The 288,358-nt window shown below is 38.9% G+C and overlaps 4 protein-coding genes, 1 non-coding gene and 1 pseudogene across 10 annotated transcripts; 5 read left to right on the forward strand and 1 right to left on the reverse strand.

Annotated features, from left to right (window-relative positions):
* Positions 1-7,288: 7,288 nt before the first annotated feature.
* LOC127426812 (tyrosine-protein kinase Fer-like) lies at positions 7,289-88,241 on the forward strand. Its single transcript, XM_051673853.1, has 19 exons — positions 7,289-7,353; positions 22,707-22,989; positions 39,107-39,280; positions 39,380-39,479; positions 41,605-41,788; positions 49,640-49,777; positions 49,936-50,055; positions 50,707-50,829; positions 53,884-54,073; positions 57,342-57,437; positions 57,540-57,743; positions 58,204-58,326; positions 62,746-62,802; positions 63,510-63,625; positions 63,784-63,878; positions 64,023-64,146; positions 76,820-76,974; positions 77,457-77,579; positions 83,797-88,241. Exons 2-19 carry the CDS (start codon positions 22,780-22,782, stop codon positions 83,931-83,933), a joined length of 2,469 nt encoding a protein of 822 aa, XP_051529813.1. The 5' UTR covers positions 7,289-7,353; positions 22,707-22,779; the 3' UTR covers positions 83,934-88,241.
* Positions 88,242-89,029: 788 nt separating this feature from the next.
* On the reverse strand, positions 89,030-112,862 carry LOC127426834 (E3 ubiquitin-protein ligase Praja-2-like). 3 transcript variants are annotated; one of them, XM_051673866.1, is made up of 9 exons: positions 112,804-112,862; positions 111,426-111,617; positions 108,189-109,185; positions 106,465-106,641; positions 104,306-104,488; positions 96,760-96,874; positions 94,068-94,182; positions 91,147-91,262; positions 89,030-90,110 (listed from the first exon to the last, which is right to left on the reverse strand). In XM_051673866.1, the coding sequence occupies exons 2-9, from the start codon at positions 111,613-111,615 to the stop codon at positions 89,991-89,993; spliced, it is 2,013 nt and encodes a 670-aa protein (XP_051529826.1). In that variant the 5' UTR covers positions 111,616-111,617; positions 112,804-112,862; the 3' UTR covers positions 89,030-89,990. The 3 variants fall into 3 exon arrangements, with proteins under 3 accessions (XP_051529826.1, XP_051529822.1, XP_051529835.1); XM_051673862.1 differs by having other exon boundaries at positions 106,465-106,644; XM_051673875.1 differs by lacking the exons at positions 89,030-90,110; positions 91,147-91,262 and adding an exon at positions 91,284-91,582 and having other exon boundaries at positions 106,465-106,644.
* Positions 112,863-116,550: 3,688 nt separating this feature from the next.
* LOC127426773 (alpha-mannosidase 2-like) lies at positions 116,551-236,840 on the forward strand. Of its 4 annotated transcripts, none has more exons than XR_007894862.1 (22): positions 116,551-117,029; positions 120,765-121,022; positions 130,494-130,638; positions 135,733-135,904; positions 150,444-150,571; positions 155,061-155,234; positions 164,810-164,996; positions 165,670-165,847; positions 166,642-166,853; positions 172,681-172,866; positions 178,740-178,854; positions 178,947-179,014; positions 179,381-179,546; positions 180,697-180,927; positions 181,021-181,143; positions 186,220-186,334; positions 201,430-201,563; positions 208,955-209,096; positions 211,992-212,125; positions 215,651-215,848; positions 222,553-222,725; positions 223,008-224,008. XR_007894862.1 is itself a non-coding variant. In XM_051673798.1 (22 exons), exons 1-22 carry the CDS (start codon positions 116,904-116,906, stop codon positions 234,302-234,304), a joined length of 3,459 nt encoding a protein of 1,152 aa, XP_051529758.1. In that variant the 5' UTR covers positions 116,551-116,903; the 3' UTR covers positions 234,305-236,840. The 4 variants fall into 4 exon arrangements, 3 of the variants coding, with proteins under 3 accessions (XP_051529758.1, XP_051529780.1, XP_051529773.1); XM_051673798.1 differs by lacking the exons at positions 222,553-222,725; positions 223,008-224,008 and adding exons at positions 231,459-231,572; positions 234,152-236,840; XM_051673820.1 differs by lacking the exon at positions 222,553-222,725.
* A 20,815-nt stretch (positions 236,841-257,655) lies between these two features.
* On the forward strand, positions 257,656-257,726 carry trnag-ccc (transfer RNA glycine (anticodon CCC)). The gene has a single exon. It is a non-coding gene; the product is annotated as a tRNA-Gly (tRNA).
* A 159-nt stretch (positions 257,727-257,885) lies between these two features.
* LOC127426928 (cytotoxic granule associated RNA binding protein TIA1-like) lies at positions 257,886-273,493 on the forward strand. Its single transcript, XM_051674106.1, has 12 exons — positions 257,886-258,141; positions 259,049-259,145; positions 259,978-260,076; positions 260,946-261,000; positions 261,152-261,239; positions 266,223-266,298; positions 266,445-266,553; positions 266,679-266,777; positions 267,103-267,187; positions 267,267-267,405; positions 267,584-267,732; positions 271,741-273,493. The coding sequence occupies exons 1-12, from the start codon at positions 258,113-258,115 to the stop codon at positions 271,877-271,879; spliced, it is 1,164 nt and encodes a 387-aa protein (XP_051530066.1). The 5' UTR covers positions 257,886-258,112; the 3' UTR covers positions 271,880-273,493.
* A 3,534-nt stretch (positions 273,494-277,027) lies between these two features.
* On the forward strand, positions 277,028-286,942 carry LOC127420777 (uncharacterized protein C2orf42 homolog; annotated as a pseudogene).
* The last annotated feature ends 1,416 nt before the right edge of the window (positions 286,943-288,358 follow it).

The following is a 288,358-nucleotide window of genomic DNA, read 5'->3' on the forward strand; positions in this document are numbered from 1 at the left end:
CTCGGCGTAGCGATCTCAGAACCGCCCTCAGATGTTGCATGTGCCGCTGCCAATCATTGCTGTAAATGATGATGTCATCTAAATAGGCAGTGGCGTAAGCTGAATGCAGTCTGAGGATTCGGTCCATGAGACGCTGAAACGTAGCCGGGGCCCCAAACAAACCGAACGGAAGTGTCACAAATTGGTGTAATCCAAACGGAGTGGAGAAGGCAGTTTTCTCACGGGAAATTGGTGTCAAGGGGATCTGCCAATAGCCCATCGTCGTGCACGAACTTACGAATCATGTTTTTGAGGGTTTTATTAAATCGTTCCACCAGACCACCCGTTTGAGGATGGTACACGCTGGTGCGAATCGATTTAATGCTCAACAATTCGTACAGCTCGCGTAGTGTCCGTGACACAAACGTTGTGCCTTGATCGGTGAGGATTTCTTTCAGAATCCCCACCCGGGAGATTATTTTGAAGAGTGCCTCCGCAACACTGCATGCTGAGATGTTGCGAAGAGGCACTGCTTCCAGATATCGCGTTGCATAGTCCACTAGGACCAATACAATGTGATGTCCGCATGCTGACCGTTCTAATGGCCCGACGAGGTCCATTCCAATTTTCTCAAAGGGGACCTCCATCAGAGGGAGAGGGCGCAATGGCGCTTTTGGGGTGGCCGGTGGGTTAACCAGCTGGCATTCGCGGCATGCCGCACACCACCTGCGGACATCGCCGCCAATGCCCGGCCAATAGAAACGGGCTATTAGATGGTTCAGTGTCTTCCTTTCTCCTAAGTGACCTGCCATGGGATTATAATGAGCCGCCTGGAATACCATTTCCCGACGGCTCCTTGGAATCAAAAGTTGGGTTGTATCCTCTTTGGTCTGAGTGTCCTGTGTCACTCGATACAACCGCTCATTTATAATTGCAAATAGGGGTATGAAAGGGTGATGTCAGGCTGGAGTCGTTGACCATCGATGACTCTCACTTGGTCAAAGGCGTGTTTGAGGGTTTTGTCTCACGACTGCTCCAAAGGGAAATCCCCCTCAGGGAATTCCCTGAGAAGGGGAGGGGTTGCAGCCTCTCCCCCTCTCTCGTCATTATGACGTGGAGCTGTCGAGGATGGCCCCGGCTCCGCCTCCCCTGCCAGAGCATCGCACATTGCACATCTCCCTAATTTCATACCATCCGCGCAAATTCCCTTTAATAAAACTCTAAAATCAGGCCAATCAGTCCCCAAAATCAGCGGATGGGTGAGGCGGGAACTAACCGCGGCCTCCACTCTATGCTTTTTCCCCCCGAATTTAATCGTCAGGGTCACCACCGGATACTTGTGAATATCCCCATGTACACATTTCACCTTCACCGTTTTAGTTGTGACCAATGCCTCGGGTTGAACCAGGTGTTGGTGGATAGTGGTTTGATTACAGCCTGTGTCCACCAACGCCTGGTGAGTACCCCCCTTGACACTTACCGGTATCCAGTACACTCCGGCCCGGTTGGGGCAGCCTGTGGGAGGTCAGAGACCCGCACCACCGTCCCCAGCTCCATCAAAGGGCACTGATCTCGGAAGTGGCCCGGGTCTCCGCACCTTCAGCAGGCCGGCCCAGGCGCTACGCCCGCACTTGCATCGGCGGGCGCCCCCCCCTGAGGGGGAGAGTGGCGGGGCATTGGAACAGGGGAAGGTGTCGCCTCCCACACCCGGGAAACTGGTCTCAGTGGCTGAAGTCCTCCTCGTCTGCGTGGGGCAGGAATGGGACCTGGAGAGAGAGCAGAACGAGAGGAGATAGGGGAGGGGAATGAGACAGGGGGAAGAGAGAGAGAGAGGGAGGGCTCTTCCGCCCTCGGATTCGCCGCCATGTGGTCCTCCGCAAGCCGGATAGCTTCCTTCAGTGACGCCGGGCAGTGGCACTGGACCCACTCCGCCGTCCCTTTTGGCAGTTGATGTACTAATTGCTCCAGTACCACCTGGTCGATGATCCCGTCGACGCCGCGGTCCCCCGCTAGCAACCATCTTCGGCAGGCGTCGGGGAGCCGTTGGACAAAGGCAAACGGGCGGTCGGAGTTCTCCAGCTTCAGGTTCCGGAAGAGCTGACAACCCCGCTGCCACAGATAGATGGATTGACTGCCTGGCCAAAAAAAAAAAAGTCGCCATTTGGATTTAAATAAGCAGATACTTAAGATATGATTATTATTGCAGTGATTAATAAGTTTCAACAATTCTTTTAACCCTAACTGATGCAGTGTGTAGCTTCTTATTTCTTAAACAACCATGTTGGAAGACGTATCCTGTGGTCATGGAAAAGATGTTACTGTGTTTCAGAAGGGGCAATTTATTGGTCTGCATCAAGCAAAGAAAACAACTAAGGAGATTGTTGAAATAACTGGAATTGGGTTAAGAACTGTCCAACGCATTATTAAAAACTGCAAGGATAATGGTAAACCATTAGCTTTGTGGTAGAAATGTGTTTGGAGAGAAATCCTGAATGATTGTGATTGGAGATCACTAAAACGCTTGAAGTCACGTTGTAAAAAATCAACAGTAGAACTCACGGCTATGTTTTATAGTGAAAGAGCATTTCCACATGCACGAGACGAGAATTTATAGGATTGGGACTAAACAGCTGTGTGGCCACAAGAAAGCCACTTGTTAGTGAGGCTAATCGAAAAAAACAAATTTGCTAGGGAGCATAAAGATTGGACTGTGGAGCAATGAAAAATGGTCATGTTGTCTGATGAGTCCAGATTTACCCTGTTCCAAAGTGATGGGCACGTCAGGGTAAGAAGGGAAGCGCATGAAGTGATGCACCCGTCATGAATATTGCCCACTGTACAAGCCTCTGGAGGCAGTGTTATGATCTGGGGTTGGTTCAGTTGGTGAGGTCTAGGCTCAGCAATGTTATGTGGCAATAAAAATGAAGTCAGCTGATTACCTGAATGTACTGCATTACCAGGTTATCCCATTGTGGCGAGCAGGGTGGGGCCGAGTGGCGTATGGGAAGAGCAAGGCTGGGAAGATGAGTGATGAATGAGGTCCACCTGTGTGCCACACCAGTCCCGTGTTCCAGTGAGGGGCTGCGGGAGTATATATGGAGAGAAGACAGTGGCAGAGGTGAGAGAGAGATGCACGAAGCTCTCTCTGTGTGTGTGTTTGTTAATTTGTTTGATGTAGCTGGCTAAAAAGCAGTGCGTGTGTTTTATGTGGGGCTGTAAAGCACCCCGTTACATTGTACACTGAATAGTGTGATTAAATTGTCTTACGTGTTTGTTAAGCCGGTTCCAGCTTCCTCCTTTTCCACGAAATGTTCCACTGGTGCCGAAACCCGGGAAGGAAGAAGGATGTGCCTTCAAGGAGTCCTCGCCACTGACTGAGGATTGTGACGCCGAGGTAGTGCTCGATCTGGTGGCGCTGGAGCTCTGCGTCAACCGGCAACTGAAAGGGAAGCCTGCCCGGCATTGTGGACGGAAGCAGTACAGCGAGCTGAGGGCCAGTCGATGGCGTGTCCGGGGCCAGCGAGCCTGTCTCTGTCTCCTCTCTCTGTCCTCTCTCTACTTTCTCCTCTCTCTCTCTCTTCTCCCCCTCCCCCTCTCCTCTCCCTCATCCTATTTCCACTCCCAGGCACGTGTGGGTCAGACCCGGAGACAGGCTAGAGACTACGTGTCTGCTACCAGAGTTTCATATAGAGTGTTGTGCTGAAAAGCGGACCTGTCTTATCCTTTATGCTGCAAAGCAGATTTTGGTTTTGAGTGTGAAGCTGTAAAGCATTTTTCTATTATTTTGTTAATAAAAATCTGACTCACATAGACTGTGAAAACCGGCTCCCGCTTCCTCCTTTGATCCAAATACAAACCTTTGTTACACCCATCAATGGATTTTTTTCTTCCCTGATGGTACGAGCATATTCCAGGATGACAATGCCATGGTTCATCGGGCTCAACTTGTGAAAGAGTGGTTCAGGGAGCATGAGGAATCATTTTCACACATGAATTGGCCACCATAGAGTCCTGACCTAAACCCCATTGAAAGTCTTTGGGATGTGCTGGAGAAGACTTTATGGAGTGGTTCGACTCTCCCGTCATCAATACAAGATCTCAGCCAAACATTAATGCAACTCTGGATGGAAATAAATGATATGATGTTACATAAGGTTGTTGAAACAATGCCACGATGAATGCATGCCGTAATCAAAGCTAAAGGTGGTCCAACAAAATATTAGAGTATGCAACTTTTTTTTGGCCAGGCAGTGTAGATAGACAGACAGACAGACAGATAGACAGATCAACAAACAATAGTCAACTTATCAACAAAAGCTAATTAGAATTAGGAGTTGGCAAACCTGGCGTCCAATTAATGAAACGAGATTGGAGGTGTGGGTTAGAGCTACTTTGACTTATATAAAGCACTCAAACAGTTTGCTATTCACAAGAAGCATCTGCTGATGTGGAACATGCCTCGCAAAATAGACATCTCAGAAGACCTACGATCAAGAATTGTTGCTTTGTATAAAGCTGGAAAGGGTTAAAAAGTTATCTTGAAGAGCTTACATATTCATCTGTCCACAGTTAGATAAATTGTCTATAAATGGAGATGATTTAGTGATGTGGCTACTCTCCCTAGAAGTGCCCAATGGCAGGACACCATGAAGGAAGCCGCTGCTTTCCAACAAAAACATTGCTGTGCACCTGAAGTTTGCCAAAGAATACCTTGACACTCCACAACACTACTGAGAATTTTTTTTGTGAACTGATGAAACTAAGGTTGAATTGTTTTTTTTGGTTTTTTTTTAAGAAAACGCAGCACTACGTATGGCATAAAAAGGGCACCACATACCAACATGAAAACATCATCCCAACAGTGGAGGGAACATCATGATTTGGGGCTGCTTTGCTGTTTTGGGGCCAGGACCGCTTGTCATCATCGAGGGGAAAATGAATTCCCAAGTGTAACAAATGTTCACAGAAAAGGAGGAAGCGGAAGGCGGCGAATCCAACTCAAATGGTCTCTTTTATTTTAACTCAATATTCATGCTTTTCAGCAGTCACACTTTTCAGCGGACATAAATCAATTCAGTCTTTCTCCAGCTCGTCTCTCTTAACTCTTCTCTCCTGACTGGCATCTGGCTCGCTTTTAAAGCCCGTCTCCACTCTCCCTGGAATGACAAACAGCTGTTAGAGACAATCATTGCCAGGTGATGATCCTTACCGTTTTCATCTCCTGATCTCATTCTCAATTCACAAACCAGCACTTACCCACGCCCCCACCACCACACCAAGTTTATCAAGATATCCTACAGGATAATGTCAGGGTGGCTGTGCACCAACTGAAGCTCAGTAGAAGTTGGGTGATGCAGCAGGACAATGAACTTAAACATCAAAGTAAATCCACTACATAATGGCTTCAATAAAAGAAAATCCACCTTTTAGAATGACCCAGTCAGAGCCCAGACCTTAACCCAATAGAGATGCTGTGGAATGACCTCAAGAGAGCCGTTCACACCAGACATCCTAAGAATATGGCTGAGCTGAAGCAGTTCTGTAAGGAAGAATGGTCCAAAATTCCTTCTGAAAGTTGGGCAGGTTTTATCCAAAACACTTGGTAGAGGTTACTGCTGCCAAAGGAGTATCGACCAGTTATTAAATCCAAGGGTTTGCTAACTTTTTCGTCAGCACTGTGAATTTTTAATGGGATGTGTTCCTAGATAGATAGATAGATAGATAGATAGATAGATACATACATACATACATACATACATACATACCAGGCTGCTAAATTCTGCAACCAACATAATCCAACATTAATTTTGCCAAGGGCATCTTAATATCTAGAACCGGCCCTGGAACAACCTCTCTGCTCATGGGGGCAGTCTTCAAAGGTTGAATGGAATAGTTACTTGTGAAAAGCTACTGTTATGGTCTATTATGATACTTCTGCCAACCTAATTTTGTAAAATGAATTTTAATCAAAACAACCTACTGTTATTATTCCCCCCCCCCCCCCACACACAAATGATGTTGCTCCATCAATATTCAATAAAAATGATATATATATATATATATATATATATATATATATATGTCAATCACTCCATCCTTCTATCTATCTATTTGTCAATTGGTCCATCCTTCCATCTATCTATCTATCTATCTATCTATCTGTCAATTGGTCCATCCTTCCATCTATCTATTTGTCAGTTGGTCCATCCATCCATCCATCAGTATATCTATCTATTTATCTATCTATCTATTTGTCAATCGGTCCATCCTTCCATCTATCTGTTTGTCAGTTGGACCACCCAACCACCCATCCATCCATCCATCCATCCATCCATCCGTCTATCTATCTATTGGTCCATTCATCCATCCATCCATCCATCCATCTATCGGTCCATCCTTCCATCTGTCTATTTGTCAGTTGATCCAACCATCCATCCATCCATCTCTCTATCTATCTATCTATTGGTCCATTCATCCATCCATCCATCCATCTCTCTATCTATCTATCTATTGGTCCATTCATCCATCCATCCATCCATCTATCTATTGGTCCATTCATCCTTCCATCCATCCATCTATCTATCTATCTATCGGTCCATCCTTCCATCTATCTATTTTCCAGTTGGTCCATCCATCCATCCATCCATCCATCCATCTATCTATCTATCTATCTATCTATCTATCTATCTGTCAATCGGTCTATCCTTCCATCTATGTTTGTCAGTTGGACCATCCAACTGAAATCCATCCATTTATCTATCTAGCCTGTTTTATTTACAGTAGGCATGTAAATTACAACGCATACGGATTCGATTACACGAATTCGGTTCAGACAGGTCTTTCCCTCAAGTTTCGCTTCGATCGTTTCATTTAAAGGAACCGATTGAAATTAACAGTTTGTTAGTGAATCTCTACACTCCCATAGATGTGTGGCGACTCTGACAATCCATAAAATCTGAACATACTGGATGTTGAGGAGTGACTGTCTCTCTCTCGCTCCAGACAAAGGTGATATAAAAGTGTATAAAAATACGTTTTTCAATCACTTCCACGTGAGTAAACAATGTAGTGAATGTTTGCAGCCTCTTATCTAACACCTCTATGGCGTCAGTGACCGTGAACACCTGTTTTAATTTGGCTATATAAAAGTAAATTCCAAGGGGAGAAATTAATTCTTGACCACACACATACACATACTGTACACACTTGCAGGGTTTAGAGGGTCGTGTGGTAAACGTCATAAGCCTGTGGCAGCAGTGGAGCTGAGCGGAAACCCCTCCCGAATCCCAACTCAACTACTCCAACCTCAGTCAAAGAAAAGAGGAATACCGAGGAATCAGGAAACACGGACAAATACCACACTACACCTTAACAGTAAGTGAATAACCTATTCCACCGCATACACTGTTTTGTTGGTACGTGAATGGTGTTGTGTGGTGAAAGTCGTGCTTGATGTGCATTTGTATTCCATTGTTTAGCTGTTTTTCCAAAGGAAAAGGCCAGCCAGGATTAGCAGGGCAGCGCTAGCAGCGGCTAACGTCCCACCAGCACAGGAACGCGAATGTACATGATCAGTCTGGTGATAAAATGTACTTTGCAGTTTGTCAGCTGTCATTTGTGGTGGTTCCCGGTTTGTGTGTTTATATCATATGGAGTTATACATAAAGGTAAAGAAAGAGACGCCCGTCACTCCTAAACTTTTGACAACAGCGGTATGCAGCAAAGGGACTGCAGACAACCAGCTAAACTGTTGTTTACTCACCTGGACCAGCTCAACTAATTGCATATTGTTAGTCTGTTATTGTGTTTCCTGTCAAATTTGTCTCTATGTGCGAAGTGCAGGAATACTGAGGGCTGTTTTCAGTCTTTTGTGTGCATAAGGAAATTAGTCATTCCATTGAATCGTGCATTACCGGGATCATTTTAATGGAAACAGAGATTTATTCTTATTTTCCATTTCCTCATTTATATAAAGACCATAAAGGCTATGAAACCCAGTTACAAAAAGTAGTATGGGGCCACCATGGTACAGTGAAGGTATCAGGTGGTATTACCATGGTATTTTGATAGATACCATGGTACTGAATTGTTTCTGTATTCATGTAGCATGGTATTGCTTAGGGCTGGTACTAAGATTGATCTTTAGGGTGGACAGTTGTTTTTATTCACTAGCCCGGAAGTTGGGTGTCAGAAGTTTCAAGAAAAATCTAGGGGGCAGTGCCCCCCACTAGACCCCGCAATGGTATGGAGCGCAGCAGTCTGGTTCTGGAAGTAAAAATCCCATAAATTTTTTCCATAGACAAATTGATTTTCAACGATAACTTTTAAACATTTAAAGATGGACCTACTGTGAGTTCCGAGGCTGTTCATCGATGGTATATGCCTTAGTTGAAGCCATCATTCCACGTTATTTCAGCTTCACTGTTTAAAAATTGCGTTTAGTATTGGAATTCCTGGTGAACAACTACACTACCCATGATCCTGCAGAGAAAGATCCACCAATCAGAGAACTGCGGCCATCAAAGCCTAACAAACATGTCCAGCAGAGACCACCCACTTTCATGACACACTGTGAATGACGCAATCAAATCGGTCTCCCAACACCCTCAAACTACATATATATTTGTATATATCTGAATATTTAGAAGTAAACTTAAAATATAGTGTTTCTATACTTATCATCAACCTCTAATCAATAGTTCATATATAATTATTTCCATTGTTTTTTATTTCAATGATGTCATTCACAATGCTTAATGGGGTTGTAGTTCGTGCCCTCGTGAAAGATGGTAAGTACACAGTCTTGTACCTTTTGTCTTTTTGTCTGATTTTCAAATACTTTTTTTGCTTCAAATCAAAGTTTAGAACTCTTTTATGAAGGATTTTATGAAAAGCCTTTATGGAAAAAATGAATGGGAAAAATACCTTCCGGAACCCAGACGTCTGAAAAAGTGGGCGGGCACTTTTGCGCTCTAATACTATGGGAACACGTCCAAAAGACCATGGTAGTTGACCTGTTTCTGTGTGTGAGAGCCAGGTAAATGCTTAATGCCATCTATACGGTATTATATGTATGCAATTAATGAATATGGAGGTGTTTTTAATGGAGTATATCACTCTCATTTAGCTAATCCTGACCTTTGCTGGTCCATTTGTATCATCGACAGCAGGGAAACAGTGCTGGAGTTTGGATCTGTTGAGTAACGAGCCATTCACTACCTGTGAAAGAGCTGTCACAACCACTGGGCTGAGCAAGTATTTCATGGTTTAAAACAGGTGGTGAAAAATATTGGGAACGCCCTTTGGCTGGATGTGAATGAAAACGACTAGTCAGCACTTTGGACACATTTGACTGAATTAATGTCATAACTTATGACTTGAAGGCTTTCTTAAATGCTTAAAATTAGGTAAATGAAGACATTAATTATTATTATTGTTGGTCTGGAAGGAATAGTGAAGGAAAAGCAGCCAACAGGTGCCCAGAATGCATGAAAACTCCTTCAGCACTGTTTAATCTGTGCAGAGTGGCTACTTAGAAAAGCTAAAATATAAGATAGTTTTGATTTAGATTTGTTTTGGTGATTCCCATACTTCCATTTGTGTTATTACATAGTTTTGATGACTTTACTATTATTCTATACTGTGGAAAATGGATACAATTTAGAATGTGTATGTGTGTCCAAACATTCACTGGATTGTTATACACTGATCAGCCACAACATTAAAACCACCTGCCTAATATTGTGAAGGTCTCCCTCGTGCAGCCAAAATAGCTCTGACCCGTAGAGGCATGGACTCCACGAGACCTCTGAAGGTGTTCTGTGGTATCTGGCACCAAGACGTTAGCAGCAGATCCTTTAAGTCTTGTAAGTTGCAAGGTGGGGCCTCCATGGATTGGACTTGTTGGTCCAGCACATCCCATAGATGCTCAATCAGATTGAGATCTGGGGAATTTGGAGGCCAAGACAACACCTTGAACTCTTTGTCATGTTCCTCAAACCATTCCTGGACAATTTTTGCAGTGTGGCAGGGCGCATTGTTCTGCTGAAAGAGGCCACTGCCATCAGGGGATACTGTTGCCATGAAGGGGTGTACATGGTCTGCAGCAATCTTTAGGTAGGTGGTACGTGTCAAAGTAACATCCACATGAATGTCAGTACCCAAGGTTTCCCAGCAGAACATTGCCCAGAGCATCACACTGCCTCTGCTGGCCTGCCTTCTTCCCATGGTGCATCCTGCTGCCATCTCTTCCCCAGGTAAACGACACACACACCCGGCCGTCCACATGATCTAAAAGAAAACGTGATTTATCAGACCAGACCACCTTTTTCCATTGCTCCATGGACCAGTTCTGATGCTCACGTGCCCATTATAGGCACTTTCAGCAATGAAAAAGGGTCAGCATGGGGCACTCTGACCGGTCTGCGGCTACGCAGCCCCATACGCAGCAAGTTGCGATGCACTGTGTGTTCTGACAACTTTCTATCATGGCCAGCATTAAGTTTTTCAGCAATTTGTGCTACAGTAGCTCTTCTGTGGGATCAGACAAGGCGGGATAGTCTTCGCTCCCTACGTGCATCAGTGAGCCTTGGGTGCCCATGACCTTGTCACCGGTCACCGGTTGTCCTTCCTTGGACCACTTTTGGTAGGTACTATCCACTGCATACCAGCAACACCCCACAAGACCTACAGTTTTGGAGATGCTCTGACCCAGTCGTCTAGCCATCACAATTTGGCCCTTGTCAAAGTCGCACAGATCCTTACACTTGGCCATTTTACATGCTTCCAACACATGAAATTCAAGAACTGACTGTTCACTTGCTGCCTAATATATCCCACCCATTGACAGGTGCCATTGTAACGAGATAATCAATGTTATTCGGTTCACCTGTCAGTGGTTTTAATGTTGTGGCTGATCAGTGTATTTTTGATCACCATTATATGCAGCGAATAAACACATTAGCAAATGCCCACAAAGCATACAGCACTGAAGGTTACGGGCAGCTGACTTTGTTTACATGTATTCTTTGGTGTGTCATTCCTCAGAAGCTCATATAGAGGACAGACATTCCTCAGCCAGTGTACTCAGAAGTGCTATTCAAGTAGTTGTGCCCCCACAGAGCGGTTCTGTAACACACAGCAAATCCTCGTTGAGCTAAACTCCTACTGATGTAGTCTAACCACCTTAATTGTGTTATTGGTGAGAGAGGCTTAAACTGCAGCATTTAAGAGATCTGCATGTTCACGGTGGTTAGTAATGAAATGTTTAAAGCTCTGTAATATCACAGAATGACCAGGCGTTTGCCTTTGAGCTGTCATATTGGAATGATTGAGATTACAGAAGCCGTCTTAACTTCACTGGCTTATGGAGTGTTAATTAAAATGTTTTTTTCATTTTTTGATAGTAATGTCATCTAAGAGTAAACATGAAACCAAAACTTAACCCTGTTTACTTTCTTTATACACATTTCTGGTATTACTGTTATTCTTAAGAAAAAAAAAAAGTTAATCAAAATTTCATAAAAAATGTAATAACTTGCTCCCCTTCTGAAACTTCTTTTCAGCTAATGTCTCTTAAGCCAAGCGCACACTACACGACTAGCAGTTGGCGCCCTGCGACTCACATTTGTTTTCCATTGTGCTGGTGCATACACTACATGACTGATCGCAGACTGAGTGTATCAACTACATGCAGGGACACTACATGTGTTGATATCAGACACACTGAAGAATGCATTCATACATGCAATCGCTTTTTAAAAATTTCCGATCGGACAGTCATTTCCCTTCAAATCTGCATGTAAATGGTGAAGTTTAAACTCTTGTTTAATTAGGCGGTGCTCTGCTGCTGTAGCACTATGAGCCCAAAGTCTAAATGTGTTTGAAGTGGACAAATCTCAAAGCAATTGGGACCCATTACAGCTGTCTTTAGCGTCTTTCCATTTCAAACAGACCGGCCAAAATGCATCTTAAAATTACACTAACGAAATTCATTCACAAACTTGCGGTATATACATGATAACATGTCAACAAACACGAAAGAATGGCTCGCACAAGCTTTTTGAGCTTATTTGCACTTATATGCCATGTAGCATTTTGCACATGCGACAAGCATGGAAGTGTAATCGAGTCTGAAATCGTGATCATACCTAGAGACTACTGCGATGGCAAGATGTAGGCCAGTGAAAAAGGAGTTTATTATTATTATTATTTTTTAAGTGAACTATTCCTTAAAAAAAAAAAAAAAAAATATTTATATATATATATACTGTGTAAATATATATATTTACTCCAGTATGTGTAATTTTTGTTCACTTCACTCCATTTTGATAAGGCATGAAATGCGGTGTGGGATTTCCCCTGCAAGTTCCACATTCATAACGTGGGGAATTCACACACACATTTATTGTATTTATGTTAACTTGTACTGTAGTTGAGAATTTATAAACAAAACCACTCAGATGTACAAATCAAATCAATATTTTTGTCTTTCTATTGTGTTTGTATTATTAGAATCGGCGCGAGTAATCAGTGCTGCTGAGTCTCTCTTTCTCTCGCAGAATTCCGCAGCTCATTGGTCACGTGTCGAGCAGTGAGCAGCACGCTGTCGCATATTTGCTGAACATATGTATAACCTGTTAATTTGACATGCACATGACGTTATACTATATTTAAGCGGGTGGCGTGATAAAACTATTGCTCCTGTTTATAAACAATGAAGCTGACTATATTATGCTAGTGCATGACATTGGAGTAGTCTAGTTTTGCTTCATCACATCGTGCGGCTCATATTACAGCATCTTTGCAAGAAAGGCAGAAATTACAAAAATGCTTTGTGTAAAATGCTACCAGAACTACTGCTTCGTGAAGAAAAACACTTAAAACAGACAACTTCATCATCCTTATAAACACCTGTTACATCTCTCATCTCCATCTCTTTGACGCTTCATCTGACGTACATTTTCTCTGCCTTTTGAATCAGTCCATTTTAATAATATAAGTAGGTCTATGTACTATCATCCTATTAACTATCTTAAACAGCTTATACATATTATTATCTATTTTCCATAAACATAAACTGATTTTACACCAAGATCCCCTCTTTCAGGATTCCATCTATTGATTTTCAGTGCATTTTTGTACTTTAATCTGGTGAGAACTGACTTAAACTCTTAAAGGGATAACTGACCCACAAAGAAAAATTCTGTTATACCTTACCTAATGATTTGCAAACCTGTATGACTTTCTTTCATCCATGGCAAAAGGAGAAGTTAGGCAGAATCAGGGCTCAACGCTAAGAATTATTTCTACTGGCTCGGTTGGGGAGAGTCACATGGGGTAACCTCCTTGTGGTCTCTATAATGTGTGGTTATCGCTCTCGGTGGGGTGCGTGGCGAGTTGTGCGTGGATGCCTTGGAGAATAGCATGGGCCACAGTAATGCGCTCAACATGCCACGTGATAAGATGCGCGGATTGACGGTCTCAGACGCGGAGGCAACTGAGATTCATCCTCCACCGCCCGGATTTAGGCGAGTCACTACACCACCACGAGGACTTAGAGTGCATTGGGAATTGGGCATTCCAAATTGGGGAGGAAAAAATAAAAAATACAATGTCCCCCAAAATTGAATCACATTTATAATTTGCAAGATATGATTTATGCTTTATGTAAAACCATATATGCGCTTTACAGATATAAATTCATAAATACATCATATTAACCTCAGCCGTCCTGCCATTTACACGCGTGTTTTTAAACCAAGAGTTCTGTGGAGGAGATGATGGGTTTTCGGTCATCCGTTTAGTCATGCTGTCATGCAACTTTGCCCATGTGTAGTGTTTTCACAAGAAGGATCAAAGATTATTCACTGAGTTAAAGATCTGATTATTGGCTGAGAGAACAGACTTGCTACTAAATCGGTTGTGATGTGTAATATACATTAGGGAGATATTAGGCCTAATCTGTGAATTAACAATGTGTATATTACATGAAATCAAACAACCCAAACAAGACCAACACTGACTGATATACAAAGAACAAAAACAAAAATACCTGTACGGTCCAGAAATGAGACATGTAGCAGGTGTTTTATGAGGATGATATGAAGTAGACTGTTTTAAATATTCATCTTCACCCTGCAGCTGAACAGCTGTGATAATAATAGCCTAATAGCCATAGTGATCTTGCTTCTTTTCATATCAAACGCCATTATCATGTCGAATTAATGTTTACCTTTTGAAACATTACCTAATTAAATGTATACTTATATTTTGGATATTGAGCAGCTCATGATTTCCAGACATATGTATAACTGGGGTTTAATAAAGTTTATTATGTCTCATTCGGCGCTTCATTTCTAAAGGGAAATTAATGAGAGAAAATGTGTTTGTTTTTTTTTACAGTGGGAATAAAACTAGCGCTTTGTCCCTTTACGAGAGCGCATGCACGTTAAACATTCTACGTTGCACAGAGAGAGATGATGATGAGACATATGCATGGAGAGACATGAATTTTCAGTCCTATAGAAAGAAACTGTTGATTTCTTGTGTTCCAATGTGTGGATTACTACTTTTCACCAACATGTAAAAACGAAAAAATGTGGGGATTTCACGCATTATTAACACGGAATGTGCGGGAATACTTAAAATGTTGCACAAGACGTTAAATCCCACAACGAAATTCATTAAGTGGGTTTTTGTCCTGCTATTTTCTACACATTGGTAGTAGCTGCTGCTAAGACACTTGGAAAAGAGCGAGGACAGTGCTAGGAGAGTGCACTCGGTGCCTTGGCGCGTCCAGTATATTATGCATTAGCGCATCTTTGCGAGATAAATATACTCGCGCTTGCTCTTCAGTTAGAAGACTTTGTTCGCTCTGTGTAATTTTTGTGCTCTCTCGCTTGTTGTTTGCTTGCACTAATGTTATAAATGCAGCACTAGTCTGATCGGGCAAGTGACAGTTCTAGCAACTGGCCCGAATCTTTGTCACACTGGCCCCGGGCCATCGGGCAGTCATTATTGTCGAGCCCTGAGAATGTTAATCTCAGTCACCATTCACTTTAATTGTATAAGAAAAAGTTGAAAAGCGAATGGTGACTGGTACTAACATTCACATCTCCTTTTGTGTTCATTTCTCTTATCATTGGGCTTGGAACAACATGAGATCGAGTAATCATGACAGAAGTTTAATTTTTGGGTGAAATATTCTTTTAACTAACTGTTTAAGTATTTGTTAAAGATTTGCCAAGAACAAAAATATAAAGGTCTTCCTGAGAAACTATGTCCCCCACATGTCATTGTCAACGGTTTTACTGTCGAATTGGGCAGTTCTCGGCCAGAATCATTTTCGATATGGACAAGACATTGGGAAGTGTTTCACTGCACACTTGCATTCAGGTCTGGCTCCATTCTGCCACTTTTCACAATCCAATCCATTTCTGATGGATAAAACAATCTCCTGCTCTACAGTTTTTCACTCGGAAATAGGACCCACAACAGGAGTGCTGATTCATGTTGACTTTATGGTTGTTGTAAAAGTTGATTTGTTTGCCAGTATGGTTACTTATTCCATTTCTTTAATGATTGAAAGCTCAGAAGCACCAAATGTTACCAACTTATTTCCATTAGGTCAGTAAAAATAAACCATGCATATATAAAAAGACATATCTTTGATCTTGGTTTCATGGGCAGTGCTGTCATCAGAGTTGATGTAATATTAATCACAAATGCCAACAACATAATATATGAAGGTTTTGCATTTAATGAAGAAGTGGCTTCATGCAGAGTGCTGTGTATTCTGTCAGAGATCAATCTCTTAGTCACTTTCTATTTCATTTCTGACGTGCAAAGATGATTTTGTGTTCATATTTAATATGCACTTGCACAGTACATATAATGTGAGTTATCATTTTGACAGTGTTTTTCAGAATGGTAAATTATCACAGGAAACCAAATTTGGCTGTTACTCTTGCAGCTTATTTTTTCACCTCTATATGTCAGGGCGCTTTGGTCTCTGCTTGCGGCTTTCTGACAAACCGTCCCACTTGCAGTCTTTACTATTGCTGTGTGAACTTAGAAGTAGTTGAACGGAATATAAATTATGCCTGCAAGGTAGGTCAGTAGACTTTTTCAGCTTTGACATTTCCTAGATAGTCTTGCTGAATTATCACTTTTAATGATTTAGCCCAGTTTTGCTGGGTGTCATTTTAATATTTTATTTATTTAATATTTTATTGATAATTGGTTAATCACAGCATTCTGGCGTTATATCTGGCGTATGACTGCGAAACTTTATATTTTAGACTGTTATCCCAGGCTGTTATCCTAGGAGTGGTGGTGGCATAGTGGGCTAAAGCACTGAACATTTAAGCAGAAGGATGTTGGTTCAATCCCCACAGCCACCACCATTGTGTCCTTGAGCAAGGCACTTAACTCCAGGTTGCTCCAGGGGGTTTGTCCCTGTAATAAGGGCACTGTAAGTCGCTTTGGATAAAAGTGTCTGTAAATGTAAATCCCAGGCAACCAATGTTTCATATCTCTCACATAAGTCTTTCTGCTTCACATAGTGGCCCTGATCACCCTGTCAGGATTTATTTTGCATTAATGACCGACTGAATTTCCAGTAGGCCAAAACCATAGAAATCAAGCTCCTTTGGAAAGAAACAATGTTTTTCAGTAGAATAAAATACACTTATTGACAGCAATGTCACCTTTAGTGATGAAAATGGCAAACATCCTTAAAAGAGCTCAACTGCCTTACTGTAATCTACTTAATTTATCCGTCTATAAACTAAATGTGACCCTGTGGTGTTTCTGTTGGTGAAGAAGGGAAGCAGAAGGCATGCACTCTTTAAATAAAGGGGTTTTAGGGGCTTTCTGAAGTATTAAACTACATTACTAATCTTAGTAATTAAACAGCCTTCTGCTTTTGTTCAGACTAAAACACACAAACCCAGGTCCGTAATCACAAAACACATTGAGGGGGACAAGTCCTAATAATCAGGAATGCCAAAATTGTTGCATGGATTAAATAATTGTTTAAAGTGAATTTTTTTTTTTTTTTCGTGCTCAGTAGTCTAACATTGCTCCTCAATGTCATTTGAGGTGGCCAATGAAATCAAAGAAGACGGGACTCATTTTTCATAGAAGCTAAGCGGGGAACCAAGTGGATTATTCCAGCACAACGCATCCGCAAGGTCAGCAGTTCAGATTAAGAATGTTAGTGCCATGTAAGATGTAAGTATCTAACTAAATATGCAATATTTGGCCACTATTTTATGCTAGAAATGTTGTACAAATGATAATAATTTCCAAGGATGCAAACTACTTGCATTTTTGGCTACGTTTGTTGTTTTGAATTAAAAATGTGTCATGTACAGTATGTGATTTTTAGTGTCATTCGTAATTGTAAATGTTAAAACTTTAACGATGCAGTTTTCAACATACCATGCGTAAGACAAAGAGCGAATGTGTGCATATTGTGAATAAACTGAATTAATGTGATTACCTGGCTAGCTTTTGAATTTGTCTTAGAAAATTCACTTGACTTTGTCTGAGAAAATGATCCATAAAACTCAAAGTAGGAGTGTTATAACACACAGATTTGAACTAGAACATGGTAAGACCTGTGACTTTGACTCCATTGTGTTTTTAGGTTGTGGCAAGACAACATCACACGTTAAGTCGGCATGTTGTTTCCGAAAGTTCCGCTACCCTAGGATCTGCAACATTACGCCAACTCATTGACAAGCGTCATTTCCCATCATATTTGCATCGGCTCGTCCACGTTTACCTTACTTAGTGGCGCGACCAGATGCACATTGCGTCAGCAGTTTGGGAGACCTGGCTTCGTATCCCACATAGAAACCAGAAAGTAACCACGTGTGCATTATCAGTGACGAGTGTGATTCGGAGGCTGCATTCCACCCCCCCCCCCCCCCCAACATTACATTTTTACTCCACATGGTTAGGTTTAGGTTTGGGTGTGGTTGGGGGGTTCATAAAATATGTATTTCTCTTCACTGTATTACAACATGTACAGCTGAAAACTTACTTTAAAATTCACTTTTAGCGCCTGAACATGTTACCAGCAAAATGGACCTCACATGTGCCCAAATGCCTCATCAACACTTACCGCTGTGGCCACTGGGGGCAGTGTTTTGAATTGTCAAGTATTTGTCATGAAAATATTATTTGCAAATAATTTGCAATAAATTTGAGTTTCCTAAATATTTTCTTTATGACTTTAGCTAATTCTTACGTTTAGAAAACAATCTCCTCAGTGTCAACCATTTTATTTTGGGTATGTCCTTGTTAGGTCTTTTAATAAAAAGAGAGCCAATGAAGTAGTTCATCAAAAAATTTAAAAATCTGTCATTTACTCACCCTTATGTTATTCCGAACTATGTGCTGTTATTTTTCTATATTCATTGTATCTGTACACAATAATAAATCAAAAGTCCACTCTGGGGTAGAGCGAGCGAGTATATCTAAAAAGGAGGACTGGGTATCGGCACAGATGCCCCGATTTGATTCAGTTTCAATTCACAAGATCTCGTTTTGATTAAAATCGATTCATTAGACATTGAAAATTCAGTACTACTAATTGGAGAGATGTTTCTAAAGCTGTACATGGAACACCAATTTAAAAATAAATAAGAGTTCAGTGTTTCCTACAGGATTCTGAGCAACAGGGGGAGACCTGTAGACCCCCTCAAATTATATATGTATATGTGTGTATATATATATATATATATATATATATATATATATATATATATATATATATATATATATATATATATACACATACACATATTCTCATTTTCTTGTTATTGTTGTTTTATTATTATAAATGACATGCTAGACAGTGACAGAGCTGGAATTACACATTTATAATTTAATATTTTGATTCTCTCTGTTTATATTCATACCTTGATAAGTCACCAGATGGGTATTTTGACAGACTTTTTAAGCGTTTTTGAGCATTCTAGTGTGAATCCACATCGCGAGCACTCTTGGAACACACACACACACACACACACACACACACACAAAACTGCTGGCTACAGAGTCGAGGAATAGTTGTACTCTGTCAACATGTGCTACACGGACGGATTTAGCTGTTGCACACCATCTCCATGTTTATATTCGCTTGTCCCGCTGTACACGTTAGATGTGCTCCACTGGCAAAAGCTCCACTCGCAAACGCCTGGGAGTTGTGGACCACTGAGCTGCCGGATTCACGTTAATCAGACCCAGTACACAGAGATCGATCCACTGCTTTTCAGAATCGATATCGATTCGGCCAAATAAAAAACAAAATTAATCAAAAAAATCCATTTTTTTTGCCCAGCCCTACTAAAAAGGGTTACAAAGTTTAGTAACCACTGATCTAGACTGTAAAATATAAATAACATTTAAATAATTAACTGATTCATTTCCATATTACAGTACATACATTTCCCAGTTCTGCCATATTGTATATTTCAAGCTATTAGGTGATTTCCTTTTTGGGCACTGTACAAATCTAGTTTGTGGCAAAGAAAATGTGAGGTGTGGACATGTCTGTTATTTATATACTGTAATTATATGTTAGTTGAATGTACTGTGTGAACTTAAAAAGAAAAAAAGTGTAAAACCAAAAAATATTACATTTAGAGCCTTTATTCCAAAAGTTGTTGAATTTTACACCTACACTTTATTCAGCACCTTTATAAGGACCAAAAAGGACCATTACATTTTTGACCTCCCCTCCCCCAATGTTCAAGACAAGGTTTACAGCCTTGCATTGACCATTAAAATGTTAATTGAAGTTGTTGTAAAAAACTGGAGTGTTAATAATGTGGAGTTGCATAGCTTTCCTTTACTTTCGGTTTAAGACTCAAAAGACTCATAAACTGCATTCTCTGTCATTTACAGTAACTTGTTGCAGTTGAAAGCTGATCGTTTTATGGCATTATCCTTGGTTTCACTTGGTTTCAGAGTTCACACACTGGTTGGGTGAGGTTGTTTCATGGAATGTAGACATGTTGATAATGTGGTAAGAATGCTTTGTGATGCATACATTTGTGTAGTGTGGTTTTTCAGGACTCGTCAGGGTTCTCTGGTGTTGCTCAATAGGTCAGAGCCAAACCAGTTTTCTCTTTAGATGGTCACTTACTGTATATAAAAAAAGGGTCAGCCCTTAAGGCTAAAGTATGCTTCAGTTCAGCTACATCTCGTGCACAGTGTACGATGTAAATTTCGTCATCAGCACAATCCGCACGGACCGTTTATGTGCAGTCCAGTTTTTGTAAACTCATGCACACTTTTTGCATTGAATATCCTGTTTCAAATACATCACATTATGTAAGTAAAATTGGTTGTCAATGCCGTGTCATGTTAGGGCCGCACTATTATGACAAAAATCCTAATTGTTGATTAGGGCTGGGTAAAAATATAGTTTTTCTGATGCATCGTGATCTTGATTTGAACAATCGCGATATCGATTCTTAAATCCCAAGATGGATCTAAGCGGCAACTTGTATATGCTAGGGCTGTTGCGGTGTCTGTCTACGGGAGAGGGAGAGCGGTAAGGCTCGTCACCTGGGTTGTGATTACTCTAACACCTGTCTCTCATTATAGTTATGGTGGAGGGAGACCTGATAAGGCACGTCAGATTGAGGGAGAGAGTGGCAGAAGGTGTCTGAGTGTCTGGCAATGCCATATTAAGAGACTGCATTTGTTTAGTTCTTTTGGGATACTGGAAAGCCCTTGATTTTAGTCGGCTACCGAGAGCCTGTTTTGTTTACCTTGTGTGTGAAAGAGAAAATAAATACTTACCTCAACTGTTCGCTGTCTCCTGACTCCTCCATTGCCCACAAACTCAGATCTATCACAATTACTTGACGATATGTGGACGCTTTGTTCTACAACATAAATTAAACATTTTCATACCTCAAATGTGAATTTGAAGCTGCTGTGTTTTTTTTTTTTAAAAAGTATGTAATTCAATACTGCATCAAAATTCATGTTTGAGGTATGACTGTGTGTAATTTATGATGTAGAACAAAATGTCCACATATCGTCAAGTAATGTTTACCACAGACCTTATTTTACTCATTAGCTCAAAAACCCCATTATAAAAACCCATAGGAAAATCCCAGGGGAAAAGTCTCCCTGGGTTTGCAGTTCCTCTTAAGAGTTCTCATCTAGAAAGCTCCTAAGGGGAAAGTACCTGGACAGTATATGTGAGAAAGGGTAAAGAGAGTATACTTCCATTTTGACGCAAATGCTCAGAACGGTTGGTGCATGCACGCTATGACTGCTATGAAGTTTAGACCCATTAGTGGCACTTTTCCACTGCACGTTACGGTTCGACTCGACTCTGCTTGCTTTACTTTTCTGAGATTGCTTTTCCACTGCAGTTTAGTGCCACCTCAACGTGGGTGGGATTATAGGATGATCGTCATAGTTGCGCCGCCTCTACTGCCATGACATTGTCTTAAATGTGACACAAACATTACTGACCATAAACAATAACACGATCGCTAGCTGTTAGCTACTAGCTCATTGTGCTGCATAAAGCATTTGTTGCATGGTAATTTTACACAAGTGTAACAGTAAAATTGGCCTGGTTGTTTTAGAAGCAAGCTTTCCTGTTGCTGGTCGACTAAATAAAGTGAAGCTTTCAAGCAGAATATAGAGATAACGTAACAAAACGTACCATCCTCCATCGTGGACTCCAACAACGCCGAGTCCAGGGCACTCTCCCTCCCATTGCTCGCCGGTCTATTGCCATAGATGGCGTCCATTTGGTCAAACCACTTCCACTTTCGTCTGTTTGAACCACTCCGGCTGTTGTGGTCTTTGATGGTTCTGTAGTCAGTTAAGTTTTTTTAACTTTTCCCTACAGTGTTGGTAGGTCCGGTGGTAGCCGTGTGCGGCAAACAGCTGAGACACTTCCTGAAAGACTTTTTCAAAGTCATTTCGTTCATCACTAACGAGAGGAACGTCTGCACCTCATTTATTCAGTTCTGAATAATGTCTTTTTTAATATCCTTTAAATTCTTTACAGTCAGTTGATGATCAAAATCAACAGAAAATAAACATTTAATTCTAATCACACACATCACGGACGTGTTAAAGAAGCCATTTGTCTCCACTCTCGGTTTGAATCGAAATAGATTCAGGAAATCTTTATCAATACCCAGACCTATTGTTGATTCCCTTGATATTATAACTGTGATAATTAATTTTGATTAATAGAATTGTATAGGGCAACCACTTACTATTTTTATTTATTTATTTATTTATTTATTTTATGTAGGCTACATATCCAAAACAAACTGAGAACTGTTTTCCTAAATGACTTGTTGTATTACACATCAGTACATCATGTGTTATTGATAGGCCTTTAGGCTAATTCAGATACATCTGATTTGCCATTGCATTCATGCACATACTTACATGTCTATGATTGGGTGCAATGCTGGTAACCGCTGCACAAAAATGTTAGTAGACCTAAATAGAATGCTGCAATTGACACTTTTCACGATTAGTTAATTGCAGTAACTTATTGTAATCTCAAAAATGTTTTCGATTAATTGTGAAGCCTTTTTTCCTGTTGACTTTTAAAGAAAAGGAACTTACAAAAACAATGAACTGACACACTTCAAAGATCTCCTTAACAGGTTTGGACCACTCAAACTTTTAACCACACATAATTTACTATTTCCTCTCTGCAGTAGAAACAATGCAGACCTGAGCGGGACATCCAGTTGAGTGAGAGAGAGTGAGACAGTTTGCCTTGTGAGTAAGATGGGGTTCGGCCGGGACCTGCGGAACTCCCACGAGGGTCTGATGAAGCTGCAGGACTGGGAGCTGAGGCTGCTGGAGACGGTGAAGCGCTTCATGACCCTGCGGGTGAAGAGTGATAAGGAATATGCCTCGCTCCTGCTCAACATCAGCCAGCAGGTGGACAAGCATGAAAACTCCTCTCAGATACACTATGTCAGCAGTGTCTCCAAGGTAACAGCCTTCTGGTCCTCTCGACTGCCACATGGAACCAATTGTTTACTTTGTGATCAGGATTTTATATTGTGCTCAAAAAGTGTTGAATATTAAGCAGCTTTATGAAGCTGTGAGCTGTGAATTTTTAGACATTTATAAAATTGTTCTTTAACAAAAAAAGACCAGAAACATGATATTACCCATGTTTGTTGTACATAGTAGCTATCCAATGCCGTGTTAAAAATGCCATGGTAATTCTATTAGAAAGACTTGGGATTATTGGGATTAGTGAGAATGTAGAAATAATTATATAATTTTGAGTAAGCCCCGTCCTACGGTTCAGCACTCTGATACTTACTTGAACCGTCGGATCCTGCCAAAAACAATGATGGCAGGGGAGCGGAGCTTACCCCCGCCCAGGACGGGACCTAAACTGTGGTGATGGGGTGGAGGGAGTAAAAACAACAGAAGTAGGCAACAATGAGAAACACATGAGCGGCCTTATAAAGTGGAGGCTGTGTTGTGATTGGATGAGATGCCTGATTGAATGAATCCAGAGATCTTCCTGCTAGAACTACGCTTACGCTTACATTTCAATGATATTCTATGAAGTGTCTTAGACTACAAAGTAAGTACCATGATATAAATGACTGGGCAATAAATCAAACATTTTCAATATAATCAATGTTATTTTGTTTGCAATGTCAATTTTACCACCATTATAAATATTGCGATTGTTTTAATGCACTTTTTAATTGTCTGTTAAATTGTCTTGACTCTTGAGGATATATCAGTTGCACACGCTCCTGTATGAAAGTATGAGAGACTTAAGCTACGTCCACATTAATCCGGATACATTTGAAAACTGTGTTTTCGTTTTCTAAACACTTACGTCCACACTGCCATTTTCAAGCATTTTCCGAAAGTTGCTCATCCACACTGAAACCTATGAAAACTCTTAAATGGGTCATGAAATGGTGAATCAAATTTTCCTTGATATTTAGACATATAAGAAGTAATTGTGCTATAAAAACATACTGTACATTTCAGTACTCAACTTCCTCCTCAGTCTAAAGAGCATTTATGGTTAACACCCTGCTGTATTGTTTTGAAATCTGTGTGTTAATGACGCCACAAGACATTGCTCATGTGCATGTATATGGCCCACAATATTCATCATCGTTGTGGGTGTACTGCTGCAAGGTGAGATGTTTCTTTCATTGAAAGATGCAACAGTGCCAACTGTATTGCACCCTTCAGTAATGCCAGTAAGTAAGTCATTTATTTGTAATCTTTCGGTGTGTTTGTAATAAACAGTAAGCCATCGTTTATCGCCAAGTAGAGGTCTGCAACCTGACCCGGGCATGACGGGACCGAAGAACCCGTCGGGTTTCGGTCCGGGTTCGGGTCAGTTTTTCAAGTACGACTTTGGGATTGGATTTTTAGTGAATGAAAAAATAAACAGGACTACCAAACTTGTTTCGCTTCCGCATTCTGACACACGTGTACGGATGAGTTAGGGGCCGTTCACACTGAACGTGTTTTTGTGTGCATCTGCTCCGTTTTACCATTGTTTTCCTGTGTAAACACATGCTGGCAGATGTCTTTGACTGTTGCATCATGTCTCGCTGTTTCTTCAGCGTCTCGCGCAGGACCGGCCAATTTTAGACACCGTGGCAAGTTAAAAAGAACGTAATTTTTCAAAAAAGCATGTTGAGACACCTGCGCTCTGTTTCATTTGTTGCGATGCATCTAGATTGTTTTTAGCGCAGGTGTCACAAAGATTCAACGTTCAGAACAAGTTCAGGATGCAAAGAGGTGACTGTTACATTGTTTAACATTATTCCAGATTGTTCTGCACCAAGCGAAGTTTCAGAGCTTGATAAACGGCCTGCTCTAGTGTACTGAGGGGCTGCCGTGCCTTGTGTGTGTATGGTCTGAAAAACATATGTCCTAGTGATCCATCACTGGACAGCAACTCTGAGTAAACTTCCCTTTGCCAATGTGAAGTTTGTACAAAGTAACATTTATCTTTAACAGTGCTATCAAAGTGAATATCAGGGGCAGCAACGGCGCTACAACATGGGCCGACATCTTGATTTTTTTGGGTTGAATGGATCACATCAAATGACAACAAATATGCCATAGATTTAAGATATCTCCGTTTTCCCTGTCCACACTACAACGTGAAGACGGCGTTTTCCAATGTATCCACTTGGGAGAGTGTTGTTGGGAGAGCTCAGTTTTAGCTGTCAAAAATGCTATCTCGGTGTGGAAGGCCAAAACGTAGTGAAATATATGCGTTTTTAAACGGAAATGTCTTAGTAGTGACTTGGCCTGACACTGTTGTAACCACACATGACATGATGCAATAAAAGGTATCTTTTCCATGTTAATCAGAGTTTTTGTCCTAACCAGCCACAACACATGACGAGCAACAGGGCTTTCTATTTTTGGAATGGTTTCTATTTCTGCGATGCCACGCCAGGCAGCACAGTCAACAAATGGGTCTAAAATTATTCTTATTGCAGTATATTAAAGCTGGCATCTCATTAGCCTGTTCAGAACATTAAAATTTTGGCCGAGGGTGTCACACACCTACCGAATGTTGTACTTGAGGTCTTGTTCTCTTTAGCCGGAGCGATGTCTCTCTCTCACACACACACACACACACCGGTTCAGAATGATAGTGGGGAGACATCCCGGCTCATTCCAACTTTCTCTCCGCTTCCCTGTTACGTGGAGATCGGCGAAATAACAACAGGTGTACCGTGTGAACAAACAATCGTAACAGATTGAAGAGGGATGCGATTCATAAAGTAACTTTGTCCTGTGTGTGTGAGAGATTGTGTATTTATCCCCTTGAAGCTTGCAGCATAAAGCGTAACGGAGCTTCAGTGAGAAAATTTGTTGCCTTCAATAGTCTGTCTGTGATTGCTCTGATTTCTAAATTTAGTTGTCAATAATCCTCATTTTAGTGTATGAATATCGCGGTGTCATGTCGCATCTGTTGTGGACAGGCAGATAGTTTGTCGCTGGAATCTTATCGTATTGCATCTGGTTAGGACAAGGTGTAAGACAAATATATTTCAATAGTGTTTCTCATCGAAACGTCATTAAAATTACGATACAGTTGGTAAGTGAGATTTATTTCACAGAAAAAATATCATTTAAACTGTGTCTCAGTGAATCTGTTCACTGATTTGTGTGCATCATCACTTAAGTCACCGGAAAATTCCTGTTTGGCATCATCATGGAAATCTTTTTTTGGCATTTTAGATGCTTTAATATATTTTGGTTTTAGGTAAAAAAATATAATAGGTAATTATTGCTGTTTATTATTAGTACTAAATAAAAATGTATGGCAAAAATAATTTGTCATTCTGCTTATCATGGGCATCAGTAGGGCTGGGCTACCAGGGCTTAAGCCATGAGCAAAGCCCTGAATGTTTTTATCATCTTGTAGTGATGTCAAAAGTACCAGTGCTTTGGTATCAAGTTGATACTGAAACATTATATTTAAATATATATATTTTAATATTAAGTAAGATATATAAATGAATGATGCCTGTCTTTCCACAGTATCAATAACACCAAATACAGACTTGGTTCATTACACATGCGCTGTCTTGTTGGCAGCTGCTTTCTAGCAGCCAGCACTCATGAAGAGCACTTGCGATGCGTGATTACGGCTATGTGTGTCTGGTCAAAATTCCTTTCTTGGTGAGATATTGGAAACTGTGTTGAGTTCTGATGTACATTCAGATGCAGTAAGTACCAAATAGTACCTAGATATATAACCCTGAAAACAAACTGTAATATATACAGATGTGCTCGAGGATTTTGCTAACTTTAAGTAACGAGCTAGGACATTTGTGTTTTTTGCAAAACTCTTATTAAGACACGATACCATGACTCTACCAAACTTTGGCAAATCTAGCAACTAGTTTTTCGTATAATCACCTATTTTAGCCTATTTACAGCCTGATTTCTTCTAAACTAACTTAAAACACCTGACGAATCAATTATAAGCTTCAAAACTGCCGATTGTACATGATGTATGTCGAACTATGGAAAGTAGTGATGTGTCGTTCATGAAGGATTCGTTCATTTCGAACGAATCTTTTATGTGACTCAGAAGAATGAGTCTCAGAGAGTGATTCATTAATTTTGTGTTGGCCGCGCATGCGCACTGCGCAAACTCCGTTCCTTTGTTACGTGAAAACCGCATAGGTGCTTATGGCAAGCTGAATTTACTTTTATTCATTCGCAGGATATGAATTGTTGATTTCAACAATTCAGTTTTCACTAGTTAGAATGCTAATTCTTGATATCATGAATGTAATTTTCGCTAGTGGAAATGCCAATTGTTGATATCAATAATTACATTTCCACTAGTAAAAATGTGAATACTTTATATCAAAAATGACATCATCACTCGCAGAAATCACATTCTTGATATCAAAAATGGGATTTCAACTAGTAAAAACCGTAATTCTTGATATCTATAATTGAATTTTCACTAGTAAAGTTTCACACTGGTATGTCATTCACTCTTATTCAAAACGTAATTATTGATATCAAAAATTAGTTTCTTACTAGTTGAAAGTCCAATTTCACACATCAACAATTCTTTTCTTACTAGTAAAAAAGTATAATTTTTGATATCAAGAATGTAATTTCTACTAGTGGAAATGCCAGTTTTGGATATCAACAATTGAATTCCAACTAGTAAAAATGCTCATTTTTGATATCATTTTCACTAGAGACTATTTTAATTTCTAATATCTGTAATGTAATTAATTACACTCCAAATTATTGATATCTGAAATCCATTTCTAGATATCAGAAATACCAAATGTAACATGTTGAAATGCATTTATAGATATCAAGAATTAACATTTTAACTAATGAAAATTAATTTCTTGATATCAGGAATTTATATTTTACTAGTAACAATGTAATTGTTGATATCAAAAATGATATTTTTACTAGTAAGAAGAACATTCTTGATACCAAGAATTATAATTTGAACTAGTGAAAATTTAATTGTTGATATCTGTAATTACCTTTGCATAGTTTTGGTGCCCTTTTAACTTTGAATGACATGTAGGATATGAATTGTTGATATCAACAATTCAGTTTTCACTAGTTAAAATGCTGATTCTTGATATCAGGAATGTATTTTCTACTAGTGGAAATGGCAATTGTTGATATCAATAATTACATTTCCACTAGTAAAAACGTGAATTATTTATATAATTGTATAATTGTACATATAAAAATGTCGTCATCACTTGCGGAAATATATCAAAAATGGAATTTCAACTAGTAAAAACTATAATTCTTGATATCTGTAACTGAATTCTTACATGTAAAAAAGTAATTGTTACATGTTGAAATGTAATTTTTACTAGTTAAAATGGTCACTTCAGATATCATAAATTCCCTTTTGGATATGTGGATAATAATGAGGAGTGCTTACGAGTTCCTTACGTACTTTATGAATATTTAAAAATAAAGGTGTGGAACCTCGCAGGGGATACGCAAGCGGAAAAGAGAACTTTCTTCATCCCCACTGTCGTTTATAAACCACACTTTAATTTTTCATATCAACACCACAAGGTGTATATTATTTTTATATTTAATAACGTTGTATGATTTTGTAATGTGTATCGACATACGTCCATCTGCAGAGCCGCAGAGCCTCAGCAGTCTCTATGTGTTAGCGCCATCTATAGTTTGGAGCATAATTTCTTATGTTTGTTTGCTTTTTTATATTTCAAATGTGCTGTTTTTACATCGATTTTGATTTGATCACTAAAACATTCAATGGTAGCCTTTTCAACACTTTTCAATAAGGTTCCATGTGTTAACATTAGTTACAGTAGGTTTCATGTATTAGCAAATACTTTTTTTTAACAGCATTTATTAATCTCTGTTAATGTTAATGGATAAAACATTGTTCTTTGCTAATTTATATTTTATGATGTAATGTTAACATTTACAACTTCTAATTTTAAAAATATATTAGTAGTGTTGAAATTAACATTAACCAAGATTAACAAATTCTGTTAATGTATTGCTTATTGTTTTTCAAGTTAACATATGTTAACAAATGAAACTTTATTATACGTTGTTACCCATTTGACTATATTAGGCCTATATGTGATCGACAATCGAACTGTTTCCAGAATAATATTCATTATGAAATACATCTATACAGATCCAGTAGTTAGCAGATAAATACATAGCTTAATAAAGTAATTGTTTACCAAAAATGCTAGATTTAATAAAACTTTACATAGACAACAACTTACCGTGCTCTCCGGCATGATTGTTCTGTCATTAGCTCTGCCCGTAACATCAGTCCGGAGACTGCGGGCCTGAAACTGCTGTGACTTAAGGCCGATTAATACTTATGCGTCAAACCTATGGCTCTGTGGCTCAGCAGATGGATATTATTGTGTCTAATGTATCTGTGTGCTCTTGATAAATGTATAAAAATGTGTTCCATCACTTTGCATAAAATCGTAGGCTAAATTAATGTTTGTGTATTAGGAGGAACAAGGACGAGTTGATATAAAAATCTAACAAACTTGTGTGCCTGTGTGTGTAAAGAAGCCGTAAAAATAATGGTTTTCACCTTTTACTTTTTACTTAACCTTTGAGAAAATAAATTGGCTAAATATTTTTTTTATTATTATTATTATTATTATTATTATTATTATTTTATGCACTTTAGTTTAAAATGAAATGCACAAATTTAACAGCCGGGGCCTTGTTTCCCAATAACGATTGATCTTGGAGGTTAAGAGAGTTTTCTACCAATGATTTTACGAATGTTCGTTATTTTTTATGTGTGTTTCCCAAAACTGCTCTTAACATGAACGTACGAAGACGCAGTTTAAGTGTTACTTAAGAGAGTCACTGACCATGTGACAGTGCTGAAATGTGACCATATAGTGCTGCTCGTCATTGCCACTTCGTTATATTTGTGCGTATCTTTAAAAATTTATGTAATTAGGGGGGCCTGTGTAGCTCAGTTGTAAAGAAACTGGCTACCACCCTTGGAGTTTGCTAGTTTGAATCCCAGGGTGTGCTGAGTGACTCCAGCCAGGTCTCCTAAGCAACCAAATTGGCCCAGTTGCTAGGGAGGGTAGAGTCACATGGGGTAACCTCCTCGTGGTCACTATATTGTGGTACGTTCTCAGTGGGGCGCTTGGTGAGTTGAGCGTGGTTGCCGCGGTGGATGGCGTGAAGCCTCCACACGCGCTATGTCTCCGTGGCAACACGCTCAACAAGCCACATGATAAGATGCACGGGTTGACAGTCTCAGACGCAGAGGCAACTGGGATTCGTCCTCCGCCACCCGGACTGAGGAGAATCACTACGCGACCACGAAGACTTAAAAGCACATTGGGAATTGGGCATGCCAAATTGGCAGAAAAAAATAAATAAAAAATGTATGTAATTTACCGCATTGGGAATATTGAAAAATATTTTCTTAAATGTACAACTTAATTCACCACATAATGACTGCATTTTGTTTTGCAGAATGATATATTTCTTTTACACAATCACTGCTTCGTTCATCAGATGTGCATTTTAATATTTCATTTTCAAAATTGACTCTGTGGGTCGAGATTAAAGCTTCCAGGATCAGTGAAGACAGCAGATGCCCTGTGTACGGTCCTGCTAAAGACAACAACCATTAAACAACCATCTTTCTCTCTCTTATTGTAATTTTTACAGTTCTCTGCAACAATCATGCCACCACTCTGTTGTTACCAACTAGTCCACAAATAACTTTATTTGTTTACTTATTAATTTATCTGTTCATCCAATATTGACTAACCATTTTCTGAATTTATTATTGTTATTATTATTATTATTATTATTATTATTATTATTATTATTATTAGCCTTGTCGGTTTACAATAATAATAAAATAAAATGTATTTATACTGATACTAAATGAGCATAAAGTGTAGCTATAGGTATTTAAATTGTATTAGGTGTAATTTCGAGATTGTCCTGCAGGTGTCTGCATAAGTCTGTGTCCTTACGATGTTCTTAGCGCTGTATGATTACTCCAGAGCACTCTTTTTTTTGTAATTAACATTTTTTATTGATTCAAAGGAAAAACACAACAGAGAAAAACACAACATATACACACCAAATCAACATTTAACTTTTAACTTTTAAAAACTTTTATTAACATTAACATCCCTCCCCAAACACCAAACCCACCCTACCCCAAAGAACACCCCTGTGGTCACATAAAATAATACACACAAACAATAAAAAAAATAAAAAATATATATAATAAACATGCATAATTAAACTAAACGTCACCCTCCTCATCCCTTCCCCTAGAGTCCTCCAAAACTGCCAAATACCTACCCCACTTCCTGAAAAATAAGTCCTCCAGCCTCAGCCTTCCATTTATAATCTTCTCATAAGCCGCCACCCTCCCCATCTCCGCACACCACTCCGGAAATGGTGGCGCTCCGTCTGACTTCCATCCCCTTATAATAATTTGTCTACCAATCATCACGCCAGACAGAACCCAATTTTTTATATATTTGTCGCCCGAATTTATAACTTCCCCATCCCCCAAAATGCAAAATATGGGGCAAAGTACAATTTGAGTGCCCAGAATGTCACGCAAAAAATTCTGAATTTTTAACCAAAAATCTTGGATCTTAACGCATCCCCAAAAAACATGGGTTGTGTATCCAACTTCTGATTGGCATCGCCAGCAGGTGGGTGCGTCTTTAAGAACAAGCCTATATAATCTAGAGGGGGTCCAATAAAATCTTTGTAAAATCTTAAATTGCATAAGGCGAACCCTTGCATCTCTAGATGCAGACTTGACATTTTTCAGATTTTCCAAATTCATATCTTTCTCCCATAATCTCTTAATAGAATTTAAAGCTCCATCCCCCATACTCTGAATTAACAGGGAGTAGTACACTGATGCCTCATGACCTTTTCCAAAAGGCGCAATCACCTCTCCCAAAGCATCTGCCTCCTTAGGGGGGTGTGTGCTACTCCCAAAAATAGTATAAAGCAGGTGGCGCAATTGTAAATACCTATAAAACTGAGGTCTGGGGATCCAAAAATGTTGGACCAAGTTTTCAAACGATCTCAACACTCCACTTTCATATAGGTCACCGAGTGTAGCGACCCCCCTCACAATCCACTTTGGCCAGCAGAAAGGGGATTTGCCAATACATAATCTTGGGTTCTGCCATATGCTTGAGGCAACATTTAAATAAGTGTCCAATTTAAACAATCTGGACACTTTAGTCCATACCAAGTGTAAATGCGAAATAACGGGGTGTAACTTAACTTTTCCGATTAGCTTGATATAGATGCTTTGTAATGGCGAAATAGGGGCAAGAACTTCCTGTTCAATAACAAACCAGGGAGGGGCTCTCTCAGGTGGAAGTGACCAATGAGCCAAATGTCTGAGATTGAACGCATAGTAATAAAACAAAATCTTGGGTAGGCCTAGCCCTCCTTTGTCAATCGGCCTATGTAACTTATTAAAATGCAATCTGGGACGTTTACCATTCCAAATGAAGGACTTCACTATGCTATCTAATTGCTCGAAATAAGAGAGGGGGACATCTACAGGGAGAGATTGTAGCGGTAGTTAAATTTTGCAAAACAATTCATTTTAATAACATTAACCTTCAATAAAATCCCCAAATACTTAATGCCCTGTTTGGGCCATTGGAAGGCGCCCGGCTGGAAAGCCGTTACTGGACAGTACGCTGTCAGAGCCAAAGCTTCGTATTTAGACCAATTCACTTTGTATCCTGAGGAATACTGCTGAGACTGCTGTGGCTCTGCGGCTCTGCAGATGGACGTATATCGATACATATTGGGGGCAGTGGTGGCTCAGCGGTTAAGGCTCTGGGTTACTGATCAGAAGGTCGGGGGTTCAAGCCCCAGCACTGCCAAGATGCCACTGTTGGGCCCTTGAGCAAGGCCCTTGACCCTATCTGCTCCAGGGGCGCCGTATCATGGCTGACCCTGCACTCTGACCCCAGCCTAGCTGGGATATGTGAAAAAGAAGAATTTCACTGTATATGTGCAAATGTATAATGTGTGATAAATAAAGAAAATTATTATAATTATAATTATTATAAATTAATTATATTACAAAATCATACAAATTAAATATAAAAAAAGGAATTAATAATTCTGTGGAGGCAAGGCATAGATCTAGTAGGTTCAGAGACAAATAATAAAATATCATCTGCGTAAAGCAGAAGCTTATGCGCCACACCTCCTGCCACCACCCCTGGAAAATCCTTTCTTATCGCAGCTGCTAATGGTTCCAGGGCAAGACAGAACAATAATGGGGAAAGAGGGCAACCCTGCTGAGTGCCCCCATCCAGAGTAAAATAATCTGAAATTAATCAATTTGTTTGTACCGCTGCTAAAGTAACTTAATCCAACCAATAAATGTACTCCCGAACCCATACATTTCCAAAATCTTAAAAGATAATCCCATTCTACCATATTAAACGCCTTTTCGGCGTCAAGTGAGATGGCAGCAACCGGAGACTGATCATTCGCTACTGACCAGATGATATTGATGAGACGCCTAATGTTATCAGAAGAGCTACGGCCCCGAATAAACCCCACCTGACCTATATGTATGAGATGTCATAACCTTACTTAATCGGTTAGCCAAAATTTTTGACAATATTTTTACATCTAGTTGGATCAGGGAGAATGGACGGTAACTTTTACATTCACTTGGATCTTTGTCCTTTTTAAGATTCAGACTGATCCGGCCTTGTGTCATGGTTGGAGGAAGCTTTCCATTCTTTAATGATTCAGTATAAACTTCTAACAAAAGTGGAGCCAGTTCTGTAGCATAGGATCTAAAAAATTCTGCGGCAAAACCATCTGGCCCCGGAGCCTTGCCTGTAGGTAGGGACTTAATTAACTCGTCAAGCTCCTCTAAGGTTATCTCAGAATCAAGAGAGTTTTTTTTGCTCAGTCTTCAGTTTAGAAAGATCTAATGGTTCCACAAAGATTCTAATATCTTCATCAGTAGACGAAGGTGTGGAAATATAAAGATCAAGATAGAATTCTTTAAAGGCATTATTAATATCAATGGCTGAGGTAAAAATTTCACCACCAGCAAATTTCACTGAAGGAATGATAGAAAGAGACTCTTTCTGCTTTATATATCTAGCCAAAAGCTTCCCTGCTTTGTCACCCGACTCAAAGTATGACTGTCTTGCCCTGAATAACCAAAACTCCAATTTCTGCGACAAAATAGTATTATATCTATATTTCAATCGGGTCAATTCTCTGAGGCCATCAGCTGACATACGGTGCTTCAGCTCTGCCTCTGCACTTTTATATTTCCCTCCAACTCCACGAGTTTTAGTGGTTTGGATTTTTTGATGAATGAGGCATACTGTATGATCCGGCCCCTAAGAACCGCCTTAAGTGCCTCCCATGCCACGCCCATAGAGGATACTGAGGACCAGTTGGTCTCCATATAAACACTGATTTCAGTCTTTAACATTTGTTGGAAATCATGATTTTGCAAAAGGGACACATTAAGGAGCCAACTATATGATTTCTTTTTCTCTGTATATGGCAACACCTCTAAACTCACCAGGGCGTGATCTGAGACTAAGATGTTTCCAATTGAGATGAACAACAGATGAAATGAGGGATTTGGATATAAAAAAAAAATCTATTCTAGAATAAATCTTATGGACTGATGAAAAAAATGTATAGTACATACCAGATGGGTTCAAAAGTCTCCAAATAGAGACCAAGATTTTTACACATCCTGTGAAGTATCAATGTTGCTCTAGGTGGTTTACAAACTTTTGCTTCACTATGATCAAGGACTGAGTCCATAAAAAGATTAAAGTCTCCTCCCATTATTATATCATGAGGGGTGCCAGCGGCTTGCAACATCCCTTCAAGATCTGTAAAAAAAAAGCCCTGATCATCAGCGTTAGGTGCGTAAATATTAGCCAAAATCAACCTTTGCCCTTGAATTTCAGCTAAAACTATAATTACTCTCCCTAATTTATCTTTAGTCTGTTTGAGACATTTTAATTGTAGATGTTTATTTACCAATATAATGACTCCCTTGCACTTACTTGAGCCAGCACTAAAAAAAACATGTCCACCCCATATCTTCCCAAATTTTTCAGCTTCCTGCGGGGAGAGATGTGTTTCTTGAAGAAACACTATATCATATTTCTTACGTTTAAGAAAAGTAATAACCTTCCTTCTTTTTATGGGGTGCCCCAACCCATTCACATTCCACGTGGAGAGAGACAATCCACTCATATTAACATTTGACATTTTGATATAGTAGAAAAAATAAATTGTGTCAAAAACAAAATTATACAGACCACATTCCCCAGTAGTGAAACAGTCAAACCCCGAACAAAACAAACAGAAAAAAGAAAAACGTGCGCATTAACCCTGCGCGCGAAAGCGCCAACCAGCGACAATCCCTCTAAACTCAAAAGGTCCATGAACACCCACGAGCCCCCGCGACAACTTTGCCATCGGATTGCTCAATTTTGCCTTACAAATTTGTGAGGCAAAATTACATAGCAGAAAATACTTTTTTAAAATAAACCCCAGCCAATAAGAAGAATAAACACAAAGAACGTGTAGATTCATTCACAGAACTGTCTCAAAGGAGTGATCTTCCACAAAACAAATTCCAGCTGATATAAAACCGTTCAGATTCCTCGGACAGACAAACGAATGTTCAGTGAGCCAGCTGTTATGAGTTCAGCGGATGACGTAATGATTCCAATGTAAAAATACTCAAAACAAACTCCAGCCAGCAGGAGGAATAAGCACGAAGAACGAACAGATTAATCCACAGCTGTTCCAAAGGAGTGTTATTCAATAGAACAAGCTCCAGCCGCTAGGCGGAACCAGTACAAAAAGAAACAAAACCGGCATCCCGGTTCCCCGGGTGGTCGAGTCAATTCACTCGGAGGCCACATAAAAGTATATACCATGACTTACACAATCCATCAACTTTATAAAAGACATCCTTTGTGTGAGCATGTAGATATTTTGCGGTCATCTGTAGTGTCCACTCTCAAACTGGCTGGGAACTTCAATGCAAAAGTAATCTTTCATCAATGCAAAAGTTTCTTTAAGAAAAAAAAGTTTGTTTTGGAGTTTGTTCACAAAACAAACTCCAGCCGCTTGGCGGAGCAACGCAAAAAGAAAAAAGAAACCAAAATGACGCTCAGCTTCCTCAAAAACCAGAGTAAGTACAGCGAGTCAACCCACTCACATGAGAAACATCCAATGATTTACTCACCCATTGATTCAATAAAAGACATTGCCTGATTGGGACATGTAAATACTTTGCGACCGTCCTTCGTTTCTATTCTCAGTTTGGCCGGAAACACTCGTTTCTTACATTCCTTGAACCGATCGCGTTTCTCTTTTGTCGAAGTCCAGGAACAAGAAAATATTATGGTTCTTCCAAGAAAGCTTCCCTTTGCTCCTCGCCTGGCACAACACAAGATCTTTATTGGATGATCTCAGAAATCTGGCCAGAATCGATCGGGGCCTTTCTCCCTCAGCAGATCTCCAAGCAGGGTCTCTGTGAGCTCGCTCGATTTCCAGCTTGTGACCTGTTATGTCGAGCAGACTCTGGAAAAACTCATCTAGGAATTTCACCATATCTCTGCCCTCCTCATGCTCAGGAATTCCAACAATTCGAACATTATTCCTGTGACTTCTATTCTCAAGATCTTCAAGCTTTTCAAGGAGATGTTCCAAATCAACTTTGGTCACGGGCGGATTAGCGGTTAATTCCCTCTCCGAAGATTCCAAAAAATCAATTCGTCTCTCAACATCAGTCACTCTTGTAACTAGCTCAGATAATTTTATTTCCATCGCCGTAATCGATCAACGTATTACAGCGAGATCCTCCAAGTCAGCAAGAATCTTCGTCAACATCACCGACATTTTGGACAACTGACGCTGGATCTCCTCTCCCGCCGTGCCATCCAAATCGAGTTCCCGGTCCACATGCCTGTCGGGGCTTTTTTTTTTTTAAGTGTCTTTTAATGTCTCCAGAGCCGAGGATTTTGACTTCTTTGCCATGTTTTGCGTCAAAGAGCAAATGTGTAACTGGGTATATTTTTTACTAGTAAGAAAAGAATTGTTGATGTGTGAAATTGGACTTTCAACTAGTAAGAAACTAATTTTTGATATCAATAATTACGTTTTGAATAAGAGTGAATGACATACCAGTGTGAAACTTTACTAGTGAAAATTCAATTATAGATATCAAGAATTACGGTTTTTACTAGTTGAAATCCCATTTTTGATATCAAGAATGTGATTTCTGCGAGTGATGTCATTTTTGATATAAAGTATTCACATTTTTACTAGTGGAAATGTAATTATTGATATCAACAATTGGCATTTCCACTAGTGAAAATTAAATTCTTGATATCAAGAATTAGAATTCTAACTAGTGAAAACTGAATTGTTGAAATCAACAATTCATATCCTGCGAATTAATAAAAGCTAAAGCGGCTTGCCATAGGCGCTGTACAGGAAATAGAAATGATTAGTTCACCTTTCAACTCTTTTTGTCCGAGTCGTTCATTCTGTCATGTGACAAAAGAACAAATGACTTGAACCAGATGACTCGAGAGGTGAACTAATCATATCTGTTTCCTGTGTGAGCAATGCATAGCAAATACGGCTGTCACGTGACAAAAGAACGAACGTCAGACTCAAAGATCCAAGTCAGTAAAATGATCTGATCTTCCCATCACTAATGGAAAGCCGAAAGGGACATTTATATTGTTTTTTAAAATCACGTTTAAAAGTACATAGCTTTAAAAGCATGCAAGTGCTGATCTTCGAGACAAAAGTTAGTAGGACGTTTTAGTTTTCTGTAAATTTACTAAATAAATGACATCTCACAGATGTAACGTAAAGTTTTATTATAAAGTGTATTATATTCTGATATTTCATTAAAGGATGGCCCCTTATTTATCCACAGAGTTCTGGGCTAAGCCCTGAATATTCACTGACCCAAGAACCGCCCCTGCTGCTCATTTAGCTTAGTGTGGATACATGCCTTGATTATTTCAAAATTACATATTAATATATTTCACATGCATTTAACAAAAATATTAATTTTAACAGAGTTCAGAGCAAATACTTAGCCTAAATAAAGGGATTAGAGCCTTTATATTGAATATCATTGAAAAAAGGCATAAAAATATTTAAATACAGTAAAATATACACTCACTGAGCACTTTATTACAAACACCTGTACACCTACTTATTCATGTGATTATCTAATCAGCCAATCGTGTGGCAGCAGTGAAATGCATAAACTCATTCAGATATGGGTCAGGAGCTTCAGTTAATTTTCACATCAACCATCAGAATGGAGACAAAAATGTATCTCAGTGATTTGGATCGTGGCATGATTGTTGGTGTCAGATGAGCTGGTTTGAGTATTTCTGTAACTGCTGATCTCCTGGGATTTTCATGCACAACAGTCTCTAGAGTTTACTCCGAATGATGCAAAAACTAAAAACATCCAGTGAGCGGCAGTTTTGTGGACGGAAATGCCTTGTTGATGAGAGAGGTCAACGGAGAATGGCCAGACTGGTTTGAGCTGACAGAAAGGCTATGGTAACTCAGATAACTGCTCTGTACAATTGTAGTGAGCAGAATAGCATCTCAGAATGCACAACATGTCAAACCTTGAGGTGGATGGGCAACAACAGTAGAAGACCATGTCAGGCACTTTATTAGGAACATAGTGTTCACACTGTATATAGCGTTGATGGTATATGAATATGCAAAATATTCAGTACGATGGTATCTATAAAGTACCATGGTCTTCTCATCTGATACTGTAACTGTACCATAGTGCTCCCACAGTATTTTTCTGCAAGTATCCTCCCTGCTGTTCTGTCTAACTTTATGATTCTCTCTCTATCTCGCTATCTCTTTTCTAATCTCTTTTGTCTATTTCTCACCCTCATTTATTCATTCTCTCACCCACACATGCATCTCTTTCATATTTTATCTCTCTTTACATCTTTGTTGGTTTTGTTCTCAGTCATGGACTCACATGGTGCAGCAGACAGAGCAGTTAAGTAAGATCATGAAGTCTCATGCAGAGGAGCTGAACTCAGGGCCTCTGCATTGCCTCACCATGATGATCAAAGACAAGCAGCAGGTGAAGAAGAGCTACCAAAGTCTCCACCAGCAGATCGAGTCTGAGATGAATAAGGTGAGCCATTCACCATCGTACAGGTCACCATTGCTGTTTGACAAAATATCATTGTGATGGATCAGTGCACAGTTCTGACTTTGCTTCTCTTCCTCACAGGTAACCAAAAGTGATCTTGAGAAGTTAAAAGGCACCTACAGGCAGTTAACTAAGGATGCTGTTTTTGCAAGAGAGAAATACAAGGAGGCTGTTGTCAAAGGTGCATTATTTATTCATTTTCTATTATTTTCATGCTCGTAATAGGCCGATATATCGGCACAGTTATTGATATATCATAACAATTATCGACTATTGCCAATTGCCCAATTAAGATTATCAACATCAGTTGATAATTGTTCCACCTTGACCAATTAACAAAAATGTTAGTTCAAAATAAATCTGTCCAAAATGTCCAAAGTTGACAGCCTTTTCAAAGATAGTAAACATTTTCTGTTTTTAGTGGATTTAGAGTAAATATTTTGTAAAAATGTATTGAGTCAAGGAATTTAAATCATGTCTCATTTTGAGTGATTTTGAGTAAATATCATGCAAAGTATTAATTTAAATTTTTTTTCAGTATGTCTCGTTTGTCATAAATTTGTATTATGTACTGTATATATCGACAATTGACTCTAGATATCAGCGTAAGCCATAAAATAAAAAATAAATAAATCTCAACCACTACTTGAAACACCTATGAACTTTATTCACAGTAATGGCATCTTGAATTTTTGATGGTAATGACACAGAGGCTGTTAGGGACAGACTTACAGTCTCTTCAGTGGGTTTAAGCTCGGGGGGACCACCGATGGGCCCGTTGAGAAAAAAATTATTATCAAAACATTAATAACTAAAGTCTTGTCCAACACTAAATAGGTATTGTTTTAAAACTCAGAAGCTCTTCTTTCCAGTGCATGTAGGCATTATGACCAAAATTGAAAAGTGCTTTGAAATTTGCAGACAAATCATGTGTTCCGCTTTAATCATTTATTAATAATTTTGCACTGTACATATTATTGTAATCTGTAAAAACATCAAACTGATCAAATAGTCGTGTCATATGTCATTGGAAAGCTCTCAAAGAGTAGAATACGCCAACCTGTTTGTTTTACAGAACATAAATATCACATACCAGTACTTAGAGGAGGTGATTATCTTTAAGACGAGCACACACACAGGGTAATCGGATGCATAGATCATTAGATAATCAACACTAAGCACAGTGTGCACACAGCACATAATGTGCTATCTGGCTAAAAAACACATTAGCTTTCCTGGATCAGATGACTTCTTTGGAAATGATGCAGTACCTTGTCCAGCATCATGGAAAGCTAAACCAATTGTATTAGGATTCAGATTGCTGCAACCAGAGGTGGAAGTCATCCAAATATGGGCAGAGAGGATCATTCACTCTAATTACATATGGCCACCAGGAGATGGCGCCAAGTACATGACTTTCAATGATGGCTCAAATGACACCGAATGGAACTGGATGAGATCTCGTTACTCATGTTTGCATGCTTTGAAGAGAGAGCATACCTTTAGTCATTGTTGTATTTGCATGTGTTATTAGTTCTTGTATGTACTATTATTATGTTTTATTTGTTTGGAGAGGCTTTTGGACACTTGGAGACATTTTTGGACTCTAGGATCAATTGTTTTTGTAATGCTATAACTTTTTATTGCTTTGTCGTATCAACACAAAATTTTACTCAGTTACAGGTGACATTATTGGAACAAAACAAAAGCAGGTTTTTTCGGAGCTACCTTATTTACACCCTGAGATATATACAGTCAAATTTTTAGTCTGAGTCTCATAATTTATCATAATCTTATATCATTAAAAAATGTGAAAAGTTTTCTTTAAAATTATAATGACCCTCTTTTTTTTGTAAAGTTAGAAGCCTTTAATTTTGGGCATGCCACTGAAACAGAAAATCTTTAAAAACAAATTCAGAGCTTAAAGGATTAAAGTGTTTTGAATCATTCCCCTGAAGAAACATCAAAATGTCTTTCCAAGAAATTTTAGGAGACAAAAACTCCATAAAACATGAGTTGTGGAAAATAAGATGTGATCGAGGAGCTTAATACAGCTTTATACAGTGTATATCATTGAAGAGACCGTAGGTTAATCCCTCACAGCCTCTTTTTCATTCACGTCAAAAATCAAATAGGGCGCCACTGTGAATAAGGTCTACAGCAAAGCCCCACATCGCCAATTGTCACTGCAAAGCTCTGGAATGCCAGTATATAAATATTAGAGCATCATGACAGAAGAATTAAGATTTTCACAACACAAGCAGATGTTCAAATGACTTCTCCTTTGCCTTTCATCACCCACGCAGGCAAAGAGACAGAGAAAGCTCGAGAGCGCTACGACAAAGCCACCATGAAGTTGCATAATCTGCACAACCAGTACGTGCTTGCGGTGAAGAGCGCGCAACTACACCAGGAGCACTACAACGAGACTGCGCTGCCCCTTCTGCTCGACTCCCTGCAGAGGATGCAAGAGGAGATGATCAGTGCCCTGTGAGTAAAGACATTTAAAAAGATTCTGTCATCATTTTCTCCACACAAAAACACAAAAAGAGATGTTAGACACAGTGTTGCATCAGTCACCATTCACTTTCATTGTATGGAAAAAAGATGCAATGAAAGTGACTGAGGATGGCATTTTGCCTGACATCTCCAAAATCATTTGCAGACATGGCATGCTGTGTGGCTATGGCAAGCTGTCAATCGCCTTAGTTTGTATTAACAAATGAGAAACACATTTACAGTAATTTACAGTTCTTTAGTATACCTCTCAAGCCCCCTACATACCTATCATACCTGTTTTTAATTAAATTTTGCTTTTTTGTTTTCTGTTATTTGTTATTATTATTATTATTATTGTAATTAAAAAATTTTTATTAAATCAAACAATAACAATGAAATGTACAATATATATATATATATATATATATATATATATATATATATATATATATATATATATATATATATATATATATATATATAAAATCAACATTTAAACCCCACAACCGGGAGTAGTACACTGATGCCTCATGACCTTTTCCAAAAGCCGCAATCACCTCTCCTAAAGCATCTGCCTCCTTAGGGGGGGTGTGTACTACTTCCAAAAATAGAACAAAGCAGGTGGCGCTGCTGTAAATACCTATAAAACTGAGGTCTGGGGATCCCAAAATGTTGGACCAAGTTTTCAGATGATCTCAACACTCCACTTTCATATAGGTCACCGAGTAGCAACCCCCCCTCACAATCCACTCTGGCCAGCAGAAAGGGGATTTGCCAATACACAGTCTTGGGTTCTGCCATATGCTCGAGGTAACATTTAAATAAGTGTCCAATTTAAACAATCTGGACACTTTAGTCCATACCGAGTGTAAATGCGAAATAATGGGGTGTAACTTTTCCGATTAGTTTGATATAGATGCTTTGTAATGGCGAAATAGGGGCAAGAACTTCCTGTTCAATAACAAACCAGGGAGGGGCTCTCTCAGGTGGAAGTGACCAATGAGCCAAATGTCTGAGACTGAACGCATAGTAATAAAACAAAATCTTGGGTAGGCCTAGCCCTCCTTTGTCAATCGGCCTATGTAACTTATTAAAATCTGGGACGTTTACCATTCCAAATGAAGGACTTTGCAATGCTATCAAATTGCTTGAAATAAGAGAGGGGGACATCTACAGGGAGAGATTGTAGCGGTAGTTAAATTTTGGAATACAATTCATTTTAATAACATTAAACTTCCCAATCATAGATAAATGTAATGAAGCCCACCTGCCCACATTGCTCAAAAATCTTTTTATTAAAGGGTCAAAATTAACACTAATTAAATCAGACAAATTTGCTGGGAATAAAATCCCCAAATACTTAATGCCCTGTTTGGGCCATTGGAAGGCGCCCGGCTGAAAAGCCGTTACTGGACAGTATGCTGTCAGAGCCAAAGCTTTGGATTTAGACCAGTTCACTTTGTATCCTGAGAACTTGGAAAAGGAATTAATAATTCTTTGGAGGCAAGGCATAGATCTAGTAGTTTCAGAGACAAATAATAAAATATCATCTGCATAAAGCAGAAGTTTATGCGCCACACCTCAGGCAATCACCCCTGGAAAATCATCCTGCTTTCTTATCGCGGCTGCTAATGGTTCCAGGGCAAGACAGAACAATAATGGGTAAAGAGGGCAACCCTACCGGGTGCCCCTATCCAGAGTAAAATAATCTGAAATTAATCCATTTGTTTGTACCGCTGCTACAGGGTGTCTATAAAGTAACTTAATCCAACCAATAAATGTATTCCCGAACCCATACATTTCCAAAATCTTAAAAAGATAATCCCATTCTACCATATCAAATGCCTTTTCGGCATCAAGTGAGATGGCAGCGACCGGAGATTGATCATTCGCTACTGACCAGATGATATTGATGAAATGCCTAATGTTATCAGAAGAGCTACGCCTCGAAAAAACCCCACCTGATCTATATGTATAAGAGATGTCATAACCTTACTTAATCGATTAGCCAACATTTTTGACAAAATTTTTACATCTAGTTGGATCAGGGAGATTGGACGGTAACTTTTACATTCGCTTGGATCTTTGTCCTTTTTAAGAATCAGACTGATCCGGGCTTGTGTCATGGTTGTGTTGGGCCTCATGTATTCAGATAGAAGACAAAGGCAGGCCTAACACAGTCGTAAAAACATAACTCAAGCCCCCACCTTCTAAGTCGTAAATTTTACTGATAAAAATCGCGCCAAAATCAAACAAAGGGAGTCCAAAACAGACTACAAATCCATGAAGCCTTGCCCTCTAAAGGATCGAACTCTCAACTCCTATTGGATGAGGCACACAACAGAACGTCCCTCAAACATGACATCATCAGGAGTTGAAATACCTCTGAAATGTTTCGTGAATTTACTTCCAGCGACTTTGTTCACCGAATATAGACGTAGCTCTTTTTGCTGCTCTCAGGTGCAACCTCGTGGCACAAGGAAGTAATGTCCGACTTGAAACTGTAGCCATACAATCTCCATCTCGCTGGACGAGTTGAGATTACTCTGTGTTCAACCAAACACTCTAACGGATCCGAAGGAGACCGCCGAGCAATTCGCATCTTCATCCGTTTGCCTACAGAAGTGAAGAGATTAAAGATTTCTCTTCCATCTTCAATCAAGTCGACATTTCTGAGTTCTCCGCCAGCCCGCCGAGAATCAACAGCCGTACCGCCAGCCGACAATCAACAGCCGTACCGCCCGCCGACAGAGCGAGGAAACGGCCTCCCGTCATCACACGAGCCTCAAGGAACCGGGTCAAAGTTAAAGGACGGAGGAAAACACATTCTACCTGTGTCTTCATGTGGTTCAAGTAAGAGGTTACGTCTGGGCAGAGATAGAATATTATAGCGTGTTATTCTTGTGTTTCAAGGTTTTTGCTTGTACAGTTTACGGACCGCCATGTCCGCTCATTATTAATATTCAGGGTATTAATTATCACAAATTTGTTTTGCTGTATTGTGGTCCAACCAAATTGGATTGTGCAATTTCGCCATCGCGGGTGAGACAGAAACTGAGTTCATCCATTAAAGAGTCAAATAACGCAGGACTTTTATGAGCCCCGCTCGTAAAACCGCGTCTCTGAGTGATGAACACAGCTGCTTTCTCTCCCGCTATCGCGAAATCGGCTTTAGGGCTGTCACTTAATCATCTCTCTCTCTCTCTCTCTCTCTCTTACTAATCACACACACACACACTGTCACACACACACACCTTATGTGTTATAGGATTATTTTTATTTCCATATCTAATCATATCACTGTTTAGTTTGTAGTTGTAAGTCGGAAGTTTATTGACTGCATTGTATTAATTATTAATTGATATTACTGCATAAATAAACTTTGTTTATATTACAAAGAGAAGTGTTTTGGTTTGTTTTGCATACGCCTGTGTCATGCTGACGGGATGTCAGTGCTCGGATTCAAACCTTCATTCATTGTTTTTTTTCCCGAAAATCAATATTCTTCGGATGTCGATTTTCCTAAGAAAACAATCTAATATTGAGACTGTTTTACTATTTGGTTGTTAGTCCCTGATTTCAGGGTGGTGCCCCGTCAATGTTAATCCTTATTAATATTCTATTGATTTTTGATAATTGATAATTATCTTTGATTGAATTTGAATGATCAATAAGCTAGTGTTAATTTTAATTAATGTTTCATCGACGTTAACAATTAACGATTATCTTTGATAATTGTTGATTTAAAGGATTTTAAAAAGCTAACATTGATTCTCATCAATGTTCTATTGATTTTAAAAACTGATAATTATCTTTGATAATTATTAATTGTTACTGATAACCAAACCCGCTCCTGAACGTAGCGCACTACATTTACTGGAGCCCCATATGAGGTTTTAATGAGTTAGATCCAATTAATTAATTTAAATATTGATTAATAACTACAGAAATAATTATTAATTATTTCTGATAGTAACACTGATCTAAACAACCGGTAAAGCCCTACAGTTGGAGGAAGCTTTCCATTCTTCAATGATTCAGTATAAACTTCTAACAAAAGTGGAGCCAGTTCTGTAGCATAGGATCTAAAAAATTCTGCGGCAAAACCATCTGGCCCCAGAGTCTTGCCAGTAGGTAGGGACTTAATTACCTCTTCAAGCTCCTCCAAGGTTATCTCAGAATCAAGAGAGTTTTTTTGCTCAGTCGTCAGTTTAGGGAGATCTAATGGTTCCACAAAGTTTCTAGTATCTTCATCAGTAGACGAAGATGTGGAACTATAGAGATCAAGATAGAATTCTTTAAAAGCATTATTAATATCAATGGCTGAGGTAAAAGTTTAACCACCAGCAGATTTCACTGAAGGAATGGTAGAAAGAGACTCTCTTTGCTTTGTATATCTAGCCAAAAACTTTGTCACCTGACTCAAAGTATGACTGTCTTGCCCTGAATAACCAAAACTCCACTTTCTGCGACAAAATAGTATTATATCTGTGTTTCAGTCGGGTCAATTCTCTGAGGTCATCAGCTGACATACGGCGCTTCAGCTCTGCCTCTGCACTTTTAATATTTCCCTCCAACTCCACGAGTTCTTGTGGTTTGGATTTTTTGATGAATGAGGCATACTGTATGATCCGGCCCCTAAGAACCGCCTTAAGTGCCTCCAAAGCCACACCCACAGAGGATACTGAGGACCAGTTGGTCTCCATTTAAACACTGATTTCAGTCTTTAACATTTGTTGGAAATCAGGATTTTGCAAAAGGGACAAATTAAGGCGCCAACTATATGATTTCTTTTTCTCTGTATATGGCAACACCTCTAAACTCACCAGGGCGTGATCTGAGACTAAGATGTTTCCAATTGAACAATCAACAACAGATGAAATGAGGGATTTGGATATCAAAAATATTATTATTATTATTCTATATAAATCATTCTGTTTGGCCAAACATGTGAGACTTCACTATGAACGATTATAGGCTGATCGATACCGTTATATTGCCACTTACCTTATTTTGTTATCAGATCACTGTTTTACTGTAGGAATTATGCTTTAAAATTTTACAAAGAGATATGAAAGCTTTTTTACTGTTCTAAGAATAAATAATTTCCTTTAAATATGGATTGGCTCTGTTGAACACGTGCCAAAATTTAAAGAGCCACAATGAAAGATAAATAGAGGATAATGAAGATACAAAATATAAATAAATATGATGATTGATATTAGTTTTTTTATTTTGTACTTCTAAAATATTTTTGCATTGCTGTTTTTGCAGTTCAAAACAACAGATCTCACATTTTACATGTATGTACTGTATATAATAGAACATTACAAATTCATACTATGCATATATTGGGCAATTCCACGGAAATGTCAACCACATCATGGAAAAATAAAAAGTTTTAACTAAAGGAACAACCCCCCCCCCCTTTTAAATTCTGTATTATAGTGGTATAATGGATAATGCCGTCCAGACCGCTAGAGGGTGCCACTTGCCCACACATCGCTGACTGAAGCGCTGAACGCAGACTATATTTTAAAATGCAATCTTTTAAGAAGGGACTAAAAACTAAATGTTTTTCATTTTGGTTCGTTCTGAGCAAAAACAATATTTCTGCCTCTTTTCCAAATGGTAACCGTTTAGAACAAAATAAAAGAACAGTTAATAACGTTCTTTTAAAATGACAATATTCTGCGCTAAGGGGTGGGTGAAATACCAAATGCGTTGTTGCCAGATCTCACAAGAGAAACAAGAATCCTGGTCTGGAAAAACAAGCCCATTAAGCAAAAAATTTTTTTCCTGTGTGGTGGATTTATCAAATCATACAAGCATACAGTTAATTAAAGGTGCACTCATTAACTTTTGTCTTTGTGTCATTTTGAACTTAGTCATTTTGAACTTAATTTTAATGTGAGTGCTCATGATTTCCTACATATATTGCAAAATTACAATTCATGTCTTTAGGAGTTAAACTTTTTTTAATGAGGAAAAATTGACTGAGTGCACCTTTAACAGCTAAGTATCATTTTAATTACAGATCTGCTTCTCAGTCAAAACCCAGCAGCATCAAATCTGTATTAATGCATCATATCTAACAATAATTCAGTGAAAACATGGAAACAACTGAGAAATGTTTTCATTGTATCTGGATTAGCCGTGCATATATACTGTAGTATTTATACATAGTTGTTAAAAAGGGCATTCACAACAGGCAATTAGGCAAAGAAATGTGTGATGCAGCAGTTTCCTTCAGGATGTTCAGTTTTTCAGGCAACATGAAGTGGTGTAGTTCCAAATATTTGCCTTTGGTTTCATGAAAAAATTATGGGAACGAAATTAAGTTATAACCGGTTACCAGCATTTAAAAATAACATTTCCACTCTGGAACAATTGAAAATTACTTTGTTCCCGTTTTTGGTTACTTTCTGCAAATAAATAAATAAATAAATAAATAAATTCCGATTTTCGTTTTTGTTCCTTGAACCGTTTTTAGTCCCTGTTTTTAAGGTTTAGTAACAGCGCAAGACAATATTGTGATTTTAATCTTAATTCAATCAATAATGCAGCATTAAAGGATATCATACCGATTTCTCATTAGACAAAGTCTGTTGGTTTCAAAGTGGTTTGGATGGTTTCCCTCATCATATAGCCTTCAGGTGAGTGCCACTTTCACAACGGTCAAGCCTGTTTATGCCATTTTTTCTGCATAAACGTGACAGAAAGAACAAAAATTAAATATTACATGTTCTTAAGAGTGCCAGCCCTTCTACATAATGTGGCTATTATTCATTCTGGATTGTGCATTTTTGGCATTGTGCATTTTTACAATATGTTACTAATTATCTTTTTTTTTTTTTCATATTGCCGTTTTCATGCTAATAACCGATATGCTGATGGTTTTAATTTGGCCAATAATTGGCTGATAAATATTGGCTGCTGATACATCAGTGCACCCCTCAGAAAAATATTTCAGATTAAAACACAAGGGAGAGAGTTGCTTAGAATTTGATATAATTTAAGAGTTTTGTATTTGATATGTGAAAAATAAAATAAGAATGAATAGAATTAAAACATTAATTAATGGAAGTCGGTGAGAAAATTCAGTCTCCTCTTCAACTGTGGAGGGCAGTGTGGTTCTCGAACTGTGTCTGGTTATTGCGATCACTTTGGACAGCCTCGTGCATTAAAATCTTTTGCTGTGGACACTGCACAACCAGTGCCACTACACTAAAGACCTTGCTGCATGTTGTAGCCTCAATCCGGTAGCTGTCATATTGTTAGAGGATTAGCAGAGAACAGAAGTCTCTTTGGGGTTTTTCTTTCTTAAGCTGTTTTTTAATCACACAGTTTGCAGTAATCTGAAGTGGAGGTTAATCCACATGAAGGAAACAATTGCAAGAGCCTTCTGGGATTGACCTAAAATTTTATATGACCATTCAGCGTGGGCCAAACAAGCCATGCAAAGCAATGCAATGTTGTATGTGACATCAGTGAAAAATTGGTAATAGTTATTCAGAACTGCTGACAAGCATAAATGTCAGTTTATAAAAAAGAAAAAAAAAGAAAGACTGTCAAGAAAGCTTTTTTTTTTTATCATCTGCTTGGCAAAAACCTTCCGATCACTTAGTCAAGTAATGGCACACCTCTCCTCAACAAGCCACATGAATTGAGGTATCATTTATGTCCGCAGCTCAAACATCTGCCTAAGTATTGATAAATAATCAAATTGACATGTAGGTTTGGCTCACTGCAATGAAGCGGCACTCACACATTTGGGTGCATTTTGTTAAAGAAAGCCTACAATGTTTTTAATTTGTATTTTGCTGTGTTTTATAATTCTAGTAAGGGGATTCTGGAGGAGTACAGTGAAATCACCAGCCTGTTAACAGATGAAATCGTAAAGGTCCATAAAGAAATACACACTTCTATCGACCAAATCGATCCTCTCTCAGAGTATGACAACTTCATCGAAGTGTATAGGTATGTTAAATGCTTGTAAATCTAAAATTCCAAATTGAATGATAGGTTAAAGGTATGAATATAATTTTGTTATGTATTAAATTTTTTTTTAATTGTGTCAGCATTTTCATCATAAATATGTTAAATAACCTCCACTTTTTCACGTTTCTTGTGTCTAGATCACCAGAAGCCAAAGAACCAAATGTAGAATTTGATATAACACTTTTAGAGGAAACAGAAAATCTTCAAGCAAATGAGATTCTGTGGAATAATTTGACAGCGGACAGTTTACAAGCAATGTGAGTTGGTAATTTGTCAGTATAAAATTAGATTAGGTATTATCTGGGTCAAATAATGATTTGCATGAATGCTTCAAACCTTATGTTTTAACGTTAATATTAACACTTGGTAGTGTTAGTTGAACATTAGTGAGTTTTAGCCTTTTCCACATTCCCCAAATTCAAGGGTAGGAAACACCTTTTCATCCTTTATTATTACTATTTTCCAAATTTTAGATTTAGCCATTAAAACTGTGCAGTAACACAAAGTGTAAGTATGGGAATCATGTTGTTACCTAAATGTTGACAAATCAAAACTACCTTATATTATAGCTTATTTTATGCATTTAAGCATAAGCCTTTAGATATAAAGGTTTGCAAGATAATGAGAAACATCAATTCAGTTCAATGTGTCCAAAATTTTGACTGGTTTTGTGTGTGTGTGTGTGTGTGTGTGTGTCAAAAATGTGTTTTGAGCTTTGAACAGGTCCATTGTCTCAGATGATTTCTGTTTGAATAAGTCCTTGTCAGGTTGATATTATTCTTATTTGACCTGATTCTGACTTGCAGTATGTCATGATTCTGGTTATGACTGATCTGTAGTCTGGCTGAATGTTAACTGATATAGTAGATTAGTTGGTGAAGCTGTGTGTTTGACTGATCTCTGGTCAGGCTGAAGTCAACCTCAGAGGAGCTACTGTTAACCCAGCAGAGTCTGTGCAGCAAAGAGGACCTCATGCTGGACCTGGAGAATAAAATAGAAGAGTCTACCAAAACATTTGAGAAGAAATCAGAGTAAGTGAATGAACCTCTGAAATATATTTAACCACTTCACAGATGGTATTGCCTCAGCAATAGACCCTTTTCACAGATCTGTTATGACGCTTTTCCGCTTTCTTTAACAACATGAATGTAGCAAACATTTTTATATTTCCAATTTGAAGAATAGTTACTGTAAATTTATAACATTGTACTTTGTATTATATTACCTTGAATAATATTTAAATAAATCAGTTACCACAGCAATGAGGCTTCTTACAGCTGCTGAGGGAGTGACAGAAAAATTTGGCCTGTTTCTCTCTTCTTACTGCTGTTATCCAGCACTGTATATTTTTTATCTTCTATTGCAAAGCTGGGATAGCGTAATCGGTGATTTTTTCTTTTGCTGTTGGAGCAAATGAGTAAGCAAAAATTAAATTTGCTGTGATCTCCCATTTACCACCATTCAAGTTTATCCAACTATGACAACTTCCGCTTCGCGAACGTGGACGCTTAAAAAGTATCCATAAATGGCCTGACAAAAGCTATCATTTCTGTTGTACTACTAGTTAAGCATAATTGAATACACCTGCATCACTTGTTCACAATCTTGATTACTTATTTATACATGGTATCTAACAAATAATATGTTTCTTTGCATAAACAGACACAGAAGGTATGTAATGAGCATTTGTTGACTATAAGCTGTGTAATAACACCCAAATAACTTCTCAAGATCATTACCTTCCATCTACTAAAGAGTTGCATTTCTGCAATGTTTGTTGTTGACACATCTCTTTCAACGTAACTTGGCAATGTGGGTGTCATAGAAAATTAAAAGTTTCCTAATGCTAGAAATTATATTTCCGTTACACTTGAAAGCTGCAAAAATCTAAAAGCTGTGTGCATACTCGGTGTTTCCCCCCATGTCCTTTACAATTCTTGCTTGCGTAAAAGCCTAGACTGTTCAACATCAACTGACATTTATGTATAATAAACTTTGGTCACGATTAACAGAGTTGACTGGACGTGTTACAAGCACGTTCCGACATTCTTATAGAGCGCAACCGTTTGGTTCCGGAAGTATAAAATCCCATTCATTTTTTCCATAGACAAAATGCTTTTCAGCGATAACTTATAAACCTTTAAAGACCAACCTACTGTGAGCTCCGAGGTTGTTCATTGATGGTATATGCCTTAGTTGAAGCCATCAGTCCACGTTATTTCAACTTCATTGTTTTAAAATCATGTTTAACAGTGAAATTCCTGGTGAACAACTCCACTACACTACCTATGATCCAACAGAGACAGATCCACCAATCAGAGAACCACAGCTAAAAAAGCCCTCCAAACAAGTCAAGTAGCGAGTGTCAACTTCCATAACGCAATCGAAAATATCGGAATACTTTGCAGGAAACTTAAAATATATTGTTTCTGTACTGATAATCAGCAACCTCTAATCAGTAGTTTTATATTTTTCCATAGATTTTTTTATTCGATTGCGTAATTTGCAATGCTTCATGGGATTGTAGTTCATGCCCTCGTGAATGAAATTAAGTACACGGTCTTGTATCTTTGTCTTTTTGTCCGATTTTCAAATACTTTTTAGCTTCAAAATCAAAGATTGTAATGTTGTGATTCACTTCTTTTATGAGGAAAATACTTCTGGGACACAGATGGCTGAAAAAGCGGGCGGGCACTGGGCAGGCCGTTCTATTGACACACAAAATTGAAATGGCACTGCACAAACCCAAGCAAGTACTTGTGGCAATGTTTTACCTAAAAAAGAAAAAAAAAAGAAGTTGGATTGTTTGGAGTCTGTCATAGATGAAACTGGAAGTTTGTCGGCTGCTCATTCTTCAGAACAAGCTTAAGGTCGTATTAATAGTATGATCGTAGCATGAAGGGAACGCTAAATAACAATATATTTATGTTGTATATCATAAAGACAAGTTAGTATAAGCATTTGAACCTCACACTTGTGTCCACACACTTACATCATCAATTGCTGTGCTTATGCTGGTTCTTCATTAGACAGCCGTCGTAGGAGTCACACTGCAGAACTGCAGCCCAATATTTTGAACATTGTCAAAACTTTGTTGGAGGCTAAGATTCATTGCAAAGGCAACTAATCGACTGTTGAGGGACGTGTCACACTAAGCAAATTAAAGACTGCTGATTTTAGGTCATTCTTGCTCTGTTTGTCAGCTCTAACAATGAACGCACTAGTGAAGTCTGAAAAAATGAAGTGTTTCCATAGAGCTTCATTAAGCTGAGAAGACTGGTCTGTGTTGACCTCAGTGCCTCTGTGAAGATGAAAGGGCTTGGACTGATAGAGCTCAGTGAACTGTAATGTTGTGCTGGATGGACGGATGGATGGATGGATGGATGGGGATTTGTCCAGCTTCAGCACATTCTTTAAGGTCTGCTGGGTAATCCTGCACAAGAGATGCTGATATAATCACCACTGCCAACTCTGGACACAGATGGGTGGCGGTCCTCAACTCTACACCTCAACTTCTCTGTTAGTGCTGCAAGAACTACCATTTCATGCCAAAGAGCTGATCATTTTATTTTTACAGTTCTTTGGGCTATTTATTGGGTCTTTCAATCGATGAAGATATTTAATAAAGATTAATAACATAATTTTATTTGTAGTTAATGCATTAACACATTCAGTTCCTTTTTAAGAAAATAAAAAATTAAATGTGAAATGATTGCTTTCCACTAATTGTGTGCTTATACTCATATCTGCTGCTCTGTGTATCCGTGTGTGGACCCCTAATAAATGCATTAACAATGTTTTAAAAAATTAACTGCATTAAACATGTTTAAATAATTGCGTGTTAACACGTTAACTTTGACAGCCCTAGTACTTATTAAAAGCATTTTGGCACTTTTTGTATTTTATTGGTTGTATTTCTGTACAGTTTTTTTCTTTTTTTTAAGGGTAAAATTGTTTCAAAAATATCCCTGACAGTATGACCATGCTTCTGACATAACATTCAAGGAAAACAACAAATATCCTTAAAAAGAGATTAAAAAGAAGCATTCATTGTGGATTGAATAACATGATCTCTCTCTCTTTAGTGTGGTGTTATTGCTCAGTCAAAAGCAGTCTTTGGAAGAGTTGAGACAGACTGTTCAGCTGCTGCGCTGCTCGGAGACCAAACTCACAGTGCAGAGAGAACTGCTGGAGCAGAAGATGCAAGAGAACGAGGGCAAAGAACCACCACCTGTCGTCAATTATGAAGAGGACGCCCGCTCTGTCAACTCAATGGTAAGTCCGTGTCTTTTATAACACTGCTTGATGCTGTCCAAACCTGCAGTATGCTTATCACAGGGACAATCCCCCTAGAGCAGGCTGGGTTTATGTCCATTACTCAGGGGCAGAATGGCGGTGGTTAATGGGTGTCGTCCCATGTGCGATTCAAACCAAAACCTTTGGTTGTCCACACACCTTTATCTGCATACACACAAAAAAAAAAAACCCTGGAGCAAACTGGTGTTAAGTATTCTGCTCAGGGGCAGAATGGCAGTGGTTGAGGGGTGTCATCCCATGTTGGCTTTGAGCCAAAACCTCTTGGTTGTCCATACAAATCTTTGTCCACATACACAAGAATCCCTTTAGGAGCAATCTGGGTTTAAGTACCTTTGCTCAGGGGTGGCATGGTGGTGGCTGAGGGGTGTCGTCCCATGTGGGCTTTGAACCAAAACCTTTTGGTTGTCCACACAAATCTTTGTCCACATACACAAGAATCCCTCAGGAGCAACCTGGGGTTAGGTACCTTGCTCAGGTGGTAGTATGGTAGTGGCTAAGAGGTGTTGTCCCATGAGGGATTCGAACCAACAACTAGCCTTTTGGTTGTCTGCCCAGATCTTTTTCCACATATGCAATAACATAGTTCCCCTGGGTAGAATACCATTTCTGGTAAATTTTCAAAGTGTGCATCCTTATTGGCTCATACTGCCCACACCTCATTGTGGTACAGAAGAGGTGAGATTTAAGACGGTTCTCTTTCGACTTTTTGGCAGCTGTTTTCAGTTGGCGAGGAATGCAAGGCTGAATCTGCCACAGCACTTTTCAAATATATGGACCTAAAAGGAATGGATTCCTTCAAATTCAGATTTGCGTTTAAATGCAAACACTAATAGTATGCAACAAGGTTTTCTGTGATGTCAAGACAATTTATTGATGCTGCATACTGTCTTACTACGTACTCAAAATCACCACCGAAATATATTCTTTTAGCACGTAATTGAATTATACAAATTGGAACACAGCCCAAATGAAGAATCGGACCAGCTTTTTCATTGATGAAACTACTACCTGGAAGAGTATGCAAAATCAGCATGTCAGCAAACTACAGACCTTCAAAAATTTTTTCTCCCCTTTTTTCACCCAATTTGGAATGCCCAATTCCCAATGCGCTCTAAGTCCCTGTGGTCGCGTAGTGATTTACCTCAGTCCGGATGGTGGAGGACGAATCCCAGTTGCCTCCGCGTCTGAAATCGTCAACCCATCTTATCATGTGGCTTGTTGAGCGCGTTGCCACGGAGACATAGCACGTGTGGAGGCTTCACGCCATCCACTGCGGCATCCACGCTCAACTCACCACGCGCCCCACCGAGAACGAACCACATTATAGCGACCACGAGGAGGTTACCCCATGTGACTCTACCCTCCCTAGCAACTGGGCCAATTTGGTTGTTTAGGAGACCTGGCTGGAGTCACTCAGCACAACCTGGGATTTGAACTAGCGAACCCCAGGGGTGGTAGCCAGTTTCTTTACCACTGAGCTACCCAGGCCCCCCCAGACCTTCAATTTGAATCAGTTCAAGCAAACTCATTTTCACAAGTATTGTTTTTCAAACAGACGTTTGATGTGTGGGGTTGAGGTGTCCGCCCATTTTATTCTGAGAACAAAGCGTTGATCATGCTGTAAATGAAAATCATGAGTCCCAGATCAGCACACAGAGACTGATATATTTTGAAGCAGTACAGTATGTTCATCTGCCATCTCCTTTAATCCACCAGTGCTGTAGCTCTGCTGTAGATTAGGACTGAGCACAGTGGGGTAGAGTTTAATCAGGAATCAGGATGGGCATGGATCACATGCTGACACGTCAACCCCTCGGCAACACATGGAAATCCTTTGAGCTGAATCCCATCTCAGTACAAATCTGAGTCCTGTGATTTTGCTACCTGGTGCAGTTGGAAATATGAATGTCGTTTGATTTGATTTGCTGCTGGAGTTAAAGTCGGCTGAAGAGGGCAGTGTGTCCTCACTTTTATCAGTCTCTTTTAAAACCTTATTAATTTAAATGTAATCTAAAGCCTAATGCTTACATTTTTAGTCAAATATAAATTGTGCCAACATACAGTTAAAATGCACAAGTTTGCATCCCCCATGTAGAATCTGCAAGATGTTTATCTTTTTTTTCTTTTCTTTTTTAAATAAGAGAGATCATAAACTTGCATTTTGTTTTTTATTGAGTACTGCTCTGATGAAGCTGTTGACAAAGCAGATTTTTACATATATTCCACAAGACAAAATAATAGCTTAATTTACACACGTGATCCTGTTCAAAAGTTTACATCCCCTTGGTTCTTTATATGGTGTGTTTGTTCTTGATGATCAATGAATGTTTGTATTTGTTTGTTGAGTCCCTGCTTTGTCCTTAGCAGTGAAGCTGGCCACTATTTTTAAGAAAAATCTTCCAGGTACTGCATGTTCTTTGGTTTCCCAGCATCTTCTGCACATTTGAGTTCTTGCCAACAGTGGCTATATGATGGTGAGATCCAGCTTTTGACACTCAGGAAATTTAGGGACTCGTACACAACTATTACAAAAGATGCAAAAATTAATGGATGCACATGAAGGCAACACACTGTATATTAAGTAAACTTTTGAACAGGATGATTTCTGTAACTTGTTCTTATTTTGTCTTGTGGGATATGTGTAAATAAATAGCTTCTGATGTAAATATATGCACTCAACTGTATACATTTCTTTACAAAACTTTTTGTTTTTTGGGGCCAGATAGTAATCGAAAAGCAAGTCAACAAGTGCCCAACATATATGGAAACTCGATCGAAACTGTTTAAACAAGCATCCCAGGTTGAATGCAACGGCTGTGCAAGGCTGTAATTTAGACAGCGGCTGGCTTCTTTTGAAGAAGTTCAGATTTGTTCAGATTTTTCTTTTGATTTGTATAAGATTTTTTGGTCACTACGTAATTCCCATACTATTCCATTTGTGTTATTTCATAGCCAACAGACACCCAACCAACATGTTGATGACTTTTAATATTTCCTATTATTCTAATATGTGGAAAGTTATAGTTGTAATAAAGATTGAGTAGGTATGTCCAGACTTTTGACTGTTTACGTACCATGATACTTAGTGACTACCATATAACCACTGTACATGTTCAGTAAACTTGGTAATACCATGGTACTTTTTCTGTTGGTGTACTATTTCAGTAAAACATCAGATTTTTACTCATAGTGCTCGATTGTCATTGACACATACTGTACATTGCAGGATAAAAGCAAAGACAAGATATCAAAGTTTGACACCCTCAGGCACTCCATCGCCGGAATCATCCGCTCGCCAAAGTCTGTTCTGGGCTCCTCCTCAGTAAGTTTCAGAGCTTAAGTCCTGCTTTCTCCAACATCTCCTCATTTATCTTTTCTGACAGTACAATTTCTCTGTCTTGACCCCCTGTTTTTCCCCCATCAGTTTTTTGACGTGATACCCACCAGCGAGAAACCGCTGGGTGAGCAGGAGTGGTATCATGGTGCCATTCCCAGGACAGAAGCTCAGGAGCTGCTAAAGCAGCAGGGAGACTTCCTGGTGCGCGAGAGCCACGGCAAACCTGGAGAGTATGTGCTGTCTGTGTTCTCAGATGGACAGCGCAGACATTTCATCATTCAGTTCGCTGATGTGAGTGATTTGCACCTCACTGGCTCTGCCATGATAAAAAAGTTATTCAAGTATAAACATGGTTCCACTTTATACAAGTTGATAAAAAAATCATACAAATTAAGCATCTGATAAAATGTACTTACCACGTTCATATTCTTTTCCAAAACTCTCATGAAACTGCATTTGCTGTTACAGAGGTTAAGGTTCAGGAGGGTAAGGGGTTTAGTGACTGCTATTTTTTGAAAGTGTAGTAGTCAGTTGTCCGGGTATTCCATGCATACAGACAGTTTGCTTACTTTGCACAGTATGCCTACTGCATATTGCAGAAATAGTTAAGAGTGGTATGGTTAAGTATTTTATGTTATTATTTTGTTGTTTTTACTTTTTAATTTCAGCCTTTACATTGCCCTCATGTATATGAATTATAAACAAGCTCAGTGTACTATCTGATTTTGTTTGTGACTCTTTCTGTCCACAGAATCAGTACAGATTTGAAGGCACTGGCTTCCCCACCATCCCACAGCTCATTGAGCATCATTACACATCTAAACAAGTCATCACCAAGAAATCTGGGGTTGTGCTCTTAAACCCCGTCATAAAGGTGAAACATGCTCTCTCTCTTCATTTAAACAAGCTGTTTGGCTCTGTGTAAAGTCATTTGATATGTCTCCACTAAGGCTATCAATGCATTTCTAATATGGAGCCATAAAGTTTCTTACTGCAGAAATGTTTTGTGTAGATTGCTCATTTTGACTAACATGTGCAACTGGACATTAAATTGAATGTTGTGCAGTGCAGTTCTCAAATCAACATGTCTGGGTAATGAAAAGTCCTGTGATTTGTTGTTTGATGTGTGTGTGTGTGTGTGTATACTGATTTCCTCTTGGCTTCACAAGGAGCTTGTGGTGGTTTAGAAGATGTCAGTTTAGACTCCTTTGGTCCACACTGGCTGGTTTACCCCCGGGGAGTGTGAGTGCATGTGTGCATCTATCACACGGATGATGTTCCTCTGATGGGTTTTTGATTATTGGAGCAAAGCACCTTAGCTGAACATGCTGACTGAAATCATATAAGTGTTGATGTTTCTGCTACAGCATGCCCCCCTACGAATTAGGGCTGGGTGATTTATTGAATATTACTTAATATTACTGGCTGTATAAAATGAAACAACATCACGAGTATTGTGAAATTAAGCTTTAGAATGCTAGAATGTATAAAACAAAAACCTTTATAAGGAGCAAATGACAAACTATAGATAGATTAACACTGATAAAATGTCAGTGGTAAATATAGAATAAAATAAAATTTATTAAAATAGAATAAAAAAATTATTTATTTGGCAATTATGTTTCCTAAATACTGTATCATTAGATTAGTTTTGCAATCCCTCTGTGTTGTGCAATTTGTAATTGTGAAAGTGCTAAGACAGGTATTTTAATATTGGCTTTGATTTCAAGTTCAGTAGAAAAAATGATGTTCGAGGTGGTGTGTCCGATTTATCTGCGTGAATCTGTCCATTTCAATTAATTTATTCCAAACTTTTACTACATTTACATGGGCGGCTTATTGTGAGAAAGTGGGTAATTGCGAGAAAGCAGCATTCCTGTTTACATGCACTGTATAAGTGGCGTACACTTCACTCTCCTATACATGTGGCTCGGTCAGTAAGCAGCTTTCTCCACTAGGGCTGCAACTAATGATTATTTTAATAATCGATTTATCTAACGATTATTAGAATGATTATTTGACTTCTATTAGCACTTAACCGATTATTCAGCTTATGCCCCGACTTAAAGGGTTGTAGTAAACATGCTTACTAACAATAAAGAGGACAAAATCATCTTTTAAAAATACCTCTAAATGACATTCACTGAATTAAAGGGAAAAAATACTTTTAAGTTTAATTCAGTAAAGAAACTCACTGAAAAAAATCCTATTTTTATAAAGTGTTTTTGTCTTGTTTTCCACTTAAAATTGTCTAAAAATTCTTAAAACAAGATAAATTTATTTGAGAAGTAACATATAAGATATTTAGACTTGCTTTAAGAGAATGTATCTTAAATGTAAGTGTATTTTGTATATAAGTGTGTTTTTTCACTTGGTTATACTTCTGTGAGTGCAGTAAAGACAAAATACACTTATATTCAAGATCTATTCTCTAAATGCAAGCCTGAATATCTTATATGCTGCTTCTAAGGATTTTTAGATATTTTAAAATATTTGTATTTTTAATATTTTATTCAACATTCTCAGATAAAATGTTTTTCTTCTGTAGTACAGCTGCTAAAGAAAATGTACGTTGGTTTAAATGAGTTTTAGATATTTATATTGGAAAACAAACACTAATCAAAAATGTATGTTGTTGCAGTGTATAATGGGGTGAAGACTACCCTCTCTCACCTTTCTGTTCACTTCAATCCATCATTAACTTAAAAAAACAAACTCTCTCTTATTAATAAAGCTGTGTATTGGTAATTTGTGACATATATTATGATTCAATAAGTCGTGAGCCATCACGTTATAATCTAGCTGCATTAAGCGCTCGCGCACTCGAGGGATGAGCATCCCCGCAACAGAGTGTACCTCAGTCGGGTGCAGTTTCAGTCTCTCCCCCCTTAGATCGGGACACTTCGCGCAACCCATAGAAGAGGCGCTGACCGCACAGGGAAATGCCAGTTTCGGAGTTTGAATTTATTTACTGCTTCCATATTATTTGAACTTTAATAAAGCTATAACGCATTAAATATAACTGCATTAAAGATGTAATGCCAGGGTGTTTCCTTTAAAGAGCTCCGGCTCCGCTTATTCCGCAACAAGAGTGCTTCTGTATTTACTTATTTTGTATTTTTGCATTATAATTCCCTCATACTTTGTGATCTACTTCACCTGAAGCTGTTTGGAAAGTTTAGTGTGCATCTGGACTGTGAGATGTGTTTTCTTCCTCTCCTCACTCATGCGCAAACTGCAGTGCTGCTCTCGCGCATCATCATTTGAGTTTAATGTGATCTCATGTTACGTTAAATGAGATAAAACGACTATTTGACAATGAAAATTTATGTCGATCATTTTTTATTGCCAACGTTGTCAATCACGTCGACTAATCAGCAACGTAATTTTTCTGTGACGCTTGTGTAAATAACAAACATGGTATCCAAGGAGACTTCACTATTTATTCCCCGTTGCTTTGCTTTATTTCCGGATATTCCAGAATTGTTGCTGTGTTTGTTTCCTTAACTTAACATCACGAAATGCAGCGAAATTGCGCTGTAATAGTGGGGTTTCCCTCTTATGTAAAACTCCGGGATTCCCTCAATGGATGAGCTCATGTAAGCAAACATGAGGGACCACCAATATTTTACATTGGTGTGTGTAAATGTAAAAGTATAGTTGGTGTATATGCTTTTCCTACTGTAGTCCCAGAAATGTTGAATACTTTTTGCTGTGTTGATTTGTTGTAAGGCTCCATCCTATGAAGTTTGTTCTCCGGTCTGTTCCACGCACATGCGCACTCCTAGAATTCCGCTTCTGTTTACATGGCCATTAAAGGAATAGTTCACCCAAAAATGAAAATTCTCTCATTATTCACTTATCCTGATGCCATCCCAGATGTGTGTGACTGTCTTTCTTCAGCAGAACACAAATGAAGATTTTTAGAAGAAGATAGAGCTCTGTCAGGTCCTTATAATAGAAGTACATGGGTGCCAACACATTGACGGTCCAAAAGTCAAATTTAGGCAGCATAAAAGTAATCCACGTGACTCCAGTTGATCAGTGAATGTCTTCTGAAGTGAATCGATAGGTTTATGTAAGAAACAAGTCGATAATTAAATCTTTTTTCCTGAAAAAATTAGACCAATTTCTGGCAATTAGTCCACAGTATGTGTAAATGGTGAGCTTTTAATTTTGAGTGTGGTGCATTTTTGGGCTGTCGCCTGCCATTTTTCAGAGTTGAAGAGGTTCAATTTTTTTTAATAAAGACATATGCAAATAAATGTTGCTGTGCATTATTTTGTATGATTATATTGCTGCTTATAAATCAAAATGATTAAAAATAATTCCACTTTGTGTCCATTTAGTGAAAAACTACTTTTTTACTAGAATGTTACTGTATTATCAAATAGCTGAAAAGCAGGGCAGGACCTAGGGGGTGCTGGGGGATATGAGTGTAGTGCATTACTGTCCAGGTTAATGACGACACTGCAGGTCACTCATCTTCATGAGGTTTAGTGTAATGGCCCTTTAATTGACACCATTATCAGTGTCAAAGTTAATGTCTGTTCTCATTAGTATAGCCGTAAATGAACAGAGATTTTAGAAGGCGATTTTTCTTTTTTGATTCTCTTTGAATTGCTGATCTCTCAAATGAAGCATTTGATCACCTTCTCACTAGAGATGCCACTAGAGTTGTGAATCCATTGATTTCAATTGGTATGGTGCGTCAGAAGGACAGAGAGGGAAAACAAGGGTTTGCAAAAGTGATGCTCCGTCATGCGACCAAAAGTTGAAGGCATTTCAACTTTTGACATAGGCATCCATTTATCAATGAGTATCACAGAGAGGTGGGTCCAGTTGTGCTTTTAGAAGTCTAATTTGCTGTATTTCCACTTGATTTCAAACTGACATGGCTCTTTCTCAACTCTCAGAACAGATGCTCTATCAAACGCTCTGTCTGAGCTTTCTCTAGAGTGTCGACGCTCTTAAATAACAGCGCTGCACTTATTATTAGTTTGTGATCAGTAAGGAATTGTTAAATAATTATTGGATGTATTGTCAAATTCTGCATTAAAAAGTAACAAAAGAGGTATTCAGATATTTAAAAGACAGTACAGTATATCTCAGTGCATGTGTTGGAGAATGAAGTGATAATTGCATCATTAGCATTGAGCAGACCATTATCACAGTGACTGACCCACAGAACGCTCATCATCTCTGTTTCTCTGTTTGTCTTTGTACGAGTCATTAGTTCATTAATGAATATGTGTCAGAATGGTAATTCCACTGCTTTTGTTTGTTTCCTCAGGATAAGAAATGGATCCTCAATCATGAGGACGTCATTCTTGGAGAACTCCTCGGCAAAGTAAGCCCACATTTTCTGTGCTTGTGTTCTGGGATGTTTGATATAAAATTACTTATAGAGAAAACACTGTGGAAGTACCATGGTACAATGATATTATCTGATAATAATACCATAGGGTGATTTGATTTTATACATAAAGCATTCCCACAGTCATGGAAAACCTGGAAATGTCAGGGAATTTTAAGCCTCAAAAAAGTTCATAAAATCCTAAAAAGTCATGGGAATGTTTATGGTGAATTTACATCCTTGTAGTAAAGCTCAGCTCTTAAACATTTAATTGGCCAGAAAGTGCTATTTGTGAATGTGATCTCTTCCTAAAAATCATCAGACACATCTTACATATCTAAGTGATATGTGGATGCTAAATGCAGCCTTTCAGTAAGGTTAATGAAAGATATTGAACAATAAATAACTTTACGCTGTCAGCAGCACTCTCCATGGTGTTGCATCTCTGAATGCATCCCCTTTAATGACCCACCGACCGTCGCTTAAAATATTTAACATGAAATTATCAAAGAAAAAATGTTGATAAACAAATGGACTATTTGGTTGTTGGACAACTAGTCTAGTATGACCCTTCCTTAGTGTTTATATGTTACTCCAACATACTTCAAATAATGCCATGGTCCAAAATATATGGTAATACTATGGTGCTTTTTGGTACTTTATCAAACATGGAACTAAATGCTTTTGAAAAATTGTTTTAGGGAAACTTTGGTGAGGTTTTCAAAGGAACACTGCGAGACAAAACCCCAGTGGCAGTGAAAACCTGTAAGGAAGATCTACCACAAGACCTCAAAATAAAGTTCCTCTCAGAAGCCAGGTGAACCCACATCCAGTGTTCATCCAACTCCTTCTGCTTTACCTCAGACCTAAACATACTGTTTATAAACCCTCGAACATCTAGAAATAAAGTTTAAAGTCAATAAAGATAAAAAGTGCAGTCGTGTCCATATTCATGTATGCTTCCACCACCTCTAGGATCCTGAAGCAGTATGATCATCCCAACATTGTGAAGTTAATAGGCGTCTGTACCCAACGGCAGCCCATTTACATAGTAATGGAACTTGTACCAGGTCAGTAAACTGGATCTTTGTCTCAGCCATTAGCCACTGAAACCTTCCTCATTAAAAGTCGTGTTGTACACTTGTTTTGAATGTCTGTGTCTCTTTTAATGTATTGCATATCCATAGCTCATTTATTTGGCCATTTTTCAACAGGCGGCGACTTTTTATCATACTTAAGAAAGAAAAAGGAGGACCTCAAGACAAAACAACTGGTAAAGTTTGCATTAGACGCTGCTGCTGGAATGGCGTACTTGGAGCTAAAGAACTGTATACACAGGTAAGAAAAACTGTACCTCTTCAGATTTAATAGTGATACACCTCATCAACAAAATGAAATAAAATGTTTTTTGCATTATTTTTGGTATTTAGTTAGTACTAAATAAGTATTTATTTATTTTATTTTTTCAATTGTTCAAATGTTTTTTTTTTTTTACATTTCTTTTTTATTATTAGTTTACAAAGATGTTTTAGTTTTGATTTTCGTTTAGGATAATGACCCTTCTAGATAATCTACAGTCATTATAATAATAATAATAATAATAATAATAATAATAATAATTTTTTCTTTTTTTATTTAGTGCCTTTAAAGGTTTCATCTCAAGGTGCTTTACAAATAAAAACTAAATACAAAGCATAAAATATACACAATGCTCTATATCAATACACATACAAAATATACAACATAAAATGTACAAAAACACACACACACAAAAACACTATTTACTAAAGTCAGGTAAAAGCCCTTTTTAAGAAAAACGTTTTAAGACTAGATTTAAAAGAGCTCTGAATTGATGCCTCCCTAATTTCTCTAGGCAACGTGTTCCACAGTTTTTGGGCATGGCAGGAAAAAGCCCTGTCTCCCATAGAGCAGAGATGACTTTGTAGAACTGACAAAAGGCCAGAATTAGCAGAGTGGAGCTTATGAGGTGGGGAGTAAGGAATTAAAAGCTCAGTCAAGTTATGTGGAGCCAAACCATATAATGCCTTATAAGTAGTGCTGTCAGTCAATTTTTAATCGTGATTAATCACATAATTTTTGGTAGTTAATCGTTATTAATCGCAGATTTTGAAAGTGCTGAAATTTCACTCTATATATACTACTTTTCCTGTCAAAATGCATTTATTTCCATCTTTTGAACGAAAACAAAACAATATGTAACAATATAATGCTTAATTAACATTTTCCATACAAAGCCTTCCACAGTATAAAGATAGAAATGCACTAAAATAGCACCAATTCAAGTAACATTAAATGATTCCCAAAGTCGAAGTTGGAGTTTGACTAATTGAAAGAACTAGTCTCCCCATAGTTTGCATATATATTACAGTGGGCATTAAATCTCTTGAACTCTCATCCTCCACAATATTAATCTGCCGGCAGACAGTGGCTAGTCACTTTGATACAGGAATCGTGAAGCTGCGTTCATGATTTGCATCAGGGCATCAACGCAAGCGTCAAGCGTCGCTTTGAACTCCACATGAAAAGTGCTTGCAGACAAAAACGTCTCATTTTGCGTTTTGGTGATAGTTAAGACTTGATGTGCTTCTGTGGTAATTAAAATGCGACTTACATAGGCTGCAAAATATTTTCTATACATTTAGATACATTTCTATTGCAATTCCCATCTGGGCTTGTTTTGTACATCAAATACCAAATTGTGTTATTTGAATGCAGCAGTTTGTCAATTAGAGATGTGACAAAAGGTCAATTAGAGATGTGACAAAAGTCGTTTAAATTGTCCAGTGCCATATTTAGATTTTTAGGTACTTATAGCAGTTATAGCAGCAGTTTTGTTTTTTATGATTAACATTTTTATTGATTCCTACATCAAACACAGAAAAGCAAAACATAAATGCACAGAATCAACATTTAACTCCCACCACCACCCATCCCTAACCCCACCCCGACCCTCAACAAACACCCCTGTGGTCACACGAGCACATACACCCAAAAGAAAACAAAAAAATAAAATATATAATAATCACACACATTAACAACTACCCCTCTCTCTCCACTGCTCCAACCCGAGAACCCTCCAAGAATGCCAAATATCTGCCCCATTTCCCAACAAACAAATCCAAATTCCCCAGCGTTCTTTATGATCTTTCTTCGAAAGCCGCCACCCTGCCCATCTCCGAGTACCACTCCTGAAATGGGGGTGCTCCAGCCGACTTCCAACCCCTTAAAATCACATGTCTGGCGATCATAACACTGGTTAGGACCCAATTTTTTATATTGATGTCCGCCCCATCGCCTAAAATGCAGAGTCTGGGGCAAAATGAAATTTGAGTGCCCAAAACGTCACACATAATACTCTGAACCTTCAACCAAAATTCTTGGGTCTAAACACCCCCCCAGAAAACATGGATTGTGTGTCCATCTTCTAATTGGCATCACCAGCAGGTGGGTGTGTCTTTAAGACCAAGCCTATACAATTTAGAGGGGGTCCAGTAGAATCTATGTAAAATCTTGAATTGCATAAGGGAACCCTTGCATCTCTAGATACAGACTTGACATTTTTTAGAATCCTAGCCCACACTCCCTCCTCCAATACCAAGTTTAAATCTAACTCCCATAATCTTTTAATAGAAGTTAAAGCTCCATCCCCCAGACTCTGAATTAGCAGTAATACACTGTTGCCTCATTAACTTTTCCAAAAGCAGTAATCACCTCTTCCAGGGTATCTGCCACTTTAGGGGGGTGTATGCTACTCCCAAAAACAATACAGAGTAGGTGGCGCAGCTGCAAATACCTACAGAACTGAGATCTGGGAATCCCAAAATGTTGAACCAAATTTTCAAAAGATCACAACACTCCACTCTCATATAGAAAAGGGGACTTATTAATACATAATTTAGGGTTCAGCCATATGCTTGAGGCAACATTTAAATAAATGTCCGAATTAAACACTCTGGACACCTTTGTCCATACCAAGTGCAAATGCGAGATAACTGGGTGTAACTTAACTTTTCCGATTAGTTTGATAGAAAGGCTTTGCAATGGTGAAATAGGGGCAAGAACTTCCTGTTCTATACAAAACCAGGGAGGGGCTCTCTCAGGTGGAAGTGACCAATGACCAGTGGCCAAATGTCTGAGACCGAATGCATAGTAATAAAACAAAATCTTGGGTAGGCCTAGCCCACCTTTGTCGATTAGCTTGTGTAAATTATTGAAATGTAATCTGGGACATTTACCATTCTAAATGAAGGACTTCGCTATGCTATCAAATTGCTTGAAATAAGAGACAGGGACATCTACGGGGAGAGATTGTAGTAGGTAGTTAAATTTTGGAATACAATTCATTTTAATAACATTATTCTCCCGATCATAGATAAATGTAATGAAGCCCACCTGCCCACATTGCTCATACCTTTTTATTAAAGGGTAAAAATTAACTCTAACTAAATCAGACAAATTTGCTGGGAATAAAATGCCCAAATACTTAATGCCCTGTTTGGGCTACTGGAAGGCGCCAGGCTGGAAAGCTGTTACTGGGCAGTACACTGTCATAGCCAAAGCTTCGGATTTAGACCAAATGACTCTGTATCCTGAGAACTTAGAAAAGGAATTAATAATTCTGTGGAGGCAAGGCATAGATCTAATGGGGTCGGAGACGAATAAAAAAATATAATCTGCGTAAAGCAAAAGCTTATGCGCCATACCTCCCGCCACCACCCCTGAAAAAACATCTTCCCTTCTTATCGCGGCTGCTAATGTTTCCGGGGCAAGACAGAACAATAATGGGGAAAGAGGGCAACCCTGCCGGGTGCCCCTATCCAGAGTAAAATAATCTGAAATTAATCCATTTGTTTGTACCGCCGCTTCAAGGTGTCTATAAAGTAACTTAATCCATCCAATAAAAGTATCCCCGAACCCCTATATTTCCAAAATCTTAAAATAATCCCATTCTACCATATCAAACGCATTTTCGGCGTCAAGTGAGATGACCGGAGTCTGATAATTCGCCACCGACCACATGATATTGATGAAATGCCTAATGTTATCAGAAAAGCTGTGGCCCCGAATAAACCCTACCTGATCTATATGTATAAGAGATGTCATAACTTTACTTAATCGGTTAGCGAGAATCTTTGACAATATTTTAACATCTAGCTGGATCAGGGAAATTGGATGGTAACTCTTACACTCGCTTGGATCTTTGTCCTTTTTAAGAATCAGGCTGATCCAGGCTTGTGTCATGGTTGGCGGAAGCTTTCCATTCTTTAATGATTCCGTACAAACTTCTAAAGTGGAGCCAATTCTGTAGCATAAGATCTAAACAATTCAGTGGCAAAGCCATCTGACCCAGGGGCCTTGCCTGTTGGCAATTACCTCACCAAGCTCCTCCAATGTTATCTCAGAATCAAGAAGTTTTTTTGCTCAGTCGTCAGTTTAGGGAGATCTAATTGTTCCACAAAGTTTCTAATATCTTCATCAGTAGATGAAGACGTGAAACTATAGAGATCAAGATAGAATTCTTTAAAAGCATTATTAAAATCAATGGCCGAGGTAAAAATTTCACCACCAGCAGATTTCACTGAGGGAATGGTAGAAAAAAACTCTCTCTGTTTATATACCTAGCCAGAAGTTTTCCTGCTTTGTCCCCCGACTCAAAGTATGACTGTCTTGCCCTGAATAGCCAAAACTCCACCTTCCGCGTCAAAATAGTATTATATCTGTATTTCAATCGGGTCAGTTCTCTGAGGCCAACAGACAACATTCGGCACTTCAGCTCTGCACCTTTAATATTCCCTTCCAACTCCACGAGTTCTCGTGCTTTGGATTTTTTGCACTTAAGGCAGTTTTGATGAACCGCCTTAAATGCTTCCCAAGCCACGCCCACAGAGGATATAAACATTGATTTCGGCCTTTAACATTTGTTGAAATTCAGGATTTTGCAAAAGGGATACATTAAAATGCCAACTATATGATTTATTTTTCTCCATATGTGGCAACACCTCTAAACTCACCAGGGTGTGATCTGAGTCTTAAGATATTTCCAATTGAGCAATCAACAACAGATGAAATGAGGGATTTGGATATTAAAAAAAAAGTCTATTCTAGAATAAATCTTATGGACTGATGAAAAAAATTTATAGTCCCAATCAGATGGGTTCAAAAGTCTCCAAATATCTGTAAGACCAAGATTTTTACACATCCTGTGAAGCATCACTGTTGCTCTAGGGGGTTTACACACTTTTGCTTCACTATGATCAAGAACTGAGTCCATCAATAGAATAAAGTCTCCTCTCAATATTATATCATGAGGGGTGCCCACGGCTTGCAACATCCCTTCAAGATAAATGAAAAAGCCCTGATCATCAGTGTTAGGTACGTAAATATTAGCCAAAATCAACCTTTGCCCCTGAATTTCTGCTAAAACAATAATGACTAACTTACCTTTAGTCTGTTTGAGACATTTGAATTGTAGATGCTTATTTATCAATGTAATGACTCCCCTTCTCTTACTTGAGCCAGCACTAAAGAAAAAACGTCCACCCCATATCTTCCCAAATTTTTTAGCTTCCTGTGGGGAAAGATGCGTTTCTTGAATAAACACTATATCATATTTCTTACGTTTAAGAAAATAAATAACCTTCCTTATTTTTATGGGGTGCCCCAACCCATTCACATTCCACGTGGAGAAAGACGATCCACTCATATTAACATCTGACATTTTGACATATTATAAAAAATAGATTGTGGGTAAAAAATAAAATTATAAAGACCATATTCCAACATTGGTGCAACAATCAACCCCCGAACATCCCCCAGAACAAAAAAAAACAGAAAAAAAAAAAAAAACGTGTGCATTAACCCCGTGCACAACAGCGCATGGACAGCGTCCATCCCTCTAAACTCAAACAGTCCATGTACAGTTGCAATCAAAATTATTCAACCCCCCTGACCAGCAATACATTCTGGTGATGTGAATTAAAACACATCAACTAAAACCTCAGTAAACAGTCAAAGTAAGTTTTTAATACACATTTGAATGATTTTGAGAACAAAGAGTTCAGTTTAGCCAAATTTTAAAATAAAAAATAACTAATTCTCTCCACAAATGTCATGTCAAAAATATTCAACCCCCAAAGTCAATCATTTGTGGAGCATCCTTTATCCTTAATAACAACAAATAAATGTTTCAGGTAAGTGTTCTCAGGCTTCGGACACCTCTCTATTAGAATTTTTACACATTTCTCATGAGCAAAAGCTTCCAGGTCATTGACATTCTTTGGTTTCTGTGCTGCCACTGCTTCCTTGAAATCCCAACAAAGGTTTGCAATGGGATTTTAATGATGGACTGAAAGGGCCATTTAAGGACATTCCATGACCTATCCATGAACCAGATTTTGGACAACTTGGATGTATCCTTGGTGTTATTGTCTTGCTGGAAATCCAGTGATCACCAAGCTTCAAGTTACACACTGAAGGCATCAAATTTTTCATGCCAAAATGGCCTGATACCTGAAAGAATCCATGGTGTCAGTCAAATAGTCAGGATAGCTGTTTCCTGCAGCCACAAAACACCCCCATAACAGAACTGACCCACCTCCATGCTTGACTGTGGGGATGGTGTTGTTCTTGTCATCACCTTGTCATCTAACTCCAGACGTACTGCTGACTCATGGGTCTAAAACTCATTTTCAGTTTAGTGTCATACGTCAATAAAACCTTCTTCCAGGACTCCACAGGTCTTTCCTACTTCTTTCCTATTACTTCTTGAATATTCAAGTCAACATTTCCCTTGGTGATGTTTTGCTTTCTTCCACACCCCAAGAAGGTTGCTGTTGTACCATATTTAAAAAATTTATGAATGGTGCTGCCAACTTTGTCTACTGGAAATAGAAGTGCCTTGGAAATTTACTTTTAGCCATGACCTTTCTTGTGTAATGAAATAATCTCCTCTATTAGCTTTTGAGACAGCTTATTTTTAATTGCATTTTTTGCATAGAAATACATTTTTGCGTACAACGCTAAACTTAAATTTTAAAACTTAAGTGCCATTGCAGATTTATGATTTAATTTTGTTTTAAAACAATTACTTGTGTAGCCTTACATATTTAAGAAACAGCTACATGCAATAGGGGTTGAATAATTATGACATGGCTGTATTTTTAAAAAATCCTGCTATTTAGAAATATTAGGATATATATTCACACTATGACTTTGAATGTGTCACTCAACTGATATAGATGTAAAATGTAAAAATTCTGGGTCATCAGAAAAGCTTACCTTTGTAAATCGTTACTGTCTTGGGGGGGGTTGAAAAACCAGGAACATCAGTGCAAAAGCAACCTTCCTTTGATGTAAGAGTTTCTTGCATTCCTTGAATCGATCACGTTTCTCTCTTGTCGAATTCGCAAAGTCTGGGAACAAGAAAATGCTGTGGTTCTTCCAAGAAAGCCTTTCTTTACTCCTCGCCTCGCGTTACATGAGATCTTTATCGGATGACCTCAGAAATTTGGCCAGAATTGATAGGGGCCTGTCTCCCTCCGCGGATCTCCGAGTAGGAACTCTGTGAGCTCGCTTGATTTCCAGTTTATGGCCTGCTCTGTTGAGCAGACTCTGGAAGAGCTCATCTAGGAATTTCACCATATCTCGGCCTTCTTCGTCCTCAGGAATTCCAACAATTCGGACATTGTTTCGCCGGTTACGATTCTCAAGGTCTTCCAACTTTTCCCAGATGGGCTCCAAGTCTACCTTGGTCGCTAGCGGGTTAGCAGCTAATTTCCTCTCCAATGACTCCAGATAATCGATCTGTTTATCAACATCCGCCACTCTTGTAACCAACACTGTGAATTTCGTCTCCATGGCAGTGATCGATCGACGTATTACAGCAAGATTCTCCAAGTCAGCAAAGACATTTGTCAGCATTGCCGACATACTCAACAGTTGACACTGAATCTCTTTCACCTCACTGGCCAAATTGAGTCCCGGGCTTTCAGCCTGCTGCTCAGGGGCTTCAGCTTGAGCACGTAAGTGTCTTCTAATGTCTCCAGAGCCCCAGGATTAAGAATTCTTTGACATATTGTCTTCCTAGAACAGTTATGGAACAGGGTGTATCGAATATCACCGGTTTATGACACAAAAAGTTTTAAAAACTAGCAAAGTGCGCAGAGCTTGGCTTTCACACGTCCGAATCTCGCATGGCGCCACGCGACTCTCATAGCAGCAGTTTTATGAACTGCCAGTACAGCACCAGAGCACAGAGAATCATTGATTATGTTAAGAACCAAAAGGACAAAAAGGTGAAACATGATTTAAATAAATGAATAGGAATGGGATCGAGTATGCTAGTAGTGGCTTTCATAGTTGAAACCTGTTTAATTAACGAAGCAGTGTTTAGTTGAGAAAATCTACAAAGAGAAGAGCCAGAAAAACTGGGCATACAGAGAGGAAGTCTAGAAGAAACAGTTGTGGAGGAAACAGAATGAAGAATGTTGACTATCTTGGAACTAAACAAATCTAAACAAGTATTACAGAGTAGTGGCAAAGCAAATAAGGTGGTGGGACAGATATGTGAGAAAAATAGTGATATAGTGATATAGTGACTAATAGTGAATAGTGAATATGTGAGCAGATTCAATTGCAACTTTGTATTCAGATAGGTGGTCCTTCCAAGCTAGTAATTGACATTTAGGCCAGAAAGATGCCACCTACGCTGAAGTTTACGTGAAACTGTCTACATCAATTGTAGATTATCATTGTACCAGGGAGCAAATCGAAAGAAGAAAATGTTACGTGATTTTAAAGGAGCAAATGCCTGATAGGCGTAGGAGATCAAACAATCCGTTGCCCATAGGGGTGATTTGATTAAAAAGTAGAGTGTCATTTTGTTTGTGTCAGGTTTCGGTTAAGCACAAAAAGTCCAGTTTCTTTTCTGTAATGATGTCCGTTACAAGAAGAGCCTTGTTGTTCACAGAGCGTGTTGAATAACATTGATCTGGCCAAACACAGAGACTCGGTAGGACAAAGAGGAATCCAATTTCGGGAACAATAGTAAATTTTTTAGATCAACGCCAGTGCGAGAAGTTTCTGCCACCTTGCACTGAAAAAAGGGATGGAGACTAAAGGGGTAGAGGAATTGAAAATACTGCGTCCTGTACCACAGTGAATGTAATGTTTCGGTCGCAGGATTCCAGTATTTTGGCAAAGATCATATGTGTCTTTAACGAGATAATAGTTACATTTACATTTATTCATTTAGCAGACGCTAAAGTGTTTTGCGGAATAACTTCGAGACATACTCTGGGAATCCACGTCCGCTAAAACTCTCCACAACAGGAATGGATGAAAGTATAAACCTTTAAAACCCATGCAACCTTTTAAAATATCGGAATAAGAAATAACCTTTTAACCAGAAGTTGATTAATTGAGCTGTTTCTGGAAACTCTGGTCTATTTCTTCTCACATAATAACATAATTTCAACTCAAATCAATATTGCATGTCCATTTAATTATGTACTTGGTAAATAGTCGTGTAATAAGCGGGATAATCTACAGTGATTTTGTATTCTACAAATACTAAAATATTTTACCAGTGAATGCCACGATTGACCAATTAGAATCAAGTATTCCAGAGAGCTGTGTAATAATGCAAGTAAGACAATTTATGGACACACCGTCCAGAAATTTTACGGCATCACCAGTGGCCCAACAGTTTCTCTTTGTCTAAACATGAGGACCTAGTGGCACCTTCCTGCCAAATTTTTCTTGCTTCTTTCTGGTGGTGATTTTTAAACTGTGAAATGGGCTTTGGTGCATTGTGCTGTTTGAGTCCAGGGCCAGCCTGCTGGAAATCTCAGCTCAGAAATGAGCTCTCGACACTCTCACAGCCACTGCTCTATCAGCACCCTGCTAAAATCCATTTACTATCAGACATGATCATGTTAGGGGGCAGCAGTGCTTTGAACACTTTTCTGTCAGATCACTCCTCTCTATTCCACTCTCCCCCACTTTTTTCACCCAGCAAGGCAATTTTGGGGATGTGACAACCTAATATGCTTCTCTAGCTGAGGATGTATGCTCAGCATAAAAGCCAGTGAGTGGCACAGCAGAAGCTGTAGACTAGAATCACAAATGGCTGGTTGTTAATGGAAGAGTTTAGAAAGAGTCATCTTATGGGGTCCTGGGTAGCTTAGCGAGTATTGACGCTGACTACCACCCCTGGAGTCATGAGTTCGAATCCAGGGTGTTCTGAGTGACTCCAGCCAGGTCTCCTAAGCAACCAAATTGGCCCGGTTGCTAGGGAGGGTAGAGTCACATGGGCTAACCTCCTCGTGTTCACGATTAGTGGTTCTCGCTCTCAGTGGGGTGCGTGGTAAGTTGTGCGTGGATCGCGGAGAGTAGTATGAGCCTCCACATGCTGGGAGTCTCCACGTGATAAGATGTGCGGATTGACGGTCTCAGAAGCAGAGGCAACTGAGACTTGTCCTCTGCCACCCGGATTGAGGTGAGTAACTGTGCCACCACACAGACCTACTTAGTAGTGGGAATTGGGCATTCCAAATTGGGAGAAAAGGGGGATAAAAAATGATAGAAGAGTCATCTTATGTATATGTGAGGGACTTTATGAATGTGGTGATGAGCCTACTGAAGAGACAGGCAAAATAAAAACAAACTACGAATAAATGAAACCCTGAATGTTTTAAAGAGTTCATGACATGAAGAATTCAGTTTACCTTGATCTTTTGACATAAGAGGTCATTGTACTATAAAAACATACTGTAAGTTTCAGAACTCAAAACTTCCTCACTGCAAATAGAGAATTTGTTAAAACGACTCGTTCTGTACTTCCTCTCTCCTTGTGATGTCAGACTATAGTAGACATTTGCATCTGACTGCCTCCACAACAACACAACAAAGCCTAATTTAACTTATCATTTCTATAGCCTGCCTAGTAGCGTGAGCAATGAGATGGCAAGTAGAGAGCAGGTGGCTAAAATTGGTGCATTTCCAGGGGGTACACCTTCGACTCGACAGCACATCCTCGCACAGAAACTGATTGTGTGGAGCAGTGCACGCTTATTCGTTACGCGTGACGCATTTCCCGGACATAATAAACAAGGGAGCGGATTTACTGTACTGAGAATGGAAACGGAGCCAAGTGTGGGAGAGATACAGGCAAGCTGCCATGTCTCTTTGCATCAGCTGAAAACATTTACTCACTTTCATCTGAACCAGTGTCAAAACTGAAACCTTGCGAGAGAGACACATAATGTGCGCGATAGAGACTGAACGGCGGCCAGAGAAAATAACAGTTTTGAGATTAAAAAAAAAATAAAAAATTTTTTTTGATTTTAAACAGCAAATTAAACTTCAGCATTCAATTTGTTTTATATCTGCATGTATAGTGTCTAATAATGCAGTGGCAATGTAGATTTAAGTTTATCTTGCCATTAAAGCTTGATATAAATTGAAAAAAGTCCACTGGAAAACAGCAGAAGATTTTGCCAAACTGTTAATTACAGCAATTCCACTGATTTTATGGCATGTATACATTATATACTTGTATCAAAGATTTATACCTGTACAAATGTGTCTAATTTAACTTTATCTGCAAAACACTGAACATTTTACATTTATATTAGAGCTGTCAAAGTTAATACATGAACGCATGTGATTAATTTTAAAAGTTTAATGCGTAAATTATTCTTAATCACGATTAACGCATTTACCGTTAATAAAGCATAAACCAGCATATACATTGGTGGGACTAGAGTGGAACCTTTGCGATGTGTATGTCCGGAGTCATTACACTGATGCACACACCACAAATACACACACAACAGCCGTGTCAGTGATCAAATGATGGGGAAAGGACCTCTTAACACTGTATTTAATGTTTAATTTGACTTGAATTTGTGATATTTTAGTGCATTTCTATCTTTATATTGTGGAAGGCTTTGTTTGGAAAATGTTAATAAAACATTATTGTTACATATTCTTTACTTTTCTTTCCTAAAAAAGGAAATAAATGCATTTTGACAGGAAAATAAATATATACGGATTAGAATTTCAGCACTTTCAAAATCTGTGATTTATTGCGATTAACTATGAAAAACTATTCTAATTAATCGCGATTAAATATTTTAATCGACTGACAGCACATTGATAGTTTACATTTAAATGAATAAAATAAATGATGACTAACCAATTTCTTGCAAGTTCTTTGACACAATATTCATCATTATATTCATCACAGAAAACGCTAAAAAGCAATTAATTAGCTATAACATTTTTTTAAAGCCCTACTAATATTATAAGTGAATCCCTATTAAAAATAATAAAAAAAGATTTGAAAATGTGTTGCTTATTATTTGGTCTACCCAGTCACTTAAATTCAGTGCCATAAACTAACTTAAAGGGAAAATTCATCCAAAAATAAACATTGTCATTATTTACTCATCCTTATTTTATTCCAAACCTGTATGACTTTGTTTTCCATGTAACACTAAAAGAGATGTTTCACAGAATGACAGTCTCAGTCACTATTTACCTTCATTGCATTTTTTTCCCCCAATACAATGAAAGTAAATGGTGTCTGAGGCTGTCAGTCTCTAACATAATCATATGACAGAGCGTCATACGGGTTTGGAAGAACATGAGAGATTTTCCTTTTTGGGTATATTATCACTTTTACACCAGTCATTTAATGTGATTCCATTTGATCATGTTTGAATCATTTTGTTGGATGAATCTGGTCGCAGATATCAATTTTTGTTGTTTTAAAAATAGGTTTGTAGCCTCAGAGATGCAGTCTCAGCTAGTGACATCATTTGCAGTCTTTGTCAAGGAATTCTAAATACGCTGTAGTCCATTCATGTTTACTGTTTGCTAATGAAGCTAAACAGCATTTAAAGTCAACATGCAATCAGAACTGAATTGTACTGAAAACGGGCATTGTTGCTGTGGCCATGTAAAAAAATTGCTGTTAATCTTGCAGAGATCTGGCTGCTCGGAACTGCCTTGTGGGAGAGAACAACGTGCTGAAGATCAGTGATTTTGGGATGTCCCGGCAGGAGGATGATGGCATCTACTCTTCATCCGGCCTCAAACAGATCCCAATCAAGTGGACTGCACCAGAAGCACTGAATTATGGTAAAGCAGACAGGTTTCCATATTCATGTTTGTCCATTTTTTTCAATGTTTGCTCCTAATCCTAATCCAGTAAGATTACTGTTCAGAAGTGTCTAAAAGGCTGTCAGGGTTCCCACTCATTTTAAATTATGAATTTTCATGACTTTTTCAATTGTGTGTGATTAATTGCACTCAAAAAGAGTCCTCGCTATGTAAAGTTTCAAAACATCAAATAAATCTGGTTAGACTATCACAAGACATGACTGCATCCCAGAAATTTAGATTAATAACCACAGACCTTTCTACACTGAAGGTGCCTGTCAACTATTTTTGTTAATCGAGCCACTTTAATTATCATATTTGTGAATTGATTGCTGTAAATGTTATTCATTATATATATGGTCAAGCCATCTGGTTATTACCGGAGGTAACAGAAGTTCAGTTGAGGAGTGCTGCTTTTCGGGTTAGACCTAGATTGATGTTTGGATTTGGTTGAATTACAGGGAGATACAGCTCAGAGAGTGATGTGTGGAGCTATGGGATCCTCCTGTGGGAAACCTTTAGTCTAGGAGTGTGTCCTTACCCAGGCATGACCAACCAGCAGGCACGAGAACAGGTCGAGAAAGGTAAAACCCATTTGTTGGTGACATCACAACACAAGCATCATAAATCGCCTAATCATAAACCAGTTTCCATTTATGATTGTAAACAGCAGTTAAGGTAAGCTTTGTTAAAGGTGCTATATTTAAGATTGACAACAAGCATTTGAAATGGGTACTGCAGTCCAAATTCAAAATATTGGAGAGTTGTCTGCCCTGCCCCAGACTTGAAGCTCATGCGGGTTGCCAGAATGTTGACATGCAAATTAGCCAATTTAGCATCCGTTTTAAAGGATTTCTGGGCTTTAAGCTGTCTCCATCTTCCAAAGGCCTCTCCAATATTTATCCTTGTTTTACTACGCCTCTGGTCATGGTGGTTTTTAGACCGATGGCGAGGCTTTTTAGGTCGGGTGGAATCTGTTATCTCTGATCCAGTTCGTTTGCTGGCTTCCATGGATGCAGCACGCAGTGTTGTTTGCCTGCAAACTTGTTCAAATCTGGCAACCCGGCGGAGTTGAAATACTATTGGTGAGTGTGCTGTGGGCAGGATTACACAGGCCAAAACATAAACAGAAATTCCGTCTCGGAATGGAAACTTAAAAGTAGAATATACTGGCTGTAGCATTGTTATTGGAGAAACCAGTATTTCAACTTGGAAATGAGCTCTCGACACTCTCACAGCCACTGCTCTATCAGCACCCTGCTAAAATCCATTTACTATCAGACATGAACATGTTAGGGGGCAGCAGTGCTTTGAACACTTTTCTGTCAGATCACTCCTCTCTATTCCACTCTTGAAACAACCACACCGTCTTTTTCCAGAACAGCCTGTATTTCTCCTGAGGTTACCTGTGGGTTTTTCTTTGTATCCCGAACAATTCTTCTGGCAGTTGTGGCTGAAATTTTTCTTGGTCTACCTGACCTTGGCTTGGTATCAAGAGATCCCCCGAATTTTCCACTTCTTAATAAGTGATTGAACAGTACTGACTGGCATTTTCAAGGCTTTGGATATCTTTTTATATCCTTTTCCATCTTTATAAAGTTCCATTACCTTGTTACGCAGGTCTTTTGACAGTTCTTTTCTGCTCCCCATGGCTCAGTATCTAGCCTGCTCAGTGCATCCACGTGAGAGCTAACAAACTCATTGACTATTTATACACAGACACTAATTGCAATTTAAAAAGCCACAGGTGTGGGAAATTAACCTTTAATTGCCATTTAAACCTGTAAGTGTCACATTGTGTGTCTGTAACAAGGCCAAACATTCAAGGGTATGTAAACTTTTGATCAGGGCCATTTGGGTGATTTCTGTTATCATTATGATTTAAAAAGGAGACAAACAACTATGTGATGATAATTGGCTTCATATGGTTACTATCCCTAAATAAAAGACAGTTTTTTTGCATGATCAGTCATATTTTCAAAATCAATGCTAAAATTTCACAATTTCTGCCAGGGTATGCAAACTTTTGAGCACAACTGTGTGTATGTGTGTGTATGTAAATATATATATAGACCGATCAGCCACAACGTTAAAACCACCTGCCTAATATTGTGTAGGTCCCCCTCGTGCTGCCAAAACAGCACCAACCCGCATCTCAGAATAACATTCTGAGATGCTATTCTTCTCATCACAATTGTACAGAGCGGTTATCCGAGTTACTGTAGACTTTGTCAGTTCGAACCAGTCTGGCCATTCTCTGTTGTCCTCTCTCATCAACAAGTGTTTCTGTCCACATAACTGCCACTCACTGGATGTTTTTTGTTTTTGGCACCATTCAGATTAAACTCTAGAGACTGTTGTGTGTGAAAATCCCAGGAGATCAGCAGTTACAGAAATACTCAAACCAGCTCATCTGGCACCAACAATCATCCATGTGATTATCTAATCAGCCAATTGTAAGAGAGCAGTGCCGTGCATAAAATCATGCAGATATGGGTCAGGAGCTTCAGTTAATGTTCACGTCAACCATCAGAATGGGGAAAAAATGTGATCTCAGTGATTTCGACCGTGGTATGATTGTTGGTGCCAGATGGGCTGGTTTGAGTATTTGTGTAAATGCATGCAGGCAAGTCCTCCATACTGTTGCACGAATTCTGTCGCTTATATGAATTTAAACCATTAGCTTTGTACACAGCCAGGGTAAATTGCACCTTATCTTTGTGTTTGGAAGTGTTTTGTAAATCAGACACTGTTCTCTGTAGTCCTTCAAATAAACGCACTGCACCTGTGAGATGCAGATTCCTTGAGCACGCACTCGAGTGCCTGTGCTCGCTCTGCTGTCGTCCAGCACGCATTCAGCTGAACAAATAGTATTTCACATAAGATTGACATTTATGTGGATTTATAATAGATATCTCAAAATAAATAAATAATTGATTTAGAGCTCTGGGCCCTTTGGGTTTAAAGGCCCCTGGGCAACGTCCCTGTTGGCCCGGTGGTTAATCCGTCCCTGAGGCAATACAATATTATATGCATACAGTGCATTATGTAAATATCTGCTTATGTAGATTTTGAAGAGCAGTACTAAATAAAATGTTTTATCTCTTATATTTGTATAAATTATGAAAGGGGTGTGAACATTGATGAGACAAAAAGGAAATGCAAATTTGCTTGTCTTCTCAACTATATATACTGTATATTAAACCTCCGATTAATGGGTTATCAGCTGTCTTCCTTTTCTTCAGCTTTCTATCTTGTTTCCAAAATACACTTGGCTGTCGAGTTAATTCAGTGCGATTAATTATATAAAATATAATGCATTACAAAATTAATGAAATTATGTCCCCAGACCGTAATACTTTCATATGAGCAATTCAAGCATGGAATACCACCTGTTTTCTCCAGGGGGCAGTAAGCGAAACTCACTTTATAGGCAACACTCAACTTAGACTGATAACAAACCACACTTACTGAGAGCAGACAACACAACATGAGAACATGTCCTTGCGTTCAAACACAGCTTGATGGAGTCCAAATCTGAACTTGACACAGCGAAAAACGGTTTGTTTATGACTCAGTGCAACCGAGACGCTCAAAGTGTCCGTCTGATGCAGGTGTACACTGATGCATCCTTAGACAAGCCCTTATAATAAATCTCGGACTGATTTAAGAATTCAATTGCAAAATGGATTGCTGTGAACTGTAGACCAATGACAGGCTTATGTTCAGTAATATGGAAATAAACAGTACATTGGATTCTGAAGCCACTTTTTGTATTGTCTTTTTTTTACGGTTTAACTTGTGTGCCTAAATAATGTAATGCATTTTAATTCTGTATTATTTTTTAAATATATATATATTTTATTTATAATTATTTAAATATAACTATATATAATCATCATATATTGAATTATTGTTATTTGAAGAGCTTTCTCACCAAATATGCAATTAATTTGATTAATTAATCGGCACACCATGTCATTAATTAATTTGATTAAAAAAAATATTGATTGACAGCCCTAATAAAAAATACATTCTTTGAAAAAGCCTAAATATCTTATGCAGTGTAGCTTCTCAAGTAAATGTATTTTAAGGATTTATTAGATATTTTTACAGGAAAACAATACAAAAATTGTTATCAAGAGTAAAGGCTTATTCACACCAAATTCATGACTAATTTGTGAGATGAACTGCCGATGAAAGTTGTTCACACCGAGACCTAAACGAAAAACAATTTCACCCCTTGTACAGTAGCATCTGCTCTATAAATATTTATTCTGGTGCATGGATCTTAAAGCATTCAGCTGAGATTAATGCATGAGATTAATATATTTATTGCAGTTAAGGCAGTTATTTACCTAATTTGGCATAACCGTTTCATTTAATTTCATTTTGAGTAATATAGAATCTGTTTTTTTGTGAGAGTGAGATAAGTAAAGAGCGCTATTGCATTTGTCCTGTGTCTTCAGTCTTAATATTTATGCATGTATTTTGCAACGAGTATATTCCAAACTAACTCCCGAACCTAGCTTCTCTTTTTTAATGCCTGTATAATGTAACACAAGGTACAGCGATATAAATACACATAAAATAATGTGCATTAAGTAAAACAGGTATAACATAAAATAAGAAGCATTACATTTAAAATAATATAAAAGAAAACAATGGCTCATGGTCTTTATTTAATTATTGCATATTTGTATTAAATTCAGGGTTTCTTGTGTGTTTTGAGAAAAAGAGCTAAAGGAATACTTTATTTTATCCTTGCACTAAAAATAGTAGTGAGGTTCAGCAAATCATTTGGCTACACTCGTAGTTATTGCATGTAAAGTGTCTTTTTATGCTATATTTATTACAAGCTTAGTCTAAACTATGAGTGCAGACAAACAAATTGCAGAACCTCACTGCTATTTTTAATGCCTAAATAATATAACAGGCACAGTAATATAAATATTAAATAGTGTAAATTAAGACAAAACACCAGGTATATTTTGTAATATAAGGTATCAGCACATTGGGGCCTGGGTAGCTCAGCGAGTACTGACACTGACTACCACCCCTGGAGTCGCGAGTTCGAATCCAGGGTGTGCTGAGTGTCTCCATCCAGGTCTCCTAAGCAACCAAATTGGCCCGGTCGCTAGGGAGGGTAGAGTCACATGGGGTAACCTACTTATGGTCGCGATTACTGGTTCTCGCTCTCAATGGGGCGTGTAGTAAGTTGTGCGTGGATCACGGAGAGTAGCATGAGTCTCCACATGCTGCGAGTCGCCGCGGTGTCATGCACAATGAGTCACGTGATAAGATGTGCGGATTGACAGTCTCAGAAGCGGAGGCAACTGTGACTTGTCCTCCGCCACCCAGATTGAGGTGAGTAACCGTGCCACCACGAGGACCTGCTAAGTAGTAGGAATTGGGCACTCCAAATTGGGAGAAAAGGGGATAAAAAAAATAAATAAAAAAAGGTATCAGCAGTAGCTCAGTGGTAAAAGACGCTGGCTACCACCCCTGGAGTTCGCTAGTTCGAATCCCAGGGCGTGCTGAGTGACTCCAGCCAGGTCTCCTAAGCAACCAAATTGGCCTGGTTGCTAGAGAGGGTACAGTCACATGGGGTAACCTCCTTGTGGTCGCTATAATGTGGTTCGTTCTCAGTGGGGCGTGTGGTGAGTTGAGCGCGGATAACGCAGTGGATGGCGTGAATCCTCCACACGTGCTATGTCTCCGTGGCAACGCGCTCAACAAGCCACGTGATAAGATGCGCAGGTTGATGGTCTCAGACTTGGAGGCAACTGGGATTCATCCTCCGCCACCCGGATTGAGGCGAATCACTACGCGAATTGGGCATTCCAAATTGGGTGAAAAAAAAAAAAAAAAAAAAAAAATATGTATCAGCACATTACATATATAAAGTGTTTGCATTTTTTTATTTTATTTATTTACTGCATATTTGCATTGAATTCAAAGTTTCTGTGCATGAGACGAGTAAAAGAGCACAGCACCTGTTTGCCAGTTAGCAGATTAGTGCCACCAACGCGCTGGATTTTGCAGCAGCAGCGGCTCTGGAAAAATGACATAAAAGCTCTTATCTCATTGGTCAGTCAGTTTTCTTTGCAGTCTGGAGAGAGAAAAAAATAGGGCTGTTTTCTGTATAAAAAAAACCAAAAAAAAAAACCTTCGGATTGTCAGTGGACGATTTGTCGGACCTGGTGTGAATGGCGCCATGGGAATCCATTGTTCCTATTCAAAAGCTTGTTCGGAAAGAATATTTGCACCAAACATTCGGTCTTGTTGTGAATAGGCCTTAAGATTTTTGCAGTACGTCTTTGCCCTAATATCAAAGGTTTTTCTTAATAGAATTATTTAGAAAATATAATCGTGCCTGTTAACAGTTGCATGTAAAAGAGCTAGAAATAGCATTTTTGCTTTGCATAAAGCTAAATTTTCACATAACAATTTACACAAGGTTAACTATTTTTACTGATCCAAACTTACTTCAAAACCCCACAGTGTGTACACAATGATATCTTATTCTGAAACTCCCATGGGAAAGTTCTTCAATGGTGTCAGATCCACCTTTTCAAACATAACAGTTTCCCCAGCCAAAGCATACAGCATATACTAAACAGTATGCCGTACACTGTATGATAGTATTTTATGCCACATACAGCCTAAGTCAAATTGTCTCCTGACAATTTCTCTTTCACCGTCATCATTTTTATTTCTTTATTTTGCATATACATTGTTTGTATCTTTTACAATCAACTAAATATTGTAATATAGAAAGCTTGTTTGTGTCTAATTTAGGTTATAGAATGTCCTGCCCGCAGAAATGCCCAGATGAGGTGTACAGGATCATGCAGCGGTGTTGGGAGTACAAGCCTGAAAACCGACCCAAATTCGCCGACATTCAGAAAGAACTGGCTGCCGTCAAGAAAAAATAGCCCTTAATGAGGACATGACCAGAGGGCTGAACCCATACTTCACATCTAGGTGATCCTGAATCTACCGAGAGAAACATAACCAATGTTTCACCCTCCAAATCACATGCTATTATTGTCAAAAAGTACTTTGTCACATAATCACTGTGTGAACTGCCTATGCACCAGCTGTTTTGAGCCATTAGCATGGGGAGAGGCCTCCACTTTCCCCCTGTATTTTGTCCTGTAAGTCTCCACTGAGCAACAGTTGAGCTAGGTCAGAACGTGAGATGTATGTTCTCCTATAGAGGCGCCATTGAGGATTTCTTTGGCCGCACTAGTGACTCTCTGAAATGTTTGTATTTTTCGCATAAGTCCTGAACCTGTTTGATGGTTTAGGCTGTTTTATCATTTGTCATTTTATGTCATTTTTATTTTTAAACAAACATATTTGCTCGGCATCAGTTCGTTGGTCGCCCAAAACAAGTGTACTACATCCATAAGAAGACTTTCAGTGTGTTACATTCCAACATTTCAGCACTCATCAAAGCAATGAGACCAAATGCATAGGTTTACCTAAGTGCAGTTGATTAAATAGTACAGTCAGATGGCCTTAATGTGAAATCAAATGATTTTACCAGGCTGTGTGCTTATGTATTATAATTGAGACCATTTGAATGACATGGACACAGCATCAGTCTACACAAATACTCCAAATACCTCTCACTTCTTTGTGGTTCATGCTATATGATGTTTCAAGGAATAGTTACACCCAAAAATAAAATATTCTGTCATTGTTTACTCACCATCATTTTGTTGCAAACCCATATGATTTTCTTGTTTCCGTGGAACACAAAAGGAGAAGTTTAGCAGTATGTTCATGATGCTCATGGGCTATCAAACTCCCAAAAAAGGACACTTAGACATTAATAGCTTTGTGCAAGAAACGGACCAAAATTTAAGCCGTTATTTGCTCAAAATTTTCCCCTCCACTACTGTGAGATATCTCCTTTTGTGTTCCATGAAAGAAAGAAACTAAACATGAGGGTGAGTAAATGATGACAGAATTTTCATATTTGGGTGAACTATCCCTTTTACGTCCAACAAAGATGCCTTGTGGCATATTAGACCATCACCTCAAACTCTGTCCAGAATGGACTGTGGTTCATTTCTGTTGGGATCTCTGTATGGAAAGGTGTTTTTTTCCTGGTAACCAGCAACCAAAGCCAGCCACAGGCATGTTTATTTGTTTCTATGCGATTGTGTTCTTATTCTTGTGCTGTTTGTGTAATTGCTCTTTTACGATCAGGTTTCCTCTTGCAAACAACCCTTGAGACCTAATAGGCATGTATTTACAAGTATTACAGGTTTGGCTAGACAATGATTTGTTCTCTGTTAAGACTTTCCCAAGTTGTACAGGTGCCATTGTTTTCCATGTTTATATCGCTCTTTATGTACCCAAGCTCCCAGGTATGGCAAGCCGATTTGACTTTCAATAATGTGCATGATATGAATTATGGATATCTAAAATTCTATTTTGTCCGGTTAAAATGTTAATTTGTTATCAGCAATGTTCCATTGTGCTGCAAGTGAAAATGCTCATTTTCGATTTCTCTAATCAGGTTGAGACAAGTAAAAATGTTAATTATTGATATCAAAACTGACGTCATTACTTGCAGAATTGGAATTTTAACTAGTATAAAAAAAAAAAAAATTATACCTCTAATGGAATTGTCACTATGTATTTTTTACTATGTACTTCTAGTAAAAATGATCATTTTTCATTTCTGTTACATTATAAATTCAATTGCTGATATCAGGATTGGACATAGTACAACTAGTAAAAATGCGTATTTGGTTTTCACTAGTGGCAATGTTAATGTTAATCAGATATCTGTAATGTGATTGTGCCTTTTAAGAAATCTTAATTTACTCTTCAGTTCAATTGGGAATGGACATTTTTACTATTAACAATGTAATTATTGAAAAAAAATAAAAATAATATTTTTTACTAGTAAGTAGTACATAGCTGATATAAGAAATTAGAATTTCAACTAGTAAGGAATTATAGATGTCTGTAAATCATTGTGAATTTCTACTAGAGAAAATGCAGTTACAGATATCAGTAACTGTTTTTTACTAATTGAAATTCTATTTTTGATATCAAGAATAGGCATTTTCATGAATACTGACGTCATGTTTGATATCAAGAATTAATGTTTTCACTAGTGCAAATGTAATGACTCATTTCAAGAATTATAGATATCTGTAATCCATGTCCTGCAAGTGATTAAATATCGAAAGGGCTTGCGATTCCCATAAGTATGTCCATGCGGACTGCCCAAACAGTGTCTTGCCAGCAACTTCCTCCAAGCTCCTGAGTCACATAAATTTGTCATTCCATTTCCACAAAAATGGAATAGTGGTTTCTTCAAGGTTTACTCTATAAAAAGCATTCCTTTTGTATTTTGTAAATACTTTTTTGTAGATTCAGTAATTACATTTTCTAGGTGTTCTGTTTTTTTCACTGCTAAAACTAATTCTATTAGAATGTTAATGTCTGTCAGGATGGAATATGCCTCAACTTTATTGTTTTTCCAGCTATAATAGTCATGATTAAGACCCAGATTAAATACTACTCTAATATTTGCACATTTGGAATACATATAAAGGGTGCTATGCCATTGAATGTTTCTTCTTATTCTCCAATTTTTTGCCATCACTCTAATGTGGCCAAATGTCAAACACGTGCACGAATCATGCAGAAATGGTGACAAATCAAACATAATGCTACTGTACAATACAGTTTTGAGTAGTATATTTGCATGATAGATCTTCACCTTTGGGTTCAGATTAAAGTTGATTTTTTTTTTTTACGGTAAAGCAGAGCTTACATCAATGAAACTACTGGTGAGTGAGCTCTTACGATTTTTGCCTTTGTTAACGTCAAAGCAATTATCCTTAGTGTTTTGTTTCCTTCTATTTATTTGAAATACTGTAATATTATTCCAGCATTTTAATCTTTGCTTCTTTTTTTTACCATTCACCATAACTCCTACTGTCAGTGTATTAAAGTGATCGCCAGTATTTGTCTGACATTATATTGAAATTTGTGTTATTTCATGAGACTAGATTTTCATTTTACCTTTTCTATGTCTAACTTGCACATAGTGATCAAGTAAACTTCCAGTTTGAATAAAATAGCTTGCTTGTCACCGCTTTAGCAAAGCGAGATCATTGTGAATAAATTCTTAAGGCATTCATAACTAAAGCCCATTTGTAAACTACTTAAAGTAAATGTGTTTTCAGTTGTCATTCATACGGACAATTCTCCTTCTTTGAACTCTACTGCCCTGTGCTGGACTATTTATTTCCGTGATGGAAACATTTTGTATATTGATTGCACTTTTGGCCTGTTGTATGCTTTAAAAAGAACCCCGTATATATAACAGCATAATAGTGCTGTTTCAGGTAATGAGCAGCTCAAAATTGTCTGGAATTGATCATGAACAAGAGCAGAAAAGCAACACTGGACTTATGATTGTCAGACTATTGCATATAGTGATTCATTTCCAGCTCTGCCCAGTAAAAGAGAAAATATGACAACACAAATAAGATAGCTTGATCTTTTTTATCATGTAGTCTTTTTTTCACCTGTCTCTGTTTCTCTGATGGACATTCAACTATAATAATGTCTGCTCATTGTTTATATTGTACACTTGCAATAAAGGTTTTTGAGTCTTTGAACTTTGCTGTCTGAAATTAATTTAAAATCAGCATGAAGCAACCCATTTTATTTTCGTTATGTGTTGCATTTACAAGGAGGTCTGTAATACCTGGAGAGAGCTAGCTTTCACATACATCTCAAAGGCAGCTGGCAAAACACACAACTAAGTTCTGGGCATAGAAGTTTTTATGAAGCCCATTTACGCCACATGGAAAATCAGTTGTGCTTTGGTAGGTCATAATTATGAGATACTAATCCATATTTGAGAGAAAAAGTCAATTATTAGATTCAAAGTCATTATGAGTCACAATTATGATTATTAGTACATCAATTGAGATGAGTCAAAACTGAGATTGCTATTATGAGATATTAAGTCAACTGACATAATTATGAGATAAATCATAATTATAGTCATAATAATGAGATAGTAATTATGAAATTAAAAGTAAAATATAAGATAAGTCAAATGAGACAAATGTACAATAAAGAGGTGTCATAATTGTGAGAAAGTCATAATGGAGTCATAATTATAAGAATATCATTATTTTGAGATAGTAAATCATAATTATGAGATTACAACTTTGAGATTGTCATAATTATGAGATTAAGTCATAATTGTGAGTCAAATTATGAGAAAACAACTTTGAGATTGTCAATTATGAGATAGTAATCATGAGTTTAAAAGTAAAAAATATGATAGTAAATCATAATTATGATATTAAGTCAATCATAAATCAAAATTTTGATAGTAAATTAAGTCATAATTATGAGATAAGTTAAATATGAGAGTGTCAATTAAGACAAAAATGTATAATAATAAACTGTCATAATTGTGATAAGCCATGAGATAAATCAAAATTATGATAGTAAATCATAAGTATGTGATTACTAGTCATAATTATGAGAAAGTCATTATTTTGAGATACTAAATCATAACTATTAGATTTAAAGTCATAATTATGAGAAATTAAATGTTTACTATAATGATAAAAATATTAATAAAAATGAATAATTATGAGTCAAATTATGAGATAAATTATAACTATGATCTCATTTGATCTCAGTAGTTATGAGATTAAGTCAAAAATATGATGAATTTTTAGATTAAAAGTCAATCATGAGCCCGTCAAAATTATGATAGTAAATTAAGTCATAATTTTGATAGTAAGATAGTAAGTAAATTGAGACAAAAATGTATGAGATGTCATAATTGAATAAAAAAAATCCTAATTTTGAGTCCAATTATGAGAAATCATAACTATAATAAAGTCATAACGAGATAGTAATTGTGACATTAAAAGTAACAAATATGATAGAAATGATTAATTATGATATTAAGTCAACCATGAGAGTCAAAATTATGATGGTAAAAAGTAAAATATGAGATAGTAAGTCAATTGATACAAAATGTTTAATAATGAGATGTCATAACTGAGATACTAAGATTAGACAAAATTATAATACGTGATTATTGGTCATAATTATGAGATATTGAGAAATATGAGATATTAAATAATTATGAGATTAAGATGAATAATTATGAGACAGTAAATCCATTGATACAGTATGCCCTGCCACCTCTAAATAACATGACACTGAATACACGGCAATTGCCGTTGCAATAAACGGCACAAAGCCATCTCATATTTATAGTCGTGCACCATCATATTTTCCATTTCAGACTGTCAGCTTTTTGGAAATTGTATTGCTCCCGAAGGTGCTTTTGTGAAAACTACCTATTCAGCGGCCATCATTTCAATGATTTATACAAATATGTTTATGAACTGCAGTGAAATATATTGCACAGCCATTATCATTTATTTTCCAGCTATGTTTGCTTAAATCAAAAAGTTATCATGCACCTCAGGCAACCGAATTCCCTTTGAATGGATATCTGAATCATAACCGAGAGAGTTCAGGGTAGCAACCTCCTTGGGAAGCTGCATTATCACAGCACTCATAATGATTTGAATTGATAAAAGTGATGCTTATTAACACCAAGTGTGAGCTTTTATTGAGCGACTGCGTTTGGAAATTATACTTTACATGAATTGAGAAACGTTAAATACATGTCTTTATGTTTAGCCTGGATGTACAAAAACAGATTTAAAATTGAAACAGGAATAAATATGGTTACTATGAATATGTATTCATATTTTCTCAGAAAATACATTTACGTTTGCAGCGTTTGGGCCATGAATTGCAGCACAAATCACTAGGTTAAATGGAATCTGAAAACCATTTCTGGCCTGTCGCTTGACAGCAAGGAAATATCAGATGAAAAATATTTTGGTGGAACTGTGATTACTTTAATATTTCTCTGCAGGAAGTTTTGATTGATGTGTGCTCGGAGATCAGCATGTTCCTCCAGATGCACTGTGAGTGGACGCTGACGTGTCTTGTTCAGAACTTAAAGACAGGGGTTCGGTCTCTGCTGAGGTCAGAACATGCCGACACACTGGACATGTCGCAGACTGGGGAAAAAAAAACATCAAATCATGAAAACCATCTTTGATTTGTTTAATTCTTTTTATAAAATAATGTTGTCAGAAAGGTCTGATTTGCATTCTTTTCTGTCAGTATTTACTCACCCTCATGATGTATGACCTTTTTTAGATTGCAAAAGAAGATTTTATGCAGGGTCCATTTTTTTCCACTCCACAAGTTTTAATGTTAAAGGAGCAATATGTAACATTGACATCAAGTGTTTAAAATGGGTACTGCAGTCCAAATTCTAAATACTGGAGAGAGTTGTCTTTCCTGCACCCTCCTCCCCAGACTGGAAGATCACATGGGTTGCCAGGTTGAGGACACGCAACAGGAATGAGCAAACTGACAATGGCAAGCGACAAGCCTTACACTGTAAGTTGATCAGCTAATATATACGTTTGCAATGTTTTTATTGTTCGCAAATTATAAACCAGCTCATGTGGATTTTTTATAACTCTGTCAATGTTAGCTAGATGTATTGCTGGCTTCCATGGGTGCAGCGTGCTGTGTTTGCCCGCTAACTTGTCTCAAATATGGCAACCCGGGGTGTCGAAATACTGTTGGGAAATGGGCAGTGGGCGGGATCACAAACACAAACAGAAATTCCGGCCCTGAACTGACATTTCAAAGTAGAATACTGGCTGTAGCATTGTTTTCGGAGAAGCCAGTATTTCAACTTAGCATGTTTCCTAAATCTCTGATAAAATATTATGATCATTTTATTCTTTAGTACAGTAAATATATTACATATTGCACCTTTAAGTTGCAATCAACTTCCACTGTATAATGCATTAAAATAAATCTCCTTTTGTGTTCCACGGAAGAAAGAAAGTCATATGGTTTTGGAACGAAATTTGGGTGAGAAAATGACAGAACTGCCATTTCTGGGTGAACAATCCCTTTACATTTCTGCTTTATTAACTTCTTTCAGAATATTAACAGTTATATGTGATTATGAAATTGTGTTCCACATTTTTCCTCTCACTTTTACAAGCTCCCAAGAAAAACAGACACAAATACCTTCCTGAGCCAGAGAGTGACACAGAGTTTATGGAACATGTGGTGGCACGGCAGCAGGGTGGCAATCTCATCGTTGACATATTCACTGCAGCAGATGGTACAGCACTGCTCCTGCTCTGCAAAACCAAACAGAGTTCATGTAAAAGACCCAACTCTGAGCTCTCCGTCATATTATAAAACATACAAGACCAAAGCAAATATTCAAACGTGTCTCGATCCAGTCACGCACACATCAAATTATTCATTTCAGTCATTAGAGTTGAAACTGAGGCCATTTTATGCTTTCCGTGGCAGGTTTATAGTCTCAAATGCACTCATGCAATAAAGTTGAAGTAGGACATTAGTGTGCTTGCTTGCTCTCCCTGTCACTCAATCTGTGCCTGCATGGTGTTGCTTTTTGTGCGAAACATATCTCTCATCTGGTCTTCGTATAGCTCTGAAGAGAATGAGTACACAAAGCTTTTCTGTATAACAAGTCAATTTCTTCAATTTTCCATCTGCAAAATACTTCACATGGGCAGCAGTGAGAAACAAGCAAGCAAATTGTGTGCAATTATGTAACCACACAGCCATAATCATAATACTTCCATAAAAGCTGTAATGCTGCTCGTCTATAATATCGCAGATAAAAGCAGAAAAGCACATAAAATCAGACTGTTGGGGCACTACACTTGTTATAGTAAAGGGTATGTGTGTACAGTTGCTATACCACATAATTCTCTCATCATTTACTCACCCTCATGTCATCCCAAATGTGTATGACTTTCTTTCTTCAGCAGAGCACAAATGAAGATTTTTAGAAGAATATTTCAGCTCTGTAGGTCAATACAATGCAAGTGAATTGTGATCAGACCTTTGAAGATCAAAAAATGTACATAAAGGTAGCATAAAAGTAATCCATAAGACTTCAGTGGTTAAACCCATGTCTTCAGAAGTGATATGATAAGTACGTGTGAAAGAAACAGGACAATTTTTTGTTATATTAAGTCATTTTTTACTATAAAACTTCACTTTCATTCTTTTTTTGCTTTTGTCAATTCGCATTCTTCGTGCATATCGCCACCGACTGGGCAGGAAAGAGAATTTATAGTAAAAAAATGACTTAAATATTGATCCGCTTCTCACCCACACCTATCATTTAGCTTCTGAAGACATTAAACCACTGGAGTCATTTGGATTACTTTTATGCTGCCTTTGTGCTTTTTGGACCTTCAAAGTTCTGGTCACACATATTCTTCTAAAAATCTTCGTTTGCGTTCAGCAGAAGAAAGTCGCATGATTTTCTTTATGCAAAATATACATTTAATTTTATTCTTCTTTTGTTTTGTTTTTTTGTATTGATTTAGGGATAAATATGACCTGGACATTTTCTTGACAGATGTATATATCAAGAGTTCCCAAATATTTCTGTCAACTGAACCCCTATAATCGAAATTATTTACTTGGATTGAATACCCCATTACATTTCATAAATATAAATCAACATATAAATAACAATAAAACATATCCTACATACAAAAGTCCTATTTATGTTAGAAATGAATTTAAACCTAAAGAAATGTGTATACTCAGGGCATTTATTACTTATATTTTTAAATAATTTCATTAGAATATTTTAAAATGCATGCTCTATACTTGGAAGCACATGTAACTTAACCTGTCCTCAGCAAGAGGTCACAATGTTAAACTGCCAAACAAAGTATTTAAAAATGCAACAAATTCATAAATATAAATATAAAATAAAAGGTTGGGATCTGTAAGATATCACTCAATACATAAAGAAAAATGTAATTATTTTTTCCATAAGAAACTGCCTATCAAATTTGTGTCCTCACTCTGCGTCAACTCTGCCAGATTGTTTTAAAATCCTGAATAATTCAGGCAATGCCATGGTCAGCTATAACTCCGAGTACCCCTTTTCCACTTCCTGCTCATGGTGGATGCAACAGTAGGACACATGGTCTGGTAATTTGTATATATTTCAAACAAACAATGTTTAATGTATCTGCGGTCACAGCTTCAACGTGTCAACACCATCATCCCCCCTTGTCATCATTTCTGTTAAGGCTTGTGAAATAATTTTGGCATTTTAGTTTAGATTATAGAGGCATCATAAATTAAGGGAAAAAAACCCAAAATGGCTCCACTGTACAACACATGGTTAAGATGAAAAAAAAAAAATAATAATTTTGTCAACTCTGTCAGAATTTTCAGAATAGTGTGAAAACAGAAAAATAAATTTTGGAACGTATTTTATTACTTAACTCCTTTACTGAACACCGTCATCACATAATTAAAGACTTTACACTCTTGTTGGCCAGATCAAATTAAAATAACGTGCTTTTAGTGTGTCTGATGGAGTTGACAGTAAATGCAAGTTATAAAGTGAATAAATGTCAATTTTCAGAAAAAAGTGTTTTTATAAAAACCAGTTCCCTTACATGGTTCGTTAGCTGAGACCTTTGTATACAAATATATCCATTTCAAATTAATTTATTATTAAAAAAGAAAAATTCAGATTTAAAACATGTTTTGTCCCTTATCTCAAGAATCACTGAAATACTATAAATATTATAGAAATAATATAAATATAAATTAATTTAAAAGAATACATTTAATTACTCCATTTTTTTAAATAAATCTTATTATTGTCAAGAACACTGTAGCAAAATGGCATTCTCGTACGACAAAAGCACGCCAAAAGCTTCTGATTGGCTAAACAAATAATCTATCCACTGTATAAAAGCAATAAGACACTCAAAGTCATGCTAGATGCAGGTACTTTGCCACGCATCGTGCCAAACAACGCATTTAGCCTTCGACTCTATTGCCAATATAGTATGTCTTCTTGTACCTTATTGCTTAAACACTATACAGTACTATACTTTAGTGTTTATAGCTTCAAGTAATGGCAGTAGTACCAGTGTTGTCGACCTGCACTGTGATCTGGGGTAGGCAGCTGATGATCTGTTCGGTGGCGGGGGGTTGGGCCTGCTCCACATCTATAGCTAAAGACTCCAGATGAGCCAGTGCTGCCTGCAACACAACAAAACACATTAGCATATTTCATTTCCCCTAGATAAGACAGAACCAAGTTAATTATACATTAAGCCTAACATTTCAACTGACTTCTCTCATTGGCTGAAATCAATGGAAGTATGTTGGGTTGTCAAAGGCTTCAAAGACCAACTGAGTCCAATTTCTTAATTAGTTTATCTTAACTGGACCAAAATGTAATATTAAGGCAATCAAATAAACCAAGCCTTAAAATATAAGGCAGAATTGCAGCCAAGCTGTTTGTGCAAACACTTTAATGATAAAACAGCTTTCATCACACATTCTGAAAGACTACAATACTTTCAAGTAGGGCAAGTACAATTTTCTAAAATAAAATATATCCTTGATAGAAACACAAAAGTAAGTTTACAGAAATATACTTGATTGGACTAAACAAATTACTATTCAACATTCAAACTATCAAGGTTGCAAGGAAATATGAAATGTTGAATGGGGTGTTTCTCTTTACCAGCCCTCCCTCGAATGGGCCAAAAATCTGGTCCACACAAGATTCTCAACAAAAACAATCTAATAGTATTTCCTGCATTGGATGCAATGTTTACACTTTTAAATCACCATTAGTTATACATATATATATATATATATATATATATATATACACACACACACACACACACACACACACACACACACACACACACACACGCAGCCAAAAGTTTGGAATAATGTACAGATTTTGCTCTTATGGAAAGAAATTGGTACTTTTATTTACCAAAGTGGCATTCAACTGATCATAATGTATAGTCAGGACATAAATAACATGAAAAATTAACTACTTAAACTACTTCAAAGAGTTCTTATCAAAAAATCCTCCACGTGCAGCAATGACAGCTTTGCAGATCTTTGGCATTCTAGCTGTCATTTTGTCCAGAGACTCAGGTGACATTTCACCCCACACTTCCTGTAGCACTTGCCATAGATGTGGCTGTCTTGTCGGGCACTTCTCACGCACCTTACAGTCTAGCTGATCCCACAAAAGCTCAATGGGGTTAAGATCCAAAACACTCTTTTCCAATTATCTGTTGTCCAATGTCTGTGTTTCTTTGTCCACTCTAACATTTTCTTTTTGTTTTTTGTGTTTCAAAAGTGGCTTTTTCTTTGCAACTCTTCCCATAAGGCCTGCACCCCTGAGTCTTCTCTTTACTGTTGTACATGAAACTGGTGTTGAGCGGGTAGAATTCAATGAAGCTGTCAGCTGAGGACATGTGAGGTGTCTATTTCTCAAACTAGAGACTCTGATGTACTTATCCTCTTGTTTAGTTGTACATCTGGCCTTCCACATCTCTTTCTGTCCTTGTTAGAGCCAGTTGTCCTTTGTCTTTGAAGACTGTAGTGTACACCTTTGTATGAAATCTTCAGTTTTTTAACAGTTTCAAGGACTGTATAGCCTTCATTCCTCAAAACAATGATTGACTGATGAGTTTCTAGAGAAAGTTTCTTTTTTGCCATTTTTGACCTAATATTGAGCTTAAGACATGCCAGTCTATTGCATACTGTGGTAACTCAAAAACAAACACAAAGACAATGTTAAGCTTTATTTAATGAACCAAACAGCTTTCAACAGTGTTTGATATATTGGCAAGTGATTTTCTAGTACCAAATTAGCAATTTAGCATGATTACTCAAGGATAAGGTGTTGGAGTGATGGCTGCCTGTCTAGATTTGACTTTTTTCAAATAGTGATGGTGCTGTTTTTTACATCAGTAATGTCGTGACTATACTTTGTGATCAGTTGAATGCCACTTTGGTGAATTAAAGTACCAATTTCCTTCCGAAACAGCAAAATCTGTACATTATTCCAAAATTTTTGGCCGCCAGTGTATATATACATACACACACACACACACACACATATACATATATATATATATATATATATATATATATATATATATATATATATATATATGCGTTGTGCACAAGAGGACACCCTCACTAAGACACCTACCCACTCTCCCCTACATGTACAATAATCAAATTAAATCAGTGTCACAAGAGGTTCCAATTTAATTTGTCCATTGAAGGAATAGTTCAATCAAAAATGAAAATTCTCTCATCATTTACTCACCCTCATGTAGGTTCAAAAGCTCAAAAAGCACATAAAGGCAGCAAAAAAGTTATCCATAAGACTCCAGTCGTTAAATCCATGTCTTTAGCAGCAATAAGATAGGTGTGGGTGAGAAACAGATCAATAAACAGATTAATATATTGATCTGTTTCTCACCCACAATTATCATACCGCTTCTTAAACCACTGGACTCTTATGGATTACTTTTATGCTGCCTTTATGTGCTTTTTGAGCTTCAAAGTTTTGGACCCTGCTATCTTGCATTGTATAGACCTACAGAGCTAAAATATTCTTCTAAAAATCTTTGTTTGTGTTCAGCAGAAGAAAGAAAGTCATACACATCTGCGATGGCATGAGATTCTTGGTGACCTCCATACCTAATTTAGTTGGACTGCAGAGTGATTCAAACAGCAATATTGCAACCCTCAATATATATGGAGTTTATGCATTAGGGCAGAGGTCCTCACCTCCATAGCCTGAGCGAGACGCTCCTCTAATGCCATGTAAGTGAGGAGCTGGGAATGATCCACATATGAGATCGCTTGAGCCATGCCAAAACCCTCACCAAATTCGTCAAGAAACCTGAAAGAAAAATTAAATGAGTTAGCAGCTAATAATAACTAATATTTTTTTGCTTCTCCAGCTGACAGAATTACAATGAGGAAACATACTGTACTGTTCTTATATTATGACTGTAAATTGTAATTTTTAAATAGTAATTTATCACTGTTTTCATATTTCAGATATGCAATTTGTAAGGTAAATTTCACGAAAACATGTCCATATTTCACGCTCAAATCAAAAGAAAACAGTGTGTCTAGATGTTTTACTTTTGATTTTTTTTTTTTTTTTACTCCCATTAGTCTCCTTACTGCTTAATAAAAAAAATCCTTAAAAAAATAAATAGTAATAAAAAAAACTGTATTTAAATAAGCATAAAGGCAATAAAACACATACTTGTAAATTGTAAATATATAATTTTTTTCACATTGCACAATATGTTCAAGGAATGTTCGATACAAGTAAAGCTCAATTGACAGTATGTGTCAGATAATGCTGATTACCACGAAAAAGCCCCTCATTTATTAAAAAAAAAGAAAGAAAAAATCATGGTTACATTAAGACACTAACAATAGAAATTAAAATGTGGCTATAGTCAAAAGTATAGCCACAAAACGTAAACATAATACGTTCTACCAAGATTTTATCGTGATACAATCGCTTACCTTATCTGCGTAAATCTATATCCAATATTATGACTTTGACAGCGTATCGCCGGTAAACCCTACAATATGGTAACTGTTTTAACACCGGTTAGTCCCTAATTACATCACACTAAAACAGTGTTTGAAACAGTGTGTATTTTAATGTTTATAGACTGCCCCGAATCTTACTGAAACCACAATTATTTCTTTTTTTTTAATAAGGGACGAGTCAAAAAAAATTTTTTTGTCAATCAACATTATGCAACAAATGCTGTCGATTGGCACCATGCGGGGGTCAGACGTGTGAACGGCGAGCTCTGCACACTTTGCTAGTTTTTAATTATTTTTATGTCATAACCGGTGAGATTCGATACACCCTGCTACATAACTGTTCTAAGAAGTCAATATATCAAAGAATTCAAAATCCTCGGCTCTGGAGACATTAAAAGACACTTATGTGCTCAAGCTGATACCCCAGACAGGGCCACAGACCAGGGACTCGGTTTGGACGGTGCAGTGGGAGAAATTCAGCGGCAACTGGCGAGCATGTCTGTAATGCTGGCGAAGGTCATAGCGGACTTGGAGGATCTTGCTGTAATACGTCGATCGATCACTGCGATGGAAGGAGTTGGTTACAAGAATCGGGGACGTCGAGAAACGGATTGATTATCTGGAGTCATCGGAGAGGGAATTAGCTGCTAATCTGCTAGCGTAAGTAGATTTGGAACGCGTTTGGGAAACATTGGAAGACCTTGAGAATCATAATCGTGAAACAACATCCAAATTGATGGAATTCCTGAGCATGAGGAAGGCTGAGATATGGTGAAATTCCTAGACAAGCTCTTCCCGAGTCTGCTCGAAACAGGCCATAAGCTGGAAATCGAGCGAGCTCAGAGTCCCGGCTCGGAGATCCGCTGAGGGAGACAGGCCCCGATCAATTCTAGCCAAATTTCTCAGATTATCCGATAAAGATCTTGTGTTAAGCGAGGCGAGGAGTAAAGGAAGGCTTTCGTGGAAGAACCACAACATTTTCTTGTTTCCAGACTTTGCGAATTCGACGAGAGAAACGTGATCGATTCAAGGAATGCAAGAAACTCTTACATCAACGGAAGATAGCTTTTGTACTGATGTTTCCGGACAAATTTAGAATAGATACTAAGGATGGCCGCATAATATTTACATGCCCACAACAAGCGATGTCTTTCATAAAATCAATGGACTGAGGAAGTCATGGTGCGTTTCTCACGTTGCTCCCAAGTGAGCTTGACTCGCTGAATATTCATTTGACTGTCCGAGGAAACTGAACGGCTTTTTTTTGTTTGTTTTTTGTGCTGGTTCCGCTAGCGGCTGGATTTTATTTTGTGGAGGAACACACCAATCTACACATTCTTTGTGTTTATTCTGCCTATTGGCTGGAGTTTGTATTATAGATTTTCTTCTGTTATTTAATTCTGTCTCACGAAATTTGTACAGAAGCAGCGGACGAGCAATCCGAGGGCAAAGTTGTCACGGGGGCTCTCGTAAGCGTACATGGACTGTTTGAGTTTAGAGGGATAGATGCCGGTTGGCGCTGTCTTACGCGGGGTTAATGCGCACATTTTTCTTTTTTCTGTTTGTTTGGTTCTGGGGAATGTTCGGGGTTTGACTGTTGCACTAATGTTGGAATGTGGTCTTTATAATTTTATTTTTTACCCACAATCTTTTTTTTCTAATATGTCAAAATGTCAAATGTTAATATGAGTGGATTGTCTCTCTCCAAGTGGAATGTGAATGGGTTGGGGCACCCCATAAAAAGAAGGAAGGTTATTTATTTTCTTAAATGTAAGAAATATGATATAGTGTTTCTTCAAGAAACACATCTCTCCCCGCAGGAAGCTGAAAAATTTGGGAAGATATGGGGTGGACATGTTTTCTTTAGAGCTAGCTTGAGTAAGAGCAAGGGAGTCATTATAATGATTAATAAACATCTACAATTCAAATTTCTCAAACAGACTAAAGATAAATTAGTCATTATTGTTTTAGCAGAAATTCAGGGGCAAAGGTTGATTTTGGCTAATATTTACGTACCTAACACTGATGATCAGGGCTTTTTCATAGATCTTGAAGGGATGTTGCAAGCCGTTGGCACCCCTCATAATATAATATTGGGAGGAGACTTTAATCTTTTGATGGACTCAGTCCTTGATCATAGTGAAGCAAAAGTGTGTAAACCCCCAAGAGCAACATTGACGCTTCACAGGATGTGTAAAAATCTTGGTCTTACAGATATTTGGAGACTTTTAAACCTATTTGGGAGGGACTATAATTTTTTTTTTTTTATCAGTCCATGAGATTTATTCTAGAATGGATTTTTTTTTAAATATCTAAGTACCTCATTTCATCTGTTGTTGATTGCTCAATTGGAAACATCTTGGTCTCAGATCACACCCTGGTGAGTTTAGCGGTGTTTCTCACATATGGAGAAAAATAAAACAAATAGTTGCCGTTTTAATGTATCCCTTTTGCAAAATCCTGAATTCCAACAAATGTTAAAGGCTGAAATCAATTTTTATAAAGTTGTGCTCAAAAGTTTGCATACCCTGGCAGAAATTGAAAAATTTTGGCATTGATTTTGAAAATATGACTGATCATGCAAAAAAACTGTCTTTTATTTAAGGATAGTGATCATATGAAGCCATTTATTATCACATAGTTGTTTGGCTCCTTTTTAAATCATAATGATAACAGAAATCACCCAAGTGGCCCTGATCAAAAGTTTACATACCCTTGAATGTTTGGCCTTGTTACAGACACACAAGGTGACACACACAGGTTTAAATGGCAATTAAAGGTTAATTTCCCACACCTGTGGCTTTTTAAATTGCAATTAGTGTCTGTGTATAAATAGTCAAGGAGTTTGTTAGCTCTCACGTTGATGCACTGAGCAGGCTAGATACTGAGCCACGGGGAGCAGAAAAGAACTTAAAAAGTCTTACTGATAAAAACCGAGCCAAAATCAAACAAAGGGAGTCCAAAACAGACTACAAATCCCATGAAGACTTGCTCACTAAAGGATCAAACTCTCAACTCCTATTGGATGAGGCACACGACAGAACGGCCCTCAACCACGACGTCATCGGGAGTAGAAATAACTCTGAGATCCTTCCGGGAATTGCTTCCAGCAACTTTGTACGTCGTGTGTAGACACAGCTCATCGCTGCTCTCAGGTGTAGCCTCATGGCACAAGGAAGTAACATCCTACTTGAAAATGTGGTCATACAACCTCCATCTCGCTGGACGAGTTGAGATTACTCTGTGTTCCACCGAACACTCTAACGGATCCGAAGGAGACCGCCCAGCAATCCGCATCTTCATCCGTTTGCCTGCAGAAGTGAAGAGAAAAAGATTTCTCTTCCCTCTTCAATCAAGTCGACGTTGCTGATTTCTACGCCAGCCCACCGAGAATCAGCAGCCGTACCGCCCGCCGACAGAGCGAGGAAACAACCTCCCGTCATCACCCAAGCCTAGAGGAACCAAGTCGGAGTTAAAGGACGGATGAACACACATTCTACCTGCGTCCTCATATGATTCAAGTAAGAGGTTTACGTCTGGGCAGAGATAGAATATTATAGTGTGTTATTCTTGTGTATCAAGGTTATTGCTTGTACAGTTTACGGACCGCCGAGTCCGCTCATTGCTGCTAATAATACTCAAGGTATTACTGTAATGTACTGTTATCACGAATAAGATCTGTTCTGTAGTAGTCCAACCACATTGGACTGTTGTGTATTTCTGCCATCGCGGGCGAGACCGGCACACTGAGTTTATCCATTAAAGAACCAAAGACCGTGGGACGGTTTACAAGCCGTCCACCGCGTCTCTGAGTGATAAACTAACAGCTGCTTTCTCTCCCACGATCGCAAAACTGGCTTTGGTGCCGCCACTTTATTCTCTCTCTCTCGTACTAACCACACACACACACACACGACTCCTCACAAACATTCTCGCACACACTTTTGGCTAGTAGATAACTTTGTGATAAAGCTCAGCTTTGTCCCTAAGTTATCGTACAAGCGGAGACACGCGGTAAACTGGCAGACGCCATTTACCGGCTTCTCTCCGCCCACATTCGCGGCCAAATTCTCTGGCTGGAAATCTCACGTGACGTACTCTCCACGAGAGTCACGTAAGCCATTTTGTGCGCGTCACTCCTTACACACACACACACACACACACACACACACACACACACAGCTTCCTCTCATGTGTTATAGGATATTTTGGTTACCATATCTAATCATGTCACTGTTTGTAGTTGTAAGTCGGAAGTTTATTGACCGCATTGTATTGATTATTAATTGATATTACTGCATAAATAAACTTTGTAATATTTCAAAGAGAAGTGTTTTGGTTTGTTTTGCATACATCTGTGTCAAATGCTGGCAGGGGAAGTCAGTGCTCGGATTCAAGCCTTCATTGTTTCCTTTTGAATGTTGATTTTCTTAAGAGAACAATCTAATATTGAGACTGTTATACTATCTGGTTATTAGTCCCTGATTCCAGGGTGGTGCCCAGGTGATATTAATCCTTATTAATATTCTATTGATTTTGATAATTGATAATTATCTTTGATGATTGTTGAATTTTGAAGGATCAATAAGCTAGTGTTAATTCTAATCAATGTTCCATTGATTTTAATAATTAATGATTATCTTTGATAATAATTAATATTCTATTGAATTTGATGGTTATCTTTGATTGTTGATGTGAAGGATTAAAAGAGCTAACATTGATTCAAATCAATGTTCTATTGATTTTAATAACTGATAATTATCTTTGATAATTATTAATTATTGCTAATAACCAAACCCGCTCCTGAACGTAGCGCACTACATTTACTGGAGCCCCGTATGAGGCTCTAATGAGTTAGATTCTATTATTTAATTTAAATATTAATTAATAACTAAAGAAATAATTATTAATTATTTCTGACAGTAACACTGATCTAAACAACCAGTAGAACCTACAATAAAGTATGCCTCATTCATCAAAAAGTCCAAAGCACGAGAACTCGTGGAGATGGAAGGGAATATTAAAAGTGCTGAGGCAGAGCTGAAGCGCTGAATGTCGTCTGATGGCCGACTGAAATACAGATATAATACTATTTTGTCACGGAAGGTGGAGTTTTGGTTATTCAGGGCAAGACAGTCATACTTTGAGTCAGGGGACAAAGAAGGGAAGCTTTTGGCTAGATATATAAGCAGAAAGAGTCTTTTTCTACCATTCCCTCTCTCCCTGTAGATGTTCCCCTCTCTTATTTCAAGCGATTTGATAGCATAGCGAAGTCCTTCATTTGGAACGGTAAGCGTCCCAGATTACATTTCAGTAAGTTACATAGGCCGATTGACAAAGGTGGGCAAGGCCTGCCCAAGATTTTGCTTTATTATTATACATTCGGTCTCAGACATTTGGCTCATTGGTCGCTTCCACCTGAGAGGGCCCCTCCCTGGTTTGGTATTGAACAGGAAGTTCTTGCCCCTATTTCGCCATTGCAAAGCCTTTCTATCAAACTAATTGGAGAAGCTACACCCCGTTATCTCGCATTTGCACTCGGTATGGACAAAAGTGTCCAGAGTGTTTAACTCGGACATTTATTTAAATGTTGCCTCAAGCATATGGCAGAACCCAAAATTATGTATTAATAAGTCCCTTTTCTGCTGGTCTGAGTGGATTGTGAGGAAGGTTAATACACTTGGTGACCTATATGTGAGTGGAGCGTAGAGATCCTTTGAAAATTTGGTTCAACATTTTGGGATTCCCAGATCTCAGTTCTTTAGGTATTTACAACTGCGCCACCTGCTCTGTACTATTTTTGGGAGTAGCATACACCCCCCTAAAGCAGCAGATACTCTTGGAATGGTGATTACTGCTTTTGGAAAAGGTCATGAGGCATCAGTGTATTACTCCCTGCTAATTCAGAGTCTGGGGGACGGAGCTTTAACTTCTATTAAGAGATAATGGGAGAAAGATCTCAACTTGGCTCAGAGTTTTGTGTGTGATGTGGTGGGCACTCGGGTTTCGTTTTGCCCCAGACTCTGTGTTTTGGGCGATGGGGCGGTCATCGACGTGGGGAATAGTCACATAGAGAATTGGGTTCTGACCTGTGTGATGATGGGGTTCGAGGTCAGCTGGTGCGCCTCGATTTCGGGATTGGTGCACGGAGATGGGGAGGGTGGCGACTTTTGAAGAGGTGTAATTTGAAAGACGGGGTAACTTAGATTTTTTTGTTTGAAAATGGGGCAATTATTTAGAGTTTTTGGAGGGCTCTCGGGGTGGGGCATGGAGAGAGTAGTATAGTTTTAATTGAGTATGATTATATATATAAAGGTGAGCCATATATATATATTTTTATTTTGTGTGTGTGTTTGTTTGCTTTTTTTTCTGTATACATACTCGTGAGACCACAGGGATGTTTGTTGGGGGGCAGGGTTGGAGATTGGGAGGGGTGGCTGTGGGGTTTAAATGTTGATTGTGTATATATATATTTTATTTATTTATTTTTTTTTTGCTTTTCTTTATTATTGTAAGATTTAATACAAAATGTTAATTACAACAAATGCTGTCGATTGAGCTTAACTTGTATTGAACGCGAAACATTCCTTTAATGAGAATTTGGGGGGTAATTATGCCTAATAATGGGCTTCATTTCTGCAAAATAAGATTTATTTGGGGTGAAATACGAACGGAACATTTTTTTTAGACAGGTTTGGTGAGATTCACCCTGTGTCATTATCTGTATTATTTGATATTGTATATCAGGTTTGTTGACCTCCACTCCGTGTCCAGATCATCGCTCATGCTGGAGTCATCTTCCAGGTTATTGTTGCCATCCAGAATGAAGAGTCCAGGTTGGACAAACTGACTTGGATATGGATCCTCATCACTACTGCTGCCCGAGTCCTCATTATACATCAGCCAGGGGATCTCACCCTCTTCCAGAGGGGTCTGCTCCCTGATGAAAACCACACACAAACACAAAAGAGCAGAAAGAGTATGTTCATATAGTTTTAAGGGCTGCCAACGTTAAAGCATTAACTCTCGAAATTAATTAAATGTGCACTCAATTATTATTTGTATTTTATTTTTATTGCCAATTGCTACATTTTTAAACAGAATGAAAAGAACAGTAGTTTTGAAAAATATCTCAATAATACCCTGTAATTGGAGGCATCATGGCTGACTGCAAACAGTACATTTCTATAATGGCATTGGTAACGGACAAATTCTGTTTTTGTGTGATTCTGCATCTATGCCACCAAGTGTCAGCAAAACATATAAAAAGAATATTACAGAGTACCTTTAAATACATGAATGTGTTTAACTCCATTAAATTTAACACAGTTAACGCATTAACCCAAAATGACATTGAAGAGGCTATAGTCTGACTGTGGTTCAGTTTATGTCATTTTACAGCATGTTTGCTAGTTCTAAAACATCTAAATGAACAAAAAGTAACTGAAGCAGTAAAAAAAGTTTTTGAAAACAAAGTTCTGAGTAAACAACATATTTCTGCAATACCCTGATAAATGGTCTCAAAACCTAATGAGCTTGTATTGGTGCGTTCAAGTCTTGTTGAAATTATCATATTTCCAAGTTGGAATGCACATGAACGCCACCACAAAGTCGTAATTATGAGTGGGAAACTCGGGATGTTCTTCATGCCCCTTCTTTCAGAGTTAGGGTTGTGTCAATTTAAGACATAGCGTAAGCAAATTGTTATTTGTAATTATTCAATTTTACTTGAGGATTTTGACTGTGCAGTTCAGTTTGTATGCACTTTTTGTAGTGTTAATACAATAACGAAAAGTTTTAGAAGAATATTTCAGCTCTGTAGGTTCCTTACAAAGCAAGTCAATGGGTACCAAAATTTTGAAGCTCCAATTTTGAAGTTCCAAAAAGTACATAAAAGGCAGAATAAAAGTAATCCATATGGCTCCAGTGGTTAAATCTATATCTTCATAAGTTATATGATAGGTGTGGGTGAGAAACAGATCCCCAGAAGGTGGCGATATGCACGAAGAATGCGAATCAACAAAAATGTGAAAGTGAAAGTGGAGATTGAATGTAAAAATGGACTTAAATATTGATCCGTTTCTCACCCACACCTATCATTTCGCTTCTGAAGATATAGATTTAACCCAGTGAAGTCATATGGATTACTTTTATGCTGCCTTTATGTGATTTTTTGAGCTTCAGAGTTCTGGTCACCATTCACTTGCATTGTATGGACCAACAGAGCTGAAATATTCTTCTAAAAATCTTTGTCTTCAGCAGAAGAAAGAAAGTCATACACATCTAGGATGGCATGAGGGTGAGTAAATGAGAGAATTTTCATTTTTGGGTGAACTATCCCTTTAAATGTATTCCAAATTCGCAATAAAATTTAGGCCACGTCCACACTAATCAGTTTTCGTTTTCAGTTTCCTAATGTCATAATTTTTCCAAAGTATGCGGTTTTGGAGAGGTTTTCGTTTTCAAACGACATTTTCTCTACATACAAATCCAGTCGTTCACATGTAGTCCAGGCATATTTAAAAGGTACTGATTGTGTACTTTCATTCGAGGATGACACACTTTGGTTTTATACAATGATCTTGGTGCATGTGCTTTCAGACAAAATTGTAAATACACACTTGCAGGAGCGATGAATGGCTATACAGTGGAGGTTGTGCGGAAAGTCGTTATTTGGAGATAATTTTGCCGCTCTCTCATTTAGAATAACCAGGGTTCATTAACGTTAGAACGAGAGTAAGAACAAAGTTATGTGCATGCCCACCTGCTGTGAATTCAGTGGAAATTTTGCATGATAACTTTTTCTGCCCACATAAATACGTAACTTTTACACATTCATTAGTGAATGCGACCCAGTGTTATCTAAAGTATTACTGCAGTGTTTAGAGTTTGTTCTGTCAGTGGATGTGTGCCTACTCTAGTGTGAGGTTGAGAGAAGGCACTTCCTCCAGACTGCTACTGCTGCTGCTACCGGGCAGCTCCTCCATGCCAGGCAGAGTCTCCCAGCTCTCTTCACTGGTGCACCTCTCCTTCTCCAGCCCGGAGTCTGACGTCCATGAGGCCGACCACTCGCCCTCGCTGCATTCTGAGCTGCTGCTTTAAACACACATCAGCACACACACATGTGAGCCAACCTCGTAAAAGTTAAACTAATCCTCTTAGCTGAAGCGCATTAGCATGCAGAATGAGCACCCACAGAGAGCACCTTCGGCACCACCTCATTTCCTGCGGGGCGTTTAACTTCACAGGAAATGAACAAATTCATCTTGGATAAATGCAGCGTGCATTACGGTACAGCGGCCCCAAAAAGTATTTGGACACTTAAAAGTTTTACTGCTTTCAGTCCAGATCTATTAATTTTATGGTCATCTATCTGCTAGTGTGCTTCTAAACATTGCCAAAATTCGTTTTCAGAAGATGTAAGCATTTAAAATCTGCAATCTCTCTCTTCCGGCAAAACACCAAAGAAGTCACATAGAGGTTGAGAAATATTGTCCAATCAAATGCTTTCTAGAACAAGAACGCACCCTCCCCCACAACTGTTCAGTGCGTCTGGCTGTGTTCTAACTGACGCTGATCATGCCTTCGCAGGGCACTTCGAAGGGAGCATAACTCATGCTTTAGCGTCATTCCAAACAGAATTTCCAATAAGAATTGCTCTCGCAATGGAGGGTGATTGTCTTTGAAGGAATAGGGCACAGGGATGATCACTTCTGAATGGGACGCGCCAACGTGGGAGAAGGACACGAGGAAACCTGCTGGAGTTTATTTATATTTTTTGTGCAGCCGGAGGTTTCTTGGGATGTACAGCTCGAGTAAGTGTTCTTTATTCTTTATGCTTCGCTTGTTTCTCATTCATCTGCATTTGACTTGCACAACAGTTCCAGCCTCGTTGTAAGCAAAGTCCACGAAGTGCTGCGTGTTTGAGGGTTTGTTATGGATTAATGTCGCGAGTAAGATTGTTTTGTTCTCAAGTCTTTGGAAAAGCTGGCCGGTATTGCTTCTCGAGTTTCGCCGGTATGGTGGAAAGGGATGTGTGTGTGTGTGGCTGTAAACTAAAGCCTATAGGCTATTTTTAAAAATGGGACAAATCATTCAACATTCAATAAAAACTCGTCAAGGCACTTCACGGGGACTTTAAGTTAGACTTAAAATTGTAGGAATGTCATTGCATTAGAAAGCCAGATATCAAACCAAATGATTTTCGCAATGATTTTTAACCAACTGTTTAGGTTTGGACCGTTAATTTAACGGTTTAAGTGTCCAAAAACATTTTAAGGCCACTGTATAACTGGTAAAGTCTTATCAAACTGATTATGTTGTTAATTCTAACTTTTGCCATGAATGCAGAAATTTGGCCCTTTAGAGATCCATGCACATTTACAGCAGTATTTTTAATCTGGTTATCATATTCTGTTAAAAGGCCTTTTTTTAATTTTTAAAAAAATTTTTTTTTTTTTTTTTTTTTTTTTTAAGTATTTTTAGTATTAAACTGTAGTACAGCACATCTCTTTAGGAAATTGGTTGCCTCGGACAACGATCAATTACACAAATTAACAGCTCATTATACAAAAATATTTGACTTCAGAATGGAGCGAATGACAAATCAGAGTCAAGTATTCCAGGTAATTATACTGTACCTTTCATCCTCCTTTTCAGATGCGTCAGCCCTTTTCTCTCCAAAGTTCTCTAGATCTTCCCAGATCTCATCATCGTCATCATCATCATCATCATCATCTTTTGTAGTGTTACTACCATCCTCTCGTGTCCTTTGCAGAGGGTTGAGGTCACTCAAGGTCAAGGGTGGGAAATCAAAGAGGAGCTCCCTTTCAGGGCTTGCCTGCGCGAGGAAACCCAGAGGTGCCAAGTCACACTCGTTTCTGACCGACGAGCCTGACAAATGACCCACTTCCTCTTTTTCAGACCATTTCCTCCTTTGAAGGTAAGTCTTGCTAGTCTCTTTGCGGATCTTTGGCCTTACGACCATTTCTGACAGAAAAGTTTCTTCAGGATTCGCATTTTCTACGCTTTTATAGGAAACAGGGCCGGTACTGGCTGTAACCCCTTGACATTTGGGAACATTGTCTTTTTCAACCAACAACTGACCAACTTTCCTGTTTGCTTTTAGAGTTCTGTGGCAATCTGGTTCCTCACAATAGCAATTTGTTGACGTTTTTGAAGGTGCCGTTTGAGCTGAACATTCTGTATCCTCAAGGAAATCTACATTTACCCCCAGTGCGCAAATCATACCATCAAGTCTCTTCTGAATGGCCTGAGATGGGTTTAAACTCAAGTCCTCCTCCTCAGCTCCGCTACTGTCAGGCTCATAGGAGTCAATGTTGATATAGCTCAGAACTTCAGGGCTGGTTGGTGCCTTGGGTTCTTCATCTTGGGTCCAAACTCTTGCCTGATTATTTCTTTTTATATCAGAATGATAGTTACTATCATATGGCACAACCTGGTCACTCTTTGGTCTCTTAAAATGTTTTAAGGGGGCTTTAGTGGCTCTGCACAACAATGACTGTTTCCTGTTATGGCCATCACGTTTTGATGTTGTGTTTAACTCAGGCCGCAGTGAATTTGAGGATGCCATTGGGACGATGGTCTGAATCACTGAAGAAATGTTGTTCTTTGAAGCTAGAAGGAAGACAGTTCAATTACTGTTGTTTACCCTTCACTGGTTATCAATTAACTTGGTAAGTTTCCATGTTTCTGTGCACTCTAGGCTGAATATCATGAAAAAAGTTCCAGATTAGGTTTCACCCCCAAAATGACCATTAAGATTCTTTGCATTGTGACATTATTTTAATGACAATTAATCACTATTTAATACATCATAATTACTGTAATGGACAAAATATCTCATTCTCTGTACTATAATATAAAAAAAAAAAAATTGATGTTAAAAATTGCATAATTTAAATCCAGTGCAACAAATGCTACCATGATGTTTACCTACAAATGTATTTTACAACTGCTGTATATTTTAAAAATGTATTTTTTTATTTTATTTATTACAGTAGATTACTGGAAATGTGGGCGATGGTACTTCATTGTCATGAAAATAATGTAAAATGCAAAACATTTTAAAGGAATGTTCCAGGTTCAGTAGAATTTAAGCTCAATCGACTGCATTTGTATCATAATGTTAATTAACACAGATAACAATTTCAATTAGTCCCTTGTATATTTAAAAGAAAAAAGAACAAAAAAAAAAAAAAAAAAATCTGATTTCTGCTTTTTTTTTTTTTTTTTTTTATAGACAAGGGACAAATTGAAACTATTTTCTGTGGTAATCAACATTATGCCACAAATCGGTCAATTGAGCTTAAAGCAATATTCTGGGTTCAATACAAGTTAAGTTCAATCAACAGCATTTGTGGCATAACGTAGATTACCACAAAAATTTATTTTGACTCGTCCCTCCTTTTCTTTAAAAAAAGCAAAAATCAAGGTTACAGTGAGACACTTACAATGGAAGTGAATGGGGCCAATCTGTAAACGTTAAAATACTCACTGTTTTAAAAGTATAGCCTAACCTTGTCTGTGTAAATATATATACAATTTTACAACTTTGTTGCCATGACGATGTACTGTCAACAAACCCTAAAAACAACTGTAAAAATGACGATTTTGTCCTTAAACCCTCTAACCCCCATTGGCCCCCATTCACTTCCATTGTAAGTGCCTCACTGACTACGTTTACATGGACACCAGAAAGCGCTTATTGTGAGAAAGCAGCATTCCCATTTACATGCACTGTATAAACAACGTACTCTTTACTCCCGTATACATTCGGTTTGTTCAGTAAGCAGCTTTCTCCAGAGCAACATCATTTCCACGTGACGCTTGTGTAAATAACATACATGGTATCTGAGGAAGACTTTGCCATTTTATTTTCGGTTGCTTCGCTTTTATTTCTAGGTATTCCAGAGTTTTTGTTCTGTTTGTTTCCTTAACTTTCCATCACAACGTGCAGTGGAATTGTGCTGTAATAGTGGGGTTTCCCTCTTACCTAAAACTCCGGGATTCCCCCAGTGTACCAGTGCATGCGATCGTGAGGGACTGTCGATATTTTACAGTGGTGTTTGTAAATGTAAAAGTATAGTGTACGTGCTTTTCCCACTGTACTCCAAGAAATGTTTAATTCTTTACACTTTGTTGACATGTTGGTGGGCTCCATTCTATGATGTTTGTTATCTGGTCTGTTCACACACACATGCGCAGTCTTCAAAGACCCATCACCGCTTATGTGTGTACATGGCCACATTAAGCCGCATTCTCCAGGAGAAACCTAGGTGTGGTAAACTGCTTTCTCTTAATCACTTAAATGGCATAAGGAAATCGGCGTTCTCGTTTACATGACGTTTCAGAACGCCGCTTTCTGCAGAAACCCTGGAATAAACCATTTTCTTAAGTGCATGCAAACATGGTCAGTGTAACCTTGATTTATGCTTTTTTGGGGGGATTTTAGAACAAATTATGACCCCCAACATATTCTGACAGGTTTCGAGAGATTCATCCTATAACTCCACTTCACTTCAAAAAACTATTTCAAATACAATCCACCCACCCTCACCATTCTAAAAAACATTTTTATAATAAAGTCGGATGATCTTCGCAACACCTACAGGGTTTCTTTCTGCACCTTCGAATAAATATCCCATTCTAAAGCAGAGCAACCCACACAAGCATATTTCAGCTCCACTAAATCCCTACTGCATATTACAAAGCTGTTCATTCATCACAAAAACAAGTACAATCTCAAATCATATATTCCACATGTATTGATCACATACTTCAGGTAACTCATGACACATTAGAACTAACGTGGAATAACGTTCCTTAAAAGAGTCCCATTAACAGTTGGTACATACCCACTGTATGGTCCTTACGATTACTGGTCCTCTCCATGCGCTCACAGTCCACACTGGAGGTTGCTCTGTGTTTGTCTGTAACTGGGCGGAAGCTAATGTACGCGTGTCTCCGGCCGTATCTCCTGCCTGAAATGGTCTGGTAACCTTTGGCTGGTTTGGGCCACGCACACTTGCCTGCTTCTTGACCCATTCCTATGTGAGACAAAAGCTGGAATGAACTTAGCAGCAAGGTGTAGTTCATCATATTAACTATGGACAACCAGAAAGGGACAAAATACAACTTAAATAACTTTTTGTGAAAGGTTAAGCTTAAAGTGTGCTTGAGCTATTGTTCGTGCCACTGATATAATACTGTATTATATAATGCAAAGACATTTAAGCCAAATGTGTGTCTAAATACTCATTGGATCCACTCTAAATATGAATATGGAGGCGTTTTAATGGCGTAAATCACAATCGTGTCCCTAACAGCTGGGAAACAGTGTTGTCGTTTTGGATCTTAAGTAACATGCCATTCCTTACCAATGAAAGATCGGTTACAACCACTGACTGGGCTGAGACAGTGGAAAGCATTTCACAGGTGGTGAAAAACAAAGATTGTTATCTTTTAACTCAATGGCATTCATACATATTAAGCGTCAGTAGGCAACACCTCAAAACCAGCTTTTCAAGTAAATGTTTTATGATAGTTTTAGGGTAAAAACAAAGTGGATGGGTTTTATGGTAATAGCATGTTTTGTGAGAAGAGCCAGAAAGATTAGCACAGCTCTACTGCATATTTGGGGTGTGTCCCTTATTTAACACATCCAGATTAAATCAAGGAGCAGTTCACTAATAAATCAGTTGTGTTTACTGAGGAAGACATCCAAAATCCACAGTGCTGTGCTCATCCAGGAACCAGTACTGAGATGCAATGGTTAAAATCTTACTAGACTAAAGACAGATCTACGGAGAAACATAACAGCAGTTCTTTAGCACAATATTATCTCACTGCTGTCATGTTTATGTTGTCTGTGTAGTTTGCAGGAAATACATCACAACTCTCCACTTTAGGCTAAAGGAATAATGTCATGTTGCAATGTCACGTAAGCTATAGACAATTCCTTATCATAAAGACAAGATGTAGTCGTCGTAATTTTATATTATTTATATACATCTTGTAATTAATACACTCAATTACATATCAGTTAAATCGACTACGGGCCCTGATTCAAGTTCAATGCAGCTAACAAGCTAACTAATGTCTGTCGAAAAGCGCAGCTCACTCTTCAAAGTGTATTTCAACGTCTATTTCAACACCATTAATCCTGTACTTTCACGAAGGAACCTCATACAGTGTTTTAGTTTAGGAAATGTGTCATCTCTTAAAGGATTGTACCTGTGCTGCTGGGTGCCTCTCGTCTCAACTAACTCTGTGAACGTCACTACAAACTTAAGAGTCATGTGACACATTTCCTCCAATTAGCGGTGACAATAGCGGGCAGTACTAACATCGGGTGCTGCGAGGCAGCTGTAAACCAACTGCAACACCACGTGTGCAATTTAAAGCCCACATGGAAAACATAGTATGAAGTAGTATACGACATAGTAGAATACTATAGAATGAAATGGAATTGTATAGTAAAATACAGTATAGAATAGTTCAGAAGAATAGAATAGAATAGAATAGAATAGAATAGAATAGAACAGAACAGAATAGAATAATATTATATAGTATATAGTGTATAGTATAGTATAGTGTAGTATAGGATAGGATAAGATAGTATCAGATAGTAGAGTATAGTGTAGGATAGGACAGGATGGTAGTACATAAAAGTATAGTATAAAGTAGTACAGTATAAAGAAGTATAGGATATAATGGCACAGGATATAATAGTATAGGATGGAATGGAATTGTAAAGTATAGTACAGCATAGAATAGTGTAGTAGTATTAAACAGAACAGAATAGAATAGAATGGTATAGGATAGGATAGGACAGGACGGTATAGTACAGAAAAGTATAGTATAAAGTAGTATAGTATAAAGTAGTACAGTACAAAGAAGTATAGGATATAGTGGCACAGAATATAATAGTAAGAATTGTAAAGTATAGTACAGCATAGAATCATGTAGTAGTATTAAATAGAATAGAATAGAATAGAATAGAATGGTATGGTGTAGTGTAGTATAGTATAGTATAGAATAGTACAGTACAGTACAGCACAGCACAGCATAGCATAGTATAGTATAGTATAGGATAGGATTGGATAGGATGGAATGGTATAGTATAGAATAGTATAGTTAGTATAGTATTTTGTAAAAATATAAAGTGAATGGGTGCAGACCAGGAAACAATTTTTCCACATGGGGGTGTTTTCTCAACACAAAACATAGCAGTGGAAAACACCTTAGAAATCAACAGTGTCCTATATACTTCTCACTTTAAAATCATATTAACAGTGTACAGAATTTGTTTTGCAATATTTTTTAGATTTTTAAATAAAAAAGTAAATAATTACATTTCAAATATTCTTTGTGTATGACTTTCTTTCTTCTGCTGGTCCATATAAAGCAAGTGAATGGGGATCATCAGAACTCCAAAAGCTTCAAAAAGCACATGTACAGTAAAAAGGAGTTATATTTTGCTCTTTTCTCCCCCAAGACCAACTAGATCGCTTCAGAAGACATTGATTAAACCACTGGAGTCTGATGGATTACTTTTATGCTGACTGTATCTCCTTTTTGGAGCTTTTGTTGTTCCGGTCACCATACACAGCTGAGATATTCTTCTTAAAATCTTTATTTGTGTTCTGCAGAAGAAAGAAAGTCATACACATTTGGGATGCCATGAAGGATGCCATGAGGGAACTAACCCTTTAATGAATGTTTTTCATTGCAACACACACATACACACATAATCATTTAAAGAGGTGTTAAGCATTAATGTTCTGAAATGTAAAAATATTCACATCCTTTATCAAGCCAATATGTGCTGAACATAAATCTCCTGGGAGGTGGAGCATCTGTCTGTTAAGATATTTCAGCAGGAACAGAGAGAAATCAAGGGTCACAAGGGTCATACGCCTGGTATAAACCAACAGGAAATTTCCACTGAAGTGTGTCAGAGTGTCCCTACAGAAGCTGTATTGAAGAATAGGTGTGACATCTATTTAATGCAGCTCCCGAATAAAGACACATACTGTGTTCTGTGTACAATCAACCAGACTTGAAATGTGCTGCACAAATCCTTTGCAGAAATTTACCTTGGTAACTAAAGTACAGCTGAAGTCAGAAGTTTACATACACTTAGGCTGAAGTCATTAAAACTAATTTTTTAAACACTCCACTGATTTCATATGAGCAATCTATAGTTTTGGCAAGTCGTTTATGACATCTATTTTGTGCATGACACGAGTAATTTTTCCAACAATTGTTTACAGACAGATTGTTTCACTTTTAATTGACTATATAACAATTCCATTGGGTCAGAAGTTTACATACACTAAGTTAACTGTTCCTTTAAGCAGCTTGGAAAATTCCAGAAAATGATGTCAAACCTTTAGACAATTAGACAATTAGCTTCTGATAGGAGGTGTACTGAACTGGAGGTGTACCTGTGGATGTATTTTAATGCCTAACTTCAAACTCAGTGCCTCTTTGCTTGACATCATGGGAAAATCAAAATAAATCAGCCAAGACCTCAGAAAAACAATTGTGGACCTCCACAAGTCTGATTAATCCTTGGGAGCAATTTCCAAATGCCTGAAGGTACCACGTTCATCTGTACAAACAATAGTATGCAAGTATAAACACCATGAGACCACACAGTCATCATACCGCTCAGGAAGGAGACGCATTCTGTCTCCTAGAGATGAACGTATTTTGGTGCAAAAAGTGCAAATCAATCCCACAACAACAGCAAAGGACCTTGTGAAGATGCTGGAGGAAACAGGTAGAAAAGTATCTATATCCACAGTAAAACGAGTCCTATATTGACATATCCTGAAAGGCTGCTCAGCAAGGAAGAAGCCACTGCTCCAAAACCGCCATAAAAAAGCCAGATTACAGTTTGCAAGTGCACATGGGGACAAAGATCTTACTTTTTGGAGAAATGTCCTCTGGTCTAATGAAACAAAAATTTAACTGTTTGGCCATAATGACCATTGTTATGTTTGAAGTTAAAAGGGTGAGGCTTGCAAGCTGAAGAACACCATCCCAACCGTGAAGCATGGGGGGGTGGCAGCATCATGTTGTGGGGGTGCTTTGCTGCAGGAGGGACTGGTGCACTTCACAAAATCGATGGCATCATGAGGAAGGAAAATGACGTGGAAATATTGAAGAAACATCTCAAGACATCAGCCAAGAAGTTAAAGCTTGGTCACAAATCGGTCTTCCAAATGGACAATGACCCTAAACATACCTCCAAAGTTGTGGCAAAATGACGTAAGGACAACAAAGTGAAGGTATTGGAGTGGCCATCACAAAGCCCTGACCTCAACCAGCTAGATAGGCCTACAAACCTGACTCCGTTACACCAGTTCTGTCTGGAGGAATGGGACAAAATTCCAGCAATGTATTGTGAGAAGCTTGTGGAAGGCTACCCAAAATGTTTGACCCAAGTTAAACACTTCAAAGGCAATGCTACCAAATACTAACAAAGTGTATGTAAACTTCTGACCCACTGGGAATGTGATGAAAGAAATAAAAGCTGAAATAAATCATTCTCTCTACTATTATTCTGACATTTCACATTCTTAAAATAAAGTAGTGATCATAACTGACCTAAAACAGGAAAAGTTTTCTACGATTAAATGTCAGAAATTGTGAAAAACTGAGTTTAAATGTATTTGGCTAAGGTGTATGTAAACTTCTGATTACATCTGTATATCCAAATATCATGGTAGTACCATGGCACTCTTTTGTTAGTGGCAGATCACTGGACACCATTTTTTTCATGTAGTTTTCAATTTTAAAATGTATATTTGAGCTAAATGACACACATGTAAGAATAAGAGCAGTTGTGGACACACACATTGGCTAACCTGAGCTCGCTCTCTCTCTCTCTCTCTCTCTCTCTCTCTCTCTCTGTGTGTGTGTGTGTGTTTTTGTGTGTGCGTGTGTGTGTGTGTGTGTGGTTAGGCAGCGTAGCTCTACACACACTTTCCTTTCCTCTGCCTGTAAATAAGCGCAGGAAGGGGGTAGGGTTGACGTTTTACTTTTGCTGTTTGACCATCACAATTTGCTGAATCTTCCGCATCGTCAAAACTTTGAAGACAGGTCGCAGACGAATTAGTTTCACGGATAGATAGAGCGATTTTTCCGCCGTTTCTCTCGAAAAGTGGCACTTCCTCGTGTGTTTCGGATCGTTCTTTTTCACTTTTGCCTTCTGTCACCTACGGGACCTCCGTTCGCTCGCTCGAGTTTTGAACCGTTCACGGGCTTAAAAGTTTGGCGTTCATGTGAATGTACAGGATCCTTCGACAACACTCATCTGAGACATGAAGCTCAGCAGACAGTTCACAGTTTTTGGCAGTGCCATATTCTGTGTGGTGGTATTTTCCTTATACCTGATGCTGGATCACATAGACCACAGCAAAAACCCAAATGGAGAGAGAATTCAAAACGTAAGTACTCCTTGTACTGTTTCATACCGTGTGCAACGGATCAATAAATTGTTACACATAAATTACCCATTTATCCAGCCAATGAAAGATGAGGAGTAGTGTTTGGGAAAGCTGTATGGAAACGGGAATTATTTATCTACTCCGCTTGATCTCTAACGGTGCAGTGATCGCATATAGACGAACACATTTTACATTAAAGTAATTTGAACATAAAATGAAATTCTTTTATCATCTAATCACTGTTATGTTGTTCCAAACCCGTATTATTTAATTTTTACTGTGGAACAAAAGGAGATATTTTGCTGAAAGATACTTTTATTCATACAAGAAAAGATATGGGAGATTTAAACTTTAAAAAGGACAGAAAAACACCATGAATGTTCCATTAGCCCTTAAACGCATACCTCGGGTCTTTAGAGACCCGGGACCTCATTCCCCCCAAATACCTCATCCATTTTTTGGAGTTGTGCCCACACCTCTTTAGTATTCCTCAATCTATCTCTTATAAATAATGTAACCCCCCCCCCCAAAAAAAAGAAGCAAATTTGCAAAAAACTATGTATGGACCAAAAATTATAATGGTTTAAGTATAAAAGTGTATAGGGTCTCTAGAAACCCAAGGGATGTAAGTGTGTTACTATCACAGGATATCTATTTTTGTGTATTACAAGAGGAATGAGTACTATATTCATACTAAAGCCCGACCGATATGGGATTTTTGAGACGATACTGATTTTAGAGGGGGAAAATTCACCGATTACCAATATGGTGGCCGATATATTTAATTTTTGAGCTTGAATGAAAACAGACCTTTTCTATGTGGATTTTACACCGATTTTGCACCGATATGACTAAGCAAAGGTACTCAGAAAGCTGATTTCTACAACAAATATTTTTATCAAAGAATATTTGACATTATTATTGTACATTGTCAAAAACTTTTAGAAATGAACTCTGAGAAAATAAAGAATAAATAAAAATACAATAACTAGCTTAAAAAACATCAGTATTGTTAGTATAAGTCAATTGCTGACCATTTAAATAAAGAATAAATAAAAATAAAACAAATAGCTAAATAAACATCAGTACTGTTTAGTATCAGTCAAATGCTGACTATATTAATTAGGGGAGTGACGATACACTTACTGGGTTCACGAGAACGAGACGAGATGATATTTTAACACTATATACACTACCGGTCAAAGTTTTGAAACACTCATTCTTTATTATAATTTTTTTTTTTTCACATTTTAGAATAATAGTAAAATCATCAAAACTATGGAATAACATAAATGGAACTATGGGAATTATGTTGTGACTAAACAAAATCCAAAATAAATCAAAACTGTGTTATATTTTAGCATAAAGTAGTCACCCTTTGCCTAGAATTTTCAGAAATGTACTCTTGACATTTTCTCAACCAACTTCTTGAGGTATCATCCTGGGATGCTTTTTAAACAGTATTGAAGGAGTTCCCATCTATGTTGGGCATTTATTGATGTTTTTCTTTATTATTTGGTCCAAGTCATCAATTTCAAAAACTTTTTTTTTTAAATGAAATAAATGTATATGGTGGCACAATTATATTTTTGTCTACAAAACTAATTTCAAACATTTAAACATACACCTTCAGATCAAAATATTTTTAAGATCATGGGAAACATTTCAGGCAAGTGTTTCAAAACTTTTGACCGGTAGTGTATATGACTGGAAAAATCTTTTGTTAGACTGAAAGTTACAAAATGCAAAACAATGCAGGTGCATTTTGAAATGTTTTAACTAATCATCTTGTAATGAATGACACTTCAGTTCTACTTTCTGAGTATGAATTATATGCAGTAAAAGACTGGCTTTTCTCCTGTATGATTTCACATGAGTCTCTTCAGACCTGGTTGATTTTAGTAGAGAGCTGCGGTGGCTCTGTAGGTGTCTTTGCATAGTGCTTGTGTTACGGCACTATTTTCTTACAGTGCTTACATATTGGCTGTGTCTCATTTGGAAGGCTGCGTACTCCGGAGGTCGCGTTTGTCGGCCACATAAGTCATCGACGCTGTCTCGTTTCATTTTTGTTTTTTGTTTTTTTTTCATTGGGAATGCAAAAAATGTTAACAATTGTATAAATGTAAGTGCATATACATAAAAGGTATTGACAATAGATAAAAAAATAAGAAAAACAAAAACAAAAAAAAAATAATAATAAATTAAACGAGACAGCCTCGATGAAGTATGCGGCCGATAAATGCGACCTCCGGAGGACGCAGCCTTCCAAACGAGACAGCCTTTGTTCATGTCTTGTCTGTTACTCCGTCGCCATTTATTGTTTCCACCGGGTACCTAAAATGCTGCCACACAAACGATTTAAAAGTGGCGAGGGCATCTTCTATGCTAAATTCACCCTCACACTCCGTCATGCTGATATCGTGAGACAGCTTTTCACCTCAACGAAAAATATCGTCACGTTTTAATATCGCGAGATCTCATGGCATGAGATCTCGTCACACCCCTAATATTAATACTGCCAGTCAATTATTGGCAGGTTGTAAACAAGAAGCATTTACAACTGATGAGTCAAGATAAACAGCGACAGCGGTGTTATACCGTATTCTGCTATACAAGTTCAGGAGAAACTTTCAACGGTGGAAAACCAGACTTTTAAATATTACATTTTATAAATGCACCGACTGGAATTGTTCGGTTGAAGGGGGTACTAAACTGTGAATCCTGAACAAAACAGTTTGGTGAATACTTTTACTCATTAGCTTCCACTCATCTGACAACATTGAAAGTAGCTACGTGGTTAGCTAGTTAGCTATAAGCTCGTTGTCATGGAGAGTAAAAGACGGACGTTGTTTATTTTACTTTCCATCATTGTGTCTCACCAATTAGTTAATAACATAGCGTGAAACCAACACTCAACAGACACAATCCACCACTGCACCGTTGTCTACTGAGCTGCAAAAAGATGCTCTGATGTTTACCTTTCAATCTGCTACATTACTGACTGCACTGACAAACTATAGCTTGCTAACAGCAAACAGACATGTGTGACATGGTTGTCAGGGACAGGGTTAATGTTATATTAGTAATATTGAAAAGGGAAAATGATGGGGTCATTGTTTATTAACTTTCCAGTATGTATTTCACAAACTAGTTAGCAACTTACCGAGATGACACCGCTTAACTCCGCACCGCTTAACTCTGCCCTGTCTGTAGAGCCACCATCAGTTCAGCTCTGTAAACAGTGGAGTTGGAGTGTGCTCTGCTGGACAAACTACATTATGACACCAATTTAAAGCATTGTTTTCTGCATTATATGTTCTGAAAAAAGTTTTAATATCGGCGCATATCGGTAAACATATACACCTATACCGATATATCGGTGAAAGGCTAATATCGGCCGACCGATATCTCGGTCGGGCACTAATTCATACAAATAAATACTATATCACATTGATTTTCTGTGAAAAAATGAACTATCAACAGTGGTGAAGTAGTTTTTTAATAACTACTGGTATTTTAATTTCAGTCTGTTCACTATTCAGAGTTTTTGTATGGCTTCAGAAGACTTGGAATATAGTGCACAAGTTCACAAATCTTTCATTTTTGGGGTGAAGTAGCCCTCTTAACTGGACTATTTAATAACCTATTATCCGAAGATTGTGATAAAAACCTATATAATCATGAAGTTCTGCTCCATTATGACGTCTCATCTCAATGTTACTGTATTTTTTACAGGGCCAGCTTGGTATTCTGCAGGACAAAATAGACCACTTAGAAAGACTGCTTGCACAGAACAATGAGATCATTGCCAACATCAGGGACTCTGTGATTAACCTGAGGGAAAGTGTGAAAGAGGGAAAAGTGTTTCCTGAAGGGAACATCAGTCAGGGGATCTCGGAATTGCTTACCCCTGCTCCTGCGCTGCTCCCCATCGACTCCGAGGACTGCCAGTTTGCAGCATGGACATACTCCAAGTCAGCGGATGGAGTGCAGGTATAACGGGAAAAATATTAAAGCCTTGTAAAGAGCAAGTAGACCAATTGATTGATTGTTCTATTCACCACCTATTGTTGACATTTTATGTATTGGGGAGACCGGGGCAAGTTGTCAGATGGGAAATTGTCACAAGAGCTATATATCTCAGTAATTATAAGGTCCAATTGCACATTGTTGTTTTCTCAAGGTTATTTTTGTTGGTTTCAAACAATAACTTTCTTCTTCTTTTTTTTTAATAATTCCAATGCCATTACATTTGAGCTTGACTTAAGTTGATTTTTCACTCGTGATTACTTTTGTTTGGACATGCACATATACAGTTGAAGTTATTGAACAGTGAATATTCCAAATGACATGACAATTTAGACTAATACAGGCATATGCCAGCTGTTTATTCAGATATCCAGAAACCAGAATATGGGCTTAATCAGGTTATGGCAATCAGGTTAACGTGTTTACATGATACATACAGTACATAATCAAAATACGACTAAACTCTAATATTAATCAGAATATTCATGTCTATGTAAACATGGTCACTAACATACATTAAGGCCAGTTTTAACTATATTATAAGGTAGCCTATATTTTAACTAAAAGGAACTATGTTCTCAGGATAAAGGTATTTTTCATGCATGTCTGTTTGGGGCAAGTTGCCAAATGTCTTTTTTTTCTTGGAATTTTTTTAATAATGCATTTTATTCTACATTTTAAAATATCACTATATCATTATTTAACCCTGTGCTGAAAGCCAAAAGAAACTTAAATACAGTAGTGACTATCATAGATGTGTTAAAGGAATATTCCGGGTTCAATACAAGTTAAGCTCAATAGACAGCATTTGTGACAGAATGTTCATTACCACAAAAATGTATTTTTAATAGTCTGGTCTTTTCTTTAAAAAAAGCACAAATCGAGGTTACAGTGAGGCACTTACAATGGAAGTAAATGGGGCCAAATTTTGGAGGGTTTAAAGGCAGAAATGTGAAGCTTAAAGTTTTATAAAAGCACTAACATTAATTCTTCTGTTAAAACTCATGTATTATTTAATCGGTAAAGTTGTTTAAATCATCGTTTTTATGGTCGCTTAAGTGTTTATAGCGTTACGTCATTATGGCAACAAAGTTGTAAAATTGTCTATAACTTTACACAGAAAAGTTTAGAAAGCTGTTTTATCAAGCTAAAATAATTTTAACATGCATATTGTTTATGTCTTGTGGTTATACTTTGAAACAGTGAGTATTTTAACGTTTACAGATTGGCCCCATTCACTTCCATTGTAAGTGCCTCATTGTAACCCAGATTTTTTTTTTTTTTTGTAAAGAAAACGAGGGATGAGTTGAAATTATTTTTTGTGGTAATTAATATTATGCCACAAATGCTGTCGATTGAGCTTAACTTGTATTGAACCCAGAATATTCCTTAACATACTGATCACAAATAGACACAACTGCAGTGCATGTGTTTTTATCTGTCTGCTGTCTTGAGTGGGTGCTGAGTAGGGCTGCACAATTAATCGAAAAACTAATTGCGATTACGATTACGGCTGCCTCGATTATGTAATCGTGAAAACTGACTATTACAGCGTTCAAATTAAATCTGCTCGTGTTGCTTCAATGGATTCTATTTACAATGTGTTTTTGCAGTGGTTGAGTATTCTAACCAATAACTAAAATGTCCGTTGAGCAATGAAACAGCAATGGCCGATCAGAGCTGCTTAAATTAATCCTCCGTCCTATCAGTAATGACAACTGATCCTAATGCGCAAGTTTTAAACCATCTGAATGCCCAGATGCTTTATGTTCCACCTCTGTTTGCGGTGGCACACGAAAATGAATACTGAAGAAACATCACCTGACACTCGAAAAGAAGCTGTAGAACAAGAACGAAAAGCACTTTGGAATTATTTTGGATTCATTGCATATTGCGCCACTCGTGTTGAACGTAGATGGTAAATACACTGCAAATGAGCAACACGACAAAACTAAAACACTCCCATTCTGATCAAGGCATAGACGCGGTGTAAATAATTGATTTATTATGCTGATTAGACTGCTTTGTTTTTAATGAGAGCATTCGCGAGAGTGCAGAACTTTGTGCGGAGCGTCATTGAGCTCGTGTCAAAATGCAGGTCTCAAACAGTGTAAACCTGCAGTGAGTGACAGCAGTCATTGTAATGGGAGAGACTGTCACGTTGCTCGATTTCTGTGTACAGTTTATTAAAAATGTAATAACATTTTTGTTTTGTCATGTTAGTAAGTAGGCCAATGTGAATTAGATTTTTACAAAATAGCAATAAAGTAATTCAGCTTAACTGTTCTAAGTTTATTTTGGAGGTGTAGCCAACATAAAGAATTTGGCATGAATAGCATATTTCAGGAATCACCATCATTGTTATTGCATCTGCTGTAATAAGACCCATTTGCCACGTAGCTGGTAGTAGTAGATTTAACATTTTCACGAATCGCACAAACTCCGATCGCAAATGACTGTTTTTAATTTCCAAAGTGCAACCACTGAGGCCAGAAATGATCTAACAATCATCTTACATGAACAAGTTCACCACTGAAGATTAATGGGATAAATGGTCCCCTGTCTCGCCACCAAAGGGCTTACTGAACGCAGTAACTTGGTCGATTTAAATCGGCTGTTAATAAGTTTGAATATTGAATATGCCATTTTATTTACTGTATGTGGACTAATAATTTAAGAAGTAATTTAGCAATAATTAAATTTATTCTATACCATAGATATCCATTTAAAATAAGTTTTATTTGGCCTAACGTTAACAAACATTATTACAATATTTAATGCTTAAAATATGCTTAAAAGAAACTGGAGCGCAGCTAATATCCACCATTAAAATCTGCTACTTTGCTTACTTTGTGACGTCACGGTAATTTAATATTTTAATCAACATTAATAATCGCGATTACAATATCAAGGGCAATAATCGACAATTATGATTTTTGCTATATTCGTGCAGCCCTAGTGCTGAACTTTATTTACAGAGGTGGTGTTTCCATGAATCAGTGTAAGGAACAGACTCAGCATTCTTTGAGCAAAATGAAAGGAGTGTGTGCGGGATAGGCAGAGAGAATACAGTAGTTATTTGAAAGATCTCTTGACAGTAGACAAATAATTCATCATATCACCTTGAAAGGCGGAAAACCATGTTCAGTTAATTGTTTTATGCACAATATGCTTTTTAAAAGAAGCTTTTCATGAACAACATTACAGTAAACATTTCTGGATGGACCATTCTACTGTTACAAAAAAATATTGTAGAGGTACAATGGTACAGTATAACGTCTACTGGTAATACTGTGGCACTTTAATATATTACTGATTGATTGCTAGATTCAGGTACCATGGAATTTCCATGGTACTTTAAAGAATGCCATGGTATTGCTTGAAGGATTCCTGTTTTCAGTATTTTCAGACTCTCACTGGCTGTACTGTTAAAGTTTAAGGTTGTGGACAAAGTTTTGCATGCATTTACATGTGCATGTGTGTGTGGCAGGGCGGAGGGCGGGGCCGGGTTGTGATTCTGCACACCCGGCACCTAATCAGGCTGATCAAGCCCAAGAGAGGAAAAAGACAAATACACACACACGGGTGTCGGGCCCGTAACTCTCTCTCTGTCACACTGCCGTCTCCGGTCACCTTTATCCCTCTCGGGCTTGATCAGCCTGATTAGGTACCGGGTGTGAAGAATCAGGCCCCGCCCTCCGCCCTGCCACAGTGTGTATTGTTTGTCTGCTACATTTGGCTGTCTTTGTTGTCCTCATTCATCATCAGTTCTTTTTTGTTATTTCTTCTTTTCCCAGACTTCAAGTAATTGTGCAATAGATTTCAAAAACTAGATTAGGGTAAATGACATAACATTTCAAACAGAGACAGCAGTGTCTTGATGTGTGACATTCTATACCTCTTCTAAAGCTAGTATCAGTTTTATGACCTCATATTTATTTAGACAATATATTGAATATGTGTACTTTCAAAAGTTAAGTTGTCAACAAGCAGAACTAATTGAACTGAAAAAAGCAAAAATGTATTCAGAATGTTTAAAAACTTAAATTAAAACTTAAAAGACCAATTACAGCACCTAAAACATACCCTTTCCTTTGTGCATATATAATAATTGTAACCTAAATGTAGATGTTAAAAATGTGCATGTGCATGTTATTTCTCAACTAGCCATATATATATATATATATATATATATATATATATATATATATATATATATATATATATATATATATATATATATACACACACACACATACTATGGTCCCAAAAAAGTGCCCAACGTGATCTGCTGCTGTTGTAGCCCATCCGCCTCAATGTTCAATGTGTTTTGTATTCTGAGATGCTATTATGCTCACCACAATTGTACAGAGTGGTTATCTGAGTTACTGCAGCCTTTCTTTCAGCTCGAACCAGTCTGCCATTCTCCGTTGACCTCTCTCATCAACAAGGCGTTTCCGTCCGCAGAACTGCTGCTCACTGGATGTTTTTTGTTTTTGGCACCATTCTGAGTAAATTCTAGAGACTGTTGTGTGTGAAAATCCCAGGAGATCAGCAGTTACAGAAATAATCAAACCAGCCCGTCTGGCACTAACAATCATGCCACGGTCCAAATCACTGAGATCACATTTTTTCCCCATTCTGATGGTTGATGTGAACATTAACTGAAGCTCCTGACCCATATCTGCATGATTTTATGCATTACACTGCTGCCACACGATTGGCTGATTAGATAAACACATGAATAAGGAGGTGTACAGGTGTTCCTAATAAAGTGCTTATATATATATATATCAAAATAAACTGACTGGCAAGGCTCCGGGGCCTGACGGCTTTTCCTCTTGAGTTTTTCAAATCTTATGCTACAGAACTGGCTCCACTTTTGTTAGAAGTTTATACAGAATCATTAAAGAACGGAAAGCTTCCTCCAACCATGACACAAGCCCGGATCAGTCTGATTCTTAAAAAGGACAAAGATCCAAGCGAGTGTAAAAGTTACCGCCCAATTTCCCTGATCCAGTTAGATGTAAAAATTTTGTCCAAAATTCTGGCTAATCGATTAAGTAAGGTTATGACATCTCTTATACATACAGATCAGGTGGGGTTTATTCGAGGCCGTAGCTCTTCTGATAACATCAGGTGTCTCATCAACATCATGTGGTCAGTAACGAATGATCAATCTCCGGTCGCTGCCATCTCTCTTGATGCCGAAAAGGCGTTTGATATGGTAGAATGGGATTATTTTTTTAAGATTTTGGAAATGTATGGGTTCGGGAGTACATTTATTGGTTTGATTAAGTTACTTTATAGACACCCTGTAGTAGCGGTGCAAACAAATGGGTTAATGTCAGATTATTTTACTCTGGATAGGGGCACTCGGCAGGGTTGTCCTCTTTCCCCATTATTGTTGTCTTGCCCTGGAACCATTAGCAGCCGCGATAAGAAAAGAGGATGATTTTCCAGGGGTGATTGCCTGAGGAGTGGCGCATAAGCTTCTGCTTTACGCAGATGATATTTTATTATTCGTCTCTGACCCTACTAGATCTATGCCTTTCCTCCACAGAATTATTAACTCCTTTTCCAAATTCTCAGGATACAAAGTCAGTTGGTCTAAATCCGAAGCTTTGGCTTTGACAGCATACTGTCCAGTAACGGCCTTCCAGCCGGGTGCCTTCCAGTGGCCCAAACAGGGAATTAAGTATTTGGGAATTTTATTCCCAGCAAATTTGTCTGATTTAGTCAGAGTTAATTTTGATCCCTTAATAAAAAGGTTTTCGAATGATGTGGACAGGTGGGCTTCATTACACTTATCGATGATTGGGAAGGTTAATGTTATTAAAATGAATTATATTCCAAAATTCAACTACCTGCTACAGTCTCTCCCTGCAGATGTCCCCCTCTCTTATTTCAAGCAATTTGAGAGCATAGCGAAGTCCTTCATTTGGAATGGTAAATGCTTACCAGGTTAAATTTCAATAAGTTAATAGGCCGATTGACAAAGGTGGGCTAGGCTTACCCAAGATTTTGTTTTATTATTATGCATTCGGTCTTAGACATTTGGCTCATTGTTCGCTTCCACCTGAGAGGGCCCCTCCCTGGTTTTGTATTGAAAAGGAAGTTCTTGTCCCTATTTTGCCACTGCAAAGCCTTTCGATTATACTAGCCGGAGAGGTTAAGTCACACCCTGATATTTTGCATTTGCACTCGATATGGACAAAAGTGTCCAGAGTGTTTAATTCTGATATTTATTTAAATGTAGCCTCGAGCATATGGCTGAACCCTAAACTATGCATTAATAAGTCCCCTTTCTGTTGGTCATATTGGATTGTGAGGGGGGTTAATACACTTGGTGACCTATATGAGAGTGGAGTATTGAGATCTTTTGAAAATTTGATTCAACATTTTGGGATTCCCAGATCTCAGTTTATAAGTATTTACAGCTGCACCACCTGCTCTGCACTGTTTTTGGGAGTAGCATACACCTCCCTAGAGCGGCAGATACAGGTGCATCTCAATAAATTAGAATGTTGTGGAAAAGTTCATTTATTTCAGTAATTCAACTCAAATTGTAAAACTCGTGTATTAAATAAATTCAGTGCACACAGACTGAAGTAGTTTAAGTCTTTGGTTCTTTTAATTGTGATGATTTTGGCTCACATTTAACAAAAACCCACCAATTCACTATCTCAAAAAATTAGAATATGGTGACATGCCAATCAGCTAATCAACTCAAAACACCTGCAAAGGTTTCCTGAGCCTTCAAAATGGTCTCTCAGTTTGGTTCACTAGGCTACACAATCATGGGGAAGACTGCTGATCTGACAGTTGTCCAGAAGACAATCATTGACACCCTTCACAAGGAGGGTAAGCCACAAACATTCATTGCCAAAGAAGCTGGCTGTTCACAGAGTGCTGTATCCAAGCATGTTAACAGAAAGTTGAGTGGAAGGAAAAAGTGTGGAAGAAAAAGATGCATAACCAACCGAGAGAACCGCAGCCTTATGACTGTCAAGCAAAATCGATTCAAGAATTTGGGTGAACTTCACAAGGAATGGACTGAGGCTAGGGTCAAGGCATCAAGAGCCACCACACACAGACGTGTCAAGGAATTTGGCTACAGTTGTCGTATTCCTCTTGTTAAGCCACTCCTGAACCACAGACAATGTCAGAGGCGTCTTACCTGGGCTAAGGAGAAGAAGAACTGGACTGTTGCCCAGTGTTCCAAAGTCCTCTTTTCAGATGAGAGCAAGTTTTGTATTTCATTTGGAAACCAAGGTCTTAGAGTCTGGAGGAAGGGTGGAGAAGCTCATAGCCCAAGTTGCTTGAAGTCCAGTGTTAAGTTTCCACAGTCTGTGAAACTTGACATGGTTAAGTTGACCATGGTGTTGGTGTGCTTGACTGGCCAGTAAACTCACCAGACCTGAACCCCTTAGAGAATCTATGGGGTATTGTCAAGAGGAAAATGAGAAACAAGAGACCAAAAAATGCAGATGAGCTGAAGGCCACTGTCAAAGAAACCTGGGCTTCCATACCACCTCAGCAGTGCCACAAACTGATCACCTCCATGCCACGCCGAATTGAGGCAGTAATTAAAGCAAAAGGAGCCCCTACCAAGTATTGAGTACATATACAGTAAATGAACATACTTTTCAGAAAGCCAACAATTCACTAAAAATGTTTTTTTTATTGGTCTTATGATGTATTCTAATTTTTTGAGATAGTGAATTGGTGGGTTTTTGTTAAATGTGAGCCAAAATCATCACAATTAAAAGAACCAAAGACCTAAACTACTTCAGTCTGTGTGCATTGAATTTATTTAATACACGAGTTTCACAATTTGAGTTGAATTACTGAAATAAATGCACTTTTCCACGATATTCTAATTTATTGAGATGCACCTGTATATATATATTGAATCAAACAACCTTCTGGAAAGTATGTTCATTTACTGTATATGTACTCAATACTTGGTAGGGGCTCCTTTTGCTTTAATTACTGCCTCAATTTGGCATGGCATGGGGGTGATCAGTTTGTGGCACTGCTGAGGTGGTATGGAAGCCCAGGTTTCTTTGACAGTGGCCTTCAGCTCATCTGCATTTTTTGGTCTCTTGTTTCTCATTTTCTTCTTGACAATACCCCATAGATTCTCTATGGGGTTCAGGTCTGGTGAGTTTGCTGGCCAGTCAAGCACACCAACACCATGGTCATTTAACCAACTTTTGGTGCTTTTGGCAGTGTGGGCAGGTGCCAAATCCTGCTGGAAAATGAAATCAGCATCTTTAAAAAGCTGGTCAGCAGAAGGAAGCATGAAGTGCTCCAAAATGTCTTGGTAAACGGGTGCAGTGACTTTGGTTTTCAAAAAACACAATGGACCAACACCAGCAGATGTTGTCACACCCCAAATCATCACAGACTGTGGAAACTTAACCCTGGACTTCAAGCAACTTGGGCTATGAGCTTCTCCACCCTTCCTCCAGACTCTAGGACATTGGTTTCCAAATGAAATACAAAACTTGCTCTCATCTGAAAAGAGGACTTTGGAACACTGGGCAACAGTCCAGTTCTTCTTCTCCTTAGCCCAGGTAAGACGCCTCTGACATTGTCTGTGGTTCAGGAGTGGCTTAACAAGAGGAATACGACAACTGTAGCCAAATTCCTTGACACGTCTGTGTGTGGTGGCTCTTGATGCCTTGACCCCAGCCTCAGTCCATTCCTTGTGAAGTTCACCCAAATTCTTGAATCGATTTTGCTTGACAATCATAAGGCTGCGGTTCTCTCGGTTGGTTGTGCATCTTTTTCTTCCACACTTTTTCCTTCCACTCAACTTTCTGTAACATGCTTGGATACAGCACTCTGTGAACAGCCAGCTTCTTTGGCAATGAATGTTTGTGGCTTACCCTCCTTGTGAAGGGTGTCAATGATTGTCTTCTGGACAACTGTCAGATCAGCAGTCTTCCCCATGATTGTGTAGCCTAGTGAACCAAACTGAGAGACCATTTTGAAGGCTCAGGAAACCTTTGCAGGTGTTTTGAGTTGATTAGCTGATTGGCATGTCACCATATTCTAATTTTTTGAGATAGTGAATTGGTGGGTTTTTGTTAAATGTGAGCCAAAATCATCACAATTAAAAGAACCAAAGACGTAAACTACTTCAGTCTGTGTGCATTGAATTTATTTAATACACGAGTTTCACAATTTGAGTTGAATTACTGAAATAAATGAACTTTTCCACGACATTCTAATTTATTGAGATGCACCTGTATGTTGTTGTATTTTTTGTGTTAATTTATGAATCAATAAAAATGTTAACAAAAAAAAAAAAAAATAAATAAATAAACTGACTTGTTGGAACGTGGTCAACAAAAACATTTTCACTCAATGCAAATCTGCAGGTTACAGTTCAATAAATGTTTGTTCTTTCCTGCTTTATTTCAGATGTTGGATGTTTACGATCTGCTCAGCTTTAATAACCCTGACGGTGGAGTATGGAAACAAGGCTTTGATATCTCTTATGAGGAGAATGAATGGGACAATGAGCCACTGCAAGTCTTTGTTGTGCCCCATTCACATAACGACCCCGGTGAGTCATAAAGTTGATTGTTGATCTTGTTATAATGGGCAGCATCACTACCACCAATGTGTTTCAGCCTCTGAAAATCACTGTTTATGGATCAAGTATGAATAGACTTGTGTTGATTATGACTAAGATGCATAGGCTCATTGTTTCTTTCTAATGAATATTGCAAACATTTGTGAATAACAGCTGAAATAAAGGGGGTGTTTGATCAGTTTTGATCAGTTTTAGACAATTTGGATTGTTTGTGTAAGTGAAACCCTTCAGCAGTCATTTTCATCACCATGTGTGATTACATCTGAGGTCATTGACATGATTACATATAAGGCCAACAGTCACCTTCTATGATGAGTGATCTTCACAGCACAGAATGCCACTCAGTATGTTTGGCAACTCATTCATATGCAGTTAACTCGTTGTTTTTATTTTGTTATACTGGAGATGCTGAATCAGTTTTAATTGTGTTTTTAAAGAAACTGTGAAAATCATTGCAATTTTTGTAATGTAATTTTGTAATTTTGTAAAATTTAGCAGCCAATTTTATCCAAACACTGCAAAGAATTGTCTTCATTTCTGATAAAAATATCAAACAATTCTAAAAACAAGCAAAAAATATTTAGAAAGCAGAATGGCAAAGATATTAAGTCTTTGTTTCAGAGAAAATTTGGTGGGGTTTATGCTTAAAACAAGAAAAAAAAAAAACTTTGCTAATGGGGTAAGAAAAATAAAAACGTTTTCTTTTGAATCAAGTTTTCTTTCTTACCCCATTGCGAAATAGTTTTTTTATCCCGCCCCAAACTCACACCATTGGTAGAATGAATGTTGCTGTGCTGGACTGGTAGGGATGCTCAAACAAACAGAGGAATGTTTTGATAGTGCAACAGTATTGACGGTTTTCGGTGGAATCAGCCTACAGGTGGCTTACTTACAGCTGTCTCAGCATATTAAGCTGGGAAAGGAGAAAGTCTTTTAACTTTTTACACACTTCACCTTTAAGGGGCATTCACACTGACACTGGAGGTCGAAAGTTGCTGTGTTGTTGGTAGCTAATAGACATTTCTACTTGACTGCTTCATTACTGCTCATTTGCATAAAACTAAACTGCTCATTTTGTCATGTTGCCAACAGCCACTGTTGCTCACGCCGCCTCTGATTGCCAGTTTTTCTTGAAACACACAGCCACCTGCACCCTTAGAACATTAATGAGCAGATAAATAAATCTTTCCATTCTGTTATTTTTTTTTGTTTTGTTTTTACCACTGTATTTCAATAGTTGTGATAGACAAGAATTGACGATCCTTTCCATTTACTAGTTCATTACAGTTGTAGCACTCAGAGCTACATAGATAATGAAGAAAACAACATCCTGCAAAAAGAGGAAGTTTATTACTTTACCCTCCCATGTGCATTGCCAAGTGAGCAATTTATATTCTACATTCAGACCAAGATGTGGAATGACAGGAAGGAAATGAGTGTCTGATATACAGCAGTAAGCAGTCAAAAATCACCATACAGTTTTATGGTTTTTAAAGTGTCTCGTTTTTACATCTAAATGGGTGAATCTCATTGCATAAAGAAAACGAAGCATACTGTATTTTAGGACTGTTAACATTTTTAAGCCCATTCCTCCCTATTTAACATTACAGTACAAAATATCTCATTCTTATTGCTTCTAATAAGTTAATTACTATTAGTTAATTACAGTAAAAAAAGTGTATTAAAGTAATGAGGATCATTATTGAGAATGAGAATAATTTGGAATGAAAATGTGCTTAATTGGCATAAAAATAATGTCACAATGCAAATGAGCATAATTGTTCTAAAAATAGGCCTTTTATTTTAATTGTGGGGTAAAATATGACCCTGACTTTTTTTTTGAGAGACTCGGGTTCTGCTTTATGTTATACCTTTTACTCTAGGACCAGGGATTTTTTTAATTGGAAGAAATGAGTGAATGAATAAATAAATATAGAGATTTTCACATTAAGCCAAGAATCTGGAAGATATGTCGAAGAATATTCTGGGTGTTTTACAACTTGTGGCAAGCTGTCGGTTACCGTAGAAAATATTTTCTACTCGTCCCTCTTGCTTGCAGTAATGCGCTTCTGACAAAAACCAAGCAGTTTAAATAACCATTTCCAGTTCCAGTGAGGCACTTACAGTGGAAGTGAATGGGGGTCAATCCGTAAATGCTAAAATACTCACTGTTTTAAAAGTTTAGCCACAAGACATAAACAATATGCATGCTAACATGATTTTAGTGTGATACAATCATTTATAAACCTTTTCTGTTTGTTGCCATGATGAAGTAATGTCATCAAACCCTAAAATGAATGTAAAAATGACGATTTAAACAACTATACAGCTCAAATAAAACATGAGTTTCAACAGAATAATTAATGTAAGTGCTTTTATTAAATTATAAGTGTAATAGTGTTCATTTTTGGAGGAGGGAAAGGAGGAAGCGGGAGGCGACGGATCTAACTCAAAAAGGTATTTTATTTTCACAATTAAAGAAAATGTCACACTCGACACTGCGGGCTGCACAGACACAAACACACATGCAGGCTCGTCTCTCTCTCTCTCTGTCTCTCTCTCTGGGGTTTTGGCTGGCTTTTTATCTCCCCACCTCTCACTGTGAACATAGAAATCACAATTAGCTGCAATTCATCTCAGGTGAAATCCCTTACTGCTTCCTCTCTCCCCAGACAAACGCTCGGCTACGCCCTTGCCCCCACAATAAGCTTCATATTTCTGCCTTTAAACCCTCCAAAAATTGGCCCCATTCACTTCCATTGTGAGTGCCTCACTGTAATCTCGATTTTTGCTTTTTTTAAAGAAAAGAACAGACTATGACCACCTCCCCTGGAGTCGCGAGTTGGAATCCAGGGTGTGCTGAGTGACTCCAGCCAGGTCTCCTAAGCAACCAAATTGGCCCGATTGCTAGGGAGGGTAGAGTCACATGGGTAACCTCTTCATGGTCATTATAATGTGTGGTTCTCGCTATCGGTGGGGCGCATAGTGAGTTGTGCGTGGATGCCTATGTCTCCGCGGTAACGTGCTCAACAAGCCGCATGATAAGATGTGCGGATTGACGGTCTCAGATGCAGAGGCAACTGAGATTCATCCTCCGCCACCCAGATTGAGGCGAATCACTACGCCACCACGAGGACTTTGGGAATTGGGCATTCCAAATTGGGAAGAAAAGGGGAGAGAAAAAAAAGAAAAGAATGGACTAGTCTAAATAATTTTTTGTGGTAATCAATATTATACCACAAATGCTGTCGATTTGAGCTTAACTTATATTGAACCCTTAATATTCGTTTAAATGTAAACCTTACCAGCTGAATAAACATGCTCTTCTTCACACAAACACACACATAAACACTAGCCATGTCATTTCCCTTTGTTGTTGGACTTCATTATTGATGTCTCCTGTAACCTGATATGGCCTGTTTTTGTCCTGTGTTGAAATATTCAGTTCATTTAAAAAAACATCCTTACAAAGAAAAGGACAAATAAGAATAGATGAGCATGAAAAGAGTTGGTGTCATTTAGTGCCCTCGGGTTAACAAACTGGGCAACTGGATTTTACTGGAAAAACCGGTTCTTCTGTGGTCATGTTGTTGTTTTTTTCTGTAGTAACAGTTATATGTTAAGCTTATGATGAAGGGCCTTTTGGTCATAGTTGCCTGTGTTGCTGCTCACTTTGTCACCATTAAATCATGCAGGAGAATGTTTGTTTGAAGGTGAAGCATATCATTTTTTGTCTCTCCACTTTTCTCCCCAATCTGGAATGCCCAATTCCCAATGCGCTCTAAGTCCTCATGGTGGCATAGTGACTCGCCTCAATCCGGGTGGTGGAGGACGAATCTCAGTTGCCTCTGCGTCTGAGACCGTCAATCCGCACATCTTATCACGTGGCTTGTTGAGCGTGTTACCGTGGCATCCACGCACAACTCATCACGCACCCCACTGAGAGCGAGAACCACACATTATAGTGACCACAAGGAGGTTACCCCATGTGACTCTACCTTCCCTAGCAATCAGGCCAATTTTGTTACGTAGGAGACCTGGCTGGAGTCACTCAGCACACCCTGGATTCGAACTCGTGACTCCATGGGTGGTAGTCAGCGCCAATATTCGCTGAGCTACCCAGGCCACCAAGCATGTCATTTTTTTAATGTTTAAATACCTTCGCTTAGTATCATAAAAATAGTTCATGTGACTAGTGAATAATATTCCAAGACTTCTTAAGCCATATGATAGTTTTTGTGAGAAACAACCCAAAATTTTAAGTGATTTTTCTGTGAAAATGTGAAATACATTCATTGCACGTTCAAGAGTGCTATGAGAGACGCTCGTTCACAGTGGCTTGTGATTTTAAAGGTGCTGAAAGCGATTTAAGCCTTTCTACTTCCACGAGATTGAGCTGTTGGATTAGCCACGCCCCCTGTTACCAAAACCCTGCACTCCAAATATACCAAATGAGCTTTATTGAGTCCGACATCATGCAGAAACGTTTTTTTAACAGCAGCAAAATAGCACCCTTAACTGACAACGGTTATGAACAACATGGCATAAAAATGGCAGTAAGCCTCAATAATTTGCTGAAACTACAATACAATGAGAACTTGCAAAATGATTGACAGGTAGAAAGCGCCGCTGTCCACGGCCTTCGGACACATTTTTGTTTGCTGTTTATAGAGTCTAGAGCTGTCACAGAGACCGGTGAGATATCTCACAACACATATTTCAGTAATATCTTTCTGGGAGTAGGAAAATATTTTGCATAGTTTTCCATGAAAAATTGCTTACAGTACCTTTAAGAGCTTAAAGCAACACAAGTTCTCGCATGATATATGGTACCATAATACTCAATGATTACCACATTCGTTTACCAGTGTATTTTCATGGTTATCAAAGATACTTCGAAGAATACCATGTTACATGTACAAAAAAAACTTACATTTTTGTAAGTGTCAGTCACACTTTTGTCAAAGGCATTTGAAATATTTCCAGTGAAAGATTTGTTGTTGATCAGTATGTTTGTGATGTACCTCATCAATCTCTTACAAGTTTGTGTGTTGTTCTGGTCAGGCTGGTTGAAGACATTCGACGACTACTATCGAGACCAGACGCAACACATCCTCAACAACATGGTGGTCAAGTTAAGTGAGGACGGCCGGCGGAAAATGATCTGGTCTGAGATTTCGTATTTTTCAAAATGGTGGGAGAGTATCGATGAGCAGAAACGAGACGCCGTCAAGAGGTGAGGCTTTTCTCAGTTAGTAATATCCATTCATTCCCATGTGTCAGTGTCATTTTTGGATTCAGTAATTGCAGCGTTTAAACTCAAGTCTGATGTAAGCAAAACTGGGAGATGTTGAGGAGTTCTGAAGAACTCCAATGTGACTTCGCTCCCATTTCAATTAAGTGTAAGGTTTTTTATATTATTGCCTATGTTTTTGCACATTGGAGTTCTTAGGTAACAGTTTATGTGAGGCTTTAAAAAACAACAAAATTAATTAGATAAAGTTTTTAGACCCAAACTTTGATTTTGGCTTGACAACACCTTGTCTAAAAGTTTTAACTAGTTATAAATGTTCATTCAGACATTACAGTAAGAAAAACAACCAGCTAGCAAGATAGATGGAAAGATCAAGCTTGGCATTTCTACCATGTTTTAGCATGTTGTTAGGCTTTGCAACATGTCTGTTGGCATTACTAGCATGCTTTAGCATGTAGCTAGGTGTTGCTAGCATGTTTTATTATGTAGCTAGCTGTTATTAGCATGTTGCTAGGCATTGCCAGCATGTTTTAGCATGTGGCTAGGTGTTGCTAACATGTTGCTAGGTGTTGAAAGCATATTTTAGCTGGTTGCTGAGGGTTTCTGGTAGGGCTGTGTGATAAATGATTATGATTTTTAACGAATGTTTTTTTTAGATATCAATGATAAACTTTTTAGTAATTTTCTATATTTAACCTATGTTCTACATCTAGATGATCAGATAAGGTACGTCGCTAAAACGCAAGCAGTTCACAAAGTTAAACACACAACTAGCTAACAGAGTCACAGTCATGAAACCAGCCTGTTAGGAAGTATTAGCTGGCTAGCGGCTACATAGCCCTGCTGTCATGGAAACGGGTAATGAGGCTCGGTAGCCACTAGCTAGCTATCCGTCTAATATTAAATTATTGTGTACCAAAAAAGACCACAGTGACAATGCAGTACAGCTATTGACTGAACACAACAGCAACTCCAACATCAGCTGCTATTTATTTATGTACTATTTAGCTAAAAGTTTTTTTTTATAATCCATAGCACTGGCACACCCTTACAAAAAAATGCCGCAAACTTGCCGTTCATTATTTTCACATGCAAATGAGCTTGTGATTTGGTGCAAATGTTTGCCAGAAGTTTGTAGCTCTTCACCGGTAGTGGTGAACCTCCGGCAAACCTTTGGTAACAATGGACAATTTGTGGCAAATTTGTGGCAAATTTGCAGTGAACTCTCAATTTTTGTAAGGGAGGCAAGAAAATATTTCTTCTCCTTGTGATGTTTATTTGTGGTTGGCAATCCAGCTTTTGGTGCATTACCGCCACCTACTGAGCTGGAGTGCGGAGTGTCACAAGAAAGTCTTTCAGTGAAGTCAAACTTCAACTGGAGAGGATGGAAATGGCGAAATTTAATCGAAAAGAGATCACACACACACATTATGTAGGATTAAATCCTAAACAGAGTATACTTTAAAGGAAGCTTACCCTCAGGTGTTTACTTGTAAACAAAAGTTTATGTTAACATTTATTCTTGAGGTCTAACAAACATGTGGAATGCATTTCTGCCCCTGTTAATGGTATTATATTTATATTGTGATAAATATCAATATCGAACGATATGAGAAAAATATTGTGATAATATTTTTGGCCATATTGCCCAGCCCTAGGCTCTGGCTAGTTGCTCTGGTGTTTTGGCTAGATGCTAGTTATTGCTTGCACATTTGTGCCAGTTGCTAGGAGGTTCTGGATAGTTGCTAGTTTTTGCTAGTATGCTTAGAGAGAGAAAAAGAGAGAGGGTGTTTCTCAATGCTAAGAATGGACTTTATAAAGACCAGTTTTGCCAAACTGCTTTGGAAGTATGAATTCGGAAGGACAAGAGGAATTCTTGCAGTGGCAACTGCTGCGAGCTTTGCTGTGATCTTCCTGTTGTGCAATTGCCCGTCCCAGCACATTTGTAGCCAGTGAGAGAACTACTGACATTATCACACACCAGTGACAGCATTATTATCATCACACCAGTGAGTTTTTGCAGGACTAGTGACAGGATAAAAGAATAAAGTCTGTTAACATTAGTTTCCTCCATGTTTATTAGGAGTGGGAATTTGATCTGAGAATGTGAGAATGCACAGAAACACCCAGAGAAAAAGGAGGAACAAATAAAAAGAAATAGAGATAGGGAGAGACAGAAACAGAGAGAGAGAGAGAGGGAGAGAGGGAGAGAGCAGTTTAAAGCATATAAAATGTTTTTGTGTGGGTTTGTTTACATTTGAATTTTTGTTAGTTGGAGTTTGTTTGTATTCACGAATATTCCGTCATTGAAAGTCAATGGGATTTTCCTAAATTTTTCATTGTTCGCTGTGCGGAAACTGTACGTCCGAACAGTTGAAAAATCCTGAAGATCTGTACCAAATTTAGTGGATGTAGCTTAAAAGATGTAGCAGTTGTTATAGTCTATACCAGGGGTCGGCAACCTATGGCATGCGTGCCAGCATTGGCATGCGGAGGGGTAATCACTGGCACGCCAGCAATGGCGAGAGAGGAGATGACTATTTTATTTATACAATTCGCACCTGCATTCCAATCTACATCTTGATGTAATCCTTCCTCATGATCACGCAGCTTGTTTTCATCAGCTGAATGGGAGGCTAAACAAAAAGTTAAAATGTGATGAGACTGCAGAACCCCGTGCAAGACATTCGCGCATCACGAGCCAGCAGCACGTCACTTTCGGTTAATCTTTTTTGAGTAAACGTGCCCGCTTTGCTTCAGTCAGGCTGCGCGGATGACAGCCTACATTCCGTGTTTCATTTGTTTCTTTTTGCTTTCAGAACAACACATCATGTAATAAGGAAAACAAAACTATTAGTCCTTGAGATTTCCAACCAAGCATACAGGTACATCCTTCTTAAACCATGGACATTCAAAATTACATTAAATGATTAAAAGAGAAAACATAATTTGATAAAAAATCTGAGTCTACTCAAAATATAAATTAAACCTGGAAATAAAGTTTTAGGATTTTGCAGGTGCGATCCACTGAAAATGAATAAATAGTTGATCGGCTTGTGATGAGTGAATGGCCTGCATGCACAGTGTGAGTCTCATCACACTTTAAAAGTGTTTAGTCTCCCATTCAGCTGATGAAAACACACTGCGTGATCATGAGGAAGGATTACATCAAGATGTAGATCGGAATGCAGGTGCGAATTGTATAAATAAAATAGTCTGCTCCTCTCTTGCTGTTGCTTGCGTGCTAATGATTACATGATTACAATGACATAATATAAGAAATATTTAAGATTCCACACAATTTCTTGATCAGTAATCAAATAACAAACTTTGTGACATTAACTGTGTTAACTCATTTTATTATTAACAATTTGTATTGATTCCATTCAACAAATTACATAAACATCACAGAAAATGCGGAATCATATTATACAATTAAACCCTTCCCCCCAAACACCCCCACCCGACACAAACACTCACCCCAGTGGTCATGAATATATATATATATATATATATATATATATATATATATATATATATATATATATATATATAAACATGCACACACAATAAATAAATAAATAAATAAATAAAAGCATATAAAAAAAAAACAACAAAAAAAGAACAATCAAATTGCACACACATATTTAAACCTAAAGATCCCTCTCAACTACCCCTCCTTGAAAGCCTTCCAAAAACGCCAAATATCTGCCCCATTTCCTATCAAATAACCCCAGATTTCCCAGCCTTCTATAGATCCCTTCCTCAAAGGCCGCAACCCTCCCCATCTCCGAGCACCACTCATGAAATGAGGGTGCTCCAACCGACCTCCAACCCCTTAAAATAACCTGTCTGGCGATCATGACGCTCATTAGGTTCCAACTCTTTATGTGCCAATTCTCAACATCAGTGACCACCCCATCGCCCAAAATACAGAGTCTGGGACAAAGTGAAAGCCGAGTGCCCAATACAACACATATAAGACTCTGAACTTTCAACCAGAACACCTGGATCTCAACACACCCCCAAAAAACATGAGTTATGTCTCCAACCTCTGACTGACATCGCCAGCAGGTGGGTGTGTCTTTAAGACCAAGCCTATACAATCTGGAGGAGGTCCAATAAAATCGATGTAAAATCTTAAATTACATAAGGCGAACCCTTGCATCTCTAGATGCAGACTTGACATTTTTTAGGATCCTAGCCCACACCCCCTCCTCCAATGTCAAGTTTAGATCTTTCTCCCATAATGTTTTGAGAGAATTCAAAGTTCCGTCCCCCAGACTCTGAATTAGCAGGGAGTAATACACTGATGCCTCAAGACCCTTCCCAAAAGGGGAGGCGGGGGGGTGCGTGCCACTCCCAAAAACAGTGCAGAGTAGGTGGCGCAGCTGTAAATACCTATAAAACAGATCTGGGAATGCCAAAATGTTGAACCAAATTTTCAAAAGGTCTCAATACTCCACTCTCATATAGGTCACCAAGTGTATTAACCGCCCTCACAATCCAATCCGACCAACAGAAAGGGGACTTATCAATACATAGTTTAGGGTTCTGCCATATGCTCGAGGCTACGTTTAAATAAATATCAGAATTAAACACTCTGGACACTTTTGTCCATATCGAGTGCAAATGCAAAATAATGGGGCGCGACTTAACCTCTCCGGCTAGTTTAATCGAAAGGCTTTGCAGTGGCGAGATAGGGGCAAGAACTTCCTTTTCAATACAAAACCAGGGAGGGGCTCTTTCAGGTGGAAGCGACCAATGAGCCAAATGTCTAAGACCGAATGCATAATAATAAAACAAAATCTTGTGTAGGCCTAGCCCACCTTTGTCAATCGGCCTATGTAACTTAATGAAATTTAACCTGGGACGCTTACCATTCCAAATGAAGGACTTCGCTATGCTCTCAAATTGCTTGAAATAAGAGAGGGGGACATCTACAGGGAGAGACTGCAGTAAGTAATTGAATTTTGGAATACAATTCATTTTAATAACATTAACCTTCCCAATCATAGATAAATGTAATGAAGCCCACCTGCCCACATCGCTCGAAAACCGTTTTATTAAGGGGTCAAAATTATCTCTAACTAAATCACACAAATTTGCTGGAAATAAAATACCCAAATACTTAATGCCCTGTTTGGGCCACTGGAACTCACCTGGCTGGAAAGCCGTTACTGGATAGTATGTTGTCAGAGCCAAAGATTCGGATTTAGACCAGTTGACTCTATATCCTGAAAACTTAGAAAAGGAGTTAATAATTCTGTGGAGGCAAGGCACAGATCTACTGGGGTCAGAGACAAATAATAAAATATCATCTGCGTAAAGTAGAAGCTTATGCACCATACCTCCCGCCACCACCCCTGGAAAATCATGCTCCTTTCTTATCGCAGCTGCTAATGGTTCCACGGCAAGACAGAACAATAATGGGAAAAGAGGGCAACCCTGCCAGGTGCCCCTATCCAGAGTAAAATAATCTGAAATTAATCCATTTGTTTGTACCGCCAAAAATAATCCCATTCTACCATATCAAATGCCTTTTCGGCATCAAGTGAGATGGCAGCGACCGTAAATCGATCATTCGCTACTGACCACATGATATTGATGAAACGCCTAATGTTATCAGAAGAGCTACGGCCTCGAATAAACCCCACCTGATCTATATGTATAAGAGATGTCATAACTTAATCGATTAGCCAGAATTTTGGACAAAATTTTTACATCTAACTGGATCAGGGAAATTGGACGGGATCTTTTACACTCGCTTGGATCTTTGTCCTTTTTAAGAATCAGACTGATCTGGGCTTGTGTCATGGTTGGCGGAAGCTTTCCATTCTTTAATGATTCAGTATAAACTTCTAACAAAAGTGGAGCCAGTTCTGTAGCATAAGATTTGAAAAACTCAGCAGCAAAGCCGTCAGGCCTTGCGAGTAGGTAGGGCCTTAATAACCTCACCAAGCTCCTCCAAGGTTATCTCAGAATCAAGAGAGTTTTTTTTGCTCAATCGTCAGTTTAGGAAGATCTAATGGTTCCACAAAGTTTCTAATATCTTCATCAGTAGACAAAGACGTGGAACTATAAAGATCAAGATAGAATTCTTTAAAAGCATTATTAATATCAATGGCCGAGGTAAATATTTCACCACCAGCAGATTTTACTGAAGGAATGGTAGAAAAAAACTCTCTCTGCTTTGTATATCTAGCCAAAAACTTTGTCACCTGACTCAAAGTATGACTGTCTTGCCCTGAATAACCAAAACTCCACTTTCCACGACAAAATAGTATTATATCTGTATTTCAATCGAGTCAATTCTCTGAGGCCATCAGACGACATTCGGCACTTCAGCTCTGCTTCAGCATTTTTAATATTTCCTTCCAACTCCACGAGTTCTCGTGGTTTGGATTTTTTGATGAATGAGGCATACTGTATGATCCGGCCCCTAAGAACCGCCTTAAGTGCCTCCGAAGCCACGCCCACAGAGGACACTGAGGACCAGTTGGTCTCCATATAAATATTGATTTCAGTCTTTAACATTTGTTGGAATTCAGGATTTTTCAAAAAGGGATACATTTAGGCACCAACTATATGATTTCTTTTTCTCTATATGTGGCAACACCTCTAAACTCACCTGGACATGATCTGAGACTAAGATATTTCCAATTGAGCAATCAACAACAGATGAAATGAGGGATTTGGATAATTATTTTGAAATTTTTTATTTTGGAATAAATATTATGGACTGATGAAAAAAATGTATAGTCCCTACCAGATGGGTTCAAAAGTCTCCAAATAGAGACCAAGATTTTTACACATCCTGTGAGTGCTCTAGGGGGCTTACACACTTTTGCTTCACTTTGATCAAGGACTGAGTCCATCAAAAGATTAAAGTCTCCTCCCAATATTATATCATGAGTGGTGCCAGATGCTTGCAACATCCCTTCAAGATCTATAAAAAAGCCCTGATCATCAGCGTTAGGTGCGTAAATATTAGCCAAAATCAACCTTTGCCCCTGAATTTCACCTAAAACAATAATGACTCTCCCTAATTTATCTTTAGTCTGTTTGAGAAATTTGAATTGTAAATGTTTATTTACCAAAATAATGACTCCCTTGCTCTTACTTGAGCCAACACTTAAAAAAAACATGTCCACCCCATATCTTCCCAAATTTTTCCGCTTCCTGCGGGGAAAGATGCGTTTCTTGAAGAAACAGTATAGAAGCTCTTCATTTGATAAAAATAATGCAATGGTATGTTGAAAAGTAATTGTTCTGTCCTCAATTGATTTAATTTCTATGAATTAATTTGAATAGACTTTTTTATGATAAAATGTAATTAAACTTTAAAACTCAGAATTCAGAAAAAATTAAACGGAAAACACAGAATTTGGGAAAAAAATAAAATGAAATCTGGAAAAAAATAAAACGGATTTATAGGGCCCTAGAAAAGCATGCATACATACCACAACAAATAAACAGCAAATGTGTGGCATTTACAGACCTTGGTTACTAATTAGCTGGACATTAATGAATAATTTGTAATGAACAGTGTATGAATTGGTGAAAAATACTAATATTTTCTGAAAACATTTGTAAGTGTAAAAAGTACATGAGCTCATTTATGAAAATGTTTAATGACATTTGCAAGCATTCAAATGTACATTAACAAATGATCTGTTAGTCATTTTAAAAAAGGGAAGGCCATATAAGAGTGAAAGTTTAATTAAGCAATAAGGCATGAGAGGCCGTGCTTTTTTGTGAATATAGTCACGGGGCGTTATTAAGCATGATGCAAAGTGGAGTGATACAAATAAAAAGAGTGATACAAATAAAGTGATACAAATAGAAGTTACGTGAAGAGTTCAGAGCTGTGATTTATCATGAATAAAGCACGGCTGTTGACCAATCAGCATCCAGGACCGGAACTGTCCGTTTTAAAATAACATTTGTAAGTATTTGAATCTACGTTACGTAATGCTTATTATAAAATGGATAGTTCTGGTCCTGGATGCTGATTGGTCAACAGCCGTGCTTTATTCATAATAAATCACAGCTCTGACCTCTTCACGGAACTTCTACAGTTGAAGTCAGAAGTTTACATACACCTTAGCCAAATACATTTAAACTCAGTTTTTCACAATTCCTGACATTTAATCGTAGAAAACATTCCCTGTTTTAGGTCAGTTAGGATCACTACTTTATTTTAAGAATGTGAAATGTCAGAATAATAGTAGAGAGAATAATTTATTTCAGCTTTTATTTCTTTCATCACATTCCCAGTGGGTCAGAAGTTTACATTCACTTTGTTAGTATTTGGTAGCATTGCCTTTAAATTGTTTAACTTGGGTCAAACATTTTGGATAACCTTCCAAAAGCTTCTTACAATAAGTTGCTGGAATTTTGTCCCATTCCTCCAGACAAAACTGGTGTAGCTGGGTTAGGTTTGTAGGCCTCATTGCTCGCACACACTTAAATAAATTAAAATTTTAATGAACATTTGTGTCCTTAAAGGAATAGTTCACCTAAAAATGAAAATTTGCTGATAATTTACTCACCCTCAGGCCATCCAAGATGTATTTGAGTTTTTTTCTTCATCAAAACAGAATTTAAGGCTTTTAGGATTTCATTTCTGGCCTCCTCCTCTAAACAATGTAAGTGAATGTCCTCCATTTTTTGACGGTCCAAAATGCATATTTAGGGTGCATCAAAATAATCCACACGACTCCAGTCGACAAATAAAGTTCTTCTGAACCCAAACAACTGATTATTTTTAGAAACAAAACAATACTTATATACTTTTTAACTACAAATGTTCGCTTCCGTACATCTCTGTGATGTGCGCTCATGAGAGGGATGACGTAAGCTCGTTGGTAAGGTCACACGTCACGTGGAGGAGGAGTCAGGAAGCGCGTCATTGTTTACAAGAGAAAATTGTGTCATCCCTCTCATGGGTGCGTGTCACAGATGTACGGAAGCGAACATATGGCCATGCCATACTGTGAATATAGTCACGGCTGAAGGAGTTGCAGGCACTTTGGGTGACAAGGGGTTGTAGCCCGCTTCGCATCATGCCTAAAAATGCCCTTCAGACGTGACTATATTCACAATATAGCACGGCCTCTCATGCCTTATTGCTTAATCAGATCATTGATTATTGTTAGCTAAATTCATTAGTACACATTAACAAGTGCATTATTTCATATTTCTAACTATTTGAATATACATTAACTAATCTGTTAAGATTTATTTAATGTAAATAATGATTTATTAATGAAAGTTACTATAGAGTGTTACTGTCCGCATAATTTTAATGGTTATAATGACTTTAATGGTAAAATACGCTGGCTACCACCCCTGGAGTTCACTAGTTCGCTAGTTCGAATCCCAGGGCGTGCTGAGTGACTCCAGCCAGGTCTCCTAAGCAACCAAATTGGCCCAGTTGCTAGGGAGGGTAGAGTCACATGGGGTAACCTCCTCGTGGTCACTATAATGTGGTTCGTTCTCGGTGGGGCACGTGGTGAGTTGAGTGTGGTTGCCGCGGTGGATGGCATGAAGCCTCCACACGCGCTATGTCTCTGTGGCAACGCGCTCAACAAGCCACGTGATAAGATGTGCGGGTTGATGGTCTCAGACGCGGAGGCAGCTGGGATTCGTCCTCTGCCACCCGGACTGAATCACTATGCAACCACGAGGACTTAGAGCACATTGGGAATTGGGCATTCCAAATTGGGAGAAACCCCCCCCCCCAAAAAAAAAACAACAAAAAAAAAGGAAGTAGGCTGTCTAGTACAGTGGTTCTTAACTGGTTTTGTTTCAGAACCCAGATTTTACATTGGACATCAAGATCAAAACAAAAGTAGCCTACACTAAAATGTCCTCAAGATGCTGTGTTGGCATCTAAAGCTACGTTTCCATCCAAGTTGCGAATTTAAGGGTGTTCAAAAGGATGAAATCGTCACTTCTGGAGGAATTTAGTCACTGTGAGTGTTTTATTAATAAAATACTGTCGGTTTAGAGCACAAAACACTGTAAAGAACTTTGTCTCATGTTTGGGAGCAGCAGCGCGTCACACACTTCTGAGCACTATATATGTGCATTCATCCATCCTTATGACTATACCGTGCGGTACACTTTTTTCAAAAGTGTCAATAAACTTTCTGTTCTATACAGTTCAAGTTTGTTTTTGACTTATTTACTCTGCAAACTCTTTGTAGGCTTTGGATTTCTAGACACCATTATTTCAGAATGACCAGAGCAACATTTCAGATGCAATGATTGGCCCGCTGGTTAGTCCAGTAATGTAATGTAATGTAAACGAGTTATTCAGTCACATTAACTTTTTGATTCACATCTTTTATTCCTAACAAATTCAATAGGAGTTTATTCGGTAAATGTGTTTCCATCATAGTTTATGCGCATTTCTTCTTATCAAATTAAAAATGTATCCACCGTAAGTGAGCGTATGCGCATTTTGGAGATGTATTTGCATCTTGGTGTTTCCATCCAGCAGTTTTTATGTGATATCCCAAAATGGGCATAAAAAAACGTTGATAGAAACATACGTAGCTTGTCTGACTTGGCTTCCAACCAGTGACAAAAGAACATATTGGTACCGAGTTTGGATGCACGGTGTCAACAATGTGGAAAAAATTATCTGTAGTCTATTTATTTAGATATTATTAATCGGACAATGCATGATTAAATGGTTCATTGCATTTTATTATTTTTATTTACCATTTTCTCCCCCCTGGTGTCCTGCAATCCTTTTAGAACAGACCTGCTACCCACTTTTCAGTTGACTCGCCATGTGAGAACCATCTTCTTGTACATTTTAGAAAATTAATTAGGCCGTAAATAAGAATTATTTGGTAATAACATGCAGTTAATGTAAACAATACTGATTATGAGCCTGCCCTTGGTCCCCGCTTGGGAAGGGTTACATAGTACCAAGATAAGTAAGCTTATCTTTCAATTTATTATCAGTTCTACATGTTCAGAAAAGTGAATGTCTGTAATATCGTTGGTACATATTACATATGATTACAAGGTCAAAAGTCTTATTGAAAGTAACAAGAGGGGATGGGCTGTGAATATATGTTCATTCACTGGTGAGGTAAGTAGTGCTAGCCTTAGGAAAAGAAACAAATGCCATGTGGAAATGCAATAAACATTTGTGCTGTGGGTTAGAATTCCAATTAGAGCATCTTTCAAAACAGCCCAAGGTTCAGGCATAAGCCAAATGAAAAATCCAACACCAATATTTATTCACTATTGATTAGTCGTGCAGAAAAAGTGTGAAGCAAACAAGTCCTATTCTTTTTTTGAGCATTCAAAAGCCCCCCCTCCCCCTTATTTTTTTTCCAAGATGGCCTTAGCTGACTCCAAATCAAGATTTTTTGGCAGGCATGAGTAGGTTTTATTTCATTTTATATCAGCAGAATCAAGGTCTAGCATAATGATTCAATTTCATTTACTGCCACATACATAGAGGTGTATCTTCGGAATAAATCAAGCTGTCTGTGCTCTAGAGGCTGGCCAGTGCATTATGGAAAATGGGAACTGCAGATAAGTCAATAAATTCCAATCCATGCTGGCACAGATTTTTTTTTTATGTTAAGTAGTGGGAATAACACTTTTCATATTTTCCTGACGTGCAAATATATGTTAATTGAATGGCATTTTTTCAAAATAGTCTAACCGTAACTGAACCTATATGACTTAAATCAATTCCACATCCTCCCGTCATAGACACTTGATTCAGGAAATGTTTAGCCTAGGACTATTGGTAGCATCTTGTTTCAAGGTTGAAGTTGGGACTCAAGTGTAAAACTAGATTTGCAATTTCCAAAGGAAATACCAGTGCTTGCAAGGCAGTAAAATAACAGTGTTCAAGGTTTAGGTATGTTTAGGTGTCTTGTTTTCTGTCAGATGTGCACGAAAATTGACACATAATGCCACGTACACACTGCAGTTAAATTCGGTTGACAGTTTTCTTCTGACTACTTAATCTCATTCTTTAGAAAAGCTCTGTTCAAAAGCCTAGTTAGGTGCCACCAGAGGCAACATTTTATGGCATCATAGCCATGGTCCAGACAAGCAAGAATGCATCCTGTGTGAAGCTCATCTTGTGCTCCCTATTCTCAGTAAATGTGTTTTTTTGCATGTACAACTCTGTGTTACCTGCACAACTGGAGTTGCGCTGACTGCCACCTCTTGACTGCAACTTGAAAAACATGAATGTGGTACCACAAGTATTTACGTATGTGTCAGGGGCATGATTAAATGCGTTCATTTTTTAATCGCGATCACACTAAATCACACTAAATTAGCATGTTACATCAACAGCCCTACTAATAATTGCCGGGTGATAAAACATCTCTTTTTCGCTAAAACAAATTTTTGTTCAAAAATAGCTAACACTAAATGGGTTAAACTGTTGGAACTGTTTCTTGTTTACAGCTGCGAGAATCCAAAATGTAAATCCTTGCAATTTCTGGAGTGACTCCTGTGTTCCACATAATCACAGGGCCTCATTCATAAAACGTTCGTAAATACTGTATATAGTAAATTTATGTGAAAAATTGACCTTCCAAGAAAACTTTCTGCTGGAAACGCTTTATACTCCCCAGATTTGTTAGTAAAGCGTGTATGTTAGACAATTCCAAACATTAATTATTAGTTAATTGTTTCATTACTTATTTCATTTAACTTTTATCAAATGTAGTCATGGCAGTTTGTCTGAAAGAACACAACACGTTTGGATGTCTGATGCACAATTTACACGCGGTCGGGAGCAGGGTAAATTTTGTTCGTACCATCCAATGCTTTGAAAATACGAAAACTTTCAGGAATCCAAGAATTTATGTCAGTATGGCCTATGAACGATTTACACAAAAATTTGTTCTGCTCATGTTTCATGAATGAGGCCCAATGAACGGTAATTTTGAGGATTCACTCCTGCATTTAAATGCATTTTTCACTCTCAGAACTTTGCAATGTGTGGCCATTCTGGCTTCTATGCAATCACCAGCATCAGTTTAGTATGCAATAAATACAGAAAGAATGAGGGCATTATGAGGGCATATGTGTTCTAATCATATAAAAAATCATGTAAAATACTTTGACGTAACCAGTTTATTAACATACATTATTGATCTGATTAATGATATCTTATTATTAACACACTTTGCACAGGGGGGCCTGGGTAGCTCAATGACCATTGACATTGACTACACCCCTGGAGTCGCGAGTTCGAATCCAGGGTGTGCTGAGTGACTCCAGCCAGGTCTCCTAAGCAACCAAATTGGCCCGGTTGCTAGGGAGGGTAGAGTCACAAGGGATAACCTCCTCGTGGTCACTATAATGTGGTTCTCGCTCTCGGTGGGGCGCGTGGTGAGTTGTGCGTGGATGCCGCGGAGAGTAGAGTGAAGCCTCCACACACACTATGTCTACGCGGTAACGTGCTCAACAAGCCACGTGATAAAATGCGCAGATTGACGGTCTCAGACGTGGAGGCAAATGAGATTCGTCCTCCGCCACCCGGATTGAGGCGAATCACTACGCCACCACAAGGATTTAGAGCGCATTGGGAATTGGGCATACCAAATAAAATAAAAAAAAAACACTTTGCAGGTACTGTATTGAACCAAATATGATGGACAATACTGTTAATGAAGGTTGTTAAGAATACTACCACAGCTGGACATTGGCTCATTCTGTTGGCCAATAAAGCACCATGTTTTATTTGAGAATAAAATAATATTTTCAGACAGGGAAATAAAGAATCATTTAACAATTTCTGTCAGTAACATGCTGAGGTGGTGCTCTTTATTTTGCTGCCTTCGCTCTTGTCCTAATAAGTGATGGCATTAACAAAGATATATGCTGTTCGCTGAAGGAAATAATTAGTCTGCAGCGTTGCTACTGCTAACAGAGCGGCAAAGCTACAAAAAATCTGAAAAACAGAAAATGTCAGTTACTGTTATGCTGTAGATTTGGGAAGGTGCTTTGTTGTGAAAACCCTGAAGAAAAGTGGTGAAGCAGTTATAGCTCCTCTCTCTTCGCTTAGGCACAGTTCACCTAAAAATGAAAATTCTAACATAACTTACTCACCATCATGTTGCTTCAAAACCTTATGACGTTCTTTAAGATATTTTGAAGAATCTCCCAAGCTACTCTTTTCCCAATATATTTTAAGCATACAGTACAGTGACCAGGGGCTGTCAAGCATTAAAAAGAGCAAAAAGCATTATAAAATTACCATAACAGTAGTACCAAAGGTACCATAACAACTTTTGGAACTAAACAGCCTCTTTTCACTGTCTGCTTTCATTGCTTACACTGCTCTTTTCCATACATTCTCTAAAACATCTCATTTTGTGTTCCCTTCAATGGAGAAAAGCAAACAGGTTTGGAATGAATGGAAGGTGAGTAAATTATGGACATTTTTGGGTGAACTATCCCTTCACCCAAGGTAAATAAGGTAATAAAATGTTTCTCTCTTTCTCTCTATCCACTGCAGACTGGTAGACAGAGGTCAACTGGAGGTGGCCACAGGAGGCTGGGTGATGCCTGATGAAGCCAACACACACTACTTTGCATTGATAGATCAGTTATTTGAAGGCCACCAATGGCTGGAGAGAAATTTGGGTATGTACATGAATTCCTTTAAACCCCCTTTACCTCCTTTCTGCTTGCTTTAACTAGTCTAACAGAACAAGTGATGGCTGCTAGTACCAGAGTACTTGAAAACACAATAATAGAATAAAATAGAACAGAACATAGTGGTCTTGAGTTGCATTTTTAAAAGTTTCAATAATTGTAAAAGTAAACTATATTTTACATGTTCTCGTGCAGCCAGACCTTTGACTTAACAGTGAAAGATGTGGTCCACATTGCAGATTATTTTGACCAAGAAAAGCCGACTTGGCAATGGTCTGTCCAACATGTAAAGCGACTAACCACAGTTCGTTTTGCTGTGCAAACGGTTTTACAGAAATCACAGGAACTTAGAGGAAAATGTGTATAGACTCTGTGATCAGAATTTCTGCCAAAATGTGGTCTGCATCAGGGTCTTGTATCAGCTTGAAGGGGTTAGTTTTGCTATAATGACTGGCTGACTGAAGATTGTCCTGCTTATTGCATGGCAAATTACCAAATAAATAATTAAATAAATATGAAATAGTGATTTGAGTTTAAATTACATTATTCTTTGAGAATAAAATTTAACCTCCGGTTTGCGTCAGGTATTATTTCACTGAAATTATTTAAGTTTACTATAGAGTTTGGACTCATGAGCCGGGTTTCCACTATTGGGCCAAATGAGGGCGTGCTAGTGCGTACCAGGGCCATTTGAATTCCCTGTCACTTCTGGAGCGTCATCGAGCCTCCTCTGGGCCAATGGCCAAGCGCCCTGTCCTGCCGATTACCCTGGGGCCAAAGAAGGCCAACTGGGGTCAGTGTCAAAGGTGGAGTTTTGCTTAGTCAGGTCATAGGTTTCAGCACCAAGATACATTATTTCCCAATTTTTCATATCTAACTACCAGCTTACTTCAACAGATCAATGGAGAATCGTCAGTACTGGTCAGTAGATGAAATCAGGGCTCTTCTGAATATTTGGGCTGATGAAAATGTGCAATGTCAGATCGATGCGGCGTCTGCCTAACGAAGACGTGATTAAGTATATTGTCGCCAGACTTGCCAAGTTGGTTATCTATCGCACAATGGTACAGGTTCGGGAAAAAAAAAAATTGCTGGCACTGTACAAATTTGTGTTCATTTCGAGGGCTAGCTAGTTTCCAGAGTCTAATACCTCAGCTTGAGTTTCCCTCTTGCTTGTGAAATGGGTGGGGTGTGTGACATTGGCACCAGGGCGGTGTATTAAGGGCGGGTTTTAGAGCAACGCTGCGTGGCTATTGGCCAGATGGTGGGAATGCAGATCAATTTTGTTCTTGTGGCTCGAGTTCCGAGACTATTGGCTCCTGCTGACCAGTTGATAGCCCTGGCTCACACTGGCCCTATAGTGGAAAAGCAGCTATGGATATCTAGTTAACCTGCTACTGAGTCCCTTAAAAAACAAAACTCTTGAGTATCTTTCAAAGATTTGATCTCAAACCTGGCTGTGACGAGGAGGAAGGCGTGGCCGGGCTGTGATGGAGCACAGCCGGTGCTGATTCAGCTGATCAGCGGGAGAGCGAGATAAGGGGGAGCCAGAGATGCCAGTTTGGCAGAGAGAGGGACGCACGCTGCCGCGCTGCATGTGTGTCTGTGTTTGTTTATGTTTGTTTTATGTTGAGTTTTATCATAAAACTTTATGTTTACTGTTCAGCCTGTTCCCGCCTCCTCCTTGCCTGTCCTTTACCTGTTACACTGACATACTGTGGCAAATCCAGTGATTATTTCATCATCTAAAGCATGCATTGTATCAGCCTGGTACCTTCTAAACACAACTGCTAAAATGGTAAATGGTAAATGGTCTGCACTTATATAGCATCTTTTTTAACATTAGCGGTTCTACAAAGCGCTTTACACTGTGTCTCATTCACCCATTCACACACACACACACACACACACCAATGACAGCAGAGCTGCTATGCAAGGCGCTAGCCTACCATTGGGAGCAATTTGGGGTTCAGTGTCTTGCCCAAGGACACTTCGGCATGTGGAGTCATGTGGGCCGGGAATCGAACCGCTAACCGCTAAAAAACATTGTGTTGTTCTTAATCCCAAAAGTTGCATAGAGTAAGTCGTCCGAGTAGAACTTGCCAGATCGAGAAAGTGCTTTCCGGTGTGCAATGTACATCAAACGGTAAGTGTACGTGGGCGGTGGGTTCTGATCTGAGGGAATCTGAGGCTGAGACTATTGTCTTGACACACTGTCTTAAAATTGCAAAAACAACGTATAGCGTTGCAACGGCAAAAGACATCCATCTGACACATATGTACATTGACAATCAATTAAATGCTCGAGTGACCAAAATGCACATCCCTACTCAAAACCACTTTTATAAAATGTTTCCTGTTTGCGTCGTAACTCCAGAGACCCAGTTTCTGAAAATATCTTCTTAGTTTGAAGAAGTTTGCTGGGTTAAAGCGTGTAATAATATCTATTTCAAACCCATTTAAATCCTGAATCAACCTCAGCTCAAAGTTGTGGTTTGTGAAACCCCTAACTTAATTTTAAACCTCTTAACTGCAATACTATAAGGAATTTTAGCCCCTCAACATATTCATGCAACCAAAATTTACTCAAAGACCTCTGGGAAGATTTTTTTTTTAGCTTTCATTATTTGTATATTAAAACATGAAGTAAAGCCCTGGCTCTTATTACACCAACATCCACTCTACCATCTGATCTCCTGATCGCTCAGGTGTCAGTGGATTAGTTCTCAAATACAGATTGATTGGCAAGTCAGATACTACTGTAAATTGAGTCTTTGGCTTTCAAATCACATTCACTTTGCAATACAACATTATTCACCAGTATTACTTTCATGAAAACTCTGTGGTGCTGTGTTGAGGGTTTCTCATGCTCAGGTTGTAATGAATATAGACAGTGATCTCTTCAGGGTGCACTTGACCTTCAGTAATATTTGTGTCTTCTCTATTCCACTCGCTTCCGTGTTCAGTATATCACTTCTGGTCTGAATACTCTACCCAATCTTTACTGAATCTGGGACTTTTTGACTGTGAGTTTTTTCTTTATCCATGTCCAAAAATCTGACCCTCCTGGAAATCAGCCCTAACTGGACTTTAGCTTTGGGGTAGGGTTGCACCAGCTGTTCAAAGTTTTTTACTTTAAGACACCATGAAATGGTTTGACGCATTGACAATGACCAAGGGGGATCCCCGACCACACCCAACCGGGCCGATTGGTTTCTTAAGAAGCCTGACTGGAGTCACTAAGCACACCCTGGATTTGAACTCGCAACTCCAGTGGTGGTAGTCAGCGTCTTTGCTCGCTGAGATACCCAGGCTTGTGCTTTTTAAAGGAATATTGTGGGCTCAATACAAGTTAAGCTCAATTGACGGCATTTGAGGCATAATGTTGATTACCATTAAAAATAATTTTGACTCGTCCCTCTAAAATCAAAAAAACAAAAATTGAAGTTGCAGTGAGCCACTTGCAATGTAAGTAAATGGGGCCAATTTTTGGAGGGATTTTATAAAATTTTATAAAAGCACTTGCATTAATTCTTCTGTTTTATTTGAGCTGTAAAGTTGTTTAAATGGTCATTTTAGGGTTTTAGGGTTTGTTGACATTACATCGTTATGGCAACGAAGTTGTAAAATTGGCTTTACACAGAAAAGATTATTAAGCGATTTTATCACACTAAAATCATGTTAACACACATATTGTTTATGTCTTGTGTCTATACTTTTGAAACAGTGAGTATTTTAATGTTTACAGATTGGCCCCATTCACTTCAATTATAAGTGCCTCACTGTAACTCTGATTTGAGCTTTTTTAAAGAAAAGGAGAGGCAAGTCAAAATTTATTTTTGTGGTAATCAATATTATGTTGCAAATGCTGTTGATTGAGCTCAACTTGTATTGAACCCAGAATATTTATTTAAATAGCTTATAGCCTTTATTTCAGGGCACAGCCTGGCAAAACCAGCAAAACTGAAGACAAACCGACAATGCAAAATTCAGTTTTGTTTTCCTGGGATCTTTACATTTGGATGTAATATACACACTAGGGGCTAAGTAACTACAATATAGTTTGTGTTGTAACTAATTTGGTAGAAAAAATCTGAAAAGCTGTGCATTTAAATTTCAATATGTTACGTAATATGTTAAATATATAATTCGATTTTATCATTCCCTTCAGTAAATGGATAGTTTCTATATAAAGTTAAGTTTTAACTAATAGTAATACGTAGCATGTAAGTAGCAAAAGTGTGTAGAGGAAGTTATACTGTAACTTTACCTAGTGCCATTTACGTTTTTAACAAGGCTAAGTTTTAACTTATGCGCAGCTGCTGCCGTTCAGATGTGTGTCATGTTTGACCAAAGACAACAGTTTCAGCTAATAACTGTGGAAAAAGTCAACTAATTAATTAAATATTCAATTAAATATTTAGACTTATATTTATTTAACCTTAAATCTTATTCCTCCTGTTTATGTTTTTACTAGGAGTGAAACCCAAGACTGGCTGGGCTGTGGATCCGTTCGGTCACACTCCTACCCAGGCATATCTGCTCAGACAGGCCGGTCTGTCTAACATGCTGATCCAGAGAGTTCACTACTCAGTGAAGAAACACTTTGCCTCACAGAAGACCCTTGAGTTCTTCTGGAGACAGAATTGGGGTGAGCCTGCCATTGATCTATGTAGGACAGGTTATAGAACAAGGATACATTTTTATTAAAGCATAATTTGTTCTACTGCTTCTAATGTTGTTTTTGCCCTGTTCATGTGAAATAGGAATTATGATAAATTTGTTTTCAGGTTACTACTGGTAATTAAACTTGCAGTTCCAATTTGTAATATTGGTACAACACATCAGACGGAGGCAAAATAAGCATTAAAGGGATAATTCACCCAAAAATGGCATTTGATCATAATTAACTCACCCTCATGTCTTTCAGACCCTACATGATTTTGTTTCCCTCTGTGGAACACAAAAGGTATTTACCATGCAATAAATGTAGAGTGTGATTTCAGACTGTCAAGCTCCAATAAATAAATAAATAAACATGATAAAAGAAGTCCATTTGACTTACAGTATATTCAAGGTCTTCTGAAGCCAGGAGTGCTATGATGAAAGGCAGGATTATCCATTAACAACGATTTAGATTTCACTCTGTTCTTCAAACAAAGGTTCAAATCCCCCTGGGAATTTCCTTCTGCAGTTGTAAGTACTAAAGCTCATGCGATTTTGGTTTGAATAAAATGGGCGCATTGGGCAATTTCAGAGTATTTTTCTTTTCTTTTTTCTTTTTCACTTCCCAACAAAGACAGGAAATATTGCTAGTGCAACAAAATCATCACCAATAGTTGTATCAGTGTATTTTGTCACTCTCATGCTGCCAAAGAGAATGCTAGGAAACTGTATATGGGTTTTGTTGCACAAACCTGTCATGCCATTAATCAGCTGTTTAGTAGTATTTCAAATTTTGTACAGATTCAATTGCACAGTCAACATTCACATTTAAAGGAATATTCTGGGTTCAAAAGAAGTTAAGCTCAATTGAAAGCATTTGTGGCATAATGTTGATTACCACAAAAATTATTTTTTTTGTCTTTTTTACAGTGAGGCACTTACAATGGAAGTGAATGCGGCTAATTTTTGGAGGGTTTAAAGGCAGAAATGTGAAGCTTATAATTTTATAAAAGCACTTGCATTAATTCTTCTGTTAAAACTCATGTATTATTTGACCTGTAAAGTTGTTTAAATCGTCATTTTTACAGTCATTTTAGGGTTTGGAGTATGTTGACATTACATCGTTTTGGCAACGAGGTTGTAAAATCGTTTATAACTTTACACAGAAATGGTTAGTAAGTGATTTTATCACACTAAAATCATGTTTTCATGCATATTGTTTGCGGCTATACTTTTGAAACAATTAGTATTTTAACGTTTACATATTGTCCCCATTCACTTCCAATGTAAGTGGCTCACTGGAACCCAGATTTTTTTTTTTCTTAAAGAAAAAATGTATTTTTATGGTAAACAACATTATGTCACGTATGCTGTTGATTGAGCTTAACCTGTATTGAACCCGGAACATTCCTTTAAAGCATAATTATTACAACACCACATTACACCACCTTTTGCCACAGTTCTTTAACTAACATGGCCAACAACTTTCTGAACATTCAGAGTTTCCCACTGTTAAATACATGTGCATTTATCTTATAAATCTGGCTTTAAAGAGGCCCTATTATGTTTTTTTGTATTTTACCTTTCCTTTAGTGTGTAATATAGCTGTTTGTGCTTGTAAAAGGTCTGCAAAGTTACAAAGCACAAATTCCACACCAAAGGGAGTTACACTCTCCCACAGAAAACACTGCTCATGAACTGCCTGAAACGCCTGGTTTGCAGTCCAGTTATTACTTCCGTGACTTAGCTATGTCACTATGTAATACATTTGCATAATGCCTGCCAAAGGGCTACTTCGGTTATGGTAAGGGCCGTTACATATTTGACACGCTCTAAGCGGTTGACCAGTTGCAACAGATTGGGCCAACTGACCAATCAGAGCAGACTGGTCTTTTCGGAAAGGGGGACTTATAAGAGACAGGAGCTAAAGCAGAGCGTTTCAGACAGAGGGTGAAAAGAGGTGCTGCAGCAATGTACAGTATGAGAAAAATTATGTTTTTTGAACATTAAAGCATGTAAACCTATTCTAGAAGACCCCCCAAATAAAATTATGAACCTGTAAATGAGCATAAAATGGTCTCTTTAAAAAGACTTGTAATATAGCAAATATTCCATCGTAGCAGATGATAACAGAATCTCTTTAAGTCTCAAAGCTGATGAGAGCACTCAGTGTCAGAATCACACATTTGATTAGAAACATCTATGGGAGCCTATTCTAATAATATGAGCTGCCCTGATAGTGCAGATCTGTGCCAACATTCACACTTTCATTGATTGAATCCATCTTTTATTTAGCAATTACATTGATTAAAACCTGGCTTGGTGGGGTTGCTCACTACATTTAGTTTTGTGATTGCGAAATAGAGGTCAAAGCAAGATAAATCCAGTCTTCCATGCAGCATCTGCAGCTGCAGGCCCTGGAGCTGTTGGTAAAAGACCCAACACTGTCTGTGCCTAGTCCAAGCCCTCTCCTACTCCAGATATTCATCTCCACCTCTGGAGGTCATTAAGCCTATTGCACCAAAAACCGGACAAATGCAGCTTTTGACAGGCGGCGTAATGACCTGCCTCACCAGAAAGCACATGAAGCCCTCTTTAGTATCATACGATGGATGTTGTGGATCTGCGATGAGTTGATATAGCTTGTCCAGTTGATGTGGACCTGATTACATTTTTTATTCATGGGAACTTTCTGCTTGGTTGGAATTGAGTCCAGCGCTTAGCTCTGCTTGGAGGAGAAATCTGTGCATTCATCAAACTCCTAAGAATGGCCAGGAGTTCAGAGATTATCGCAAAGGTAACTGGAATATTAGAGTCAAATTAATGATGCTGCACCAGTGCACCAGAGCATCACACAACCTGGATTCTGCCATCAGTATTCAGAAGATAAGTCTTGATAATTGTTGCTTCAATACCGTCCTGCATGTAGCTACATGTATAATGTGTACTTTTTATGATGTTAAAAGACCTTCTCTTACCAGTTTAATGTGAAGAAACATCTGTCAGTCAGTCATTGCCATTTATTCCCTCAAAAAATGTAAAGCTGTGTTTCCTGCACCACTCGCTGCTGCTCAATCTAAAGTGTGATGGCGAAAGAAATTGAATCTAAGAAAGAATTAGAACTGAATCAATTATGAGATGGCTGGGTACCACAACATAATACAAAAACATAAACATATTGGGCTCTATTTTAAGAGCGCTAGTGCTAAGCTCAGCACTATGCTTTGTAGGGCTTTACTGGTTGTTTAGATCAGTGTTACTATCAGAAATAATTAATAATTATTTCTGTAGTTATTAATCAATATTTAAATTAATTAATTGTATCTAACTCATTAAAACCTCATATGGGACTCCAGTAAATGTAGTGTGCTACGTTTAGGAGCAAGTTTGGTTATTAGCAATAATTAATAATTATCAAAGATAATTATTAATTATTAAAATCAATAGAACATTGATGAGAATCAATGTTAGCTTTTTTTAATCCTTTAAGTCAACAGTTATCAAAGATAATCGTTAATTGTTAACGTCGATGAAACATTAATTAAAATTAACACTATCTTATTGATCATTCAAATTCAATCAAAGATAATTATCAATTATCAAAAATCAATAGAATATTAATAAGGATTAACATTGACGGGGCACCACCCTGAAATCAGGGACTAATAACCGAATATTAAAACAGTCTCAATATTAGATTGTTTTCTTAGGAAAATCGACATCCGAAGAATATCGATTTTCGGGAAAAAAAACAATGAATGAAGGTTTGAATCCGAGCACTGACATCCCGTCAGCATGACACAGGCGTATGCAAAACAAACCAAAACACTTCTCTTTGTAATATAAACAAAGTTTATTTATGCAGTAATATCAATTAATAATTAATACAATGCAGTCCATAAACTTCCGACTTACAACTACAAACTAAACTGTGATATGATTAGATATGGAAATAAAAATAATCCTATAACACATAAGGTGTGTGTGTGACTGTGTGTGTGTGTGTGTGTGTCAGTGTGGTTAGTGAGAGAGAGAGAGATTATTAAGTGACAGCCCGAAAGCTGGAGATAAAGCAGCCGTGTTCATCACTCAGAGACGCGGTTTTACGAGCGGGGCTCGTAAAAGTCCTGTGTTATTTGACTCTAATGGATGAACTCAGTTGCTGTCTCACCCGCGATGGCGAAAATGCACAACAATCCAATTTGGTTGGACCACAATACAGCAAAACAAATTCGTGATAATTAATACCCTGGGTATTAATAATTAGCGGACATGGCGGTCCATAAACTGTGCAAGCAAAAACCTTGAAACACAAGAATAACACACTATAATATTCTATCTTTGCCCAGACGTAAACCTCTTACTTGAATCGTATGAGGACACAGGTAGAATGTGTTTTCCTCTGTCCTTTAACTTTGACCCGGTTCCTTGAGGCTCGTGTGATGACGGGAGGCCGTTTCCTCGCTCTGTCGGCGGGCGGTACGGCTGTTGATTCTCGGAGGGCTGGCGGAGAACTCAGAAATGTCGACTTGATTGAAGATGGAAGAGAAATCTTTAATCTCTTCACTTCTGTAGGCAAACGGATGAAGATGCGAATTGCTCGGCGGTCTCCTTGAACACAGAGTAATCTCAACTCGTCCAGCGAGATGGAGATTGTATGGCTACAGTTTCAAGTCGAACATTACTTCCTTATGCCACGAGGCTGCACCGGAGAGCAGCAAAAAGCTACGTCCGTATTCGGTGAACTAAGTCGCTGGAAGCAACTTTGGAAGCATTTCAGAATTATTTGAAGTCCTGATGATGTCATGTTTGAGGGACGTTCTGTTGTGTGCCTAATCCAATAGGAGTTGAGAGCTCGATCCTTTAGAGGGCAAGGCTTCATGGATCTGTAGTCTGTTTTGGACTCCCTTTGTTTGATTTTGGCGCGATTTTTATCAGTAAAATTTACGACTTAGAAGGAGGGGGCTTGAGGAATGTTTTTTATGACTGTTAGGCCTGCCTTTGTCTTCTATCTGAATACATGAGGCCCAACAGTTTAAGTCATGCAAGCAAAGTCAATGGGCATGGCCATGTAGTTTAAAATACCAAAACAAGTCTAGGCACAAGTGGGTTTGGCTAAATAGCCTACGCTAATGGGCTGGGTCAAGTGCAATTTATTTATGTGGTTCTTCTTTAATAAAAATAACAAAGTGGTCAGTAAATCATACCAAATCCAAACATTTTACTCTCTCCAACTTCTTCCACCGGCCCTGTTTGCAGTGACTTAAAAATCACTCTATGACAACAGGTGGAAAAATACCAATACAAATTAGATCACAACTGTAAATATAAAGATAATAATAATAATAATAATAATAATAATAATAATAATAATAATAATTGAATAATAAACCATGAGCTATAGATAGTTTAACACAAATCTACTACATTTTTGTTTCATAAAACGGCTACAACTGTGATTGTCAGGGACAGACTTTGATGTTCTGTACTTTCAGAGTTTGGAAATTAACTATTACTAAACTGCAAATGCAGGAACTGAGTTTAGACTTTGCACTGAAAACAGATGTGCTTTTAAAAACATCTTAGCAAAATGACCTATTTCTTAGGAAATTTCACTTGATTGAACATGATTTGGAAAGGCACACACCTGTCAATATAAGGTCTCACAGCTGAAAATGCATAACAGAGCAAAAACCAAGCAATGAGGTCAAAGGAACTGCCAGTAGAGCTCAGAGACAGGCTTGTGTCGAGGTACAGATCTGGGGAAGGCTACAAAAATGTTTGGCTGCATTGAAGGTTCCTAAGAGCACAGTGGCCTTCATAATTCTTAAATGGAAGAAGTTTGGAACAACTAGGACTCTTCCTAGAGCTGGCTGCCCAGATAAACTGAGCAATCGGGGGAGAAGGGTCTTGGTAAGAGAGGTGACCAAGAATTTGATGGTCACTCTGGTTGAGGTCCAGAGATCATGTGTGGAGATGGGAGAAACTTGCAGAAGGACAACCATCACTGCAACACTCCACCGATCTGGGCTTTATGGCAGAGTGGCCAGACGGAAGCCTCTCCTCAGCGCAAGGCACATAAAAAAGCACCTAAAGGACTCTCAGACTGTGAGAAACAAGATTCTCTGGTCTGATGAAAAGAAGACTGAACTGTTTGGCCTCAATTCCAAGCACCATGTCTGGAGGAAACCAGGCACCGCTCATCACCTGTGCAATACCATGCCAACGGTGAAGCATGGTGGTGGTAGCCTCATGCTGTGGGGGTGTTTTTCAGCGGCAAGGACTGGGGGACTGGTCAGGGTTGAAGGAAAGCTGAATGCAGCAAAATACATAGACATCCTTAATGAAAACCTGGTCCAGAGCGTTCAGGACCTCAGACTGGACCAAAGGTTCACCTTCCAACAGGACAGTGACCCTAAGCACACAGCCAAGACAACGCAAGAGTGGCTTAGGGACAACTCTGTGAATGTCCTTGAGTGGCCCAGCTAGAGCCCGGACTTGAACCCAATCGAACATCTGTGGAGAGACCTGAAAATGGCTGTCCGCCGATGGTCCCCATCCAACCTGACAGAGCTTGAGAAGATCTACAGAGAAGAATGGCAGAAAATCCCCAAATCCAGGTGTGCAAAGCTTGTCGCATCATACCCAAAAAGACTTGAGGCTGTAATCACTGCCAAAGGTGCTTCAGCTAAGTACTGAGTTAAGGGTTTGAATACTTATGTCAATGTGACAGTGCAGTTTTTTCTTTTTTGTTTTTGGATTTTTCTCTTTTCTCCCAATTTGGAATGGCTAATTCCCAATGTGCTTTTAAGCCCTCGTGGTCATGTAGTAATTCACCTCAGTCCGGGTGGTGGAGGACGAATCCCAGTTGCCTCTGCGTCTGAGATGTTGAGTGCGTTGCCGCCCACCGCGGCATCCACGCTCAACTCACCACGCGCCCCACCAAGAATGAACCACATTATAGCAATCACTAGGAGGTTACCCCATGTGACTCTACCCTCCCTAGCAACCGGGCAAATTTGGTTGCTTAGGAGACCTGACTGGAGTCACTCAGCACGCCCTGGGATTCGAACTAGTGAACTAGCGAACTCCAGCATCTTTACCACTGAGCTACCCAGGCCCCCTCTGTTTTTTTCTTTTTAACAAATTTGCAAAGTTATAAAAAATCTGGTTTTTGCTTTGTCATTATGGGGTATGGAGTGTAGATTGATGTGAAAAAAATAATAATTGAAAGTATTTTAGCAAAAGGCTGCAACATAACAAAATGTGAAAAAATTGAAGGGGTCTAAATACTTCCTGAATGCACTGTATTCAGCACAAATTGTGCTGTTAAACCCGTTTTTAAAATGAAATAATGGACTGGTGGCTTCCACAGAAGCATATACCATCGATTAACAGCCTCAGAGCTCACAGTAGGTGTGTCTTTAAAGGTTTATACTGTATGTTATTGTAAAAAATTAATTCCCCAATGGAAGAAATTAATGGTGTAAGTTTGGGGCGGTATTATCTTTTTTCTCGTCCAATGACAGATGAGGGAGTGTTCAAGAAACCTGTTTAAAAAAAAAAAAACATTAATTTTGCAATTCCATTTGGTGACACTAGTGGACAGAAATTACACACTTTAACACATGATAAACAAATATATCACACTTTTACAGCTGCTTAAGCTGAGGAGTAAATTTGCTTAGTGGTAAATTTCAAGATATATTACTCTCTTGGCACTTGTTCTCAATTGATTAAAATAAGTGTTGAGGGAAATGAATAGTACATTACAAGGGCTGAACTGGAGCCAGCTTTTCTCAGAACAACAAACAAAAGAGAAGTCAGGGAAAATGTCCTCCCACATCCTATCTATTATTTTCCGTTGTCCGCCTGCTTGTTAAGTAATATATCTATTTGGAATGCAACTGTTTTTCCCAGACCTAGTGCTAAAATGGACTTAACTTAGAGCCTTGACCATAGGCACCACTGAACAATTATGATACAGTTCATTTGGCTGTGGCACTGTACACTCTATGCCAGGCTCAGTTAGCTTCCTACTCTATTTAATTCAATATATCACCATTTAACAGACAGGTGGACTGCTCTCTGCTTCACGTCTGGTCTCTTGTTTAAAGGAAAATCGTGCATTATTTATTTGCATGGCTTTTATGAATGTCACTCTGGTGCACTTGCTGTGCTGAAAGGGAATATTATTATTGCAAATAAACTGTGATTCGATTTTGACATTAGTGGGTAATTTCATGATTTGCTGCCTTGAAACTGGATGGTTCTCCTCTGATATTTCATGGCTCATCGTTGTTTATGAAGCTGGCACTGTAAATTACATGTAAGCAACGTGATCCTGGTCTTGCAGCGGTTTGCCAAAGAAAGAAAGAGAAGTCAACATGAAATAGCTTTCGTAACCCATTTTATATCTGTAATGAGATGCATTTCCGAGTGAAAAAGGAAAAATATAGTCTGGGACTTCTAAAAAAAATTTTCAATGTCTTTTTTTTAAATGTTCAAATTAGTGCTGTCAGTTGATTAAAATTTTTAGTCTTAATATTTCCTTTTTTAGGAAAGAAAGCAAAACAATATGTTAAAATATAATGCTTTATAAACATTTTCCAAACAAAGCCTTCTACAGTACATAGACAGAAATGCACTAAATTAGCACCAATTCAAGTAACATTAAACGTTTCCCGGAGTCTAATTGGAAGGTTGACTAATTGAGAAAACTAGTCATTGCATATTCATTGCAATGGGCATTAAATCTCTAAAAATCTCATCCTCCACAATATTAATCAGCCGGCAGACTGTGGCTATTCATTTTGATACAGCAATCGTGAAGCTGCGTTAATGATTCACACGTGGGCTTAAATGCCAGCGTCAAGCGCCGCTTTGATCTCCACATGAAAAGTGCTGCGGACAAAGATGTCTCATTCTGCATTTTCATTATAGTTTAGACTTGACCTGCTTCTGTGGTAATTAAATTGCACCTTACAGAGGCTGCGAAGTACTTGCTTACTTTCACAAGTCCCATCTGCGCTTGATTTGCACATACAAAAAGCATTATGAGGTCGTTTCCTCATCATTTGATCACTGACATGGGTGTTGTGTGTGTGTTGTGAAGCATGCGTCAGTGTAATGATTCCAGGCAGACTCGTCGCAAAGGTCCCGCCCTAGTCCCACCAGTTTGTTTTCTGGTTTATGCTTTATTAACAGTAAATGCGTTAATCGTGATTAAGAAAAATGAATGTGTTAAACTTTTTTTTTATTAATCGCATGCGTGTAACGTTATGACAGCTGTAGTTCAAATACGTTCAGCTATCCCAGTTAAATGTGCAGTCAACTATAGGTAAGCCATTGGTAGATTGATTTTCCACAAAAAGTATCAATAATGTGGCTTTGTGGCACTTTCAAAACTCAACAGCAACATTGGCTCAACCAATGGCGTGAATCTGTTTATCGACCAATGAAAGATGGAGTGTTTGAAAACGATCGTTATTTTGCAATTCTGTTTTGCACCCTGAAATTACACACCTTTAAATTTGCATTACATTTTATTTATTCCAACAGATCAGGACTCTAGTTCAGACATTTTGTGTCACATGATGCCATTCTACAGCTACGATGTTCCTCATACATGCGGACCTGACCCAAAGATATGCTGCCAGTTTGACTTCAAAAGGCTCCCGGGTGGAAGAGTCAGTTGTCCTTGGAGAATCCCACCTCAAGCCATCACGGAAACCAACGTAGAAGAGAGGTACAACTATACATGCCAGTCATTTACATTGGTGACCATGTTTAGATTAAATATGATTTACATGTTTGTTTAGTTATTTAGCTAATTTATAGAGATTGACCTCAGCTTTAGTTAATTGAATTATCATAATATTACATTTACATTTATTAATTTAGCAGATGCTTTTATCCAGAGCGACTAACAAATTCATCCTAAGGAGTCAGTAATAAGAGAACTGCTGTAATACAAAGTTGCAAATTGCTTAGAGAAGCACAAGTAGAGAGGAAGGTGAGAGACAGTGCTGAACAAGAATGAATTTAGAACTGTTTATGCATTAAAAGGATTGGGTCAATTGCTCGTGAACTGTTGGATTTGTTTAATAGGGCATGTTTCTAACTTTGAAAAGTCTGTTTGATGTGTTTGATGAGAACTCCATTTCGCAGATGTATAGCAGTTCATGCAAACCACAAAGAGTTTAAACTAGCTCTTATAACTAGAACTTCACAATGAGCCTGTAGTCAGCTATAAACATGTATTTCAGTGTAGTCAGTACTTCCAATGTAAACTATGCATTAAACTTTACGTAAAATCGACCATTCTACAGCCTTCAAGCTCTTCGATCATGCAGTCATATTTCCTCAAATCTGATCAGATGGAGATTTTCCTCCTCTTAGTTCAGTGTTTCCATTTGTAGAGTTCAGGTACTGTTGGACCAGTACAGGAAGAAATCCAAGCTCTTTCGTACCAAGGTGCTGCTGGCTCCTCTTGGAGATGACTTCCGCTACACTGAAGCTGTGGAATGGGACCAGCAGTTTGAGAACTACCAGAAACTTTTTGACTACATGAATTCTCATCCTGAGCTCCACATCAAGGTACTGCAACCTTGCAAAGCTTCCTTAAAGACCCCATGAAATTGTTTAATGAGCGCTGTTTTCTTTCCTGTGTTGATGTATTTCCTATTGAAACAGGACTTTTGGGTGGGACGTACTAAAAGGTTTTTTCTATTTTTAAAAAATAGTCAATTGCCTTTAGTTTGCATCGATAAACCATAATTTGCTACTTGCTTGTCGGTTGCAGGTGGAATTAGCAGGAGGGACATTGGGCGAATTCCAATCAAAAGTGATCATCCCTATACCCTTCTCCCTACGAAGGACAGAGGTCTTGATGTGGGCACTCGGAAGGGAGCATGGCATTACAGTTTGAATGTACCCTTCACTAAAAGTCTTGTGAAAGGGTCCTTTGTGAAAAAATTTACTTTCTTACTTTCGTTTGGAATGACCCTTCGAGTGGCGTCCCCTTCCCAAAGTTCCCTTCAAGGGTGCAAAAATGCTGTTTGGAAAACACCTATTATCAATCTAGAGAGCATTTTTTGAAAAACAATCTGTGTAGTGCGAGATGAGTCATCACTTTTTTTGGTCTTTTTTCCCAGAGGTGAAAGACTGTTTGTGAAAGAGATTTTAAGTACACTTGCATGTAGATAGCCTCAAAGCTCATACACATGGACTAAAAGCCACAAAAGCCGAATTTTGATTTCATGGGGTCTTTAAATGCTCACTTTAAAATTAGTAACACTGTTTATTTGGTATATTTACAAACATTTAGGTATTTGTTTTTTTCATGTACAGCCTAACTATTTTTTTTTATTATTATTATTATTTCTTTGCAGGCCCAGTTTGGCACCATTTCGGATTACTTTGAGACCTTGCGTAAAAGCACTGGCATGGATGCAGTTGACATGAATGTTGGCGAGCTGGCCCTGCCCGTGTTAAGTGGAGACTTCTTTACTTATGCAGATCGAGATGACCATTACTGGAGCGGATACTTCACCTCACGACCGTTCTATAAACGGCTGGACCGATTGCTGGAATCACACCTCAGGTAACCAAGGTTACCAAATCCACTGCATCTGTCTCCATACATGGACATGACATTTTACTCTAAGGTACTTCAAAGAATACCATTATAGTACAATGGGGCTTGTCTGAAAAACCAAGATAATACCATGGTACAAGTCCAAAATAAAAATGACATTACCACGTTTCCTGTCTGAACAACCACGGTACTACGTTAAGATGGGACATGGTACAAAAACTATGGTATATCTACCAAAAAATCCTAAAAAAAGGCAATACCATTGGACATTGGACAAAACACTTAAAAAAAAAAAAAAACACTTCAAAAGAACCATAGTAGTGCCATGATATATTTAGGTCCTTTTTTGTTAAAGGGTTAGTTCACCCCAAAATTAAAAATTCTCTCATTTACTCACCCTCATGCCATCCCAGATGTATATGACTTCCTTTCTTCAGCAGAACACATTGTAAGAAAAATATCTCAGCTCAGTAGGTCCTTATAATGCATGTGGATGGTAACTTGATTTTTGATGCTCCAAAAAGCACAGACAGTCAGCATTAACGCCATCCATACGATTCCAGTGGTTAAATGAATTTCTTATAAAGTGATATGATCACTTTTGGTGTGAAAAAGATCAATATTTAAGTACTTTTTAACTATAAATCATCGCGTCTGGTAAGCGGCAGTATGCGCGTTCACGAGAGGGCTCACAAAGCCTTAAACCTGTCATGAAAGTAGAGTTTGTCTAGGGAACATAGTGCTCTGAAAACAGGCATTATCCTCTCACTGTGTACTGTACGCTGCTAACTAACACACAAAGCTGAAGGTCAGATGAATTGTCTGTTGTCACGATAAGACTGAAGCCGTATGACAAGGTCACAGCAAATTAAAGCAGCAAGTGTTGAGCCAGTCACTCAGTGGCTCAATGGCAGTATTTATTTGACCAAGAGCATTGACTGTGGCACCTTCACGTCTGTGTACGATTCACAAACTTTACTATTTGGATAATTTCTAACACAACACTGGCCCAGTCAGAGGAAAAGACTAAATAATCTCATTGCATAAATGGGTTAGTTCACCCAAAAATGAGAATTCTCTCATGATTTACTTACGTTTAAGCCATCCCAGATGTGTATGACTTTCCTTCTTCAGCAGAACTGAAGTGAAGATTTTTATAAGCACATTTCAGCTCTGCTTGTCCATATAATGCAATTAAATGGGTGCCATCAGGCTGCTGGCTGTTTGACGGTCTGAAAGGCATATTTAGGCAGCATAAAAGTAGTTCTCACGACTCAATCAATTAAAGTCTTCTGAAGCAAACCGATAGGTTGGTGTAAGAAACAAATCGATAATTAAAATGTTTTAACTTTAAATCGTTGCTTCCGCCCACCGCTGTATTGCTGTTTGAAATGTCCTAACTCTCACGTGACGTTCGTTCCTATTTCGTATACAAAGCACGCGTTTCCGACTTCTTGCATGAATGCGCCATTGCGCTTACATCACGCGACAGCAACAATGTGTCGACTGCTGGCAGGAAGCAATTTTTAATAAAAAGTTAATAAAGTTTTAATTGTTGATTTATTTTTTACACAAACCTATCGATTTGCTTCTCAAGTGTAACACCTGAGACTTTTGCCCTAGCAGCCACCTGAGATCGCTAGGAGTTTAGTGACTTTTAGTTTGCAGTTTTGTATTTACCTTCTTGTGTCTCTGTTCCTGGTTCTTGCCTTGATTGTTCCCAGCTGTATCTCGTTTACCTTGTTTGCCCCAGTGTATATAATGTCCTTGTGTTTGCTCACACTTTGTCAGTTGTTGTTCCTGTTACCATTCATGGATGTGACGTTTGTTCTGTTCCTGAGTTTTGGTTTTGGTTTGGTTTTGGTCCTGGTCCTGGTCCTGTGTTTTCCAAGTTTTGTATCTGGTCTCGATTTCTTATTAAATAAAGCTGCACTAAGATCCTGCTCTCTTGACGTCCTCCAGCAATCGTTACGTATATCAAGACATTAATTGATCGACTGGAGTTGTGTGGATTATGTGCAAATACATTCTGACACACATACACACACACATCAGATTGATTAAAGAATCTGTCCAAGGTCATTTAAAGTTTAATTAATTATTAAAGTGTTTGGATGATCATGATGGAATAGAAAGCAGATGTATGATTGATGTGAGGTATGTAGGTCATACATATGGTATGGTTGTTTTATTTATTTTTATTTTTTTTGTGTTGAACCGGCTGTGAATGATATACAGAAATATTTTTGATCTGTTGAACGATGTTGAAAGTTCTCAACTAACGAGTCTGATTTCAAAGGTCTATTTATGGAAAAATATCTATTTAAACTTTGAATAGCTTTAAAATATAATTTCAGTTTGGTGATGTACACAGTTTAACTGTTAAAATTACTTTTATGCTGCCTTTCGGACCGTCAAACAGCCAGCAGACTGATGGCACCCATTTACTTGCATTATATGGACAAACAGCTGAAATGTGCTTATAAAAATCTTCACTTTGGTTCTGCTAAAGAAGGAAAGTCATACACATCTGGGATGGCTTAAAGGTAAGTAAATCATAAGAGGATTTTCATTTTTGGATGAACTAACCCTTTAATTCCCCATTCTAAAATATTTAATGCCAGTATGTGGAATTTGAAGGAAATGGCTAATTCTTGCTTGCGGGAAATTGTTAAACCTCTGCTCAGGTTTCATTAATTGGCCCAGTTGTAGATAATGAGAAGTTGTGCTGCTTGGTACATATTGATTTTCTACTTTGTGCTCTCTCCCATACTGTGCAGTGAAAGACATAAGTTGGATATCTGACTTTTTCTTTCTTAACTGCATACAAACTTTATCTCACCTCTTACAGTTGACTCACAATGATGAAAGTTGACCATACGGATCTAATTTTTATAGAACTCTCCCATCAAAGCCTAATCACTAACAAGAAAGTACCAAAAGTACTTTGGTAGTCCTTTGATGATTTTTCGACATGTACCCAGGGTTGGACAGAATTCTTAAAGTATTCTGGGTTGAAAACGAAATAATGTCTCTAAAAAATATTCAGTAATGTTTTCCGATACATCACAAAAAGTAACATATTCAGAACTAGAATGCTTATAGAATGCATATTTATAAATTGGATAAAACATTTTAATACGAAATGCAAATTAACCATATTTTCAAGATGATAACTGGATGTCACTTCCAGAAATTAAACATGCAACATAGTGTTACTATACAAATTATTTTAACTGTACTTGCTTCCATATTTAGGCCTATTTATTCTTTGTGTTTTCTACTTCTTTTATAACTGACACTTATTTTTGGGTCCTTTAATTCTTTTACACCTTTGTTTTTAATTGTCAAATTTGGATTTTTTTATGAATCACTTTGTATTAGATGTTAAATAAATGTATTGACACAGCAATTACAACTGTGGGAAACAACGTATCATGCGCTCGATGTAATTTTTTGTGTAAAAATGTGGCTCTATTGTTTTTGGTGCACAGCTGACAGCGCACTGATTAAGACATCAACATTCCGGTGCGATTGCCAGATATTCAATCCTGGAATCCTTGTACATGACTAAGGCGTTGTATTTTCATTTTCAAATACTTTTTTTGATTTTATGAAATCCGTATGGAAAAAATGAATGGGAAAAATACTTCAGGAACCAAGATGACTGAAAAATTGGATGGGCACTGTTGAGCTCTATTGCAATGTTTTGTTTTTTTTGGATTTGTTCCACGGTTGTACCATGATTGATTGGACATGTTCCATGGTAATGCCATAGTGTCATGTGTCATGGTAATGTCATGGAACATGTAAAAAAACAAACAAACATGGTACAGCTGAGGTAGTTCTGTACTGCGAAGTTACTTTTTGTAAGGACATGCTATAGTCATAGTTTTTGTTTTTTTTTACATGTACCATGGTAGTACCATGGTAAATCTACATGTCCTATAGTATTAGCATGCTTTTGGCCATGTACTATTGTAATGCCATGGTTATTGAGCATGCTCAATAGTAGCATTATAGTCTTTTGTACATGTACCATGGCATTGCTATGTTTTTGGACATGTTCTATGGTAGTACCGTGATTTTGGGACACGTAATATTGTAGCACTGTATTTTTTAAAGTACCATGTAAATACACTGGAATATGAATATGGTAGTCATTCAGCACCATGGTATTACCATCTGGTACGATCAAAGTACCATGGTACCAATACAGTAACTTTTTGTAAGGGATTTGCTGTATGTATTTTATAAATCTTTTGTAAATATGTGTATGTTGTTTGTGAATGTCAGCAGTTACCCTACTGTCATTGTTTAGTATAGGAACGTGATATGGATAGAAATTTCCATCATTTACAGCCTGTATTGTATGTCTGCACTCTGTTCCCTCAAAGGTGGCCGTACTCCATAACACAAGTGAATAGAGTGGGTACACCTTCAGTGAGCGAACACTGCCAACTTTCTTTAACACACTATTTGCATTTTTATGGGTGTCTTAATGTAGGCAGGAGACACTGTTCATCAGTATGCAGTTGTTAAACTATTCCCCGTTCTACACGATGGCTTCTTTCACACTGCAAATAGGACTTTATTCAGCTCTGCTCTGTTTCACACACATGCACACACACACAGAGGCATGCACAAATGTGCAAATACATTCTGACACACATACACACACATCAGATTGATTAAAGAATCTGTCCAAGGTCATTTAAAGTTTAATTAATTATTAAAGTGTTTGGATGTTCATGATGGAATAGAAAGCAGATGTATGATTGATGTGAGGTATGTAGGTCGTACATATGGTAGTTTTTATTTTCTTTTTTCATATTGCTATGTGCTACATGATCTGTTGAACGATTTTGAAAGTTCTCAACTAACGAGTCTGATTTCAAAGGTCTATTTATGGAAAAATATCTATAATTTGGATAGCTTTAAAATATAATTTCAGTTTGGTGATGTACACAGTTTAACTGTTGCCTGTCCATGAAATATAAAAAAAAAATCTCACAAGAAACATGTCAAGGTCAAATTGTAATATTCTTTTGTATATTGAATAATGTCATATTCTCTTCTAATTATCATTACTATAATGCATCCGGATGTTTTACTCTGGAGTTTTTTTTGTAATTCTCATTATTGTCAATGGTGATTCTCATTAGATTTGTAGTAATTGTTTACTGTATTACAGTAAAATACTTCAATACAATGATTATTTTGTAAATCAGCATTTAAGGCAATACAAATAGAAATACAATGTTGCATACATCACAATTTAAATAATATCACTATTTTGCATTACTGTAAAGATGATTGTTTGGAGAAAATGGCCTTAATTGTCATGAAAATAACAAAAAATCAACAAAAAAACAAAAAAAAAGAAGAATCTATTTAATTTTGATGTGAAAAATGACTATGGCAGAGCATCACCAACATATATTTTTATTTGTTGTAGAATTTTTGAGAAGGTCAAATTCTTTAGTGAGATAATATCTGTCTATTTACCATAATGCAGAGATATTTCTATTTTATGGACATTATCCATAATTGGAGAGTCCACACCTCACTTTGTTCTTTTCTACTACAAAATATTACTTTCTTAATCCGTATTTTTGTTGTGTTTTCCAATAATAATATGAAAACATCCTTAAAAGAAGTTACTTCAGATGTGACAGTTATTCTTCTCAATCTGAACATTAGCCAAATACAGAAAATATTTTGAAGATATTTGCTTTAGTCACCATGAATTTATTGTTTGTCAGCACAGTTTTAGAAAACTTTTAAACTTTTTTTGCGACTAAGTGTCAGATGTCCTTTCATTTGTCTGCAGGGCAGCTGAGATACTCTACTCTTTGACCTTGGCTGATATTCAGAGGTTTGGCAAACCCAGTGATTACCCTGCGGTGGATAATTACAAGTTACTGACAGAAGCCAGACGCAATCTGGGTCTCTTCCAGCACCATGATGCCATCACGGGCACAGGCAAAGACTGGGTGGTTGCGGACTATGGAACTAGGTAGCATATTTTACTTTAAACATCTTACAGATAGAGAACAATGTCAATTGTTAATTAATCTCACTTTCTGTGGTTCGAACATTCAGCCTTTGGGTTACCAGCCCAGATTGTTAACCAGTAAGCCACACTACCCCCACAAGAATTAGTTTATGTAAGATTAATTATCTTTGCTCTTACAGTTGTGCTCAATAGTTTGCATACCCTTGGAGAATTGGTAATAGATGTACCATTTTTAAAGAAAACATGAGTGGCAAAACACATTTCTTTTATTTCTTATGGGATTCATATTCAACTGTATGTTATAACAGAATGGCACAATCATAAAAAAAAAAACATGGCAACAAAGAAAAAAATGAAATGACCCCTGTTCAAAAGTCTGCATACCCTTAGTTCTTAATACTGTGTATTGCCCCCTTTAACATCAATGACAGCGTGCAGTCTTTTGTAATAGTTGTCTATGAGGCCCCAAATTCTTGCAGGTGGTATAGCTGCCCATTCGTCTTGGCAAAATGCCTCCAGGTCATGCAGAGTCTTTGGTCGTCTTGCACAAACTGCACGTTTGAGATCTCCCCAGAGTGGCTCGATGATATTAAGGTCAGGAGACTGTGATGGCCACTCCAGAACCTTCACTTTTTTCTGCTGTAACCACTGGAGGGTCAACTTGGCCTTGTGCTTAGGGTCATTGTCATGCTGGAAAGTCCAAGTGCGTCCCATGCGCAGCTTTCGTGCAGAAGAATGCAAATTGTCTGCCAGTATTTTCTGATAACATGCTGCATTCATCACGCCATCAATTTTCACAAGATTCCCCGTGCCTTTAGAGCTCACACACCCCCAAAACATCAGTGAGCCACCACCATGCTTCACAGTGGGGATGGTAATCTTTTCACTATAGGCCTTGTTGACCCCTCTCCAAACATAGCGCTTATGGTTGTGACCATAAAGCTCTATTTTGGTTTCGTCACTCCAAATTACAGTGTGCCAGAAGCTGTGAGGCGTGTCATGGTGTTGTCGGGCATATTATAACCGGGCTTTTTTGTGGCATTGGCGCAGTAAAGGCTTCTTTCTGGCAACTCGACCATGCAGTTCATTTTTGGTCAAGTATCGTCGTATTGTGCTCCTTGAAACAACCACACCGTCTTCTGGCAGTTGGGGCTGAAATCTTTCTTGGTCTACCTGACCTTGGCTTGGTATCAAGAGATCCCCGAATTTTCCACTTAATAAGCGATTGAACAGTACTGACTGCCATTTTCAAGGCTTTGGATATCTTTTTATATCCTTTTCCATCTTTATAAAGTTCCATTACCTTGTTACGCAGGTCTTTTGACAGTTCTTTTCTGCCCCCCATGGCTCAGTATCTAGCCTGCTTAGTGCATCCACGTGAGAGCTAACAAACTCTTTGACTATTTATACACAGGCACTAACTGCACTTTAAAAAGCCACAGGTGTGGGAAATTAACCTTTAATTGCCATTTAAACCTGTGTGTGTCACCTTGTGTGTCTGTAACAAGGCCAAACATTCAAGGGTATGTAAACTTTTGATCAGGGCCATTTGGGTGATTTCTGTTATCATTATGATTTAAAATGGAGCCAAACAACTGTGATAATAAATGGCTTCATATGGTTTCTATCCCTAAATAAAAGACAGTTTTTTTGCATGATCAGTCATATTTTCAAAATCAATGCCAAAATTGCACAATTTCTACCAGGGTATGCAAACTTTTGAGCACAACTGTAAATGTCTCGAACTCTTGCCAACTGGTTGATATCTGACCCGTTTGGTATATAATTAGGGGTTTAAGTAGGGGATGACAGCAGAGTATGTGAGCGGAGTAGAGTAAATGCGGAGCAGCATGATTTTACCTGGAGTGAGGAGCGTGTTTTTAATCGGTGCATCATTGTTCTCTCGCTCCAAGAGCGCTCCACGAACACAAAACCTGTTAACGCCCATAATGCAGCAAAAATTTTACCATGTGTTAAGCAGTTTTACACACTACTGGCATGAAAGAAAGATATAATTTCGGATATTAACAGTGATAAAAAAAACAAATGTATAATGAAAATTAATGACGACAAAGGAGAACACGAGTGGGGAGGTGATTTGTTGTTGAATCTTAAAAGGCATGTGTCCAGAAAACACGATAATATCCATTCACATGTGGAAAGAAAATCTAAAGGTCAGTAATACATCTCTCTCTCTCTCTCTTCCCTGTTAAATATTTGAATAATCATATCATCTTTCTTATCTAATACATCACCATCTCAACTGTATTTTGTCCCACATTAAATAGAATTTAACTTTAATTATCTAAAATACCAACTGAACGTATCACTTTGTTAATATTGTGTAGTTTGACTTTAATTGATTGCCATTTTAAATGTATTTTTGTGCTGTAATTTATGCAATTTACATTTGCAGATGAAGAAGGATTTAAATCTTTAAATCTTTCAAATATTTCAGATACAAAAGCTATATTTCTGCAAGTAAACTCAGCATTGGACATACAGTTTCAATATTCTTATCTTCTGAGAATGTCATTCAACCAACCTTTTTTTCGTTGTAGAATTACAGGCCAAGATTAATTTATAAATTAAATAAAGAAAGGTCAATAATAGAAAGGGCAATAATAAATAGGCCTATATATCTATATATATATCTGTATATATTAGTGCTGTGAGTCGATTAAAATTTTTAATCGCGATTAATCACAGATTTTAAAAGTGCTGAAATTTGACACTATACTGTATATACTACTTTTCTTGTCAAAATTAATTTATTTCCATTTTAGGAAAGAAGACAAAGCAATATGTAGCAATATAATGCTTTATTAACATTTTCCAAACAAAGCCTTCCACAATATAAAGACAATGCACTAAAATGTCACCAATTCAAGTAGCATTAAACGTTTCCCGAAGACTAAGAGGGAGTTTGACTAATTGAAAGAACTAGTCCCCAAATAGATTGCATATTCATTGCAATGAACATTAAATCCCTTAAACTCTCATAATCCACAATATTAATCTGCCGGTTGATTGTGGATATCCGCATTGTTACAGCAATCGTGAAGCTGCGTTTATGATTCGTGTCAAAACGGCAATGCCAGTATCAAGCTTTGAACTCACTATGAACAGCGCCTGCAAACAAAAACATCTCATTCTGCATTTTTGGTGATGGTTAAGATTTGGTGTGCTTCTGTGGTTATTAAAATGCACCTTACATAGGCTGAAAAATACTTGATTTCTATCACAAGTCCCATCTGGGCTTGTTTTGTACATCAAATAGTGTTAAGAGCTCCTTTCTCTGTCATTTTATCACTGACAGGGAAGCACTGTCAGAGATTCTTTTATTTACTGAGATAACAACCTCCACAGCTCTATCATAGGTGAGAGCGTAACGGTCAACTAGCATGTTAAGACCGTTCCGCCCTTAAAATGCCAATGGGACCGCCGCATTATGCTGTTTTATGCTAAGTTTGTAGGCTTTCCTTGATAGAAGGGCTGTGGCGTTTGTGTCAGTGTAATGACACCGGGCGGACACAGTACAAAGGTTCCGCCCTTCACACCAGTGTTTATGCTGTATTAATGGTAAATGCGTTAATCGCGATTAAGAAAAATTTATGCGTTAAACTTTAATTAATCGCATTCATTAACGCGTTAATTCTGACAGCTCTAATATATATATATATATATATATATATATATATATATATATATATATATATATATATACACACACACATCAGTGAGCCAAAACATTATGACCACTCACAGCTGAAGCGAATAACGTTGATCATCTCCTAACAAGGCCACATGTCAAGGTCTCGGTAGATTGGATGATAAGCGAACAATCAGTTCTCGTAGTCAACGTGTTGAATGCAGGAGAAATGGGCAGGAGTAAAGACCTAAGCGACTTTGACAAGGGCCAAATTGTTATGGCCAGACAACTGGGTCAGAGCATCTCTGAAACGGCAGTGCTCACGGTCAGCAGTGGTGTGTACCTACTGACAGTGGTCCGATGAACAAACTACAAACCGGTGACAGGGTGTTGGGCACCCAAGGCTCATCAATGCTTTGAGGACAACGAAGGCTATCCCATCTGATCCGAACCGACAAAAGGTCTACTCTAGCACAAGTCACAGAAAATTTTAATGATGATTACGGGAGGAATGCGTCACAACACACAGTGCATCACACCCTGCTGCTTATTGGGCTGTGTAGCCGCAGACCGGTCAGAGGGCACATGATGACCCCTGTCCACTGTTGAAAGTGCATACAATGGGCACGTGAGCGGCAGAACTGGACCTTGGAGCAGTGGAAGAAGGTGACCTGGTCCGATGAGTCCCGTTTTCATTTACATCACATGGATGGCCGTGTACGTGTGCACCATTTACCTGGGGAAGTGATGGCACCAGGATGCGCTGTGGGAAGATGACAAGCCGTTGAAGAGAGTGTGATGCTCTGGAAAATGTTCTGTTGGAAAACCCTGGGTCCGGCCATTCATGTGGACATCAATTTGACACATACCCCCTACCTAAACATCGTTGCAGACCAGGCACACCCCTTCATGGCAATGGTATTCTGTGACGGCAGTGGCCTCATCCAGCAAGATAATGCACCCTGCCACACCGCACACATTGTTCGGGAATGGTTTGAGGCACATGGTGAAGTGTTCAAGGTGTTGCCCTGGCCTCCAAATTCCCCAGATCTCAGTCCGATTGAGCATATGTGGAATGTGCTGGACCAACAAGACTGATCCACATATATATTATATGTACTGTATATATATTTTTGTTTGGTAATTTATTTACAGTTTTTGATTTAATGTTTTGAGTTAATTTAATATATATATATATATATATATATATATATATATATATATATATATATATATGTAGATTTTTTTTCTTTCATTTGGTCATTAAATGAATTTCTTAAATCCAGAGAATGTTGCCGACATGTTTCAAAAGTAAGCTAATAAAAATATTTTAATAAAGACTTGGGCTTAGTATGGTTTTCCAATAAAGCACATTAAAGCTTTTCTCTTAGTATTGTATATTTATTTTCTTATTTAATAAATCATCTACATGAAGGTTTGTGATATTTAAAAGCATGCTGCCCTCTACAGTGGGGGAGGGGGATGAGGGGAGGGAAATACAAAAACAAAAAAAAGAGGAGAGGGAAAGGGCAAGGCAGAGCAACATTGAAAGAGAGAGTTGAGAGAGAGAAAAAAATACTTGCTCGCCGGTTCCCAGCCGTTGCCTGGTCCTCGATCACTCCTCCACCATCTGGCGGACGACAGCCACTCCTCCCCGGGCGGACCGGAGCAAGTCCTCCGACCCCTGGCGGATGGAACGTCCCTCCGCGTTTTGGTGGCCGGTAGGGAGCCCCTCCACCCCTGGCAGTGGCTCCACCACTCCAGGCGGCCGGCAGCGAGCCCGTCCTCCCCTCAGGGACGGCGGCCGTTCCTCTGCATCCAGGCGGCCAGGCAGCAACTCCTCCGTCCCCCGGCAGACGGCCGCGGCTGCTCCTTTGGGCGGATGGCAGTGGCGAGGACTCCACGACAGTGCATCCCTCCTCCTTCATGGGTTTCGGCACCAAAGTAACAAGGTCATTAGCTTCATGGGAAAGGAGGAAGCGGGAACTGGCTGAACAATCAAAGTTATACACACGGCAGCTGCGTGTGGCTCTCTCTCTCTCTCTAGAACTGCCACATCCTGCTGCACTTATCCCTCTCCTCGGCTGATTAGGCCGATTGGGGGCCGGTCGTGCGTAGTCACGGCCTGGCCCTGCCCTCCTCCTCACAAACAGTTTAATTAACCCAGGCATGTTGGAGCATTATGTCCTACTGTAGTAAATTATTCTTACTTGTTTTTAAGGTTGTTTCACTCCATTCTGAATGTGAAGCGAGTGATTGTAAGCTCTGCCCATTGGTTGGTGCTCAAGGACAAACAAACATACAGCCATGATGCTTCTAATCATTTTCTTCAAATGGTGAGTGTTTTCACTGCAGATCCAAAACATGTTGGCATTACGCCTCCTATATTTGACAGTTATATCACATTTTCCCTGATTCCACGTCATAGGATGATGTTCAGCCAGCGCAAGATGCCTTACCTCGAAAGACTGTTCTGGAAGTTCGTGATAAGCCAAGGTAACTTTTTGAAAAAGCAGTGTCTTCATTTTTTTGTTACGTATATTCATTCATAATTCCAAGATATATTAACTTGAGAAGCAAAATTGTGTACAATAATAAAACTTCTTTTTAGAGAATATATTTCTTGCAAAAATTTTATTAGATTTATACTTAAAAAAGGAAATCATTTTTTTACACAATTTGCCAAATGTGTATGAAAAAGAAACTTAATAATAGTCTTATTACTTAACACATTTTTGCTTTAAGAAGGATGTTTTTTTTTTTTTAAAAGGCAAAAAAAATAAAAAATTTAAATAAAAAATAATAATAATTTTCAGAAAATGGCAAAGAATGCCAGATAAATGTTTTTTGTACTGTTCCCAGGTTGGTGGTGGTTTACAACCCCACAGAGCAGGCCCGGACGTCTATGGTTACTGTGTATGTGAACACTCTTCACGTGCGTGTGCTCAATGCTCTTGGGCATGTTGTCCACGCTCAGATCAGTGCAGTATGGAACGATGCCACCCACCCTGCCACTGATGTCTTCCAGGTGAGATCTGTTGCCCTGATGCATTATATTACATTTTAGGGGAGTAAAAATGCAATGAATCAATCTGACAATGCAAATTCAATGCATCTACAGAATTCAATAATAATTATTTGATTCTAATTACTATAGTAATGTGAGTGACCAATGAACTTCTTTTACTAAAGAACCAAAAAGATGTCATGCTCTGATCTGAATGTTTTAATCAGCGATCACACTCACAGCTGCAAATCATCACAAACGCCAGTTGAAATAGTGATTCTGTCACCTAGTGTTTTTCTGGAGTTCTCCTAAACTAAAATGACTCATAAAATCAGAAAGCTGAGTAACTGCTGTTTTCAAAATAGTATAGCTTTTCTACCAACAAGTAGCAGTGTCGCATGACAAAACGTGTGTGTTTTATAGATGTGTGTCATGTTGTTTTGCGCAGTCTTTATCAAACACGCTCTAAGGCTACGTCCACATTAATCCGGATACATTTTCGAAACGCTCTCTGTCCACACTGCCATTTTCAAACGTTTTCAAAAAGTTGCTCGTCCACACTGAAATGTCTGAAAACACTTAAATCCACTGAGGCAAAATCACAAATTTTCTGAGGCACTTACTCCATATTAGGGCAGATCTTGTTATTTACGAGTGGGTATCCCTTAGTGGTTGACCGATATGGGTTTTTCAATGGCCGATACCAATACCTAGAGAGCAGAATGGCCTATATAAATGCAGATAAACATAATACAATTCAACAACAGCAAATCAGATGTACACAAAATTTCTAACGTGAAATAAACACTTATTTTATGCAGTATTCACTCATATTTGCATAAATTTGAAAAGAAAAGTGAAACCGAAAAATTAAAAACAGAAAGTGTTGACTATACATTGACAAATCTGTTGGTAGATTTTGGAACTGACACAAGGGAATGTTAAACACTTCTGTTAATAGTCCAGCGAACACCACGCAAAATGGCCAAATATCAGCCGATATATCGGTTTATAACTAGTGTACCTAAAGTGAGAACAGCTCTTATTACATTGTTAGATAATTAAAGACACTTGAGGGCCTCTTGAAACACAATTCTCACACACTGTACTGCTGTAGTAATATGTACCCATGATATCAACATATTGAATGTTTTTGTATACTTCTCGACAGTTGTCGTTTGTGGCTCACGCTGCTCCGCTGGGTCTGAGTGTGTACCAGCTTATGGAAGGAATGGAGCCAAGGACAGAAACTGCCAAATACACGTTCCTAATGGAAGACAAGCACATAGCAGTCAGTGGACTAGACCATTTCAGATTGTCCTACCAGGATGATGATGCTCCTTTGCAGATTGAAAATCCTCACCTGAAACTCACCGTCTCTGCAGCTACAGGTCTTCTAGAGGTAAGACCCAAGAGTAGTACTCTTTGGCTTTGTTGTTAGGTAAAAATTTTAGGAATGACTTTGTAACATCCAGAAACTGTCTCTAACGAACAGACAATGAGGCTGGAGGAGGATGGCTCAGAGCACCAGGTCAGGGTTGAGTTTGTTTGGTATGGCACAACCAGCAACAAAGACAAGAGCGGCGCTTACCTGTTCCTGCCAGACAAAGAAGCTACAGTAAGTTAACTCAATTATGGACACACCTACTCATTATTTATTAATACTGCTTGCCACAATGTAGAATAATGCTGAGTTCATGAAATTACACAAATGGAAGTATGTGAAATATGTAGTGACCAAAAAATAAATAAAAAATTATATTATATTTTAGCTTCTTCAAAGTATTCACCCTTTGCCTAGATTACAGTTCTGTACACTCTGGGTATTCTCTCGACCAACTTCATAAGGTGAATCCTGGGATGCCTTTTAAACATTTTCTGCTACAAGTTTTTTAAACATTGTTTCTTTAAACAAGTTCTCTTGTATACTGGACAATTTTTGGCTGCTTTTCCATCACTATGCAGTCCATCCTTTAAAAAAAAAAAAAAAAGTTTGCAAATTCAAATTTGTGTTTTCTAAAGAAATTCATGCAAAGCACAATTTATAGCACAATTGATATATGTCTACAAAACTAATTTAAAGCAATTAAGCATTACCATTTAGATCAAAAGGTTTGTCTGATCAAGTGTGTCCAAACTTACTGGCTATTTAAAATCAAAATTGGAATTTACTTTTCATTTAATATACTATGCTTTTTATGGTGTACTGATTAAAACTGGGCAATACCGGTTGAAACTGGGTGATGCACTGCTTCACGGTAAGGTATGGCTGTTCCAGCCCCGACCGGGATCTAGTAATCATAACTATTTGCCAAATAGGTCTCCAGTGTGTCATGGAAAGCTAAATCAAAAACATAACATTGGGCAAAGAAATGCCAGGGTTCCTACGCATCCTGGAAAACCTGGAATTTTGCAATGCAGTTGTCCAGTCATGGAAACATATTCCGCATCCTGATCATTACCATGTTTTTGTACATGTATCAAAAACCTTGTTAGCGACAAAGTTAAACAGTTTTATTATACTAAAATATTTTCCAGGACAATTAGGTATTTTTCTCATTTTCCATGACGTCAAATATACAAATTTGTACTGTTTTTGTGTATTTTCCGGCGGCTGCATATTATGAAACAATATCAATGGTCATGAACGAAGCCCTGTCACATACATTCTCAAGTACTCTGATTAAATAGTTTAAGTATTGATACAGTGCAATATATATATATATATATATATATATATATATATATATATATATATATATTTTTTTTTTTTTTATTCCAACATTGCTGTTGTGTTAACTACAAAAACATTTAAGCTGTAAACTTTAAAAAATGACGACAGTTGGACCTTAAATTAATTCACACCCCGAGGTGGTAATGTGGTGATGCGGCCTTTACACCTCAGGATTTAAATTCATTTTCAAAAAGGATCTGAGCCCACTTAAACCGCGATTACCACATGTAGGACCCTATGATTGCCATGATGGGAGAACATGTATGGAATCACTGACTCTAGTCATAAAAATTGCATTTTTGAATGAACAATTAAATTAAAATTAAAATAGCGATATATACTATTGTAATTATGCAATTGCAAAAGTCTCAGTTTTAATTGAATAAATATATTATCTGCATGTGCTGCACGCTGTGTTTGTGTAGTACATGACAGAGAGCAGATCTCTCTGAAGCGTGCAGCAAATACAGACTATATATTTATCTATATGCATGTGTGTACAGCACTCTGCGCATGCATCGAGCGAGAGGATGTGTAATCGAGCTTCAGATAATGATTGCATCTAGGAGACTGCAGATATCAAGTTACATTCTGGTCTGTTTCTCACCAAAAACCGATCGTCTTCAGAAGAGATGGATTAAACCACTTGAGTCATATGGATTACCTTTATGCTGCCTTTATGTCTTTTTTGGAGCTTGAAAATTCTGGACCCCATTGACTTGCATTGTATGTACAAACAGACATCGTATATCTTTTAAAATACCTTCGTTTGTGTTCTGCATAAGAAAGAAAGTCATGGGTTTGAGTTTGAGACAGCATAAGGTTGAGTAAATGATGAGAGAATTATGCTTTTTTGGTGAACTATTCTGTTAGGAAAAGCCAAGCAGATGAAGCAGTATTTTTTTTTTTTTTTTTTTGATACATTTGTTCTATTGCAATTTATATGACTGATTAAATAAACAAAACCTTAAAATGTGTGATAGGCCTACCTTTACTTTTGAAATGGGAAATCTAACTCAGTGGTTCCCAAACATTTTTAAACTATGGCACCCCTTTTACACAGATGCATTGTCCTTGCATTATCTTTTATTTAGCTGATGAAGGCTTAACTTGGTAATTAAACATTAACAAATTGTGATATAAAAACATAAAAATTATCTAATGAAAAATAGAACTACTTAAATTATTGACAATTTTTACTGTGTGATTATTAGGTGTACATTAATACAGATTCTAGAGTGCTTTTCTCTTTTTCTTGTAATATTCTTGTTTAATTGATATTAACAATAGGCTTATAACAGCTGCAGCAGGTCTTATGATATGGTAATGTAGCCTATAAGATTTTTGTCCTGTCTGCATTACTTAATACATTAATGGCTGTGTTCACATTAGTATCGCGTCAAGATGGCGCAGAGTTTTGTCCCGTCTGTTTACACTCTTTTAATACTTTAACAGCTGCGTTTACATTCATAACACCTCAAGAGCGGCATTTTGACTAAGAAACACATTTAAATGTTCACATGCGCAGCTCCATTCAGCACGAGACACAAGCACTTTAGAGTATGCGTAGACATACGCATGTGACCGATTGGTACCAAACTGAGGCAGTAATCAGTACTGCCAGAACTTTTAACAGGTGGCTATTGAAATATTAAACTGAGCAGAGATTTCATGGCACCACTAGCCAGCCCTGGCAGCACCCAGTTTGGGAAAAGGACTTTTCATTACTTTCTCAGTAACTTTTGAATCACTTTTCCATAAATGTTTACTGTGGAAAAATATTGTCACTGACAAAGTGTTTAAGAATATAATGATTTTAGTGGCATTTTTGTAGGAATGTACCGATACTGGTATCTGAATCGGGACTGATACTGCGCTCATGTACTTTCTCTGAAACCAAAACCGATACCTTAGACTAACCTGCCTACACCTTAAAAATAAATAAATAAATAAAATCACATTATGTCTTAGTGCGATTTTTAAAACACAAAGGCTGCAATTTAAATAAAAAAATATAACGTTTCCATGTGCTGCACGCTTCAAAATGAATGTGTGCAGCCGGTGTTTTGCTGACGTCAGCTGCTCATACCTTTCAGAGTTCCTTTACTCATACACTGAAAAAACACCAGATGACAGCGAGCAGAGCACTAATTCACTTTGTAGCATGAGGCACATACAGACTACATATTTATTTAATTAAATAGCAGCCTTTTGTGGTTTAATAATCACATGGACCCTTTTCAGAAATCTGGGTTTGGAATGCTGAAGTAAAACGATAGCAGGGTAAACTTCTATAGTGGTGAATGGAAGATCACAGCAAATACAATTTTTGTCTACCCGTTTGCACCAGCCGCAAAAGAAAAAATCCACTATTCTAGGGCTGCACGATATAGAGGAAAAATGCGATGTGCGATACGATAATCCCATGATCCAGAGGAACATTGGAACCCCCACAGTCCAAATAAACTGAAGTTTATTGGAATAAAAACGGACCATCTCAGAGATCACAAACATAGTTTTCTTTTGTTCCAAATTGCATATAGACTGCGTATACTATGTACAGTTTTACCATTAGCTACGTAGCAAATAATAAAATTCATCTTCAATTATTTGTATTTTTTGTAACAAGCATATGAAAATAAAGTTCATTTCACCAAATTGTGGAATATCCTAAAATAATCTGTTGTTTATTTATTTTTACACTGTAGTTCATGTTTGTAAGTTCTTTCAATGTGGGGCTTTTATTTTGAGAAATGGTGTCCAGAAGCGCTTCCCGTAGACTCTCTTTCTGCTTTGGTTTAACATGCTTGTTGTTAGTCTGCTCTGAACTTGAGACTGACAGGAATAATTTAATGGGACAGTCCATTAATTGAAACCCATTCTTTGATATATCCACACACAGACCACTGCGGCCAATAAACAATACAAGTTTGAGTTTGTATAGCAGCGTCTGGTCTCATTATCTGCACACACACAATGCAAAGTGAAAGCACAGGACAGAGCCGGTTAAAGCTACATATGCAAAAATTGTTACAGGCTCCATCATTTGAGTCAACGCCTATGCGGAATGCGCGCACACACACCAAGTGACAATCGCGTGCAGTCTATTCTCTGCTATCTTGGTCGCCTTGAACGTTACTGTATTAAAATCATTCCATTATCGCAATATCTACATTTGTGATATTTCAATAAATGCAATATATCGTGCAGCCCTATATTATGCGTTCACAGCTTTCCAAACGAAGTAAAAAATAGAGAGCGGTTGATTGCATCAGACAGAAGAGAGACAGAGGCCAAATTTTGTCACTCCATCAGCAGCTGTATTAGAAACCTCATTGCAGCTGTGGTAACATGTTTTTTTAAAACTTATTCTAGGGTAATATAATACAAAGTATAATGTTATAAATTTACACTGCATAATTTTTTTTATTTTTTATTTTTTTATCCCCTTTTCTCCCAATTTGGAATGCCCAATTCCCACTACTTAGTAGGTCCTCATGGTGGCGCGGTTACTCAACTCAGGTAAACAGGTATTGAATGGTGATATGCTTATATCACAAAAACTACCTGCAAATCTACCTGTTTATTTGCGGCAAACTTGTGATAACTGTGTGGCAAATTTGCGGCAAACTGTTTTGATTGCCAGAATTTTGCCACAGGAATTTGCCAGAACAGTATGTTTTTGTAAGGGTTCATTCTAATCTACAACTTCAGAGTGTCACTCAGCTATTCACTGATTGGAGTTATAAATGAAACTGCAGTTTGGTCAATGCTCATGAATTTATTTGTTACCCACTCTGGAACCGTGAAATCTCGAAAGAACAGAACTCACTCTTTCATCAGGACATTAGGCAGTTTTGTCATGGAAACTATTTCTCTCTCTCTATTCAGTAGCTTTGCTCTGAGGGGATTTTATGAATGTGATTTGATTCTCATTGATTTTCTCTCTCTCTCTCACAGAGTTACTCTCCCTCTCAGCCGGCTGTGATACGAGTCACCAAAGGGCCACTGTTTTCTGAAGTCACCACTACCTTTACACACATCACACACACTCTCCGCCTCTACAGCATTCAGGGTAAGAGAGAGGGGCAAACATTCAACGCCTTTACTTCTGCTCTCAGTTTCTGTGTGCAGTGACCACTGTCTACTGTCATCTTTAGTGTATCATTCATTGGTGGTGTTTGCTTAGGCAAGCATTACTTTTTTTATTGCTCATGTTCTGCATAAGTAATACAGGTTTGGAATTACATGATGGTGAATAAATTATGACAAAATGTTCATTTGTGGGTGAACTATCCCTTTAACAAGAATCAGGCAAAAAAAGCATGTTTGATAATGTGCAAAAGCCAGTCAAATGAAAGGTTAATGATCTACTGTACATGGGTTCATTTCTTGAAAAGGAAAGAAAGAGAAGCTACACAAGTTCGTGGCTTTCTTCTCAATAGCACCAAGGGGTTGGACGGTTTGTTGACCCCTTCTGGGTGGGTGAGATAATGTACAGTTGTGCTCAAATGTTTGCATACCCTGGCAGAAATTGTGAAATTTTGGCATTGATTTTGAAAGTATGACTAATCATGCAAAAAGTCTTTTATTTAGGGATAGTGATCATATGAAACCATTTATTATCACATAGTTGTTTGGCTCCTTTTTAAATCATAATGATAACAGAAATCACCCAAATGGCCCTGATCAAAAGTTTACATACCCTTGAATGTTTGGCCTTGTTACAGACACACAAGATGACACACACAGGTTTAAATGGCAATTAAAGGTTAATTTCCCACACCTGTGGCTTTTAAAATTGCAATTAGTGTCTGTGTATAAATAGTCAATGAGTTTGTTAGCTCTCACGTGGATGCACTGAGCAGGCTAGATACTGAGCCATGGGGAGCAGAAAAGAACTGTCAAAAGACCTGCGTAACAAGGTAATGGAACTTTATAAAGATGGAAAAGGAAATCAAAAAATATCCAAAGCCTTGAAAATGCCAGTCAGTACTGTTCAATCACTTCGGGGATTTTTTGATACCAAGCCAAGGTCAGGTAGATCAAGAAAGATTTCAGCCACAACTGCCAGAAGAATTGTTCGGGATACAAAGAAAAACCCACAGGTAACCTCAGGAGAAATACAGGCTGCTTTTCTCAGAATTTTGAAAATTGCGACTCAGACAGTTCTGATAACAGACACTTTTTACATTGTCAAAAGCAGGGTGTGCACGTGAAATTATCCAGTATAATATTTAATGCAAATGTGCGGATGTTGGCGATAGGAGCTTGCCGAATGGGTATAGTTGAACTAGGCAGCTCAGCTCAGGTGGCAAAAGGGCGGAGGAGAGAGAGAGAGAGTGATGCATGGCTATTCATTTGGAATTATCACTGCCAGATCAACATTTTATTAACCTACTGTAACCAAACTACTCTCCTTCGGTCTACCCGCCCTCTCCCTCTACTCTACAGTAGGTGTCCACTGGCGTGGAAGAGAAAATCCACTCAATGCCCATGCACAACACTACATGGCTGCTGCTTTGGGGCGTGTCTGTAACATGTACAGCAAGTGTGTATTGTCTACCACATTGCTTTCCGTATACTACACGGTCAATAAAATCATTATGTATATGCAATTTTGCTTGTGTACTGAAAGCAATGATAGACAATACACACTCACTTTACATATTACAAACACATGCCCAAAGCTGATTTACTCAGCAACTGTGGACACGCAGCGAGAAGCAGTGAAAAGTACGGCGGGAGTTGCAGAAACCATTTGAATTCGGCACAGAATTCTCTAGTGAAATCCTATATGAAACCCTCAGTGAGTAAACTAGTTTAAAATCATATTAATCAGCCTGACATTCTGAAAAGCATTGACAAATGAACAAGAGAAAACACTGACATGCACATACACCGATCAGCCACAACATTAATACCACCTGCCTAATATCATGTAGGTCCCACTCGTGCCTCCAAAACAGCTCTGACCCTTCAAGGCATGGACTCCACAAGACCTCTGAAGATGTTCTGTGGTATCTGGCACTAAGACGTTAGCAGCAGATCCTTTAAGTCCTGTAAGTTGCGAGGTGGGGCCTCCATGGATTGGACTTGTTGGTCCAGCACATCCCATAGATGCTCAGTCGGATTGAGATCTGTGGAATTTTTAGGCCAAGTCAACACCTTGAACTCTTTGTCATGTTCCTCAAACCATTCCTGAACAATTTTTGCAGTGTGGCAGGGCGCATTATCCTGCTGAAAGAGGCCACTGCCATCAGGGAATACCGTTGCCATGAAGGGGTGTACGTGGTCTGCAACAATCTTTAGGTAGGTGGTACATGTCAAAGTAACATCCACATGAATACCAAGACCCAAGGTTTCCCAGCAGAACATTGCCCAGAGCATCACACTGCCTCTGCCGACCTGCCTTCTTCCCATGGAGCATCCTGCTGCCATCTCTTCCCCAGGTAAATGATGTACACGCACCCGGTTGTCCACATGATCTAAAAGAAAACGTGATTCATCAGACCAGGCTACCTTCTTCCATTGCTCCATGGTCCAGTTCTGACACTCACGTGCCCATTGTAGGCACTTTCGGCGGTGGACAGGGGTCTGCATTGGCACTCTGACCGGTCTGCGGCTACACGGCCCCATACGCAGCAAGTTGCGGTGCACTGTGTGTTCTGACACCTTTCTATCATGGCCAGCATGACGTTTTTCAACAATTTGTGCTACAGTAGCTCTTCTGTGGGATCAGACCAGATGGGCTAGCCTGATGAGCCTTGGGCACCCATGACCCTGTCGCTGGTTGTCCTTCCTTGGACCACTTTTGGTAGGTACCAACCACTGCATACCGGGAACACCCCACAAGACCTGCCGTTTTGGAGATGATCTGACCCAGTCGTCTAGCCATCACAATTTGGCCCTTGTCAAAGTCACTCAGATCCTTACACTTGCCCATTTTTCCTGCTTCCAGCACATGAAATTCAAGAACTGACTGTTCACTTGCTGCTTAATATATCCCACCCCTTGACAGGTGCCATTATAATGAGATAATCAATGTTATTCACTTCATCTGTCAGTGGTTGTAATGTTGTGGCTGATCAGTGTATATAAATTAGCAGTCTTTTTTCACACATCAGCACCCTTTAAAAATTATCATGAATTTACTATGGTAACACTAACTGTATTAATAATAGTATATTAGATAAATATAAATATTATTATACTAAAACTATGGCTCTATTAAATTTTAATAGGTTACATTAGGGTGTGAGAGTATATCTTTAATGTTTGTTGCAACTATGGCTTCTAAATGTTTATATCTTGTATTTAGACTTTTGTGTTTAGGGTGGTGGCACCAACACCTCATTTGGTAGCACCAGTGTAGGGTGGGGTTCTGGGGCCAATAAAATGAAAAATTTAGAAACTAAAAATAAAAGTGATATTATTATAATATTGCATATTTTGCCCCACTGAAGTGCTCATTCAATTGTAAGGAATTGATTTTGAGTTGGTATGCAACTGTAAATTTAACAGCAAGGTATACTGACCTGTTTCATGTGGCATCACTATATGACTGTGCCGCCATGTTTTGACCAAAATTCCATTTACCTTCATTGTCCTGTGCTGTGGGATTTGGCAAAAGTCGGCTAAATTTTTGTTTCTATTTATAAATCTTGAAAAGGTGATACTGCTGTTTAATTACCAGAGCCAAAATGTAATTTTTCTTTCAATAATGTTTTATCTTTTAAGTGACACAGCTTATTTTCGCCAAAGTCAAGCAGCGATGAAGCAGGGATAAAAACACTTTTTTATCTTTGATCATATATTCAGACATTTCAGTTATCTGCACACGTGTCAGTTATATTTATAACATCATCGGTTCTGGTACAATTAAACTGTAAATGCACATAGGATGATGATATTGACTGTTGGTCGCAGTCTAGAGCCCTGGAGTATGAGAGGTTGTGTTAGTGTTTCACTGGATACTGTAGGCCTACTGTATGGAGAAGACAAATGCATGTGTGAGATCTGTTTGAATGAAAGACTCTCTAGTAATCAGTATCTCAGTATCCAGTATATTGGAAAAGAATATTGGCGAATACATATACGCATTGTATTTTAAGCATTTCAGTTGTTTTGCCTCCTATTGCCTCTCTCCAATTACTCGGTTACTGTGTGCCACGTAAAATGCCTTAACGGTGCGTGTCCTTGGCGGGCACATTGCGCATCTTGTTGAATATCAGCTGTGCGCAACTTTACAGCGTGTGATATGTTAATTCCTGTCATTCCCGTGTAAATATATTTATATTCTTTCCCATAATTTTGCATATACATGATGATTTTATTGACCGTGTAGTATACGGAAAGCAATGTGGTAGACAATACACACTTGCTGTACATGTTACAGACGCGCCCCAAAGCAGCAGCTGTGTAGCGTTGTGAATGGGCATTGAGCGGATTTTCTCTTCCACACCAGTGGACACCTACTGTAAAGTGGAGAGAGAGGGCGGATAGACCGAAGGAGAGTAGTTTGGTTACAGTAGGTTAATAACATGTTGATCTGGCAGTGATAATTCCAAATGAATAGCCGTGCGTCACTCTCTCTCTCTCCTCCGCCCTTTTGCCACCCTCGCTGAGCCAAGCTGCCTAGTTCAACTATACCTATTCGGCAAGCTCCTATCGCCAACATCCGCACGTTTGCATTAAATATTATACTGGATCATTTCACATGCACACCCTGCTTTTGACAGTGTAAAAAGTGTCTGTCATCAGAACTGTTGAGTCGCAATTTTTGTTCAGATTGTCAGCAGAGTCCTGGGCATTTTAGAAATCCCTGCTGGGATTTTTAAAAGAGTCTGTACTAGGGCTGCCCCTGACCAAATATTTTCCTAGTTGACTAGTAGTCATTAATTTATGCGACTAGTTGTCGCACGTTTATGATATTAATTGAATTACTTAAATATATATTTTTTTGGGGGGGGGGGGGCATCAGAAAATGGTTTGAGTTCCAGGGCTGAGAAAGAATGTTATAAGTAACATTGCTAACACTGTTCTACATTACAAAGAAATACTAAACCGTAATAATGAGCCTTTAAAATATAAATTTTACAAGCACACACACGAAGCGAGCCGCAGCGACACCGGCAAAAGCAGTAATGATTCTGAATGTGTCAGAAAAACCAGCAAGAAGACTGTCTGAACATTGTGTTAATTTATAGAGAGAAATGCACATTTGGGTTTTGCCGACAGATGATGATCTCAGGGATCGATGATGGTCAGAGTGATCACCAATAGCTGATGCCTTTGACGATGTCAAGACGATATTTTGTTCGTTTTCCCATTAATCTATTAAATGATTATTATTGTTATTATTAGGCTATTATTATTATCAAATTAATATTACAAATAATTTGAGTTCGGTTGCAATGGAACTGTAACGCGATTCGTGTGAATGTGAAAGCAACTTGGACTCGGGTGCACACTCGTTCAGGAAGTAAAGTAACCTGCGCATGCATTTTAGCCGATGACGACATCATTAGTTTCGACAACACACAAGGATCCACACATTCCTGAAAGTCCCAAAAAAAAAAGTAAATACTCCATAATGACATACAACACTATAAATACTGTCTGTCTGTCTGTCTATCTATCTATACACTTTATAAATACTATATATAAATACTATTATAGGTTATAAATACAGGGTATAACAGGAGATGACAGTGGCGATAACTTCACATTGGACACGAGCGTAAGCGTGCAGTGTAAACAAAGATACAAATGAATTCCTTGCAATCAGCTGTCTCCTCAAAAAAACGCCGTTTGCGAGCAGCAGCAAGCCGCCTTCCCCTGGACATCTGATGAGTTACACCATGAAGCGCACATATACGCAGTTGTCGTTCACTCTGATGTGCATAATGGCACCAAAAAAAATATAATAAATGTATGATGAGTCGCGTTGTGTTCTCCATGCGTGTTTGTGATGACGTAAGATGAACGCAAATGGACCGGGGTTCGATAGAATCAAGTGAGTGTGAAACCAGACCAACACTGCGGGGGGCACCGGGAACAATCGCACTCGGAATCGGACCGCAGCAAACGTGCCCAGTGTGGAAGACGTTAGAGGTCCACCGGGTTGGGTCAGTTTTTCAAGTAGGACTTCAAGTTCGGGTTTGTAATTTATGAAAAAAATATACAGGGCTTCCGAACTTGTTTCGCCCACGCGCTCTCACTCACAGATATGCGCGAACGGATGAGTTAGGGATCTTCATACCGAACATATTTTTTGCCCTCGTCTACTTTGTTTTTACATTGTTTCCAATGTAAACAGGCGCTGGATGAACATCCATACCTCCTGAACCGCGTCTCACTGTTTCACAGGACCGGCACAAAACTTCAGGTTTCAAAAATGTATGTTGAGACACCTGCGTTCTGTTTCATTCGTTGCGCTGCGTCTAGAATGCACTGCGTCTAGATTGTTTTTAGCACATGTGCCACAAAGATTTAACATTCTTAAAGTTCTTAACCTTAAAGTTCAGGTTGCAAAGGGGTGACTGTTACAATGTTTAACATTATTCCAGATTGTTCTGCACCAAGCAAAGTTTCATTGCTTGATAAATGGCAAAAACATTTTTTCTTCTGCTCTAGTGTGCTGAGGAGCCGCCATGCCTTGTATGTCTACTGTTACAATACTGTAACGAATGTTGCCTACGATGCTAACATAAAATACAGCCTTTTGCAACATGGTGAACAACACTGCAGTGTCAGAATATAAGCTCCTGGTGAAAGTAAATTAAATAAGACAGAAATATATTACTATTGTATACAACAAATCCTCAAAGTAATAATAATAATACCAGTATCAAATTATAATGACAAACTGGACAACAATAAATAATTTTTGTTATAATAATAATAATAAATAAAAACTGAATTCCAAAATGTTAGCGAGTGTAGTAGGTTTTGCACACCCAGTTCATTAAAACAAAAGAGTGTTTTGTAAAAATATATGTAGGTAAATATTGTTTTTTTATCACTGTATTGTGGAAAACTGGAAAACATGAATTAATTATCTTTAACTAGATTTTTATGTTTCAGTAAACATTTTGAATGTACTTGGCTACAACGGCTGATAGGATGAATTTAAAATTATGATTTAAAATCAATTTTATGTAATTTTTTAAGCAACATTTTTCAAAATGGGGCCCCGGGTTGGTCGGTTGCTTGGGGCCTCAAAAATCGTTAACCCGCCCCTGTTCATTGTGACCACAGCTCTGCAGCCTATACATCTGTGATTAAATCATAAAATAATACAAAAACACGTTCACCTCGAACCATGATTTATATTTCAGTGATTATTATCATCATTATTATTATTAATTTTACATTTGTAATTGTTTTTATGTCTTCATTTTCCGCCTGCATGTTTAGAAGGATACTCATCTGACGGTAAATGGAAAGGTGGTTACTTATATATATATACAATTTTTTTGATCACTTCATTATTTTAATTGCTTTTTCATTTAGTTTGGAGTGCAGTTTGAATTTAGAAATGTATTTGATTTAAGTTTTTAGTTTTTTAAATAAATTAATTTAATTTTCAATGCAAAATCTCTAAAGCAAGAATATTCACCAATCCCTTAGCCCAGGGGGTTAATGACGTAATTGGATATTGCGATATATATATATATATATATATATATATATATATATATATATATATATATATATATATACATATACTGGCGGCCAAATGTTTGGAATAATGTACAGATTTTGCTGTTTCAGAAGGAAACTGGTACTTTAATTCACCAAAGTGGCATTCAGCTGATCACAAAGTATAGTCAGGACATTACTGATGTAAAAAACAGCACCATCACTTTTGAAAAAAGTCATTTTTGATCAAATCTAAACAGGCCCCATTTCCAGCAGCCATCACTCCAACACCTTATCCTTGAGTAATCATGCTAAATTGCTAATTTGGTACTAGAAAATCACTTGCCAATATATCAAACACAGTTGAAAGCTATTTGGTTCATTAAATAAAGCTTAACATCGTCTTTGTGTTTGTTTTTGAGTTACCACAGTATGCAATAGACTGGCATGTCTTAAGGTAAATATTAGGTCAAAAATGTAAAAAAAAGAAACAGCTTTCTCTAGAAACTCATAAGTCAATCATTATTTTGAGGAATGAAGGCTATACAATGCTTGAAATTGCCAAAAAAAAAAAAAGATTTCATACAAAGGTGTACACTACAGTCTTCAAAGGCAAAGGACAACTGGCTCTAACAAGGACAGAAAGAGATGTGGAAGGCCAGATGTACAACTAAACAAGAGGATAAGTACATCAGAGTCTCTAGTTTGAGAAACAGATGTCTCACACGTCCTCACCTGACAGCTTCATTGAATTCTACCCGCTCAACACCAGTTTCATGTACAACATTGAGCTTTTGTGGGATCAGCTAGACTGTAAGGTGTGTGAGAAGTGCCCGACAAGACAGCCACATCTATGGCAAGTGCTACAGGAAGTGTGGGGTGAAATGTCACCTGAGTATCTGGACAAACTGACAGCTAGAATGCCAAGGATCTGCAAAGCTGTCATTGCTGCATGTGGAGGATTATTTGATGAGAACTCTTTGAAGTAGTTTAAGAAGTTCTGAATTTTTTTTTATTTCAAATTATTAATGTCCTGAAAATACATTGTGATCAGTTGAATGCTACTGGTGAATAAAAGTACCAATTTCTTTCTATAAGAGCAAAATCTGTACATTATTCCAAACTTTTGGCCACCAGTGTATATGTATGTATATATATATATATATCGTGAAGGAGGGAACAAAACAAATTTATTCACACACATGATGTATTTTCCCGGACAACGAAATACCCAACCAGTAGAGAATGCACAGATGATGTAGGTTCTTTGCCAGAGAGATGTTGCCCTTCACAACTGTTGTAAAGCCATCTTTCAAAAAGTTGAACAACACACATTTTAATTGCACTTAATTTTTTTCCAGTTTCATTTGAATTTTTAGTTAATATAAATAAAAAATAAAGTTCGAAGTTTGAAATCAAGATGTCTTCCTTTGTGTAGGCTTAACCCTAACCCTTCTTAACGAAAATTACCCCTAGCGTTCAACCAGTGGTAATACCGGTGTTCATCGGTTTGAACGTGACCAACCGACCAATCAAAACCTGGTCGACCAAGACTCTTCTCATCGACTAACATTTGGTCGACTATTAGGGGGCAGCCCTAGTCTGTACAGAGATATAAATTTTGTTAAACAGTAGTGATATAAGATTTCAATATAAGACCTCTAAGACATTCATTCAATACAGATATTAATTTCTCATTAAACTCGCTCATCTCACAGCCAAGTACATTTTACAATCTCTTAAGGCACGCCCACACCCATCTGTGACTATGTTTTAATTGTATTTAAATTGTCAACCACAAGATGTCACTGTGGCCTCCAAGCGCCACTCTGGAGCACTCTGAGTTCGACTGCTATGCCTCAGGGATAAAGCACACCCCCTCATTACCATACGGACAGATAAATGTAGAAATAAATAAATTTGGAAATAAATAATTAAGGGAGTAAATAAATGTGGAAATAAATTAATACAATTATACATAAATAAAAGTATATATGCTTATGTATGTCAGATTTTAACATTTAAGTGTTTATATGTACACCTTTTCATTTTTTTTACATTTATTTGCAAATATATTTATATATTTATATATTTTTAATAACGGCAGTCCTCATCCTCCATATATCAAGGTGGTCTTTGGCAAACTTCAGGCACGCAGCAATGTTTTTGTTGGAAAGCAGCAGCTTCCTTCATGGTGTCCTGCCATGGACACCATGCCTGTTTAATGTTTTCCATATAGACTCAGTTCCAATGATTCCTTCAAGTCTTAAACTGTCTCTCTAGGGTTCTTTTTTTTTACCTCATTGAGCATTCTGCAGTGTGCCCTTTGAGTCATCTTGGCTGGACGGCCACTTCTAGGGAGAGTAGCCACAGTACTAAATCTTATCTATTTATAGACAATTTGTCTAACTGTTTGAGATAGCTTTTGTAACCCTTTTCAGCTTTATGCAAAGCAACAATTCTTGATCGTAGGTCTTCTGAGCTGTATTTTGTCGAGGCATGGTCCACGTCAGCAGATGCTTCTTGTGAATAGCAAACTCAAAATATTTGAGTGCTTTTTATACAGGGTTCGTACAGAGTTTTGAAAGTTGTGAAAATGCTTGATTTTTGAATATGTTCCTAGAAAATGCTTGATTTTTCCTTAGGTTGTTCACAGTTATAAAAGATCTAAAATAATTTTTTATTTGAAATAGATATTATACAGTCGTTATTTTTGTGGTGTTTCATACTTCATCTGGGGACATGGGCATTGTACCATGACCCAAATATGACAAAATAACAGCAACCACGAAAATAACAACAAGCACCATTTACGCACAAAGAACAACTTTCTTGGTGTCTATATAGCACTTACAATTAAAAAGGGCCATCCAGGGGCACTCGTGGACGCTTGAGAAGATGGCCACTTAAATCCTAGCTCCGCTCCTGATTGTTTAATAAATTGCTACTCTCTTTGGTTTAAATCAAAGAATCTTGTGTTTAAAAGGCTTGGCATACAGCTAACATGTCTGAAACTCGAGATCCAAAAGATTTTCCACTTTTCGCAACTTTTCGATCACAGAAAAAGAAGAAACAAACTGCATCAGCAGAAACATCTTCATCCTCAACGGAACAAATAAACCCAGTTTTTAATGAAATACAAGCGCTTTCATTAATGGTCGTTTTGGCGCTATTGAAAATCATCTCGATGCTATATCCACCTCTGTTTCTGCAGTGCACGAGACTTTATTCAACTTGTAACAAAGAGTTTCCTCGAGCGAATCTCATTTAATGGAAGCTGAAAACAGAATCTCTACCGCAGAAGATACTCTACGGGCCCGCAAGGGTGAGCTTTCTACATTGGTTAAAATGGTGACACAGCTTCAAGCCAAAGTGGATGACATAGAGAACCGCGGAAGATGTAAAAATCTGTGAATTGTCGGTTTACCTGAAAAAGCTGAGGGATCTACCCCGCTCGCTCAATTTCTGAGAGAAATGATACCAACATGGCTTGGCCTCCCTTCTGATCTCAATCTTGAAATTGAGAGAGCACACCGATCGCTTGCACTTATTCCAGTAGTTAACGATCCACCACGGAGTGTACTGGTCAGATTTTTGCGCTACACGGACAGAGAGCGCATTCTACAGGCAGCGTTGAAAAAACGGCAGATTGCTTACGAGGACAAGCAGCTGCGTTTCTTTCAAGATCTCTCAGTGGAAGTGATAAGGAAACGCCGGGAATTCGATGCGGTGAGGAAGATCCTAGTTGATCGCAAGATGTTCCGTGGTTTTGCATACCCTGCCAAGCTGCGCTGTCTCCACGAGTCGGAGCTTCGTATTTTCAGCACTCCGACTGCAGTGAAGGAGTTCGTAGAGACTTTTTAAGCTAAGTGATAAAGGGATTCTTATCAGTTTTATATCACCTCTATCATATTTGGAGGAAAGTAGCTTGAACCTCCCCGGGACCTCATATGTCATATACTTATTTCTAATCTGTTCAGAATGGCAGATTCGGTTATGTTACATCACTGACTTTATATATTTTTTATATATTATATACATTCTTTCCTGTGCGAGTTTTCCGGGATAATATTAATGGTTAGACTTTACTGGAGCAGATTAACGTTTGCGTTTCTCACAATGGGTAATTTTCTGAACCTTATGTTGGTAACAGGTATAGTTATTCTTTGCTTGAGACCAATGGGGTACAGAGACCTAGGTTCAAGGGTATTTGGTTGGCCCTTTTGTTTGAGGACAGAACCGGGGATGTTTTTCTTTTGTTACTTGTTCCTTGATGTTAAAAACCCATCAGACATTTTTATTGTTTTTTTTTTGTTTTGTTTTTTCTAATATTACATTAGCAGTCTATTACTTCTTCATATCTCATTTTTATGCAGAGCTGGACTAGGTTTATGATATGGAATGTTAAGGGATTAGGGCACGTGGTAAAAAGGAAAAAAAACTGACTTTTTAAAAAAAAGGATAAAGCAACAGTTCCCATGCTTCAGAAACACATCTATTGGACAGTGAACATTTGAAATTGAATCGTGATTGGGTGGGTCAAGTATATTTTTTCGCTGTGGCGACTTGACATGGCAGGCGTGAGCGTGAAGGCGGGCCTGGACTGTGGAAATGAGGCGGGCCTGGACCGTGGAAATGAGGCGGGCATGGACCGTGGAACTGAGGCAGGCCTAGAGACCAGGGAGACCAGAGCAGATCAGGTGGAGGGCCAGGAGACCAAGGAGACCAGAGTAGATTAGGCGGATGGTCAGGAGACCAGAGAGATCAGGCGAACGGCCAGGAGACCAGAGCAGATCAGGTGGATGGCCAGGAGACCAGAGCAGATCAGGCGGACGGCCAGGAGACCAGGGAGACCAGAGCAGATCAGGCGGACGGCCAGGAGACCAGGGAGACCAGAGCAGATCAGGCGGACGGCCTGTGACATGGCATGGAGCAGGCTGAGGCGTGGCTGTGACATGGCCTGGAGCTGACTCTGGCTTGGCTGTGACATGGCCTGGAGCTGACTCTGGTGTGGCTGTGACTTGGCCTGGAGCTGACTCTGGCATGGCTGTGACATGGCCTGGAGCTGACTCTAGCGTGGCTGTGACATGGCCTGGAGCTGACTCTGGCGTGGCTGTGACATGGCCTGGAGCTGACTCTGGCGTGGCTGTGACATGGCCTGGAGCTGACTCTGGCATGGCTGTGACAGCTATGGGAGGCTCAAGGGACGAAGCCATGGTAGCGGAGCCATGGTAGGCTCGAGACTAAGAGTCCTGGATGATTGGGAACAACCCTCAGTGGTTGTGAACATGAGCCGAGTCTTGGGAGCGACCTCTGTGGTCGTGGGCATGGACTGTGTCTCAGGAACGACCTTTGGGGTCGTGGGTGTAGACAAAGACTTGGGAATGACCTCTGTGGTCGTGGGCATGGACTGAGACTCGGGAACGACCTCTGTAGTCATGGGTGTAGACAGAGACTCGGGTACGACCTCCGTGGTCGTGGGCATATACAGTGACTTGGAAACGACCTCCGTGGTCGTGTACATGGGCAGAGACTCGGAGACAACCTCTGTGGTCGTGAACATGGGCAGAGACTTGGAAATGACCTCTGTGGTCGTGTACATGGGCAGATACTCGGAAACGACCTCCGTGGTCGTGTACATGGGCAGAGACTCGGAGACGACCTCTGTGGTCATGAACATGGGCTGAGACTTAGGAACGACCTCCGTGGTCATGAACATGGGCAGAGACTTGGAAACGACCTCCGTGGTCATGAACATGGGCAGAGACTTGGAAACGACCTCCGTGGTCGTGTACATGGGCAGAGACTTGGAAACGAAAGCCTTTCTCCTCATCCTCCTCTAGGAGGTCGAAATTGGCAATGCAGGCAGACGGACGAGGCTGGCAATGCAGGCTCTGGGATGGACAAGGCTGGCAAGCAGGCTCTGTGACGGACGAAGCTTCCAGCTCGTTGGCCATGGCAGGCATGGGCATTGGTTTTGGGTTGTTACTAGGGTCGTACTTGTTTAACCAAGTCAAGAGAACCCACCGCTGAGTCTCAATAGTCACGTTTCCACTATCAGGCCAGTGAAGGCCAGGGCTATCAACTGCTTCAGCTTCAGACCTCGACCCCGAGACCATTCCCACCATCGGGCCAATAGACCACTAAAAACCTAAAACCCACCCTTATTAAGCCGCCTTGGTGCCAGTGTCATACACCCATTTGGTTTACAAGCAAGAGGGAAGCTCAAGCTGAGGTATAAGACCCTTGAGACTAGCTAGCCCTCAAAATGAACATGGTGGAGACTGAAGCTGCCATCTGTTTACTTATTTTGGTCTTTGCTTGGTGGAAAGCGAGACCTGACTCAGCTAAACTCCGCCTTTGACATTGACCCCACCTCAGTTCCCAGTTGCCCTTCTTTGGCCCAAGGGTAATTGGCAGGCCAAAGGCGCATGGCCGTTGGCTTCGAGGAAGTTCCGAAGAGGCATGCTGAAGCCCAGAAGTGACTGTGGGAACGCAACTGGCCCTGGCTTGGACTAGCACGCCCTCATTTGGCCCGACAGTGGAACGCAGCTTATGATAGTCTGGTTCCTAGATATGGCTCGGGTCTATAGGAGTTTTTTGCCTGTTTATTGTCTGGCAGGCAGAAATCAAAAGTATTGCTTGAAAAAAATAACATTACATCTCTCCTTAACAAGCCAAATGATTTGAGGTGTTCATGTCTGTAGCATGCGGGATGACTTTGGCAAAGATTAATAACTAGGGTTAATGAAGACACGGTCATGTTGAAAATGTTTAAAGCTCTCCTACTTTATACTATCATAACCTTGTTTTCATGGTTGCGTTGCTTTACAGAGCATGCTACCTACCTTTAAGGAATTTATTTTCATTAAATGAAATGAAATAAATATATTTTATTCCCAAATGATTAATTAGTCTAACCTAGAAATATAGTATTTTGCAACATTTCTGAAGACATATCCAGATATATATTCACTATGCTTTTATAAATGTAATTCCTCATGTTCTCTTTCGGCTTTGGCCAGGGGACGCCATTGAGAATGAAACATCAAAACAAATTCCTGAAGTAAAAAAGAAAACAAACTGAGTGCTGCTGGCAAATGTACAATTTTGTCTGATTTTGTCTTATTTTGTATGTGATGATGTGTGCCTAATGTCAAACAGTAAATGAGCTGTTGTTTTGTGTATTACTGACATTTTCCAACATTTTTGTTCATCAGCCTAATGACTCAATAAAGAAGTGTTTTTTGTTTTATTTTTTTGATCCCTGAAGTACTGATAGTACAGATTAAAAAAATGACACACTACAGCTTTAAGTCTGTGATCCATGTTAAAATACTTTCTCTTATCCCATCTTAATAAACAGAGACAACTATATGCAAGACATTCATAGGTTGATTTCACTGAAAATTGTGGTGCTATCAAAACTACAGTAATACAGGAAACAGATAAGTCTCTCCCCTCTGTTGTCATAGCTCTTTCAGATCTTTTTTTGACCCCTCTCTCTCTGTCTCTCTTTCTCAGGTGTAGAGGGCCAGTCTGTTGAGATCTATAACACTGTAGATATAAGGGGCGAATTCAACCGTGAAATTGCAATGAGGATAACATCGGATCTGGATAGTGAGGATCGATTCTTTACCGACCTCAATGGTTACCAGGTAAGGCCTCAGTATATCCCTTTTTCTCTCTACTTGAAACACACATATACTTCAGCATGTGTCCAAGGGACAGGCGATAAAGCCATTGCTTCCCTAATGAGCGACCAAGAAAATTTAATCAGTTATGTTCTGATTGGCTGAGATTGTGTGGCGTCATGAAGTATTTACGCTTTCATTGTGTACATGCAAATTGGAATAACTGGAAACTTGTCGTATCGCACCTGGTATAAAAAAAGCTATTCTATTTTAAACTCTTTTCCCAACAGTAGACAAATGTTGTATGAGAATTATCAGTTTTTATGCACCAAAAACCTTAGAAAATAGCACTGACTTGAATAAGACACATTATATAGTAAGCCGAATTTTGCATAGAAAGTAGGGGTGGAAAAAAATCAATTCTGATACAAATCGCGATTCTTGAGACAAACGATTTAAAATCATCTTCCTGTTGAAAAATCTTTTTTTTATGTAATTTAATTGAAAATAAATTACAGGTTTACCTTAATGCTAATACAATGATTGATAAATATACATAGGAAGCTATATTTGTTGCAGAGTTCCACACGAAAAGATTTTCTCAGAGAAGTTTCGTCTCATTAATGCACCGCTTGATCACTGTCGGATGTCAAATCCCCTGCTGTTAGTAATAATGTTCCTGTTTTTATGTATAATCCACAGGTTTATTGTGGAGAATATTTGTCAGGAGTCATTCTGCAGGTTCTGGCTAACACTGCCTTAATAAATAGTTTGGCAGTAAAAAGGCTCATCAAACTGCCGTGAACTACATGTTGCGCAGCCGCAACCTTTCTTTCTGAGAAAAAGAGTCAACTCAGCTAAATATATCAAAACATCAACTTGCAATACTTATAGAATCACAATACTTTAAAAATCGCAATACATATCAAATTGGCAAATAAATATTGCTTTAATATCAAATCGGGAGTTCTGTGGCAATCCCCAGCCCTAATAGAATGGCAGCATGTTTGCACTGAAAAGAATGACAGTGATTTAAATTTAAGCACTTGTAGCGCTATTCCAGCACATTTTGAGCCTACTTAAGCTGTATTGCAGGTGGTTCGTGAATAAGACAGAGGGTTTTGTACTGAAATACCACGCACTAAAGTGGCACTGTTTAGTGGCTTTGTGACAAAGCTTGATAAAAATCACAGCCATTTTGATTTCTTGTTTGTTGTGAATTTTCATACATTTCTGATCAAAGTTTGCATAGCTGAATGAAAGCGAAACGCATTCATAACAGCTTCGAAGGGAATGTAAATAACTTTTGTGTGTCTTCCAGGTGTCAGAGTAACTGGTTTCAGTTATAAACAAAACTCTGAATCAAAAAGCACATTATTAACTCAATTTAACTGAATTCTGAATAGCCTCTTGTTAGGCTCACATTAAATTGGAAAGATTTAGGCCATGTCCACTCTAGTACGTTTCTGTTTGAAAACGTATTGTTTCTGTTGTTTTTTCTACGTTTTGGCCTTCCAAAATGAGACAGTGTTTTTGACAGCGAAAACAGAGCTTTTAGACAAAGCTCTCCCAAGTGGATACATTTTAAAATTGCATCTTCACGTTGTAATGTGGATAGGAGAAAACAAAGAACGATTACATATTTATTGTCATGTGATGCAGTCATGTGATCCATTCAACCTAAAACAATCAAGATCTTCTAATTCCCCACACTGGCCATTATCAATCATGGCTTCCTAATAATCCCCATCCATTAATTGGCTCTATCACTCCACTCTCTCCTCTCCACCAGTTAGAGTCTGACCGATATGGGATTTTTGAGACCAATACCGATTTTAGAGAGGGAAAATTGTCCTGGTTACTTTGTAACCTCCGTTCCCTGTTGGAGGGAATGAGACATTGTTTCGATGTAGTGACACCAGGGGTCACTCTTGGGAGCCCCAAACACCTCTGCTTTTTGAAAAAAGGCCAATGGGAATTGGCGAGTGGAATTTGCATGCCTCTCCCCTGGACATACGGGTATAAAAGGAGCTGGTATGCAACCACTCATTCAGGTTTTGTGCTGAGGAGCCAAGACAAGGTCCCGGCCATTTCAGCGGGTTGTTCAGTGTTGTGGCAAGAGGGACACAAAGTCTCGTTCCCTCCATCAGGGAACAGAGGTTACAAAAGTAACCAGGACGTTCCCTACCTGTCGCTCACTAGATGTTGTGTCGATGTAGTGACACTAGGGGTCCCTATACAAAATGCCACAACTAGCTGAACTGTGTTACGTGGACTGGTGATGCGAGATGGGCAGACCGCTGTGTGCCTCGTTGCCAGTGCACCAGGCTGTCACGTAACCTCCCCCAACACTCTTATGAGCATCGGACGGTCCTTCGGTAACAAGTCGACTGCCCAACAAATAGGGACAGGCTAGCCCAGCCGTGGCCTCTTTTACTCTGTTTTTTCTCCCCAAAAAGAGTGGAATTTGTTAACCGACTGGGGGCCGTAAATGTCGGGGGGGTGTCACTCCCAAGGGGAAGACACCGCGGAGACCACACCCCACCCAGAGAAAAAAGGGGGGGGTGGTAGGGGGGTATTTTGAGTGGAAATACATCACATGGTCTTACCGAGTCTTGTCAGAAGTATGTCATATGGAGAAGTCCCATGGTATGTCCTACCCGAGGGGGGAAGTGTTTTTACAAACATGGTGACCTGGGGCAGAGGGGCCTCGCCCAAGGAAGACGCAGTTTACCGACAGGGAAACGATTTAGTGGAAGATATCACATGGGGTCACCTACGGGGAACCACCACATGTGGAGCTCCTACCTCAGTACAGGGCCTAATTAGCACACGTACTGGGCTGGCAGCGAGTTTCTCCGCAAACTTGTCCACCACTGGGCTAAGGAGGAAAGTCATCCAGGGATCACAACTTGTGAACATGACTGGGAGTCAAAAGCACATGTCTTCACCTCATGGGAGGGGTGCAAGTGGTACACCCGGCCAGCTGTCCCGGAACTTACCTGTTCGGGCCTGACAACGCACGGGACGAAACCGGCTTAACCCCGAGATTATAGAACCTCGCAAAGGTGTTGGGTATTGCCCAGCCCGCTGCTCTGCAGATGTCTGCCAAAGAGGCGCCACTGACTAGGGCCCAGGAGGCTGCTACACTCCTAGTATAGTGGGCTTGTAGCCCCACGGGGGGTGGCACGTCCTGGGCGTGATATGCCATCACGATGGCGTCAGCGACCCAGTGAGCGATCCTCTGTTTGGAGACAGCGCTTCCTTTCCGCTGTCCGCCAAAGCAGACAAAGAGCTGCTCGGAGCTTCTAAAGCTCTGCGTGCGATCCAAATAGATGCATAAAGCATGCACCAGACACAGCAATGCCTAGGCTGGGTCTGCCTCCTCCTGGGGCAGCGCTTGAAGGTTCACCACCTGATCCCTAAACGGGGTCGTGGGAACCTTGGGCACATAGCCCGGTCGGGGTCTCAGGATCACGTGAGAGTAACCCGGACCGAACTCCAGACATGATTCGCTGACAGAGAACGCCTGCAGGTTCCCTACCCTCTTGTTGGAAGTGAGCGCAGTCAGGAGGGCAGTCTTCAAAGAGAGTGCCTTAAGCTCAACTGACTCCACGGGCTCAAAGGGAGCACCCCATAGACCCCGAAGGACTACAGAGAGGTCCCACGAGGGTATGAGGGCATACATACACCTTCAAGGTGGAGGGGGACAGCCGCCCCTCCAGCCTCTCCTGCAGGAGGTCTTCTGGGGGTCTTTGCGTCGGGAAGAACACCACTTAATGAACAGATGCCACTTCAAGGCATACAGGCGCTTCATAGAGGGAGCCCTAGCCTGAGTGATCGGTAGGCCACTTAGGTCTTCTGCGTCCTGTCCAAGGGCCAGAGATTCCAGAGGTCTGGTTGCGGTGCCAGATGGTGCCCCGTCCCTGAGAAAGAAGGTCCTTCCTCAGGGAAATCCTCGGGGGGGGGGGGGCTTTCACGAGGAGCGTGCGGTCCGAGAACAAGTAGATCGTCCAAGTAACAAGTTCAAGTAGGCTTACTGGGGGAAACGCGTATTTGCGTAGTCCAGGGGGCCAGCTGTGTGCCTATACCGAGGGGTGCCTCAGTCAGGGCGTACCAATGGGGCAGTGGGAGGATTCCCAGGAAGCAAACAGGTCTACCTGTGCTCGACCGAATCGACTCCAAATCAGCTGGACCACCTGGGGGTGGAGTCTCCACTCTCCCCTGAGCGTAAACTGTCGTGACAGCACATCTGCTACGGTGTTGAGGTCGCCCAGGATGTGAGTGGCCTGTAGTGACTTGAGGCACTGCTGACTCCAGAGGAGGAGACGGCGGGTGAGTTGTGACATGCAACGGGAGCGTAGACCGCCTTGACGGTTGATGTATGCTACCTTCGCCGTGTTGTCTGTCCGGACCAACACGTGCTTGCCCTGGATCAACGGCCGGAACCTCCGCAGGGCGAGCAGTACTGCCAACAGCTCGAGGCAGTTGATGTGCCAACGCAGCCGCGGGCCAGTCCAGGAGTCGGTGGCTGTGTGCCCATTGCATACGGTGCCCCAGCCCATCTTGGAGGCATCCGGCATAACCACAGCACGCCTGGAGACCTGCTCTAGGGGAACTCCTGCCCGTAGAAATGCAAGGTCAGTCCAAGGGCTGAAGAGGCGTGACAGATTGGCGTGATGACCATGCGATGTATCCCGCGGCGCCATGCCCATCTCGGGACTCAAGTCTGAAGCCAGTGCTGAAGTGGTCTCATATGCATCAACCCGAGCGGTGTGGCAACCGCTGAGGATGCCATATGCCCCAGGAGCCTCTGAAAAAGTTTCAGTGGAACCACTGTCTTCTATCTGAACGCCTTCAGACAGTTCAGCACCGACCGTGCGCACTCGTTCGTGAGGCATACCGTCATCGAGACCGAGTCCAACTCCAAGCCGAGAAACTGTCGCACCCTTCCGTAGAAGGGTAGCGATCTCCGCACGCAAGGTAGCGGCATTTTCGCCCTTCGCCGAGGTGAAGCGGACACCACTGAACTTGGGCAGGCGCCTGGTGAACTGAATCGCATAGCCGAGTCGGACGGTCCGGGGAAAGCGTGAGCCGCCACGCGTCCAAACTCCGGGTGAGGGGGACCAAGGGGATAATCACATTGGACGTACCGGTGGGTGGGGCCTCGCGGCGGGGCGGAGCCTGAGGCGCCATGTCGAGGGGGCGCGAACCCTGTGGCCATGCTGAATCCAGAGACATCGAAGCACTTACCTGGCTTCTGACGCCCACCATAAGATTGGTTGAGGAGGGGGGAGGAAGAACATCGTCCCCGCAGTCCATCGGAACCAACCCGGTGTGGGCATGTTTGTGCCACAGCTGGGCACGCAGGAGCGCCAAACCTGCCAAAATGGGACGGTGGACGGTGGTTGTGACGACGGCCGTGCGCACCTGACATGTGACCCAGAGAACAAGGAAACCACTCTTTTGTTGAAGTTTTGGGTCCCGCAGCCTCTTGGGCATGCGGCGAAAGATGAAACAGTACTGTTTAGTATCAGTCAAATGCTGACCATTAAAATAAAGAATAAATACGAATAAAATAAATAGCTAAATAAACATCAGTATTACTGTTTAGTATCAGTCAAATGCTGACCATTAAAATAAAGAATAAATGAAAATAAAATAAATAGCTAAATAAACACCAGTATTACTGTTTAGTATCAGTCAAATGCTGACTATATTAATATTGCCGAGTCAAGATAAACGGCAACAGCATTCTGCTAAACAATTTCAAGGGAAACTTTCAATGGTGGAAAACCAGACTTTTAAATATTACATTTTATAAATGCAACGACTGGAATTGTTCGGTTGAAGGGGGTACCAAACTGTGAATCCTGAACAAAACAGTTTGGTGAATAAATGTTTACTCATTAGCTTCCACTCAGATGACAACAATGAAAGTAGCTATGTGGTTAGCTAGTTAGCTATAAGCTCGTTGTCACGGAGAGTAAAAGACGGACGTTGTTTATTTTACTTTCCAGCATTGTGTCTCACCAATATCGGTCGGGACCTACCACCAATAGCTGGTGTGTGGTGAGCGTACTGGCACACTATGGCTGCCGTCACATCATCCAGCTGAATTGCTGTCCAGCGACAGAAAACAAAGACAATTGCGTTTCAGACCGTACATGGGACGGCGATTTTCCGCATATGCAGTAAGGGGATTTAAGAGTTTTCATAAGTTTCCGTGTAGACGAGCAACTTTTGGAAAACACTTGAAAATGGGAGTGTGGACAGAGAGCGTTTGGAAAACGAAACACCATTTTCAAATGTATCCGGATGAATGTGGACGCAGTCTTAGTGATTTTTAAAATGTTTTTGACTGAATGATAAAACGTGTCCCTTTTTAGCTGAATCAGTTTCCACTTTAGCTTTAACAAACTCATCATATTCCTTGTTGTGTAGAGCTTTAAGCTGAGTTATCAAATAAGTTGTGTTGAAAGTTTTAACAGTAGTTTCACCTCTTGAAATTCTAGCAGTGCAAAGATTAGAAACTGCAACTCTGCTGTCATTGTCACCCATTCAATGTAATTCCACACAGGAGAAACTTTCACACACAGCACGAGTTGTCAGCTAATTGTCTGTGTTTTTCCACCCCCTTTTGACAGGAAATAATCAGTGCTGATTATCGGCTGCTTATAAACAATCAAATAATCTGATGTCCGATAGTTCAGAAAACTGCAGTTATCGGCCGATACAGATGTTTGGCTGAAACACCTCTATTAACAATAATGAGCAGCATGTAGTTGCTTGAATCCACTTCATGGTCTAAAATAAGGACGAGTAGTTGGAATAATTATATTTACTGACATGTAATACTAATCTACAAAGGAGTTAGTTTGTTAATGTGATTGTTTTGACAGTCTGATTTCAGTTGATAGCGCTCAAAGCACGTAGTTGTTGTTTTTGAAAGGCATAATGAAAATGTCATTTTTTTTGACAAACAATTAATCAAATGCAGGGTTTAGAGTGTGCTGTAGGGCTGACCAAAACAAACAAGTGTCAATTCAAATCACTCTAACTGTCATATTTCTTCGGTATGTTGGCGAATTAGTGCGGCATTCAATTAGCTGATAATGTCTCTTTGGCCTTGGCCGGGATTAAGTACTTTTCTTCTGTCCAAACTAATTAGCTGAATTCCCTAAACAAATGCCTCATGAATAAAAACATTGGAATATCCAATACATTTCCCTTCCAGTCACATTAACACACACACACACACAAACAAACAATGACGCTCATGATTTTGCAGTGTTTTTCCTTCAGATAAGTGTCTCCACATGCCCACACTCTGTGTTATCAGGGCATTGAACAGGGGGAGTTTGGAGTGTTTCCTCCCTGCAGTGCTCTAAACATGCCTTGGGCTGTTTTCACAGGTGCAGCCGAGGAAAACTATGGCTAAACTCCCCCTGCAGGCAAACTTCTACCCGATGACCAGCATGGCCTACCTGCAGGACTCCAGCGCCAGACTCTCTCTGCTCACCGCACAGTCGCTGGGAGCGGCCAGCCTCAAGAGTGGTCAGAATCTTTCAAATTCACATTCAAGTGCTTCAGTGGAGTGTATAAAAAGCAATGTAGTGCTGTACCTGTATGAGCTTTTTAAATTTTCTTTTCTTTAAAGCTGAAGTGTGTAACTTCTGCAGTATTTAAATTAGGACTGGGCAATTTAACGATATATATTGTGGCGACGATATAAAGTGTCAACCAATAGAGATTTTGCTATATCGTGTATATCGCGATATGTAAATATCCATGTGCGCAGCGTGGGCTTATCTATCTGTGGGCAGGGCTTCACGTGGGACTGAGGGTATTGAAGAAACATGGACAGGGTTTTTCCGGCATTGAATATTTCACGTGACTGTGGCGCGTGCTATCTCTGGAGTTCCGAAGTGCGAGCGAATCCAGCAGGCTTTCCGATATTTGTGCTTCAGAGACAGGAGAGCTCAGAGCGGGATCACTCGCACTACTCAATCATTTTTGACCCAGGAAAATCCCAAATGGAGAAAGACAACTCCACAGAAGGGATGACTCCCAAACAGGTCAAGAAAATGAAGAGGAGCTTGTTATTAAAACAGGCGCGACATCTGTGGTTCGCACGACGATAATCACTTGTAATACAATAATCTGTTTCGACATCTCAAAATGAAGCACGCAGAAGAATATTATGAAAGCCAAAAGATGATCTCCGCATTAATTTGTTAATTTTTGTATTTATTTTGCAAGAAGTGATATGTATTTTATATTTATTTTCTTCAAGAAGTGTTTATTTTTGTTGGATTATTATTAGTTTTTTTACTTATGTTTTATTTTCTTTGTCGCATTGCTTTGAGAAGATCTTAAGTTTCTTGAGCAAAGTTTATAATAATAATAATACTGGTCAACAACATTTTAAACTTTAATGTGGCATACTGTTATATTTAGCATTTTGGTAAGGTTGATTTAAATGTATTTACTTACTTTGACATTGTCATGTCTCAAATAAAGGAGTTCCAAAAATAGGCATTACAATATGGTTATTTTCTATATAAACCGATTTTTATAGATTTTTCCAGAAAACTTTTACTATATCATGATAAATATAATTATTGTGACATAAAATTACTCATATCATGAAATAAGACTTTGGTCATATCGCCCACCCCTAATTTAAATACTTTCTCCTATCCCAGCCTATGATTCAGAGCAATTATAAGTGAACTATTCTTATGTTGATTTCCTCAAAAAAACTAAAAACTGTCTCTCTTGCACTAAAAATTGCTCAGTTGTTTTTTTACAGCCCATTCAGCCAGACACAGCAACACTGACTCGCCAGTGGTGTTAGTTTGGGGCAGGACTGTCTGTTTGGACAATCAATGGCAGACAGGGGGAATGTTCAAAAAGCTGTAATTCTTTTTTTTGCAATTCCACTTGGTGGCGCAAGTGGTGTAAGAAATGACACTTAAATTTAATAAAATAAAGTAAATATCTGGTTTCCCAAGAATTCCTAACACCCCTTCCACCCCAATCTGTGTGTTCTATTATTTAGTAGTCACGACCCAAACGCAAGCCATTGGTTGAGCCTGAAGTTGACATGTCGGACTGCTCAAACAAACAGGGCAGCGTTTCCAGATAACGATGAGTCTTAGCTCTTAAAGGGATAGTTCACCCAAAAATGAAAATTTTCTCATAATTTACTTACCCACATGCCATCTCAGATGTGTATGACTTTCTTTCTTCTGCTGAACACAAACTAAGATTTTTTTTTTCAAATATAGGTCTTTACAATGCAATGAACGGCTGCCAGAACTTTGAAGCTCCAAAAATCACATAAAAGCAGCATAACAGTAATCCATATGAGTCCAGTGGTTAAATTCAAAACTTCAGAAGTGATATAATAAGTGTGGGTTAGAAACAGATCAACATTTAAGTCTTTTTTTTTTTATTCTTTTTTTTTACCATGAATCTCTACTTTCACTTTCACATTTTGAAAGTGAAAGTTAAAGGTGACTGCATGGGTTTGTCTCCTTACGATGCACTTACGATGCACTTTACGATTACTCCAAAGCACTTGTATATCTACGCCGATTTTCAAGTACTAATAAAGTCTGTAATTCTAAGATGATTCGTTCAGTCATCGAAACGCAGCCCTGAGCAATTCTTTGAAAGATCCACAGTATTTACATTCTTTGGAAATGTCTACCTACAAATGGCTTGCCTATAGTTGTCTCTGGGTTAGAAGCAAGTGTTTTAACACTGAAAAATGTTTACACTTCACCTTTTAAAAAAAAAAATTTCAATCCCCTTTTCTCCCAAATTGGAATACCCAACCCACTACTTAGTAGGTCCTCATGGTGGCGCGGTTACTCACCTCAATCCGGGTGGCGGATGACAAGTCTCAGTTGCCTTCACTTCTGAGATCGTCAATCTGTGCATTTTATCACGTGACTTGTTGTGCATGACACCATGGAGACTCTGCATGTGGAGGCTCATGCTACCCTCCGCGATCCACGCACAACTTACCACGCGCCCCATTGAGAGTGAGAACCACTAATCGTGACCACGAGGAGGTTACCCCATGTGACTCTACCCTCCCTAGCAACCGGGCCAATTTGGTTGCTTAAGAGACCTGGCTGGAGTCACTCAGCACGCCCTGGATTCGAACTCATGACTCCAGGGGTGGTAGTCAGCGTCAGTACTTGCTGAGCTACCCAGGCCCCCACACACTTCACCTTTAAGAATTTGATTTCTGTTGGAACACACATGTAAACTCTATTATGCAGCAACTACAACATGATAAACAAACTAACATTCAATTCTTTTTATTAAATGTATTAATTATGATAGCAATATAAATGTATCTGCCAGCTATAGTCCATTAGCCTAATTATACTGTATGAGATATGCTTATGAAGCTCAATGATGTTGATTCCACAGGTCAGCTAGAGGTGATTATGGACCGCAGACTGAATCAGGATGATAATCGAGGTTTAGGTCAGGGAGTGCTGGACAATAAAATCACTGCTAACTCCTTCCGCCTACTGTTGGAAAAGAGGAGCTCTGTGGAGGAGGTAATCAGAATGGAGAAATGATTGAGCTAAAGAAACACCATACATTGGGGAATATTGCCTGAATGACGCATTGACTGTTTACTCTAGCTTTTTTAGATTTTGGAATATTGTTGCATTACACATCATTTTCTTCATAATTGCTTCCTAATTTTGAATTCATGTTGTAACCATGTTACCACTGTGACCGCTCTCTTAAAGAGTGATAACCAGATGTCTCTGGACATTAAACACCTGTCTCTTTATTGCTTGTCCATTTGCTGGTCAAAGGTGGTTTAGATGATCGTTTAGGTGAACTACCACCTGGATTCAACCTGGTAGACCATCTTGGTCAACTGGTTAGAGCTGGTAGACCACTTTTAAACAGCAAATAAGAAAAAAAACTGTTCCTAAAACCATGTTCCTAAAACTAGCTTGACCACATTGGTCATCATCTGCTTAGGCAAAAAAAAAACAGTCAACATGAATGTTTGGCTGACTCATTCCAATCATTACTCTGGCAGAAACCAACCTCAATACGCAAGGGGATGATAGTTTGCTTCATGCCATAAACTTGATGTGTAGTGGAGCTGTCAAAATTAAAGCATGCGATTAAAATGTTTAACGCTTTAATATTTTTTACGTGATTAACACTTACCAATTTTGACATTAGTATCTGACGTTTTATTCAGCTCCGTGTGAGTTCTGAACACTGGCACGAATATGGTGGAACCATCACGATGTGTCCGGAGTCAGTTACACTGATGTATACGCCACAAACACAAACACAGCAGCGATTCCGTGTTAATAATCAAGTGATGGAGAAAGGACCACTTTTTACAGAACAAACCCAAGTGGGACTTGTGACCAAAAATAAAGTACTTTGTGGCCTTTGTAAGGTGGAATTTAATTACCTCAGAAGCACGTCAAGTCTTAACTAGTGGTTGACCGATAGTGGATTTTACCAATATCGATAACTAAGTTGGGCAGTACCTGTCGATAACCGATTAGTCAAGGTCAGGGTCTGTTCAAACAGATGGAACACAACAGACTGGAACCGAACGCGAGGATTGAGACACATTTCCAATTTGAACATCTTTCCTGACAAAGTATTTAAACAACTCATTGCTTAATCTGAGAAATGCTTATAACAGAGCAAGATGCAAAGGCCAAAGACCTCCACCAACTGTAAGGGGCTGTTCACACTGAACGCTTTTGCAACCATCCATTTGCTTTTCTATGTAAATGTGTGGTAGACGAACGTCTTTGTTTCCTTTTGTTTTTGGTTATTCAGCGTCTCATGCAGGAGCGCTGTTTTTTAGATGATGTGTCTACTTAAAAAGGACTTTAAAAGCATATTGAGACACCTGCTTTCTGTTAAACTGTATTTGTTGCACTGTGTCTAGCCTTTTTTAGTGCAAGAATGTGATCGATCTGAAGTCATTGTATTACAGTGAGGATAAAACAATTGAAATCAGATGCATTTTTGATTTGTTTATACGTTTCTCTCGGCTGCATGAAGATATTAATTTGCTTTTTCATGTCACTAGCTTTAAAAATGCAACTTAGCTGGCTAACGAATGCATAAACGTGACCAGCTGGATATAAACTAATGCAAATAGATGGTAATAGATGGTAACAATCGTGACATTTAAAGATTTGGGTAGGACTTGCGTTTATTTTTGTCACATTGTTCTAACTGCTTGAGGTTAGCTTTAATGTTAGCATCCTCTCTGCCTTGTCGGCAAACATACTGCTGTTCTCTAATGCAGCATCTCGTCAACAAACGAATTACTTTATAATGATATGACAACGTGTACTGTAGTGTACTGTATACATACCTTTTCATTGTTGTTTTAAATCTGCATCTGAAGTGTTCCGCTCCATGCAGAGTGTAGTCTCACGTGTTAAAACAAACACCACAAGACATCAGTGAAGTGATAGTTTTTATTTCGCTGGGGAAAAACAATCGGTGTGGATTTTTGGCGACAACCGATAGGTCCAGAAATTTGTTATCGGTGCCGATTAATCAGCAAAACCGATATATCGGTCGACCTCTAGTCTTAACTATCACCTAAAACCCAAAAACTCGATGCATGGCACTGATGAGGGACTGCTGTGGTAGGCTTGTTGGAGTTTCACCTGTTGACATCTGTTGACGCGTCACACAAAGTTAAAAATTAAAATTTTGACCCAGTTGCTGCTGATTTTTCAAGTGTCAGCTAATGGTTACTGGAAAATTTGGATGAAGTATCATTACGTGTGCAGTGCCAGCGCTAAAAGCAAAACAAGACGTTAAACATGTTCGGAATGGCATACTACCATACTACCCTTGCCATTTCTGCCATACAAAGATATTGCAGAAGAAGTAAGAGTAGTATGGGTGAATGTGAATGTGGCTTCATGATTGGTGTAGCAATGTGGATAGCCTCAGCCTACCGGCAGATTCATGTTTTGGAGGATTAGGGTTTAAGAGATTTAATGCCCATTACAACTAATACGAAACCTATGGGGACTAGTTCTTTCAATTAGTCAACCTCCCACTTGACTTGAATTGGTGCTATTTTTAGTGCATTTCTAGCTTTATACTGTGAAAGGCTTTGTTTGGAAAATGTTAATAAACATTATTGTTACATATTGTTTTCTTTTCTAAGAAGAAACTAAATGCATTTTGACAGGAAAAAAAGAAGTGGATATATAGTGTCAAATTTCAGGACTTTCAGAATCTGCGATTAATCGCAATTAAGCATACATCGTTAAACAGCTGACGGAAGTGACATTTCAAACGCATGCGGTGTGTTGCTGCTAGCTTTAGTGCATTAGCCAACCTCAGTTCAACACTTGTATCTCAAACAATGTACATATTCACACAGTGTAAGTGGTAGTGGTAAAGCATTCAACTCACATTTGTATGTTGCTGTCTTCACTGAAGTTTCGCTAATTGCTATATTCTCCATTATTTACAATTGTTTTATCATACCAGCAACGCAGCCAGATAACTGCACCCCTTCCGCTACGGATGGCAAGCTGCGAGCACTGAGTGCATGAAGTGTCCAACATTTCACACGGTTGAAGAAGTGCATCTTTCGGATACTCGTACACTTCTTTTTGTTGCATTTTCAATGTTAACATACTACTCGCACAACTTACACTACAAAATGATGTAGAATAGTGCAGAAGTTGGCAGTTTGGGATGCACTTACAGTTTTGTGCCTCAGAACAATGCAAATGAGCTCAGTACGTTTACACGCACTGTAAAAGCTTAATTTCAGTAGTACAAAAACAAAAATTAGTCTTATATAAAATGTCAAGTGATCACTTTAGTCCGACTGAAATCGTTAAATTTGTTACACACCTAGATAATACGATAGTAGTTTGGCTTTGTCCAGCATTTATACAAGTTAATCGGACCACAATTGGCCTCTGCATTTGCACATGGATGTTTCCGAAAGACTGGATGTGCAATGTGTATTTAACACTTCCTCAGCTGAAGTCCTTCCTTCGTGTCATGTATACTTGCTGACAATGTTTATCATTTGTCTTTCTTAGGGCCAGAAAGAGGAGAATGCCCCATATAGCTACCCATCTATGCTGAGTCACATGTCTTTCATGTACCTCAACCACCCCCTCATCTCCATGGCAACCAGTCTAGACTCAGCCACTCTATCCTTGACCCCCTACAATCCTCTGAGCACCTCCTTCCCCTGCGACATTCATCTGGTCAACCTGCGTGCCATCCAGTCTAAGGTAATTCTCTGTTATGTTCGCTTCTGCTGGAGGATCTGAAATAGTAAGCAAAAGATGTTTTGGTCATAATGGACAGCAGAGGAATGCTGGCTCATTTCCTAAGATGGCCATAAATTATATTGACCTTCCAATTGATATCTCAGGGTCCCATTTCCAATGGCTGAGCTGTAATATTTTAACACTTGACAGGATAAAACTAGAAATGCTCAAAACAGGGCTTAGGGGATAGTTTCGAAGTATGACCCTCACTGCTATAGATTTCAGGAATAGAGGATGGGAGGCTGTGATTTATACTTAAATACTTATTGAATATTTCTCTCAAGTAATAAAGACACAGAACAATGCTTCTTGCTGTTTGCATTATTTGGTTTTGGCTACGTAATGAATCTGTTTAAAACCCTAGTCAGCTGCCTCGCTCTCTGCTTAGGTGGCTGCCTTCTAAAGGGGACCCAAAATGCATTGTATTTGACTACATTGGTTTTTAATCGTTGGTCTGTGTAAAAATGTGTTAGATGTATGTCTTTGACCATTGGAATGTGTCTCACTGTTTTCATCAGAGTCTCATGAATGAATTTTTAAGCATTGCTAAGATGCAGTGTCAAGTTAAAAGTTCAGCTTTTAAAAACATGCCCCTTGAGACACCTACATGCTGTTTCGTCCTGCCATCTAGCTGTTTTTGAATGAAAGTACGTGTTTTGTAAAGGGCCCTATGGTAGCATCCTAACTGAAGTGGAAGCTCATTAGGGGCCGTTCAGATCAAATTCGTTGTTGTATTAAAAAAAAAAAAAAAAAACTAAACGCAACAAATGGAACATAATGCAGGTGTCTCGAGAAGCGTTTTTAAAAGATAAAGTCCTTTTGTCTCGAAATGGCATTAAAAAAATTTGGTGTTCCTGTATGAGATGCTAAAAAACAGCCAGATGTGGCACAATGGTCAAAGACACTAGAGTCTAGCACTGTTTACATAGAAAAACAATTGCTAAATAGTGCAGACGGACGGCCAAAAAAATTTCTGTTTGAAAGACACTCAATTAAAAAGCGTGCCACTGAATGCACTATATATTATTACTGAATACACTAAAAAGCACAAAAAATATATTGCAAAAACAATATAGAGTGACATAGTCAATTTTATTTATTTATACTTTTTCAGTGCTGAATAAAATATATTTATAATATATACAGTTGATGTCAGAAGTTTACATACACTTAGGCTGAAGTCATTAAAACTCATTTTTTAACCACTCCACAGATTTCATATTAGCAAACTATAGTTTTGGCAAGTCGCTTAGGACATATACTTTGTGCATGATACAAGTAATTTTTCCAACAATTGTTTACAGATATATTGTTTCACTTTTAAATGACTGTAACAATTCCAGTGGGTCAGAAGTTTACATACACTAAGTTAACTGTGCCTTTAAGCAGCTTGGAAAATTCCAGAAAATTATGTCATGCCTTTAGACAATTAGCCAATTAGCTTCTGATAGGAGGTGTACTGAACTGGAGGTGTACCTGTGGATGTATTTTAAGGCCTAACTTCAAACTCAGTGCCTCTTTGCTTGACATCATGGGAAAATCTAAAGAAATCAGCCAAGACCTCAGAAAAAAAAATTGTGGACCTAGAGGTGTGCGATATATATCATCTATGATAATATCGCAATTATTGTTTTAACGATATGCGAAATCACATTATCGAGTATGTCACTCATTTTCAAAAACCAATCAAAAAGCCATATTAAGTGTCCACGAATTCACTGCGTGCTGTAGCAAAGTAGTATATACTATTGCACATGCGCATTCAGATCATGATGTTGCACATTAGATTGCGGTGTGTATGACAGAAGTTAAAAATGAGCGAAGAAATAGCGAGAGGAGAAGATTATCAAACACCAACAACCTCGCAACCCACGCTAGATTTAATTGCTAGACGTGGGTCATCATCAATATCGTGGAGGTGGTTTGGTTTTGAAAGGTCAGATGCTAGTCAAAAGACGCCAATCTGCAAACTGTGCTGAAAATCGGTTACAGTCAAAAGCAGCTCGACAACCAACCTGTTTCACCATCTTCGAACTACCCACTGCACTGAATATGAGGAATATGAAAAGTTTCGCGAGTCAACAGAACACAACACGCCTGCAGCTGACAGGGTAAAAGCAAAAAAACTTCATGGTTACTTGTGTAACCTCCATTCCCTGATGGAGGGAACGAGACGTTGTGTTGATGTAGAGACACTAGGGGGTCACTCTTGGGAGCCCGAGACACCTCTGGTCTTTGATAAAAGGCCAATGAAAATTGGCGAGTGGTATTTGCATGCCATTCCCCCGGACATACGGGTATAAAAGGAGCTGGTATGCAACCACTCATTCAGGTTTTATGCTAAGCCGAGACAAGGTCCCGGCCATTTCAGCGGGTAGTTCAGCGTTGTGGCAGGAGGACACAATGTCTCATTCCCTCCATCAGGGAACAGAGGTTACACAAGTAACCATGACATTCCCTATCTGTCACTCAATCGACGTTGTGTCGATGTAGTGACACTAGGGGTCCCTATACAAAACGCCGCAACTGGCTGAACTGTGTTACGTGAACTGGCGGTGTGTGACAGGCAGACAACTGTGTGTCTCGTAGCCAGCGCACCAGGCCACCACATAACCTCCCCCAACATAGTTATGAAGTGTCGAACGGCCCTTTGAGGACAAGTCGACTACCCAAAAGATAGAGACAGGCTAGCCCAGTCGCGGCCTCTTTTCCCCTTCTTTTTTTCCACTCCCTAAAAAAAAGGGGGAATATCCGACTGGGCCGACCAGGTCTAGTCTGGGGGTATCCCTCCCAAGGGGAGAACACCGCGGAGACCACACCTCGCCCAGAGAGAGGGGGGATATTTAAGTAGAAGATACATCACATGGTCTTGCCGAGCTATGTCGGAATTATGTCATGTGGGGAAGTCTCATGGTAGGTCCTACCCAACATGGGAGGTGTTACTACAAACATGGAGACTGTGGCAGAGGGGCCTCTGCCCAAGGAAGACGCAGTTTTCCAACAGGGAAACGAATTAGCGGAAGATATACATCGCATGGGGTTACCTACAGGGAACCGCCACATGCGGAGCACCTACCCCAGAACAGGGCTTTTAGTTATCACGTGTACTGGGCCGGCAGCGAGTCCCTCCGAAAATTCGACTGCCACAGGGCTCGGAGGAAGTCAACCAGGGAACATAGTTTGTGAACACTACTGGGAGTTAATGGCGCACATCTTCAGCTCAGAGGAGGTGAAATGCGCTATGTGCAAGCGATACACCCGGCCAGCTATCCCGGGCTTATCCGCTTGTATTGCGTGCCACTACCCGGGAAGAAACTGGTTCCACCCGGGGGTTGTAGAACCTCGCAAAGGTGTTGGGTGTTGCCCAGGCCGCTGCTCTGCAAATGTCTGTTAGAGAGGCACCCCTGGCCAGGGCCCAGGAGGCCGCTACACCCCTGGTACTCCCCTGAGTGTAACCTGCCATGACAGTGCATCTGCTGCAGTGTTGAGGTCGCCAGGGATGTGAGTGGCTCGCAGCGACTTGAGGTGCTGCTGACTCCAGAGGAGGAGATGGTGGGCGAGTTGTGACATACAACATGAGCGCAGACTGCCTTGATGGTTGACATATGCTACTGTTGCTGTGTTGTCGGTACGAGCTAACACGTGCTTGCCCTGGATCAACTGCCGGAACATCCGCAGGGCGAGCAGAATTGCCAGCAACTCGGCAGTTGATGTGCCAACGCAGCCGCGGGCCCGTCCATAAGCCAGCGGCTGCGTGCCCGTTGCAAACAGCGCCCCAGCCCATTTTGGAGGCGTCTGTCATGACCACGATGCACCTGGAGACCTGCTCTAGGAGAACGCCTGCCCGTAGAAACGTGAGGTTGGTCCAAGGGCTGAAGAGATGGTGTCAGATCGGCGTGATGGCCACGCGATGTGTCCCGCGGCGCCATGCCCATCTCGGGACTCGAGTCGGAAGCCAGTGCTGAAGCGGTCTCATATGCATCAACCCGAGCGGAGTGGCCACCGCTGAGGATGCCATATGCCCCCGGAGCCTCTGAAAAAATTTCAGTGGAACTGCTGTTTTCTGTTTGAACGTCTTCAAACAGGTCAGCACCGACTGTGCGCGCTCATTCATGAAGCATGCTGTCAACGAGACTGAGTCCAACACCAAACCGAGAGATGCTCTGAACCGGGAAGAGCTTGCTCTTTTCCCAGTTGACCCGAAGCCCTAGTCGGCTGAGGTGCGAGAGCACCAGGTCCCGGTGTGCACACAACACATCCCGAGAGTGAGCTAGGATTAGCCAACCGTCGGGATAGTTGAGGATGCAAATGCCCACTTCCCTTAGCGGGACAAGGGCTGCCTCTACGACCTTTGTGAAGACACAAGGGAAAAAGGACAGACCGAAAGGGAGGACCTTGTACTGATACGCCCGACCCTCGAATGCAAACCGAGGTAGAATCAAGACGTGGAAGTACACGTCCTACAGGTCTACCGCCGCGAACCAATCTTGATGCTGGACGCTAGGGTGTGTCTTTGTGTCAGCATCTAGGACGGGAATCTGTGTAAAGCCCGGTTCAGAAATCGCAGGTCCAAGATTGGCCGCAACCCACTGCCTTTTTTTGGTACAATGAAGTAGGGGCTGTAAAACCCCTTCTTCATCTCGGCCGGAGGGACAATCTCGTCAGATGCACCGGCGGGTGGGGCCTCGTGGTGGGGCGGAGCCTGAGGTGCCACACCGTGTCGTGGCCGTGCTGAGTTCAGGGACATCGAAGTACCTACCTGGCTCCTTGTGACCACCTCCGGAACAGCCTGGGACGGGGATGAAGAGGCCTGTCCTCGTGACCCGTGGAGACTGTCACATCGGGGGCGGATTTGTGCCACAGCTGGGCGCTCAGGGGCGGAGAGACTGCCGCTGGAGCGCCAAACCTGCCAAATAGAGTGGTGGACGGTGGTCGTGATGACGGCCACACCGGATATGTGACCCAGGGAACAAGGAAACCGCTCTTGCTGAACTTTTGGGTACTGCAGCCACTTGGGCATGCAGCGCAATTAAATGCAAAGTAGCAAAAGATTCTCCTCCCGGCCCTCGACCGGGGGATGGAGTGGTCTGCTTACTAGCTCCAGAGCAGCAGGTCGTCTCAGGGGCGCTTCAAAGCCTTTCGTGGGTTCTTGGCGACCGTGAGACGGGTGGCATCTGCTTCCTGCAGTGGGCTCCACGCCGGGGCTGGGCTGCAGGGGTGGGCTGCGTTGGAGCCGGTGCAGTCACCGCAGGGGGACGCCCTTGGCGACGAGCAGACGGGGTGCGGGATCTTGAGCCGCACTGGGGCAGGATGTGCCAGATAACCTCTGTCTGCTGCTTCACCACTGGGAACTGCTGGGCAAAGTCCTCAGTGTCGCTGGACTGGCCAACTTGGGAAATGGGGGCAGCAAGGAACCATGCCTTGTCGGCCTCTCCGATGCTGCGCTCGAGAGCTCATCACCTTCGCGGGCTCCGAATAAGAGGTCAAACTCGCCGTGAGACGAGCCGGCGGACTCATCCGGAAGCCCGATTGGGGCAGATGAGCGTGCTGGGGAATGGGAGGTCCGTGGGGGTATACCCGGCGGAGATGGTCCCATTGGGGTCCCCAAATCGCACCCAGTGCTAGCCCCGCTGGCCTCATACCCGTGGGTAGAAGGACCGAGGCGGGGAGCCTCTGGGGCAGCTTGCTTTCTTACGAAGGTAAGCCGCGACTGCATCGTTGCCATGGACATGTTCTCGCAATGAGTACATGATCCATCCACGAACGCTGTCTCCACGTGAGCAGTGCCCAGACATGAAAGACAGTGATCGTGACCGTCAGAAGACGAGAGCGCAACCAGGAATAACACACAAAGTAAAGGCATCTTTAAAAAGACGTGTCTTTAAAAAGACGTTCCGTGTGTGCCGCTCTTTTAGAGAAATATACTCTTATTTCTGCCGAAGCGCCCAGGGGCATTCTCTGCAGTGCACCAGTGCAGAGGGGGGAGAAGCTGCTGAAATGCACTGTCAGATCCAGCAGAGGTGAATGAACAGTCGTGGGAATTCGGCTCAGTGAGTATGACCGTTCGGCTCCGAAGAGAAAATCTGAATGAGTGGTTGCATACCAGCAACATTTATACCCGTATCTCTGGGGGAGTGGCGTGCAAATACCACTCGCCAATTTTCATTGGCCTTTTATCAAAGACCAGAGGTGTCTCGGGCTCCCAAGAGTGACCCCTAGTGTCACTACATCGACACAACATTGAGTGAGTGACAGATAGGGAACACACTCAACAAACTTTGGCCGAATCATTTAACAAAAAAGTTCCTTACGACAAAAAAAGCGACAGATGGCAAGATATAACAAACGCTGTCACCAATTACATCGCAAAAGACATGGTGCCACTTCAAGCGGTTGAGAGAGATGGTTTAAAAACTTTGGTTTTGAAGACTTTAGACCAAGATACACACTGCCTGGGTGAAAATATTTCAGTCAAACATTGTCTAAATTGTACGTGTCATGTCGCCAAACTTTTGCGTATGAAGTGCAGAAGATTTCACATTTTGCCACAACAACTGATTTGTGGTCAAGCAGAACATCCGAACCATACCTCTCCTTGACAGTACATTTCATCGATGAAACCTGGCAACTGAAAACCTACCGTATGCAAACATCTTACTTCCCAGATGACCACACAGGTGACATTATTGCCTAATTGATGCGCTAGCATCATGGTCGCTGCCAGAAGACCGCATGGTTTGCATTACAACAGACAGCGGGGCTAACGTTGTCAGTGCACTACGGATTAACAAATGGAAGAGGCTTCCTTGTTTTGGACACAGGATTCATATTGCCATTGGTAAGCAACTTTGGTGCTTCTATGAAATGCAAATATAGGAAAATAGATCTTGTATTTGTTGGGATGTTTAAAAATACAAAAAGGAACTATGATAATAAGCATAGCTGCTATATGACAGTAATATAATAAATGTAACATGAATATAAATATAATATATTCATATTAAATGATAATATTAAATCAATTATGTATATTAGATAATATTGTAATGTCATACCTGCACACTTTGAATGTTCAGTTGACTCAAAAAAAATGTTTATGTCTATTTTAAATGTTTTCCAGAGAGGAGCATGCAGGATCCTAGAATAAACAGAGCCATTGGAGTTTGCAAGAAAGTGGTCGCTGCTTTTTCCAGCAGCAGGAAAAAGAAAAAAGCACTTTCTGATGCACAAAAGCAGCTGAAGCTTCCACAGCATAAACTGGTCACAGAGTCACCAACAAGATGGGGCTCAAGACAGCACATGATTGAGAGATTTATTGAGCAAGAAAAGGCCATTCATCATGTGTTGACTGCAGACAAAAAGCACAGGCACCTTGTGCCAACATGGCAAGATGTTGAGGTGCTGGAGGCAGTAAGCAAAGCACTTGGTCCTCTGCTGGAATTTTCAGACGCTCTTTCAGGTGAGCAACTTGTAACGGTTTCTTACTTAAAACCCGTGTTGGCCTTGTTCAACCCTGAAGTCCTGGTGGTGAAGTCTGATGACACAGACCTAACCAAAAAAATCAAACAAACAATTCTGGAGTACCTGAACACCAAGTACACAGAAGACTGTGTGGATGAGCTGTTAAGTTTGGCATCCACACTTGACCCCCGGTTCAAAAACCGCTACAATGACGATAATAGGATCAAAGCCATTGGGACAGCAGTGACGGAAGAACTCATGGCTATGATGGCAGAGGAAGACAGCCCTACCCCAGGCCCCTTAACTGCTTCTGCTCAGGCTATGACAGCAGAAGTTGGAGCAGGTGATGATGACACCAGGGAGCCAGCAAATAAGACAAAAAAGTATTTTGGCAGTTATTTTAAGAAACAACAGGAATTCAGAGGCGAGTCTCTGCACTTTGCTATTGAAAAGGAGATCAAGAGCTACTTAATGATATGTGAGGTGGACAGTGATGTAAATACACTTGACTGGTGGAAAACACAAGAAATAAATTTCCCTAGACTGGGGAAACTAGCAAAAGTCATTTGGTGACTTTTATTACAATGTCATATTTTTGCTTCTTGCTTGTATGCTGCACAGTTCACCTTACAGCAGAGCAGTGTTTTGTATTGTTCTTACTTGAATGCTTCAGTTTTAAATAATAAAGACCTCTTTTCCTTCAATATATTGTTTTGATTAATAATATCAGCAATCAATGTTATCATGTTTTGCTATTAATATGTTGTAAGAGGGAACTAGTAAAATATAAGACTTCTACAATAATTTTTTTTGAAGGATGCAAAATATCGTCTGTTTATCGTTATCGGCAAAATCCCAGAAAATATCGAGATATAATTTTTGTCAATATCGGACACCCCTATGTGGACCTCTACAGGTCTGGTTCATCCTTGGGAGCAATTTCCAAATGCCTGAAGGTACCACGTTCATCTGTACAAACAATAGTATGCAAGTATAAACACCATGGGACCACGCAGCCATCATACCGCTCAGGAAGTAGACGGATTCTGTCTCCTCGAGATGAACGTTGTTTGGTGCGAAAAGTGCAAATCAATACCAGAACAACAGCAAAGGACCTTGTGAAGATGCTGGAGGAAACAGGTAGACAAGTATCTATATACACAGTAAAACAAGTCATATTTTGACATAACCTGAAAGGCTGCTCAGCAAGGAACAAGCCAATGCTCCAAAACCGCCATAAAAAGCCAGACTACAGTTTGCAAGTGCACATGGGGACAAAGGTCTTACTTTTTGGAGAAATGTCCTCTGGTCTGATGAAACAGAAATGGAACTTTTTGGCCATAATGACCATCATTATCTTTGGAGGAAAAAGGGTGAGGCTTGTAAGCCGAAGAACACCATCCCAAAGTGAAGCATGGGGGTGGCAGCATCATGTTGTGGGGGTGCTTTGCAGCAGGAGGGACTGGTGCACTTCACAAAATAGATGGCATCATGGGAAGAATTGTGGCATTATATATTATATTGTGTGGATATATTGAAGGAACATCTCAAGACAGCAGCCATGAAGTTAATGCTTGGTCGCAAATGGCTCTTCCAAATGGACAGTGACCCCAAGCATACCTCCAAAGTTGTGGAAACATTGTGTAAGGACAACAAAGTCAAGGTACTGGAGCGGCCATAACAAAGCCCTGACCTCAATCTGATAGAAAATTTGTGGGCAGAACTGAAAAAGCATGTGCGAGCAAGGAGGCTTACAAACCTGACTCAGTTACACCAGTTCTGTCTGGAGGAATGGGCCAAAATTCCAGCAACTTATTGTGAGAAGCTTGTGGAAGGCTACCAAAAATGTTTGACCCAGGTTAAACAATATAAAGGCAATGCTACCAAATACTAACAAAGTGTATGTAAACTTCTGACTTCAACTGTACATTTACATATAACATTCATTTGCCTCAACTCGTCTGCCATCTTGGATGAATATGTTTGAACTTCTCGCAGTCTTCATGCAATGCTGCCTCAGAATTTGGCCAAAACTAGGTATCAAATTTTGTCCAAAAGGAGTGAATAAACATGGTTAAAGTGATGTAATATGACAGATCTCATTAAGGTTTATACATCTCAAAAATCTGAGCTTGATCTGATCTTTTATTTTGGTTGAGCGATGACATCATCATTGTCATTGTCTCTTGCCTCATTAATGATTGATAGACCATCAGAAAGATAGAAAATCCTTTACTTACTGAGATGGAGTGAATTCACTCCAATTTCTGTAATAATTAATTAACATAGACAGGGCAGTTGGCTGGACAGCAGAAGGGCTTGTAGTACACTTAGTAGCCTAAATAGAATAAAGTCATTAAACAATGCCAGAAAGAATGCCTTTTCTGTGTCTAGTGGCAGTATCCACTCAAGAACACCCTTTATGCAAAAGCACTAGAGCATGTCAGTGGATGCGCAGAGAATAATGATAAATTCACATTGTAAAAATAAATACATACATGCAAATTGTAATTTGAAATTCAAATTATTATTATTATTATTATTATTAATAATAATAATAATAATAATAGGCACATACAATTCTTTTCAACTAAGAATGCACTAAAGAGCCTATGTTAATCCATACAAAAAATAAATAAATAGACACATGTAAAATGTTTATAAAGAGAAATACATATTATTATTATTATTATTATTAATAATAATAATAGGCTATTTTTTTTCAGCTTAGACTGCACTTAGGTGCCTCTGTTAATTCATACAAATATTCTCCCATTGTGGACGATAAAAATGGCCATTTGGCCGGTAACTTTTGTCACAAGATTTGCAGAGAGTCAGGATGCAAACGCAGAGTGAAAAAACAAAAGGATTTATTAATACAAAAATAAACAAAACCAACCAAATCTACCCCGTAGGGGGAAAACACAATCCAGGCTTGGAGCCCACTGAAGCTGGACTGAGGCGGACAAGTTGGGTACAGGATCGAATAGAACCGACTAGGAACAGGGACACGAACAACATGGACACGAAACAAGACGAACTGGCACTGGACAGCACACACGAGGAGACTAAAATAGGGAAGGAAATCAAACAGGTTAATGGGCAGGGCAGGTGTAACAAATGAACTAATAATGGGCAAACAAGGAGGCAGGGTATGACGCAAGACTGAGAGACACGTGGTAATACAGAAACAAAACAATGCCATGTTCTCTCACAAGACACAGACACCTGTATGGCACGAGCGCATATCGTCAAGACAACAGGCAACATGTGCTCATGCCACCCGACAGATAAGATGAGAGAATGCACGGCAACGCTAACAAAGCAATGCCATGCATTCTCACACTAGACAAAACCTGAGTGTACATCACGAGGCAAACACCACGTGATGCATGCAACAGGCGACAAAACGAGACAGGACACCTGTGCGAGAGTTCGGCCACACACAAACCCGACACATCAGACCGAAGTGACTGAACCTCAGCACAACATGAAGACAGCTCGCAATCCGGGTGTGCAGCACAACATGAGTGCATCGCGAAGCGACATAAACAATTGATGTGAGTGCGTTGCTGCCAAGATGACATAAGCGCAGTGCACTCACGGCAATAACAGACAGAACATGGAGCGTGTATGTCCGGATCCCGACACCAACCAAACCAGACAGGGAAGTCACTATCCAGACACCATGCTCTGAACATGAAACATGAGACCAACCGAGGAGCGCACGGCAGGGAAATCACAACCAAAGCCATGCGCTCACACAAAGACAGAAACGAAACACAAAACAGACATAGAACGATGATGTCACGGTCCTGCCACACAAAAACCCAGACAGACAGAGTGACAGGACCGTGACAACTTTATTAGGAACTGCACCATAATACATGGTTTAATTAGCATTATAAGAATGATAATCTAATGCCCACTGATGTAGCATCTCAAATGTCATAGAATCCGTCCAAAGAAAACATCTATTGTGACTTACATCTTCCATGACTTTTACCTCAGTGGAAAAGTTACCTTCAGAAGTTTATCTAGGATGTATAAATAATTTTTCTTCAGAACAACATGTGTGGAAAATCTGATAATGTATGAAACAAAATCGCAATGTGTCTTTGTGTTTTTGTGACAGTTTGGCATAGTGCAAATATGCAAAAGGAAAATAATCCAAAAATATATTTATAATAAAAATAATGCAAGATACGGTTTCATATTTAAAGAAATATTTATGGCCAGTAGTTACGCTCACTAGTGTATGACTCATTGCCAGTTTAGCCAGTCAGACTAAATTGAAGACTATTTGATGGTCAGGGCTGTACAGTGTGACAGTTGCGGGAAAAAATTACAATATGCAACAACAAGCTTTAACCCATTTGCACATGCGATAAATGTCATTTCCGCCTACGAGGAGCGTTGCAATATAGAACATGCACAGACTAAAAACTATTGCCAAAACTCGAGTGCTTAACTTTAACGGGTTACCATGTTTGCGTTGTCAGGATTAGGTCACACTGCCACGCTCAAGTGTGCAAAAAAACAACTGATGCAATCAATGAAAACACAAGATGTTGTTGTTTGCCCTCTGTGAGTATGTAGTTGCCCAGTTTACAGAAGACTTAAACACTGCCGAAACACTGGATTCCGCATGTTTATGAGATTCGGGGAAAAAAACACAGTGGGATGCGTTCCTCTAATAGGCTATTCAGATTACTAGTCTATGGATATGAGTTTTTCATGTCTGTTCATATACCATTAAAATATGTTCATGTAAATGATAGTGGTCGACCAATATATCGCCATGGCTGATAAGTTGGCCGATATTCAGAATTATTTAATTAACGGCATCGGCCGATAAATTTTCCCCTTTGGCCGATTTGTTTCTTGAAGGCGCCAAGAATTGCCTGCTTGTATGTGAAGCGACTGAGACATGTAAATGACCAGTCACGGTTCATTTTGTTGTACATGCCATCGTGTTACTACAATAATAGACCCGTGTGCAACACAGTGTCATTTAAATGGACCGCATATTAGAGCCATGGCAGATGAGTTTGAGCTCATAATGTTAAAGTGCTCGCCTGTTTCATTCTCCCTCTCTCTCCTCAACAGTTCCCTCTTGTCTAACTTGTCTTGTCTAATGATAAAAAGGCAAATTTCAATCAAACTAATATCATATACATCTGCAAATATGCACATATCTTGTTTAAACCGATGTAATAAACCAACCTCACACAACTTCAGCAGATCCAGCGTCCTGTGGAACACTCATAAATCTTCCTCTGTAGCACGTATTCTATCAGCCCTCAACAGTTCCCTGTAACTTTTAACTGTCTTGTCTAATGAGAAAAAGGCAAATATCAATAAAACTAATATCATATACCATCTGCAAATATGCACATATCTCGTTTAAACAGATGTAATGAACCAACCTCACACAACTTCAGCAGAGCCAGCATCCTGTGAAATGCTCATAAATCTTCCTCTGAAGCATGTATTCTATCAGACTCTCATCAATAGTTCCCTGTAACTTTTCTCATGATAAAAGGCAAATTTCGATAAAACTTCTATTATATACCAACTGCAAATATGCAGATATCTCGTTTAAACAGATGTAATTCACGAACCTCATGAAAATCCAGCATTTTCTTCCTGTCGAGCGCTCATCTAATATCTTCCTCTGAAGCGCGTATTCTATCAGCCAGAATCAAAACTTCAGGATCAGGATCAAAAGTTCCTCTGATTCACAAATCATGACGGTCAGTCTGTGACAATCCAAGCAGGCGATCCAGGCTGTTTAAACTGTCAGGAGATTGCTGCTGAAAGTGGACCACACGAGCGCATTAGTACAACTTAAAAGTAAAAGCGCTTCACATGTGCAATAAGTAATTGTCATATTGACTATGCACTGTATGTACAATTGATTTGATTCTGTATTTTTTGAGAAAATGCGATTTGTTAATGCTCATATGCCATATATGGTTGCTGGACATCTGTGTGCTGTTATTTCCTTCATCATATATTAACAATTTCTTCATGTGAAAAAAATTACTAACATTTTATGATTTAACAGAAATCAGAAAAAACTGCTATCTACCATTTAAAATACAATATAATTTTTTTAATTATTTTTTACAAAGTTAAAGTTTAGTGTGAAATTTAGTAAATATAGTGCTAAATAAGAGTTTATTCATTTTTTTAAGCAATGTTATGTTTATGTTATTTACTATATTAAATTGTGTGATATATTGGCATTGTATCGGCCACCCTGCTCTTTGGATATCGGCATTGGTCATTAAAAAACCCATATTGGTTGATCACTAGTAAATGATTAAAAAGCAGGAAATAAGGAAATACATATTCTGTGGTGGTATGGCAAATCCCCAGTCAAGGAAATTACGAGGATGTTTGAGCACCATGATTTATTTTGTGATGGATATTTATAGTAACAATATGACAGTGCTAAGTATAACTTCAAGTAAATGAGCAGAGTGTAGTGTTCTGCTGTACTTTAGTGGAATAAGGAGGTTTTTTGACATTTGACTATATCTCATTTATTAATTAGGTCTTACTAGAGGAATAAAATCTAGACGTGGATCTAACGTTTATTTTTTTAAATAGAATTCATTGTTAAACATAATTGCGTCTGATAACTGGTGCATGTAAAGGCTAGAAATCACATTTTTGCTTGGCATAAAGATATATTTTCACATAACAATTTACACAAGGTTAAAGGTGCTGTAAGTGATTTATTTTTTATTTTTTATTTTATGGAAAAGTATGCAAAAAAAAGTCATACTCCCTGAAAGATATCAATGAAGTAAGTATTGTGAGATATCTCACTGTTCTCTGTGACTGCACGACTATAAACAGCAAACAAAAATGTGTCTGCGGCCACGGTCTCTGTTGTCGTTTCAGCAAATTATTGACGCTTAATGCCATTTGTATGCCATGTTGTTCATAACAGTTGTCAGTTGAGGGTGCTGTTTTGCTGCTGTTGTTTTTGACAACCACTTCTGCTTGATGTCGATCTCAATAAAGCTCATTTGGTATTTTTGGAGTGCGGGGTTTTTGAAAGACGTGGTGTTTCTAATCCAACGGCTCAGCTTGTGGAAATTCTAGATTTTTAGAAAAGTTTCTTGCAGCACTTTTAACTATTTTTGCTGCTCCAAACTTACTTCAAAACCATACAGTGTAAAACATTGGCATCTTTTACTAAAACTCCCAAGGGAAAGTTCTTCAGTGGCTTCAGATCTACCTTTTTACTCATAACAGTGTGAAAGCGCACTCTGTCTCTACGTATAAATGTAACACATTAAGAAAGTGTTTCACTGCTGTTCAAACGCTCTTCATATTGCATAATTTCTTTGTACGAATGTACTTTAACTGAATAGACTAAATATTAAATGAAACACTGTCTCACTGTCTAAGACTTTGAAAACCCCTGATTTACAATATTAGTTGGAAGCAAAATGTACATTAGAACTGAAACACACCAAAATGAATCAGAATCGAATAAAATTGTATTGAAATTTAATCGAATCAGGAGCTTATAAATCAGAATCTAATCAAATCAAATTATATTTTTGGTAATTAAAATTAAACTTTTAAAGTGAATCATTAAAAATACATACAATGTAAAAATTTCAACAATTAATTGAATATAAGTTCAACAGATGATGACATTTTTATGACATTTCATTTTTTAATTGTTGAATACAGTTGAGATGGTCAGGAACCCCTCCATGCTGTTAATTTGCTCTTAATAGTTCATCTATCATATCTAATAATTCCCACTGGAAAAGAACTTGGGTTGTGTGTTGTTATTTTATTTAAATAGTAATGGGACACCAATTTGTATCCTAATCATGGAAAGTTGAGTCAGAATCCAGGCTTTTTGTTCTGTGAAGTTTGGAGGAGAAAGTCTATCTATTAGATTATTTGAAAGCATGTTGCTTCGCTCTGTGATGGCAGATACTTTCTCTGCCCTGTGCTGCTGAGCTGCAGCTGATGAGTAAAAGGCAGTGCTCCATAATTGGCCCAGTCTGTGAGTGTTGAGAAGAAACAGTGATGTGTTTACGTGGCCTAAGGCTCTGTCTCGCTTCTCTCACAGGAGGAAGGGGGCGGTCCATCCGAGCAAGCAGCTTTGATACTGCACAGAAAAGGCTTTGACTGTGGCTTCTCCAATCGGAACACTGGCCTACTGTGTACCACCACACGTGGCAAGGTAAAGACAGATCACGCGGTGGCCCACAAACACACACACACACATACTCGCAACAAAAGTTAAAAAAATACATTCTCATCACTGCTGCTTAATTTTTGGTTTTGAGTTTATATTTTAGAATTTGTATGTGTAAAGGTGAAGTGTGTCATTTCTGTGCTACTAGTGACACCAAACAGAATTGCAAAAATTATTACTGCTTTCAAAAAGGTTTCTTGAACACTTCCTCCATCTTCCATTGGTCTGAAAAACAGATAGTCTTGCCCTAAACTCATGCCATTGGTTGAGTCAATGTTGTTGTGTCGACAAACAGATCTATGTTTTGAAAGCACTACAGAGACACATTGTTTACACTTTTCAGGGAAATCAACCTACAAATGGCTTACTTACAGTGGCAAGAAAATGTATGTGAACCCTTTGGAATTAGCTGGTTTTCTGCAACACACAAACAATTATAATCTTTTATGTCTTTATTGAACACATCCCATTAAACATTCACAGTGCTGTGGAAAAAGTAAGTGAACCCTTGGACTTAACTGGTTGATCCTCCTTTGGCAGCAATAATCTCAACCAAGTGTTTCCAGTAGCTGCGGATTAGACCTGTACAACATTCAGAAGGAATTTTGGACCATTCTTCCTTACAGAACTGTTTCAGCTCAGCCATATTCTTAGGATGTCTGGTGTGAACGGCTCTCTTGAGGTCATTTCACAGCATCTCTATCGGGTTAAGGTCTGGGCTCTGACTGGGCCACTCCAAAAGGTGGATTTTCTTATTTTGAAGCCATTCTGTACTGAATTTACTTTGATGTTTAGGTTCATTGTCCTGCTGCATCACCCAACTTCTACTGAGCTTCAGCTGGTGCACAGACACCCTGACATTATACTGTAGGATATCTTGATAAACTTGGGAATTCATTTTTCCCTTGATAATGGCAAGCAGTCCAGGCCCCAAAGCAGCAAAGCAGACCCAAATTATGATGCTTCCTCCTTTGTACTTCACCGTTGGGATGCTGTTTTCATGTTGGTAGTGGTGCCCTTTTTTTGCCATACGTAGTGCTGCGTGTTCTTCCCAAACAATTCAACCTTAGTTTCAACAGTACACAAAACATTTTCCCAGCAGCGTGTGGACTTGTGGAGTGTCAAGGTGGTCTTTGGCAAACTTTAGGCGCACAGCATAGTTTTTGTTGGAAAGCAGCGGCTTCTTTCGTGGTGTCCTGCCATGGACACCATGCCTGTTCAATGTTTTCTGTATAGTAGACTCATGAACAGAGATGTTAACCAGTTCCAATGATTCCTTCAGGTCTTTAGCTGACACTCTAGGGTTCTTTTCTACATCATTGAGCATTCTGCAGTGTGCCATTTGAGTCATCTTGGCTGGATGGCCACTTCTAGGGAGAGTAGCCAAAGTACTAAATCATATCCATTTATAGAGAATTTGTCTAACTGTGGACAGATGAATATCTAAGCTCTTTGAGATAACTTTGTAACCCTTTCCATGTTTATGCAAAGCAACAATTCTTGATCGTAGGTCTTCTGAGATCTCTTTTTTGCCAGGCATGGTCAACGTCAGCAGATGCTTCTTGTGAATAGCAAACTCAAAATGTTTAAGTGCTTTTTATAAGTCAAAATAGTTCTAACCCACACCTCCAATCTCGTTTCATGAATTGGATGCCAGGTTTGCCAACTCCTGACTCTTATTAGCTTTTTTGATGTCTTTAGCCTAGGGGTTCTTTAACTTTTTCCACAGCACTATGAATGTTTAATGGGATGTGTTCAGCAAAGACATCAAAGATTATAATTGTTTGTGTGTTGTTAGCTTAAGCATATTGTTTTTGTCTATACTTGTGACTTTGATGAAGATGAGATCACATTTTATGACCAATTAATGCAGAAAACTAGCTAATTACAAAGGGTTCACATACTTTTTCTTGCCACTGTATAGTTGTCTCTGCATATTAGGCTGGGATGGAAAAAAGGTATAGGTATAGAACTAGGGCTGTCAATTGATTAACATTTTTAATCAAAGTAATGACATGTTAATTCAATTACTGGTCAGACAAACACATAGTTCCGCCCCAAACTCATGCCATTGTTTGTGCTAATGTTGCTATGATGGGCTGGTTGGAATGCTCAAACAAATAGAGCAATGTTTTGATAGTGCCACAGAGTCACGGGCTGCGTCCGAATATGCATACTTCCCTACTATATAGTATGCCAAAAATAGTATGCCATAGAGTAGGGTGTCTGGATCCTCTGTATTTAAATCAAAAAATTCTCACCCATAAACTTTAATATGTTTATGTAATTATTGAAAGAAGGTATTCACAGACGGAGTCGCATAAATTTATTAAATAGGATTACTTTCCACTTTGTTGATAGTCTTAACCTCACACTCGCAAATAAAAGCTTTCAGAGTGTCAGTTATGCCATTCATCACATGTTTCACAAGTGAAATATCCAATTCCATGGCTGTTACTCAATGCATGTTTGCACGTTGTTGCAATGGAAAAGCACTAATTAACATGCACCGTGTTTGCTGTGTGTGTGTGTGTGTGTGTGTTTGTGTGTGTGTGTGTGTGTAGATTCATTTAGAGAGGCTCCTAACAGACCTGAATGTGAGAAGCATCACTCCAGCCTCACTGTCTTTGATGCACACACACAATAGTGAGTCAGACCAGCAGGTGATCAGCCTTAAACCCATGGAAATCAGGACTTACCGCCTGCAGCTGAGCTGAACCGTGCAACGGCCGCAGTCACTCCCTCTTTTGTCATTACTTGGCTCATGTTCTCAGTGTTTTAGACACAAGAGCCTTTAGGTTGTTGCCTTCAGTCAAGGACTCAGTGAGTGATTGTCAACATTAACCTTAAGCTTCACAGCAAAAGTGCAATATAAAATCTAAAGGAATTCCCAACCAGCTCTCTCAGGATATTTTAAAATAACATAGAACATGAAAATTCTTAAGTGTGTTTCACTGTGCTGTGAGTTGACTTCTTTTGCACTGGGAATGTGTCATTTTCTTGTTCAGTTTTAAAAGTGAAATCACTATTCTTACTTATGTTACTTGATTAAGAGAAATGTTTGGCCTGTTTGCTCATAGGGCTTCTGCTCTGTTCATTTTATTGTTACAGTTCCCTGATGACATTTTTTAAAATCTGAATTGTAAAATAATTGATATCCTGGCAGAGGATTTTTTTTTTTTTTTTTTTTTTTAAATAATTGGAATCTTTTTTTTTTTCCTGAATTTGTTTTTGTGTTTTGTTTTGTTTGTTTTGAACAGAGAGCTTGTGCTCTGTTTATTGTGTCTGCACAGTTCCTGGAAGAAAGCTGTTTAACATCTTTCATCCAGTTTTTTTGTTTTGTTTTGTTTTGAACAGAGGACTTGTGATCTGTTTATGGTGTCTTTACAATTCCTGGATGAAAGGTGTTTAAAACCTTTTTATCCAGTCTCTTGTTTTGTGTTTTGTTTTGTTTTGAACAGAGGACTTGTGGAAGAAAGGTGTTTAACATCCTGTTTTTTTTATTTTGTGTTTTGTTTTGTTTTGTTTTGTTTTGAACAGAGGACTTGTGATCTGTTGATTGTGTCTTTACAAGTCCTGGATGAAAGGTGTTTAAAAACTTTCATCTAGTTTTTTTTCTTTTTGCTATTCCAAAGTTCTTGCTAAGAATTGTGCCTTAGTCCTACATGGTCTTAATGTGATAAAATAAGAAATGTTGAAAGCTTTTATAATAACAGGCTACATTTGTTTTTATCATTTGCCTTTACTTTCCAGACAGAAAAATGCCTGAAATGTTTTAGGTTTCCACAATCAAATATTTGTGAAAGTTTTTTTGTTTTTTTGCAGTTTACATATGCAGATATCAAGCTATACTTGCATTATGCAGTTTGTTTGCTTTAAATGCTCTTTGATAATTGCAAATGACTGCAAGTTACATGTGTTTATCACATTTATTGAAATGGGTGATTTAATACAACTCAAGAAGATGAAATGAAGATGATTTTATGTTTTTACACTTTCACACACATTGTACTTGTCTTTTATATATATTTTTAAATGATTATTGTCATTATCTGTTTTTACAATGTATACAGAGTATATATTGGTCAGTCTTTTTCCCCTTATTTGTCTATTTTACACAGTCTGAAGGATTGTATATAGGTTTGAGAACAGCATAACTTCACCAAAGGTGGGTGAATGATTGTGTGTACTAAAAGATGTGGCTTCCATTTTTATCCCAGAGAAGATAAATATTAGAGAAGAGATTAAATGTGTCATTTAATTTATTTAGTTATTTGAATATAAATCATATTTGTATAAATATAAATACAGTTCTGGCTATGGGGATTTTATTTAGTTGGAAGTGGTGCTTGTTAAAAAAAATGTGGTTGTAGTTACTATGGATTTTTAAAACTAAACTTCATTTGATTGTGTTGAAGTTTAGTTAAGAATGGAAAAAATCATTTTAGAACCTAAAATTGTTGTATACATAACACAATTACACAATCAAACTATGCAAATATTATTACTTTTTATCTTATGCAACAATAATGTTTTTGTTTTTTTTGTTTTTTAATAACCTGCTGGTTTGTGGGATCACACATTATGTGGGACATTTACCTTAAATCACAGACTTCCTGCAGTGAAAAATTATCTAAGCGATCCCAAATTTTAACTGACAGTTTTATAACACTTTCTAAAATGTAGGAGATCAATCAAATTTGCCAAGCATTATTGTTGCCAGTCCTAACTTATATTCTGGGTGTCTATTTTTGGGGTGTATTTATTTATTTATTTATTTATTTTTTAATCAGCAGTGAATAGATTTGGCCACTTGTCTTGCGCGTGATGAAGGATGATTGTTGACTTGCTACTGTGATTTTTAAAAAATGTTAATTGAGTTGAATCAGTCTGTTGTTCTATTTCTGTTTGTTAAAATATTGACTGGCATGTCATTCTGTTGGTCAGTCAAAAGTTTTGTGATTACTGTATTCCAACATAGTAGCTGCTTAATTCACTCTTCTCTTTTATGACCAAATTGGTCTGTGACTGTATAGTGAATCAAGACTTTGAACGATGCTTTTCTTACCCTGTGAGAACATACTTCTTTTTTAATATAATGAAAGAGTATGCATCTTTTTTTTTTACTAGTGTTGCCAATTAAAATGTCTGTCTATCATTGAATGGAATGTGGAAAAATAAAACATTGTTCAGTCTTTTATTTTGTTTGGATTTTGTTTTGGTGATTGATAAATATTCAGGTAATCCAATACAATGAGGTAAACAATAATCCTAACCATAGGTATGAGCAATGGTAATAGTAATTTAATAATTTTGATGTTTTTGTCAGTTGTCTTTAAAGCATTAAGAGATAATAGATCTCAGATAAAATCATATATTTTTGTTTCATGTTAACTCGTAGGGTTTTGTATTCTGTTTGACCTTTCTTTTTTTCCAGCACTGTCTTTTCAATTTCGTCTTCCTTTTGCCATTATGAAAGAAAGAATGACAAAGAAAGGGGTTCCATATCCCCTTGAACTCTGTGGACCCGCTGGCGGTTCCGTGGGTGGGGAACAGTGTTTATGATAAAGACCCGGGTATACTTCATTTTTCTACATTCCGGATCGGATTGCGCCCGGCCGAGCGCGTTGCCTTTCTCAGTATACTTTTCTGACCATGAAAAATAGGAATGTGTTTGACGCATGCGCACTACAACTGCTTTGTGACACTTTTAGTAGTCAATGCCAGCGCATGCACAGACGACGTGCACAGACGAGAACCTTGTGCGCGAGTCAAGAAAATCTAGGTAGCGTGCAGTCAAGCCGTGCAGCTGTGCTGATGACGCAGTTTGCATCACACATACTGTGCATGGAGGGATCTGCAACGCGGACACCCAAAGTATATTTAAGTTTACCCTTAAATTGTAAAAGTCCCCCGATACATTAGTTACTCATATTTGGTATCATTTGAAAGCTTAGAACCTGAACTTTTCAAAGAATACCATCACTTTTGAATTTATGTTAGATAAAATAACAAAATCAAGACTTAAAAACTTTGCGTCACATATGAGCACCACCTAGAGGTGACTATGTATAAATATCCGAACGAATATAAAAGTTTTTCACAGCACATAAATAGTCAAGTCATATATCAAATGACAGCACTTATTCTCAGGAATGTGAGTGTACAGTTTATTTTGTCGGCCTAACACCACATTTCGAATGATTATCAAAAGAATCAAGAAGTGAAATATAATGTCTGTAAGACAACAAAGACAAACGTCTCATGTCTGCTCCGATCACTGCTTCTATAAACCCCAAAGTAGCCAGAACTCTATATCAGCTCTTACCTTAGGCTGTTTTCTTCAAAATTAGCCTTTTTTCTCAGCATTATATCTCAGATATACAGTGCATTCAGATATTATTCTGGACCCTTCATTTTTTTCACATTTTATTATGTTGCAGCCTTATGCTAAAATGCATTTTTTTTTTTTCACATCAATCCACACTCCATACCCCATAATGACAAAGCAAACCCCAGATTTTTTAAAACTGCACATTTATTAAAAAGAAAAAAAAATGTAATATCACATTGACATAAGTATTCAGACCCTTTGCTATGACACTTGAAATTTAGCTCCAGTGCATCCCAGGATCCAGAGACAGGATTGTGTTGAGGCACAGATCTGGGGAAGGCTACAAACATTTTTGGCTGCATTGAATGTTCCCAAGAGCACATTGGCCTTCATAATTCTTAAATGGAAGAAGTTTGGAACATCCAGGACTCTTCCTAGAGTTGGCTGCCCAGCTAAACTGAGCAATCAGGGGAGAAGGGCCTTGGTAAGAGAGGAGGGGGTGATTTTCAGCTGCAGCAACTGGGCGACTGGTCTGGGTTGAAGGAAAGCTGAATGCAGCAAAATACAGAGATTTCCTTAATGAAAACCTGGTCCAGAGTGTTCAGGACCTCAGTCTGGGCCGAAGGTTCACCTTCCAACAGGACAATGACCCGAAACACACAGCCAAGACAACGCAAGTTCGGCTTAGGGACAACTCGTTGAATGTCCTTGACTGGCCCAGCCAGAGGCCGGATTTGAACCCAATCGAACATCTTTGGAGAGACCTGAAAATGGCTGTCCATCGATGGTCCCCAATCAACCTGAGAGGGCTTGAGAGGATCTGCAGAGAAGAATGGCAGCAAATCCCCAAATCCAGGTGTGCAAAGCTTGTCGCATCATACCCAAAAAGACTTGAGACTTTAATCGCTTCCAAGGGTCTGAATACTTACACTGGTGGCCAAAGGTTTGGAATAATGTAAAGATTTTGCTGTTTCAGAAGGAAACTGGTACTTTCATTCACCAAAGTGGCATTCAACTGATCACAAAGTGTAGTCAGGACATTACTGATGTAAAAAACAGCACCATCACTATTTAAAAAATTTAATTTTTGATCAAATCTAGACAGGCCCCATTTCCAGCAGCCATCACTCCAACACCTTATCCTTGAGTGATCATGCTAAATTGCTAATTTGGTACTAGAAAATTACTTGCCATTATATCAAACACTGCTGAAAGCTATTTGGTTCTTTAAATGAAGCTTAACATTGTCTTTGTGTTTGTTTTTGAGTTGCCACAGTATGCAATAGACTGGCATGTCTTAAGGTCAATATTAGGTCAAAAATGTAAAAAAAAGAAACAGCTTTCTCTAGAAACTCATCAGTCAATCACTGTTATGAGGAATGAAGGCTATACAATGCTTGAAATTGCAAAAAAAAAAAAAAAACAATTTCATACAAAGGCGTACACTAAAGTTTTCAAAGACAAAGGACAACTGGCTCTAACAAGGACAGAAAGAGATGTGAAAGGCCAGATGTACAACTAAACAAGAGGATAAGTACATCAGAGTCTCTAGTTTGAGAAATAGACGCCTCACATGTCCTCAGCTGACAGCTTCATTGAATTCTACCCGCTCAACACCAGTTTCATGTACAACAGTAAAGAGAAGACTCAGGGGTGCAGGCCTTATGTGAAGAATTGCAAAGAAAAAGCCACTTTTGAAACAGAAAAACAAAAAGAAAAGATTAGAGTGGGCAAAGAAACACAGACATTGGACAACAGATAATTGGAAAAGAGTGTTATGGATCTTAACCCATTGAGCTTTTGTGGGATCAGCTAGACTGTAAGGTGCGTGAGAAGTGCCCGACAAGACAGGAAGCGTGGGGTGAAATGTCACCTGAGTATCTGGACAAACTGACAGCTAGAATGCAAGGGATCTGCAAAGCTGTCATTGCTGCACATGGATGATGTATTAATTAACTACTCTTTATAGTAGTTTCAGAAGTTCTGAACATTTTTTTCAAATTGTAACAGTAATTTTTCACATTATTAATGTCCTGAATGTAAACTGTGATCAGTTGAATGACACTTTGGTGAATAAAAATACCAATTTCTTTCCATAAGAGCAAAATCTGTACATTATTCCAAACTTTTGGTCGCCAGTGTATGTCAATGTAATATTTCAGTTTTTCTTTTTAATAAATTTGCAAAGTTATCAAAAATCTGGTTTTTGCTTTGTCATTATGGGGTATGGAGTGTAGATTGATGTGAAAACAAATAAATAATTTAAAGCATTTTAGCATAAGGCTGCAACATAAAATGTGAACAAAATGAAGGGGTCTTAAAACTTTCTGAATGCACTGTATCTAAATGAAATTTGCAGTCCAGCAGAAAAGGCATGATAAACAAATAATTTGCCAAATATGTTATCAACTATCGATAATGGAGTGTTTTTCGACTTTAGGTTGAGCTTCTATTCCATTCAGAGGCCGAGATATATGTGAAAATGTTGGAAACATGCATGCGATCAAAAACTGGCTGGATGTCTATGTCCATTCAGAGTGCTCAGCTGCATTAGAGCGCCACCCACAATTCAGATCTGTATATTGTGACGGAAGGTTATAGATGAAAATGTATTTTTTCTAGTACTTGCTGCCAGCTAGTGGAATGAAATAAGACTTTTTGCAAGAAGATAGAGCAAACAGAACCAGAATTAAATGCTTACAAAGTTCAGGCAACTAAATAAATATATATTTTAATTTTTTTAATTATCTTCATCATAAAAATGTAAACATATACAATATTATTTATTAATTATTGGAATCTTATTTATTATTATTATTTTATCTGGGGTGGGGTTCTGTAAAATGGGACAATTTTTTTGAATATTTTTTTTTTCCAATTAGTCCACTGTATGTGTGTATGGTGAGCTTTTAAATTTTGGAGTAAAAAATTGCACAAGAGTTTGAAGAGGATATACCAATCAACTACTGTACCTCTTATCTTAATACCAATATCTTACTACTAATCTAAATTAAGTTAAAAATGTTTATAGCAAAATAAACTGTCTCTGATTGGTTGATGGATTACTCCCATCCAATCAATCCCTGGTAATTTCAGCAATGAACATGAATGTAGCATGAATTACATGAATTACACGAATTCTACACAAATGCAAGGCTTTGACTCTGGCCTTCAGAACAGCCAATGGAACCGCACACTCTTACTTCATTTCACTTCTCTGCGGTCTATGAACGAGCGGCGCCTGGTGGCCCCATCTCAGTGAGGCTCAAAGTCTATGTCATGATCATTCACTTTCTCTGTTCCACTGTGGTGGAATGAGCTAACAACTTTCACACAATCTGCTGATACCATCTCAACATTCAAGAACCAGCTGAAAACACATCTGTTCCGCAAGCACTTAACCAACCCACACTAACTAATCATACTATTGAACTTGCTCTCTCTGTAAAAAAATAACAAAAACTTTCTCTGTTTCTTTCTTCTGCGCTAGCGCCTATACTACCCACCTTGAGAACTTGGCAGTACAACACTGCAGATGTTGTTGAACTTTGTACGACAAATTATTTGCTATGTTCCTCATTTGAAGTCGCTTTGGATAAAAGCATGTAAATGTAATTGTAAATTACATACTCAAGAAAATGTAAAAATGCTTCTCTTAAGTCTCCAGACCTGAATGTTTTGATGTTTTTTATTTTTATTTTTTATTATCCCTGGGAAGCATGTTCTAACCCTGGCTGTGGAAACAGCTTCTTTCCTGGGCTTGGCAGAAGCAACGGTTCTTATTCTGTGCTGGAGGTTTGCAGAATGAGTAGTGAGTTGTGCCAGTGCTGGTTGGAGCCAGATCTGTGAAAGTGTGTGCTAGCCGCCAAGTGATCCGCTCGCTCTGTGCACGCAGCAGGATTGTGTGAACTTCTGATCCCCTCTCTGTGGTTCTTCACAACACTTTTATCACTCTGGAAACGAAGATAGCACAGATCCTATTGATCATGCTGAGACTTAAATTAAGATTCTGTTCTTGACTTGTTTGAGTGCAGGAATTTAATGTAGTAGTACTCTACAAGATGAATGTTTAAAGGCAACCAGTGTGCTTCAGCATTTTGTATATATTCAAATTTATTTTCCTGTCAAATGCTTCATGAACTTGCTATTACCATGCCACCTCAGTGTTGGGCACAATTTAATTTAAAAAATGTAGCTTGAATCCTGCTAAGGCTCATGCATTATTCAGCTAGAAGCTTAAAATCTTTTTTACTCAAATATCCAAATACTTTCTTTTGTTTGTTTGTAGGTAGCACTATAAAGACACCATGAATGGATGCAATTTTCCTATTGAAACAAGAAGCTGGGGCAGAACATATTGGGTCTGTTCCAAAACTTGGTAAGCTGCCTCGCTGTCTCCTGCCTACATAGGCAGCTGTCTTCTATGGCAGCATCCTAATTGGGGTGTAATGATCCATCGATCTGGATCAATACATTGATCCAATGATCAACGATCCAATGTTATCAATACAATGCGTAAATATCGATATAAACATTTTTTAAAGATGTACCTTTATTCAGGGGGCCTGGGTAGCTCAGTGGTAAAGACGCTGACTACCACCCCTGGAGTCTTGTTTGGAAGGCTGCATGCTAGGTAGGACACATCCTTTGAAGGCTGCAGTATACTGAGTGTCCTCATTTAAACGAGACGGCCTTCGTAGGAGGGTAACATGGTTGCTATGTCAGCACGCCACTCTTTAACAATTGCGAGCGCTTTGAGTGAGAAGGGAACAAAGTCCCTCTGGAAGGGAATGTATGAGGTACATTTTAGGAGAGTTATAATGATGTAAAGAGAAAAGAAAATAGATTTTACAGGTGTATTTTTAGTCTAATACTTTATTTTAATTATATTTTAATATAATTACACATATTATCTACTCTGCACCCATCTACTGAGGTACTTCAACTTGGTAATTAACATTCCTTGTGTTTGAACATCATATTTACAGGCAAATTGGCATCATTTTCCTCCCACCTGCCTCTTCTGTGTTAAGTGCTGAGGGACCACATGGGGAGGCACGGCGGGGCAGTGAGTTTGAGCTGGAAGAATTAAAGGAGGATCTCATGCCGGTGCAAGCACTGCGAGCCCCCCGAACTTCCGATCTAACGTCCTCGCTGTGCAATATGCGTGTGATGAGCTCCAGCACTCTATTGGGGCGCACTGCCTCATTACGTTTGGCGACTCTGATGATGGGGATGATGCTGTGTCACTCGCAGCTTCAGGCGAGTGGTCCACGGAGGATGTTGCTGCCCCTTCCCCCAGCGAGGGTGAAGAATGTGCACACGCCACAGACAAAGAGCTTCTTCGTGTCCTCGTGATGGTGGGTGAAGTGCTCAGTCTTGAGTTGTCCCCTCCAAAGAGCCAGAAAAGTCTCGCCTGGATGAATAGATTTTGCAAACCGGCATTCGTCAACAGACTGCAGTCCGGAGGAGTGCACCATTCTTCCCTGCCATGTGGCCTACTCTTCGCGCACTCAGGTGGTCGCAGCTCACCTCTGCCATAATATTGCCATGGGATGGAAATCCCACCCCACCCACCCATCCAAGCCATGTCGACTGACGTCCGCACTTACTTATACAGCAGTGGGCCAAGCTGATTCAGCACTCCACAGCTCCAGGTTTTTCAAACTAAGCTCCTCAAACAAATGGATGTGCAATGCCCTGATCTAGAGCTGTTCAAATAGCTCCACACCACAACAGATTTGGCTCTACGAGCCACGAAAGCTACCGCTCAGGCCATCAGCAAAGTGATAAGCAATGCGGTGGTTCTGGACTGGCATATTTGGCTAATTCTCATGGAGATGTGTGATGCAGTGAAATCCGCCCTCCTCGACATCCCGTTGTCGCCCGACAGTCTCTTTGGCAATGCTGTGGAAAGCTTTTCAAAGTGCTTCATCATGGCGCAAAAGCAGTCTCAAGCGATGAAACACTTTCTGCCAGAGATAAGTAGCACTTCCCCTTTCCCAGCACACTCCCGATCTAATTCCATTCAGCACTCTGCAAAGAATCCATCTCTCGCTGCCCCAGCACAACCGAAAGCTACTACTGAGCCATCTGTGAAGCCACGCAAACTATGGCCCAAGTGTAAGTACTTGCCATCTCAGCGCGAAAAACGCGCCGACGGTTAAACCCCGGCCGGGCAGCAGAAACGTTCCTGACATGCCCAGCCCTGTGAAAAGGAGCCTGGAACTCGCTGTTATTAATGGCCCAGAGCCGAAGAATGCTCGATTCGAGGCACGCAGTGTTTCTCCCCTCTTCCCCAATACTGTTCATCGGGAACGGGACATTGTTCAAAAGGTTGCTTCTTTGTGTACTGCTCAAATAAGTTTGTTCTCACAAAAGAGAAAAAAGCACCCATTGTTCAAACACCCACACATTCTCAGAAAAAGGGCCATTTCCTCTTCACATATCATACACCTCACACATTGTGCTCAACCACTTCCCTGTGGTGAGCGGCGCTCTATCTCCTATAGCAAGCGAATCAATAAGCCCGCTGTCCTGCTGCGCGAACACATGGCGAGCCCTCACGAGCGTGTCAGACTGGGTGTTAAAAATGATAGAGCAAGGTTATACGATTCAGTTTGTACGCCGGCCACCTCACTTCAGAGATTCACAGTGTCCTCGCAAAAAATGCGACAGAGACTGTCCCAGACTGTGACACACAGAGGGGTTTACAGCCGTTATTTCTCATTCCGAAGAAAGACGGCGGGCTTTGGCCCATTCTAGATATGAGATGCTTGAATCGCGCACTCGAAAAGCGCCCATTCAAAATGTAAACTCAGAAACAGATCTCTTCGCACATCCATCCTCAGGACTGGTTTGCGTCAATAGATCTGAAGGACGCATAATTTTCATGTACCAATTGTACAGAGTCACAGGCGTTTTTTTTTAGATTTGCGTTATCTACGTATCAATTCACAGTCCTTCTTTTTGGTCTGTCTCTGGCTCCCCACACGTTCACGAAATGTATCAATGTGGCGCTCGCCCCATTGAAAATGAATGATGTGCATGTTTTGAATTACCTCTATGATTGGTTATTACTAGCCCAATCAGAGGCACTACTGTGCGAACACAGAGACTTGCTCTCTGAATGTCAACTGGGTGAAAAGCACACTTTCCCCAGTCAGCAAATCTCCTTTTTAGGAGTTCATCTCAACTCTGTGAGCATGTGCGCATACCTCACGAACAAGCATGTACAGACCATTCTTTGGTGTCTGTCTCAGTTTTAAACTGGGGAAAACATTGCCACTGAAGTCATTTCAGAGAATGCTGGGTTTTATGGCAGCAGCATCCACTGTCATACCGTTAGGTCTGTTACACATGAGACCTCTCCAGTACTGGCTCAAATGGCACGTTCCACATTGTGCCTTGAGCCATGGGCACATGCGCATCGCGGTGACTTGCCGCTGCCTGGCTGCTCTAGCATCATGGACAGTGCCTACCTTCTACCAACAGGGTGTTTTGTTGGGTAAAATTTTCAGAAGAAAAGTGCCGACCACAGATGCATCCAACACAGGTTGGGCCGTGGTGTGTGATGGATGCCCGACTTTCGGCACCTGGACAGGTGCAAAAAGGGCATGGCACATCAACCGCCTAGAACTGCTGGCTGTCTTTCTAGCTTTGTGAGCTTTTCATTCCGACATTGTGAATCACCACGTTCTGATTCATTCGGACAACACAATATAGTGGTGTACATAAATCACCAGGGTACTCCGATTGCCACAATTAATGAGCATGACACAATGCCTCCTCCGATGGAGTGGGTATCATCTCTCATTGCGTGCGACACATGTCGAGGGCCATCTGAATTTTGGAGCGGATCTGTTGTCAGACCAGGGAGCATTACCAGGGGAATGGAGACTTCATCCTCAGTCAGTGATGAGGATTTGGGAAATATTCGGCAAAGCGGAAGTCGACCTATTCATCTCCGTGGAGAATGCCCACTGTCCCCTTTGGTACTCCACGTCCCAAGCCCCACTTGGTGTGGACACACTGGCTCACAAATGTCAGGCGAAACACAAGTATGCGTTTCCAAAGTACGGCAAAGTCAGCAAAGTCAGAGTGGATATGGAAACAGTTCTGTTAATTGCGCCGAAATGGCCCAATCAATCCTGGTTTCTGGAGATGACAGAAATACTAGACGGCCCTCCATGGGAAATACTGCTGAGGTGAGACCTTCTCTCTCAAGTACAAGGCACAATTTGGCATCCCCAGCCAGAGCTGTGGAACCTACATGTGTGGTCCCTGAATGGAGCACATCGGATGAGCCAGAATTGGCTCAGTCGGTGATGAACACTATTTTACAGGCTAGAGCACCGTCCATGAGACGACTCTATGCACTTAAATGCCGCGTGTTTGCAAATTGGTGCTCTTCACGTTGTGAATTGCCCCATAGCTGAGATTTTGACATTCCTTCAAGAGCGGCTAGATGCTGGTTTTACCCTGTCAATGCTCAAGGTTTATGTAGCGACAATCTCAGCATACCATGCCCTGGAGGCTGGCTCTTCGATAGGAAAACATAATCTAGTCATAAATTTCCTTAGGGAAGCGAGGCGTTTGAACCCCCCCTCGCCCTGCTATGGTGCCGACTTGGGACTTACATCTGGTGCTGAAGGCTCTCACAAACTCCCCATTTGAGCCATTGGAATCTGTTGAGCTGTGGGTGCTTTCCTTAAAAACCGCACTCCTACTGGCTTTGGCCTCATTTAAACAGGTGGGTGACATGCAGGCATTGTCAGTTGACAGCTCATGCCTGGAGTTTGGTCCAGATCTCTCAAAAGCCACCATTAATCCTAGAAATGGCTACATGCCTGAGGTTTTATCAATGCCCTTCAGGGCACAAGTGGTTCGTTTGCAAGCCTTGTTTCCCCCACCGTTTAATTCGATGAAGAGCAATCTATGCATACGGTATGTTATGCCCGGTAAGGGCATTGCATACATATGTCGAGCGCATCCGTTAGTTTAGGCTGTCGGATCAGCTCTATATTTGTTATGGAGGACGCACAAAATGAATGTCTGTCTCCAAACAAAGGCTCTCTCACTGGATTGTTGATGTGATCTCCCTCACTTACGAATCACAGGGCGCAAATTGCCCTATTGGTGTCAAAGCACATTCACCCAGAGGCATGGCCTCGTCATGGCCGTGGACAAACAGTGTGTCCTTACAGGACAAATGTTTGGCAGCAGGATGGTCCTCACAAAACATGTTCGTGAAATTTTATAACCTGGATGTGGTGTCCATCTCCTCACAAGTTCTCTCTGTATAGAGTGTTTCTTACATTCAGCGGGTGAGCCCAAGCCCTTATTACGGGTGGGCTACTGACTGTATTCGGCACAGCCACCTAATTATATGCTGTTGAACTGCCCCTTTAAAAGTCATAAGCACTCCCATAAGAAATAAAAACCTACTTTTCCAACCATGTTGTGAGATGGTTAATAAACCATACTGTGCATATCTATATGGTTCATATAAATCCCATACTACATTAATTTCCATCTGGGATCCACCACATGGGACTATTCATATACACTTAAATATAACTTATAGGTCATCGGCCTGTGACTCCTTATGAATATCTGTCTTTAGTATTATAACTCTGGGAGTGTGATGTCACGTAGTGCAGTGTGATGGGATTTCGTTCCCCATGGTGCTTACAGCAATGTCGAGTGAACTGAATAGAAAGGGAATGTCTCTGGTTACTCATGTAACCTCGGATCCCTGAGATGAAGGGAAGGAGATAGTGCGAAAGCTGGCCGCAGTTCTACTTCTGAGTTTCATGATATGAGTGACTCTTGTCCCACAGTCAGAAAATTCTGAAGAAATGGTGACTGAGCACCCGCTTCTATAGGCCAAATGCGCGCCTAAAGGGAAGGGCTCAGACACCATTGCCAATCAGAGGATTGGTGTGATTGTATAAGGGTTTCAACAAGGTCGTGTAGAAGGAAACTCCCATTGTGCTTACAGCAATGTCTTATTCCCTTCATCTCAGGGAACCGAGGTTACATGTGTAACCGGAGACGTTTTCCAAATGCCATTTTTGTGTTTTTTTCTTTAGGGAATGGCATTTTAGCCTCACTTCGGGAATGGGAAGCCACTCGAAGGGTCGTTCCAAACAAAAGTAAGAAAGTAATTTTTTTTAACAAAGGACCCTTTCACAAGACTTTTAGTGAAGTGTAACTGTAATTTGGCCAAAATTAGATATTTTAGGAGGCAGGATATTTAAGATACCTTTTGAAACAGCCTTCGCGTCGGGAGTGCACATATGATGCCTTAAAATTCTGCCTCTGAAGGAAGATCACTATGTTTTGGAACAGACCAATTGAAGGTCTTCTTTTTTAAATAGCCTTTATTTTACACCACAGCACAGCAATGAGTGCTAATAAGTCATGGGATTAAAGAATGTATTTATTCAGAACCTTTTATGAGTGTGTAACCCAAACTTTGCTTAAAAGAGTAAGGGTCCTATTTTAAGAGCGCTAGCGCTAAGCATAGTGCTATGCCATAGGTCATATTCATAGTTAATGGGCATGGCCATGATGTTTTGGTATTTTCGTACAAGCATGTGCTAAGTCTAGGCACCAGTGGGTTTGGCTAAATAAAAAACAAAGACAGCTCATTCACAGTACCGATGCTCCCTATACGCATATTACGCAGTCTGCGTATGGCACTACGCAAACTTCCTCGGGGGGCACCATCTTACCAAAGGGGGGCACCAGAAACACCACCGGCTGCCCTTACTCGCACGTTGTACATTATTCAAGGACCCGAAAACTGTTGTGGAACACAGATGATCACCACGCACTATCATCTAAACCCATATAATTTTCTTTCTTTAATGGAACACAAAAGGAGGACTTTTTAAGGCAAAAGACAAGATTTTACCTGTATAATTACTTTGGGTTGATTTTCAACAAATCCTAATATGATACTTGAGTCGCATGGACTACTTTTAGGGTCCTTTTTTAAGCCTTAAAGTGATTCACTCTTAACTGCCATTGTACTGAAATCAGCAGAGGTGGGTAGTAACACGATACATTTAATCTGTTACAATTACTTGAGTAACTTTTTGGAAAAAAATTTAACTTTTAGAGTCGTAGGGCACCATTCTGAACATGGTGCCCTACGCAGGCTGCTTACTCTGCGTTTAGGGAGCGGCAGTACTGCTGTACAGAAGTAATGATCTAAAGTCTTTTGACACTGAAAACTGTAACTACACTGAACTAACAAATAAAAGCTATGAAATAGCAAAAGTAGGCATTAATAAAACATGATCTTGCTTTGGTTTATATTTCCCTGTGGGACATTGTTCACGCTTTCACTGTAATAATTACTAGAAAGGTTTCCAAACCTCTCTTCTTATTGACAAATTCATTCAGATCTGACAAGAGCCCTTAAAGGGAGAATTCACCCAAAAATGAAAATTCTCTCATTTACTCATCCTCATGCCATCCCAGATGTGAATGACTTTCTTTCATCTGCTGAACACAAAGATTTTTAGAAGAATTTCTCAGCTCATTTGGTCCATACAATGCAAGTGAATGGGTGCCAACATTTTAAAGCTAAATAAAATCACATAAGTCAGCATAAAAGTAATCCATAAGACTCCAGTGGTTAAATCAATATCTTCAGAAGTGATGTGATAGGTGTGGATGAGAAACAATTCACTTTCACATTCTTCTTCTTGTGATTTTGGTGATTCACATACTTCTCTACATATCGCTCCCTGCTGGGCTGGAAGAAGAACTTCTAGCATAAAATTACTTAAATATTAACATGTTTCTCACCCACACCTATCATATCACTTCTGAAGATATGGATTTAACCACTGGAGTTGTATGGATTACTTTTATGGTGCCTGCATTTGCATTCTGGAGCATAAAAATTTTGGCACCCATTTACTTGCATTGTACTGACCTACAAAGCTGAGATATTCTTCTAAAAATCTTAATTTGTGTTCTGCAGAAGAAAGAAAGTCATACACATCTGGGATGGCATGAGGATGAGTAAATGATGAGAGAATTTTCATTTTTGGGTGAACTATCCCTTTAAAGTGATATCTCTGCCATAATTTAATATTCCGTCATCATTTCCCTACCCTTATGTTGTTCCAAACCCATGTGACCTTCTGTATTCTGTGGAAAATATGTTAGACAGAATGTTAGGGACTGACAGTCACATTCGAAATGTATATAGATAAAAAAACACATTCACTGAAAGTGACTCAGGCAAACATTCTGTCTAATATCTCCTTATTGTGTTGCATGGAAGAAAGAAAGTCATACGGGTTTGGAACAACATGATGGTGAATGATGACAGAATTTCCATTAATAATAATAATAATAATAATAATAATAATAATAATAATTCTGTAATACATGTTAAATGTGTTTTATGTAGTGGAATATAGGGGAGTTAACGTCCATTATGTCATTTGTGTATGTAACGAGTTACTCACTACTTGAGTACTCTTAATTGGATACTTTCTTACTCTTACTCAAGTAATTTTTTATGTTAGTACTTTTACTTCTACTTGAATAATTATTTTTTTTAAGTAATTGTACTTTTACTTGAGTACAGTTTTTGGCTATTCTCCCCACCGCTGGAAATCACGAATGAGAAATCCTTTAAAATTCTTCCTTTTGTGTTCCACAGAAGAAAGAAAGTCATACAGGTTTGGAATGACATAAGGGTGAGAAATTATGACAGAATTTACATTTTTAAGGTAAACTTTCTTTAAATTTCAGTTTCTTGTTTGACTTCAGAAGATGTGGAATATAGCATAATGATGTGGACTACTTTTATAGTGTTTGTTGTCCTTTTTGGAGCTTGATAGCCACTGATCACTGTCTACAGTCATTGTATGGAAAATAGCAGAATAATCATTCTGCCTAACATCTCCTTGTGTTTTCCACGATAGAAACAAAATCATACAGGTTTCAAGCTACATGAGGGTGAGTAAACGATTAATTTTTGGGTGAAATATTCCTTTCAATGAGTTGGGTATGTTTCTTTCATCCTTTTACCTTCTTATGCAACCAAATGCTTTCCTGTCTTTAGGGCATGTTAAGGTTTATTAGGGTCTGAAGGCACTACATGCTAGATTTGGCAGCATCCCCGAGAATCATCAGTCCTAACCTGAGAACACAACCGCAGAGGATGTTCAGAGAAAAGCAAAAGTTCTTTGAGGATTGTATTATAAAGTTCCGCCTATAAGCAGTTTATATAACATAAACACTCAAATGCTTCATGCACCAGTTGTCTTGTTCAAGTTTATTTCTAATTTTCAGCAACATGAGTCGTTTGATAACTTGAGGGAGCTGAGTAGCATTGTTCTGCACACAGTTAAAGCTGAGAAGGCAGTGCCAATAGTACCTGGCTAAAGACATGCTTCTGTGGTTCTGCAACAATCTGTCAATCAAACACGCAACATGAAAATCTGATGAGGTTTGATAATGGTTAGTCATTCAACTGAGAGTGAAATAGTTGGTCTGGACTGAATTGGCCATCAATAGTTTGAGACCACTTACAACCTCTGCAACACACAGCACAAAGTCAGCAAAAAACATGTTTGGTAAATCTTGGTATGTGTCTCATACTTCGACAAGCAGAATGACGTAATAGCTGTAAACTTAATGTCCACTCTTAAAGAGGTCATGACATACAGTACTCTTGTTTAAAAAAAAATTTTTTTAAATTAAAAAAAAAAATCAGGCATCATTTAGTAATACGATCATTTTCTACCCGGTCCCTGGCCCTCTGTCTGGCATGCAATGTTTTTGCCTCAGTGTCTCCTTTAAACTTCAGTGTTAAAGCTCACTGTTATGATTGGCTAACATAGTGCAGCCCCTCGAATACAGCCATATATATTTTAAAACTCAATCAGAAGAAAATGAAACAGCTCCACAACAACAAATACTTATTTGCAGGGATTACACTTAACGCACACCCAACACTTTGCATCCGAATGCATCAAACAGTTCACTCAAACACAACAGCACCATAAACTATAATATGACATATGAAACATTTATGAATGGAACGGTTTACATACTGTTTTGCGGTCGGGACAATAGTGTTTTAACTGACCCATCTATCAATAACAGCTCCTTTGCAGAGCTTGAATCATATTCTGACTGGTTCACAAGCAATCCATGCTGATATGAGCCGAACACACACAGAAATCCCGCTGTTATGAGCCGAACACACACACATAAAAATCCCGCTGTTATGAGCCGAACACACACACATAGAAATCCCGCTGATATGAGCCGAACACACACACAGAAATCCCGCTGATATGAGCCGAACACACACACAGAAATCCCGCTGATATGAGCCGAACACACACATAGAAATCCCGCTGATATGAGCCGAACACACACATAGAAATCCCGCTGATATGAGCCGAACACACACATAGAAATCCCGCTGATATGAGCTGAACACACACAGATAACATGCTGTAATGAGCTGAACACACACACATAGAAATCCCGCTGTTATGAGCCGAACACACACATAGAAATCCCGCTGATATGAGCTGAACACACACACAGAAATCCCGCTGATATGAGCTGAACACACACACAGAAATCCCGCTGATATGAGCCGAACACACACATAGAAATCCCGCTGATATGAGCCGAACACACACATAGAAATCCCGCTGATATGAGCTGAACACACACAGATAACATGCTGTAATGAGCTGAACACACACACATAGAAATCCCGCTGATATGAGCCGAACACACACATAGAAATCCCGCTGATATGAGCTGAACACACACAGATAACATGCTGTAATGAGCTGAACACACACACATAGAAATCCCGCTGATATGAGCCGAACACACACATAGAAATCCCGCTAATATGAGCCGAACACACACATAGAAATCCCGCTGATATGAGCTGAACACACACACAGAAATCCCGCTGATATGAGCTGAACACACACACAGAAATCCCGCTGATATGAGCTGAACACACACACACAGAAATCCCGCTGATATGAGCCGAACACACACATAGAAATCCCGCTGATATGAGCCGAACACACACATAGAAATCCCGCTGATATGAGCTGAACACACACAGATAACATGCTGTAATGAGCTGAACACACACACATAGAAATCCCGCTGATATGAGCTGAACACACACAGATAACATGCTGTAATGAGCTGAACACACACACATAGAAATCCCGCTGATATGAGCCGAACACACACATAGAAATCCCGCTGATATGAGCTGAACACACACACAGAAATCCCGCTGATATGAGCTGAACACACACAGAAATCCCGCTGATATGAGCCGAACACACACATAGAAATCCCGCTGATATGAGCCGAACACACACATAGAAATCCCGCTGATATGAGCCGAACACACACATAGAAATCCCGCTGATATGAGCTGAACACACACAGATAACATGCTGCAATGAGCTGAACACACACACATAGAAATCCCGCTGTTATGAGCCGAACACACACACAGAAATCCCGCTGATATGAGCCGAAAACACACATAGAAATCCAGCTGATATGAGCCGAACACACACATAAAAATCCCGCTGATATGAGCCGAACACACACAGAAATCCCGCTGATATGAGCCGAAAACACACATAGAAATCCCGCTGATATGAGCCGAACACACACATAGAAATCCCGCTGATATGAGCCGAACACACACATAGAAATCCCGCTGATATGAGCCGAACACACACATAGAAATCCCGCTGATATGAGCTGAACACACACAGATAACATGCTGTAATGAGCCGAACACACACACATAGAAATCCCGCTGTTATGAGCCGAACACACACACAGAAATCCCGCTGATATGAGCCGAAAACACACATAGAAATCCAGCTGATATGAGCCGAACACACACATAAAAATCCCGCTGATATGAGCCGAACACACACAGAAATCCCGCTGATATGAGCCGAAAACACACATAGAAATCCCGCTGATATGAGCCGAACACACACATAGAAATCCCGCTGATATGAGCCGAACACACACAGAAATCCCGCTGATATGAGCCGAACACACACAGAAATCCCGCGGATATGAGCCGAACACACACAGAAATCCCGCGGATATGAGCCGAAAACACATAGAAATCCCGCTGATATGAGCTGAACACACACAGAAATCCCGCTGATATAAGCCGAACACACACACATAAATCCTGCGGATTTGAGATGAAAACACATAGAAATCCCGCTGATATGAGCCGAACAAACACATAGAAATCCCGCTGATATGAGCCGAACACACACACAGAAATCCCGCTTATATGAGCCGAACACACACACAGAAATCCCGCTGATATGAGCCGAACAAACACATAGAAATCCCGCTGATATGAGCCGAACACACACAGATAACATGCTGTAATGAGCTGAACACACATGACACACGCTGAAATGTGCTGAACACACATAATACAATCTACGGTGAAACACGATGCACACATATCATCCTGAACTGATTTGATCAGGAACTTTGTTGAACTTCAGTCACTATTTCGTAATATTGGGACACTCCAAGAGAGGCCAAAGCAGAGATACTGGTCTTCACAGGTGCAACATCTCACATCTTCCATTGTCTGTTTACTCTTGATGAGACATGGTTTTCCAGCCAGCAGCAGCAGTGGAATGGAACAGAACAGATGCGTTTTTGAATGTTGAGTTTGTACCGCTCTTAAAACGCAGCACACGTCGCTGGAAACACATCAAAATGGTCAAAGACATCCATCTAGTGCATGTTTACATAGACTAACAATTAAAATAGCACAGACCGGTGCAAAAACGCGTACAGGACATGTTTATACTCAAAATACAGAATGGAGGGTCTCCTTTTAAGAGTTATTACTGTAACATTGTTGGCAACAGGCAGACGAAGAGATGATGATGAAATGCGAACCCAAGTGTAGTTTGTTTTAAAATATGAAAGCCATAAACCCTAACTCTAAACATGAACAAAACATGAACTTGACTTAACATAACTTTACATGACTTGGTAGACTATGAAACCAAACATAAACATGACTTGGCTAGATCATAGAACCGACAACGATACATAAACATTCAATACTTGACAAAGGACAATGGTGAACATGAGGGCTTAAATACTTGGACATGGGAGAACATATGACAAAGATAACCAATGAACAAACAGAACTCTAAACAAGATAACAAGACAATGAACATGGAGGGAAAACAGGACATCACATGACTAGGGAACACATGACATGAAACAGGATCTAGAAATAAACTTTTCAAAATAAAAAACATGAAAAACATGAATTAACAAAATACACATGACAATTACTTGACAACATGTCTTTTAAAAGCAGCATGAGATGCATGAAAGCAGTTGAAGCAGTTTGTCTATTGCATGTTTACTGTATGTAGAAAAACGTGTACAAAATGGGGGACAAACCAGGTAAAAAATACCATTAGTTAAAGAATCACCTACTGTATATGTAGTAATATTTATATTGTGTTTATACCTGAAGCATCTTCATCTCACAAGACTTTGGGTGATCCGTCAGAGTTGTGTGAGAACTCATGAAATACTGGATTGACTCTCTGAGGTGGAACAGCACAGGGATCTGATCTGCATGCATGGGTGCATGGTCCAATGACACAACCAGGACGTCCAATGAATCTGAGCAAAGTCATGGGCATAATTCTTCCTAGTTGGACACACTAACAGAAGGTACCATGGTTGTGATAAATATTGTAAATATCATCATGCATGAATTCTGTAATCATTCAGTAGCATGGCAAATATCAAAGTTCAGTAGTAATAATCAATGATAACATCACTGTACTACCGCCAGGGTATACTCTCAATGATGCAGTCAACACATGACATACGTTTTGACTCTTATTATGAATATATTATTATGGTAGAGAAACTGACATTTCATTGCAAAGAGAATCTCTATCAAGGCTACAAGGGGATCAACATGTTTGCTTTCACCAATAGATCTGAATCCAGCACGGTGCTGAGGACAAAGAGAGAATTGGCCAAGTTTACCTGAGTGCTTATCATTTATGTACATTTGTCTCCACTTTGTGGCAACACAGAGAAATGCATCAATTTTCATTTTATTACTCATGCAGTATACTGACTAGCTTTTACCAGTGTGGACACAACTGTTTACTACCTTGTATGGATCGAGAAGCTGTTCCTGCTCATTGGAGCCTGTGCTTGTATCTATTTTTCAATGAAGCGCTGTGTTATTTCAAAGGGGTTTCTGCAAGACAGGATTTTAAAAAAGTGAATGTATTTGTAGGTTTCGGGTGGTTTTGAGATCTAGTATTCACTAAATGTATGTTCCAGCAACAATCCTGGACAGAATAGAGGATTTCAACACCATAAGTGACCTGATTTTGGGTCAGTTTGACCCAGAAACACATTTATGAACTACAGAAAAAAGGAAAGCATTTAAATGTTTGTATCACTGTATGGATTATATCATCTATTGTGGTACACAAAACAGAACAGCATAATTAACGCGTTGTATTGAAGACATACATTCAACTAAAATATGAACTGATGAATTTCATGTATTCAGTTAGGCTTTAATGTAGCAATAATAATAATAATAATAATAATAATTTGTAATGAATCTTTGCAGATATCTCCTGACACGTTTGGCATTTCTTCCAGTTTTGGGTTCTTTTGTTTTGTTTTTTAAATCATCTTGATGTGACTGAGAAACTATTTCCAAATAATGTTTAATAAGAATTTTGAGTATTGGCATACTGACGTGGTCAACCGAGTCTCACAAAAAGCTAAAAAAATAAAAATAAAAATAAAAAAAACAGTCTTTACTTTCTGACTTACAAATATTGAAACTTTAAATTCTGTTCAGTCCAGTTTTTGCACATAACAATGTTTTTTTTTTTTACATTGACATTATTTTTTATTAATAAAATTAATTACTTAAAACTTGATTGTTCTTTATTTTATTCAATTTTGTTTCAGGAATGAAGCAAGGGTTATAACACCAGTGACAAATTCTCTTAAAAGATACATTTTCTAAGATGGTGTCAATAACATCACAAAACATATACAACTGATTAGAATAAAATCAGTAAATCATACCATTAAATCAAGTGTTTTAAATACAAATCTTTCACACGAACATTAAACAATGTAACACCAGTGACATATTTAAATGAACCATGTGAAAAAAAGACCTTTAAAATGAAAGTTAATACTGCTTTCAACATTTGAGCAGCCTATTCTTTCTCTGAACTTTGACCTTTGAAGTTTTCTTTCCCCACAACTTTTTGAGTTTTTAACATTGATAACACCAATGACATGAAATCAAGGGACAAACAGTCTTTCTAAATTATTTAAATGGTCAATTTCTTATTTTGGTTTTTTGCACACTTGTTAGGCCTTGCACTAATGCTTGACCAGAGAAAACAAAATGAGTAAAAAAATAAACATGAATAACTGTAAATGTCATAGAAGTCGTGTACCAGACGAGGTTGACTAGAGTTGTTTTCAGGCTATTTAAAAATGCAAATATTTTTTCTAAGAAATTTGTAAAACAATATAGAAGCAAACCATTTCATATTATTTCAGAGAAGGTAAGGTTAGCCAATGATGCCTTTTAAATGGCCTTTCCTGAGTGTATTCATCACGGCGCCGCTGGTGTAGTGGTATCATGCAAGATTCCCATTCTTGCGACCCGGGTTCGATTCCCGGGCGGCGCACATGATTTTCGCCATACAAATAAATCACGTTTCTGATATGCTTTTCTTAAACGCAGTTAGTAAAAATAAAAATAATTTTAATATGCTGTACTGAGCTCAAACGTCTTCTCAAATCTGTCTTGGTGCGCTTTTTTAGTTCGTGTGCGCACGCGCACTTCCATTTCCGGTCCGGTTCCTCCGCCATCTTATGTCGCTTTTCTATTGTTCATTACTGCAATCAGCCGAGGCGGCATTTCACGTTTACTCTCATTACAACCCGTTTGGTGTAGAACAGAGAGAGCAACAACACGGGAAATACCGAGACACCGCGGAACTCAGGATCATCTCAAAATCGACACAAGAGGATTTTCTCTCAGGGTTCGGTGTCTTAATTCGATCGGGGAAACATGATGGACGACGAGCAGCCCAAGACTCTGTACGTATTCATCCCCATTGTACGCCAAGACTTTAGACAAACAACTTCAGATCAGCTGAAGAAGAAGCGCTGTCCATCCATCTTTTTGTCTAAAACACAGCCGTTATATTTTCTCTGTTAAAAGCATTGAGTGTAATGGTAGGAATAACGATGTACAAATACAAAGCAGACGTGTACATTCTGTTCCTCTCAAACAAAAGCTCTTATTGCTGGACTGTGAGATTCAGTCTGTGTTTGTCTCTTGAGAACAACGTTCAGTTGTGTGGTTTCAAAGCACCGCATAGTCCGCGCGTTGGTTATTTATTTGGATAAAAACTGCAGGCCCGTTGAAGGGCCGCTAACACACACACACACACACTCTGCTGTCTATGTGAAGTTGCTTGGTACTTACTGAAAGCTCATTGTCGTTACATTGAGACAAAGAGCCAGTCTAGTTTATTCACTGGCGTGTTTCCAACGCGTATTATATGAATAAATGCAGTGCTCTGTGCACACGCATGACATGCAGGAAGCGTGAAAATAGAGATTATAAATAAAAAAGCTAACATATAAAATGCTAGGCGAGTTATATTTTACTGTTTTAAACCCGCTTTTGTTGCTGATAGGGCGCAGGCTGTGTGATCGCTCTTCTCTCATTTCTTTGTTTCAAAGATGTACACGAGATTAAAAGCAGCTCATTACTGGATGACTAACTGTGGGGTTTAAGGTTAAGCAATAGTCCACGTGTCCTCTAACCAACCTAATTCCATTGTAATTAATGTAGATTAGATTGTTTACTGTAACTCAAATAGTTAGAGATGGCACACGTGGGCACAATATAACGAATTTGAGTAACTAAAATCACTGATGTCAATAAATGTTTCTTGTTTTCAGCTGGTCGGCCTCTCAATGTTCTCATTTTTTGCAGGTATGTTGGAAACCTGTCACGGGATGTGACCGAGGCCCTTATTGTGCAGCTTTTTGGTCAAATTGGCCCCTGCAAGAGCTGTAAAATGATTATGGATGTAAGTAGTACATTCATTTGGAGTGTCAATTACTACACAAAAAAAAATTATTTGAGTTTACATGATTTAATCATGTACATCGGTTCCACATGAATCAATTAAGTTACATCAACATATCTTTTCCTCTTGGTTTAGCTCATCTGTTCTTTGTCAGAAAACACAATTTGTTGACGTAATTTCAACATGATTGAATAAAGCTATTTTTAAATTACCTAATGAAGTAGCCTCAAAGTGATTTTTAAAGTGTTCTTAACACGATTCATTTCTTCAGTTTTACATAGTATATTTTGTCATACTGACTTATGTTGTTATCCTAGTTAGCTAACTTTTAGCTAGCAATAACTTTCATTAGCATGCTAAGTAGTATGTGCTACTTGAGTAAAGCAACATACAGTATGGTGTGGACCCTTTCTCAACCTAAACAAAAGCTCAATTCTTCACCACAATGGCGTATTCAAAATCGGTTCTAAATCCCAAAATAACAACATTACACACTATTAAGTCTCTCTGTTTTCTTATCTTGCTCAAAAGTGCATAAAAAAACACTTAACATTTTTACTCTGTCAAGTCCATGCAAAGCTTGCTGGAAGCAAAAAAAAAGTGTACTTTTTGGTGAATTTCATTTATCGAAAGCAAAGAAAACAAGTTTAGAAGAGAAACACAGTTTTGTTGTGTAGATCATAAATAAAATGATTTAGTAAATCGAACAACCTGCGTTTCCCACTTTTTTTCCTTCAGTGTATGCTATCTTAAACTAAGCCGTATGTGTATGTCTGGATTTTATTTGTATTTCATAATGTTCCTTTTAAGTCTAATCACATTTTTGCTTTAGACGGCAGGTAACGATCCATACTGCTTCGTGGAGTTCTTTGAACATAGGCACGCAGCGTCCTCCCTCGCAGCCATGAACGGGCGTAAAATAATGGGTAAGGTAAGCTATCGTATCTACAGGGTGAGTTGGGCTGGGGCGGGAGGGTGGGGTAAATAAAATGATCTGCAGACTAAGCACATAATGTTTCATGTAACATATATTTCACTTTACTTAAACCTGTGACTCTGAGGTCAACATCAGCCTTGTAACCTGGATGTACAATGTGAACGGAGGGAGATTTTGACAGGCTTGTCATGTTGACCTGAGATTCTTTACTGTTCATGCTCAGTTCATGCGCATATCATGATTTCTTATTCAGATTACCTATAATAATGTTTTGTGAAAATAGTTCTTGATCCACCTTTGTGGCATAGACTTAACCTTTCAATGTCCTTGGTTAGATGAGAATTTTACACTTATTGAAATGGATTACCACATCAACCATCCTGTGTGTAAGACTGAGAAAAGTATAAAACATCAGCCACATTCACTCATAGTCATGTCACCTTCTCACAAATATCCCTAATTTCCCCTTTAAACATGTAGAAATCTTCAAGTCCTTTATAAATTATACATTAGAGGCAAATTCTCAAGATTCTTGTGCCCATTCAGTTCAAAATATTTTATCCTCAACAGGTAATGAAGGACCATTTGAGGAGTAATACAAGTTGGTAATTTCACTTGTTTTGTAAGTCCCTTGTTATTTGGACCTTTTTACTACCAAGATTTTTTTTCCTATTCAAATAAGTGCTCAATAGGACAGTGAAGTGTGAATTCTTAGTATCGTCAGGTCTCCCTCCTCTCTACTGTACATTTACTGTGTAAAAGGAGTTACGGCTAAGTAGAAAGCAGCACCTTGGTCATGTCTTCTTCATTTCTAACCTTTTTCTCAAACTTTCTGCCCTGCCCTCCTGACCCCTATGTCGTAGGAGGTAAAAGTCAACTGGGCTACCTCACCAAGCAGCCAGAAAAAAGACACAACCAGTGAGTTTTTATTTATACACTTTATATGTCTGTAAGCTATTATGAACTAGCAGTTCAGTGTAGATCTCTAATATAACAAACTTAGTGATTCACCAGCTGTTATGTCTTTAGAGATGCGTGAGAATTCAAGTGATTCTTGGATATTTTTCAGATCACTTTCACGTCTTTGTTGGAGACCTTAGCCCAGAAATCACCACTGATGACATCAGAGCTGCCTTTGCACCATTTGGAAGGATATCGTAAGTGAAACGGCATGATGCAATTTGAATAAATGAAATTCCTACAATGAGATTTTATGTAGCTTTTTGGGTCATTGAGTGCATTTCAATGTACAATCTAATACTGATTGACTGCTGTTTAAAGTGTTTACACAACCTGGCAAGGCCATTAATAATTTAACTGAAACCCAGTTATTAACTGTCTTGCCAAGGTTAATGCTTAATACCACGATTTCACTTTCCATGTAAACACCTTTTTCAGTGTTCTGACACCAATATGCATTTGTCTGGCTGTGTAATAGTTTTGACATCAAAACAAACCTTGTTAACCCTTAAAATGGGTTTTTAAAATGACCCGATTTTTAATACAGTAGGTAGCTGTATTTTGTTATACATGCAAATGCATTCATGCCCTTGACTCTCAGTAATACGCTTACAAAAATACTCATGATCTTAAAGAAGTGGGCACAGCTGTCTTGCAAGAAATATAACTTTTTCCCCCCATTCAAAAAAAGCACATTTTGTCATCATTTTGGAGGATTCCCATGGTCATGAAAATCTAGAAATAGCAGTCTTAAGTAAAATTTCTGTTACAAATATAAATTTTTCTGTGTATGCTCCACTGTACACAAGAAATGTAGCATATTTTTAAGATTTACGCATTTCAGTTTCATAACAAATTTACATCAATTTAAATTGTGTAATTTAAAAAAAAAAAAAAGAATTTGGCTACATTAAACTTAAAATGCCTAAAGGGTTTTTAATTTTATTAAAGATTACTTGAATTTGATAACATTTCTTATGAAATTGAAATGCTTAAATCTTAAAAATATTTTTTGTGAAATATTTGTCAGCTATATATGGCTCTTTGTGTAGTGTGAAATTTGTTTGCAAGCCATAGTGATGTAGCCTGTGGTTTGTCAGCAAGGCGTTCTGAGTCGTTTATTTAATGAATGGTTAAACTGATTCACAAATTGGTCTGAATCATTCATTAGTTAATCCAGTCTGAATCAATGTCTTGTCCAAGCAGTCCCCATCCATTCACAAACAATAAATAAGGTCATGGAGATTCATTGATTAAAAAGTGTTGGAAACTTCTTGTAGGGCTGGGTGATTTTTATTTTACTTAATTGTTTTATTCAAATGCATGTTTTGACTAGAGACCGATACTGATTTTAGAGGGGGAAAATTCACAGATTACCGATATGGTGACCGATATAGTTAATTTGAGCTGAAATGAAAACAGACCTTTTTTATGTGGATTTTGCACCGATATGACTATGCAAAGGTACTCAGAAGGCTGATTTCTGAAACAAATATTTTTATGAAACAATATTTGATATTATTATTATTATACATTGTCAACAAATTCTAGAAATGAACACTGAGAAAATAAAGAATAAATAAAAATACAATAAATAGCTTAATAAAAATCAGTACTGTATGTTTAGTATCAGTCAAATGCTGACCATTAAAATAAAGAATAAATAAAATAAATAACTAAATAAACATCAGTAATTTCAGTCAATTATTGGCAGGTTGTAAAACAAGAAGCATTTACACCTGCCGAGACAAGAGAAAAACAGCGGCAGCGGCGTTACACCGTATTCTGCTATACAAGTTCAGGGGAAACTTTCAACGGTGGAAAACCAGACTTCTAAATATTACATTTTATAAAGGCAACGACTGGAATTGCTCGGTTGAAGGGGTACCAAACTGTGAATCCTGAACAAAACAGTTTGGTGAATACGTTTACACATTAGCTTCCACTCAGCTGACAAGCAATGAAAGTAGCTACATGGTTAGCTAGTTAGCTATAAGCTCGTTGTCACGGATATTAAAAGATGGACCAGCGTCTCACCGACTAGGTAACAGCGTAGCGTAAAATCAACACTCAACAGACACAATCCACCGCTGCACTGTTGTCTGCTGAGCTGCAAAAAGATGCTCTGATGTTTACCTTTCAATCTGCTACATTACTGACTGCACTGACAAACTATAGCTGGCTAACAGCAAACAGACATGAGTGACATGGTTGTCAGGGACAGGGTTAACGTTATATTAGTAATATTGAAAAGGGAAAATGATGGTGTCATTTTTTATTAACTTTTCAGTATGTTTTTCACAAACTAGTTAGCAACTTACCGAGAAGACACCGTTTAACTCCGCCCTGACTGCAGAGCCACCGTCAGTTCAGCTCTGTAAACAGTGGAGTTGGAGTGCGCTCTGCTGGACAAACTACATTATGACACCAATTCAAAAGCATTGTTTTCTGCATTATGTGTTCTGAAAAAAAAGTTTTTATATCTGCGCATATCGGTAAACATATACGCCGATACTGATATATCGGTGAAAGGCTAATATCCGCCGACCATTATATCGGTCGGGCACTAGTTTTGACTCTATTTTTTGTTAAATTAAGGTTTTACATAAAAATATTAGCTAATGCTCTAGTTGGATATGTTGTCAGTCCACCAAAGGCTGAATAAGAAAGAGGAAAAAAGGTGTTCATAGCGCTTGGCTTGATGCTGCCCCTAATCTGATCAGCTGCACATGCGTGTGCACTCCAAATGTACGTAACATAGGTTAACAACATGGAGACTGATGGCTCTTCATGTCAGGAACTCATGTGAAAGGAAGCCGGTAATATTTCCAGTGTGATTGTAGCTGACTTAGTCCAGCATGCATGTTTAGTCTACACCTTAATCAGACCATAACTCGCCTTGGCGTTGTGCTCGTTGAACAAAATATTCTCCTTTTCTTTAAATACCCCAATAATAAAGCATTAAGGACGGGACAGTTACGGGCGCTTCATATCAAACCACCTGGGTAGGATTTAAATCAGAGAATCAAACACTCACCGCTCCTTTTACTATGAGGATTGAGAGATATCGCTAATTATTTGCTTTGATCTGTGACTTGTGTCAAGTTCACTTCATCAAAAGCCAACATTTGTGAAGCAATCATTTTGACAAACTTTGCAGGTTGAATGGTAATGGTAATCCTTTATCATTTCATATTGCTGCGCTGTTCATTGTGTCCGCAAATACCCACTAGAAGGCGCCGCTAGGGGTGGGAATCACAAGGTAACTGGGGACACGACATTATATCGATAATCTTATATTTAAGAGAACTGTTTCCAAATGACCAAATGCATATAAAAGTGCCAGTTTACAAAACAAGGCCAGTTTCTTTCCCAATATCTATATACAATGCAAACCATAAGCATATTAGACCATACTGGCTCCTTATTTCTGTGGTTAGGTTAATGTAGCTAGTGTTTCTAAAAATAAATTATACAATTTATTAATACAATAGCAACCTGAACACTTTAAAAACATTATTCATTACAGCACAGTTTCAATACACAAAAGAAAAATGTAAATAATAATATTGATATTTAACGTGCAAATATCGATACAATATCACAATACTTTAACATATCGAGATTTTTTTTTTTTCCCACTTCTAGGTGCCGCACGCTCTCACAGTACTGACTTTAGTGGTTAATGCAGACTTTCAGATTTTAAAACGCAGCCTTTTGCAGTTTGGTAATAGTCACGTAAGGCAGTATTGTGATTTCAGTCTTAATTCAATCAATTGTGCAGCCTTAATGGTTACCATACCAATGTCTCAGAGGTCAAAGTCTGCAGGTTTCACAGCGTTTTTTTTCAATGAACCAAGTTCGTTTCCTTTTCTAAACTGAATGTCTGGACTCTGTCTGCTGGGGTTTATGATTATACATACAAATTGTTTGATATACGATGAGTACTTTCAAGATAAACTTGATTATATCTAGAAATTGATTTTAGAGATTCTAGCGGAAATGGCAGGAAACCGGTCAAGATTATTATGATGCTCGGGCAGTGAAAGCTGCAAGGAAGCTGTCTGGCTGATGCTGCCTTGCTTTCATACGGTACCCAGCGATTGGGTTGTATGTTGTTCACAAGGTGTAGCTACCTTGCCTTTTGAATGTTTGGACATTGACTTCTAGGGACTTCATAGTGTAGGTCCCCTTCCCCCCTTTCCCTTTTTCTTTCTTTCAAATTAATCTGTCACAATAAATACCACGGTTGTATGGCAGTGAAGCAGAATACTGATGTATTGCTGTCTTTTGATGATAATGATGAGAAATTGATTTCTAGATAACTTTCAGATAGTCTTGGTTTAGATAAACATTCATACCTACATTGGCCGAAAAGTATTTAGCAATTTTATACTATTATTTCGGAACATCTGGTTTATTTTAAATTTACACTGTTGACAACTTCCTGTGTGGTGCACTAACATGTTTGGTGCAATTTTTTCGCACACCTTTGTATTCTCTAATGAATAGATCTTTTATTTCTCTATCCAGGTTGCCTTACATTCTAATAAAAATGGGCTGAATAAAGAAAGATTTATTGACCAAATTAAAACCATTGGCATATCGGTTATGAGCATGAAAAAAATGATGGTTTATTTATATATAATTAATTAGTAACCCACTTTGTGAATTCAAATGCACAATCCAGAAATAATAATAGCCACAATATGTAGAAGGGTTGGCACTCCTAAGAACATGTAATATTACATTTGTATTCGTTCTCGCATTAAGGCAGAAAAACGCCATAAACGGGCGTAAGAGTTGTGAAAGCGAAACTTGCCTGTAGGCTACACAATAAGGGAAACCATTCAAAACACTTTGAAACTTGCAGACTTTGATTTCTGAGACATCGGTATGATGTCCATTAATGCTGCATGATTGATTGAATTAAGATTGAAATCGCAATTTAACCTTGCACAAATACTAAACCTTAAAAGGCTGCATTTTAAAATATAAGCTGAAAGGTTTCTTGTTAAAATCGGTGTTGGCCAAAAAAGTTCATTATTTGAATAATTTTGAAGTTACCTTTTAGTTAAGTACATTTAAAAGCTGAAAAATCTATATGAATCGTCCTTAAGTTTGTAAAAATCGAGGTTTTATTTGCATGTTGCATGATTGTGGATTTGCTCTTTTCACAGTGATGCACGTGTTGTGAAAGACATGGCGACGGGGAAGTCTAAAGGCTACGGTTTTGTTTCATTCTTCAACAAATGGGTGAGTTGTAATCCCAAAATCAGGAAAGGCAGGTTTTTAATTAAGCAGAGTCAGGGTGTGCAATTAAATTTATGGCCTACTTTCAAATCCCAGAAGTCTCTGTTGTGGCCATGTGCTGATGTTCTTGTTGCACTGGTTGTTGGCAGGACGCAGAGAATGCAATTCAGCAGATGGGTGGCCAGTGGTTGGGCGGCAGGCAGATCAGGACTAACTGGGCTACGAGAAAACCCCCAGCACCCAAAGCCACCTATGAAAGTAAGTTCATATTCATTAAAAGTTTTAAGAAGGAAAGAGCTATAATCAAGATGGTTTATTGAAACAAACAAACTCATACAAAGACCTCTCATGATTAATCAGTATTTCATTGTGATTTGTTCTAGCAACCAACACCAAGCACTTGTCGTTTGATGAGGTAGTGAACCAGTCCAGCCCCAGCAACTGCACTGTCTATTGCGGTGGAGTCAGTACAGGCCTTACAGGTGAGAATTTCCATATTTAACATTAAAAGGATGCACCTAACAGTACATGTTTGATTATGTTTTGCCTTTTGTTTTTTTCTTGTATAGCAAGTGATGATAAAAGGTGTTTTGTCTACTAATTGTCTGTTATTTTGTGGTACACAGTCGCTTATTAATTTCTATTAACACCGCAAACAACTTGGGTAAAATATAATTTCATTTGCCATGCAAAAAAAAGTGACAATGCAGGAAACCTCTCAATGAATCCATTTCGCATTAAAATTTAAAATATGCTTTAATGGATAGATGAATGTATATTTTCTAACATTCTCTTCTTTTTCCGAAGAACAACTCATGAGACAGACCTTCTCTCCTTTTGGCCAAATAATGGAAGTTCGAGTGTTCCCAGACAAAGGCTACTCATTTGTGAGGTATGTTCATTCAAGCTGAGACACAACACTTACAGGTCGTAACCATAAGGACTGATTAAACTCTTCTCAATCTCTTCAGGTTCAACTCTCATGAAAGCGCAGCTCATGCAATAGTGTCTGTTAATGGCACGTCCGTAGAAGGTCACATAGTGAAATGTTACTGGGGAAAAGAGACTACAGACATGGTCAGCCCCATGCAGCAGGTGCAGGTACCCCAGGTGAGCAGGAGTATGTTTTCATCCCATGGTTTGCTCTGAGTGAGTGTTTAGAAATAATCCAGCTAAATGCCACCAAGACAAAATAATTGCTTGATGGAATGTCCTAGGGCTATGTTGAACATCAACGTTTCCTCTAAATAAATGTAGAAATAACCTTTCTGTAATTCTGATTTTATAGCAAAACAAAGTTGGCTTCGCCGCACAGCCATATGGTCAGTGGGGACAGTGGTACGGCAACGCACAACAAATTAGCCAGTATGTCCATAACGGCTGGCAGGTACCCACTTATGGCGTGTACGGACAGGCCTGGAACCAACAAGGCTTCAAGTAAGTAATTTACGTGCTTCAACTCTCCATTCCATTGTATGAATAAATAGTCTTGTAAAGAGCTTCTGTCAACTGTTAAGACTAGTATTTTATCTACTCTCGCTGATTTAAATTTGTGACTATCCAAATCATAATATTTTTCTGTTCAAGAAATGGATGCATTTTCTACATAATGGCAGGTACATCTGATATCTCAATGGACCCACTTGATAGTAGATGTCTTTAACTTCTATGAACTTAAGCAAATGATACAATGTAATTATGTACATTGATGCTGTTACATTGTACTTGCATTTAAAGTACCTACGTTTAGTTAGATCTCTAATTACACTGTTAACCTTACCCCTAAACCTAACCCTACCTCACTATATGATGTGCACATTTAAACGAGTGTTCCGGGTTCAATACCAGTTAAGTTTAATTGACAGAATTTGTGGTGTAATGTTGATTACCACAAAAACGAATTTAGACCCATCCCTCTTTTTCTTTAAAAAAGAAAAATCTGGGTAACAGTGAGGCACTTACAGTGGAAGTGAATGGGGCCAGTTCGTAAACGTTAAAATACTCACTGTTTCAACAGTATAGCCACAAGATGTAAACGATATGCATTAACATGATTTTAGTGTGATAAAATTGCTTACAAACCTTTTTTGAGGAATGTTATATTCAATTTGACAACTGTTGCCATAGCGACGTAACAATGAAAATATAAACAACTTTACAGCTCAAATAACAGTACTAACTAGAAGAATGAATGTAAGCGCTTTTATAAAATTATAACCTTCACATTTCTGCCTTTTAAATGCTCCAAATATTGGTGCGTCATTGTAATCTAAATTTGTCTTTCTTTTTTTTTTTTTATAGAAAAGGAGGGACTAGTTGAAATCATTTTGTTTGTGGTATGCAACGTTATGATCACGTTTATTCCTGGTATTACAATGCATCTCGGGTGACACGATTACATGTGGTCAGGCGAGATTTGTGGTAATCAACGTTATGCCACAAATCCTGTCGATTGAACCTGGAATATTATTTTAATTTATTCCACACTGTTGCATAATTTTGTTTTTTAAAATGCATTTTTCTTTTCAAGCTATAGCTAATTCAGAAAATTGTCCTTTTCTATTATAAACTCTTAAAGTTATGCAAAATAATTGAAACCACTTGAAGAATATAGACAAAACATATATTATCATAACTGTCTATTGATTCCTAATCATTCCTCCTTGTGTTTGCCATTTATGAACCAAAATTATAGAACATTGTTCATCTTTCACAACTACTAAAGTTATATAAAATCCTATATTACTACAATAAATGTCACATTTATTCAGTGGTGTGAATTAATTCCAGATTATGTTTTTGTCTGTCATTAACTCTTCACTCAAGTCTTTTGAATCTGTTCACCAAACAGATTTGATCAGATTAGTTCACCAATTCGTTCAGTGACCATATCTGAAATTCACATCTTTCCACCAATAGTTGGCAAAAATTAACATCTTTTGTGTTTTGAGTTATTAAACCATTGATAAAGCAGCGAGAGTTTCACGCCAGAAACAATTCTATTTATACTTCATTAAATTGTGCGTGTTTACCAATCTACTAAATGACTTCAGCAGAGTGTTTAAGCATTATTATTATCATCATTGTTTTCCCCATAAATGACAACAAAGCATATTTATAATTTTTTTGAACTGCTGTGTATGACTATCAAGCTTATAAGACAACGATATTGGCTTAAAAATAGTTTCAATTACGTCGATTCATTGTAATATTGTCGGTCACTTTTACTCCTAATTCATCCATCCCATTTCTCTCCTTGTTGAACGAGATTACTTAACTAAATGAACTACATGCCGCCTCATTCTGTCAGTTAACAGATCCTGCTTATACTCACTTGTCCACAAACAAGATGACCAATAATGTGCTCCTTCACTGTCCCTGCTCGATTGCTCAAGCTGTTGTCAGTTTTTACAGGGAAAAAAAAGAGACTAAAGTGGTTTCATGCTCCAAACTAGTGCAGTGCTGCCAAGGTTTAAACTGTTTAAAGCCCAAAATAGCCTATACTACGGCTTTTGAACTTTTAAATTCTACATAAAGTCAAACAATAACCTTTCGAAGTAGGTTTCATTTGACTGGGTGACCATACACAGGCGTTTGGTGCATGTGCGCTATGAGTGCTATGAGATACAGGACTAGTTCTCTGTAGGAGTTTAGATCCATAAAGATTTCTTTTTATTGCATTTTTATACAAATGCAGGTTTCTCCTGACCTCCTCACACACGTGCTCTTGACTTGCACATCTACTGTTGTTGTTTACACCTTCGTCTCCTGATGTTTAGCGCTGATTACATAATCTTCTAGCGCTTCTTCATGACCGCAACAGCTCAGCTGTGATTGTTGCCACCTTATGGACCCATTAATTAGTGCAAATAATTCCAGGCGTATGCGCATACAGTGTTCAGAGTATGCACATTTAAAAAAAAATCGGGCCGCACGCGTTTAGTGCTCGAGCACTCTGCTGATGATGAAATTTGTGTGAGGCGTCCTGGACGTAGATGCCTAGCGTTCACATCTAACCAAAGTTTACTTAGGGCGTAAGAAAGCTTAAAATAGGTGATCACAGATTTTTAGGGGGGCTAAAATGAAATTTAGGGGTCTAGCAACGGCAGTTCTGTCCACGCAGACTCTCCAGCTTATCAGGTTGGAAATACCACATTTTTAAAAATATCATGCTTTTTTGTTTACAATTTGAATTGGGCAGTGTGTTGCGTTCAGTTGTGATTTTGTTTCGCAAGTGAAAAAACAAATAGAACAAATCCATTGTCTGGTTGCTTTACACGCTTTGGCAAAGTTACAATAAATATGCAACTGCCAAATGTTTAGAAGAAATGCTAATGCTAAAATGACACTTAAAAATATTGATGAACTCTGATCCTAATGGATGATATTGTGGCAAGAGAGATGACCAAGCAGGTTGACCAATCACTTTTCAGGTCCACCCACATGTGCAAGTCAAATATTTGAGCTGTATATTCATATTATCTCCGAGAGCAACAATGAGAATTCAAGCTATTTTTGTTTTTACAAAATGAACAATTTTTTTTTTTTTTTTTTGCTTGTTTTTGCAGATTTCTTTTAAAATTAAAGATGTTCAAAGCATGAATAGGGTTCAAGCATGAAGTGCTGAAACCCTTTTGTATTTGTCAGGATTTTTCTGTCCTAAAACTGATCATGCAGACCAAACCTTAAGGCCTAGATACTTGAAACTTTGGGGAATGGTAGTACTCCAGCAGTCTACACGTTCGCATGGACTCGACACGATCGGCCAGTGGGGGGCACTATAGTTAACGATACAAAAAAATCATACTTTTTGGGCCTTTACTTCTGAACCGTGTGCCATACACTCAAGTGCCTTGTATCATTGGAGTCATTGGTTCAAGATTTCCATCATGCCTTTTTTTTCCCCGCAATTTGCTATTTTTCGTACTTTTGCGAACTAGTCCTAGGCTGTTCGCCCGATCAGAACCAAACCAATGCAGACATATTCTCTGGAGTCCAGTAGCATAAAATGAAGTAGTTAGCGGACAGTAGTTAGCGCTAAAACAGTCAGACATGAAAAAAAAAAAAGGTTGTGTACCTGTGAGTGCTGAAAAATAAATTGCTTTATCTCCATTTTAGGTGCTTACAGGCTATCAGAATAATTCTTAAAATCTTGTAGCACATGCACTGAAATTCAATGCCACTTGAACCTACCAGGTTACCATTGCTGCTTGCAGCTATATCTGATAACACACACACACAAACAACATACACTAATGTTCATGACCAAACAAACCAGTTTGGGATTTGGTTTTTAGTTAAATGTGAGACGATGTTCAGTGTTTGTGCAGTCATTATGAAGTATTCAGTGTACTGGAAGTCACTTGGGATGAAAAGTACCTGCTAAATACTAGCTAGTTTTTCTCTGCCACTAACTGACAGCCTTTTTTTTCTTCCTCTATGTAGTCATTTACAGGCTGGTGCTGGGTGGCCTGGGGTCAGTGCAGTGAGTAACGGTGGTGTGGTGGAGCCCGCACAGGGAGTCAATGGGACCATGCTAGCCAACCAGTCCAGCATGGGCACTGCAGGATACCACACACACTGATGTGCCAATGGACAACTCTAGCACTCCACTGCAGCTGCAGAAGGGATTTACACATAACCCCCTCATTCTCAACCACCAAACAAGAAGCCTGGCATGGGGAGGGGCTGTGTCATTTTTTTTTTCTTTTTTGGGCCCACCCCTCCACCTGTAATTTTAGTTTAGGTGGACTGTGAGGCAGTTCTTGCTCATTGCGGAGTCTTGAGTTTTTCAATACTGGGATTAAACAACACATCCTGATACACACGTATTCAGACACATTAACGCGCACCCACATAAATCCACAGTTCATCGGCCTGGTGTCCGACGGACTTAATCGGAGAGGACTATGCCATTTTAAACTCAAAAGTACTATAAATAAAATTCAACAATAACTGCAACTTTTCCATTTTGCGTTTTTTGTTTTAGAGCAATTTCAGCTGCTGATTTTGTAATATATGAAGCTTTGCCTTTTTTCTTTGGACTTGCCATTTTAAAAGCAGAACTGTTTTCTTGAAAGGAGCGATGACACCGTCGAATCATGTGAAATGTCAAACCTTTTTTCTTTGTTTATAAAATGAATAAAATGGATGTCAACTGTTGTATTTTTTTAATTAGACATTCAATTTCTCTAACTAAACCAATTGCAGGGATGACTGCCACATTTTTTTCCTTGACGGCAGATAAATATTGCACAATATTAATACGTTTTCACAAAAAAATTTGATGTTACGCAAATTTTAGGTATTTTAAATTGTTTTGCATTCCACTTATTTTGAGGGCTTATAAGTACAGTACACCGTTCTGTTTGTAAATAACCAAACAACTGTGTTCAAGTGTTGGGACGCTATATAAAGAAATTTGAAGTGTTGATTATGGATGCTTGCTTGCTTTTTTTTTTTTGTTTTGTTTTTTTGTAGTCTGGTGGGTGGGATGGAGGGTCGGGTTTGGGCTTCATCTGAACATCATCATTAGCGGCTCTGTTAAATGCTGATCCATACGGTTTAATGGGTTCTTCCTGAGAAGTCTCGTGGGAGAACTGCAAAGATCCATTCTGAACATTTTGTTAGAATGACAGTAATTCTGTGTATAATATCTAAATATTGACTTTTTAAATGGTGTTTAGTATTAAGACAAGAAACCTGAATGGATCAGAATTTTGCACTGTTGCCCATTGAAGTTTTAATAGACGAGACCTATTGTGTTGCCTTATTTTGTGTTGATTTCATTTGGTGAATAAAACGATGATCAAAACATAGGCAGTGCCTAAGAATGATTTGAGATCTCATGTTTTGAGGATTTTTCTAAAGAATGTTCATCTACTATTACGTGTTCTTGCTTTGTCCCATTAAAATGCAAATGCGATCCAACATTCCTATCTGTCCTGTCTGTGAACTCAATTGTCCTACACTTTACATTTTGTAGACTGAAAAACAGCTTTTTGCAATTTGTTTGTGTATGAGATCGGGTCTAGTTGAACTTGTCACACTTTTATGTAAGTTTATGTTTGGGGTAAGCTGTCATAATGGTAACTTTTTATTACATAGCCTATTGTTTGCTTTTCAGATAAATGTCCGCAGTAAAAACAATTATGAAAAAACAATTCATGAAACAAAAAATAAAAGGGCTAATACTTTACTATAAGGTTCCATTTATTAACAAAAGTCGATTTAGATTTTTTCTAACGTGAATAACAATGAACAATTTTACAACATTTGTTAATTTTGGTTAATGTTAATTTCAACATTTACTAATACATTTTTTTTTAATTAAAAGGTGATTAATAAATGGTGTTTAAAAATGTTCATTGTTCATGACACCTAAAAGGTGCACTCAGTATTTTTTTTTGCATTTGTCATCTAGGACTTGCAGTGACACCTAGCAGCGTGGGAGCAGCGTCATTCAAAATCAATAGTTTTCAGTTTCAGATGCCATTGTAGAAGTTCACTATTCACAATCAGCCATGATTACTTTAATCAATGAGGGGAAAGTGTCAAATAACAAGATGATTACTGAGATTAAGCGTGTAGTTCTCAGATGGTCATGTGATTCTAATGTGGCAGCCCCCATGTGCGGACCCTCTCCATGTGGAATAAAACAGCTTTTATTAGGTTACTGATATGACTGGAGTCTTCATTTTATGTGAGTGCTCATTATGTTTCAAAATTACAAGTCATGTCTTTAAGAGTTAAACTTTTTTTTAATGAGGGAAAAAATTACTGAGTGCACCTTTGTCTAATGTTAACAAATGGAACCTTATTGTAAAGTGTTACCATTAAAGGTAACATACTATAAATACACTTGAAGTCAGATGTTTCCATACACTTAGGTTTGTCATTAAAAATAATTTTTCAACCACTCCATATGAGCAAACTATAGTTTTGGCAAGTTGTTTAGGACATCTACTTTGTGCATGACAGGAGTAATTTTTCCAACAATTGTTTACAGACAGATTGTTTCACATTTAATTGACTATATCACAATTCCAGTGGGTCAGAAGTTTACATACATTTAACTGTGCCTTTAAGCAGTTTGGAAAATTCCAGAAAATTATGTCAAGCCTTTAGACAATTAGCTTCTGATAGGAGGTGTACTGAATTGGAGGTGTACCTGTGGATGTATTTTATGGCCTACCTTCAAACTCAGTGCCTCTTTGCTTGACATCATGGGAAAATCAAAAGAAATCAGCCAAGACCTCAGAAATAAAATTGTAGACCTCCACAAATCCATGGGAGCAATTTCCAAACGCCTGAAGGTACTACGTTCATCTGTACACACAATAGTACGCAAGTATAAACACAATGGGACCACACAGCCATCATACTGCTCAGGAAGGAGACACATTCTGTCTCCTAGAGATGAACGTAGTTTGGTGCGAAAAGTGCAAATCAATCCCAGAACAACAGCAAAGGACATTGTGAAGATGCTGGAGGAAACAGGTAGACAAGTATCTATATCCACAGTAAAACGAGTCCTATATTGACATAACCTGAAAGGCTGCTCAGCAAGGAAGAAGCCACTGCTACAAAACTGCCATAAAAAAGCCAGAATACAGTTTGCAAGTGTACATGGGAACAAAGATCTTACTTTTTAGAGGAATGTCCTCTGGTCTGATGAAACAAAAATTTAACTGTTTGGCCATAATGACCATTGTTATGTTTGGAGGAAAAAGGGTGAGGCTTGCATGCCGAAGATCACCATCCCAACCGTGAAGCATGGGGGTGGCAGCATCATGTTGTGGGGGTGCTTTGCTGCAGGAGGGACTGCTGCACATCACAAAATAGATGGCATCATGAGGAAGGAAAAGTATGTGGATATATTGAAGCAACATCGTAAGACATCAGCCAAGAAGTTAAAGCTCGGTCGCAAATGGGTCTTCCAAATGGACAATGACCCCAGGCATACCTCCAAATTTGTGGTAAAATGGCTTAAGGACAACAAAGTCAAGGTATTGGAGTGGCCATGACAAAGCCCTGACCTCAATCCGATAGAAAATTTGTGGGCTTTTACAAACTGACTCAGTTACACCAGTTCTGTCTGGAGGAATGGACCAAAATTCCAGCAACTTATTGTGAGAAGCTAGTGGAAGGATACCCAAAATGTTTGACCCAAGTTAAACACTTCAAAGGCAATGCTACTAAATACTAACAAAGTGTATGTAAACTTCTGCCCCACTGGGAATGTGATGAAAGAAATAAAAGCTGAAATAAATCATTCTCTCTACTATTATTCTGACATTTCACTTTCTTAAAATAAAGTAGTAATCATAACTGACCTAAAACAGGGAAAGTTTCCTACGATTAAATGTCAGGAATTGTGAAAAACTGAGTTTAAATGTATTTGGCTAAGGTGTATGTAAACTTCTGACTTCAGCTGTTATTTTGGTGGATAAAATTAAAAAAATGTAAAAATGTAAGAGTGGTTTGAGCTAGTAAGTGTTTGATACCAACATAAACCTTGTAGTTACTGAGGTTACCCTTGTGACAACTGCCCCGTGTGACAGCTAACCCCACATTGTGTTATTATATCAAAGTCTTTTTAAATAGTCTCTGGTTATATATTCACCTTATATTATATAATTATATAAAATAACCGTTACTGCTTGATTATTATTATATAAAATAATTTTTGTGTGATTATAAAAAAATCTCAAAGTGTAAAAAGAAAATAAACAACTAGGCAACGAAATTAAGGGAAATAATTAATCCACCAAAATATTAATAAGCTGGTAAATAACATCAGAGACGCTACTGACTTCAGTTCCCAGGATGCATCTGATTGGTCGCTGTCTGACCAATCCGGAGGCTCGTTACAGACGCAGTAGAGTGTCTGTATATAAAGAGGCGACGGCTGCTGAAGATTTGAAGTGAAATCCTGTTCGGAACATGACCACTGAGTATTTCTTATCATCATCCACTTCACTCCAATCATTCATTTTCACACGGTGAATGTATAACCCAAATCAGTCGATATGCATCGATGTCATGTTCGTGATGTATTAATATACTACTGTACAACGGCAACAACATCTTTATTTATTTTGAAGTATGAACTAAAACTATTTCCTTATTTATTCTACTTCCTGATGAGCGTGTTGAATGATGAATTATTTAGCCTGATAATAAAATTTCTTTTATTTAAGTTTTTATTCTCGATCATTGGCTAAGCGTCACAAATAAAAAATTACACTAACATAAAGTAGCATAGTTCTACTATGTTTATTTGCACTTGAACATGGTAGTACAATGGTATTTATTTATTTTTTTTAAATACCTTGTTTAACCAAATACTGTGAGACAAAAAAAAAAAAAAATTTAAATAAATAAATAAATAAAACAGCATTTAGGGAAGGTTTTGTCTGGTCACTATATCATCTGGTTTAAACTGGTTTCTGAAAAGTGCCCAAAACTCCTCTAAACTATTAACTATCTTGGCGGACATCTAATACCAGCATACCAGTTTAGGCTTGTCAACGTTGTTTCTTTTCGGCAGGAAAAATACATTCAGTGTCATGGTATTACCATCTGATGCCATCACTCTACCGTGGTACCAGCTATGATGCTTTTTTGTGAGGGTAAACGGCATAAAAAATTTGCTTAGTGCTTTCCTTAGTTGCTAAATACTAAAATTGTCCTTAATCACTTTCGGTCTTAGTGTACATGTGATACCAGAATGGATGGCCTTCTGGTGAACTCCGGAATACGTCTGGCAACACAGACCGTGGTTTCTTCTGTCACTCAAACCTCCAGTCACTTGCCCGTTAAAACTCAGGACAAATGGAAGACTCCTGCGTTCCTGTCTAACTTGGGCAAAGCTACCTTAAGAGGCAACCGTAAGTGCCCTCAGTGTGGCGTTTACAATGGCACCCGTGGCCTCAGCTGCAAAAACAAAGCCTGTGGAACCATCCTCAGGGATGGAGTCCATGTGATGGGGCATTTAAAGAAGTGTTCATCTGAAGTGGTACGAGTTGTGACGGACAGCGGAGGCAGCAGGTCTGGGGGGCCCCAGGTGTTCTCGGTGCGTCAATGGGGTCGTGGCTCTGAACAGCGAGGCTTTGTTGAGTTGGTCCTCACGGATACAGCCATTACTACTGCAGACGGAACCCTACTAACCCAGGTCAATCTCGGTCGCTGTTACATGCCCTCATGCCAGCAAAACGAAAGCAGGTCGATAGTTGAAGGGGGCCATCAGCGAGTGTCGCAATCATCAAAGAGTCTCTGCACCCATGTGAAGCAAGCCATGGAGTGTCAGACCCAAGCAACAGTGCTGCCACTCAAGAGCTCCATGCTGGAAGCCCTGGTGGCCACTTCCCAAGCCAAGGAGGAGTTGTGGAGGCTGGCAACAGAGACACCTGGGCCCCTAGTGCAGCGGGTCTCCAAAGGGACCCTGATAGTGAAGTGCCAGCCAGGTGACGCCCACCCCCTGGGACTTCTGCATCTGAAGGTGGGCTTGTCTGGAGCTAAAGTGAAAAGTGAGGGTTCGGGTCCCTTTCAATGTGCTTGTCACGATCCCACTGCCAAGGGGGCAATATGGACGAGGAGTTTGGGCCAGCATAACATCACAGAAGAAGAAAATCCCAATCAGCACAGTTCACCTGAACATTGCCTGCACTTCTATGCCTGCATTTGTGCCGTCACAAGTGATGAAAAGCTGGCCGCCGAGTTTTCAGCTTTTCTGAACTACAGCTTGAATGGTAAGACCACCGTTGAGATGTGTCTGCACTTGCACATAAACTTTGTTTCTAAAGGCACAAGAATACTCTGATACTCAACTAACTTTTCATAGTTACTACAATATTACTATTGTAAAACCATGGTTTCCGCCAAAAACAAACAAACTTGGTAACCATTAAAAACCACAAAATAATGATTTTTATTACCATAGTTTTTGTTTTCCTGGATTATCACTATAGTTTTACTACAAATATCATGGTTAAAGTATGGTTACTGTAGCAAAACCATGGTAAAACTATTGCGAGGGAATGCAAACTATTGCGAGGGAACCCAAATCTTTTTACAAGGAATCACAAACTGTTTCGAGGGAAAGCAAACTTATTGCGAGGGCACACAAAACTCATTGTGAGGGCACACAAAACTCATTGTGAGGGCACGCAAACTATTGCGAGGGAAAGCAAAACGTATTGCGAGGAAACGCAAACTATTGAGAGTGAACGCAAAACTTATTGCGAGGGAACGCAAACTATTGCGAGGGCATGCATAACTTATTGCGAGGAAACGTAAACTATTGCGAAGGAAAAGAAACTTATTGCGAGAGAACGCAAAACTTATTGCGAGGGAAAGCAAACTTATTGCGAGGGAACGCAAACTTATTGCGAGGAAATGTAAACTATTGCGAAGGAAAAGAAACTTATTGCGAGGGAACGCAAACTTATTGCGAGGAAATGTAAACTATTGCGAAGGAAAAGAAACTTATTGCGAGGGAACGCAAACTTATTGCGAGGGCACGCATAACTTATTGCGAGAGAACGCATAACTTATTGCGAGAGAATGCAAAACTTATTGCGAGGGCACGCATAACTTATTGAAAGGAAACGTAAACTATTGCGAGGGCACGCAAACTATTGGGAGGGAACGCAAACTTATTGCGAGGGAACGCAAACTATTGTGATGGCATGCATAACTTATTGTGAGAGAGCGCAAAACTTATTGCGTGGAAACGCAAACTTATTGCGAGGGCACGCATAACTTATTGCGAGGGAATGCAAACTATTGCGAGGGCACGCATAACTTATTGCGAGAGAACGCAAAACTTATTGCGAGGGAAAGCAAACTTATTGCGAAGGCACGCAAAACTTATTGCAAGGGAACACAAACTATCGCGAGGAAACGAAAACTTATTGCGAGGGCACGCAAACTATTGTGAGAGAACGCAAAACTTATGGCGAGGGCACGCAAACTTTTGTGAGAGAACGCAAAACTTATGGCGAGGGCACGCAAACTATTGCGAGGAAACGCAAACTATTGCGAGAGAACGCAAAACTTATGGCGAGGGCACGCAAACTATTGCGAGAGAACGCAAAACTATTGCGAGGGAAAGCAAACTTATTGCGAGGGCATGCAAACTATTGCGAGAACACGCAAAACTATTTCAGAAAAAAAATTTGCACCTAGTGCAAAAAAAAAAAAAAAAATGCACCCGGGTACAGTTATACGGGTGCATTTAAAAAAAAGAAACAAAACAAAAAACAGTACAGTACAGTACAGTACAGTACAATGGACATAAGGATGACATACTACTAAACAAACAGTATACACAGTATATTTAAAACACAATTTGCAGAGAAAACTAAAGTTACATTTGAAACAGTAGACATGAGGATACCATGCAACATACTAAACATAACAGTAAACCCCTTAAGTCAGAACAGAGGTAATATATCCAGACGTGCGGTGCAATGAAGCGCACTTTCAGTATGTTAAAGAGATGATTCATCTCAGTAGTGGAGTGATGCTGTACAGTCCCGTCAGAGTGTTTCAGATCACCGTTGTCTGCTGCATCCCCAGCTATATAGCGCTCAGATCTGACCCACAAGATCGAATGTGCACCTTGCAAATTGCATTCAGCATAGATTTTGTGGGCGTGTTTGTGCTGTTTCATGATCTGCATAATTCCTTTAGTGAATTGGGTGTTAAAACATGTTTTTACACGGCGCAACATTTTTTAGTTAATCCCCCACTTTATGTTTTTGTGTGCATCAGAGATGCCAGCATTATTTGTGTGTGTGTTCAGGATTGCAGGAGAGGGTAGATGATACTGCACTCATTATATCCGAATCTCAGCAGCACATTGATCCCAACATCTTCCATCGTTCCAAGAGACTCATACTCGTGGAGTCCTCTACTGGTAACCCTAAGCTCATGGCAAGTCTACACAGAATCTGTGCCCGCAAAACTACACTCCTATTGATAGCCGAAATATTTAATAAACAAACATGAAGTTTGGGTGGGAAATGTGCAGAAGTTTGTAAATGACAAACTTTCAGATTCTTCGAAAATCTGATGAGTAGTGTGGGCGCAGATTCAACTCGGGCCTGCTGCTCATGGGGCTCGAAATGCATCCTGGTGCAATGGAGTCTTTTCCCTGTTTTCTACCCACTAAAATCTATTGACGTTTAGCTGCTGCTGAAATGTTCTGAAGTTGTTAACCACCTCCTCTGTAATCTGTTTTCCTCTTTAATTCTTTGTCTTTCTGGACTTATCACCATTTCACACAGCTCCCTGTGTGTCCTCTCCATTTCTTCTGGCTGTCAAAGACACTTTGGCTCCCACCCTTAGCCAGTGCAAGCCCACTCACAGAAAACAATCCAGTTCCACTGGGCTTAAGAACTCAGGTGCTGCCAGATACTTCATCTTCCTTACAATCTTTCCATTGTCTTCTTTTGATTTTATATCTTTTTCTGATTGCTTTTGTCCCTCACTCATGTTCTTTTATTCTCTCGTTGTTCTTTTTCACTGTTCTTGTATGCCTTAAACAGATGTTTGTTGATGATTAAAGGAATTTTCCGGTTTCAATACAAGTTGGCTTAATTGACAGCATTTGTGGCATACTGTTGATTACAACAGAAAATAATGTTTTTTACAGCAACAAAAAAAAAGAAAAAAAAAAGTGCAGTGAGGCACTTAAAATGGAGTGAATGGGGCCAGTCCATAAACATTAAAATACATACTTTCAAAAGTATAGACACAAGACAAAAACATTGTACAGTACATGTTAATATGATTTTAGTGTGATAGCATTGTATTCATACTGTTAAGCCAGAGGGGAGCTGGCCCCAGCAGTGAGCCTGGTTTCCCCAAAGGTTATTTTTCTCCATTAACCAACATCTTATGGATTTTTGTGTTATTTGCCACTTTAGCTTGCTCACTGGGGGTCTAAATAAAAAATTTTAAATTTTTTTTAATAATTTTTTTTTGGGCACAATTTACAATCACATTTTTATCAAACCGCACAATTTCTGTAAAGCTGCTTTGAAACGATGTGTGTTGTGAAAAGCACTATACAAATAAAAATGACAGCTTTTTTTTTTTTTTAAATAAGGGACAAGTTGATTTAAAAAAAAAAAAAACAACATTTGTGATAACATTATGCCACAAATACTGTCGATTGAGTTTAATTTGCATTGAACCTAGAGTATTCCTTTAATTTTGAGAGATTTAAAATCTTTCAGTTTGGAAATATAATAGATGATGTACACATGGTTTGCAATACCGCATAATAGTTTGATGATGGTGAGTACAAGTTAAGCTTAATCAACAGCATTTGTTGATTTCCACAAAAATTCAAAATTCAAAAATCGAGGTTACAGCAAGGCACTTACAATGGATGATTGCCAAACTTTTCTGTGTAAAGTTATATCCAATTTTACTAACAATTCACGATCGCCATGACGATTCAACGCCCCAAACCCTAAAACTACTGTAAAAAAAAGACAATTTAAACAATTTTGTTTAAACAGCTCAAATAATACACAAGTTGTAACAGAAGAATTAATGTAAGTGCTTTAATAAAATTTTAAGCTTCACATTTCTGCCTTTTTAAACAATCCAAAAAACAAACAAACAAACAAAAAAAAAAAAACGTCCCCCGTTCATTTCCATTGTAAGTGCCACACTGTAACCTTAATTTTTTTGCTTATATATATATAAAAAAAGGAGGGACGAGCCATTTTTTATTTATTTTTTTGATAATCAACATTATGCCACAAATGCTGTCAATTGAGCTTAACTTGTATTGAACCTGGAATATTCCTTTTATGTGATTGGGCCAATAAACAGGAAGCAGCCAGCCAATGGATGAGACACATGTGTCATTGGACTTCCAGCAGTGGTTGGCAACTGTCACCGAGAGGATCCATCAGACGATGCACTTCCAGTTTGATGGTGAAAGAATATTTAAGGCATAGTTCACCCAAAAAAGAAAATTCTGTCATTATGCACTCACCATTTCATTCTAAACCTGTATTTTTTTTCTTTTCTGATTCACACTTGCGAGCCTTTCAAAGTATACTTTTGACCTTGGTGACACAGGTGGTTGGCGCATCATTGCTACGACTGATATGAGATACTGGACTGTTTTTCTTCAGGAGTTTAGACACATATATGCCTTTATATTCCTTCAGACTTGAGTTATACAAATTCAGGTATCTCACATCTAAATCTAGCTCTTCTTTGTGTCAGCAACAGCTCAAATGTGAGTTTTGCACCCTGTGGACCCACTAACTAGTGCAAATAATTTCAGGTGCATGCACGTTGTGCGGGTTCAAAGATGTACGGTTAGAAAAATCAGGCTGTGTGCGTTCAGTGCTCGAGCGCTCTGCTGATGATGAAATTTACGTCATGCGTCCTGTACGCAGACCAAAGTAAACTTTGAGCTTCAGGGGAGATCAAGCCTTAATTAGAGGGGTCAGACCCCCCGAAAACCCCCCAGTAATCCGCACCCTGGGGGTGAGAAAACATTCTGAATGGACCATTTCCTTAATATGAGGATCTACTAACAACAAACAAACCACATTTTACATCACAATAATTGAGCTTAAAAAATATAAATAGATGTCTATAAATGGGATGTCTTTAGGTTGTCTTACACTGATTAGGCAACTGTATATTAGACTAAAGGCGTTTTGGCACCATGTTAACTTGGTGCCATGTCATATCACAAACCTAGTTTGTTCAGCTTAGCTGAACCGTCAGATAGTTTCACTTTTCCTTCATTCTCGTTTTTAGAGAAAGATGCCGGTACCCATCTATATTGCCACTGGCTGTGTGTATCTGCAACAGTCTCCTGTCGTTAAAATAGCTGTGGGTGACCCCTGGAGTTCGCTAGTTCGAATCCCAGGGCATGCTGAGTGACTCCAGACAGGTCTCCTAAGCAACCAAATTGGCCCGGTTGCTAGGGAGGGTAGAGTCACATGGGGTAACCTCCTTGTGGTCGCTATAATATGGTTCTCGCTCTCTGTGGGGCGCGTGGTGAGTTGTGCGTGGATGCCGCGGGGAATAGCGTGAATCCTCCACACGCACTACGTCACCATGGTAACATGCACAACAAGCCACGTGATAAGATGCGCGGATTGACGGTCACAGACGCGGAGGCAACTGAGATTCGTCCTCCACCACCCAGATTGAGGTGAGTCACTACACCACCACGAGGACTTAGAGCGTATTGGGAATTGGGCGTTCCAAATTGGGGAGAAAAGAAAAAAAAAACGCATCTTCAGAAAAACACGGGGACGGGGAGATCATGAATCTGACTCGCAGCTGTTATTTAGCAATATACAAAGTGTGTGTGTTTGTATAACAGGCTGCGCAGCAGGAGAAGCACATGTTGCAGAGACGTCTGGAGGTGCGGGACCTCGAGGCCAGTCAGCAGGAAGCAGAATTACAGGCTGACATTACAGTGTTGCGTGAGCAGCTGGAACAGAAGCACGTTCAGAGTCGAGACCGGCGTCGTGAGGAGAACGAACAACTCGTTCAGCTGTCCAATCACAACCAGAAACTTGTGGAACAGCTGGCAGAGGTGACCAATCAGAAGCCTTTGTGAATTCCCAAAACATTTATGTAAATATTGTCTGATTTACAGTATCTGACTTTATTAGGTAATGTGTTTAGTGACGCAATAAGACTGATTGAGTTAGCATATGTGTCTGGAATGCAAACGATCAGGTGTAGGTGTAGTGTTTCAAGCTGTCCTAAAAAAGATGTTTGATTATATCTAATCCTTTTCTCACTCTCTCGCTTTTTCTCTTTCAGGCAGTTTCTGTAGAGCATACTTTGCACACTGAACTTCGTGCTCTGAGGGAAGAAATGGAGGATACGAGTTTCAGTAAATCCATAAGCTCTGCTAGACTGGACAGTCTGCAAGCAGAGGTATAAATTAGCCATGTAAAGACACAGAAGTAGTGCTCCAAAGCATTTTGGGCATTAGTGATCTCATTAATCTATCAAGACACTTAAAAGTCAAGGGTTGCATTGAAATAATAACCTAGGCCACAATTTCTACAAAACTGAAATGTGTCTCATTCACAAAGTTCTAAACATCCTCTACCCATTTTGTGTTTATTTATTTAATATTTTGGCTAATTAGAATTATTCTTTTGGCTACCAATTTTTTCTCAGCTCAGTTTAACACCATCCATTCAGCAGAATTCCAAAAATGTTCCCCCAAAAATGTTCCTCCCGGTTGCTAGGGAGGGTAGATTCACATGGGGTAACCTCCTCGTGGTCGCTATAATGTGGTTTGTTCTCGGTGGGGCGCGTGGTGAGTTGAGCGCGGATGCCACGGTGGATAGCGTGAAGCCTCCACATGCGCTATGTCTCCGTGGCAACGCGCTCAACAAGCCAGTGATAAGATGCGCGGGTTGATGGTCTCAGACGCGGAGGCAGCTGGGATTCGTCCTCCGCCACCCGGATTGAGGCGAATCACTACGCGACCACGAGGACTTAAAAGCGCATTGGGAATTGGGCATTCCAAATTGGGTGAAAAAGGGGAAAAATCCCCCCCAACCAAAAAAAAGATATATATTTTTGCTGTGGCGGAAACTCTATGCACATTAATGCAGAGGGAGGGATGCAATGGTCATGCGAAGAATGGGAAAGGAAATAAAAGAGTTCAGTGCTAGAGAAAAATAATATTCGGGGCTCTCGTTGTCAAAATGTCTCACCAATTTGCAGACTGCTGCTATAGTGCATGAGTCTTACAGTATGTAGCAATTTATGATTTTTTTTTCATTTTTGAAGCTCAACAGCCCCAGTATACCTTCACTTTCATTGTATGGAAAGGAGCAGCTTGTACATTCTGTTGTGTTTCACGAAAGACAGGCAATAATAGGGGTTTGGTATGACATGAGGGTGAGTAAATGATGATGGAGTCATATAATTTTTTGGTTAACTACTAATTTAAGTATTCCTCAATTCAGTTGAATCTTTGGTTCAGATGTTGTCAAGTTAGAATGTTCAGTTGATGCTGATATTGAAGATTATTAAATGAACAGGGAAGCCGGAGCCACTGGTGTTCCACATCCCACAGGCTTTCTTTAATGCCCTACAGCAGCGTTTGTCATTGGGCTCAAAGAAGAGAAGACTGCCCAACTACACCACCAGTGAGTCAGTTCTTCATTTAAACATATGAGGTGCCTTCAGCCTCACATTTTATGTTGATCATATACTAGCGATCAAATTCTACTCTTTATCATAAAGATCAGATCCGTAGCCACCATTGTTTTAACCATGATATTTCCATTCATTTTCTGTGTTCGTCTGTTTTCAATTATTTTTGAGATAGTAAGTACCTTTGACGTACCATGCCCTTCACTTATTAAAACAGTCTTATGCTCCTGATTAAAGTGTCAGAACTTGTTTTACCATATTTTGTTGGTCAACATTATTTCAAAATTAATCAGATTTAATTTCTTCTTATTGTGAAAGATTAATCATTGCATGATATTCTAAAGAAAAAAAAGTTTTGTTTTTTAATCTTTCATCCAAATGTATTAACTTGCTCTGCCTCTGAACGCCTCTTTCCTCTTCATATGACGTCACCAAGCACTCTTATTTTTCAACTCCTCCCTATGAACCACCTGCCATATAGAGACTACTTTTCCCATTCGAATAATTTCCTGATGGATAAAATCAAGTCTTGCCAATTTTTTACGTGTTTCACTCTGAAATACATCACATTACAGAAATAAATTGGGTTGCAAATGAGGTTTTTGTTATTTTTAGCATTTGTGCGTAGTGATGCTTTGCCTCTGGGCTCCTTCTCCAAATACATCTGGCACATCACCAACTTGTTACACGTCAAACGCATCTTTGATACACTGGAGGTGTGTGCTCATTTTCTACTCTCCTCACCCTATTATTCAAACTAATTTGTTGGTAGTCTCTAAGTGATGTTGCTCTGTTTGAACAGTTACCTCTGGAACTCACTCAGAGTCTTATTCACCATACCACTGTCGGGAGGACCCTCCTGATCCTGGATCAGATGCCTGTAACCATTCATGCCCCAATAAGCCTCTGTCCATCAGAGCACTGGAGCTACACACCTTTCTCAGAGTGGGTGAGTGCTTGAGCATCATCCTGTACATGTTACATTTTACTATAGGATTTGCATTGACGTGCTGTTCAGTTATGAGCAAATTAATGTGATCAGCTACAACAGGATGACCCAACAGACATTTTTGGCAAAGAATGTGACATGAATCATCACTATTGTGCCCTTGAGCGTACCATTTAACCTCAGGCAGATCCACCAGGGACATTATTAATATCACAGGGTGTATCACACTATATGACTGAGACACTGTAGTCTTGTCTCTCAGGGACATGTTCTGCAGAGCAGACAGAGCCGGTGCCCTTTGTTATTGAATGGATCCCAGACATCCTTCCACACTCACAGGTGGGAGAACTGTGGATCCGGTTTGAGTACGGCCATCAGCTGGGCAGTAAACCTGAACACTGCAAGAGCTCTGCTGCCACAGAGAGAACTGAACAAACAGTTACAGATACCAACCCAGTATCAGTTATAATATGGTGCCTCCAGAATAGGAATGTTCTCATTTTAGGAAAGACCTAAGTCAATTCCATATTTTAATGCACTTATCTGATGGTTTTTAATATTAACAGAGTATTTTCAGATGTTTACAAAAAGGTTTAATGATAATCTTACAACGTGTCCTAAACAGATGTGAAGCGATAAAGCAACAAGCGATAAAAGTTGGCGATCTCTTGGTTCTATTTCTGCAGCGTTGTGCCAGGTAGCTTCACCCACTGTAAACTTTCATTAGTCTTAAATCCAGCTTCTCATAATAGAGCGCAACAGTGCCCACCCACCGGAAGTATGAAAATTAGACTAAAAAGTACAAGACTGTGTACTTACCTTCTTTTTATGAGGCTACGAACTACAATCCCATGTATGCAAATGATGTAATCAAATAAAAAACTATGGAAAAATAGAAAACTATTGATTTTAGGTTGTTGAAACATTCTATTTTATGTTTACTGCAAAATATTACAATATATACAAATATACAGTATATGCAGTTTGAGGGTGTAGGGCAGTGGTTCTCAGCTCTGTTCCTGGAGCCCCCCAAACACTAGATTTTGTATATCACCCTTTTCTGACACACCCAATTCAGGTCTTGGAGTCTCCACTAAAGAGCAGATGAGTTGATTAGGTGTGTTTGATTAGGGAGATATCTAAAATGTGTTGGGGGTGCTCCAGGAACAGGGTTGAGAACCACTGGTGTAGGGAGACCGTCTCGATTACGTCTTTTACAGTGCGTCATGGAAGTGGGTGCTCATTGATGGACATGTTTGGTAGGCTTTGTTGGCCGTGGTTCTCTGATTGGTGGATCTTTCTCTACTGGACCATGGGTAATGCAGTTGTTCACCAGGAATTCCACTATTAAATTGATTTTTAAACAGTGAAGTTGAAATAACACAGACTAATGACTTCAACAAAGGCATATACCATTGATGAACAACCTCGGAGTTCACGGTAGGTCCGTCTTTAAAGGTTTATAGGTTATTGTTGAAAATGAATTCATCTATGGGATAAATTAGTGGGATTTTTACTTCTGGAACCAAACTGTTGTGCTCTATAGTACATTAAGATAAATTATGATTGCCTGTGATTGTGCTGTGTTGTGCATAATTATCACGTTCAGTGTGGTCTTGAATCTTATCACATCACGTCTGGTTTGGACACACTATTATGGTTGAACAGATGTGAAATTGTGAAAACTGTTTGGTGCTGCTCAGAAAATTTTCATTGTCATGTTTGGTTTTAGTTTATAGAGCACCTGACATGAGACAGACACATATGTAAAATGTTTATGTAAATGTACAACAAAATAGTACAGTGTTAATATATGTTTTGTGCTATACAATTATAATCAACTCGTCATTTCTGTAGTAGAACTGTCATGCAACATGGGAAATTGTCTAATACCATACATGCTCAAACAGTCAACTATTTATGTCAGCATGG

Source organism: Myxocyprinus asiaticus, chromosome 3, assembly GCF_019703515.2.
Source record: "Myxocyprinus asiaticus isolate MX2 ecotype Aquarium Trade chromosome 3, UBuf_Myxa_2, whole genome shotgun sequence".
Classification (NCBI taxonomy): domain Eukaryota; kingdom Metazoa; phylum Chordata; class Actinopteri; order Cypriniformes; family Catostomidae; genus Myxocyprinus; species Myxocyprinus asiaticus.

Excerpts from the sequence above, each read along its gene's own strand:
- LOC127426812 (XM_051673853.1), top strand. The coding sequence starts at position 22,780 with ATGGGGTTCGGCCGGGACCTGCGGAACTCCCACGAGGGTCTGATGAAG. Across the intron at positions 39,480-41,604 it reads CAAGGAGGCTGTTGTCAAAG|GCAAAGAGACAGAGAAAGCT; the intron begins GTGCATTATTTA and ends TCACCCACGCAG. Across the intron at positions 57,438-57,539 it reads CTGTTCTGGGCTCCTCCTCA|TTTTTTGACGTGATACCCAC; the intron begins GTAAGTTTCAGA and ends TTCCCCCATCAG.
- LOC127426834 (XM_051673862.1), bottom strand. The coding sequence starts at position 111,615 with ATGGGTCAAGAAGCAGGCAAGTGTGCGTGGCCCAAACCAGCCAAAGGT. Across the intron at positions 106,645-108,188 it reads TCTGAAAAGGAGGATGAAAG|CAGCAGCTCAGAATGCAGCG; the intron begins GTACAGTATAAT and ends GTGTGTTTAAAG. Across the intron at positions 91,263-94,067 it reads AGTGCAGGTCGACAACACTG|AGCAGGAGCAGTGCTGTACC; the intron begins GTACTACTGCCA and ends TTGGTTTTGCAG.
- LOC127426773 (XM_051673798.1), top strand. The coding sequence starts at position 116,904 with ATGAAGCTCAGCAGACAGTTCACAGTTTTTGGCAGTGCCATATTCTGT. Across the intron at positions 178,855-178,946 it reads CTAATCATTTTCTTCAAATG|GATGATGTTCAGCCAGCGCA; the intron begins GTGAGTGTTTTC and ends TCCACGTCATAG. Across the intron at positions 212,126-215,650 it reads AGAGGAGCTCTGTGGAGGAG|GGCCAGAAAGAGGAGAATGC; the intron begins GTAATCAGAATG and ends TGTCTTTCTTAG.
- LOC127426928 (XM_051674106.1), top strand. The coding sequence starts at position 258,113 with ATGATGGACGACGAGCAGCCCAAGACTCT. Across the intron at positions 260,077-260,945 it reads GGCGTAAAATAATGGGTAAG|GAGGTAAAAGTCAACTGGGC; the intron begins GTAAGCTATCGT and ends CCTATGTCGTAG. Across the intron at positions 261,001-261,151 it reads CCAGAAAAAAGACACAACCA|ATCACTTTCACGTCTTTGTT; the intron begins GTGAGTTTTTAT and ends GATATTTTTCAG.